The sequence below is a fragment of the Anolis carolinensis genome, chromosome 1 (genome assembly GCF_035594765.1).
Source record: "Anolis carolinensis isolate JA03-04 chromosome 1, rAnoCar3.1.pri, whole genome shotgun sequence".
NCBI lineage: Eukaryota > Metazoa > Chordata > Lepidosauria > Squamata > Dactyloidae > Anolis > Anolis carolinensis.
Window position 1 is genome coordinate 140384260 of NC_085841.1, and position 237135 is coordinate 140621394.

General features: G+C 40.2%; 1 protein-coding gene across 1 annotated transcript; it reads right to left on the reverse strand.

Moving 5' to 3' along the window:
• Positions 1 to 62916: 62916 nt before the first annotated feature.
• On the reverse strand, positions 62917 to 224081 carry col21a1 (collagen type XXI alpha 1 chain). Its single transcript, XM_003226064.4, has 30 exons — positions 223901 to 224081; positions 184022 to 184147; positions 176493 to 177044; positions 172358 to 172526; positions 172020 to 172236; positions 168747 to 168920; positions 163742 to 163819; positions 161223 to 161231; positions 159523 to 159606; positions 156101 to 156163; positions 142887 to 142940; positions 142636 to 142689; positions 133214 to 133267; positions 125896 to 125949; positions 123737 to 123790; positions 123501 to 123554; positions 118171 to 118224; positions 98148 to 98192; positions 97530 to 97583; positions 91077 to 91130; positions 90141 to 90194; positions 87377 to 87448; positions 78097 to 78132; positions 76787 to 76831; positions 75452 to 75484; positions 74562 to 74708; positions 74378 to 74432; positions 73411 to 73608; positions 66541 to 66618; positions 62917 to 65455 (listed from the first exon to the last, which is right to left on the reverse strand). The coding sequence occupies exons 2-30, from the start codon at positions 184107 to 184109 to the stop codon at positions 65268 to 65270; spliced, it is 2871 nt and encodes a 956-aa protein (XP_003226112.1). The 5' UTR covers positions 184110 to 184147; positions 223901 to 224081; the 3' UTR covers positions 62917 to 65267.
• Between the last annotated feature and the right edge of the window lie 13054 nt (positions 224082 to 237135).

Below are 237135 nucleotides of genomic sequence, written 5' to 3' on the forward strand. Positions count from 1 at the left end.
GGATGGGAGGAAAATTCCCCGTTTTCTTCACAATTGCTATCGTTTTCTAAAAAGGAACAGTTCCTAGGAAAAACCACAAGACTCCATCTTTAGTGTTCATTGCTGCATTCAAGCTGCCATTAATACTACTTAGTGACACAATATTTCATCATGCTGCCATGATTTGCAAGTTTGCCTTCCTTAAAAAAAAGTGCAATAATCCTCTTTGGTTTATAACAAGGCTATGATTAGTGCACAAATTGCACAGCGGCAAATGTAAAACTCTTGACTGCAAAACACATTTGTAAGTAGCAGTGGAGAGTACTCTTTTAAATTTTGATATTTGGCTTCACCACTTAAGAGTTTTATTGAGCTCCAGCTGCAGAGTAGTACCTGTTAAACACATTGTTTCTTGGCTATACAATTTTCTCAAGCACATCTGTTTTGCTACATTGGTTGTCCTTATTCCTTTCTCAAGGAGTCACTCTTTGGTTTTCCAGGTCAGGTTGTAGTCCTGTCATGATTAAATAGGCCAGTGGAGTAGGATATGATGTTGAAGGAAAAAGGGAAATTTGAGTTTTTGACTCAATTCTAGACAGTACCATATTGTACATTGCAAACCTATTCTTACAATCAGTTGTGACATGATTACATCCAACGAAGATACGCCAGGGTTCTCCAGAGCTACTGCAGTCATTTCATGTTTAACTGTAGGGATGCAGCCAGATGTTTCTATGATCATGGTCAATCTCCATGAAGCATGGAATAGCCATGTGTGGAGCTCCAGAGACCAGTACAATGAGGATGATAAATCACTCAGCCTAGTGTCCATCCACTTGTGGATCTAGTATGCTTTGGTGAGCCATATAAGATTGTGGCTAATGTGAGTCTTGGGTTTTCCCATACACAAATGTGGCTGTCTTTATAAAAAGGAGTTTATTTACTTCTTAATCTAATTTTTATGCTGCCAAAACAGCCAAAAGCAACTAGCCTCACGACCTTTAAGAAGGAGTTAAAGACATGGTTATTTAAACAGGCCTTTGAAAATAATGAATAATATCCCCCTTAATTTGGATGAGGTCTTTTGTTCTATGGAAACTCTGGTATCTTGTTTATTTAATTTATCTAGTGTATTTAATTTAGTGGAAACACTGTGTTTTAATTAATGTTTATACTGTTTATAGTTTAATTTGTCCATTTTGATTTGTGTTATTTTTTCCTTGTTATTAATTTGTTACTTATTTCTATATATTACCATATATATTGTATTTATTTATGTTGTGAGCTGCTCTGAGTCCTTTCGGGGAGATAGGCAGAATAGAAATAAAGATTTATTAAAAGAAAAATTCTCAAATGATTTATCACAATATTGAAGTAAAACTATCCTATAATAATGAACCATAACACCTCAATCTGACAAATGCCAGGATAGGTTTCTCCTCTTTCCCCATGGTAAAACTTCTTTTTCAAAGAGGCATCTGACTGCCATTAGAAATGAGTGCTCTTTAAGTTACATAAAAACCGAGTACCTATATATTGATTATATCCACCTCTTTGGTTGGTTAGTGCCATATAGATCATGCTTGCTTAAAGATCCCAAAGCATTCCCACTAGCACAGTGTTTAAGCTCACTGCTAGCATATAACAAAGCTAGGTATTGCATATGCTGAAGCGATCTATTTAGTTTTTAGAAGATAACCTACATGATGCTACTTGAAGACGAGACAAATTACAATACCCCTACAGACCTTGAAATCTAAAAACCAAATGTGCCCTGTTACAGTAAGAGAGATCTGTATGCAGAAAGAGATTTCTACATGTATAGCCAAAGAAGAAATGTATGTTGTGGGGCTAATCCAAGTCACATCAAATTGGCAGGATGCATTTTCTGACTCTCATTGTGATGTGCATTCTGTGCCTGCAACCGTTAGCCATAACATGCAATTAGTATTGCAATGAGAATTGTGTATTTATTTACATAATCAGTGGCAGCTGTCTGAAAGGGTAAATCCAACACATGGGGCTCCAAGTCCAAAATCTAAGGGAGAGATTTAAGGTGCCGAGAGCTATCTATAAAACAGGTTCATCACCTAGGATAGCTCCTATAAAGTTCTGAATAAAGCCCGGAATAACTTCATTGATCCATTGCCACCATGTGCCACTGTTTGATTTGCTCTTCTGGTATGACCTGAAGGCTAGAAATTTAAATAAACAATATATTGGTCTGAGACTTTTTTGGTCTGCCAGGTTCCAAGCCCAGTATGATTTTTTAAAAAAAATAATGGCTATATTATACATTGCTTAAAAATGAGCTATATAGTGGAAATGGTGACAGATTTTACTGTGGCAGCACCGACAGACGCCAGTATAATTACAGTCTTCTCATGACATAAGTTATTACAGGCTCCATAGCAGAGCCCAGTACTTTGTATTTAAATTCAGAAACCTGGATTTTGTTTGTCATAATTGACTATTATGCTGCCCCTTTGCCAGGATGCTGTTGTTAAAAGGCACTCATGCCTTAAGTGGCCATTCTGGCATATAGTGTGCATAATTAGCTGTCTTTTAAAGAAAAAAATGTAAATAGTTTCCTCAACTGAGTTTTCCCATTGTTCTAATTAAGGCACTAGAAAATAATAAAGTAGTCTTTTCATTTTAGGAAATTTAACAGCTTACTGAAAGTGTATGATTGGGCTCAGAACAAACTGCCATGGCTTAAGGATCTCTCTTTCATCTTAGAATATCATTGTGGGCAAACACAGCACTTGGGTAAAAAAATGGAAGCTGCTGTTGGGAAGACTTTATGAATCACAAAGGACCCCATCACACTAGAGCATGGATCCACTTTAAATCCACTTTAGGGAGGTGCCTTTAAACAGCTCAGCCAGACAGGTCCTGAGCCTCACCAAACTACAAACCCCAGAATTCTGCAGGAGGCAGAAACCAAATTTAAAGTGGATCCAAGCTCTAGTGCGATGAGGTCCAAAGATCTATAGAAGCGTAGGCGTCTTCTTCAACCGCCTGATCAGCTTTTTAATAAACTGTTTCAGTGTTTCCTTTTATGATTTAGGTAGAAGGTTTCTATTAGGCTGTTCGTATGACCAAAAACATAGTCGGTTTGAAGGACAGCAATAGAACTATTTCAATGAAGGTTCTGTTTGAAGGGTTGCCCAATTTAAAGCAACGTAAGAAAGCTGGTGGCGAAGTGTGTTAAAGCACTGAGCTGCTGAACTTGCAGACTGAAAGGTCCCAGGTTCAAATCCTGGGAGCGGAGTGAGCGCCCGCTGTTAGCTCCAGCTTCTGCCAACCTAGCAGTTCGAAAACATGGCAATGTGAGTAGATCAATAGGTACCGCTCCGGCGGGAAGGTAACGGCACTCCATGCAATCATGCCGGCCACATGACCTTGGAGGTGTCTACAGACAACTCTTCAGCTTAGAAATGGAGATGAGCACCAACCCCCAGAGTCAGACATGACTGGACTTAACGTCAGGGGAAACCTTTACCTTTATTTAAGAATGGATAAGTTGCTCATCAACATTCAACAGCATCCGGGCACCAGGCTGAGTAGATATACATGATATGTGGTCATCCTGTTGAAGCTAAGCAGGTTTTGGTCCATTTAGTGCCTAAATGGGAGACAACCTGAAAAGATCACATATGCTGCCTTGGATTCTGTGACTTAACAAAGCCAACATATCAGTGTACCAAATAAATAAATAAATAAATATGATGGAATACATTTGGTTTCTAAATGTGCCTCTATAGATCTAACTATTGCCTTCAATCCTATTGATTCAATCCTAAGTAGAGAAGGCCCATTGAATTAATGGATTTATCCATGTATTGATTCACCATTTAATATCTGAGTCAATGGGTTTCCTCTGGTTGAGATGAATCAAAACGACTCCAGAAACTGTTTCTATATTGCTACTAGTATTCTTGCATATTACCTTTGTGAAATGTCCATACTTCATTTTTTCCATACCTAAAACCTCTAACATTGTCTTCTCATTTTTGTTATGAATGCATTAATGTCCATTCTTAATTCAGTCTGCAGTATTCAAAATATGTATCCTTTGCGCACTTATTCAGCTAAAAAAATCCCTGAAACCTGACAAAATAAATTTAAGGAAACAGATAAGGAATCATTGGCAATATTGCATGGGATACTGCCACCTTTTGGTGTTACAAATTCTTTACATAGGATTTATTATAGTCCACTGATTCCTGCTCTGAATAATTTCAAGAGCAGTATTTCCTCCAAAACTATGACCCAGCATGCATTAAGGCTACATTTATATGCTGTACATGTTCAGTTAGAATTTATATTGAATTCAGCAGTACCTTTGGGGAAATTGATAGCGCATTGAAGATCTTTGCTCATTGAGGTCAATAACCTTAAGTGACTCTCATATGCAGTATATTGCTGTCCAAATCGACACTATGTAACACCATTTTTGTTCCTGGATTATAAATGTCATTTCATAATTGGTTCTATCATAAAAACATGGAAAAACTTTATTAAACTGCAAAACTTTATTTTTGCAGGACACCCTGCAGCACATTTTGCTATAGTTTTTCAATGAATATCTCATAGATATTAATAGATATCTCAATCAATTCAACATAGTTTGGGGCAGCCACAAAAGTTTGTGGAGTATAACAACTACTTTCAAAGTAAGTAACACACAATTAAACAGGAAATAGCACTTTTAAACAAGGAACCTTTTTTATTTTTTTATTTTTTTACATAGTATTATATTCAGCAGATGTTCATTACCCAGTGTGCTCTTTTCCATTTCTTTTCAGCAAGGGCATGCTGTTTTTATGTGCAGTTCTTATCTTCTGTTCTGAGAGAAATGTATCTATTCTTCCAATCTCCTTTGTTCACAGTTTGTTAAGAAACAAGGACAAAATGCAATATGCTTGTACTCGCAAAAAAGAAAAGAAATGCCAGACACGATATTTCTGAGAATTGGTTTGAAAGCTGTGGTCTATCTCTAAAGATATTATGTCAAGGTTTGTAATCCTGGATTTGCTTGTATAGCCCTAGTCAATTTAATGAACCTTGCCATACTGCATACCATCCCCACCAACATGGTATCTATCTTATTTTACAATACTTAAATAAGATCTGGCTGTCAAATGACTTTTTTGATCGTAGCAAATATGCTTTTCAACACAGAAACACAAACCCCTAATATTGAAACTATCCTGTAAATCTTGTTGATGGCACCATCAAAATGATTTTCTAGAATTTCTTCATATCCTGATATTTGCAGTTTAGGAAGGTTGTTCAGAATTCTCAGCCAGAGTGCTTTACTACTTAATCAAACTCCATGACTCAGGATTTCCTAGGATGCAATGTGGAGACAGTGACATTTCTAGGGGCAAAGATTACTGCAGACGCAGACTTCAGCCAGGAAATCAGAAAACGTTTACTTCTTGGGAGGAGAGCAATGGCCAATCTCGATAGAGTAGTGAAGAGTAGAGACATCACATTGGCAACGAAGGCCCGCCTAGTTAAAACAATGGTATTCCCCGTAGTAACCTATGGATGTGAGAGCTGGACAATAAAGAAGGCTGAGTGAAGGAAGATAGATGCTTTTCAACTGTGGTGTTGGAGGAAAATTCTGAGAGTGCCTTGGACCACAAGAAGATCCAACCAGTCCATCCTCCAGGAAATAATGCCTGACTGCTCACTGGAGGGATGAATATTAGAGGCAAAAATGAAGTACTTTGGCCACATATTGAGAAGACAGGAAAGCTTAGAGAAGATAATGATGCTGGGGAAAATGGAAGGAAAAAGGAAGAGGGGCCAACCAAGGGCAAGATGGATGGATGGTATCCTTGAAGTGGCTGGCTTGACCTTGAAGGAACTGGGGGTGGTGACAGCCGACAGGGAGCACTGGCGTGGGCTGGTCCATAAGGTCACGAGGAGTTGGAGATGAATGAACGAATAAACAACAAAGCAATGCAGTTAAGTAGGACCCCAAAAAGGGAGCCACACATTTTCTAGAGTAGCAATTCAATATTTAATTCCAGGAAATTAGTCAAAAATTAGCACAAAGAGGCTTATATCTGAGTAAGTGCACATGAGAATATAATGTAGGCCTATATACTTCCAAGTCCACGTGTAGAGAATAGACTTGCAAAAACATCAACTGAAACTGCTTTTCAGATGATTTCCCCTAGAGAAAACACATTCTTAGGTGAGATTTTAAATGTGGAAGTGACTCACTCATTCGAACAGTTCCTGACAGATGATGCAATATAAGTGAAAGAGCATAACCAACCACAGGGAGGTATCAGGGAGGAGAAGCGAAAATGGGAAGAACAGAGAAGGCAAACTCAGGAGGAAGTAAATCAAGGTCAGAAAGAGAGGGTGGAGTAAACCCATGGAGATTTTGGAAAGCAAGGACTACAATGAGGCAGCTGTTTAGGAAACTGGCAATGAAGATTGATAATGACACAACAAGGATTTCGAGCTGCATTTAATAAAGACTTATTGCTATCCACAAAAACTGTTCCTTAAGAATATTGCATTGCTAAGCCATTAGCAAGAGGACACAAGGCATGAATAATACAACTCCACAGACTACGGATGATCCTCATGGATAAATTTGGGAGTCCTTAGGTAGTATAATTTAGCCATGAGAGGCAATGCTAAGAATAAGGAACATTGCCTCTGCCATGAACTTTCAGCCTCAGTACTACTTCAATTTCAATGTAGTAACTAATAATATTGGTTTACCTTCTGAGTTGCTGAGGAGACTATGGATTATGCATGTGAAATACTTCAAATGTTCAAAAATGTAAGACAGTACAAGTGTTAAAATAATCCTTTTCTTTCTCCTTCCATTCCCTCCTCCTCTTCCTGTAAGGTACTGCACTGCAGACAAGTGCTGCGATCAAATTTGATTTCATAGGAATAGTGAGTGTCATTAGGAAAATGATCCTTGTAGTAGGTAGAGAATAGTAGGCGCTCTCTCCTGATGAAAAGCTATTAGTGAAAAGCATATTCACAGAATACAAAAAGGAAAGGGGATGCTCAGCCAAGAATGCCACATGTGTCCTTATTTCTCCTCTCAGCCGCCCACAAGAGACCCGTGTCTTCATTTAACTGTAATCAAGAATCTTCTGATTGAAATGCTGGATTTTATATTTTCAAGCTAATTTTATTCAATTTGGCCAACCCTCAAAATTTGCAGATTTTGAGATTCATACAAAAAGAATATTAATTTTCTGTGATTTCAGGTGATTAAATTAATTTAGAATTTACACATTTTGAAATATTGGAACATAACAGGATTAATTTTTAAAATATGGGCTAAAACCAACTGCTAGTGCCAAATAGTGAAGATCCACTATGCCAATGTCTGAATTTGCTGATGGTCACATGCACCCTTCCAAACCTGTGGTAGCAGGTTGAAGTCTACACAGTCCATCTCACCCCAGACAGCTCTACTGTACTGTCACTTCACCATCTATATTGCCATAGCTGCTCCTAAATGTCTGCAGAGCTCCAAGTGAGCATCTGGGCACCAAGGCTCCTGATGCAGATATAAGCAGAGATACCTGTGTGAGCAGGAAGAAGGTAAAAGCTGATCCACCTCCTCCTTCCTGGTCATGTGGGCTCTTCTGATGTCAGCAGGGGGCCCCCGCAACAAGTAGGAACTCATGCAAAACTATGCGGCTGTTTGGGAGCAACAACACAGCGCTAATGAGGGAATGGTGCTGATGCCCCATGTGGATAGCAGACCAGTCCACGTCGGACCGTATGCAATGAAAAATGTGCCTTAGTTTTGCTGGTTTCTGGGGGGGGGGGTTAAATAAAAAACTGTCATACCTCTGAAAGATAAGGACGTGAGAAGAGGGAGGGGCCCCAGAGGTCTCAATTTCTGGGTGTGTTGCACCTCAGGCAGAGTTCACTTTACCCTTAGCACCAACCAGGACTCCAAAAGCAGTAATAAAACAGTTTATTGAAGAAAGTCCATATAAAAAGGAAATGAAATCACCAAAAATTAAAAGAAAGGCAAAATCCAATAGCTAATCAGAAAAGGTGTCCATAAGTAAAAAGCCCAACCAAGCTGGTGAGGAGGAAAACAATTCAAAGGCAATAATTAAAACAATCCAAAATATGCAGGAAAACAAGAGTCATAACATGAGCATAAATCCAGAGAAACAAGAATCAAAACATGAACATGATTCCAGAAAACTCATGAACTTCAGCTAAAACATGAACTGGAAACAGGACTTGAGATCTGCGCTATCTAGCAGCGTTGCCTGATCTGAATTCTCAAAGAAACACTCTCTAAGTTAAGGGCCACAAAACATGAAGGCATTTCTTTGACCGTGACTTTCTGGCTTGAGTGACTTTCTCTGTACTTCCTTCTCACTGAGCCTTTTGGATTTCCTGAGCTGGATGTTTTCCTCCCTAAGATCCAGCCGGATACCCCTGTCGAACACACCTGTTCTCTCAGGTGAACTATCTCAGCCTTCCAGGCCTTTATCGGGAGTTGCTAAGCTACTTGTAGGCAAAAAGTCATCCCCACTATTCACTGTATCTCTCTGTCTGCTGAACTCCAAAATAGTTTCACTTTCAAGCCCCATCTCACAGACAGAATCTTGTTCTAAAATCCCCTCATTTCCCTTAGTGAAAGAACCATCCAACCACTCTCCCTGACCCTACAGACTCTGAAATCCCCTCATCTTCATCTAGTTGAACCAGAAGTACAATGCCTGCAAATGATATCTACTTCTATAAAACTCTAAAATCTGTATTGGCATCACCTTTTTAGAAAGAGGAGGGATACTGATAAGGGTGCCTGTCATTTAGAAACATTATACATGCATAGTACTCTTGTATTTATTTATCTGAACTCGAATAGGCTTCACTGCCTTGGAAGATAGTGCTATATCTACAAATTCCATCCCATTGTAGCAAAAACAGAATCCAGAGTGAAGTAAGATGTCGGTCCAAATCATAGAAGACTGGCTAGAAAATGAATCAGATGGGGGAGGGGCAAAGTATCTCCTCTTCTTCTGTGAACATATTTTCAATAAATTAATCTCCGTATTTCACTACAAAGAAATCTGAGCTTGGGCATGAAACTCCCCCTTCCTAATTAAGTCATAATGAATTTAGCTCAGCTTGCTCATGTACTGTAGGGAAAGGAGATTCGTTTGATTTTAATTTAGTTAGAAAAATTGAATGTTATTACTGGAAACAACTCTTCCACTTTTTGGTTTGCCTAAAACTTTTAATGCTTGTGGATGCTACCACCTGAGACTACTGAAACGTTATATTTGGACTTGATTTTCAGACTTGCCAGTACTATGAGGTCTCTATAGATTCAATTCATTTTAGGTTTATAGTCTCTGAATTGGTTGATCATTTATTAACAACTTGATGTTCTTATATTAAATAAAATTCTGAACATATTCCCAGTGTTATTGTGAGAGTTAAGCACAATGGGGATATTGTTTCATTTCTTTTGGTTCTGCTACCTAGCCCAATCCAGTAAAAAAGCGCTTGCCTTGTCTCATTAGATGTTATCAAATCACAATAATTTGATGAGCTTCTTTAGTTCCATCAAAAGCAGGGAATTAATAGCATCCTCTAACAGCCAGAAGAAAGCCAGAAGGTACAGTCCCCTATTCCCCCACCTCACTCCAGCTCACCTGGATAGCAGATAGCCTGCTTGAAAGAAGTACTACCATGGCATCATATGCAGGTGTTACATAAAAAGAAATGCAATTAAACTGAAGTTTTAAACTATTATCAAAATTGAAAGTTCCAAATACAATGTAGATTTCATTTCCTTTCCCCTGTTTTTTTTTCCAAACACAATTGATCATTCTGGGCTACAAAAAGTAAGCACAACTTCAGGGTCTACTTATTGAAGCAGAAATCAGCTAGCTACTTAAAGAGTGGTGTGAATCAATTGTTCAGCATGCTGTGCTACCTTGACAGCCAGATGATGAAACACAGACTGAGCTTGAAGGCAACAAACAGAGGTTTATTAACTTTCAGGTCTGAAAGGGTGTCTGATACATAGTCTCTGCTCAAAGGAAACGGACATACCGAGACAACACAGTGCAAGACATTTTATCCCCTTTGACAGCCATTCAACCACACGCATCAACTGTTCCAGAAGCGCTAACATAATATCATATAATTTCAAAGGCGTTTAATTTTGTTTTGCAATAATACAATGACAATAAAGCTATTCTATTCTCCTGGGTGGGCTGAATCATATCTACTTCTGTCCTTGCCAGCGCAACCCAGTTCCATGTAATATAACATGTATATAAACATTCTCCCTAGTTCATATTTCACATTTAAATCATAACCATGAATGTCATCATAAGGAAAATTTCAGAGTGCTTAGTTATGGTGAAACTCTCTGTGTGAGGATATCTGGGATTAGCCTATCGTTTTAGGAACATTTCCCTTCCACCTCCCCAGGGCTTTGAGCTTGATAGATGATACTAGCAGAAAATTGGGATTACAGTCTTTTAATGATAGTATGGATGTTGCTCTCTTCTCTCTTTGACTGGACCTCCCTTCCCTGTGCTACATGAGCACCCCTGATCTCTCTCCTCCCTTCAATTCCATAAATATTGTTGAGTTTTAATATAATCCTGTATATGGCTTTTAGCTTAGTTTAGATTCTTAAGTTAATTATCTTAATGTCCTAGCAATGATATGCTTAATTAAAAGTTTTAAATATCTTAACCCATAACTGAGATATGCTTGTATGGTTGTGGAGATGGACTTTTTCAATAAACTGAACCATAGGCAATTGTGGAAGTTATATAAACTTTTAAAATATATTCAATAGAAAAATGTGCTTAATTCCTTCTTTTGAAAGGGGGTTGATTTTTCGACAACATTATTTGTTCTATGTACTCAATTTTGAAAAGGAGTTGAATTAGTGTATTATAATTAAAATTAAATAGTCCTATTATTGGATGTGCTCAGTGTCTACCCTAAAGGCACAAAATCTTGGCTAATCTTGGAAGCTAAGCAGGGTCAGTTCTGGAGACTATCAACAAATATCAGGTGCTGTAGGCTATATTCAGAGGAAGTAACTAGCAAAACCATATCTGAAAAAACTGATTAGTTCATGGAGTTGCCATAAGTCAGCAGGCAATTTGAAGAAACACATGCACACTATTGGATGTGAAAAGCATGCGGTTCCCTCTGCTTACCCAAAGGGGGTAGTACTTGACTTGTAGCTAACTACAGTTGTTATGAGAAGCAGCTACATAAACTGTATCATGAACCTTGATGGATTTGAGATGATGACAATAAGACCAAAGAATTAACCTAATGTAATCAACCTGTAATAACATTGATATTTGTGTGATATGCTACAGAACATCTCATTCTCCCTCCTTTGAAAAGTTAGAAAAATACCAGTTTTAAAATTTAGCCATAAAAATGTTGTCATTCACAGCTATTTATTGTTGTGTGCACTTGGCAATGCAATTTTATAATTCTACATGCAGTAGGGTCTCATTGTGTACACAGTATCACAAGCCTAATCTTCAATATATTTGAAAACCTTTTTCAAAATGAGCAATCAGATTTATTTTTGGTTAGAATCCCATTTAGCAAGATCTGGTTTTCACTTTCAATGGCATTCATAAATGGATGGAAATTCTAGCTTCATTCATGAACTTAGACTAACATCGTTGTGTGACTTTTCAATTCAGAATTGGTGGTGACATGAATTATAGAATTATATGAAATTTAATAATGGGAAATCAGAGGTATGGTTCTCTTCCCCTCTCCCCCCCCCCCACTTCTAGTCTGTTTCACATGTTGGTAATTAATCTTTGATTTCCCTCTCACTATAGTTTTGGATTTGTAGTGACCAAAAATAGCCACATCATCATGAGTCTGTTAGTATCATTGCCATACGGAGGGGAAATAGCACCTCCCTGTCTGTGAGATGATGTCTCAGTGCCTACTGGCATTTTGCCTCTTCATTACATGGTAGAAAAATAACTAACTGAGTTTTAATTTTCCCATCAGATTCTTTTAAGGTGAAATGACTTTGGAGGTTTTTATTCTTGCCTCTGGGTTTCTAATTATTTTCTTGAAAGCATACTCATGTCTGTCTCACATAACCTGAGTCAGTATCACTTGCCTTCCAGCTCTCAGATCATTAGTGTTTTAGCAGTTTATTTTTCAAAAAGTAGAACAATTACTGTGAAGTAGTGGGGCAATCAAGCTAAACAGAGGAAATATAAGTAAAAAAGCTTATTTCTTCTTTTTTCAGTTTTCCAGCAAAAAATCACACACAATTTTTTAACTCACTGGCTAAAAAAAAGTGGTCTGCCCACCCTGTATGTTGAAATTTGCAGTTATTTTATGAAACACCTTTCTTCTATACTTTCTCACCAGTGTTCATAACACTTAACAAGTCTAACTATTCAGTTGTCAGTGCACACCTTGAATAAATTATCACTTTGTAAGCCTGGCATAAGTTATATCTCTGGGCTCTTTTCACTACCTATTAAGTCTGTGGTTGGTTGGCATCATAATAGCTCTGTGCATATGCCCAAGCATTCTTGGTGATGTTTTTGGAATTGTGGTAGCAACCTCAGAAAACCCTTTGAGATTTATATGTGGTCTATCCCAAAAGTAAAGAGAATATTTTTTTAATTGAACATACATGCAATTATAGTTTATCCCTTATGATCGATTCCAGCATTTCTGTCACTCTTTCCATAGCAATGAAGGAAGTCTTCACTTGAGATGCTGTCCAAAGTCCTCACTGCAGCTGCCTGGATGTCCCAACATGATGTCATTTGGAGACTGGGGAAAGAAATTGTATGGAGCCAAGTCAGGGCCGTATGGTGAATGGGAAGCCTTGATATGAATAGTCACAATGGTCTCAGCTCCTTAAGTTGAAGGATGTTGCTACAGATTCCTCTGCATTTTAGCCCATGACAAAATACAAAAACTATTCCACACTATGCTAACTTACTGACTGCTACAAAAGTGCAAACTCAACTGAGGAAGGTCAAACTTTGTGTTCCATCCACATTACTCAGCCTTCACTTTACTTTCCTGGCCCATCCAAGTAACTAACTAGAACTGACCTTGCTTCCAAGATCAGATGGGATCTAGTGGCTTTAGGTTATATATGCACAATAGACTCAGTTTAGACATCTTGGCTTCAAGTGATACATTTAATTGACACTTGGATGTCCTTATTTGTCTTTTGGGCAGCTCATGGTATCTGGATTTGCTCCATACCAAGTGCCACCAGGTGCCACAATACGTTGTTGAAGTCCTTAGAATCTTGGCTAAAGAACCCTATAATTACAATTCAAAGGAGTGGGCTACAGTTTTCTAGCTGAGAATTCTGCCTTACTTTACCAAACTACAAATCAGTGATCACGGAAATCCATAGGAAGTAGCCATAAAATTAAATTGGTAATAACCAATGTAGTATAGATACATTCCAAATTTTATGGAGCTATGGATATGGTAGTAAGCAGATAATCATGTCATATAGTAAGTTTACAATAAAGCAAATGATTAGAAACCAATTAAAATGATTCATGACTAAACATGCTTTCTAACATACTTCATCCATCTGAGCCTGATGAATAGGAGGGACAAAATACTCCTGTGAGCAATCTTTTGCATTCCTGTCCTAAACGTCTTCTGCCATCTAGTGACCACTGTTTTATATCACTTGGTCATTAAAGAGTTGTGTGAATAAGTAAATTTCTGAAATGCAATTGTTTCTTAGATTTAATGAAGACATTTTAGCGTTAAGAAAAAAAGCTATTGAGACTTTCGAGTTCTTCATACTTAGCTGCATAATTATGGTTCTACATCCAAACTCTTTCTTGAAATATTCCTCTGCCCACATTTTTCCTTCTCCTCCCTCCTTGGTCATGTGCCACATCTACCTTATCACATTAAGCCCAAGAAGCATCTTCTGGCATGCTGCCAGCAAAGGAGTCCCCTAGAGCCCATTATATGATGTAGGGCTACTTCTGGTTGTGGATCCATGGGCTCTGTGCTGGCAGCATGCCGGCATTGCATGGAAATGGAGCCCAGAGGAGCTGAGTGTACACCTGACTCCTCATACAAAAAGGCAAAGAAGAAGCGGGGGACAGTGGGGAAACATTGTGGGAAGTAATACCACTACCCTCAACAACCGATGACTGGTAGGGAGTGTGGCGTGATGCTGCCCCATGTTTCCTCCCACTGTCCCTTAATGTCCAATGGCTTTGTAATGGCTCCCTAGTCAGGTAATGTTTCAGAAATTCATTTTCACCAGTTTCCATCAAGCCCTTTTAGGAGTTACAGTGTCCCCTCACTTATCGCTGGGGCTACGTTCCAGGACCACCCGCAATAAGTGAAAATCCGCGAAGTAGGGGTACTATATTTATTTTAATATTCATACATTATTTTAGTAGTTATACACTATTTTGAGTCTTTATCAACCAATCGTGTGTTGATAAATCGCCTCCTTCTCCTCCCACTGCCGCTTGGGCTCCTTTTCTCTCCCTTTGGCTTCTCCTTCCTCCCTTCCTTAGGCTGTAAATTGTAATTTTTATGATTTATAATAGTCTTTTAGAGTTTATTGAAAAAGCACAAAACAGTGAATCCACGAAAAGTGAACCGCGAAGTAGGGAGGGAACACTGTATAGCTCAAGTGTTAAAGTGCTTTAAAACTACAGTATTGCACTATTTAAGCATTAGGATAATTTACAGTATTGCACTATTTAAGCATTAGGATAATTTACTTTTATTGCTAGCATTCTTCTTTCCCTCATTTGATCTCTGTTGGGATCTCTGAGAATACAATTGCTGTGTTTTACTGGCAATAGTCATCATAGCTAGTTCTGGTATAACACAACAGACAGCAATGGAGAGTTACAATATTACTGCTGTAACCACAGAGGATATGTTTCAAGATCCCCTGTGGATACTTGCAATCGCGAATGATAATGAACCCTTTATTTTGAGTATATTTGAGCAGGAAGCATTCTAGATACAGTAGAGTCTCACTTATCCAACATAAACGGGCCGGCAGAATGTTGGATAAGCGAATATGTTGGATAATAAGGCGGGATTAAGGAAAAGCCTATTAAACATCAGATTAGGTTATGATTTTACAAATTAAGCACCAAAACATCATGATATAAAACAAATTTGAGAGAAAAAGTAGTTAAATACGCAGTTATGCTATGTAGTAATTACTGTATTTACGAATTTAACACCAAAATATCACGATGTATTGAAAACATTGACTACAAAAAATGCGTTGGATAATCCAGAACGTTGGTTAAGCGAGTGTTGGATAAGTGAGACTCTACTGTATATTGATAGGGGGTGTAAGTAAAAACGAGATTGACAAGGTTATGGACAAGGGGTTCATATGATGCATTTAATTGTGGGAAATTGTAGCATAATTTCAGCTGACCTGGGAAGTGGGAATAAAACGTTCTTAATAATGCCTAGGAATACTTCGGGATTGTGAGGGAATATGAAATAAAGACTCCATATTGTGATGAGTTCACTGGAAAAGGTTGCTATGGTGACGGCTGCTTGGCTGAGCTAGCCAGCATTCTGATTGGTTGCTCCCTCTGGCTTGGCAGAGGCAGACCAATGGTTTTTCTAACTGACATTATTAGTTCATATTCTTCTCTTCTAGAGAGGGGAGGAAAAGAAGCTGACAGGAATTTTTGGTCAGGAATGTAATGGCTGTCGTGCTCTCCAAAGTTTGATTAGTTAAAGAAGGAATGAGGCATATTTAAAAGGACTGTTACATATTTTAAAAGGACTGTTACATACTGTTGCCCTGTACATGTGTTTGAACTCTTGAATCTGAATAAAGATACTGTTATTGTTTCACTCAAGCCTAAACTGACAAGCTTTGTTACACAGCAGAGTTTATCTTGATTTAAAGACGGTGATAAAGCTTCCGTTTACATCTTTATCTTGATTTACACAAACCGCCACAGGGATGAGGAAATTTTTAATTTTGATCTCGTAAACGAGATTGGTTTATACATGAACAAAACCAACAACTTTCAAAGAGTTTTTTTTTCTTATCTGGAGAGGCTCTAAAATGGGGTTATGAAAATGAAAGACTCTTGCACAAGATATTCAGATAGGAACTAATAAATTGTTGTTGTTGTTGTTGTTGTTATTAGGCAGCCATTTTAAATTTGATTCATTTTTTGTTTTTTTTAAAAAGAATTGTTCACTTGTTCCCATATGTATTTTCTCACTTGCTTATGCATTGCTGGTGATCACCTTGTGAACTCTGTCCTGAAATCCTGAAATGGAGACAAAATCCAGGCAAGCACTTGAAACAAACGTTGCTGAATGTCTGTCTTGCTGTTGCTGCAGATGTTACAGCTGTTGCCTCCCTGGAGCAGTCAGGTTTCAAACAAACACTTGAGATTAATGCCAGGTAAGCACTCTGTGCAGCTATCCTGGGCCATATCTGCTTACTCTCTCCCTTTGAAAACAGGCAGCTGCACTTGAAATGGTGATCCACCAATCATTTGGACAGGGTGGCAGAATGAAAGCTTGATGGGGCAAAGGCAAAATATATTTCATTGATCAAATTTCAGAGATCTGTGAAGTAGTAAAGAGGCCAATCTGAAGTAATCTGAATTAGCAGTATTTTATTTCATCTGATGATGAAGTGGGAAATGTATGGAAGTGCAGCTTTAAAAAACAGAAGCACAAGTGGATGTTTTATACATACCTTCTGAGGCCCCTTCTACACTATGTTATCAAAGCAGATAATCCACATTATCTGCTTTAAACTGGATTATATGAATCTATCATACCATATGTAACGAACTCAGATGGGGGGAATCCTTTGAAATCCCACCACTGCCACCAATTGTAACGAAGAGATGTCAGAATTTATATTATTATATATTTTATATCCACTGCCACCACTAATTAAAGATGTTTTTATTTTAAACGCTGCCACCAGAGGTAAAGATGTTTATAATGTGGCCACGAGATGTTAAGGGCATTATCAATTCTTGCCACCACTATTTGGAGATATAGCCACTGGCTACTTAGAGAGGAGACTTTTAAATCTTTATTTTTCTTCCTTCTTGTTTATTCTTAATGTGTGTATATATGACAGAGACTCAGATGTTCGAGAGAACAATAACACGTTTATTGAGGCACAAGTCTTCAGAGACACTTAGATTAACAGTCGCAAAGCTATGTTGAGATGTTTCAAACTTTAAAATACTACTTCCTCCTTTACTGCTTTAACCTGCAGTCACCCTGTGAATTTCAGTCACAGACTATCTGTTCCTTATCTGGAAACAGACTACCTTAACATAAGTCACCAACCTTATTTTAAATTTGACTCAAAATCAAACATTTGAGCCCCCAGATCCCTCAACCAGAATCAGTCTTCCCGGTACCTCATAAGGGCACCGACACTAAAATCAACCTTCCCTGTGGTTCTCTGACCACAGACTGAGTTTCCCTCCAAATTCTACTCTCTCTTCAGCTAAACGCAGTTGGCTCCGCCCCCTTCTCCATGGCAACCACTCATGAGAGCAGAGTAACTGAAATACTGACTCTTTTAAAACACAGTTAAACATGACTTTTAAAATGCAATTAAACATGACATCTGTAAACTAAAAATTCACACTTCTTTACACCATATAATCCAATTCAAATCAAATAATCTGGATTGTATATGGCAGTGTAGAAGGGGCCTCAGTAATCATCAGAAAACAAAGCATGTTAAATGGAAGAAAAAATCAGGAAAATCAACTATGGAGCTGAAGGCAAACTCACACCTTTCAACATTTGAAAGAGCACCTCAGATATATTTTGTTCAATTCTCCTCACTATGCCAAGTGAATGCAGCAGTAACAAAGTTTTAAAATTGTTCTGACAAATAAATAAAGAGGAGAGAACAAAATGAGTAGCAGAAGCCAGAAACTTCTTTCCTTTCCTTTGACTGAGTCATTATTTCACCCTGTCTGTTAGAAACAAGCATGGGAAGCATGTAGCCTTCCAAATTTTGTACACTAGAGGGCAATGTTTTCTTTCAGATCTTTAGTAATAGAGTATTGACTTTTAGGTTTGGAAGAAAATTCTGTATTTTGTATGAAACCCAAGACACCCATTCAGCTTCTTGAGCATTTCTATGAGCCCTGCTGCCTACACTGCCATATAAAATCCAGATTATCTGTTTTGAACTGGATTATCTGGCAGTGTAAACTCATATAGTCCAGTTCAAAGCAGATAATGTGGATTATTTACTTTGATCATTTAGATTATATGACAATGTAGAAGGGGCCTCACTCAGCTCTGCCATAGGATCTCTTTGGCAACAATCATGCTGTTTCCAGCCTACTTCTAGTAAAGACCTCCAGCATTTGTTATTTCCTTCCTTGACCTTGAAATGAATTGTTAATCATTTGATCATGAATAATTCTGTTCCTCAGCAACATGGTATTAAAACTTCCTGGAAACCCCATTTCTGTTCTCCATTACTTGTCATTGTATTTGCAGGTTGAGCATCCCTTGTCCAGATTTCTGTAACTCAAAATATTCCAAAATCCCAAATCATCCACTTGGGTAACAAAAATAATGATAACTTTGATTTCTGATAATGCAGTTGGTCATAGATTTGTTTTACGCACAAAATTAAATTTACATTTCATCATTAGCACCTTGGACTCCATCTTCATGATGACTGATTGTGTTTATATTATGTATGTATGTACGTATACAGGTATTCCAAAATCCTGGAAAAAATGAAATCCAAAAAACTTCTAGACCAAGATATTTCAGATGAGGGATAAATAACCTTAAGAAGCCCTGAAATGGGATATGCAGTTTGGTTGATATTTGTTTTAATTCAAGCATAAACATAGGACATACTGGCCAGGTTTGGCAGAGACAGTTCTACCAGACAATCCTCTGTTGTCTCACCTTTTCAGTTGCTTTTAAAAATATTGAAGTTTTTTTCTCATCATTTCATTTTTTCTATATCGTCAGCATAATTCATCCTTAGTTGTTGCAAATTGATTTCAAAGCCCAAAAGCGATTTGCACTCAGCTTGAGGAAGGCAGGGAAGGAAAAAAACAGAATCTTGGGCCCCATTTACACTGCAATACAGTTTGAAACTGTATTATATGATCAGTGCATACTATAATGTAGTGCAATGTCGTTACAATGAATTTTCTGAATCCATACTGGCCATATGATGCAGTTTCAAACTGGATTATATGGCAGTGTAGATGGGGGCCTTGCTCTAACTCAGACCTGCACAACATACAAGCAATATGCAGTCATCGTCTGTCAGTTGTGTCCCATGCCCATCCCTGCCCCCCCCCCCCCACCGCCTAAAGGATTTCAAGCAGTCTGCGATAGCTGCCAGGCAAAGTATGCCCAGTGCAACAACAGTACAGCCACTGGCACCCAAGCAATCCACGACCTCGATGCCAACCCTTTCCTTCAGGCTGGGACCAAGATCAGGAAGCAGGCACCAATGCTCAAAACCCGCTGCCTCCTCCTCTCCTGCACCTACAGGACTTTTCTCTGGCTGTCCCTATCGTCAGCCCTCAGAGATTCTGGGATGCTGCTGAGCAGACAGAGACACCAGGAAGTCAGGCTGGCAGGTGGATTTGCTGTCCCTCTTCTACCTGGCAGCCTGGGCTCCCTTGGGTGGCATGTGGAGTTGGCATGTCCCTGCTTTATCGTTCTGGGAAATGAGTGCACCAAACCACTAATGACACAAGTGAGGGAGGGAGGGAGCACAGAAGCTGTGGATAGTGCAGAGGAAGTCCCATGTTCATGGCTGTGGAGGGACACCAAGGGCTCCATGGGCAGGTTCCCCAAGAGTAAGATGTCCGCTATGGATCCTGGTCTGAAGATGTTTAGCCTATTTTAATTTTGGACCACACCTACTGCCAGGTTCTGCAGGTCAGCTCTAACTAGTAATTAAAGAGGGGTAATACACAAGTTAGCAGAGTTCCAGCAGTTTGCTTTTTCTCTGAGCCTATTGGGAAGACCAAAACACAGTTCCTTCCTTTCTGGCCTCTACTTCATTCAATCAACTGAGTGCAAATTACTTTTGCACTTAGTACTCAGTTTAATACAAATGAAGTAAGCTGAAGACAAAGGGAGAAAGTAGGAAGAGACGAGAGCAACTGGAACATGAGATGGCAATGGATTAATTGGGACTGTTTCTGCCAAATCAGGACCTCTGGCAGGTTTGGGAGCCTAGGTGACACAGATGTGCCAACTAGTAAGCTGTAGCCCATTACTGGTGATTTTAGTCACAGCCCACACCTTGAGAGATTAAGTCTTTCCCTGACTCACAAGTGGCTTGGCCTCTCCCCAGCTTATGAAACTGGCTGCCCCTGCCTGAATACATAGTACTTCACATTCTGTGCATGAAAAGTGTAACATAGCACACTTGGTACATATTGTTCTACTGCTGTAAATGAGTGGCTGCAAATTCTTTAGCTAAGCCAATTATTTGAAAATAGTAGAGTTCCTCAGTGAAAAATAGCATTTAAAAAACATCAATAGAGAAAAAAATGCTACTTAAAATATTGATGTGTTGGAGAGCAATGGAAACAAGATTATTTTAAGCCAAGGTACACATCTATTCACCATATGCTTTGAAGACCCAAGTCACTCTGGACTCTTGACTTTGCAATATATTTTTCACTGCCACACAGTGTTTAAGTGAATTTTCTTATCCCTTTTACCTCTCCTGTGCTTTCAAACACATAATCAGTCCTCCCCAACTAATCCATGACATTCAATATTTCGCAAATAAAGAAGTTAATTGTAATTGATGTTTTCACTCCTTTACCAATGATTGAGGCAATCTTTCTAATTTTCTTAATATTGTATTGGGTTCAGATGTCCAATAAAAAATTAACACGATAAAATAAAACATGTTCCAAAATTCTGAAAATTCGAAATGATCTCAACACAGTGATCATTTTCAGTTAGGAACAAAATAGCTACAAAATATTGATGGAATGGTTGAACTGATAACTGAGGTTTTTTGCTTTGTTTTTGAAAATGTCATGCCTCCTTGAAATGTATGCCTAAATCCAGTTGTTAGTCTCATCTGGAATATAGATTTTGGGTCAATGAGGACTTCCGGAGGCTCATCTCCACCTACACCAAAATCCAAAGTTCCTCTCCATTTTTTAAAAAAGCCCACCAGATACGCCTAAATTCCTAGTTAATAAGACCATGTTGAACTCTGCTAAGCAATTATTTTGTACAAGCAGTTTTCCCGTGTGCTCTAATTCTTATTGTGCATTTATATGGATTTGAAATTAAATACAATGTATAAAATTCTAGATGGACATACAGTAGAGTCTCACTTATCCAACACTCACTTATCCAACATTCTGGATTATCCAACGCATTTTTGTAGTCAATGTTTTCAATATATCGTGATATTTTGGTGCTAAATTCGTAAATACAGTAATTACTACATAGCATTACTGCATATTGAACTACTTTTTCTGTCAAATTTGTTGTATAACATGATGTTTTGGTGCTTAATTTGTAAAATTATAACCTAATTTGATGTTTAATAGGCTTCTCCTTAATCTCTCCTTATTATCCAACATATTCGCTTATCCAACGTTCTGCCGGCCCGTTTATGTTGGATAAGTGAGACTCTACTGTACATATTAATACTATAGAATACTAACACATGTGATTATACATAGCATCAACATAGGGCAGAACCACAAAGAAAACATGACAGGAACTAAGCAAGATCCTGACAGGCTGGTCTGGAGCAGAAATTCTACAGACCAGCTCCAGATGTCATGGAATTGTTCAGTGCTTTGTCCCTAACCCACAACACTCCAAATCAGGGGTCCTCAAACTTTTCAAGTGGAAGGCCAGTTCACCCTCGGACTGTTAGGGGGCCGGATTATGATGAAAGAGTCCAAAATTACTATTGTTGTTGTTGTGCGCATTCAAGTCGTTTCAGACTTAGGTCAACCCTAAGTCTACAGTTTAGGACAGGGGCCAGGTAAATGATCTTAGAGATTTGCATCTGGCCCATGGGCCTTAGTTTGGGGCCCCTTGCTCCAAATGGTCCAGTGGGGCCAAAAACAGTTTGTCCCAATTGGGCTGTCACCTTTTTCTATCCTTTTGTCCCCAGATACCACAGCAACTGACTGGAAAGCACCAGAAAATTCCTGACTCTGGGTGCCTTTACTTCATCCATGTTACTAGGGAGAAGGATGGATGAATTAAGCACTAGGTGTATCTGGACATTTAGGTTTGACTTCTGGTCCACTTCAGGGTAAAGCGTTGGTGCAGAGAAGCTTTTAGAGCACATCTACACTGATCTTTTATCTTGAAAGGGAGACAAATCAACGCCATGGTGGCTGCACAATACATAGGACTGGTTTGAGTGAACACAGCTTTGAATCCTATTATTAAAGGTCGCAGGTTGCTCCAAATTTTCCCTGAGAATCTGTAGCAAACCACAACTTTTAGTCCATGTAAGTGACTGGGCCAGTTCTAAGATGGAATTAGCCACAACTGCTTACACCACCATCATGTATGACCAAGGCTTGGGCCGCCCAGGGACACAGAATGCCTCCCTCCTATTCTCTTTGTAGCAGCTGTCATCAGGTGCAACATGGCTAGTGTCCTCATTCATCACGTGGAGTAACATCAGCCAGGGCGCAAGGGTAAGCAGAGAAGGGAGAGGAGGGAGAAATTCCTTTTCTCTCCCTCCCTCTCCTGCATTCTTTGGGTATCTCTGTGAACATCACTCCTGGCAGTGGGCAAAGGACAATAATCATGCCCGTTACAACAATATAAATGGCAGGGGGATCGTAAGGAAAACCATCTGGTGGCACTAATCCAGGTTCAGATGAGAAGAATGATCAAGTAGGCACCAAAATGTATGTGTATATGTATCTTCAAGTAACCTGCCAACTTGTAATGACCCCACAAATTTCACAGGGTTTTCTTAGGTGCCTTTTATACTGCCATATAAAATCTGTGTAATCTACTTTGAACTGGTTTATATGGCAGTGTAGACTAATATAATTCAGTTCAAAGCAGATAGTGTGAATTATCTGCCTTGATAATCTGGATTATATGGTAGTGTAGAAGGGGCCTTAGACAAACTACAGCACTAGATGGCTGCTGTGGGTAATCCGGCACCCCATGCCCCATATTGCCTGGCTCCAGCCAAGGGCGATTAGATGGGGAAAACGTAAGCGTGTGTGGTGTGTACTGGGCTGCATGAAATTTATTTGTTTGTTTGTTTGTTTGCTTATTTACAATATTTCTATCCTGCCTTTGTCTACTCCAAAGGGGACTCAAGGCGGCTTTACATATAGGCAGCTATTTGATGCCTTAAAAATAATACAAAATTAAAACAAACATTTAAAATAGAATAGTAAAATACAATTAAAACAATTAGAGACATTTAGAATCATAGAATCATAGAATAGTAGAGTTGGAAGAGACCTCATGGGCCATCCAGTCCAACCCCCTGCCAAGAAGCAGCAAATCGCATTCAAAGCACCCCTGACAGATGGCCATCCAGCCTCTGCTTAAAAGCCTCCAAAGAAGGCGCCTCCACCACAGTCCGGGGAAGAGAGTTCCACTGCCGAACAGCTCTCACAGTGAGGAAGTTCTTCCTGATGTTCAGGTGGAATCTCCTTTCCTGCAGTTTGAAGCCATTGTTCCGCGTCCTAGTCTGCAGGGCAGCAGACTTTAAAAACCATACAATCACAGTTAATCACATAATCCACAAGCATAATTCGGGCCGTTCCTATAGTCATTACACATCATTCCATGTCTGTCTATTGCACTGGTTTTCCAAAGGCTTGGTCACAGAGTCACTTTTTTATTCTCTTACGGAAGATCAGGATTAGTCTATACTGACCATATAATGCATTTAATGGGTGTACACTGACCATATAATGCATTTTCAAACTGCATTATGGCAGTGTAGATGGGGCCTCAGCTTTCGTTAATGAACCATTAGTTACTTATGTGTAAGTCTCGGTACTTAAGCCAATTTTTTTTTAATCTGGGTTAATGTATCTATGGGTTAATGTGAGTACTGACCCTTCACTTTTTTCAGAAAAGGAAGCATGCCATTCTCTGAGTAGAGTAGTGAAAGGCATGAGCTTAGTCCATCACAGGGTGGCCTAAAAAAGCACCAGTTCCTCTGTTCTCTCCCCCGTGGCACTGTTTCTGGCCTTTCCGAATGTTCAGATGGAAAATGTTGGTGGCTGCCAGGAGTGGCTGGCTACATGAGGCACTTTCTCCTCTCTGCAGAATGGCCCTCAGATTACCCACGAGCCATTTCATAATCCATGATTTTGTCTACAAAATCTGTCCTCAATTTATGCATGAGTACATATGATATTTATTATGAGTTTTACTTCAGAATGGGATCTGAACTGTACCATCTAGTGAATCGGAAACCATATATTAAAGACAATACCCAGTTGTTGCTTTATTTGAACCCTTGCCTTTTGTTGTAGGAGCCCCGATGGCGAAGTGTGTTAAAGCACTGAGCTGCTGAACTTGCAGACTGAAAGGTTGCAGGTTAAATTCCCGGGAGCGGAATGAGCGCCCGCTGTTAGCTCCAGCTTCTGCCAACCTAGCAGTTCAAAAACATGCCAATGTGAGTAGATGAATAGGTATCGCTCTGGCGGAAAGGTAACGGTGCTCCATGCAGTCATGCCGGCCACATGTCCTTGGAGGTGTCTATGGACAACGCCAGCTCTTCGGCTTAGAAATGGAGATGAGCACCACCCCCAGAGTCAGACATGACTGGACTTAACGTCAGGGGAAACCTTTATCTTTACCTTTTGTTGTAATCCTATAAATAAATCTGCTAATTCATATAAATGTTTGGCTTCCTAGTTTTTTAAATTGAGAGGTTTTGTCCCTATCAAATTTTGTCTCTACATGTCTTCATACTCTTGACTATGCAGAAATTTTGTCTAAACACATTTTCTAGAATAAGATTCTGGAATCCAGAATGACTAAACTATTCTGGGCTGTAACAGCTACCGTGCATTTGTTATCAGTGCATCAGGAGTCGAGGAATTTAATTACCCCTTGCTAGATTTGAGGCTTTGGATCATACAAAATGAGCATGAAGGTGTCCCCAGACCATGCCCCCATTCACATGATATTTATAAACTAGATATAGAAGCAGTCAGAAGCTGCAATTCAGATCTAGAATTGGACTGGAAAGGAATCTTTATTCTAGCAATGCATAAAACAGAATAGATTACATCTCATAACTTCTCATGAATGGTGCATGGAACAGATTTCATCTCACGATTTCTCATGAAATTACAAAGTATAAGAGCTCAAAAATCATCTATAAATTTTATAGCCTACTTGAAGAACCGTTTCTCCTTCTACCAACCCACTCGAGCCCTGAGATCCTCAGGAGAGGTCTTTCTCTCGGTCCCACCACCATCACAGGTGCGTTTGGTGGGAACTAGAGAGAGGGCCTTTTCAGTGGTGGCCCCGCGGCTCTGGAACTCCCTCCCTAATGAGGTACAATCAGCCCCCTCCTTACTGGCCTTTTGTTCACAAATTAAAACCTTTCTGTGGAGCCGGACCTTCCTGGCTCCACAGAAAGACAAATGATAATAGGAACTGCCAGTCTGATAAATATTTTGATAATACTTGACAAATAACTTCAGTAGCTGGGGGTTATGGATATCTTTAAATGGTGCTTGCTGTAAGTTTTTAAAATTGTTTTATTTGATATGTTAATTGGGTTTTTATATCGGGATATGATGTTTTAATTGATTATGTATTGAGGTTCTGGTGTATTTGTGTGACTTTTATATGTTGTATGTCGCTTTAAATTTCAGCCACAGGAGAAAAGCGGGATAGAAATGGAATAATAATAATAATAATAATAATAATAATAATAATAATAATAAGCACACACAAAAATCAGTACAAGAAGACCGCACTATGAACTAGAGCTGACAGCTGGCACAACAAAGTATTGCATGGACAGTTCTTTGACAAAATTGAAAGAAAGGTTGATAAGTAGAAGACCTGGCTATGGCTCATGAATGGGACACTGAAGAAGGAGACAGAAGGCCTGATTCTTGTAGCCCAGGAGCAAGCCATCAGAACAAATGCAATTAAGGCCAAGATCGAAAAATCAGCCAGTGACCCAAAATGCAGACTGTGCAAGGAAGCTGACAAAACCATTGATCATATCCTCAGCTGCTGTAAGAAAATCACACAGACAGACTATAAACAGAGGCCCAAATGATTCATTGGAACTTATGCCACAAGTATCACCTCCCAGCAGTAAAGAACTGGTGGGATCGCAAACCTGCAAAGGTAATGGGAAATTAACACACAAAAATACTGTGGGACTTCTAAATCCAGTCTGACAAAATTTTGGAACACAACACACCAGACCTCACAGTTGTAGAGAAGAAAAAGCTTGGATTATTGATGTCGCCATACCAGGTGACAGTCAAATTGATGAAAAACAACAGGAAAAACTCAGCCGTTATTAGGACCTCAAGATCGAACTGCAAAGGCTCTGGCATAAGCCAGTACAGGTGGTCCCGGTGGTAATCGGCACACTGGGTGCCGTGCCAAAAGATCTCAGCCAGCATTTGAAAACAATAAACATTGACAAAATTACAATCTATCAACTGCAAAAGGCCACCTTACTGAGATCTGCACGCATCATCCAAAAATACATCACACAGTCCTAAACACTTGGGAAGTGTTCTACTTGTGATTTTGTAATACGAAATCCAGTATATATATCTCATTTGCTGTGTCATACTATGTAGTAGTAATAATAATAATAATAATAATAATAATAGTTATTATACACTCATTTATATGTAGAAACTGCCATCATTGAAGCTAGTCAAGAGGGGAAAAAACTTTATATGGTCTACATTAACAAATAGTTAGTGATGTTGAATAGGACAGATGACCTGTAAAACAACTGAGAGCCCTTTAACTGCCCTAGATAAATCTTTGATATTTAGACATCCGGGGTGGCTTACTTTGTCCTGTATTTCTGTCCTCATTTGAACTAAGGGAAATTTATTTGCTAATGCTTCAATGTCACTTTCAATTAGAGATGTATTAATTTTCACATTTGTATCAAAGGATGGTACAAAAGATCAGTGATGAGTTCTGCAGTTTTTTCCCTTTGAAGATCTGAAGTAGTTTTACAACCCATGCCGTATACATTCCGATTCAGAGCTTTAATCACTTGAATCTGTTTACAGTCTTTATATGTGTGTATAAACAAGGTGGAGCAATGAAAAAAAATTCTTAAAGAGCTATGACAGATACTATATGAATGATGGATACTATATGCAAAGTGCTTAACAATATTCCCAAAATAGCTTTTGGGTGAATGAAACCCAGAGAAGATTAACCATCCTACCAGCCACTTCTGTGTATATTGTAGTATCATTGTTGCTGCTGGTATGTTTTTTCAGGTTAACACCAACATTTGAGAACTCTATCCTAATATTTTCTAGATAATGTGACTTCCCCAAAGGTCACCATGTTCTAATCCAACACACAACCCACTACATCAGTGGTTCTCAGCCTGTGGGTCCCCAGGTGTTTTGGTCTACAATTCCTAGAAATCCTAGCCAGTTTACCGGCTGTTAGGATTTCTGGGAGTTGAAGGCCAAAACATTTAGGGACCCACAGGTTGAGAACCACTGCACTACATGATACAGGCTTGGTATAGTTGACAAATAAATTGCTGCAGCAGCTTCAGCATGTTACTTAACCTTTGGGTATTCAAGCACTTGATTTCCACCACAAGATCCACAGGAAGAAAGAACTTTTATGTTTCATCACTAGATTTTCCCCCATAGCTTTGTACAAGAATGCTTCATAGAATAATTTGGCCTTTCCAGTTTTAGTAGGAATTTGAGTTTCCCAATAACCATATATTATATCATTTAAAGCCAAAAGCATTCAAAGTTCCCCAAAAGTCTGGGAACTGTATGCAGAGAAAACAGGGTTCTGAAAATTAAAATCTCTTAACCATCTCAACCTTTGATAAAGGAAGGGCAAGATAGCTTCTAATTAAAAACAGGCCTGGTAGAAGACCAACTGCAGCGAAAGCATATTTTTAATATATACCCTAAGGTTATTATAATAATGATGATGGCTGTAAGCAAAGGCGTCTCCAGATTCTCTCAGCCTGTTTACAGCAAAGAGCGTCATGTTTTAACATTAAACTGGAAAGTAAGTTTCCAAAAGCACAGGCCTTAGCAACAAGCAACAAGATGCCTTGCAGTGGCCAAGACATGTGGTACTTCTATTAGCACTGGGGTTTCAGGCAAGAATCCCTCAAGATCAACTGCACACAGAAGCTGCTTGGTTTTGTTTCAGCTGCATGTATTCTTCTTCTTTTCCAATTCGGCACACACTGCTCAAATAATTTGGCCAGATCTGAGATGATTCCTGGAATTTAAGGTTCTTGGAACAATATACATTAAAAGCAAGCTTCTAGCCTTTTATCAATATGTTTGAACAATTAGGGAGAAAAAGAAACCACAGAAAAAGTTAAGATGTCAAGATGAAATGGGAGATGAGTGAAGCTATCCAAGAGGATTTGGGAGAATATCCCAAGGAGGACATATTTCATGGAATTTGGAAGCCCAGGGATTTCTGGACAAAACAGGGCACTTATTCAAAGCCCTTTGGTTCCACATCAGTCATTAGTCTTGACCAGTGCTGCCTCTAGCTCCTGGCACTTTCCAAACACTGTACCACCTCTATGTCAGAAGAAACCATACAGATTGCAACTGCTAGCAGGTCAGGCCTGCAAATAGCAAATAGTCCAACTGTCCCAATTTATCCTCCATTTTCCCACTTTTCCAGCTGTCTAAAAAATGTTTTAGTTTTCCTTTCTCACTACCATTTTCTCCCTTTGGCCCCAACTTACTTTCCATTGTGAAATCTTAGGTTGGATCTATACTGCTATATAATGCCGTTTCGGAATGCACACTGAACTGGATTATATAGCAGTGTAGAGACTCATATAATCCAATTCAGTGCTGTTAATCTGCATTCTGAAACTGCATTATATGGCAGTGTAGATCTACCCTGATTTTATAGTGAAATATATTTGGTATTCAATAAATTTGTGGGTTGGAGGTAAAAAGGGGATCGAAGCTCCAAAATGTTCCCCAGCTTAGTTTAACATGGGACACGACCACTAGTGTGACCTTTGTAGGCATTATGGTAAATCAGCCTGTGTGTGATATGGATGCTATTTAATACATTCACCACCACCTAGCCCATTTGACCCAAGCAGATGATGATTATGATGATGATGTTGATGATGAGGATGATATGTCCCTTGGAGTCTGAATCTACACTGCTATATAACCCAGACTCTCAAAGAAGATAATCCAGATTATCTGATTTGAACTGAATTATATAAGACTGTACTGCCATATAATCCATTTAAGCAGATGATCTGGATTTTATATGGCAGCGTAGCTGGGGGCGGAGATGTCTCATTTATAGGATTCCTGTAAGTTAAAGCCAACTTAATGACACTTAGCAACACACAACAAAACCCATGACCGGGTAAAAAGGTAAAGGTTTTCCCCTGACGTTAAGTCCAGTCGTGACTGACTCTGGGGGTTGGTGCTCCATTTCTAAGCCAAAGAGCCAGCGCTATTGTAGAGACCTCCAAGGTCATGTAGCCGGCATGACTCCATAGAGCGCAGTTACCTTCCCACCGGAGCGGTACCTATTGATCTACTCACATTGGCATGTTTTCGAACTGCTAGGTTGGCAGGAGCTGGAGCTAACAGCGGCCGCTCACGCCGCTCACGGGGCTTGAACCTGGGACCTTTTGGTCTGCAGCTCAGTGCTTTAACGCACTTTGCCACCGGGGCTCCGGATACATAATGCTAAATTCCATCATTATATAAGCAACAATTATCATACCCTGATTCTACCTTAACTGCTATAGCTGAAATACTGGAGTTTGTAGTTTGATGAGGCAATAGAGCTCTCTAAGGCTACATCTACACAGTAGAATTAATGCAGTGTGACACCACTTTGCCTGCAATGACTTGATGCTGTGGCATCATGGGAGTTTTTAGCCTCTGCTGAAGAGTGTTGGTAATTCACAAACTATAAACCCTCATGGTTCCATAACATTAAGCCATGACAGTTAAAGTGGTTTCAAACTGTACTAATTCTACATTGTAGATGCACTCTAATGTGCAAATCCCAGCATTATAGTACTTTAACTGTGTGGTGTGACAAGGTGCCTATTGAGACGCTTTAAAAATGTAACTAGCTCATTTCTATCATAGCTGAGATCCACATTGCACAATTATAGCACTATGATACTACTATATTCACTGCCATTACCTCTTCCCACAGATTATGGGGTTCATATTGTGACAAGGCACTAGAAGGGCCAATAATTCTAAATGCCCTTCTTTAAACTACAAATCCCTAGATTCCACAGGATGAATAGATGACAGTTAAAGTAGAATAATTGTGCTATAATTGTGTGGCATGAAAGTGTCCTTGTTATCAGAGCCATAAATACTTCAGGATTTCCTACTGGGGGGGGGGGGGAAGGTGAATGAGGAGTTGACATTTGTCCAAAGTTTGGCTGTCTCTCAGAGGAACTATGGGAAGAAGACACCCTTTTAGTTGTTAATGTAGAGACTGCATAACTTCTAAACCTCCGTTGTTTTTACAGTCAAATAAATAGTTTTAGTTAAATGCCTTTTCTATTCTTAGTAGACACTAAAAAAGCACTGTTAGATCTTTTTTACAACAATTCTCCATTCCCCTTTTCCTCTGCATAAATCTTGTCTTTTTATATTATGACCTGAGAACAAAGAGGGTCTTCCTATTTTTACTCCTCTAGAATCCATCCTGGAAGGTGGCCACTGGGATAAATAGTTTAAGTAAATTAATAAATAATTTGTGAAGAATTCTTATACAGGTTATAATACTTATCATTGGCACTAAAATTATAGAGAAGCTAGGGACAACATAGTTATTTAGAACATGCCTTGGCTGATGCCGGATGAATAAGTCCTCCCTGGGCACACAGAAGACTGGGTGACTTGGAAGGCGCTGAATAGACTGTGCTCTGACACCACAGGAACCAGAGTTATTTTAAGAAATGGGGCTACAAAGTGGAGTCCACGACATGTGAGTGTGGAGAACAGCAAACCACAGACCATTTACTGTAGTGTAGCCTGAGCCCTGCCACATGCACAATGGACGACCATCTCACAGTGACACCAGAGGCACTTCAAATGGCCAGCTTCTGGTCAAAGGAAATCTAATATATGTCAAATTTTAACTTTGTTTGTGTTTTTGAAATACATTATAACTGTACCCTCAATTCGCTTTTGAAACAATGAATAAATAAATAGAGGATGACTTACCCCGTCTCTCATTTTTCACTCTATGAGTGGCAGAAAAGCAGCTAATTTGATTATTTGCACTAATATATGAAAGGTATTCTTAGAACCATTCAGCTATGTGTGACAGGAAGCTCTGGGTCATCAGTAATCTTATGTATAAATTAACTTGGATGTCCAGTAAAAAGTATCTGCTAGTACTGTATTTCCAACTTTTCAAAATAGCAATAACACTATGTAACACAATTTGACAAATTTATTGTGCCTAGTTTGAAAATGTTATTCCTGTTTAAAGTAGTTGTTATACTCAACAAACTTCATTTTTGTGGCTGCCACAAATTGGTTGAGGCTCAACAAGATATTCATTGAAAAACTATAGCAAAATATGCTGCTGGATGCCCTGCAAAAATAAAGTTTTTGCAGTTTAATAAACATTTTCCATGTTTTCTGATATAACCAATTAGGAAATGACATTTATAACCCAGAAACAAAAATCATGTTGCACAGTGTAATAGTCAAAAGTCATGACATGCAGGATTGACGGTTGTTAAATGTGGGTTCTATCTAAATATTCAATGAGAATATTGATTTTAGTTAATCTGGGCGTGCATTTCTCTGTTAAATCAACATAGGCTGGAGTCCTGTTGGGTATTAATCTTGCCAGGCAGTTATAAATGCATAACCTAAACGTATACACCCGTTATTGTTTTGTACTCACAGACTCAACATAGCCCCAACTTTAGGGGATATTTAGAGATTGTGAAAGACTCCCAGCTCCCCTTACCAAGCAGCAGCTGCTGCAATCAATGGAGATCTGTTCCTCTGTCAAACAGAAAGCTGTTGAGTGATGGTCCTTCCTAACTTTAATTTGAGCCATCTCTGACATGAGTGGGAGTTGCAGTGGAGTCCCACTTTTGTCACATTGAAGATCACTTATAGAAGTGGGTGGGGATGTCAGTTAATCACTTCCTGATGGACAGGGGATTAGACTTATATAATCACTGAATAACACCTTAATGATAGTGCGTACATATTTGTTATTCCCCAACAGAATTCCAGCCATTTCCACATTCATAAATTACCTGGTGCATATATTAGTGTATTAAGGCAACCAAAAATACAGATTTTGTTGACATCTTGCTCAATCTATATAGAAGGAAAATCTTCCCAAACTTCAAAGAGGGGACATTCCTTATAATAAGGAACATATGCCACCAATCCTATAAGGGATAAGTTTTCCAACCCTCAAGTAAAGAACATCCCTGATCTTATATTTCTGTCCCACTCCAACTTTCACTAATAGAAGCTGGTTTGGCAAATGCAATGTCTACAAGATAGTGATATAAATAAATACTAAATATATTAGAATTAATAAATATAATAATTACACAATGGGGAATCTTTATAATGGAATTAAAACATGTTATTAACAAGTTATTTTACATGTATCTGTAATCCAAGTCAGCTTTTGGTGTTGAGCCAGAGGTGGGGTTTTGGGTAGGTGATTTGATCCTTTGTCCCATGAAACACTAAACATTTCCATTTTGTTAATGTGCAATTGCGTTTTTTAATATGATTTGTGAAGATAAAGTCATCATCATTTTTTGAATGTGCACTTGCATTGATTATTTTAAATCAGTATTAAGTGACATCCATTTATCAGCATTTAAATATAACCCACTTTACTTAATAGGATGGCCAATGCCCTGCCAAGTCATATATGTAAATGCTTAATGTGGACATACATATATTTGTATGCATGAGGGGAAGAAAAAACCTGGATTGGTCACAAATGTGTGCTCAGAAATAATGCAAAGTATACACATGTGATTATAGCAGAATCACCATTGAACACACAAGTAAGCACAACTGAGGGAAACACGTGACTGGTAATGCTTCCTTCACTTCAATTTAATAGCCATGTGTGTGGCATTAATGCAGCCACTACAAATCAAGAAAATGTGAGTTGAAACAGATTTTTCCCCCAGGCTAAAGTGGTGGGTTTTAGAGTGCAGTTGACATTGTCAGAAATAGTACAATGATGATGCTACATCATCATAGTGATGTTGGATAATGAAGGGCCTCAGGTACCATAGTCACGTCTTTGGATTATACTCATAATAGTTCACATCACTTCCAAACTTCATCTGGACTGATTGTACCCATAATGTGTTCAATTGCTCAAGATGGAGATTGGAAATGAAGTGAACAATCTCTAGTTTGAACTAATTCCCATTTTCCTTCTCTAAATTTGTTTCCTGCTATTTATTCATGCTGGGATTATTATTGCTTCCTGCTGAAAAAGAATAAACAACATTTTCTCCATCCAACATTTGGAAACTTCCGTGCTCCACAAATCCACATCAAGTTTAAAATACTGGTATTAGTCTCCAAATTCCTAAAAGTCTCGAAGAAAGCATCTTTAAGCAATAAATCTGTTTTCTTTCCCCCTTTTGCTTCATTGTAGTGCCTTAATATTTTTCTTCAACTGATGCTGTGAATTGAGACACTTCACATGTTATCCCTTAGCAGTAAATGTGCAAACATCTTGTCTAATCACATTAGACACATCTAAGGCACATGATGACATCTACATTATACTTATTTCATTTCTTAAGTTATCTCTCTCACACACAAAATTTCACCCAAAAATGCATACCATTTTGCAGTCGCAAACATCAACTAACTGTGCCCACAATTGTGGGGAAGGCTTACATGACAGCAACATGGTATGAAGTGAGACTCTTTGACATGAACAGTAAGTGATTTGTCTTCTCTTCTTTCTCTCTTCCCCAATTCCTGAAGTTGCCTTACCATTGTATCTCATCTGGAGACTCAAAGGTTCCAAAGAACTTTGAAATCTTTTAAATGATTATTTTCATTTAACCTAAAATAGCAAAAGGCCAATCAGTTTTCTAAACCAGCTGCTTAGCTACATACATGGAACTAAGTAAGTAGTAGGCTGGAACATAATTTCTGATTAAAATCGGAACTCTTATCTGATTCGTTAAATTTGTGTATATGAAGTTATTTCCGAGATATGCAGGAAAGGTGGGGGGATTTAGAATTTGAATCCATCATTTTTTTTGTAAATGTGCTGTAACTTTCAGATATCTCCCAGAGTCAGTTTAATTTTCACTATAACCAATAAGCAACTTTCATAAAGCCAAGAAAATTTAAAGTGCTATTAAAATCTCATTCCTTTGGCCCCATCTTCGCCAGTGCCACCATAAGGGAGGTGCTATGGGCATAACTATCACAGCCATCTTAACTGTAGTTTGGGAAGGCAAGCCCCCCAATGGTAGAGATTGCAAAGGGCCCTGCCGTAAACTACATTTCTCAGAATTCAAAGCTGCTCAGGAGTCAAATGATGGCTAAAGGATCCAAATAGGTGGCTGCAGCAGTCACCATTTAGAGTTAGTCTAAATAAAAAAAAAGATTAAATCTGCAAAGAGGACTAAAGTAAGTAAGTAATAGTATAAATCTGTGCTAAGTTGAAGTTCTAGGTTTGTGTGTCATATAGACAGACATTCAAGGGGATTGCTGTTGTCGCTTTTTAGGGAGATAATTGATTTGCTCTAAGCCAATTTCTGTGCTGGGCTGTAAAAAAAGCAATAACCTATATGGATGTGTCTTGAGGGTCTCCTCCAGCTCAATAGGGAAAGCAAACGTATGCGAGAAAAGTTTGGATGGTGCCTTTCTGCCAGGAAGAAGGGGGTCAGTCTAGATGTCCCTTGATGTTGTCTGTACTATGATTTCTGTTCCTGGGTTATCAATGTCATTTCCTAATTGGTTCTGTCATCAAAACATGGCAAAAGTTTATTACACTGTAAAAACTTTGTCTTTGCACAAGGGACATCATCCTATAGACAGAGCCGGTCCAAGGTAATTTTCAAGTGTAGGCAAACAGAAATTCTGGCACCCCCTCCCCCTCAAACTAATCACTGATCTACTAGGGTGGCAGAAGCTGGGGCTAACAGTGGCAGCTCACCCTGCTCCCCAAATTCGAACAGCCAATGAATTATTGGGTTGCTGACCTGAAGGTGGCAGCGGTGGTGGCCGTTACCTTCTGCCAGAGCAGTACCTATTGATCTGCTCATGTTTGCATGTTTTCAAACTGCTAGGCTGGCAGAAGCTGAGGATAACAGCGGGTGCTCACTCCACTCCCCAGATCTGAACCTGCAACCTTTTGGTCAGCAAATTCAGCAGCTCAGTGGTTTAACCCGCTGCACCACTGGGAGCTCCCTATATACACACATATACACATATATATATATACACACCCCCACCCCCATATTCCTCCTCCAGGACCTTCACCTACGTTGGCCTATATCCCAGGATCTGATCCCAGATTATCTTCTTATACTAGATTATTTGGCAGTGAAGGTTAATATAATCCATTTCAAAACCTAGAATGAGATCCTGGGACCATGCTCACCACTTGCACTAGATTATGACTGCAAGGATCATTTTTCCCTAAACTGAATAAAATCCCACATTTTCTGCTTTGAACTGGGATATAAGGCAATGTGAACTCAAATAACCCAGTCCAAAGCAGACACTGTGGGATTTTCTGTCTTGATATTCTGGGTTATATGGCTGTGTGGGAGGATCCTGGGTTGTCTGAGTCTACATTGCCATATATTCCAGTTCAAAGCAGATAATGTGGGATTTCCTGCTTTGATATTCTGGGTTATATGGCTGTTTGGAAGGCCTTATCAAATCGGATCACCCACATATTTATTTATTTAATACATTTATATCCCACACTTCTCACCCCGAAAGGGACTCAGAGCGGCTTACAAATTAAATTTACATACAGACTGGCAATAAATTACCATATTGTACTATATTTATATATTGTAATATTATTAATCATATTACATGTAATATATAATATATAATTAATATTATTATATTGTATTATTAGTATTATATTTTATTGCAAAATAATATTATTAATATTATATGCATATACAATATATTATAATATATATTATTGTAAATTATATTGTATATATGTATATATGCATGTGTGTATACAAACATACATACTGTCACGCTCAAGGCAGCGGAGCACCAAGAACCGTACACGGAGGCCAATAACTATCTAATATCTTTATTAAGGAAATATATAAGATTAATAAAAACAAGTAGAAAATATAGTTCAGAAGCAGACCTATCAAATGAGGTCAAATATAGTCCAGAAATATTTTGTCCAATAAATGATATTAGAGTCCAAAGATAAAATCCGATAAACCGAAACACACACTATTGCCAAGCAATAGTGTGGGGAAATGTCCAGGGTCTTTCAAGGTCCAAGGTAAAATCCACAACAAGGTTGGAAACAAAACTTGATACTAGGAACAAGGTCCGTGACTAGGAACGAGGCAAGGCAATTCTTGAATACTTGAATAAGCAAGGCAAGGAAACTGGATTTGCGGACTTTGCGAAGTCCACACAAGGCTGGAACACGAGTTCACTCCTGAAGCTGCTCTGTTGTCTCCGCACAAAATCAACCGTGCCAGGCACCTTTAACTGGGTCTCGTTTTCCCGCCAAACAGGTGTCCAGCGCTCTCTTTCCCTAGAGAACAGGAAACGAAACCCAACTTTCCAGATGTGAGACTCCCTGGATTTTCCCAGGGGAAACATGGCTAATCAGTGTCTTGTTTGGCTGCAATTCTCAAACTCCTGCAAACCCGCTCTTTCACTCCCCTGTCTGCAGCAAAGGACTGTCTCCTAGTGAAGGGAGGTGAGAGCTGCTCAAGGTCTGTTTTAATTGGTTCTTGGGTAAGAACATCAACATCAGGCATCTGGAAGGATTCCGGCTGTTGTTGATCTGGAGAAAACCCCATGTTTTCATCCTCATCTGCCACAGGGACACTAGGAGCGGAACTACAAGGCCCATGAGTCATCACACACACACACACACACACACACACATATATATATATATATATACACACATACACATAGGAGAAAGAACTGTTGTCTACTTGAGGTACTGTGAATGTTGCAATTTGCCACCTGGATTAGCATATGGCCAGCAGTTTCAAGGCCTGGCTGGTAGCTGCCTGGAAGAATCCTTTGTTAACACCTCCCAACAAAGGATTCCCCAGGCAGCTACCAGCCAGGCCTTGAAGCTGCGAGCCCATTCAATGCTAATCAAGGTGGCCAATTGCACCTCAAACAGACAAGAGTTCTTTCCCCCACCCTGGTCCCTGGACAACACAATTAAAGATAATTGGCATAATGGTTTGTGTGGCATAATGCTTTGTGCATTGTATGACTCTGGGGACCAGGGTTTGGCCATACAACCCGCTGGGTGACTCTGAAGGCAGGTCACACTCTCTCAGCCTCAGAAGAAGGCAGAGTTTAGAAACAATCTTGTCCACCCACCACACCCCAAAAAATAGGACAGGTTTGCCTCAGGGTTGCCAGAAGTCAGAAATGACTTGAAGGCACCCAACAACAGCTCCTAGTATCAATTAAAAGGGAAAATTCATACCAAAAGCTTAGTGCATCCACAGAGCTGTGAAGTTGGAAGTCCTTTCTTTTTTAGGGAATATTATTCTTCAGGCAAATATATGGCTAGTAAGGAGGAGAAGAACAACCAACAACCAACAACACAACAGCATGCCCCACAACAGACGTCACTGCATGCGGGGGCGGGAGGTGGGACCAGGTCACATGGTCCGCAGTGGGAGGGCCCAGCCAGCCTGGCCCCGCCTCCCACGTGGCCAAGCCCTGCCTTCCACATGGCCTAGTCCCGCCTCCCACACAGGCTGGCCCCACCTCCCACTCGGGCTGGCCCCGCCCCCACCCGGCTGGCCCCACCCCCTGCCTGGCTGGCCTTGGCGCTGCGGCCTGCCTGGGCCTTATCTCGCGGGAAGCCCCGGGCCAAAGGGGAAGGAGGCGGGGGGTGGCGCCATCCTCCCGGGGGGTTCGAGGGCACAGGCAAATGTCTATATTGCCTGGCGGTTAGATCGCCTCTGCCTATAGATAACACATTTGCTTTGTTGAATCTCCACCAATTTTGCCACAAAACAAAGTTTCTGGAGTAGAACAACTACTTTCAAAGTAAAGACCACACAATGAAACAGGAAATAACGCTTTCAAACCAGAAACAGATTTTCTTTATTATTAAAAAAAAATGTTTATAAAAACTTTGAAAATTCACTAAAAATCCCTGGATAAGTCAAATGTTCTCAAATTTGGTGGGCTAACACTGGTAAATAAATGTGTTCTACCACTGTATCAAGTTTCATCAGGTTAGCTCAAAAATTGTTGTAGAGGGAAGCCCCTGAAGTTTCCCCACTGCCCGTGATGTTTTCCCAATTGTGCAATCGCGACCGCCATTAATGGGGTACGTACAAAGATTTGTAAGTTTCGTTAGAGCTTCGAAATGTTTACCCCCAAAATTCAGAAGGAACTTTAGAAAAGAAGTGTCAGTGCCCCCTACTTTTGAACATAGTTTAGAAGCATTTTTTATGGATCGCACATGCCATTGTAAGTACAGTAGAGTCTCACTTATCCAACATTCGCTTATCCAACGTTCTGAATTATCCAACACATTTTTGTAGTCAATATTTTCAATACATCGTGATATTTTGGTGCTAAATTCGTAAATACAGTAATTACTACATAGCATTACTGTGTAATGAACTACTTTTTCTGTCAAATTTGTTGTATAACATGATGTTTTGATGCTTAATTTGTAAAATCATAACCTAATTTGATGTTTAATAGGCTTTTCCTTAATACCTCCTTATTATCCAACATATTTGCTTATCCAACGTTCTGCCGGCCCGTTTATGTTGGATAAGTGAGACTCTACTGTAGTAGGGAACATCTCCTGGTTTGAACCTTCCCAAGCCCATTAGGAGCTCCCGATAGCACAGTGGGTTAAACTGCTGAGCTGCTGAATTTGCTGACCAAAAAGTTGGTGGTTCGAATCTGGGGGGCGGAGTGAGTGCCCGTTGTCAGCTCCAGCTTCTGCCAACCTAGCAGTTCGAAAACATGTAAATGTGAATAGATCAATAGGTACCACTCTAGCAGGAAGGTAATGACGCTCCATGCAGTCATGCCGGCCACATGACCTTGGAGGTGTCTATGGACAACGTGGGCTCTTCAGCTTAGAAATGGAGATGAGCACCAGCCCCCAGAGTCGGACATGACTAGACTTAATGTCAGGGGAAAACCTTTACATAAGCCCACTGTTTTAAACAGCAGCGTCTGTTTGTTGCATCTCACTTGCTGTTGGGAAGAACTGGAACCATCTTGCATGCCAACTATCTATTAACCAGACCTCATTTGACTGATACTGCTGCTGAATGTCAGGGTGAACCTGGAGAAACATTTATAATTATGGCAAGAGTACCATGGTTGTTACTACATATACTTACTGAAAACACAGCCATTACGGATCCGTAATTCTAGGCTACAAATACAGAATGCCAGCTATTAACATTATGACATTATTAAGTGAAAACCTGGGTAGGCATTATTTCACAATATAACCTCATAAATGAAATTATTTCTTCTTGTGGACCTAATGAAATATTGCCATTTCCCAGAAAACCATTCATACAATCATAAGAACAATCTCAAATATATTTTAATTTGTCAGTGCTCCTCCCCCCTCCCCCGCCCTTTAAAGGCCCTAGGAAACAATCAGTGATACTAATTTCTTGAAACATTTGTTTTAAGCATTTTACATGGAAGAACATTTTGTTATTCATTTATAAATTGTAAAGGATCCAGCTATTTCTCTGGGAAAATGTGCCAAGCTTCTTCCCAGTCTCAGTATTTCTTTACCTGACATATTAGCAATACAGCTGGAGTATGTTTTCTGTTACTGGTGAATGATCGTCATTGTGTTTGAGTTATAGGAGCTGATATTCAAGATATTCAAGATGAGATTTTAAAGAATTTTCAATATGCTCTTTAAACCTGATCTACTTCTCAAGGTCTTTGTTGAAATGAAACCTATCAAAACAGTGTTGGGTCTCAAAAGGAAAATATTCAGTATGGAAACTAAACAAGCCTTCTGGCATACACAGGGTGGCTTGATTGAACAGAACCCATTGACAAAGTCACTTCTCACTTTGTTGAACTTTCCAGAGTTAACCATGTTTTCTTGGTAATAATGCCAAGCCTTGTTGAGAAAAGTATGTTTCCCAATTCACTGGGAGCACCAATCTGCAGATTGTGGTTGCTGGCAAGGCAAGGATGGGTGCCATGTTCCAGGTGCTGGAGCTGTTTCTCTTTCCATAGGCACACATAATTTTCCAGAAATATATATTGAATAAAAAGGCCTGTCAATCTGAGAATGTCTGGTTGACAAGTTGGAGATGGGGTGAGAGCAAGTGATGGGTTCACTCAAGCCATCTCCTAGACCACATAAGATGCTTCCAACACTATGATAACGGGCAGTCAGTTTTAATCATCATCCATAACCTCCCTCCCTCAAAAATTGGGGTTTTGTATGGATGATGGTTTTATTAGTGGCATCACATGGCTAATTGTGATTTTACAACTTTGGGTTGTTTTGGCATGGGAATAGACAGAGTCTGTGACCCAGTGCTCTTAATGGACCTTGGGGATGTATGCAACAAGGCCATATCTGAAACAGGCAACCAAGCCATATCCAAGTAGCAGGGAAGCATGTAATGATGTCTTCCAGACTTGATTGCCATACCTGTCATTCCATTGCTACCCATTCACCAGGTGGATTAATGAATTTCCATTTTTGGCAGGCAGGTTGATCAATATCTGGATCTAGATCCACGCTGTGAGCCAAACCTATTCAGCTGTAATGAAGCAAGTTTGTGGTCTTTCCAATTCTAACAAAATATGATCTGCAACATGCGGGGCTTGACAAATCCAAGGCCGGAGTTAAAATTGCTGGAAGAAACATTAACAACCTTAGGTATGCAGATGATACCACTCTTATGGCCGAAAGTGAGGAGGAGCTGAGGAGCCTTATCACCAAGGTGAAAGAAGAAAGTGCAAAAGCTGGGTTGCAGTTAAACGTCAAGAAAACCAAGATCATGACAACTACACCTATTGATAACTGGCAAATAGAGGGAGAAAACGTGGAGGCAGTGACAGACTTTATATTTCTAGGCGCGAAGATCACTGCAGATGCAGACTGCAGCCAGGAAATCAGAAGATGTTTACTTCTTGGGAGGAGAGCAATGGGCAACCTTGATAAAATAGTGAAGAGCAGAGACATCACACTGACAACGAAGGTCCGCATAGTCAAAGCAATGGCATTCCCCATAGTAACCTATGGATGCGAGAGCTGGACCATAAGGAAGGCTGAACGAAGGAAGATAGACACTTTTGAACTCTGGTGCTGGAGGAAAATCCTGAGAGTGCCTTGGCCCACAAGAAGATCCAACCAGTCCATCCTCCAGGAAATAATGTCCAATGGCTGCTCACTGGAGGGAAAGATATTAGAGGCAAAGCTGAAGTATTTTGGCCACTTCATGAGGAGACAGGAAAGCTTGGAAAAGATCACGATGCTGGGGAAAATGGAAGGAAAAAGGAAGAGAGGCCGACCAAGGGCAAGATGGATGGACGGTATCCTTGAAGTGACTGGCTTGACCTTGAAGGAACTGGGGACGGTGACGGCCGACAGGGAGCTCTGGCGTGGACTGGTCGGAGACGACTAAACGACTGAGCAGCAACATGATCTGCACCCTGCTAAAAGTAAAACCCCATATGAACCACTGTGTCTGGAATAAGCATTTGTGCTCCCTCTCCCCCCTCTTATTTTACATAACTTCACACAAACTGATTCATTTGATTCATTGAAGTTCTTGTTATTTCATGCAAGTCATATTACATCTTAGCCCACAATCTATGGTTTATAATTGTGTCATTCCAAGGCAACCAAGACTGCTAAACAGCTGGTGTGGAAGGTGCCTTCAAGCCTTAATTTGCCACTTCTGGTATACTTTCTAATAAACAAGTAACACATTCAGATATGTTATACTTTAATAAGAGTGAGAGGAAGGGAGCATACAAAGGCTGGAATCCTGCTGATTAGTCCCAGCTAGTGCTGGCCCATTGAACAAATCACTGAATGGTAAGTCAATATGTAAGTATATCCAATTGGTTCAATGGTTCTATTGCTGCTTATAGAAATAGGCCATGGTTTAATGTTATGTTTGAGTTGGTGGATATTTTCTACAACCATGATTGTTTGACTATTTTCTAGAACCAAAATATATGGATTGGTAATGGCCCTACTGCTCGGGACTTCATTGGGTTTGCATATAGAGAACAAAAAATAGTGGGCTTTCATAATTTGTTTTTAATAGACTGATGGTCTCCCTCTGTACAGGAACCCCTGACAACCGCTAATGAAATGCAGGAAACCCTCTGGCACAGCATCTACTAAAACACAACAGGCTATATTCCAAAACAGAAATTGGCAATGATTTGTCACTGTAGCTAAGCACTTCAGATGTGACCGCAAGACTCTTTGGATCCTTTGCCTCAAAGTATATTTAGCGATAGAGAAGACATCCAAATAAAGTTCTTCTGCAGATATACTTCCTGATGTCTTCCTATCCCAAAACAAAAGAAATTAATGATATTAGCACCTGGAACCTTGCTGTGATATTTCCTTGAGTATTTGGGTGGGCTTTTGTAAGATGAATTTCCAGTTTGCCTGCCCTGAGGCCAGGATACAATAAAATTTGTAGCAATGGTGAAGATCTTCTTTATTCAGAAAAAATATAGATAGATATATGTTGATCCCATACCACATGTATGGGAACAAGAGTGCTTTGGATCTGGACTTTTTAGAAAATGGGATATGTGTGTGTGTGTGTGTGTGTGTGTGTGTGTGTGAGAGAGAGAGAGAGAGAGAGAGAGAGAGAGAGAGAGAGAGAGAGAGAGAGAGAGAGATTGAGAGAGGGGGGGGGGAGAGGGAGAGGGGGAGGGGGAGGGGGAGGGAGGGAGAGAGAGAGAGAGAGAGATTTGGATATGGGTCACACAATGCTTTGATATTTCATATGTATTTTGTACACATAGCCTGGAGGTAATTTTATACACAATGCTTTTAATATCTATTGAGCTAGGTTTGTGTACACTGAATCATTAGAAGGCAAAGGTCTCGTTATCTCAGCCAACCATGTGGACAATTTCAGATTTTGGGGTATTTCAGATTTCCAGGTTAGGGATGCTAAACCTTTAGCAGCAGCACAGCATAGTATTGGGGCTTGCTATGACTCTAAAACATCCTAATCATTATTAATCATTCAGTTAGGAAGAACATTAGGAAGAACTTCCTCACTGTGATTGTTGTTCAGCAGTGGAACTCTCTGCCCCCGAGTGTGGTGGAGGTTCCTTCTTTGGAGGCTTTTAAGCAGAGGCTGGATGGCCATCTGCCGGGGGTGCTTTGAATGCAATTTCCTGCTTCTTAGCAGGGGGTTGGACTAGATGGCCCACGAGGTCTCTTCCAACTCTATGACTCTATGATTCTATGATTCTAACCAGAGCATGAACCGTTATTTTTAAGAAGCCACTCATTGCAACCCCTGTCCTGCAGTAACTTGTTACTGTAAGCAATCACCTCCATCATAACATATTGTGTTGCTTGTATCTTTTTCATTATTTTGATTGTGGGGGAATGTGAAGACTGATAAGCGACTGAAATACATTTTTCAACTTATAATTTTTAAATGACTTATTTCAGGGCTTTATGACTACGGTGCTCTTATTTGAGAAATAAAAACGGATTAATTTGTACTTCTGCATATTGTATAAATGTTTTCCATAAGCCCACCAGAATCATGACTACATACAGATAAGAATTTCATTTAACCTTTTCTTCTGTGTGAATTTTCAAACTTCTGTAAAAAAAAATTATAAAAGCAATGAGAGAGGGAAACAAACTTGCAATTATAAAATTCTAGAGAAAGTAAAATAATTAATTTATATATATAGAACACTTACAGCAAGTTATTCGCTCTTCAAACACTGGCTTTTAATCCTTGTATATTCTTCCATGTTTAAGGCACTAAACCAGGGTTGTTCTGTTTTTTTACATGTTCATTTTTTACCATTTTTGGCTGACAGGTACAGCATGTTCCTCTCCATGCTGAGAATTGCATACCTCCTGAATGTGATTAATTACAAATGGCTAAGATTTTTATTTGATTCATTTTCATAAGATCTTACCAAACCTCACGAATTTCTTCATAAATAAATTGGAAAGAATTTGAGATTTAAAACATTTGGAAGAGGAAGAATGTAAAACTAGCAGATTTGGCTGCTACTAGCATGAAGCAATTCTACGTAGGTGCATGTAGTGTGTTATTTTTTTAAAGAAAAAAATGTTAGGAAAGACAGCTAAAATGCTAAAAGTTGAATGGAAACAGTCCTGTCTGATGCAAGATCTGAGCATTATTACGATTGTATGATTTTTATTGTATTTCAATGACCCTCTTTCTGGGAAATAATGTGAAAATACTTGTGACACATATCAAAAGTCTTCTTTGGTTTCAACAAAGCAAATTCTACTTTGGAACTTTTGTTTCCCTGCCAATTTCCAACCAAGATATTAAGCTGTGTTCAGCTAGGACTTATGATATTTTGTCCAGCAAGCCTACATGCCAGGTATTTCGTAGCACTCAGCACAGATAGCTCTCTTTAGAATTTGCTTTTCAATGTTCCCAGTGCCTTAAGCCACATAAATAACCTCTATATTGTATTGTATTTGTGCATACAGAAACACAATAAAAATGCTACACAATGAAACCCATCCTGACCCCCTCTTCCCCATTCCCTGGGAAACAGCTGATGTAATTGTTTGGCTTTGTTCTCCGTAGGTTAGGAGCATCTGATTGACAGACACAAACACTCTCCCTTGAGCGATTTCCATTATGACAGACAGAAGCAGGACCCCTCCTGCAATTTTTCAGCCAGTGATTTCCTGATCAATGAGAGCAGATCCCAAACAATCACAGTTGATCCCGCTCAGTAAGTGGATATTGATCCTTATGTAGCCTCTAAACTAGATGGTACCAGAAGAACATGAATACAAAAGAGTTATGAGCAACTGTGCAGCAGGGTTCCAGTCTCTAGTTGTAAATTGAATTCAGATTGTCTTTAACCAGGGTGGGGTGGGGGTTAACGCCTCTGTATTTTGTCATTGAATGACGGACTTTACTAAGACATAAATTCTGTTGTGAATTTACACTGCATACAAGTTGTTACATATCTGTTATATTTTTCTCAGACACTGCACAAGCATGATATACTATTGTAGTATGTACACTCTATGTACACACACAACATAGTATACACAGTGAAGCAGAGCTATTAAAATACATATAACAAATGCACACAGGTAAAATGCAGCTTAACATTTACTGTTAAAATGCAGGGTAAAATTCACAAGTTAAAATTGACTGGGTAGGCCTGCTGGAAGTGATGGGTCTTCAGATACACCTTAAATTTTGACAGTTGATTTAATTGTCAGTTCTCTTCTATCAGGTCATTCCACAGTCCTGGGGCAGCCGATGATAGTTGCCAGTTGAGTTCTGGCTGGTTGTATATGTCAATTTATAAAGTGGTTACTGGAACCTCCAATTTACTAGTAAAACTGAATTATCATGGGGCAAAATAAGTAGTAGGTAAAGGTTTTCCCATGACATTAAGTCTAGTTGTGTCTGGCTCTGAGGGTTGGTGCTCATCTCCATTTCTAAGAGCCAATGTTGCCCGTAGACACCTTCAAGGTCATGTAGCCGGCATGACTGCATTGTGGCAAAATAACTGATGTCTAAAAAATATATCACCAACATAAAATGTTTAGAAAGCATTGGTGTAGTGGTTTGAGGATTGGGCTATGACTCTGGATACCAGAATTTAAATTTTTATCTCCTCTCATGTGTTTATTTGCCAAAGTGCCCCTCTCTTATCTCCTACTGTAAAATAAGAAAGGTTCCCCTCACCCCCAAAATGTATTGCTACTGCTTTAATGGGTATATTATGATAAGATTGAGCACACAAAGCACTTCAAAATTTAAATATAATCATTGGTCAACTCTGGCAGACAGGAGACAGAATAGAACTGTTAATCACATGCAGACACAGGTGGAATATTTGGGTGTTAGTGATAAGGTCCTCCCTGTTGAACTGGACCACATTCACCATAATTCTACTGCTTGAGGAACATGTTCCTCTCGAAGTTCTACATTCAATTCATGATATACACAGATGACCTTTCCTAAGGTGGGGGGGGGGGGGCACTGGTGTTTCTCTTTATAACATCAGTCACAGCCAAGAGTGTTGAGCACACCTCTTTAAAATCCATGCTTATTAAAGTGTATCATTTATTGACAATAGCCCATATGACATTAGTGCCACTTCCTATTTTCAAAATGCAATGTTGAGTCTTTGTACTTCTCTGGAAGTGCCTTAGTTCCCAAATGCAGAAAAATTTGGAAAGTGATGTTCTGAACTGATGGAAATGTGAAAGTATGTTCTTACTGGGCAAATAATTGGCATTGGAATGAAGCATGCAACAGAAACCATGCAACAGGCAAAGATGGTGGAGAGGTGGGAAGGCACTTACACTACTAGATAAAGAGAGGTTAGTTTTTACATTTGTATAGGTAAGGCAGGATGTCTCCTGTGCACCCGTGGCCTACATGGTCTGTTTGTGGTGACAATCTTGCAACCTAATCCATTGTGTGCAAGTTGGTGAACTGTAGTCTCCTCTGAGTTTGTGGGCATGAGGGCACTGGGGCTGGAGAAGGCCAAGGCTTTGGGCAAGGTATTCAGGTTGGAGGACACCGAGGCAGTGGGCTTGTGGGAGGCTGAGGTGTTAGAAATAGAGGATGCTGAGCCAGGCTTGGAGGTCACCTATGCACTGGGCTCAGGGGAAGCAACCTGCTGACGTGAGGCAGCTTGGGCAGGAAGTGCTTCTCTTCCTCGCCTCGATGGCATTTTCCTTCTCCCCAGACCACCTTGGCCAGCCTGCCCAGAAACACGGGTGGCAGGCTCTCCTGGGTGACTGAGTGGGACTAGTGGGTAGTGACCAGTGGGGCCTCCTCTGGAGCCTCTGTTTCTGGTCCTCCTTGAGGAGCTTCATTGGGTTAGTTGCCTGAGGGGAGGCATTGTAATGTCATTGGGAGGCAACGTGACATTAGAGGAGGGAGAGAAGGGGACGGCATTGTGACAGAGGAGTGATGGGGAGAGGAGAAATCATCATTCTTGGATTCTACAGGGAGGAATGAGACAGGAAATCCCCATGGATGGCTCTGTCTTATGTTCATGGACAGGAAGCTGCAATCCAAGCCAATGTAATTCAAAGGCAAGAAAATGGCCAATAAAGCAGGATAAATGAAATCCAAAACAGTTCAGAAAGTTAAACATTAGTAACAGGAGCCAGGGGCTTAAAATAAAAGTTGAATTAGTAGCATAGTAAGATAGAGCCAAACAGACCTTTCTTGGGTGAGCATTCCAGCAACTCAGAACAATATGACGGAGAGGAGATTTTGCCCCTTAAGGACTGCCCCATTTCACTTCCAAAGATGCAGGGACATGGAGCAGGGGCTCTAGCATCAATGTCATTGTTTAGGCTGGTTTACAAGTAGAGCAGCATTCTTAAGGTAGCCCACTCTCTGACTCCTTAGGTCTGGCATAACATAGATCTAGGGATTCATGAGACATCTAATTATAGTCTATGAAAAAGACTATGTTTGATTGTGCATGACCAACACATGCATGAAAACAGTTCTGAAATCTGGCATTGAAAGTATGTTTCCAGGCCACACCACACTGAGCTCTGAGTCAGTTGAAGCCCCACCAACATTGTACATCCACAAAATTGGCAAGAGCTGCCACATTTTATATGCTGCAGAAGCCTGTTTCCATATCTGATCAAAGATATATGGCTGACAACATTCCTAGCTCTCAATATTGAAATGTCATATTTGATTATTTTTTCCTGCTTCACTAAACCGCCACATTTCTTTATGGTTTTCTTGCAGTTGTAAATAAAATATCCATTATTCAAATTAAATACAGGTCCTCATTACATTTATGACCTCATTACATGGAGCATTTTCCCATTGTAGTACACTTTATTTCCATTTCAAGGACAAAGAGACTGGAGCCCATAAGATAACGTTTGCTTACTTCCGGCCATCATCCATTGCCCTTTGTCCTTGAAATGTAGATGAACCATGCTGAAAGAAGAGAGCTCAGAACACGGCGAGTAATCATGTTCTGAGCCCCTGGCACATACCAGAACCATTGCTAACACCAAAAAACACATGTGATGGGATTTGATAGATTCACCCATGTTGAATCATTTCAGTGGCATGGAGGATTGGGCATTCCTCACCAATTTGCTGTCACTGCATCTTCTTCTTATTAGTAATCTAGGCTCTGCTTAGCTTTTTAACATCACACTGGTCCAACAGAGGGAAGGTAAGCCTAGCAGAAGGCGATCATGGCAAAATGGTTTAAAATTACACTGATCTAATGAAGGGGGGCAACAGGCTTGCAAAAGGGGATCATTGCAAAGGGATTATAATTGCACTGGTTCCTCCCTCCCTGTCTTCCTCCCTCATTCCCTTCCTTCCTTTCTTCCTCCCTTTCTTTCTTTCCTCTCTCCTTCCTTCCTTCCCTCCCACTCCCTTTCCCTCTTTCTCCCTCCCTGTCTCCCTCCCTCCCTCCCTTTCCTTCCTCCCCCTCCCCTTTCCTTCCTTCCTTGGCAGGGTTTCCCTGATTTTTCTTAAAAAGGAATATGGAGAGGGAGGGGGAAAGGATTCTCCATGTGATGGTTTGAACATGGGCAACAATGAGGGAAAAACTGAAGAGAAAAACGTGTGTGATGGGGCGACAGAACTTGAAATGGGATGATTGAGGATTGAAAGGTACAATTCCTTCCCTGAACAGATGGTCTCCCACACTTCTCAAGGTCCATGTGATGGGGCCCTTAGTCAAAGACACAGAATACCCGTATCTTTTTAAGTTTATTGTACTAGTAGTTTAATGTAATTAGGAGGATTGGTAGGATCCAACAGACAGAGGTATTCAATCAGTGGGGTTAATGGAACAATTGATTCACAATTCAACGACTGAGGGCATATCTACATGAGCAGTTTAATCCAGAGTGGGTGAGAATCAGCTTTGTGGCATCCATAGGACAGATGAGCCATCTCATCTTCACTACAGGAGAGGGGCACAATGCAGTTTCATTATATAGCAGTGTAGTTGTGACCTTGGGCAAATCACACTCTCAGAAAGATAATGCCAAAATGTGCCTGGACAAATTTTGACATGAAAACTCAGGAGAAAGTTGCTATAGGTTGGAGCTGACTTGATGGCACATAACAATAAATATGTCCCTGTTGAATTCAGAAGGATGGTACATATGAGCAAATAGGATTAGTGCTGCATCTCACCAAAGTCTTGTTTCTTCCTTTCCATTGACAATGTTGTCTTGAACTATCCTGCCAAAGACCACACAACAAATCCATAATAGTGCCAAGAAAATAATAAAGTTTGAAAAATACATGTATGTACTCATTTGGTTTCCAAACCTCTGGTTCCAATGTGGCTTAAAGTATTTTACAGCTTTGCGCATTTTACATTGCTTATTAGCAATAGAAAGTGTTAATAGCATTAGGATGAAAAATAAGATTTTTTTTCCTGGTGCAGCACCAGAATTTTCACCTAACTTTCCAAGTTGTTACTTAATCATGGGATGAAAATAAAAGAAGAAAACCTTCAAGGCAGCATGGTGGCAAGCCTCTTTGTCCTAATTCATAGAAATGCATTTTAACAGGCAAATGATTTTATTAACACAGAATAATTGGATGGAGCTAATAAACTGGGATCTAATCCAGAGAGCATTCGCCTGTCTATTTTTCCTGTAGATAACCATCATCACTTCCCATGTTTGCACAGTAAGGACATGTATAAATATTAGAGCAACTACAGTGGAATAAAGTACATTTTCAGAATCATTGATTTAAAAATATATAATCTAATTCCAGGGGGTTTTTTTCACATAAGCTTCTGTTTGCATCACAAATACACATTTCGTCCAATAATATAAATATCACTGAACATTTTATTGGCATCAAATTGATGCGGTTAACTTGAATGGCAAAAGTGCAAGACAAGTTTTGAATCTACTACAATTATATTAACTGCCATCGGAATGTTCCCTCTGAAGTCCAGGAATGGTGGACAGAAATAGAACATTTTGTTGTTTGGTGTTTCTTTTTCGAAAAATCCCCTTCCTTTTAAATTATATCAAAAAAAATTACAGTTTAAAGCAACCCAACTCTTTGCGGTTTCATAGTGATGATGACAATGCTAATGCTGCTGATTGGTGTAGTAGAACTTGCTGTTATTGTCATAGTGATGATGATAGTGATCATAATTACACACTGCCATATAATGCAGTTAAACTGTATTCTGAAACTGCATTATATCACAGTGTAGATGGGGCCAAAATGTAATCGATTTTATGCTGGTTACAATTATTGGTGTTTGTACAGGATAGTTAGGGTTTTGTAAAAACAAACTTTATAATTTTTCATTGCATACTTTATTCTAACCTTTATTATGAGTAGCTTTGAATCCCATATTGAGAGAAAGGTGGGATATGAATTAACTAATCAACTGAGGCTGAAAACCTATATGATCTTTATGTGTGTTTGAACACTAGTTACAGTGCTGATTGTCATTCCCACCTCCCTCCAATGAGTGACTCCAGCACAACAGGCAGAAGCAGGGTGTCTATTGCCATTTCCCCTTATGCCAGAGATCACTTGATAGGGATGCCCTCAGCAAGCTGTTTACTAATCAATAGGGGAACAAACTCTCAAAGACTGCAAAGGCTGCTGCCTGATACGTTGGAGCTGGGAAATTTTCACGGTCACTATAGGAGCCGCGGTGGCGCAATGGGTTAAACCCTTGTGCCAGCTGGACTGCTGATCTGAAGGTTGAGTTGCTGACCTGAAGGTTGCTAGTTCGAATCCACGAGATGGAGTGAGCTTCCGTCTGTCAGCTCTAGCTTGCGAGAACATGAGAGAAGCCTCCCAGCAACACATTCATAACTATCACAGAAAATTCTGGAACTAGGATTCTATATCCAAAACATAGTCACAAATGCATTATTACTCAGGCTTATTTCTTTTCCTAATTTTCCAAACATCTCCTAACAGCCAACAGTCCAATTAAGAGACGGAAGTCTGTTTTGCTGACTGTCAAGGCCCACCATGGATCTCCATTGCAGTGGGAAAATGCAATAGGGGTCTTTTTTCTCATTGTTACACCAGAGATCACTAGTAGGAGTGAACTGAAAACCTCCTTTTTCTGTGCCTTAATTGACAGCAGAATAAACCTGTCATTTTATGCAGTTGCTGCCTATTAAGGTAGGGAGAAATGTAATTCTCCCGTGTTCTAATCACCAGCTGAATGGATCTCCTTCTCCTTGTGCAACTGATGCCAGGCAAAGTAGGTTAGGGGCAGGAGTTATGATTGTGTCAATACTGTCAAAACTATAAACCAGTTATGAATGAGTAAATTTTGGCAACTGTTTTGTATTAACAGTAACTCGTTTTTGCTGGATGCCTTCAAGTTGTTTCCAATCTATGGCAATCCTGAGGCAAACCGAATTTTCTTAGCAAGAGTTATTTAAAAGAGGTTTCCTCTGGGGCTGTCGGTTTCCATGGCCAAATGAAAATTCAAACCCTGGTCTCTCAGTCTTAATTCAACTCAAGCTATTACATCATGCTGGTTCTTTTCAGTTACTATGATTTAACACTACCCAAACATTAGGAAGAACTTGAACCTTAGGAAGCACTTTCTGACTGTAAGAACTGTTCAACAGCAGAATTCTCTGCCTCAGAGTGTGAAGGAAGCTCTTTCTTTTAAACAGAGGCTGAATGGCCATCTGCCAGGGGTACTTTGATTGTGCTTTTTCTGCATGGCAGGGGGTTGGACTGGATGGCCCATGGGCCTCTTCCAACTCTATTATTCAATGTTTCTATGCTTTTGATTTGCCTCCAACCAACTTTACCAGGCATCAGCTACTTGAGAAGGGGTCCATTCTCATAGTGACTGGAGCATGGAATGATCTTGTTCTCATATTTTGGGGAACAGCCTGGAAAAGTAGTTGATCAAGAATACAGACCTATATGACTCATTTGTTGCTTGAAATGACTTGCTGGCAAGCTGATTTGTTCACATTTTGTTTTGTGTTTTTCAGTGAGGCATTGAAAAGGGAGGAGGTTGGTGTAAAGTCCTGCTTTCTCAGTGGAAGCAAAATATACTATTGCCTTTTGTGAGAAGGATGTCCCATAGGACTTTATCACATGCACCTGGAAAAATGGTATTAAAGCAGGACCATAATTTTTGTTGATGATTCCTATCACACAGTGCAATGCACAACCTGTTGCCAGTTTGCCACTTAAACACAATAAACCTGTCCCCTGCTTTTGAAGGAAAACCTATCAGTATTCAATAGTTGTGTAACTTACCTCATGTGATGGGCCTGATGTGTTAGCAATAGGATGGAATTGTCCTGCTCGGTCACTCTCCTTATCCCCTTGCACTGATTCATTGTTCTGAGGTTGTTATTATTGTTGTTGTTGCAAGTCCTCTTTGGAGTTGCAAAGTTGCTTTATTCAAAATAATTCTGAAAAGCATTACAGAGCAGAGGAACCTACAGTGGAGCAGAATTGCGGTGCTAAATGAAAGTGTGGCCATGAGATCATGGAACAGCGAATTGTCACATAAAAAATAATTGAAACCAAGAAGAAAACCAGAAAGCCAGTAGCTGGTGAGGAGATCAAAATATTCTGTATTAGAGAAAGAAAATTATCCTTATCTGTGCAAGATAGTGGTTGTTCTGTACAAATTCAGGAAAGCAACAAGAATGATAAATTGAAATCAATAAAATAAATGTCAGTTCAGGAACTGATTTTGAAAACCTACAAAAATCTGTTTTGCTAACCTTTAAAAAAGCACAGCATTCCCAATTTAATACTTGATATAAGGTAAAGAATATGATTTGTTACAGGATCCATTAGAGGACTATGCAAAAGGACATAGTTTGATTATAATCAAGTTAGGGAGATCCTTAAGAAATAAATGTACTAAGACAAAATAATTTGTGTTTCCTGGAATTAGCTTGTTTTAGAGAAAGAGAATGGTTCCATTTTGTTGAGTGTGGATCATAGAATCATAGAATAGTAGAGTTGAAAGAGACCTCATGGGCCATCCAGTCCAACCCCCTGCCAAGAAGCAGCAAATCGCATTCAAAGCACCCCTGACAGATGGCCATCCAGCCTCTGCTTAAAAGCCTCCAAAAAAGGAGCCTCCACCACAGTCCGAGGCAGAGTTCCACTGTCGAACAGCTCTCACAGTGAGGAAGTTCTTCCTGATGTTCACGTGGAATCTCCTTTCCTGTAGTTTGAAGCCATTGTTCCGTGTCCTAGTCTGCAGGGCAGCAGGAAACAAGCATGCTTCTTCCTGGAGGGAGGCTCTAAGGGCTCAAAAAGTGTAGACATGTTATATGTATTACTTCTCTTCTAAGATGAGGTCCTTCCTCTGACTCATTGCTTCCCAGGGCTTTGAGCTGTTTTCCCCCAACCCAGTTCCAACACTGAAGTGAGCCAACATGGGGAAAGAGATTGCAGCTGAGCTCCATAAAGAGTAAGGACGAATTATTCTTATATTGACTTTTGAGTCACTTCAATCAGGAAAGACTAAAATGTTTATTAGAGGGCCAAACCATGGTGAAATTGTTTTCTGGCTGTCTAGGGAGTGCAGGGAGGCATTTCGAAGCAGAAATTTGGCTGGATTTAGCCCTTAAGTCCATTCTTGTGGGACCAATGCACCCCTCATCTTCCAAAAGTATCCTACGCCTTCAGCTTGCCAGTAGATGCCCTTTTCTTCATTAAATCAGTGCTTATCTTCCTTCCATCTCATTGCAAATAACAGATACGTGACCTCTACATTTGGATTGGGACTGTACAGACATTATGGATTAAAATACACAGCCATTCCATATTTTAGTCCTATTCCCTTCTCCCCTCCCCACATACATACACAAACCATACACTTTTAAATCAATGTAAGCAATATTTAATTTGGTTTTAAAATTTCAATTAGAAGTGCACCAAATTGTGTAACTTGCTGGGGTAACGTCTTACTGAGCCCTTAAAGAAAAACATGTGTAAATAACTGCATTTTTGTGGCACAGAGTTAAGACAAGGCGGCTCTGTTGTGAAATTAAAAATCCAACTCTTTTGTCAGCCTGCCCACTTCAGACACACTCCTGACACACTTGACATAAATGTTTTTAGGACAGGGAGGCAAACTGCATTGAATCAAGGTTTTAGTGCTCTGGTTATCTATCCATAAACTGTCCAGGACATCATTTGACTTGCTAGTTGCTTCTCTCAGCTCCAGTACAGAAGTGCCAAATATGAACAGCAAGAGAGACCCTTGGAGAATCTGTTTCAGGTCTCTGCACAGACACTGTTTCAAATTTCTTCACTTCTTTCCTTTATGGAGGAAATAGATCTTCAATTCTTCTTAACTTGAGTTGATAAGATATTGGCAGGCCTCTCCTTCCCTCTAGAAGAGGAGGCGTCAATCTGTGTGCTATGTACCAATCTGGAAATGCATGTTATTGATTTCTAAACCTGTTTACCTGTTTTCGTGTGCAGTCAAATATTCACACTTAACGAAAGTACCATTATTGAGCATCCCACTTAAGAATTGCTGAAATAACACCCCTAGGCTTGTGCAATGGTTTATGCAGACATAAACCTTGTTGCCCTATATAAGATACCACTCTTAGACAATTTACATTTATGTCAGTGTCAAACCATAAGAAGTTTCCATCCCCAGAAATGAGCTTCCAATTATTGTGACTGAAGTTGAAAACCAAATGACAATACATGACCAAAGTTTTTGAAAAAATTCTATCTGAGCATAGTAAGAAAGAGATGGGAGTCCAAGCCACCCTCTTGCTTCTATGACATCAGGTCCCTTGTATCCATTCCTTCCCTGTCATTTAGTAGGCAAAAGCAGGATAAGGCAGAAGCACAGATGGGAAGCCAAGTGTTCATCCAGGAGAACTGTAATGCCTGATTTCCTGAAGAGCTTACAACTCATTTCTGTTTTTTTTTTTTAATTCCCTCATTTAATATTTATTTTTGATCTTCAGTAACCTACCCTGAGAGGGTTTCTGTCTAAAAAGCAGGGTAAAAATGGATAGCCATCTACAAACAAAAGTAGCTGGAGAGTAGGAACCACTATGCAACTGGGACAACATTCAGCCTTAATGGTTATCTTTGCTTTGTTATCATTAATATGGCCATAAAATACTGTTTATGTATTTTGAAATAGCATGCAGTCCTAAACACATAAAGAAGTATATCCCATTATGTACAATGGATCTTCCTTCATACTAGTTCCAGAGCATTTTCCTAATCTAATTAAATTTGCAGTCCTATGCCTAGTATTACAATTGGATCTGGAATTTGCTTTGGAACCTGTGGACAGGATAGCCCTTATGGGAATCTTTCTAACTACCCGAGACACTAATCTGTGGACAAAACTGCAGCAAAAAAAATAAAATAAAGAATTAATCAAAGAAAGAAAAGAAAAATCTGTATAAAATATTGGGGACGATTAAATTTATTAGGTTAAAATTTTGCCAAAGGATTTTGCTCTGCTGCCATCTGCTGGCTATCATGTGTGAAGATTTGTATCCATACGGTACCCTGTTTCCCCGAAAATAATACATCCCCTGAAAATAAGACCTAGGAGAGGTTTTGTTGAATTGCTAAATATAAGGCCTCCCCCAAAAGTAAGACCTAGCAAAGTTTTTGTTTTGAAGCATGCCTGCTGGACAGAACACAAGAGCATGCAGGAACGGTAAAGGTACGTACCATAGATTGTTATACATGGAAATAGTGGTAGTAACAAGAAAGTATTGATAGGATTCAGTTTGTCTGGTCATACTGGTTTGTGATGACAACTACTGAACAGTATATAATAAATGTTCTCTATTTTTGGTTCAACAATAAATGTGAATTGTTCTTCATGGAAAAATTGAAAATAAGACTTAGCACATCTTTGGGAGCAAAAATTAATAGAAGACACTGTCTTATTTTTGGGGAAACATGGTAGTAGCAAGCAACATCTTTTGCTATCAAGAGAAAAATGATCCTTCACCTCCAAACTAATTCAGGGAATGGCTCTACTAAAATATATATAATCATTACACTAAATATTTTCTTCAAGGTGTGTTTCAATTGAAACCTGATTCTTATAAAATCAGGCAAATATTATTTATCATTCACAGGAACCTTTTAACTCATATTTATTAGAGTTGAATTTGAGATCATTCAGTATTGTTATTATTATGGAGTTATAGTGTTAAGTAAACAGATGTTTGCTACTCTCTGAGAGTTCTTCTAGAACATCATATTGCAGTACATGCCAAGTTTGAGTCTGGCTCAGTAGAACTGGCTCCCAGATACATGTGTACAGGATCACACTGTCATCTGTTTATATAGCACCATCAATGCACATGGTGATATACTAAACAGAACAATAAAGGGCATCTGCAGTGGTGCAATGGGTTAAACCCTTGTGCTGGCTGAACTGCTGACCTGAAGGTTACCGGTTCGTATCTGTGAGACGGGGTGAGCTCCTGTCTGTCAACTATAGCTTCCCATGCGGGGACATGAGAGAAGCCTCCCAGCAGGATGGTAACACATCTGGGCATCCCCTGAGCAACGTCTTTGTAACTGGCCGATTCTCTCACACCAGAAGCAACTTGCAGTATGTTCTCACTGCACTTCTGACACGATTTTTAAAAATCTGCGCAACTACAAAACAACCTAGTTCAATATAATAATAATAGTAATAATAATGAAACAATTGATCATATCCTCAGCTGCTGTAAGAAAATTGCAGACAGACTACAAATAGAGGCACAACTATGTGGCCCAAATGATTCATTGGAATGTCACAAGTACCATCTGCCAGTAGTAAAGAACTGGTGGGATCACAAACCTGCAAAGGTAGTGGAAAATGTACATGCAAAAATACTGTGTGACTTTCTAATCCAGACTGAGAAAGTTTTGGAACACAATACACCAGATCTCACCGTTATCAGGACCTCCAAACTGAACTGCAAAGACTCTGGCATAAACCAGTACAGGTGGTCCCAGTGGTAATCGGCACACTGGGTGCCATGCCAAAAGATCTCAGCCAGCATTTGAAAACAATAAACATTGACAAAATTACTTTCTGTCAACTGCAAAAGGCCACCTTACTGGGATCTGTGTGCATCATCTGAAAATACATCACACAGTCCTAAACACTTGGGAAGTGTTCGACTTGTGATTCTGTGATATGAAATCCAGCATATATATCTTGTTTGCTGAGTCATACTCTGCTCTTGTGTCAATAATGATGATGATGATGATGATGACTGTGGAAAAGAGGAATGTAGATATGCACATTCTGGTTATTCAGTATCATAAGAATAAAAAATTGAGCGCTGAATAAGATAAAATTGTTCAAAACCTTATAATTTGGATTTATAACAGCAATTTAAGAAGCAGCCCAGAAGTATATGGAAAGGCAATTCAATGGTATGGTAAAGCAAAGGAGAGTGGTCAAAACTCAGCTGGTGAGTAGGAAGTCCTAGGTCAAGTAAGAAGCATGGGATTCAAAGCATCCAAATCCCAAACAAGGCAATAATACAAGGGTTGAATGAAAAGTAATGCCTCCACCTTTGTAACTCCTCAACAGATGGCAGTACTGGTATGTGGCAGGTACTGGCTTGTTCAGTAGACTCTCCTCTGCAGTTCCATTTGATAGGAAGCCTTAGCATTGAACGGTTGTGTTGTTAAAATGCGAAGTATGGAACCCTGTGCAGACGGTTGGTCAATGCGACTTAAGCAACATGCAGTCACTGAATTCTTGACAGCAGATGGTGTCACCCCAAAGGAGATTCATCAGAGAATGCAAGCTGTTTATGGTGATTGTGTTGATGCGAGTACTGTGCATCATTGGGCGAGTAAGTTTAAAGATGTTGAGGTGGGAACATCTGACTTGCGTGACAAAGAGTTGGATCTTCCAATAGCCAAGCAAAGCAATAATGTGACCCATATGTTCTTGTAAAATGCCAATTATGCTTGAAATTTCTCTCTGAGTGATATGACGAGCGTCCTGAATCAATCTATCAACCTTTTGCTTGTGAAACTTGGTGGTTGCTGTCACAGGATGTCCAACTCTGTCAACGTCCTGCCAAATGGAACTGTAGAGGAGAGTCTACTGAACAAGCCAGTACCTGCCACATAACAATACTGCCGTCTGTTGAGGAGTTACGAAGGTAGAGGTATTACTTTTCATTCAACCCTCGTAAGAGATGAGGACTAAAAGCTAAGGGGAAGCCAAATCAAGCAAAATTTTATGATTCAGATCTCTATTACATACATGAGGACAAGAAGTCCTTTATTATGTGAAGATTTAAAAATTGGATTTAATCTTAAGGAGGATAAGCAGCCAGTTAAAGACCTCATGGAGTAATATGATCAAATTGATAAGTAAAATGTAAGTAGAAGACTATGATGCATTAATAGAAAGCCAAACCAAAGAAGATTACAATATTCTAGAAGAGAAAGGACTAAAACATGAACAGAAGTCTTTAGAGACAGAGAAAAGCAATCTAATTCTGGCAATATTATTATGGGGTTTCCCATTCTTCAGAAGTTGATGCGCTATCTGATCTGCCTTTATGTTGGCATGGGTATTAGTTTGTGAGGGATCATTGCTCAGCCATCTTAACAGCCTCCATGCCTTCTGGCTGCTCCTATCCATGTCGACTTCTGTTATCAGCTTTATCCACTGTTCTTTCTTGGCTTCAGAGATGGAGGACAGAATGCTCTGTGCTGTCTGGAGAGGTTGCTCACTAAATGGGTCTTCATTGTGGAGCCTGTAGTAGTCTTCCAGCAAGGCAGCTATATCAGTTGTTCTGCAGCCTCTCGGTATAGGGGCCCATGAGCAGGTTTTTACTATTTTGATAAAGTGCTCGTATTCCTCAGGGATTGGAGTGACCAATATGATCTTGTCATCTAGCATGTCTGAGAATTTGGACCAATCTGCCTTTCTGAAGTTGAATCTTTGTTTAAATTGAACTTCCAGAGGCCTTATGGTTGGGAACAATTGGCATACTATTGGCCGATGCTGTATGTTTGTATTGGTAGTCCCAATACCACCAAACTCTCCACCAAAGTAGGAAGGAAACCAATAGGCAGACAACCAGATAATGAGAACAACCACCTTCATGAACCTGTTACATCAACTGAATTGGACCTGGCCCTCAATAAATGTAAAAATGGCAAAGCAGATGGCCTGGATGATCTATGGATGGAGCAAATTAAGAACTTTGGCCCAAAAGCAAGCTGCTGGCTGCTGAAGATAATGGACAACTGCATTGCATCCTGTCAGATTCCCAAAATGTGGCGGAAAGCAAGAGTCATAGCCATCTTGAAACCAGAAAAAGACTGTAATGACCCAAAAAGCTATAGACCAATCTCCTTGTTGTGCCATCTTTACAAAGTTCTGGAGAGACTTATTTTGAATAGAATTAGGGAAAAAATAGACCCATGTTTGATTCTGGAGTAAGCTGGCTTCAGGAAGCTACAGATCACGTGTTGAATCTGACTCAGCACATAGAAGATGGGTTTGAAAGGCAGCAGATTACAGGAACTGTCTTCAGCTATGACACTGTAAACCATTGCCTTCTCCTGAGAAAAATTTATAATATCTCAAAGGACTACCACCTCACCCGCTTCAAAGGAAATTTGCTACAAAACAGGAGCTTTTTGTTGAATCCCAGGGTCAGAGAAGCAGATGGCGAAAACAGAAAAACAGCCTCCCTTAGGGGAGTGTGCTTGCTCCATCAATGTTTGACATTTACACAAATGACCAGCCACTGCCAGAAGGGACAGAGAGTTTGATCTATGTTGACGATTGTGCCATCACTGCACAAGCAGGGAGCTTTGAAATGGCTGAACAGAAGCTCTCCAAAGCTTTAGGTGCTCTTACTGCCTATTACAGGGAAACAATCTGAACCCTAATCCATTTAAAACAGAAACGTGTGCTTTCCACCCTAAGAACATACAAGCATCTCGAACTCTGAGGATTACATGGGAAGGAATCCCACTGGAGCATTGCAGCACACCAAAGTACTTGGACGTTACCCTGGACTTACAAGAAGAATTGCTCTGACTTAGGGGAATAGCGTCTAGATCCAGGGAAGTTATGCTCCCCCTCTATTCTGCCTTGGTCAGACCACACCTGGAATACTGTGTCCAATTTTGGGCACCACAGTTGAAGGGAGATGTTGACAAGCTGGAAAGCGTCCAGAGGAGGGCGACTAAAATGATTAAGGGTCTGGAGAACAAGCCCTATGAGGAGCGGCTTAAAGAGCTGGGCATGTTTAGCCTGCAGAAGAGAAGGCTGAGAGGAGACATGATAGCCATGTACAAATATGTGAAGGGAAGTCATAGGGAAGAGGGAGCAAGCTTGTTTTCTGCTGCCCTGCAGACTAGGACACGGAACAATGGCTTCAAACTACAGGAAAGGAGATTCCACCTGAACATCAGGAAGAACTTCCTCACTGTGAGAGCTGTTCGACAGTGGAACTCTCTCCCCGGGGCCGTGGTGGAGGCTCCTTCCTTGGAGGCTTTTAAGCAGAGGCTGGATGGCCATCTGTCGGGGGTGCTTTGAATGCGATTTCCTGCTTCTTAGCAGGGGGTTGGACTAGATGGCCCATGTGGTCTCTTCCAACTCTACTATTCTATGATTCTATGATTCTATGATTACAAGAAGCATTGCTTTACTATCAAGTAAAAAGTGGGTGCTAGAAATAACATTGTACGAAAGCTGACTGGCACAACCTGGAAATCACAACCTGACACAGTGAAGACATCTGCTTTTGCACTTTGTTACTCTGCTCCTGAATACGCATGCCCAGTGTGGAATACATCTCACCATGTTAAAACAGTAGATGTGGCTCTTAATGAGACATGGCGCATTATCACAGGATGTCTACGTTCTACACCACTAGAGAAATTATACTGCTTAGCTAGCATTGCACCACCTGACATCCACCGAGAAGTAGCAGCCAACAAATGAAAGGACCAAGGCATTGACATCTTCGGCCCATCCCCTGTTCGGATATCAGCCAGCACACCAACGCCTTAAATCAAGAAATAGCTTTCTAAGATCTACAGAGATACTCGCAGGAACACCTTAGCAAGCGAGAGTCCAAAAGTGGCAGGCTAAAACCTGGAACCTTAATCAGTGGCTGACGCCGGATGACAGACTTCCCCCTGGGCACACAGAAGACTGGGCAACTTGGAAGACACTGAACAGACTGCGCTCTGGCACCACGAGATACAGAGCCAACCTTAAGAAATGGGGCCACAAAGTGGAGTCCGCAACATGCGACTGTGGAGAAGAGCAAACCACAGACCACCTACTGCAATGCATTCTGAGCCCTGCTACATGCACAATGGAGGATCTTCTAACAGCAACACCAGAGGCACTCCAAGTGGCCAGCTACTGGGCAAAAGACATTTAGTATTAATGCGAAGTTTTTTTATTTAAAAAATCTCTATGTTTGCCAGTCCATTACAACTTGTACCCTCAGTTCGCTTCTGACATGAGAAAAAAATAAATTATGAGGAAAAGGGATATGAGTACACTACAGGTTCAAAATGAGGGGGAAAAGCCAAACAAGAGACAAAAATGAAACCATAGCACGGAACACATTATTATAGGTATTAGACGAGTGGTTCTCAACCTGTGGATCCCCAGGTGTTTTGGCCTACAACTCCCATAAATCCCAGCCAGTTTACCAGCTGTTAGGATTTCTGGGAGTTGAAGGCCAAAAACATCTGGGGACCCACAGGTTGAGAACCAATGTATTAGAAAATGCATGTTGAGCAGTCTTCAAGGAAATTAAACCTTCTAAATTCCCTCTCTGCTATACTACGTTTCTGCAGATGATGAAACATCCACTTTGAAATAGCTCAGATAAATGTTGTGATGCATTTGGTATCCAGCAGAAAATTCTGATGTTATAAAATATAACTGAATATTGTCAACATAAAGAATGATGCTGAAGGCCAAGAGTCCATGCAAGTTTACTGAGAAATGAAGTATAGAGAGAAAGCAACGGGGGTTCAGGACTGAAGCTCAACTGAAAAGAAAGTGTAAACCCTTTAGTCAACACATTACAAGAAGGGCTGGAGAGGTAATACATAGACTAGTTGAGAAAAGTTGCAGTAAACCTGGAGGGAATCCAGCATCCTAATATTTCAGACTTATATATCAACACTGGTAGGCATGTTAACACAGGATGAAGCCCCACTAAAGACAGTGGAATGTATTTCCATAAAAATATTCATTTTATTTTATTCTGTTAATAAAAATAGAACTCCAACAACAATTACAAAACAAGCAAGGAACTGTCACATACTCATCTGAACTAATCAGATTGGCAGCACACATTTTCGGTTTGTCTGTCATCCAAACTTCATTTCTGGTTTTCTTAACAATATCCTACTTGTATTAACAGACTAGAAGCTAGAGACAAAAACTTGTATGATAGCTTTGAATCCATGCATGAGAATGCAAATTCCAGTACCTCCCAAATTCTCTAGGAACACATTTCTCCTACTTCCAGTTTCCCATCTTCTTGCTCTCATTTCTTCATGTCCCAAACTATTTTACCACACACATTCTTTCCTTTGGTTGATTCATGTCTGTGAAACATGCCATATTTCAGCAACTCATCTGGCAATGGAGAGGGCAATGCCCAAATTATAGTTACTTTTGCGCCTTACATTTTGTGCAGTGTTCAGATTCTACACAGCATATGATCCAGCCCAGTCTTTGTAAGTCCCCAAATGTCCCCACAAAATTTGAGCAATATAAAAAACCATTCGGGCTGAAATTGCCCCACAGTACTTCTCCCCACTGTGCCATAACTGGAAGAAACCAAAAAGGCAACACCTAGAATTAGTAAGACGTGGATACTGCTGGACAGCAATACCCATTGGAGGGGAAAATTTTCCCCTTGGCCCTGGCAGCATATCATTCTTGCATCATAACATGCCAGTTCAATTTTTCATTTTGAACATATTAGCTGTAAGATATATTCGTTTAATAAAAACATCACTTAAAATATGACTTCATCACTATAAAGACTGCAATTAAGTTGGCTTTCTCAGCAATGTATGCACACAAGGTTGCCCCAAACTTTGTATAAAAAGAAGAACACTGCAGATATTAAAAACTCTTCACATTTATGTAGAACATTGTCCTGCTAAGAGGACAATGAAATGTCTATACATATATATTTTTGGGAGTGAATCCAGAGGTGACGAAACATATAGATAATTAAGTGGGGAAATGATAGTTGTAGAGGATGTCTTGGATAAAATACAGCTCAACCAGCGAAAAAATACATTAATAAAATTACTTTCATTACTTCAATTTCTGTAAAAATTTATTTTACCTTGACTGTCAAGCATACTACAAATGAAAAGAGACAAATCAACAACAAATGGCCAGTTATAAAGCTTTGAGTAAGTGTAATAAAATTAATTATTATGCATTAACACTTTTAAAAGAATTCAAACTCTGATGGAAATTGTACAACTTGAGAATTAGAATGCCAGCAGTGCTTTGGGGTTGTATTTCATTTCACAAAATAAACATAGAAATGCCTTGCTGAAAACATACAGAGAAGCAGCATAACAAACACTATAGTTACATAGTGAGCAAAAAAAAGGTGTATCTTGTAAACTTTTGTTTGACAATTGCAGTCCTATGGAGCATAGCAAACGTGACAACTTTACGTTCTATAATTGGGCTGCAAAATTAAATATAGTTAAGCTTTTTTGCTTTTTGTTCTCATTTAAAAAATCTTTTTCAGATTATCATTAGAACTCAACTCTTCTTAAGTTTTTTTTTTAAAATTGTTTAAGGAGCTTCCAGAGATTTCTTCACTTGTGGGTAAAAATGTATAGTTAAGATATTTGGATAAATTATTTGAGGACCACGTGGGTAACAGAAATTACATGAAAACACTAAGTTAAAATAGCCAACAACAACAAAAAGGTGATGACAATGTGGGCTCATGCATTTCACAGGAGAATACTGTAGCTGGGGATAAACATATAGAAACTGATGACATTCACAGATAACTGAAATAACCAGCCATATTCCATTAAAATGACATGAAGCTATATATGTGGGGTGAATACAAAATAGTTCACAGTGACATACCTGCTTAACGAGCACTGTAAGCCCACTCCAACTTTAGGCAGTCAATAAAAACACTGCTAGTGGACTTAAAGTAAATCTCAGTGTTGTTATAGGTGAAAATGCACTTCCACTCAATATCACAATACCAATCCAGATAAAGGCAGTCATGGCTGAAAGGAATGAGATTTTAAGTTAATGATAAAAGAGTTTATTTTTCTTCATTTTCTCCTCCAAAGGAGAGTGATAATTAAATTTAAGTGGTTTGTGGCCGAGAGATTTACAGTAATTAGATCAAAGGCCCCACATATTTAGAGTCTCACACTGAATATGGAATATGTTACCATATTACTCTTAACACTGGAGGTACTTTAGTTTCTGGGAGAGAAGATTGTTGCCAGCTGTCTTCCTGAGACTTGAAAGATCATATAAGGCAAGCATCAAGCCTATCTATCATTAACACATTCCAGCTCAATAATTTGGTCCCTTTCTAAACGGATCTCTTCCTACAATTACACTAAAGCATAAAGATGGGTCACAAATTCCAGGTGGTCCAGTTCGTCCAGGCATCCCAGGACTGCCACGTTCTCCATCTTTACCGGGTTCCCCACTTTCTCCAGGACGTCCTTCTTTACTCATCCCAGGTGGACCTTCAGGACCTGAAAAATACATATCAAACAGATACATGAGGAATGTTTATGTCCCTACATTGCATTTTGACAAAGATTTTCTGTCTGATCTACTTGGTCTGGATAAGTTAAGTACCACCTACTTAGTACATAACCACTTAACTTGGCTATGTAGTGTATACGAGCCCACCCACTCCACTATCCACTTATTATGGAGCAACATCCGAAGACCTGAAGATCTCAATGGTGGATCAGGCGGAAGATAATGTGATACATGCTACAATGGCTGTGAAAGTGGACGAAGGCTGCTAACCATGCCACTGGTTGGGATCCTTACTCTGTGAAGACAGTGTGTTGATCAGTTATACACCAACCTCCACACATTAAAAAAAACCTCATACACAGGTGTCTTCCAAGAAAAATACTACACTTGGAAGGCCATCATACTCAGACAATGAGGGATCACCTAAGTAAAGTAAGTAAGGGAGCAGCCATTGCGAGTGACAGGGCTCTGCTCCTCTGTCAATTGGGAAGTAGATGATTGAAGTTCCCACTAGCTCAGTCTTTAGCTTTTAACTCCGAGCATGTTCTAATGGATTTCAACTGTGAATTTTTAAATACTGTTTATATTTAATTCTGTTTTAATTTTTGCATATTTGTATATTTTAAATTGTATGCTAATGCTTTTATGTTAAGCCACTTTGAATCTCCTTCAGGAGAGATAAAGCGGGACATATATCCAAGTTTGTGCAGCTACATGAATGCAATCCTGTTGGTTAGTCAGCACATAGGTAAATTAAGTTGATTCAGTGGCTCTGATCTAGGATTTCACTTGTGAAACTCAATTCATGCAACCATGAATTAGATACATCTGTTGCACAATGGCCCCCAAAGTACAACCATATGTGTAAGTTCTCTTACATAACAACAAAATTCCAGCCTGTGTCTTCCTTGAATAAAATTACAATTTAAATTTATATATCCCCAATGACAATTGCTGCAAACACATCTTGCTGATACCAGCCAAATTATGCAAACAGAATTTGTTAGGGGTCATATCATTACAACACATATGTTCCAAACAATTAAATAACAAAAATATGGTTGAACAATACCTGGTGGTCCTGGAGGTCCTGGTATACCAGGAAGCCCAATTCCTTGGCTTCCTTTAGCTCCATTTCTTCCTGGTAGTCCTGCAATTTAGCAGACATAATGAACCCATTTAGTCAATATTTCTCAGATGGTATGCACTGAAGTATATTAGTGTGTTGAAAAAGAAAGATTCAAGATTCACCCATGAGGTCAACAGATCCTTTTCTGCATGATTCAATGGTTTGACAGCTAATGACCAGAAAGGGGGAAATTCTCCTGTATTTCTTCAGGTAATATGATGTCATTTCTAACACAGAATTCTGTAGGCTCAGAAGAAGCTGTCTCTGAAACTCTCTTGTCGGTCACTATCCTTCTAAACACAGGACATTCCAAAAATGGTTTAATGCACAATGCAGTATTTTATGAATGTTGTTGTAATTAATTAGCCAATTGATTTTAATTGACTCGCATTGCCTTATATATTTTTATGTATTTGTGTTTTACTGTAAGCCACCCTGAGTCCCCTTTTGGGTGAGAAGGGCGGGATATAAATGTTGTAATAAATAAATAAATAAATAAATGCCTAGGAACAGATCTTTATGGGCAGATTGTATATGTGTTTAGCTGGGTTTAGAAAAGGCAGAGGAACGAGAGACCAAATTGCCAATATCCACTGGATAATGGAGGAAGCTAGGGAGTTTCAGAAAAACATCTATTTCTGCTTTATTGACTATTCTAAAGCCTTCGACTGTGTGGATCATAATAAACTGTGGCATGTTCTTGGTGGTATGGGGATACCAAGTCACCTTGTCTGTCTCCTGAGAAATCTGTATAAAGACTAAGTAGCCACAGTAGGAACAGACCACAGGACAACAGACTGGTTCAAGATTGGGAAAGGAGCGCGGCAGGGCTGCATACTTTCACCCTCCCTATTCAACTTGTATGCAGAACACATCATTTGATGTGCGGGGCTTGACAAATCCAAGGCTGGAGTTAAAATTGCTGGAAGGAACATTAGCAACCTTAGATATGCAGATGATACTACTCTGATGGCTGAAAGTGAGGAAGAGCTGAGGAGCCTTATCACCAAGGTGAAAGAAGAAAGTGAAAAAGCCGGGCTGCAGTTAAACATCAAGAAAACCAAGATTATGGCAACCAGATTGATTGTAACTGGCAAATAGAGGGAGAAAACGTGGAGGCAGTGTCAGACTTTATATTTCTAGGCGCAAAGATCACTGCAGATGCAGACTGCAGCCAGGAAATCAGAAGACGTTTACTTCTTGGGAGGAAAGCAATGGCCAACCTCGATAAAATAGTGAAAAACAGAGACATCACATTGGCAACTAAGGTCCGCATAGTTAAAGCAATGGTATTCCCCATAATAACCTATGGATGCGAGAGCTGGACCATAAGGAAGGCTGAGCGAAGGAAGATAGATGCTTTTGAACTTTGGTGCTGGAGGAAAATCCTGAGAGTGCCTTGGATCGCAAGAAGATCCAACCAGTCCATCCTCCAGGAAATAATGCCCGACTGCTCACTGGAGGGAAGGATATTAGAGGCAAAGCTGAAGTATTTTGGCCACATCAAGAGAAGACAGGAAAGCTTGGAAAAGATCACAATGCTGGGGAAAATGGAAGGAAAAAGGAAGAGAGGACGACCAAGGGCGAGACGGATGGATGGTATCCTTGAAGTGACTGGCTTGATCTTGAAGGAGCTGGGGGCAGCGACAGCCGACAGGGAGCTCTGGCGTGGACTGGTCCATGAGGTCACAAAGAGTCAGAAATGACTGTGTGATTGAAGAAGTAGTAGTATATGTGATTAGCCATAGCAATGCAAAACTTGTGGGTCTGGTGATGAGGTGATAAGCTCAGGATTAGGGATGGTCAATAGAGGAAATATTGCCTAAGGGCAAGATTAGCAGATAACCATATGAATGGTGGAAGGAGTTACTGGAATGTAGTGTAATGCTGGCTAGTAACCAGAATCAGATGTGATAATCTTGGCAAGGGGCCCTTCATGAGGCTGGATGTTAACTAGTGTTGTAATATGTGTAGTGTGCCCAGAAACTATTGTCTCCGTTCAAACCACTGTTAATGGACTGGAAAAATTCAGTAAGTCAATCTAATCTAAATCTAATCTAAATCCATAATAAAAGTGAAAACCCGTATGTGTGTATGTGGCACGGGTGTCCGCTCACACAGACAGCCTCCGGCCTCCACAAACAGGCTACAGTTCCCAGTGCCAAGAAGCCAACAAGTCACTCTTTTCCACTGACACTGCGGTTACAGCGAGCGCCATGAACATGCAGCCCAACCGCTGCCAATGTCCTTCCCAAAGACTACGACCCACCACCCAAGGAGGGCTTTCATTTGGGGACGATTTCATCCTAGATTTTGCTTTTTCTTCCACCACAGGCAGGCATCCCAGGGTTCTCCATTGCTGTAAATTTGCATAACCCTGCCCACTGCCCTTCCCTTTCAAATCTGTCTGCATAACAAACAGAGCACAACTGAGCAGGAACTAAACTTACTGGAGGTTTGGGGATTGACTCCACATGGTAGAAGTTGTAGTTCACCCTGCATCAAGTCAGACCACTGTGACTCCTACTGGGAAATGTAGAGGAGTTGTAGTTCACCTGCACTCAGAACGCTATGAACCCAAACAATGATCGGTCTGGGCCAAACTTGCCATGCATACCTGATATGCCCAGATTTCAATACTTGGGGGGGGGGGTTGAGGGGAATTGACCTGATCATTTGGGAGGAGTAGATACTGGGATTTATAGTTCACCTGCAATGAATGAGCACTTCAACCCCCACCGATGATGTACCAGGACCAAAATTGACACACAGAGTCCCCATAACCAAAAGAGCATATTGGACAAATTTGGGGGACAGGGACTTATAGTTCACTTGCATCTAGAGAAACACTGACCCCCATCGACAATGGACTGGGACCAAACTTTGCACAGAGAAGCCTCATGACCAACTGAACATACTGCAGCTGTATGTAGGAAGGGGCCTTTATTTTGGGAGTTGGAGTTCACCTGCATCCAAAGACCACTAAACCCAGCCAATGGCAGATCTGAACCACATTTCACACACAGAGTGAACATTGCCTGCTGTGGATACTGACAGATGTTTCAGGGCAATTTCCCTGGGACTCTAGGAGTTGTAGTCGTTCACCCCCATTCAGAGAGCACTGCAGCCAGGCGATGACTGGGCGATGACATATTACTGACAACATGGTAATGAATAGCATCCATGGCCAAATGTCTACAGCATACAAATGTCTTTAAACACTCGAGGAGCACTTCTTCTAAATAGGACATAGAAAATTCCTAGAGAAGACATATTTTATCAAACTGAAACCATGGGCACCTGTTTGTGGATTAGTCATGTGCAATCAATTAAAAATATTTCAAAGTCATTATAAAATTAGGGGGAACTGGCATTTTGTTTCTAAAGTATCATTAGTAAAACTTTCATTGCCATAACGAGAGTAACAAAATTTCATTACTTTTTCATTACAGTAATTGTGCAAGTAGGGAAACTTCAGGGGCTCCTTTTCCCCTCATTTTTACAGCTATTGGGGTGCAACTTGCTAGAATAGTAGAATATTTACCACTGTTAGCCCATCAAGTTTCAGAATGTTTTGAGTCCCCTTTGGAAGACAGGGTGGAATAAAAATAAAGTTTTATTATTATATTATTATTATATCCACAGATTTTTGAAAAAATTTCCGTTTTTATAAACATTTTTTTTAAAAACTACAAGAGCTATCTCCTTGAATTTTCTATACAATGACACAAGATAACAGGGGATAATTCCCCCCAACTTTCAGAAATATTCATACATCTACTGATTTTAGGGATTTTTAAAAAAAAGTTTTGATAAAAACATGTTTTAAAAGCCACAACAGCTATCTCATTGAATATCTCTCATATTAACCAATAAAACCTCCATTTAGGGATTTCTTCCTAGCCCAGCACAGAGATTTACAGTCCTTCTCTTTGAAGATTCAACAATTTATTGGAACTCTGGCTGGCTGCTGCGGAAGGAAAATAGCTCTCTCCTATCCTGATTGGGGCTTTCTGATGCTGAGCAGAATTATGGGAAATGTAGTTTAGGGCATATGTAGTTTTGAATTCTCTGGCATAGGGCTCCTCATCCTCCTAAACTACATTTCCCAGAGGTCTGTGCTTTCTTTCCAAGCGAACTTTGCTTTCTCCCTACTGTTTTCCTCTCCTAATGGTGAGAAGACATTAATTTAAAGAGGAAAGGCAGTCTTTTTGGCTCTGCTTTTTTTCCTTGCACTGAAAATAAAACTGACTTTGGCGTCAGATGTTGCATCATAAGTACAAATTTAACAAATTTGATATGACTTACAATGACTAATGAAAAAAATTGTACACCTCTAACACGTACGTATCCATGCTTTCATTTATCCACATCTGGTATCTGATAAAGCCAAGCATTTGTGATACAATATGACCGCCAAGGTTGTTGTCATTCACATGCATTACAGGGTGAAGTCATTGAGAGACAGGATATTTTTTCTAAGTGCCAGTTGCCCTAACTTTATCAGGTTGAGTGAGGATTGTGTAATAGCCTTTGGAACAGACTTGTCTTGTGTCTAGGTCCCTCATTAACGTGCAACAAGTGTGATTCACGTCTGGGCAATAAGTGACCCGCAATGTGGTGATATAGCCAGATGTATGAACAATCAACTCATACAACTGGATTTAAAAAAGGACTGCTTTAGTTGACATTATGGAAAGACACTAGCTGCCCGAATATGCTAAATGGTGGCATTTTACTTCAAATTGAAAGGCTCCTTTTAGAGAATTTTTGAATCAGTAAGTTCAAATTCAGTCAAAATATTCTGAAGTTTTGACAGGTCATTCTTTTAGATGCTATAGTTTAACAATCTGAATGCCAGATTTTTGGAAAATGTTCATAATAAATCTTTTGTGGACAAGATTAACACTGCAATCCTGTACCTACACATTCCTTGTCTGGCTAGAACTACTCACTAGAAATGAGTAGGATTTATAAGCCCAAGTTGCAGTCTTAAGCACACTTATTGAAGAGTAAGTCACATTTAACTCAATGGGTCTTCCTTTTGTGCAAACATATACTAAATTGCATGGGTAAAAATATGGTTTTTGTTTTGTTGATATATACTGCTGTTATTGCAACTAAAGTTCAGAATGTTAAAAAATCTTTTCTTCTAGTTTTGCCTTCTGTCCATCACTTATTTTTTCCAATAATTACTCTCTTTTGGCTATGAGAGCTCTCAAGGGGATGGCAGATTTTCCAGATCTTCCAACATAAACACAGGAATAAGCCCACCCCTTTCTTTAAGAGATGGATTTAACATTTAAAAAGGGAAACATTAATCTGCTCCCAAGGATCTGAAATATCTTCTGCTAAATTGTCTGTTCAAAAGTATGCCATTTAATGGAACAAATGGCCATACTGTACAATACCAGAAAACTCCTTTAAGAATGTTAAATTACTGTTTTAAATAGGATGGCTAAACGTGGGATTACAAATTATGTCTGAAACTGTTATGTTTTTACAGATGGAAGTGGTTAGATTTTTCCTGATTTACGTCTCTTCCAGACAGGCCCAAAATGCAAGCCCTGTCGTGCATTTACTGGAGGCTTCCAAACGACGCCTCCAGTAAAAGCAAAGTAATTCAGGACAAAGTAGGTAAACTCTGCTTTAACTTGAATTATCCCTGTGGGCCCATATAAAGGTCCCAGTAGTCTGTTACCCACAGCCCAATTCACTTCTTCGGGGTCCATGGCACCCACTCCCTTCCCAGCCCCCTGCCCCCCAGCTTTAAAATAATATAAAAACTAAAAAGGTCACCATGAGGCTGCTCCAACAGCCTCTTGGTGCATAAAAATGATGCATTAGGAGGTGGGGGCAAATCTCTCCTGATACCCCTGCCTGCTGGTGCATCGTGCCGGGTGGCTGCCGGACCAGCCTCATGGCAATCCAGTAAGCTTTTGTTTTTAAGGCTTTTTTTGGGGGGGGGCTATGCATGGGGGGACCCACCCGGGAAAGCCCAAGTTTTGGGGGAAGGTCTGTAGACTTAAACTCCAAAACGGATTTAACTCTAGTCTGGAAGTGCCCTTAGTCTCTCGTTGAGTGTCCTAATGGATCTGATTGATCGAAACGTGAACATAAACATGAATAATACTTGGAAATATAAATCAAGTTCAAAAGATTCTTACTCTCTTCTAAAAACTGCAGTAATTCCTTCTTCCTGTGAGCTCAGATAAAGACAGCTATTACATCACAATGATTATTTTATAAAATTGTATTTTTTCTCTTTGCAACAGTTTTTTTAATTAACCTTTTTATACAACATCATTTTTGGGGAGGAGGGATAAAGTGTTATTTCAGGAATCAGTATGTTCCTGTTGTTTGAGCACTGGACTGCAATTCTGGATATCAGAATTCAAATTGCTGCTTAGCCTTAAAACCCACTGGGTGACCGTGGCTTAGCCACATTAGTTCAGGCATTTTTAAGTCCTCCAGCATGGTCCCATGACGTGCTTCTGCTAGAAGTTGACCATAGAAGCACACTAGGTCCTTTTTTTTCTCTAGGTCTTTGCTAGGTCCTCCAGCATGATTCTATGAAATCTTTCACTAGAAATAATTCATTTCATTAGATTTATTATCTGCAGTTTCATGTTTCCACAGAAAATCTAGGAACATATTCTTTGTGGATATGGAGGGTGTATTTTTATTTGCTTGTCCCGATTGAAAGGTATTGACAACCAAAGCCTTTCACATCATCTAGTTCCATTCCTGTTTTTTTTTCCAGTTGACAGCCTGAGGCGTGAAAGAAATTTTTTCTTTCCAAGTCATCCTTACCTTTTGCCCCACGAGATCCATGACGTCCAGGTGCCCCTGTCAAACCTGGAAGGCCATCATTCCCTTGTAAACCAGGAAAACCTCGGGGACCTTGGGGACCAACTGGGCCTGGTGGACCAGGAGGTCCTAGGGCCATACCATGAGACTGGCACTGATCACAGTGTAGCCTTCCATTCTGAAGCATAGTTGGTAACTGGGCTAAGGGAAAAGCAAACAAAAACCATTCAAACAAATGTGGACCACTTTTGTAACAACAGCTGAAGTCATCTACACAACTATTTTAAATCAGTAGCAAATACAATGGCAGTTAGGTCAAATGCAATGGTTGTTAGGTCAAATGTAGTTCAGTGAAGCACTTGAAAGTCCGTTTATTCCAGTGATTAGAGATTTAAGGAACATGCTGACCGTTTTTTAAAATAACTTCAATACTGGCTCAATTGTTCCTACAAAATTTGCAATCTTGTGAACACTATAAGGAGTGGGGATTTTCTTTTAATTTAGAAGCCTTTGGAAAGAGTTCAGGAAGGCACTTTCTGACAGCTTTAAAGGCATGGGGCAGGACCGAAGCCAAGTGGGCAGTAGACTAGTTCTGACAAAATGAGAATATTTTTCCATCAAGCACACAGAGCTCAGCTCAATTTCATACATGCCAACTATGGGGGAAATCTTGGTATACCCATTTTTGGTGTACAGAGCTCAACTCATTCCCAGGCAACAGCCTTTAGGGTTACAAAGCAAAACTTATCTCCATGCTGCAAAGCACAGTTCGATTCCATGCATGAGCTTCCTAGGCTTTCAACAGATTCATATCTCCAATCACCGAGATAGCAGTAAAAGAAAGTCTTACAGCAAGGTTTGGGGACTCCTATGAGCTTTGTCCATTCTGGGGGAACAGTTTCTCCATCAAAGTTTTAGGGGATACTGGCCATGCAATACTGTAAATTAGTTGTGATGACTAAGGACTCACTTCTTAGCACATCTGCACAAACTTGTCGAATAAATTCTTCTGAAAAACCTCTTCCCTGAATTGAACATAGGATTAGAAAGAGTAAACGGGTTCAGTATAAAACTGAGTGGATCAGTGGATCAGTATAAAATTGAGTGGATCAGCATGAAAACAAAAAGCGCTTTGTCTGAGTTGACATACGTACAGGTTTTCCGTCTGAGCCGGGAATTCCGGGAGATCCCCTTTCTCCTTGTCCTCCCCTTGGACCTGGTGGACCAACCAAGCCACCCATGCCAGGTTCTCCCTTTTGTCCATTGATGCCATGAATACCAGGATCCCCTTTCTCGCCTTTCTGAAGGGAAAAAATGCACTGTCAATGGGTTTTATTGATTTATTTTTGTTAACTTCATGTATTGTTAACTGGTATGAATGAATGTCTATTGCTTATTTATCTCATGACTTTTTTACTGTATTTTGCTGGGTCTAATTTTTCTCTTGTACTCTGCCTTTAATGAAGCCCATCCAAGAGGGGGCATCTATACTGTCGAACTAACTGTTATGGCTCAATGCTATTCAGTCATTTGGTTAGGCACCAGCAGTGTGCTAAAGGCTTTGTAAAACTACAACTCTCACAATTCCGTAACATTGAGCAATGGCAATTAAAATGGTATTAATACATTCATTCTACAGTGAATGTATCTTTAGAGACAGCCTATCTCCATCAGTGGAAAGATTTGAAGAACAAGGGATTCCCTTGTCCAAAGACCAGCTGAGCTCAGGCCAAGAGGGTTGGAGGAGCACTAACACTTTCTTATTTTCCGTTTCCATAAACCTTTTGCCTGAGCACTGTCTTCACTCAAATATTTGGCCAACATCAATGCTTTTATGAATCTGCAAGCACTTCAGTTCTCTTGAAAAATAGGGAATCAATCTGGAAACATATGCACACCTTTCAGTTTTGATTTGTGGCTTTTAAAACTCACGAAGTGCCACAATAATCAATGAACATAAAATAAATTGTGACATTCTTTAATTGAATAACAAGGGACAGTGGATTAAAAAAACGGATTATTTTTAAAAACGGCAAAGGCATACCTCTCCTTTAGCTCCACTGGATCCCATGTCACCCTTTTGGAAAACAAAATTGGACAACACTTTTTGATTTATTGTCATAATGTGCTATTTCCAACAACGCAAGCACTAGCATGGTGAGTATTTCAAGCATTGGACTGTGGCTGGATCTACACTGCCATATAATACAGTTTGGACAGCATTGAACCACACTGCAAAGGTCTACACTTATTATTATATAGCAGTGTAGATCTATCTTGTAACTCTGGAGGCCAAGGGTTGCATCAATGCTTGATCGTATAAATCCCCATTGGATGTGCTTGGTCAGGTCTTACTCTAAGCCTCAGAGAAAGACAAAGGCAACTCCCTTTTGAACATTTTTGCCAAGAAAACCCTGTGATAGGTTTGTTTTAGAGTTTCCATAAGCCAGGAACAACTTGAAGGAACACAACAACAAAGATAAACGGTGACAAATAAATAGAAACAAGAAAAATAACCTCATGCCACAGTTTTTGCTAAGGACCTATAATCAGTTATGGCTTGTGAAGAAAGTGGCAAAGGCACTCAAAATGGTGGGAGAGGTACTATCTCCCCATTGTTTTTGTCTATGGTCAATCTATCCATGTATATAGGATTTTTTTTTAAATGATCCTGAAAAAAAATAAATCTATACATTGAAGAGGAAAATAGCATTAGTTTATATACAAACACCCAGAGGCTAGATCTAGACTGTAATCTAATCCAGATTATTTGTTTTGAACTGGATTATATGAGTCTACACTGCCATATAATCCAGTTCAAAGCACATAATCTGTATTTTATATAGCAGTGTGGATAGGGCCAGAGATGGATTCAGATTTCCACTGAGCAGGAAATCATTGGAAAAGTGAAGCAGGCTTCCCACCAACCCACCCCAATCCCTCTTTAACTCTTCCCCCCACAAAAAAACTGTTTGGAAGGGTATAGGACAATGTGGGAGTAGTTACACATGGCTGCAAACAACTGGCAAAAATGTCATCTCCTTTCCTTTAATGGAAGCCTCTCAGAAACCCACGCTGGAAGGTACAATGACAAAAGCTTGAATTGCTTCCAAATTGCCATGTACTGCAGGGAGGAGCATTTTTATAGATGTAGCCTGTTTTAACTGATAACAACCTGCAGTATAAAAGGGAAAATGTTTCTAAACAAACTTGAGAACATCTGTAAACATGCTTTTAGCTTTCAGTTTTATTAAATTAGAGACCTAAAAGTCATATGAAAATATACTTTTATATACATATATACACTTCAATATACATACACAGCTTTCATAAATGTAAAAGGAGATTGATTTTTTTTAAAATAACACAATTATTTTACCTTGTGGCCTGGACTACCCAATCTGCCACTTTCACCTTTCTTGCCCTTTAAAAAAGGACAAACTCATTATATAGTAAGCACATCATCATATGAGAAAGGATTTGTTCAGATCTATAATTAATTATACTCAGTGGAGATAAAATGAAATCAGTAGGATAGCTAGCCAAAGTCCCTTGACTTAAACAGCTACCTTTTAGTACAACCTATGTTGGCATTCATCTGCTTAGAGTTTCTAAAATTTACATTTCTCCAAGTGGCTTGTAAGTAAAAAGTTAAAAAAATCACAAAATTCAAATGTTTATTAAAAACCTTGCATGAGAGAAGTTGGCAAAGTGCAAGCAAAATCCACGGAGGGCAGCCTGCTTTTAAAAAAATACTTCTTGGATGAGACATAGAAACCAAGGAGGAGGAGAAGAAGAGAAGAAGTGGTGGTGAAGGTTTCTAAAGGAGATAAGAACAAGTACCAGGTGGACACCCATGAATTGATGTTCCATCTACTATCACCATTGTACATGGAAGAACATGTGTCAAATGGAAGGACCAGCTTTTCAAAAATCTCAGGCACCGGTAATTTAGAGCTTTAGACTACATATTATGATTATTTGGGTATCTCACTGTGCTCAGTGGTGATTGCTTACAAGAGAAAATATGCATAGGATTGCACTGTTACTTTTTAAAAAACGCTGTGGCATAAACTGTAAACCTTAATCAACTTCTTGCAATAGGCACAGAGGTGTTTGTGGCTGTAAGAGACAGCACTCTGAACTGGATACAAGGTAGTCTTCCTAAATGTAACACATTAAATAAGTGTAGAATTGGCCCATTGGTTATATTTCTACCTATTATTTCATCGTGATCAAATATTCCCTTAAACTGGAAATGCCTGAAAATTTGCCTCCTGGTTACTTATCAACATTCATTTCAGACTTTCCTTTTGCTTTTCATATCTGCTTTTAATTTGCTTTATTTCCATTTCTTTTTTAAAACTGTTACTGAAAACAGATTGCTATCTCAATATTCATGCTAACAAAATTCAATAAACTATTAAAGGATTTTGCTAGCACTGTTATTTAAAAAGGTTGATTTCATTACTTCATTTTTTAAATCAGGCTTTGGACAACTTACAGATAGAACCACTCAATTCCCATGTCTACACCATGAAGTTTCTGAAAGCTGAGAAAAAATTACAGACTTGATACGGTTGGTGAGCATCTCCTATATTGTGATATGTTGTATCAAAATTCGCCATTGCAATTTTAAAATCTGAATAGCACTTTCGGTAAAAGTTAAGAACTGTAAAGAAAATATACCTGGAATCCTCTTTCGCCTGAATTCCCTTTGTCTCCCTGAAAATAGGAAAAAGCACCACATTTCATTATAATTATATATCACTTTCATCACAAGTGTTATAACTTACATTTCATATATGCATAGTATATAGTACTCGAAAATAAGACATACCCATAAAATAAGCCGTAGCAGCATTTCTAAGCATTTATGTAATATAAGTCATACCCCGAAAATAAGACATAGTGATAGGCATGGCTATGCAGCGTACTGGCATCGAGCAGTAAAGACGGGCAGCCCTTCTCATCTACCCCATCGTGAAAGCTGCTATCTGGGAGGTGACCGGAGAGGTGCAGCAGCCCCATCAACAAGGGATAAAATCACTGACAGTGCTGCTGCCAATGCACTCCGAGCAGGTTACATGGATAAGAGCTGCTCATTTAATGAGAGCTCTATTGTTCGACATGAAAGATGGGGGCCAATGGTCCTAAAGAAAATGAAGTCACAAGAAATTCAGGATGGACTTCAGAGTTTGTGGAGTTATGATGTTTACAGAAGAAGACAACTTAACTATATTTGAATAAATGTGGATTGTTGTACCATACTTAATAAAAATAAGAAATCCCCTGAAAATAAGTCATAGTGTGTCTTCTTGAGGAAAAATAAATATAAGACAGTGTCTTATTTTCGGGGAAACACGGTAATCGTACACTAGAGCAATTTAAATGTCAAAACAAAAAACCTTGTACAATAAAAAAAAACTATAGAGTAAAGGCATACAAAAAAAAACCTCACATGGGATTACTTTTGTGCAATATCTTTTGCACAAGATTTTTCTGCAATATTTGTTTTGTCCAAATATGTTTTTGACACGATTGATGGTTTCTGCATACAAAACAGCAATCTTGAACAAAAGACAAAATTGCAGATCTAAAAATGATATTTTTTGCAAGCCCTACAATTTTCATGTAAAAAATGACATGTATTTCTTGTAGAATAACTACTCATAAGTGGCTATTGCCTAGTAAGTTAGGACAATACCTATGTATTCCCTACAGTATTGAATACAATGTTACCCTGCTACTTCGCGGTTCGCTTATTGCAGACTCGCTGTTTTGCGGGATTATTTATTTATTTATTTATTTACCCCATTTCTGCCCCCTTGCTCTGTGTCTGCCATGTTGCTCTAGCTGCCTCTGCTCCTGCAGCCAGAGAAGAAGGAAGGCCACCTGGAGGTTGAGTGAGAGAGTGAGGGTGGGCGGCAGCGGCGGCTGGAGCTGGAAGAGGCGGACAAGCTCGTTTGTGCCGCTGCTCCAGCCGGCTACACCAGGAAACATGGAGGACTCGGAAGAGGGGGCGGGACTTTGGCCTGGTAGAAAAGGCTTCAATATACAGTAATGTATAAATACTAAAATTAAAACAGTGTTCCTACTTCGTGGATTTTCACTTATCGCGGGTGGTTCTAGAATGTAACCCCCGGGATAAGCGAGGGAACACTGTATATAGGATTATGAAGGCGAAGCAGTAACGAATGTGTAACTTTAGTTTACACATTCATAACTGTGATCATGATTTCCAGCCCAGATTTATAAATGACAATCAAACATTTCCATAGATGTTGAGGCTAAACATCCTGAATATTGAAATTTTTCCCAGCTCCATCAACTGACAGCTATATAAAAGTCATGCCAAAATTTTCTAAAAACACAGCAAAACCATATAAGGGAGGGAGAGAAGGACACCATGAGGAATAGAATGAAGGCTAGTTCAGCATTATCTAGTTTGCATCTTCCAACATTAATCACTGCAGACTTTCCCCAAAAGGCTATTTTCTGACTGACCAACTCCAGGAGAGCACCAGAGTGATCCAGAAAACTATACTATCCCCCAATATCAGCATCCAAAGGGCACAAATAAGGACATCTTGGAGAGCAAGGATCAAATGCATCTATTAGTTAGATTAAAGTATGTCTTCCAATTTTTCGTTTGAGCAAGTATTATGGTAAAATGCAAAGACCATGCCTGCAATTTGTGGTATGGAACATATGCACCTGTATCAGTTTCTTGCAAAAATGTTTTGAAAAGCTGTCTTTCTATTTAAAAGATCTTTTGGGAAATGTGAAAGAACACCCTTTCAAAGTGAATTGCAGCCTGAATTCATCTTACGATGGTTTATTTTGTCTCATAGGCTTATTAGAGAACCTGCCCAGATCTGTCTTCACTCAGGTAAGTATTTCATCAATCTTGATCAAGGTTTCTTTTTGTACTTCAAACTGACAAGTCCATAAATAGCTGACATAATCGAATTATTTCTCCAAAAGGTATTACAAGCCAACGAATACATCACACCCTGTCTAAAATGTTAATTATTTTTAAACAAATAAAAAGCATATCTCTTTTACAATGTTGGTTATTCCCAAAATTATCCAACACCACAATCTTTTTTTCTCATGGGTTTTATGTTTCCAACTGTATGTTTTCTAACTTGAAACATTAGAAAAATGACAAATTCAAATCATCGGCTATCTTCCAAACTGGCTGTTATAAGTTTTACTTTTGGCTGACATGGTAAAAACTGACTGGTTGTTGGCCAAAGCATCTTCCACTAGAATATCTCACATTAAAATATTTGTAAGACTGGGGTTGAAGATCAAACTATTTCCTTTGTAACAGCATGATCAAACTTTTTCCAAGTGAGGCGAGCCTTGTTGTGTAGCCATAAGAAAGCAAAAATAAAGAAATGTATGTCCTGCATCATTCACAAGACAAGTCCTTACTGATTTAGTAAGTTATGTTGATGTCAACATGTGTGTTGGATTTGGAACTAGTAATTAAGATTTAAAACTTTTAATTGTTTATTAATCTTTTCCAATGCAGAAAAACAAACCATGGTGCTTAATGAATTGGAGAACACCATACATGTTACCAAAGATGTTAAGTGAAGAATGCATGATTAAACATCACTGTGATAAAACATAAGCGTGAGATACTACATAATCTAGCAATCTCCAACCTGGCATTTTCCAGATGTGTTAGATTTCAAAATACACCATCCCCTTCAATTGCATTATTTTGACTTTATAGTCCAAAATATCTAGGAATGGTGAAGCAGAGAAGGCTACTTACTAGTATAAAAACAGCTGATTTAGCCAACAAAAACAAATCAAGCCAATGGGTCGATCACAGTAACAAACCATATTTTAAAACCAATAATTTAATCTACTAAATGTTGTTCCTAAAACAATTAATGAAATGCACTGGAAAAAAATCCCTCTAGTATAAACTGATTTAAATTTGGGGGGGCCTCTAACAAAAATTATGATGAATTAGTACCAGTAAACTGTGTACTAATCCTAATCTTGCTAACTTCTGCTGTTGCAAAGTTTATTGCTATCTTCTTTCTAGATCTTCGTGAAGCACATTATAAAAGTATAGGTTGCTTACCTGTAACCGTATTTCTTCGAGTGTTGATCTGTGAAATTCACACATATGGGTTTCCCCAGTGCGCCTGCACAGAGTTTGGAACCTTCTGGAAGTTTAAAAGTGAAACAAATTGGCGGGAGCCCCGCCCACTCTCCCCATGTAGTATATGTAGCCGTGGGCGGGGCTACGCCTCAGTTCTCCGCCGCAGACAGCAGCTGAGAGACCGAGGCATGACCTCAGCGGGGAGGATGGGCGGGCTGTGTGAATTTCACAGATCAACACTCGAAGAAATACGGTTACAGGTAAGCAACCTATACTTCTTCTTACGTGTTGTCTGTGAAATGCACACATATGGGTGAATAGCAAGCTACTAACCTTGGAGGTGGGTCATGCCACACAGGAGAATAACACTGCCCTGCCGAACACGGCATCCTTCTTCGCCTGGATGTCCAGCTTGTAGTGTGACACAAACGTCGATGGAGATGACCAGGTAGCTGCCTTGCAGATATCTTGCAGGGATACACCCCGGAGGAAGGCTTGGGAGGCTGACAGTGACCTGGTGGAGTGTGCAGCTACATGAGATGGTGGCTCTTTGCCCGCTAGTTGGCAGGCGGATCGCTGAGGTGATCCAGGAGGCCAGACGTTGAGAAGTGACTGGAAGGCCCAAGGCATCTTTCCTATATTTGAGGAAGAGTCTTGGAGATTTTCTGTGGGGGGCAGTTCTATGAATGTAGAACAGTAGTGCTCTTTTGACGTCCAGAGAGTGAAGAGTAGTCTCCAGGGGAGATGATGGGTTAGGGAAGAAGGCGGGTAGAACAATGTCCTGGCACATATGAAAGTGTGAAACTATCTTCGGTAGGAATGCTATGTCCGTCCGAAGGGTCACATTGTCGTCAGAAAAACGGATGTACGGGGCGTCAGCCCGTAGGGCTGCAATTTCACTTGCTCATCTAGCGGATGTGATCGCGACGAGGAATGCTGTTTTCCAAGACAGGTGGGAGAGATCGCTAGAGGCCATTGGTTCAAATGGGGGCTTTGACATCTGAGAAAGGACCAGTTCCAGGTTCCATGATGAAGGAGGTAAGGAGCTAGGTGGGTAAGTATTTTTGTAGCCTTTAAGGAATAGGCGTAGGAGTGGATCGTGAAACAGTGAGGGCTGTCCTGCTTTCCTTCTGAACCAAGACAGAGCGGCTATATAGCACTTGACTGATGATAGAGACATATGTTTAGAGGATAGGTGGACTAGAAAGTCGAGTACTACTGAAGTAGGGGCTGTAAAGGGGTCTACTTCACAGGTGGAGGCAAATTCTTTAAATCGAGACCACTTATATGTATAAGATCGCTTTGTTGATGTCTTTTGGGCTGCAAAGATTATTCTACGGACGGCGTCGGAGAGGTGGGCCGTGGTCTGATCCTCCACGCTGTCAACTGTAGAGATGTTATGTCTGGGTGTCTCACAAGACCATCCTGGACTGTGAGAAGATCGGGGCTGTTCCTCAGGCACTCGTAGTCGCCTTTCGATGCCTTCAGGAGGGGTGTGAACCAGGCCTGTCGGGGCCACCAAGGGGCTATGAGAATACAATTTGCATTGTCTAATATGATTTTGGCCACCACTTTGGTCAGGAGTGGGAGTGGTGGAAATGCGTATAGCAGTTCTGGTACCCACGTGAAGAGGAAGGCGTCTCCTAAGCAGCCTGGGGATGTGTGAGGACGTATCCGAGCGCAAAACTGAGGACACTGTTTGTTCGCCGGGGAGGCGAAGAGATCCACCTGAGGAACTCCCCAACGTCTGGTGATGAAGCGAAACTCCCTGCAGTGGAGTTTCCATTCGTGGTTGATGAGGGGAGTTCTGCTCAGGGAGTCTGCTAGGACGTTGTCCTCTCCCGGCAGGTGAATCGCTATGAGAAAAATATTCCTGCGAATGCACCATTCCCAGATTTGTGATGCGATGGAGAGGAGAGTGAGTGAGCGGGTCCCTCCCTGTTTGTTTATGTAGGCTTTCACTGTTGTGTTGTCCGTGACAAGTTGGATGACCTGGTTTTTGGTAAGGCGGGCAAAGGATTTCAGGGCCTTTTCCACGGCTAGGAGCTCCAAGGCGTTGATGTGGAGCTTTTGCTCTTGTGTTGACCAACGGCCGTGGGCTGTTAGGTTCTGTAAGTGTGCGCCCCAACCTAGTGTTGATGCATCTGTTGTCAGTGAGACTGAGGGGCGAGGAGAAACAAACGGAAGTCCCGAGCACACATTGGACCTCTTTGTCCGCCATGAGAGGGAGTTGAGGACGTCCTGAGGAAGTGATAGGACAATGTTTTGGTGATCTCAGATTGGATCGAATTTCCGGACGAACCAGTTTTGTAAGGTTCGGAAGCGGAGGCGAGCGTATGGTGTAACCACTGTAGTTGAGACCATGTGGCCTAAGGTGGATTGGATTGTCCAGGCGGACGCTTGTCCATAGTGGCGCAATTCGGAGACCATAGTTCTTACGTTTCTGAATCTTTCCTCTGGTAGGAAGGCCTTTTGGGACTGCGTGTCTATAAGGGCGCCAATGAAGGTGATACGCTGGGTAGGGGAGAGGTGGGATTTTTCTCTGTTAACAACGAGACCTAAGGTCTGCAAAAAAGATAAAGTGAAATGAATATCAGATTGCAATTGATCGCGGGATTCCGCTGATAAAAGCCAATCATCCAGATACGGAAAAATCGTTATGTGGTGTCGGCGTAAATGGGCTGCCACTACTGACATGCATTTGGTAAAGACCCTTGGGGCTGTGGAAAGGCCAAAGGGTAGGACGTTGAATGAGTAACAGGAGTCTCCTATTGCAAAGCTGAGAAATCTACGGTGATCTTCCATAACAGAAATATGAAAATAAGCATCCCTCAAATCAATAGACGCAAGCCAGGATCCCTTCCCGATAAGGGGAAGGATGGTGGGGAGTGTCACCATGCGGAATTTACTTGGTTTGATGTACAGATTAATACCACGTAAATCTAGGATGGGGCGAAGACCGCCACCGCGTTTGGTTACTAAGAAGTAACGGGAAAAATAACAGGAAGAAACGTGGTGAGGAGGGACGGGGGAAATTGCCCCTTTGTCAAGTAAGGAACTTATTTCTTCAAGGAGGGGGTCTGAGGGGGAAGTGGCACAGATGTGTCCCATGGGTGGCAGGGAAAGGAATTCTATAGCATAGCCACTCTCTATAATGTTTAGCACCCAGGCATCTGATGTGATCTGTTGCCACCGTTCAAGGTATGGAGAGAGTCTATCAAGGTAAGTGTGGGTGGTAGGGGGGGGAAAACATAGTTTGAACTGGGGAGGAGTGAGTGGTAGTAGGGGGAGAGGGGCTAAAAGCGCCGTCTCCTATTGTCTGCCGGTTTTGTTCCGCGGTACTGACCCTTCGTGGGGAGGGGTGGTCTGCGGTTGCCTGTTGAGGCAGGCTGCTGCCGTTGTCTTCCTCGAAAGGGCAGGGGACTGTAGCGGCCCCGGTAGTATTGTGGTTGATAAGGCCATCGCCGATGCTGGGAGGGGTAGGGTTGGTATTGATATTTTCCATACTTGGTGATGGTTTGTTTCATTTTATGAGAATGTTCGAGTTGGGAGTCTGTTTCCGGGTTGAAAAGTCCCGCTTCATCCATTGGTAAGTCTTCAATAAGGGAGCGAGCGGAGGGAAACAAAATGGCGGCTCAGAGCCATGCATGTCTTCGTAGGGCTACTGCACTTGCAAGGAGTTTTCCCGATGCGTCGGCAGTATTCTTTGCTAGGTCCTTTTGAAAGGCCATGAGAGATAATGCTTCTTGTTGAAAAGCTTTGGCAAGGGTTTGTTGATGAGGGGAAAGAGAATCGAGGAAGGATTCTATTTTATTCCAGAGAAACTTTTGGTATACACTCATGTATACTCCATAGTGAGCCATACGGGCAAAGAGGCAGGCTGAAGTATAGAACTTTTTGGCCATTACATCAAGTTTCTTACCCTCTCTGTCTGAGGGTGTAAGCTGTGCCCTTTGAGTTGGTTTAGGTTGGGCGTCTGTAACAACTGAATTGGCCTTAGACATTTTTGCAAGCCAAGAGGCTGTAGAGAGATCAACCCTATAAAGGTTTTCGGCTCGTTTTGGAGTAGCTGGTACTAATGATGGGGCTATCCCCACAGTTTTGATAACTTGTAGTAAGTATGGAAGGGTTGGGAGGGCTGTGGATATTGGGGTTTGTTGTTCTGAGGAGGAAAAACAGGGATCTTCCACAACATTAGCTGGTTTGGGGTGGGTAGGTTAAGGGCTTTTGAGAGTCTAATGAGGAGAGCTGAAAAGTTTCTAAAATCCTCTGCCTGTTGAGGGTCTTGATCTATTTCAGTTTGAGGGGGTGCCAATGAAGGGGTGTCTCCTTCAGATGCATTTAGATCCCTGTCTTGCAGTGTGTCAGGGATGGGAGTTGATTGGATGTGAGCTAGCTCCCTTCCTTGCTCAGGCAGATTTGGTTCAGCTGCCTGGGAGGAGCTGGAAGGTCCTTGAGTGGGAGGCAGTGCCTGTATTGTGGCCTCTGGTCGGGAGGTTGAAGCAGAAGGAGGCTGCCTGGGCACTGGAGGAGGAACTTGGCCTCGGTTTGGGTAAAAATCATAGTAACAAGGAGCCCCATAGGGGAAGGGGGGTGGAGGGGGATAGGGATAAAAGAAATCAGCATAATAAGGGCGGTTGCGGCCAGGGGAAAAAGACCTGGAGTAGGAGGATGCTCTGGATGGGCTCCTAGAGCCTGAGGCCCTGGATTTGAGGGAGGGGGAGCGCCCACGGTACCGAGCAGCCCTCATGGTGCGGCCTCGCCCCTCCTCCTGGAGGCTTTGCCTGTCTGGGGTTGAGCGGGGAGGAGGATAAGGCCGTCCCTGCGTGGGGAAGGGCTCTGCAATTTGGCCATCAGGGGCAGCTTCGCTGCTTGCTTCAGCGAGAAGCTGCAAAGAGTTAACTGGAGACAAGTGGGGAGGAGTCTCCTGCGGAGAGGGTGGGTTCGGAGAGCCTCGGTCCCGAGGCATGTTTTCTCCAGCCCAGTTTTGCAGGGCTTTTCGCCAGTGAGTTGCCTCCCTTTTTTTTGCTTTTTTGAGCCCTCTTTCTGTTTGGCCTCCCTGGCCCTGGAGGATTTGGCTTTTTTGCGTGGCGCTTCAGGCACCAGGTAATCCTCGGCAGCACTCTCCTCCCTGGCTGGGAGGGAGTTTAAGGCCTCAGTTAGGAGAGGAGGAGGGGAGGCCTCTGGGCAGGGCCGTTTTGGGGCGCGTGTTTCTTCTGGCGCCAGGGCTTGCTCATAGAGGACGGCCTTAAGGCGGGCCTCTCTGTTTCTGCGTGCTTGGGGGGTGAAAGATTGGCAAATTGGGCAGGTTTGGGGAACGTGCCCTTCCCCCAAGCACAAAAGGCACATGTTGTGCCTGTCTGAGTCAGGTAGCTTAGCTCCGCATGAGCTGCATTTTTTAAAGAATAAAGTAGACATTGCCTGATTCGTGGCCAAAGTACAGTCCAGAAAGTGGGGCAGGAGAGGGCAGCAAGTCAAGGCCAGTCCAGAGTCAAAAACCGTTGCAAATCCAAGAGAGAGGAGTACAAAAGGTTCCTACTGTCTGCTGTCGCGCGGAAAGAAGAACTGAGGCGTAGCCCCGCCCACGGCTACATATACTACATGGGGAGAGTGGGCGGGGCTCCCACCAATTTGTTTCACTTTTAAACTTCCAGAAGGTTCCGAACTCTGCGCAGGCGCACTGGGGAAACCCATATGTGTGCATTTCACAGACAACACGTAAGAAGAAACAACACAGCTTCATCTTTTAGTTTCATTACATTGGGCGTGAAAACCCTTACCAATACATATTTACTATATATATCAGAATACATTAAACAATAAAAGACAGTGACATACCTTCAAACCTGGTGTGCCAGGTATCCCAGGATAGCCTGGTTCTCCTGGAGTACCCGGTTGACCATATTCTCCCTGAATAATACAACAGCTCCATAAATCTGAGATTATATAATAGATTATTAAAGTATGCATAGCTTTACCATACTTAAGTTGTAACCACATACACATGCCCTACAAAACTGTGGCATCTACATCTAAGGAGACATATATAGGAGTGAACTGCAAAAAAAGCAAGCTTGCTGGAAAATCCCCAATATGCTCATTTTAAAAGGATTTCTTATACCAGTAAAATAGTCATATATATTATTAAGGAGGCTGAACTTTTTCTAAAATGCATTATTGTCAATTCAGTATGGAGTTGCGTGGAGTTACATGCTGCTAATGTAATCCTTCCAAACTAAATGAAAACACTTTAAAAGGACAATTAAAAACATTTTAAAAGAATAAAATCAATTGAAATCTCTACCCAAAGTGTGCAGACATGAAACTCTCCATTCACTACAGTAGAAGAGAATGGCTTGCCAAGAATTTTCAGAGGGTATAGAAATTAGGTAGACCTCCAGAAGCAATTGATCTGCCACTCTCAGCAGGCTTCATCTCTGACAATATTGAACAGAGCTACTAGGAGTTGCAATCCAACACTCGGATGACCACATGATTCCCAACACTGGATCGGGAAATCTATTTGTGTTTACCAAGCAATTCAGTTGCTTGAAATGGCACATTATTAGGTATTCATGACACTTTGAGCAATGCATAAAGTTGGAAGAAGGGGGCATTTATAAAGAAAAATTAGTAAGCTAAGGAAGAATTAACCACTTCCTCGCTTTCTCATTTTCCTTCCTACATATTTCCTACCTCAATTAGTAAATGCTGGTCTCATAATACACTCTTGGTAATCATGACCCCATACTTGTAAGTACAATGTCTGATCTTAAAGAATGTACGTTCCTTTATACAGCTGAAGAATTGTCCACATTGGACAAAACACTAATTTCAAAAATAGGAAACTTTAGTTTACTTAAAATACGATCCGAGAAAAAATCAGAATCTGGAAAAAAAAATCAAATAGATTTGCTCTGTATCCCATTTGGAAACTAGAAATCTAAAATAGAAACCATCAGTCCCTTCCTAACAGGCACAAAAGGAAGGAACCTGGAAGCTTGCGATTCACCACAATTCATTCCCATAGCAAGAAACATGGGCTAAATTAAACCTAGATTGCAGTTACGGAGACATAAATCAGTTGTGATTAGCAAAGCCCACACATTTCAGTGGCTCTATTCTAAGAAACCATAACTATGGATTTAGTCCAAGACTGGGATACATATGGTCTTCCTGCTGTTATTTTCTTTTTTGAAAGAAAACAAACAAGAAAAAGAAAAAAGGAGCAGAACTGAACATGGTCTTTATTTAAAAAAATTTAAAGCCAAAGTGTTTCAGCTAATCCAGACTAGTTTATAGCTTCTTGTGTCATGTCTCTCTTTTTTTTTGTGGACCATACTTTCCAACATTCCCCATCACTGGCTGTGTTGACTAGGGTTTGCTGGAAACTGCAGGCCAACAACTTCTGGAGGATCACGTAATTCCCACTCTTGATTTAGCCCCAGGGTTGCCTGCTATGTTTGAACTAAACCTTATTACCAGAAGGAACATTTATAGAAGGAAATCACACTTCAAGGTTGAAAGGTGACTGAAATTGAACAAAGCCATAATGACAACACAAAACATTTAGAATGTAGATGCATGGTTTATGCTTGGAGTCACACTCTCAATACGGAAATGCTAGTGTGAAGGGGCATACACATCCTAGTGTTGGGAGAGCAAACAGAGCTTTCCCCATATTATATGTAAGAAAGGATAAAAGCACTGTGAAAGACTAGTGGAGATTTATGGGTATCCCCAAACTTTAATCACAAAAGTTCCAGCATCTGGAAAGTTTCCATATATAAGGAACTATGCATGAAAACCTTACAACATCAGACACAAACCTGACAGTATGCTCCATAGTTCCTTTCAACATGACTTACATATTAATAACATATGAAGGAAAAATCTGCTATGTAAAAATCAAGGTTAGTCATGGTGCAAATGTAATGATAAGGGATATAATTTAACTGTGTAAAATGAGGGGTTGTGGAGTCATTACTGTATTCACAGCAAAAGAGATTAAAGATGGGCTTAAAGCTAACCTTAAAAATGTGGAATAAACACTGAGAATTGGGAAGCCCTGGCACATGAGCATTCTAAACTGGGGGACAGTTGTTACTAACAGTGCTGTGGATTTTGAGGAGGCACATATAAAGGGGAAAAGGTGCCAAGAAGAAAGTGCATCAAGCAAACCCCTGTTGGGACCGCCTTCCATCTAGAAATTACTGTATGTCCTCATTGCAAAAGACCATGCAGATCCAGAACAGGTCTGTACAGTCATTTATGGACCCACCACCAAGACTCTACCCTTAGAAGACAATAATACTTGACCACGAGGGATCGCCTATGATGATGACTCACCATTACTCTAGAATCTCATATGCTCATGAGTGTTAACTCACAGATGAAGGGTACTTAAGCTTCTGTTTCCTGACTACGATAAATGGGCGTGGTAGATTTATATTCTTGATTTTTAATGAACCGTTAATTTATTAAAGGTAAAACTTGAACTAATACACCAGACATAAACCAAGCAAACCACCTTCATGTTACTCAATCCATGGTACTCCAGTCCTAATGATATCATTACAAATTGAAACTCAGCCACATTTACCTTTACACCTGATGGTCCTGGTTTTCCTTGTAGTCCTTGTTCACCTTTGCTGCCCTGTGAATATATCAATTTAACCAGTTGATGGAGAAAATGAAACATGACTTCAATAAAGTATTTATCAAAATACATCTAACATGAGGGACAAATTCAAGGATCAACATCCAATTGGATCTCAATGTTTCCTTGGTGGCCCTTTTCCCCCGCCATCTCTAATCTACAAATATTCATGGGTAAGCCCAAGAAACCCAGTGGAGTAGGTGTTAGGAAGCATGAGGGCTGCATGAGGAGGAGACACCTAGTCTGGAAGAAGCCAAAGTGGAATCAAAGAGGAAGTACTCAATTGGATCCTGGCCTTCTTTTTTAGAATTCCAAGTCATACAAATTTCTATTTGCCCCCTATAAAAAATTGCAACTGTATCATTGTGATACAGTTGTGGAGTTAGTTCTTCTCCATGAACTCCACAAGTGCAATAAAATGTCTACAACTCAGTGTTGAGTACATATCAAGGTGAGAGAACGGTGAAGAAATGGCTACATTCATTTTGCCCTTTTCACATGTTCAATATGTTAAATGGTGCATCCAGTGAAGAAGGAACAGCCCCATATCGCTGTCTCCATCCCTGAGACTGCTATTCCCCATTAATTTTCAATAATTGTCTGTATAAGTAGCTTGGACATGTGAGCATATACACCTGTAACTGTAAACACCCAGACTGCTCAAATATCCACATTCAATATAAATGAAAGAAGCTTTTGTTTCAGATGCTGGCTATTGCTCCACATATTTTCTGCATTTTCCATGACACCAAAGATCAAGTTCAACATGCTGTAACCAATAATTATCCTTATAGATTTCATTTCTCTCTTCAAAGTGAGGTGTACAAAAATTATAACTACAAGGCACTCAGCTAGAAGCATACAAATCAAAGAATATACCTTAGGCCCAGGTCCACCAGGTAAACCTAATGATCCCTCAGGTCCAGGCAAACCCTATGGAAGAAAAGTCAAATTATGTATCTGTGACAAATAAGAGAAACCAAGCTCTAAATATTTAAAATTAAGGACATTTGGAATAATTACCACAAGCAATACAGTGTGTCCACCAGAGTTTGGTTCTAGGATGCCTCAATGATACCACAATCCAATTATGATGAAATTCCATTATATACAACAGTGTAGCTAAAGGATGATCCTTATATAAAAATGGCAAAATTGACGTTTGCTTTTCGGATTTAAAAAAATATTTTATAAACATTTTGATGGTCGGATCCATAAAAACAGAATCTGTGAACATGGAACGCTGATTATATATATATTGCCACTTTTCTTCCAAGAACTATATATATTTTACTTAAATCTGAATAAATACAAATTGAAAAATGGAAAAAAATTATTTCTGTTGCAACATCTCTTTCTCAGTTTCTCTTAATATCCTTGGTTTTAGAGTACAGTCAGCTGTAATTGACTCTTTTTAAGGTAGAAAGATGGGATAAGAATATTTTAAGTGTATGTGTGTGTGTGGATACACACAAACACATACATGTATACAAACATACATACATACATACATACATACATGAAACGCCAGCCTTTTTACTGATTTAAAACAAGACTTGTCAATTTTCTTCTGTAGGCCACACTATCTCCAAAATCATCTGAATTCAACCTGCTGCTTGTGGAAGCTTCCTATGATTCAATTAAAACTTAAACAAAATCCTAATATGGCTTCTGGTGACGTAGTTCACCATCTTCTCTAAAATAGTTATCAGGGAACTTGAGTAGAAGAAAATGGATTTGATAGTGTTGAATCCCAAGGATAGCTCTTAATTTTCAAAGTGCAGTTTGCAAAGCTCCTTCATTAAAGTTCAGTCGAAAAGAGGTACGTCTGATGACGTTGACACAGTTCTTGGAGTGGTGCACTTGCGCTCTAGACCCCTGCCTATCCTGGCTCATCAAACTGGCCAGCGGGGGATTGGCCGAGTGGTTCGCGAGGATAATAAACGTATCCTTGGAACAGGGACATATTCCAGCTTGCCTAAAAAGAGCAATAGTATGACCTAAGAAGAAGGCATCCTAGGATCCCTCAGTACCAAACAACTACCGGCCAATTTTCAACCTTCCATTCTTGGACAAGGTTCTGAAGCGGGTGGTGGCCTCTCAGCTCCAGGGATTCTTGGATGAGGCTGATTATCTAAACCCGTCGCAGTCTGGTTTTAGGCCTGGCCACAGTACAGAGACAGCTTTGGTCACCTTGGTGGATGACCTCCGCAGAGAGCAAGACAGGGGGAGTGTATCCCTGTTGGTTCTCCTGGATATCTCAGCGGCTTTTGATACCATCAACCATGGTATCCTTCTGGGATGGCTTTCGGGAATGGGTTTTGGGGGCATTTTGCAGTGGCTCCGCTCCTTCCTGGAGGATTGTACCCAGTTGGTGAAGCTGGGGGATGCCTCCTCGAACTCTTGGCCTTTGACCTGTGAGGTCCCGCAAGGTTCCATTCTATCCCCCATGCTTTTTAACATCTACATGAAACTGCTGGGTTAAGTCATCCAGAGCTTTGGAGTTCGGTGCCATCTCTATGCGGATGACACTCAATTTCACTACTCTTTTCCACCGAACTCCAAGGAAGCCTCCCAGACCATAAACCAGTGCCTACAGTTGTGATGGGCTCAATGAGGGTTAACAAGCTGAAGCTCGATCCAGACAAGACAGAGGTCCTCCTGGTCAGTCATGGGACCCATCGCAATATTGGATGGCAATTTGTGCTTGACGGGGTTACACTCCCTCTGGGGCACAGGTCTGCAGCTTGGGGGTCCTCCTGGATTCATTGCTGACGCTTGATGCTCAGGTGTCGGTGGTGGCCAGGAAGGCTTTTGCACAATTAAAACTTCTGCGCCAGCTGACCATATCTCAAGAAGTCTGACTTGGGCATGGTGGTCTACGCCCTGGTTACATCCAGACTGGCTTACTAAAAAGCTCTCTACGTGGGGCTGCCCTTGAAGATGGTCCAGAAACTCCAGCTGGTTCAGGGATCAGCAGCCAGGCTCCTAACTGGAGCTAATTACAGGGAGCATACAACACCTCTGCTAAAGCAGCTCCACTGGCTGCCAATAAGCTGCCAGTCCCAATTCAAGGTCCAAGTGATGACCTATAACGCGCTTTACGGCTTGGGCTCAGCCTATCTCCATGATCACATCTCCCCCTATGAACTGGTGTGTGTTCTAAGATCTTCTGGGGAGGCCCTCCTCTTGCTCTCGCTGCCGTCATAAGCACAGTTGGTGGGGACAAGGGAGAGGGCCCTGGTGGCTTCCCAGCCCTGGAATACCCTTCCCAGAGAGATCAGACAAGCCCACACTCTATTATTGTTTTGTAAGGATCTGCAAACCTGGTGTTTTCAGCAGATCTTTGCGTAGAGCTCCCTTAGCCCTCCTGGCTATGCTCTCGCTTAGCACTTTACCCACTTCCTTGCCTGCTCTGTACTGTAGCACCTGCCACGCCTAGCACCTTATAGTTGGCCACTCCACTGCTTAATCCTGGTCACTGTATCTGGGTTTATTGATGGAGTTTTTGTCATTAGGTTTTAAATCTTCGTTAACTGATTATATGTTTTATGCATTTATGTTCATGTGGTATTATGTCCTAACTGCTGTATGTTTTTAACTTGTTTTCCATTATATTGGAAACCACCCTGAGTCCATTGAGAAGATAGGGAAATATATAAAGATTATTATTATTATTATTAATTGGATTTTTTTTCTTTTGGATCTCATCACAATGATGTCACAAAGGCTTTGCAAACAGAGAAGCCCATTGAAATGAAATAAGGATCTCTCTATCACCCTTAGAAGATCATAAGAGTTAATTCTATTTATTGAGAAGAAATTCTAGAGAACGTAATTTCTCATGAGTTTGGTATTTCATACATATCACTTTCTTTCACAGTATGTCCAAGCTTCACATTTGAAACCCAACAATGAATCAACAATTTAATATAGAAGACAAAAAAAAAAAAAAAAACAGACATAAGCAATTACTGTCCCTGCTTGAAAGTTGGCCATACTTGAGGAGGATAAATCAATAAATGATTGAAACTGGCAAAAATAATTGGGATAATTGTTACTTTACAATTATTTATTGCAGATTTTCCCTAATGTATTACAGCTAAACTGTCAACAAGATTCCCATCTGTTCCTTTCTGGAGCAAACCATATGACTCACAGTAGGAAAATCCCACTCAAAGGGTCACAGTAGATGTTAAGGAGAATGGATATTCCAAGTATTTCACATATTTTCCCTCTCCAGTGGTGATTCCTCTGAATATATGCTTCTACAATCAGATTGCATTCTAAGCTATTTTTTCTCTACTAATTTGAAATCATAAAACAAAGCACAAAGGTAAGAGAAAGCATGTGCTTTGACAAGCAGATGTATTTCACCACTTGAAGGACAGCTCTTCAACATAACATACAATGGTAGTGTGACCCACAATATTCAGATCTATCATACATTGGGAGTGCACTTACTCAAACTTCATTGAGATGAAGACTGAAGCTTTGAAAACTTTCATAATGTATTTTATTATTTGGAGCTGGCCCAAAATATTAATGCTATTTGTACGTAGATTTCGAATGTTGTTGGGTTTCGCTGTCCAGCCAACACGACTGCCCCTAAATAACTTTTTCCTGCTTTGAAACTGCATCACAGTGCAGTCCTAGTGTTACAAAAAACACAATTCAAACATAGCAGCCAGCAATTGTTTAGTGAAACAAAGACATACGAAGCTTGGCAAAAGTAGAATATCCTCAAACAATGCCTGAACAGCTGGGGGTTTTATCTATTAAAAAAACTACTCCCCTTTTCTATAGAAAAAAATGTTGGTATGTTTGTTGCCAAATAGTGTAAGCAGGTTACAGATTAATAAACTCAGTGGTTTTCTGTTGCTTATCTCCAGTTTAAAGATTTATAAATCAAATTTTATTGCTAATCCTTATATAAACCCACAGTGTCTGACTTAGTTCTTTGGAACATATTCTATAAAAAAAATCTATATCATGACGGTAGTTCAGAATTAGGGAATCTATTTACAGAGTGGACATTCCTTATCCACAATGCTTTGGACCAGAAGCATTAGGGATTTGGGATTTTTTTTCAGATTCTGGAATACATGTATTCACATATACATACAGAATGGAGATGGGGTCCACCAACTCTCAACACAAAATTCATTTCTGTTTCATATACACTGAAAACACATTGTATGATGATAATTTTATCCATAGCGTTGTCTTGTACATGAAACTTAAGTTTATTTTCATTAACAGAAAGGTGTCACTATTTCAGCCACCTATGAAGACAATTATGGATTTTGGAATATCTGAATTTTTGAATTCTTTACAAGGGATGCTCAATCTGTATTTGGTGCTGAATCCATCCCTACGTTTCCCCTCTCATGAACTCTTCCCTTGGGTTGTAGTAAACCTAGAGTGATAACGTTTTTACCACTGACAGCTAAAGTTGGCTCTTAAAATGAAATGCTCCAGTACCAATGCAAATATAATACTACACCACAATGACTACCAACTAGAAACAAATAAAGCAATTCATAGTGAACGTAAGGAATACAGAAATCCATCATATAATACCAGTTTCCATTTGCTTGGCTAGAAAACGGTAAAAGTCACATCTGCACTCAGTCACTGACTCATATGCTAGTTACAGCACTTCCAGGTCAGCAGCTGAAATTCGCAGCCATATTACATTGGCTGACATATATAAATCAAAGCTCCTGGCCTCAACTAAGAGAGTCTCTTATAAATAATTCAAACAGAATCCATAACCCAGGAACTATCAAACTGACTGAAGCTTCAATTCAAAGAGGAAGTATCCTCCAAAATTATTCTCACAGCCAAAACAAATTGAAAGAAACCTCATTTGCCATCAATGCTGAACTACAGTGGTGAGGCCCACCACCTGTTGAAAATTAAAGCCATCCAATCTGGAAAAAAAGAAGCACTGGTGGAAGCTATTAACAGATCAGAACAGAGGCGCCTCATTGTTATAAAAGAACTTAATATGATGGAAACAATAGGCATTTTTATTTTTGTAATATCCAAGTAACACAGGGTCTGTTAACGCACATGAAATTCTTAGAAATACTCTTTAGCATAACAAATTGCTCCCTCTTTTAAGGAAAGCATTTTACCTTGTTTGTACTCAGCATCCAGTCTGTATCTGTCAGAATCTAGAACAGTATGTCTATAACATTCCCTTAGTATTTTTAATACAGGCATAAGTTGAATTTGTTTGTAATTTAGAACACACATTTTTAAAACGTAACTCCAGCCAAATATATAGATTTCTTAGCTTTGGATAGCATAGGGAAGAGTTAAACCCCTGTGGTGTTTGCCCCTGTACAGAAGATTTCACCTTACTTTCTGTCCCTGTGAGAACTGGTTTATGAAAAAAAAATGGCTTGTTGTAGAAACAAGGATTGGTTAGAAAGCTTCAGTTGAGATACCCTTTCCCCATGATAACTCTTAAAAAATCATTTCCATTCCTAGAAGTAGATTTCCTCTCACTTCCTGTTGTCTCATCCCGGTTTTTAACTATGAGTCATTTACAAGTCGGATGTTTGTAACTTGGGAGCTTGTCTGTATCTCATTTTGTTCTGTTCTAAAATGCATCCATATACAGTGGGCTAAATGCCTCATCCAATGCTTTTGTACTTTCAACACAATATTATTGTATTTCTTGAAGCAATGAAATGGTTGATATCACATCCATACTATGCACTTCCCCCATTTGTTTGAATTACTATGAGAGCTATAAAAGATTTTTCAACAGTTAAAAGTGTTCTATTACTGATACATTTTGGGGTCAAACCAACTTATGCCTCTCTCTCTCTCTCTCTCTCTCTCTCTCTCTCTTTGTCATTGCACAGGAATTTTCTATGTTAACAACCACAACCATGCTTTCTTCACTCCACTAACATAGCCATTTACTGGCCAGTGGAGAGTAGGGAACATCAAAGAAGCATCTGGTTTTGTGAGTATAGATAGAAGTACAACAATGAAGTGATCTTTCAAAATCTCCAGGAATCTTCTGAAGGTCCTAGAAGATGATTGTATCTTTGTACATCTGGCTACAGCTACATAGCCACATGCTTCTCAGCCATACTGCACACTCCCATGGCCTCTAAATAGCCATGGGAGGGTTCCAGCAGGAAGAAAATGTGTCAGAACTTTAAGATATATCTTGGTCAAAATATAGACACACAGGTATTGTATACATAATATTCACTGGAGAGATTTCCTTTTTTCACATTACACTGCTGTTTGCAATCTTATTCTACTAAAAGACTACTCAACACATAAACAATCACATGAACTTACAGGAGTCCCTGGTGATCCATTTGTTCCTTCTTGTCCAGGTGGTCCAATTTCACCCTAAAATGGAAGAGAAAAATCATTTAAAATACATCCCACATTTCTGTGTCTGACAAAGTTAGTGTAAATGGCACTTTAAATAAAAGCAGTAAGAGAATTAGAATAGCAGCAGATGAAACTTGATTCCTCTTGGTTCTGTTCAAAAAGGTAGACCAGATACTAAATTTGATCCATAGCCCCCACCGAGGACCTCTTCTGCTACTGTACAGCAACCATAAAGTAGCAGAGGAAATTTGTCATGCCTTTTCAACAAGATGACTTCTGGAACTCAGTATGAGCAAGATACATGCCCACATCTCTTGTGAATGGTGCTTAGAGAACCCAAATACGAGAAACACAGGGCTGTTTCCCACATTTCTCTGAAACCTATAAAATGGCCTCAAGGCAGCTTCATCACACACCAAGTGCGTCTTCTGAAATTTCAGACCCTTATAATACAGAAGCCTACTTTCAAGGCCATAAACTGGCTATGACAGAAATGCATGCCCAACATTTTATCAGTTATGTAGAGAACAATGAAAAATTTTAAGGGGCTACTTTCCAATGCTCTGTCCTTATAAATACCTTTTCTCCTTTTATTCCTTGCATTCCAGGAATCCCAGGAATTCCCTTGAAAAAAATGGAAAGATAAATAAACTTAATAAGTAAAACACATGGACATTTCTCATACTAGGCTGATAGAAAGACATTTGTTGACCAGAAATGGGCATGTACACATCTGCCATGACTATGATGCAAAATGATATCACACACTGATGTATTTTCCCAAAGCATCACTCTGAAGAATATCTTTTACCTGATGTGTTTATTAGAGTTTATAACGTTTTATTGATCATAGTGTAAAAAGTGTGCTGCATCAGCATGAAATCTGATTATGTTGGATTGTTTCACTGAGATGAAAATCTCTATTTTGTGCGTGAAATCTTTTTCATACAGTTTCTTACCCAAATTGGGCAACTGAGCTGCAAATTTCAGGCTTCAACTCAAGTCAGTTTCAATACGGCTCTTACTTTCCCAATCAGAGCAGGGGAACAAAGTCTACTCAGGACTTGGACATTGCCTTTGGGAGTGCTTCTCTAGGCTGTGGTTGTCTTTGGCCTCCCCCACGTAGTCCCATCTGCGAAGCCACAGCCAAGCAAAGCAATGTTAGTGTTTAGTCTGCGCCTGTTAGGATCAGTATCTCCAAGAACTGACCAAGACTCTTGGTCCATCACTTTACATTCCCATTGGTGGGAAAGGCAGAATGCAACTAAAATTCTTGATTTCCCTATACACAGATAAACGTAACATAGGCCAGTTGATGCCAGAACATAGGAGTGGTCCGTTCCAGCTGTCTGGAGGACATCTAGTCCTCCAGGTTGATCTTGGGGAGCAACCTATCCTCCAGGGTCAATCCTGTTATTTATGTTGTTGTTGGTTATTTTCAAGTTGGTTCTAACTTCTGATGACCCTAATGTGAGCCCACCATGGTGTTTTCTTGGCAAGATTCAGCCAGAGGAGGTTTGCTATATTGTTTTGCTATGAGACTGTCAGTGGCCTAAAATACCTAATATTACTTTATCCCACTTGAACAATATTGGTCCTGAGAGGTGCATTACACTTTTCTGGTTTATCTGAAGCTGATTTTTCTTTGTTTTGGTGGGGGGAGCTTAGTTCTTATGTTTATTTTTCTATTAGAATGTTTTTGGGGAAAATATTCCTACAAATCCAAGGAGGATTTTCTTTCTTTTCTTTAAAAAATAATTTTCCACTGTCATAACAGCAAGGTTTTGGGTGTGACTTTTCCCTCCTACACCATGAAGACATTTGGCAGAAAAATACTGAGAAAAGTACTGCATGTATCTTTTTATAGGATTACTTGATTGGTCTTTCATTTGATGTTACTGTACAGAATTATTCTCACACTACATTTCTGATGACTAACTGAGGTAACCTCCCAGGGCTTATGAGCCAATCACACAAAATGCTAACCACAAACAGAAACTACTTGTTCAAATTACAACTGAAAAGGCATGTTAGATCAGAGATATGTAAAGTGGCAACTCTGACTTGTGATAATTATGATTCCTGAGGAGGAATTATTGTGTACTGGAAATATTGATCAGGGACTCAGGATCTGACCTCATGTATTGATTGCATCATGTGATGGATATTAACAAGACAGACAAAACCCCTTCTTGCATAATATTGTGTGCAACTGGAATTAGAACCCACAAAGGGTCAATTATTCTATTATTCACTATTCCATTTCCCACCCCAAGATCCCTGCATACTGCACTGCCCCTCTGGGGAAACACACAGAGATTTAAATAGGGTCTCTTGATGGCTTTGCCAAGTGCAATTACCTTTTAATTTTTTGTGGGACTGTGGGAGGGATCCCAGGGTTTAGACATATCATCTTTGGGAACCACATAAGCGCATGTATTATATAGTTCTTATCCCTAGTTTTTTTATAAAGTAATTTTTATTCAACACACATAAAAGAAATATTTTGCTCATAATATAAAATAAGATAAAGGAAAAAGAAAAAAATAGGAAAATACATATGCAACAGTATGGTTTTCAGTATGGCAGTTTGGGATGTTTTGCCCTATCCCCCAGTCACCAAATGACTCAGGAGTCAGATGGTTGTAAGGCAGGGTCTTTTGGGTAATTAGTTCAGGTCAGCCACAAATTATTCAGCAAGACGAAAGGTCAAACAAGCAGGAATTGTCAGCCAGTCTACTAGTCATTACAGCAGGTCAGTAATTCAAATAACCAAAATCAACAAGAAGTAAAATGCCAGGTTAACCATCATAGCCAGTCCAAGGTCATGCAAGCACATGTAAACATAACAAATACTCCAGGACAGAATGACTGCACGCAACAAAGATACTAAGGAGCTGCTGGGAGATACATAGGCAGTTGTATCAGGACACCAAGTGCTTATTGAGCCAGCATTTTCTATTTAACAGACATCATTATTCAGATGATATTAACAAGTTCTCAACATCTTCTACCTCCTACTGGGGCATAGGCTTCCCAACTGCCTCATTCCCCAACTTCTCAGACTTGGCAAGGCAACCATTATCTGGAGCTGTAAATTCCTGCCAATCTGACTCCTGCCAATTCCAGAAGATAAACTATGACACAAACACCACTTTGACAACCACATGAGTCCAACACCCTTTTTACCACTGGACCACAACTGCAAGGTTAGAAGCGAATTCAGCCACAAGCACATTATCTTTACAATATTTATTTTTCATGATGTACATTTTGAAGCATTTTCCTGGCTTCAATGTTTTGCTAGATTTATTTCATGTAATCTTTTTAATGACATGGTTTAGAATGAAGATGGCGTATGCCATTCTCATTCTCTCTCTCTCTCTCTCTCTCTCTCTCTCTCTCTCTCTCTCTCACACACACACACACACACACACACACACACACACATATATATCTATATATATATATCTGCTCTTTTTTCCAGAGTGAAGCAGCAACATCATTAGTGGCTGGAATAAAATATGATAAATTAATATTTTGTATCTCCAATTCCTTCCCAGTCAGCAGGAGTAAGAAAGACACCTTAGAGCCAGACACTCTGGAAGGGATGCCTGAAACAATCCCCTGCCCTGTGGCACAATTGCCAAGCCAGTCATCCCAGAGCAACATGGCTTCAAGGATCAGTAGCTGAATGGACAGACCAACAGATATAAGCTCAAAGACATGATCAAAAGCCACGCATTGGAGAAATAAGGTCTTAAGAGCTAGTGGCTTTTCCTTCTTGCCAGTTTGCCTTCCTTCCTTTGTACCATTGCATCTTTAGCCAATTTCCGCCTTTGGCACTGCTGCCATTCTCAAAGTCACATCTGTGTAGTTACCAACAAGATTATTGTTTTCTATTAAAAGCAGCTGTTCCATTTTGAGTTGAACTGCTAAATGCAAATATTTTCAATCCACTTATTATTCATAACTATTGTTTATTTCTATGAAAGTGTGTGGTAATGAATTTATCAGGTTACAAGACACTTGTTTAAGAAATCCTTATTAGTTTTCAAGCATGAGTAAGAACATGGGTAGGATTATCGGCAACAGCAAAAAAAAATGTGTCTGTTTAATGAGTTACTGTCTCCCAGAAATCTATACCAATTATTGTCTTACTAATTTTCCATATCAGAATCTAATGCTGTAACTCATACAGTGAATTTGTATGAAGAATAATTCAAGAGAGGGGCAGAACTGCTGAACATCTGGATGAATTACTACTGAGAGGCCAGACACATTCATTTCCCCCCCTCAAAACTGAATTTCCTTGTTACATAACTTCTTTTTCTTACTACACAGACAACTGGCAGGGGAGCAAACAGAACACAGAATGGTTGGCAGGAGCTGCACACTGAATGTTTCATTTATAGTCAAGGTTCTTAAACTGTAGGGTGAAACTCAAACAGATAATTTGCCGAAGGTAAACAAAAGGAGAATTATCTATGAATGGACTCGCATAGACAAATCTCCACAGAGAAGGTGGGAAATGAAGGGGGAAGAATAAGAGGGAGGAACAAAAAGGGATCAAGACGGTGTTACAAAAGAAGCCAGAGAAGGAAGGAAGGAAGCAAGCAAGCAAGCAAAGAGAAGCCAAGCTTGCAGGTGAAAAGGAAGGTGGAGACTGAGAGATCCAGAAAAGAAAATGGTCTTAGAGGAAAATGGAATTTTCTTCCACTCACAAAACAATAAAAATTATATGATCTGAAGAGTCCTTAATTAGGACAGGCCATCTGGTTGGGCAAATAATGTCAGAAGCTGATTAAGGAATTGTTAAATATTCACTTCAGTAGAAAGGAAAACAATTATTTGTTTTACATGCAATTTAATTGCATTTATTATATCAACTTTATTTCAACTTTATATCCACACCGTACTATTTAATAGTTTAAAAGTTCTTAATTTTTGCATTTGCTTTGTTTTAAATTGTGATCAGTTTGTGTGGCTGTTAGCCACCTTGAGTCCACATTGGGAGACAGGCATGGTATAACTAAAGTTAATAAATAAACAAATAAATAAGACAAAAGACTCTGCAAAACTAAAACTTCCATGAATTTTTAGCATTGATGCATGACACTTAAAGCAATGTCAAGTAGGGTGTTAACCCTGTTTTGTTTTCGGTATCTGAATTTTGGTGGACCCCCAGATGTTTTTTGGGAGCCTCCCTAAATTGGTTGGGAAAAAAATCAGTTTTTTGATCCAGCAACTGAAAGATCTGGGTAGTTTCTTAAGTGTGTAGAAAATAAATTGCTTATTTATTGCTATTTGAGTCAAAACAGCAAGCCATGCCATGCAGAGCTGTGAGCAGAACTGAGAATTTAGATCACTGATCTGTCTCTCAGAAACTTGCTCGCAACAGAAAAGTGGAAACCCAGCTTAGCGAAAAGACATGTCATGGCTTTCTTCTGTTCTGATTGGCGCAAAAGTGCGCGCGGCTGCTCTCCAAGCTTCACTTGTTGCCGGAAGAAACCGAAAGCAGTTGTTTTTAGCAGCCACATGGTCTGCTGCAGCCAGAAAGAAAGAGTGGTGGAGCCTGTGCCTTTATGGCTGGCCGAAATAGCCGGAGCCTGTTTTGAAAAAAACATAATGTCCAGCCCCATTGATTCTACAGTAACGTTTTTTTGTGGACAATGCAACTTTATATCCCTAATTTAGGAGTATGCAGCCAATGACATGGGTGTTGCCATACCAATTAGCTGGAGGTAATCTTCTCTGATGTTCAGATACAGCAACCTCCAAATAACCATATTGCTCAGTTGGCTGATGATGAATTTAGGTCTAGTAGTGTGAGAGTGTATCAGCAGATAAGACAGGAAGAGTTTATACCCTTGGCTGGAAGATGAAATTTCTCACCTTGAGGTATTGGGTGGGGAAAAGATGTAGTCCAAAACTCCCTATTGGCAGGATAGTCCCAAATAGAGAGACAAATGGAATCAATCCTCTCAAAATTTCTGATTATCAGTGAGTATGCATGACTCACTTCTTGATATCCCAACAATCTGGGTGATACTCCAAACACAAGTAGTAAATGACTAATGCATGGAACATTTTGAAAACAAATTACAAGATTTAGAGACTGCAGGAATAATGGCAATCTCCCATTAACCTTATGTTCCTAGAGACATAGACTTAGTAGCAAGTGCAAAAGCTAACTGATGTCTAGTTGAACGGAAGAGTTTTCAAAACTCAGCTTTTACTCAGTTTTCTAGGTATAATTTTCTCTGTTCTATAAACTAAATGTGTTGTTTGTTGATGGAGTAGCATGTGCTCATTGAAACTTATTTAGGAAAAGAACTTTAAAATCTTTTAAAGATTTCTTTAAAAGATGGGGAAGATGGGGTAATGCTGACAGGGGACAGGGGAAAAGCAGAACGACTTAATGCCTTCTTTGCCTCATTTTTCTCACAAAAAGAAAGTCGTCTTCAACCTCAGCAACATGGAGTGGACGAAGAATTGGGGGAAATCCAACCCCAAATAGGGAAACAGGTTATCCAGGAATACCTGGCTGCTCTAAACGAATTCAAGTCTCCAGGGCTGGATCAACTACACCCAAGAGTACTGAAGGAACTAGCAGAAGTTATTTCGGAACCACTGGCTATGACCCAAAAAATTAACGTCTGGTCATCCTCACGTCGATACCAGGCAAGATTCTGGAAAAGATTGTTAAAGAAGTGGTCTGCAAACACTTAGAAACAAATGCGGACATTGCTACTAGTCAACAAGGATTTATCAAAAACAAATCATGCCAGACAATTTGATCTCTTTTTTCGATAGAGTTACGAGCTGGGTAGATGCGAGGAATGCCGTGGATGTAGCATATCTGGATTTCAGTAAGGCCTTCGACAAAGTCCCCCACGACCTTCTGGCAAACAAGCTAGTCAAATGTGGGCTAGGCAAAACTACGGTTAGGTGGATCTGTAATTGGTTAAGCGAACGAACCCAAAGGGTGCTCACCAATCTTCATCCTGGAAAGAAGTCATGAGTGGAGTGCCATAAGCAGGGTTCCGTCCTGGGCCCAGTTCCGTTCAACATCTTTATTAATGACTTAGATGAACAGATTAGAGAGATGGCCCGAAACTAACAAAATGAAGTTCAACAGAAACAATTGCAAGATACATTACTTCAGCAGAAAAAAATGGAATGCAAAGATACAGAATGGGGGAAGCCTGGCTCAACAGCAGTTCGTGTAAAAAAGATCTTGGGAGTCCTTGTGGACAACAAGTTAAACATGAGCCTACAATGTGATGTGGCGGCAAAAAAAGCCATTGGGATTTTGACCTACATAAATAGGGGTATTGCATCTAGATCCAGGGAAGTCATGCTACCCCTCTATTCTGCCTTGGTCAGACCACACCTGGAATACTGTGTCCAATTCTGGGCACCACAATTGAAGGGAGATGTTGACAAGCTGCAAAGTGTCCAGAGGAGGGCGATTAAAATGATTAAGGGTCTGGAGAACAAGCCCTATGAAGAGCAGCTTAAAGAGCTGGGCATGTTTATCATGCAGAAGAGAAGGCTGAGAGGAGACATAATAGCTATGTCAAATATGTGAGGGGAAATCATAGGGAGGAGGGAGCAAGCTTGTTTTCTGCTGCCCTGGAGACTAGGACGCGGAACAATGGCTTTAAACTACAGGAAAGGAGATTCCACCTGAACATGAAGAAGAACTTCCTCACTGTGAGAGCTGTTCAGCAGTGGAACTCTCTGCCTCAGAGTGTGGTGGAGGCTCCTTCTTTGGAGGCTTTTAAGCAGAGGCTGAATAGTCATCTGCCAGGGGTGTTTTGAATATGATTTTCCTGCTCCTTGGCAGGGGGTTGGACTGGATGGCCCATGGGGTCTCTTCCAACTCTATGATTCTTCAAACCTTCCTTTATTCTGTATTTTCCTTGTTTAAATAGCCATTAAAAATGCATTGAAAAATATTTACCTTCAAACAATCAGACAATGTATTATAATGGGTTAAATTCAAAGGGAAAAATAATAAACACTGGGTTGTTGTATGTTTTCCGGGCTATATGGCCATGTTCCAGAAGTATTCTCTCCTGACGTTTGGCCCACATCTATGGCAGGCATCCTCACAACCTCTGAGAGAATACTTCTGGAACATGGCCATACAGCTCGGAAAACATACAACAACCCTGTGATCCCAGCCATGAAAGCCTTCGACAACATGATAAACACTATTCAAATTGTGTAATATTTTTGAAGAATCAATAGGTCTGTTATATTTTTTTCAGCTTTTTAAAATACTTGATAAATTTTATCCATGGCACAAAAATAGACCTCCTTTAATTGTGCATTAAACTGAAATGATAAGAAATGCTTGTCCATAATCAAAGCCCAGTACGGAACAGATTATTCATACGATTTTTAAACCACCAAAGAAAACAGGATCTTTGGAAAAACTGCAATTGGGAAAAATGCCACTCTCTGTGAGCCTTATAAAAACAGTATGGAATAAATCATGATTTACAGGCTTAGTGAGGAAATAGTCTTTGGGGAAGTCCTTTGTAGAACTATTCCTTGTCAAATAAAAGAATGGTTTCAACTTGCTGTCCAATTTCTCTTTACAATCTGCAGGCTATAAAATTTATAGTATTTATACTGTTGTAAATAGTACTGTTTTTGAATATATGTTAAAAGGGGCCATTTATACAACATAAAGTGCCTTTGGGGGAGGATATTTATTACTTCATCCCTTGGATAGAACGCTAATTACCTTATCTCCTCTTGTTCTCAAGTTTCATCACAATGCCAGCATTCCTATTTACGATTCCTGCTGGTACTATGTCTAGCCTGCTTTTCCAGTCTGAGACTCTTTTGCTGGAAAAATTCACAGTTTACAAATGATGGGCAAAATCTAGCTACGCTATAGTTTCATTGGTACTCAGCATTGCTAAGATGCATCTGTAGGCTTGTACTCAAGTTCTTCCACTGAAAGCCATTCTTGTTTATTTTGGTATTTTATAGGGCTTTAAAATAGTCCAGATTTATCTAGATTGTGCTGCCTGGAATTATGAGTAATCCTGGAGGACCTTGAGTGGCTATGCTTGAACAAAAAAATTTCAAAGACATTCTATCTTACATTAACTGAAAAAAAATAGCAACTTCTCAACTTCTCTTAATCAGCATATCAATGCAAGATACGTACATTACTATTCAACTCCTGTTTGTTAATGTCCATTGTTTTGATATCTCTGATTGCCATGCATATCAACTGACCCATGCAAGCATGTATGACCCCCATATCAACAGGACTGGTATCTACTCTTGCATTTTTCCAGTTCCAACAAAATATGTCCACCCTAGGCATTTTCTAGGTCCTCCGGTATGACTTTATAGTATTTGGGGGCCACAAATCCTCCATTTCAATAGAGCCTCCTGTTTTTAATTGTTTCACAGATTCATATGATCTCCAAGAATGCATACCCCATGGATACAGGAATCATAGTGTATCCTGTAATTGAAGTAATACCTCACACATCTAATGAAATTGGTTAATATTCTTCAATATTATGATAAATAAAATGTATTAGCTTTTAATGGACCATAATACCGTTTGGTATTACACATGCAGAAAATACTATATTTAATACTTAAGACTAAGTGCATTTAAAAACAATCTTCTACAGAAATGAATTGCTAAATGCACCCGTCATCAGACAAATATGCAATCAAAGAGGGTTTGGTTTTTTTTAGACTTCCTGGCTCTATGTGGCCAGGAAAGTTTGTCTGAAAAATGAAAACATTAATGACACCCAAGATTATTGAAACATATTGCAAAAGTCTTTGAAAGCAAAATAAATCAATAAAAAACCAAATCATTCAATATTCACAATGTCATATGCTAGACTTATCAACTCATACATTTTGGTACACACATTTACAATCATTATAGCATTGCCGTTATCACAAAGACCTACTGAAACCCATCTGCTGTTGCTTGTCACACTGTTCACTCACAAGATGCTGGATGCATCACCTTTCAGTGTCCTGCTCACTAGGGTGCCTTGCTTATAAAATAAGTTTTAGGGATTTTGTTGGGAAGATGGATCAGAGGTATGGAACTAGAGCAACATCTCCCATTCCTGATCTTGGCCAACATTTTTTTTTTGAAATGTAAGCATTGGTTGGGTCAGTAGTTTGTATCTGGTCCATTTCAGATGACTGCTGCCATCACAGAACCCTCCCTTCAAATGTGCCATTCACTCAATTTTATATTGCTATAGATGTTGAGTTTGCCACTCTTACGATCTTGTTCTAAGGAGTATCGATCCCAGAGCAATCAGCAGAAGCGCTCTTCTGCAGGAATCAGTCATAACTCCAGGCAGTGATACTTTGCTTCATGCCTTACATGAAAGAATTATTTATTTTTAAATCATTTTTGTAAATACTTCCTTGGATTTCATAGTTTGAAGAGACTGAAGAAGAAATGGGCACACAAGACAAGTTGGTGATTTAGAAAATAGCCCAGTTTGGTTAAATATAATATGGAAACTTCCTCAGCCATTTCTTTTACTCTTTCCACTGATGATCATTATTATTAGAAACAAGCAAAGAGCTATAAAACTTTTGGGTTTGTCAAAATTCCCAGAATTTATAAGTAATTGCCAAAATTCTATGCTGGAAATTTCCAGGCATAGCAATCCCTCAAGGGAAGGTTATGGCTGCTAATTTTCATTTAAAAAAGATGCAGATGTTTGAATTAAATACCTTTACATTTTTTAGTAATTGAATTGTGCTAACTTTTACTTCTTGCTAGAACCAGATGACATTTTCAACAACAGTTTCCCCGTATGAAGTGAAGAATCATCACTCACAATTGGTCAAAAGAGTTTCATACACTATTAACCTTTACATAATAGGGGCCACCAAATATAAAGGTTGGAATCCCTTATGTTTTGCGGGAAACACCCACTATATTTACTCATGCATAAGTGGCTCTCATGTATTAGTCAAGGGTAGATTTTGGGACCACAGTTATGGATTTTGATATGACCTGTGGATAAGTAAAGGTCATTCTACAGAGACGGGTAAGAACCAGTGCCCCGTCGGAGGGGGAACTACCATTTTTCTATCAAGGCATTCAAAAAGACCAAAAGCTGTGCTACAGTGGAGAGAGTCGAGGGGGCCAGTGCTTCTGACATGCAGGTTATAATGAGAACCATGAACATGTAGCCCAAACACTGCCAGTGTCCCCTACAAACACCATTCTACCCCCCACCCAAGTGAAGGCTTTCATACGGGGACAATTTCATCCTAGATAGTCTGTTTTCCCTCCAGAATGGACATCCCAGTATTCTTTAATTTGCATGGCCCCATCCACTGCCTCTACCTTAACCCTTTCCTACCCTTTCCTATGGCACACAGTTAACAGAGGAATTGATCAGCAACTGAACAAGAAGTCTGGGAAGAATTCACCATGATTTGTAGGAGCTGTACTTGACCTACATCCAGAGAGCACTGTGAACCCAACCAACAATGGATATGGACCAGACTTGCCACGGATAATGTGACTTGCAGTACTTTCACTGATATGTGACCCCCCACCGACAATGGACTGGGACCAAACTTGGCACAGAGAAGCCCCATGACCAAATGAACATACTGCAGGAGTTTAGGGAATGGTCCTTGGTTTCGGGAGTTGTCATTCACCTGCACCCAGAAAGCACTGAACCCAAATGACGTAAGATCTGGACAAAACTTGGCAAACAGACCCAACATGTCCAACTGTGCATACAGACCTGGTTTGGGGGCGATTGCCCTGGTAATCTGGGAGTTGTTGTTCACCCTTATCCAGAGACTCCTGAATCCAGCCGACAACAGATCTGGACCAAACTTGGCAGACACACTCAACATGGCCAACTGCAAATATTGGCAGGGTTTGGGGGTTGATTGCCCTGGGAATCTGAGAGTTGTAGTTCACCCTTATCCAGAAATCACAGAACAAAGTCAATGATCTGGACCAAACTTTAGTGACATTACCTAATATCCCAAAACAAACAATGCTCTCTTCTAATAACCCGGGCACCTCCGGGTCCCCAAGCTAATATAAATAACAACATTAATAAAATAACAACATTTCAGATGAATAGATACAGAGATTGGAATTACACTGAATGAAGGATTAAAAATTAATGTAAGAATTTCCATTTTCTACAAAAGGGACACAAAATAATAGAAAGTAGATAATAGTCAATACTGGGTGTAAACTATATTGTGACAGAGGCAGAAGAACATAAAATACATTCTATGTTCAGAAGAAGGAATAAAACATTGCTTCAAATGTGCAGCAAATGTGCAGCAAAACATAGAATGCAGAGGACATTAGTACATTTTCACTGACCATTGCCAACTTGTCATGAAGACCAAAATGATGCAGCTTTGGTAGATTCAGAATAAGTGAATTGCTTTAGCTTCAGCTGAATGAGATTGGCTACGTTCAATGACAAGTTAGAATCCAGCACACTGGCTTGACAGCAGTGTGTGCGAAAAAGACCTTGGAGTCCTTGTGGACAACAAGTTAAACATGAGCCAACAATGTGATGCGGCTGCTAAAAAAGCCAATGGGATTCTGGCCTGCATCAATAGGGGAATAGCGTCTAGATCCAGGGAAGTTATGCTCCCCCTCTATTCTGCCCTGGTCAGACCACACCTGGAATACTGTGTCCAATTTTGGGCACCACAGTTGAAGGGAGATGTTGACAAGCTGGAAAGCGTCCAGAGGAGGGCGACTAAAATGATTAAGGGTCTGGAGAACAAGCCCTATGAGGAGCGGCTTAAAGAGCTGGGCATGTTTAGCCTGCAGAAGAGAAGGCTGAGAGGAGACATGATAGCCATGTACAAATACGTGAAGGGAAGTCATAGGGAGGAGGGAGCAAGCTTGTTTTCTGCTGCCCTGCAGACTAGGACACGGAACAATGGCTTCAAACTACAGGAAAGGAGATTCCACCTGAACATCAGGAAGAACTTACTGTGAGAGCTGTTCGACAGTGGAACTCTCTTCCCAGGGCCGTGGTGGAGGCTCCTTCTTTGGAGGCTTTTAAGCAGAGGCTGGATGGCCATCTGTCGGGGGTGCTTTGAATGCGATTTCCTGCTTCTTAGCAGGGGGTTGGACTGGATGGCCCATGTGGTCTCTTCCAACTCTACTATTCTATGATTCTATGATTCTATGAAATCTCAACTGACCTATTAATGACCATCATTAACAAGAGAGAAACTGATGGTAATTGATAGTTTAGTGGCAATTAAATATTGTTCTGTAAATGTTGGAATTTCCCTCCTATTGACTTGCTGTGTCAAGAGTCAGACGCCAGTTACAAAACAGAGTTTATTCCGAAGATAAGCCAAAAAATAACATAAACACAGGAAATATCCTTGAAACACTTCACTTATCAGTGTTTCGAGAGTAGATTGGACAATAGTAACTCAAAAACGAGCCACGCTAATTTCTCATGCTGGCATTCAATAAAAAACTAAATAACGCTTCAATTCAGCTTTGGAAAACAAATAGAGTTAATTGCTGGAAAATAAACAAACTAGAAAAGCAGTAAAACTGCTTCCACGGTGCAGCTAAGCCGAGAGCCTCAAAGGGATGATGAATAGCCGTCGTCAGAAGAATCCAAGGTCAGGTCAGGAGGCAACAGAAATTCCGAAAGACAAACCAGTAGTCAGAAGCCGGGAAAAGTAGTCAGTCAGAGGCCAAAGACAGAAGCCAGGTCAAATACCAATCCAGAGTCCGAAGAGGGTGCAGTCATCCAAACCAGCTCCACGAAAAGGCACAAAGATGGTATCAGCAGATCCGAATCACAGTCCAAGTCCAGTCTTCACGAAAGCACAGAGATCCCAATGGCGCCTCAGCAACACCTTGCCACACGCAAAGTGCAGTGGCCAAACATTCCCATTTTATTCCCCTTCCTCCTGGGTGACCAAACACTCACGCCCAAACACCAGGTGTCCCAAATCTACTCAGAGTCTGAGCTCCACACAGCTAGAGCTCGTGGATCTGGAGTACCTAGCAATTCGTCGGAGTCCCAATCATCCTGCCCACACTTAGCCCCATGAACACTTAAAGAACCATCCTCCCTTCTCCAAGCATCCCAATTGGGATCAGCTCCTGCAGAAACCCCAGGTTCAGAAGTATCCATAGACCCCAAATCCCCAGACATCTCCGGTGGCTGTGCCCATTCAGTGCCCGCTTCCCCAGCCACCACCTGTTCTTCAGCATCCATCTCCCCATCTGAATCTTCCTCAGAAGATCCCCCACATAGCTCTCTAAGTCGCTTCCTACGCAACTCCTCCAGTGAACCCTCATCACGAGGGTTTTTTCTTCCTCTTCGAATTCCATCACCATCAACCATAATCCCCGAAGGCGCAGTCACAACATGCTGTGACTGGTACCAGCAGTATAATCAGGTGAGACCCAAATAAGACCTTCAGGTTATATTATAGTAGAAGAGTATAATTATCTTAAAAACTGAGGCACACTTATTCAACTTATCCTGCATGTTTTTAAGCTGGCAGTCTCTCACCTTTCCTATTGACTGTATATTATCCTTTGAGAGTTCAACCCTAAAAGGAAATTAAAATGTTTTTCATTGTTGTGTCTTCAAATCATTTCCACCTTATGGCAAACCTAAGGCAAAGCTATTATGAAGTTTTCTATGCATGGTATGTTTGCAGGGAGGTTGCCATTGCCTTTCTCTGATGCTGAGAGTGTGTGAATTGCTTAAGTTCACCCAGCTGAGTTCCATGTCTGAGAAAGAATGTGAACCCTGGTTTTCCAAACTCCCAGTGCAACACTCTAACCACTAAACCACACTGGTACTAAGATGCACTAAGGCAACCTGTCAAACAAGTTTCTTCCAGGGAAGATCTTGACAGATCACCTCAATAATATTCTGCATGTTTAATTCTGAACAGTCCATCTGTGTTCAGAAGTTTTCCACAGTAGATTCTGAAGTGTATCATGATATAAAATGGCGATAGACTGTAAGATCCACTCAGTTTCAATTCGTATTGTGTGGTAATTGTGTTTGACATACCATTCAGAACATTTTAGGGCGTTTTCACATTTATTTACCATAGGCATAACAACGATAATTAACTATACTCCATTAATGGAATCACTTTAAATAAAGTACAAGTTGAGATTTAAAAGGAAATGATGGTTTGATCCTGGCTCACTATAGTTCAGATTCGGTTCTCATCAAAGCTTTTGGTTTCCTCCTTGCAGCTACATAATCAGAAGGGATAGCAAGAGGGAATGCACAAGTAAAATAGGAAACAATATTTCTGGCCACTTCAAAGCTACATATTTTGTTTTCCTATATAGCCAATAGAAATATAGTGGCAACATGTAATTCAGAGGATGTTACCTATCTACCTGTTTTTGAGAATGTATATCCCCTTTTTACAGAGGCAAACTGACTAACAGATAATAAAACACAGGTCATTTTGTTATTTGAAAGAAGAAACATCTTTGTTCCTAAAGTTTATTGGCAGATGTGGAACACTGTTTGTTTATACAGCATACAAACACTGATTTTCCTGGCATCAAATACTACTGAAGTCAGCATAATGGACCAAAAAAAAAAAAAAACGCAAAGTGCTGCCCAGGCATGTTCTTCAAGTGTCTCCTACTTGCAGAGATTTTTTGGACATTGAAAGATACCACATGTTTCCATTGACCCAATTTTCTTCTTCTTTACTGTACTCTACTTTCAGACAAATGTAACAGCAGTGATTATAAAGTATTACCTCTTGGGGGCCAACTCCAAGGCATAAAACACCTTGTGGTTAGCAACAGAAAAGTAACTTCTCTCAAGACAGAAATAGCTGGATGGAGTTAAAAGTTATTAATTGTCTTTTATTACTCTTTGCTATGGTCCTCACAAGGCTAATAAGTGAATGTCCTCTACCTGCATCAAATTCCCTCAATAACATATTGACAACATCTCAAGCAGAATTCATAAACCTCTTCACATGGCCCTTTTGGGCCATGCCATTGCACCAGCAATCACTGGTGAAAGGGAAGTTGCGCGGAGCAGCTCGTAGGGCCCTGTGTCGCACCTCAGCACTAGTTCACCTTGCTACACACACACACACTCCACCACAGCAGGCTTGAGTTTTTCAGTTTATTGATAAAGAATAACAGAACTTAATAAAAAGCAGTAAAGCAAACAATAATCCAATTGAGAGTGCAATCTGTAGAACACAGTTCAGAGTGTCCGTAGATAAAAGTACAGAGTCCCAAGAATAACAAGGCAATTCCTAAGAAACCAGAAAACATGAGCTTCAAAAGTATAATCCAAACACATGAGACGAGGCATGAACCGAAAACTAAGCAAGAGTTGAATCTTCAACAGCGATGTTGCTCTGACTGAAATCTTTCTAAATTACATCTCCTTTAAAACCTCCTTGCAACCTAAAAACTCATTCCTCTGAGCCCTAGCCGCCCCGCCCCCCCCCCCCCCCCCGCAACGCTTGCGTCCAATTCTCACAGAACGTCTGGGGCCTGATCTCCATTTCAACCTGGAATCCCTAACACAAACTTATCCCCCTCATTCCTATCTGGACTTTGTTGACAATTCTCCGACTCCCGTGAAAGGTCATCCTTATCACAAACTTCAGCAACATCTCTGCTAAACTCAGAGCTATCCACATTCCCCTGTTTTGTCTGTTTCTCTAAGCTATCAACACTTTCCGAATCCACCTGTATTTCAGAAACATCAACATTCCCAGGGACAAACTGCTTTTCAAACTGCTGTTCCACAAATCCCCCATCAAACTGAACCACAACACCCTGTGCACCCTTCCTCCTCCCCTCATCATGCGGAAGGGGTGGGAGAGGGTGCCCTGGCACCCCTTCCCTTCCCCATCAGATGGCAGAAAGGGCAGTAACGTGTGGCATTGCACTTTGCCCTGTCGCCCTTTCTGCCATCACATGAGGAAATGGGAAGGAAAGTGTGGACAGCTCCATTGGAGCTCCCTGATTCCTCTCCGTAGTTGTGGAGGAAGCACCTTTCGACACTTCCCCTGACTTTGGGAGGAAAGTGGGCAGGACCTGCCATGTGTCGTGTGTTGGCACACGACAGGCCCAGATCCCATCCTTGCCATGAGGCAAATCGAGGCAAAAATGCCCCGTGTGAAGAGGCGGTAAGTCTGTGACTCTAACATTGTGAAGCTTCAGAAGCCTGCATAATGTATATTATGCTTTGGGGTTGCTCCCCCCCCCCCCCCAAAAAAAAAGGTATTACTAATTATCGAATTTGGATTTTGCCGTATTTTACTGCAGAGGTACTACGGCTACCTATAAATATTTTCTTTGCAATGGTTATAGTATAGCATCTTTGTTGTTCATTGATACAAACAACTCTAATTCTTAAATGACTGTAGTATTTGTATGGTCTGGTAGAACTAATGTTGCCTGATGTTTGTATTGTTCAATTCATTTTGTTTTATTTGGTCTATTTTGTTTACATGTAGACATTCGTTTATATCCTCAAAAACCATCTGTAAGAGTGTAAGAAAGCCTGAGGATCCCGCCCTTGGAGTAAACAAAACATATTCCTAAACCAAGGGGAAGACACAAGCCATGTTGATGAATATCAGCTGGGCGATAGTGAAGGGGTGTGTGGAGTGTGGGGCTAGGGGGAAGATAAAAGAATGGACACTGAAAAGGGGAAAGAAAGGGAAACCAGATGCCTTTGGATCTGACTGTTAGACAATGGCAATAAAAGACTAATTGTGAGTACCTTACCAGCTTGCCTGCTTCTGCCTGAAGAGTATTTTCCTGCATTAAACCTATCCACAGCTTTAAATCATGCATGCCAAATCTTATGATGTTCCCATGAGGAGGAAAAAACTTCCACACCACCTAGACAGCCTTCATTTAGTTGGCATAACATAAGGAGAGTATACTGAATGCAACCCTAAAATTTAAAAACATGCATATTTTTTGATTATAAAAGAGTTGGCAATGCAATAATTCCCCTTTCTATACCTCATGAACTAGGAAATGTCAACTGCTGATGAACTCACAGCAAGTAACATCTTCAAACTTCTTGATCCTTAGATGTGTATGTATTCCAGTACAGTAGAGTCTCACTTATCCAACATAAACGGGCCGACAGAACGTTGGATAAGCAAATATGTTGGATAATAAGGAGAGATTAAGAAAAAGCCTTTTAAACATCAAAATAGGTTATGATTTTACAAATTAAGCACCAAAACATCATGTTATACAACAAATTTGACAGAAAAAGTAGTTCATTACACATTGCTATGTAGTAATTACTGTATTTACGAATTTAGCACCAAAATATCACAATGCATTGAAAACATTGACTACAAAAATGCATTGGATAATCCAGAACGTTGGATAAGTGAGACTCTACTCTAATTCCGACATCATTCTTATAGACATGCATGTTATATACTCATGTATAAGTCTAGAAATTTTAATCGAAAAATCAAAAACTTGGGTCAACACATCCACTGGTCAATAAAAGTACTGCATCTTAACTCTTACTAAAAGAGGAAACATTCCCTTCGCTAAGTAGAGTATCAAAAGGCAAATGCTTTGTCTCTCCAAGGAGAACCTGAAAGAAGCACTGACTCTCTTCTACTCTCTCCATCACAGCACTGTTTCTATCTGTGGGTAAATGATGGCAGCTCTTTAGTGCTACCCCTCAAAGGACTGCCAAGAGAATAGAAGTAGTCAGTACTCCTTCCAGGTGCTCTCAGGATGGAATAAGATTTCGCCTTTATCTACTGACCTCAAGGGGAAAGGCTCGTTTTTTGAGAAAAATTAATACTGTACCTTAACTTTTCTCTTTCCACCTTCAATTTTGGTCTCAAAATCTACCCTCGATTTACACTTCAGGTTGACTTACGTACTAATATACATGGTACTTTATTTGAGATATAGGGTCAGTGTTTTTTAAAGAACAAATACATTCTAATTATGCCTACGATTTCCATCAGTTAATAGATTCAGGAAAAAACTTTGTTTCCTAGATAGCGATTAACTGAGGCACTGAATTGATTCTTTATCAGATTGCAAGGCAATCCTATGCTTTTTTGCATACAATATTAAAGGTAAAGGTAAAGGTTTCCCCCTGACGTTAAGTCCAGTCATGACCGACTCTGGGGGTTGGTGCTCATCTCCATTTCTAAGCCGAAGAGCCAGCGTTGTCCATAGACATCCCCAGGTCATGTGGCCGGCATGACTGCATGGAGTGCCGTTACCTTCCCGCCGGAGCAGTACCTATTGATCTACTCACATTTGCATGTTTTCTAACTGCTAGGTTGGCAGGAGCTGGGGCTAACAGTGGGAGCTCATTTCGCTCCTGGGATTTGAACCTGGGACCTTTTGGTCCACAAGTTCAACAATTCAGCGCTTTAACACACTGTGCCACCAGGGGCCCCTGGTGTAAAGTATAAAGCAAATGCTAAAATATGTTTAGCACCTGTTCCCAAGGGTGTTGAATGCCACATTTATAAAAGGAACAGAAGATGCTGCCAAGTGTGGTGAAGCTAAAGTCTGAAATGATGATCCATTAGAGGACCAACAACTCTCAGCTATGTTTATGAATCTGAGTGTATCACATATATTTGCCAGTACTATTCTCAACTTCCCACCACTTTTTCCATGAAATGAGCAGTCCTGAAAGGGGAGATTGGTAGGAGAATGACCAGCTCTAAAGGAAAGCAGTAATATTAGTAAAATCATAGAAAAATAGAGTTCATTTTCTAGACAATGATGTGTTTCAAGACCTCTGGGTGATTGGGGAGGATTATTGAACTGCTAAAAGCTTTACGATCTCACCTTATTGAGAAGAATAGACAATTTAAATGAAGAATGCTTGGATAGAAACCAGTAATGGCTTTTTATACATGCAAACATTACAAACTCATTTCTGGGAATCATAACAAACTTTCAGGGTAATAATGCATTCAGTGAAACAACACTCCTTTGTTCAAACTGTTCATCTAGGATTTTAAATCTTAAAGTTGGAAAGAGCCACATCATGTAGTCTAAACCACTGTCATGCAGGAATACACAACTACAGCAACCCTGAAAGATTTCCATCCAAACTATGCTTAAAGGTCTCTAAAGAAACCGTCCATTACAATGTCCAAGAGCTCTTGAGTAAATAATTTCATCTTAATATTTAGATAGAATTTCTTTACTTGTCATTTTATTGTGCTCCAACACTATTTTACACTTTTCACAAAGAGTGATGTGATTTGCACATTAGTGCAGCAGTAACTCTACTGTTTTAGCCAGATTTTAAAGGAGCTATTCAGCACCTTAAACAGCTCACAGGACTGGATGAATAGCAAATCTACTGCCTCATTAACATGGAAATCACCAGTTGGTAGACAGGTGTCAGAGAAAGCCATGCAGATCCCACAAGTCTGAAACTCAAAAATTGACTTAAATTGTTTATCTCACACTTTTAAAATGGATTAATGATAAACTGGAGCTCTTAAACAGTATATAAAGAAATTATTGCCAAAGACAGATAGTTATAAAACTTGTTGAAAGACTTACAGGGTCTCCCCGTCTTCCTTCTGGCCCTGTAGAACCTGGTTGTCCGTCTTCTCCCTTAATATTGATGAAAATCAGATAAAACAATAATTTTTTCAGTGCAGACTTAATACTTCATTTCATGAAAGGAAATGAGTCATATTCAATAGGTACATGCTAATACACAAAATATGGTGGGAAACCAGACATTATCACATGTAGATAAAATGCTTCTCAGTGTAGTCCCCCATCCCCACTTATAAGCCACTGTTTAAACATTCCATATTACACCTAGATTGCAAAATGTATCTCAGATCTCAAGCCTCCCCACCACCTCACCCCACCCTCAGCTTTGATTCTTACCTGCTTTGATGCACCATGAAATCTCCGTCACAATAATTACATCTGGTGCAATGTCAGTGTTCTAAATCTTAAAACAAAAATGGCTAATCCTATGTGTGCTAAGAACGCAAATCTTCTATTAACAAAAAAGAATGGACAATACCAATTAAAAACTCAGGAGGAAATCAGACAAAAATATGACAAAGTATCCTGGTTTCAGTATGCCCAAATAAAAGAACAATTTGCAAAAGACAAGCTGATTGGCTTCAACGAGAAAGAAAACTTTTGGGATAATTTGATGCAAAATGATAAAAAAGAAATTACCAGGATTTACAAAAAATTGTTAAAATGGTCAACCAAGTCAGAAACTGTTAAAAACTGTGTAATAAAATGGGCAAAAAATTTGGGACGCCAAATTACGATGTCGGAGTGGGAAATAATTTGGAATAAAAATTTAAAGTATACGTACGCTTCAGATCTACAAGAAAATGGGCTTAAAATGTTTCACCGATGGCATATAACACCAAAAAAATTAGGAATAATGTACAAAAATATTCAAAATAAATGCTGGAAATGCAAAAAAAAAAAAAAAAAGAAGGGACTTATTTCCATATCTGGTGGACTTGCCCAGAAACAATAAACTTTTGGGGGAAAAAATACATGAGAAAACACAGAAAATATTACAAATGACATTCCCAATGAAGCCAGAATTTTACTTACTCGGATCAATGGAGAATGCAATAAACTTTAATCAGAATGAGGACATTATTTTTACATATGCAGCGACAGCTGCAAGAATAACCTTTGCCAGATATTGGAAACAAAAAGAAACTCCAACAAGAGAACAATGGTTAGAGAAATTGAATGAATTTTACGATATGGACAAACTAACATATCTAATGAAATCAAGCAGAGGAAATGCTATAAGAAGAACAGACTGGAAAAAATACGAAGAATACAACAAAAAGGCAAAGGAAGAATAAATAAAAAGAGAACTCGAGAATGGAAATTATGAAATAGACCAAAAAAGCAAAAGAAAATAAGTAAGAATTGAAGACAATACCACAAAGAGTAGAAAGCGGAAGACCAACAGGACTTTTTGCCCTATATATACCCCCAATACTAGTTTTTTTTCCTCCTTCTTCTCTTCCACTTTCAAATCCCATCCTAATTTTCCTTCACTTTTCACCCTTTTAATTATGTACACAAAAGAAAACCTGAATAAAAAGTATTTTAAAAAAGAATGCAAATCTTTAGTTATTTTGGCATACAACAAAATATATAGCAACCTCCCTCCCAACTGGGTGAGAGAATAACATTTGGTGCATGTTAATGATCTTCCATTGTTGTGATGGGATTTCCCCCCTCCCCCAACTTTTTTTTTTTTTTGCTAAAATATATATGGGATTGTTCTGCAATGATTTTGTTAAGATTTCAATTTTTGCTCAAAGCATTTTTACCCACACAAATGTTTGCATTGTTTTGTGTGTGTGTGTAAAATATAAACTTTCACAGAAAATGTTTTGAATTTTGCACAAAAAGCACAATACACTCTGTACAATCTCCTTTGTGAAATTTTTGTAAAAAATTCTGAAAGGCAAACAAATTTTAGAGTGGTTGACCACTTTTTTAATGGGTGCCCCAACACATCTCAAAAACGTAATAATATCCCTTACATTCCTTGCGTGTCCACATACTACACCTAGCTTTCTGAAAAATAACTGTTATTAAAACTGCTGGTGGCGGTTAGGGACAGACTTACACCTTGAAGTTTTTGGTTCTAAATAAAATATATAAAAATTAGCTTTCTCACCCTTGTCAAAGATAATGTTAAAATCATAAATAATATTTTAATTGCTAAGATATTTACAAAGTCATAACCAGTTTGGGAAAAATTTGTAAAGTTAAAGAGGGATAAGAAAGATATAAACCCAAGAAAGGGAAGTAGGTTGAAGGCATCATGTAGTGAACATCTGTTTCTGACACGAGTAGAATGTCCATTGACAATAGGTGAGGTTCTTTCTCCAGTGACTTATAAAGCTTCAGGATGTGGTAGAGAATGGTATTTGGAGCCCGCCAAACTAATCACCTCACCACGGCCATGATATCAAAAGAGGTCAAACAGGTCATCAATGATATCCAATTCTCTTTAGATGTTGGCTGGTTAGAAACAGACATAGCACTCTCTTGGGCCATGACCTAGTTCAGAAGGAGGAGGGAGGAGTCCAGATTCTCCATACCATGAAGGGAACTTGTAAAAATGTGAGTTCTCATCTGCAATCCAGAAACTTTTTGCATCACACTGAACTCTAAGTTTTTAGAGCAAGAACTTTTGTATGGAAGTCTCAGTTTTTCCTGGATCCATCTTCATACACTTAATCTCCGAGACCTGTTCCAAGTCGGAATAATGGCTCCTCAGACTACTAAAAGTTTAGAAGTATCTTGGTATACACAAAGTGGGAATCCTCCCAATTTTGTATTTTTATGTTCATCTTAATCTTGTTCTGAAATCCATTATTTCACTTTTTAATATGCCCATGTTACTGAATTATACCATATTGTAGCATCTCTTAGACAGGCACTTAGTTCCTTCAAGCTTTTTAGTGGCCCAAACAACTTGCATTACAGCATTTATCATAGAGCTTCTCATCGCACTATACATTCGTAGCTTTGTCTGTGGTTCACTGTATTGATCTTTTTCCTCTTATGGACAAGTAATTGGAGATCTAGTCTGCCTGTATAAGAATCTTTGCCTGTAAACTGAGACTGGCTTGAAGACTTCTTTTTATGTCCTCTTGTAAATGGACAAGATGCCAGCAAGCAAAGTATTCAGTACACAAGGGCCCTCCCAGCTAGGTTTCAAGGCATTATGTAATCCAAGGCTGAAGAATAAACAGCTTTTCCATGAAAAATGAAGTGACTTTTGGCCATTTGTCATGTTTCCTCACTTGGGATTCTAGTGTTTCCTGGAAAAAGGATCCCAGGCACCAAGAATGTGTGAATATTGCATGTTAGCAGTAAAGCTTTTCAGAAATTGGTTTCATGGATTACTCCTCTGTGGTACAAGGTGTGCATGGAGGACGTTGTCTTCCTTCTTTGAAACAGATTAGAATTAGAGTGGGAGGGGCAACTGTTGCGTGAGTACATGACATGCTCCAAAGGTTATTTCCTAATTTGTGCTGGGTGAGCAAGCGACACTGCCAGTGTTAAAGTTTTGCAGTGTTGAAGGTATTCATGACATGGCATTTCATTAACCATACTTGATGTGGCTAAAGCTATCATACAAAGGGTGGAGTTTGTTGAATCCAGTTGTGGCATTTTGAAAAGAAACTGAGGAAAATGAGAATTCACCCATATTGCAAAAGTTTATTATAGTTTGACAATTCCACAGAAGAACATCCCCACATGTGTGACCACACAAAGGCCAAATGTAGAAATCATGGACTTTATGTAGAATAAAGTTATGTCTTATTGTTTCCAAGAATGAATATGTTTCTGAAGAAAACAGGGAAGACTCCAGCAGAAATCTCCAAAGATGCCTCTCTTGTTAAGCACCTCTGATTTGGATAACAGCAAGCCCCAAGTAAAGTGATGGTTTATGAAGAGCAGATGTTGAAAGGCAAGCTGACAACATTTTACTGCAATATTAATAGAAGAATACTACTTTTATAGTTTAAATCCAACTTAAAAATTCCTGTAAACCCCTGTTTCTGTTCTCCAAAAGAATTGCTTCAGAATGTCTACAAGGCCGAAATACCCTAAAAGCATCAGATCCCATGTGATCTTGGGAACTAGGTCGGGTCAATCCTAATTAGAACTTGGATAAGAGACCACTAATGAATACTAGGTGCTAAGGGCTATACTGTCAAAAATAAATCTTGAGTTATTTCTTACCCAAGAAATCCTTGTGGAGTCACCATAAGCTGACAGGCAACTTGAAGACACATGACTGGCCTTATAAGGTACTGTATAAGTCTGTAGCAAATTCAGTGTGTTACTTGTTTTTAAATGGTTAGGGTATTTAAGGAAGATTATCAGTCTGTGAAATTAATGATCATTATAGTGAGTACTTACTCTACAGGTCTATGTAAGTGCAGTAAGTAACTAACATACTGCATATATGCCTTTATATAATAATTTTAACTGAAAAAGGATTACAAAACAGCCATATAAAATTCACAAATACCAATCTCATCACTGGCTCAGTGCCCCATGCTTCAGAATATTTGGACACAAAATTGGATTTGCTATATTTCTCAAGCAAGGAATGTAATTGGGCTAATGAATAATTGAACTAAAGGAACTTTGTTATAGTCTTTTTCAATGCATATCATTGCAATTTTTTAAATTAATGTATTAAGAAATTTGTTGCTTTTTTGTTACATGTTGATGCTCATGATCCTGCTAGTGCTACTATACTTTCTTTCAATGTGTGGTGGGATCATCTGACCTTTCCTTCCATCTGTTAGCTTGTTGCTTTTCCTCTGCCAGAAAGAACCCCTCTGGTTCATGGTTGTCATAGGATGGCAGAAGTACTTGAATAGACTTGAGTCTTCTATTTTGCCTCATTCTCTTATTACCAAGAGACTATTTAGGGGAGACTTTTTCCTCCTAACCCCCCCCCCCCCCCCAGATTTTGAAAGAATAGAAAGTGTGTAGATATTTAAGAAGATTTATTTTCAATACAGGTTGAGCACCCCTTATTGTGGAATTCTGAAATACTCCAAACCTGAAAGTGTTCACATAGGTGGCTGAGATAGTGACCTTTGCTTTCTGATAGTTCAGTTTGCAGAAACTTGGTTTCACGTACAAATATTATTAAAAATATTGTATATAAAATTACCTTATGAAATATCAATGAACATTGTGTTTAGACTTGGTGCCACCTCCAAGATTATGTGTACGTAATATTCCAAAATCCATGACACTGCTGGTCTCAAGCATTTTGGAAAAGGGATACTTAATGTGTATAAATTCAAATAACAGTTTGGTTATTTCCGTATTTCAAATACCTTAAGGCCAGGAATTCCAGGTAAACCATCCTTCCCTGTCCTCCCAGGATCACCCTGTGGAAATATAGTAAATATGCTGTTATTTATTATTATTATTATTATTATTATTATTATTATTATTATTATTATTATTGCTACAGCATTTCTATCCCACCCTTCTCACCCCTATTGAAGTCTATTCAATTTAGGTACTGAGTCAGTAAGTCAAAATGAAAATAAAATTCAGAAACACTTACAGGCCGGCCAGGCATTCCTGGAAATCCCCCATCACCTTTTCCTCCTTTTGCTCCCTATTAAGAAATGAAATTATAAACTAATTCAAAAATTAATTGCATGAACAACTATAAACTAATACCAAATCATTAATCCATGACAAGACAGTCATGTACATGTGGTGAAGGGAAGTCAGTTAATACATATTCCATGTTGCCACTACATAATATACTGGCCAGTTACTCAAAAATGTGACATTTGCACTATGCAGCTGAATGGCACACAAGGAGAGGTAAGGGGAGCTTAGGCATAGTAGTTCACATACTAGTAAAGATATACCCATATTTACTCGAGTAAAACACACCATCAAATATAACGCACATCTCAGTTTTGAAGGTGTGGATTACAAAAAATGGATTTCCTGTCAAATGTAATGTGAGGTAGTGGTGGTTGCGAAAAGGCTCCCATTTGAGAAAGTTAAGCTCTTCAGCAGTTATAATATCATAAGCACGACTTACAATCTTATAACTGCTCGGGGTTCATGTTTATGGGCATTTAGGACCAAACATAGACTCAAACCCCCACCTTTCAGTCTACCAAAGGGCTTCCAGGGTGCTGCATATCAGAGTACTAGGAAATGATGTCTGCAGAGCTCTTCTGCTTATGGGAAACACCAAGGCAAACAGTTGCAACAGGATCCCAAGGTATTTCTCCAATTGTGTGTTCTTGAAGCACCACATGACATGGAGAATGCTGTGGACATCACTTTCCAGCACCTTAATTACATCATCTCAAAAACACTCTAGATATTGGATGGCAAAGTTGTAAAGGTGGGATTTGGAAGGTGAATTGTTCAGTGTAATTATAGTAATGGAGCCTAATCATAAGTTATATCTGATAGTTAAGGCCCTATCTACACAGCGATATAACATCCAGATTATCTGCTTTGAACTATATTATATTAACCTACATTGCCATACAATCCAGTTCAAAGGAGATAATCTGGATTTTACATGGCAGTGTAGATGGCGCCTCAGATTCTTGGCCATTGTCTTCACAGACTGAATATTCTAACAAGATTTTATTTTAACAAAATTCATTTGTACAAAACCCCTTTGTTTCTTGCACAAAGCATCTTTGGACAGAAAACAGTGTATTTTGCTTTTATTTTCTGCAAAAATGCTTTCCCTAAAAAGTTTTTATGCTAATGAATTTTTCCCAAGAAAGTCCTAAAAATCTAACCAAAAGGGCTCAGAAACTTCTTGTAATCCTACTCAGTGGGGAGAAAAACATTAGAAATTATTTGCTCTGGCATGTCAGAACAAATAAGCACATTTTACATCCTTAAATAGAGCATCTCAGTGGACTGTTTATCATCCATCACAAAAGAAAGGAGCAAATCTTGCCAAATTCAAAGGAACCACAAACCTTGCCTGCTGGCCACAGAAATATCCCAGCTTATTTAGGAAACTGAGCGGCTTCAAACATGCCAGCCTTCAGACAATAACAGAAAGGACCTTTTTGTTTTTTTAAAAAAGAGTATTCAGAGTGGAGAGAAAAGCAGGAGACACAATTTTCCAGAGCACATACCAGGACTGGTCAAGTTAAGTGCAAAACAACTGGATCCCTTACCATATCAGACATACGGGAATGACAATCAACACTAGACATTACCACAAAACTCCTTTCTTCCTTTTCATAAGATTTCTCTTACAAACAATTCGAAACTGTCAGTACTATTTCTGATCTTTATGGAAGGAATCTTGAGTATTCTTTCACAATCTACAATGCCAAAGCTTTAAAACTGTTCCTAGTTCGAGAGACCAAGCAAACAATGCTCTCACATTAGTACTATCATAATAATCATACCCTTGTTTGCTTCACATTCAAATTATACTCTTTCCTTATTGTGTGCCTTTAAGTCATTATATAGCAATCCTAGCCTATCACAGAATTTTCACATTTTTTTAGAGTAGTTTGCACTTTCCTTCCTCTGAGGTTGATAACACTGTAGCATTCTTAAGATCACTTAGCTACACAGAAATTCATGCCGGACAGTAACATCAAAATATCTCCAATTTGACATTGTTTATGTATATCTCTCCAGTGAACATTAAATGCTTCTGTAATGGCAATACAAATCTCTTGCTCCTATATTAAATTTATATTAAATTTAACTTGCCTTTTTCCCGTAAATTCCAGGCGGTCCAGGATCTCCTTTAGAACCTCTGTCACCCTAGACAGAAATAAATATACAAAGATTATTTGAGTATGTATTTAGGAAAATTAGTGGAGCAGTGAAACATATATTAACCAACATGTTTGAGGTGACAGTAGAGGAAATAATTTAAGTTTAAATTTAAGGGTGCTTTGAATGAGATTTTCCTGCTTCTTGCAGGGGGTTGGACTGGATGGCCCGTGAGGTCTCTTCCAACTCTACGATTCTATGATTCTAAGTAATATACCGTGTTTCCCCTAAAATAAGACCTCCCCAAAGAATAAGACCTAGTAGGGGTTTGGGGGGATTGCCAAATATAAGGCCTCCCCTGAAAGTAAGACCTAGCAACTAAGGCTGCAGCAGAGTTCCATTGGGAAGCATGGCTGCAGGGCTAAAGCAGCACTCCTCATACACACCGGAGGGAGGAAGGGAGGGAAAGTGCTTGCTTTCTGTGCCTCCCTCCCTGGCTGGCCTTGCCTTGCCTGTCCCCCAGCCGCGGCTTGAAGAACCTTCCGTGGCTGCTGCTGCGCTGCCATTTCTTCCTTCCTTCGGAGACAAGGCTCCATCCTGGCCATGCTCCCTTCGCCCCCAAGGCTTCTGATTGGCTCCTGGAGCCAGGGCAAGGGAGGGTGGGAGGGAAGGAAGAGGGCTTTCCACTCGTGCTGCTCCTTCAGCTTCTTAAAGGTACAGGACGCATAGGGATTCTCCTCTCATCCTTATTCCTATCCTATGCCATGAAATTTATTATTTTATACAGTAGAGTCTCAATTATCCAACACTCGCTTATCCAACGTTCTGGATTATCCAACGCATTTTTGTAGTCAATGTTTTCAATATATCGTGATATTTTGGTGATAAATTCATAAATACAGTAATTCCTACATAGCATTACTGCATATTGAACTACTTTTTCTGCCAAATTTGTTGTCTAACATGATGTTTTGGTGCTTCATTTGTAAAATCATAACCTATTTGATGTTTAATAGGCTTTTCCTTAATGCCTCCTTATTATCCAACATATTTGCTTATCCAACATTCTGCCGGCCAGTTTATGTTGGATAAGTGAGACTCTACTGTACTATTATTCTATTAGCATATTATTATCATCATATTCTGTTACTATTATTATATCCCATTATTATATTATCCTATTAATATATTTTATATCATTATATTATATTTCTATATTATTATTATATCATTATATTATTATTCTATTAGTATTCTATTATATTTTCATATTATATTATTATTCTGTTATTATTATATTCCATTTTATATTATCCTATTAATATATTTTATATCATTATATTCTATACTATTATTCTATTATATTATCATATTATTTTATTATTATTAGCATAGTCTGTTATTATTATTATGTTCCATTTTATATTATCCTATTAATATATTTTATATCATTCTCTTCCATTTTATTATTCTATTACATTATCCTATTATTATTATATTATTATGCTATTCTGTTATTATATCCCATTAATATATTGTCCTATTAATACCATATTATTATCATATTCTGTTATTATTTATTTATTTATTTACATCACTTTTACCCCGCCTTTCTCTCCGAGGAGATTCAAAGCGGCTTACAGTAAATAGGCAAAAATTCAATGCCTAAAAACAATGTAAAAACAACAATTCATATAAAACAATCTACAAAACAACAGTTCATATAAAACAGGTACCATTAAAAAATAAAATCACATTATATAAAATTTTAAGAATGTCCAAGATTATTATTATATCCTATTGTTATATTATCTCATTAATACATTGTATCTCATTATATTATTATTATATTATCATATTATTATTATAGTATATTATATTATTCATCATTCATGACTACATTGAAACTAGAATAGAGAGAAATCAGTGTGGAAACCTTGTGAAACCTAAACTGCAAGAGGTACCATAGATTACTGTACATGTAAATAATGGTAGTAACAAGAAATTCTTGATAGGATTCATAGTTTGTCTGGTTATGCTGGTTTGTGATAACTACTTTACAGTATATAATAAATGTTCATTTTGTTGTTCAACAAGAAATGTGAGCTCTTCTTCATGGAAAAATAAGACATCCCCTGAAAATAAGACCTAGTGCATCTTTGGGAGCAAACATTAATATAAGACCCTGTCTTATTTTCGGGGAAACAGGGTAGATGTGCCATAGGTATGTATGTAGAAAAGGAATACATATTTTCACTCAGAGAGACACATTCCTCAGACTGCAGTGAAATTATGAAAAATAAATTTTAACCCCAGGACTTTCATTGTGTGAAAATTAGTTTAAGATGTAGTAAGGTTCAGGTGGATCAGAATGCATGGCACAATTATTTTCATACAAGACAAACTTGAGATTGACCTGAGGTAAAAAAAAAAAAAAAAAAAAAAAAAAAAAAAAAAAACAGAATCAGGCTGGATCTACGCGGCCCTATATCCCAGGATCTGATCCCAGATTGTCTGATTATCCCAGATCATCAGGCAGTGTAGACCAATATATTACATTTCAAAGCAGATACTCTGGGATCAGATCCTAGGATAAAAGATCAGATCCTAGGATCCAACCTCATAGTCTCTTTCATGCCATCTTTATGATATAAATAGAATAGGCCAGTTTCTATTATGAAAAGTAGTGAACAGTCAGTTAGATAAAAGTAAAAAAGTAAAAAGAGCTCCAAAGGGAGGAATCTCTACCCTCCCCCAGAACTTTTTAACCCTTAAGGATGAGTATGACCTAGAAGATGCATGGAGAGGCAGAAATCCCGAGAAGAGAGTTTCAGGGTATTGTGTATTGTGAAATGTTAAAATCAATCTGGATACAGCAATTATGGAGTTAATGAGAGTCTGCTATGATTGATGTATCACAGGACCAATGGGGTCAAGTGTGTTTTGACTGGGACTTACTATCTGGTTCCTGTGGAATGTAGTGGGAGTGTGTTGTTTCCTGTGTAGAGCGGAGAACAGCGATGAGCAATGGCTGTGTGTGTGCATGGGTGCTTTCGGAAAGCATTCATGGAGGAAAGGACTGAATTGACTCTATTTGTAAATAGTTCATGTAAATAAAGTTTAATCAACAGTTGGACTTCGTCTGCTGGAGTGAGTTTATCCAGTGCTGTTTTCCACACGGGGAAACAGTCTGGAGAGAAGGAGGCATGAAGGAGGATGGTGAATTTTTTGGATTTCACTCTGCTACCCATCATCCCCGCTGACAGAGAGACTACACCTTTTACTTAGATATGCATCAATACTGGTCGCGCATTGATATGGTGTGGATTACAAAAACTTATTCACAAGAATTACTGATATCAATTACTGATATCAATATTTTGATATCATTTTGCGGTGGAAATGATCCTGAATCACAAAAAAAATTATCCAAAATGGAGGTTAAATGAGAACTTAATCAAAAAAGAAGAAGACATAAACACTTACAAAAAATTGATCAGGGACTATTTACATATAGTGTTCCCTCACTTATTGTGGGGGTTAGGTTCCAGGACCACCCGCAATAAGTGAAAATCCGCAAATAGGGATACTATATTTATTTTAATATTTATACATTATTTTAGTAATTATACACTATTTTAAATCTTTATTAACCAATCGTGTGTTGATAAATCGCCTCCTTCTCCTCCTGTTGCCGCTTGGGCTCCCTTTCTCTCCCTTTGGCTTCTCCTTCCTCCCTTCCTTAGGCTGTAAATTGTAATTTTTTTATTTATAATAGTCTTTTAGAGTTTATTAAAAACCACAAAACAGCAAATCCGCGAAAAGTGAACCATGAAGTAGTGAGGAAACACTGTAAATGATACTGAGGAAATGAACCCGAACACAGTTTGGGATGCCTCTAAGGCAGTAATTAGAGGTCACCTGATTCAAAAAATGCCAGAAAAAGGAAAATAAGTAAAAAGAAATTAAAAGAGAATAGCTGACAGAGAAAGAGTTGAAAAAGAAACAGGATAGACAATTAGTCAAAGAACTGAAATTACTGAACCAGGAAAAACACCGCAGAGAATTAGAAGAACAAGCAAAACAGCTAAAATTTGTTAAGCAGCAATATTTCGAAAATGCAAACAAACCTGGTAAATGGTTATTCAAGGCAAGTTCGCAAAAAGAAATCACAAAAAATATTAAGACTAAAAAAAGGAGATATTGAAATAAACACGGACAAAGAAATATTAGAAGAATTTAAAACTTTTTTTGAACAACTCTATATGAAAGATCAAATCCCAAAGGAGGAAACAGTCAAATACATAGACCAATTTTAATTTCCAAAGATATCTGATTCCCAGAGGGAAAAACTGAATAAAGTAATAACAGAGGAGGAGGTTTTGAGAGAAATTAGTAGCATGGATGCCAGTAAAGCCCCGGGCCCGGATGGGTTCACAGAGGGATATTATAAAATATTAAAATAAGAACTTATTCTACCACTCAGGAAAGTTAAGAATGGAATACTCAAAAACCAAGCATTACCTAATACTTGGAAAACAGGGGAAATAATAATAATATACAAACAACAAACGGGAAAAACGGATATACGCAAAGATTTTATAGCCCGTGTTGAGTAGTGTAATTGGACGATAATTGCGTATATCCATTTTTTTCATTTGTTCTTTGTATATCCTCGCAATTGATACAGAGAAGGCCTTCGATAACTTGAATTGGGACTTTTTCAAAATCTTAAATGTATTAATTGGACTTAGGGCATCAATTTATAAATGCAATTAACGCGATATATGATAAACAATATGCCAAGATTCAAATTAATGGACAAACTTCTGAGCTATTTGAGATTAGCCAAAGTACCAGACAAGGCTGTCCTCTATCCCCGCTTATTTTTATATTGTCACTGGAATTATTACTAAAAAGTTTAAAAGAAGATACAAACATAAAGGGCACAAAAATTGATAAACAGGAATTCAAAACGAGAGCCTTTGCGGACGATATTATAGGTATAATTGAAAACCCATGCCAAAACTTAGAAACCTTGTTACAAAAGCTAGATGAATTTGGGAAATTGGCAGGCTTTAGATTGAATAAGAAAAAAAAACAATTATGCTAACAAAGAATATGACAAAGACGAAACAAGAAGAATTAAGTAAAAAATTAGGTTTACAAATCGCAACAAAAATAAAATATTTAGGCATATGGATTAGTTCAAAAAACAGCCAATTACTAACTCACAATTATGAAAAAGTGTGGAATGAAATAAGGAAGGATTTGGAAAATGGAAAGGTCTAAACCTTTCCCTTCTGGGAAGGATATCATTGGTAAAAATGAACGTCCTACCAAGACTACTGTTCCTATTCCAAAACCTACCAATAATACATAACCATACAAAATTCAAAGAATGGAATAAAGACTTACTGAAATTTGTGTGGAAGAGGGAAAAAACCAGAATTAAACACACAATACTAACGGACAAAAAAAACAGAGGAGGTTTTGGTTTCCCGGACTTAAAATTATATCACGACGCATGTGCCCTAGCATGGACTAAGGACTGGATGAGCTTAAAAAGAGAAAAGTTGCTCTCCTCAGAGGGACATGATTTGCGGATGGGCTGGCACTCGTGCGTTTGGTACGAGAAAGAGAAAAAAGAGAAAATTTTCGGGAACCACTTCATACGATCCTCACTACTCAGGACTTGGCAAAAATATAAAAACTATTTCTACTCTATGGAGGCCAACCAAAGTAGATTACTAGGTTGGTCTAAATGGCCAACATATAAGGACTTACTAGTAAAGGGTTCATCAACTCTGAAATCTCATGAGGAGATTAAACAAAAATGTACTAATATTTCCTAGCTACACTATTTGCAGATCAAGGAGTTATACCATAAAGACAGAGTAATTGGCTTTAGTCAAAATGAGCAATTCTGGGACAAAATTTTAGAAATGGAAAATATGATAATAACAAAAATTTATAACAAATTATTGGAGTGGTCAACAGAAGGGGAAATAGTTAAAAAATTGTATGACAAAATGGGCTGAAAATTTGAGAAGAACAATAGCCCTTTCAGAATGGGAATCGATTTGGACCAAAAAATTAAAATACACATATGCTATGGATTTGAAGGAAAATTGGCTAAAAATGTTTCATCGTTGGTACATCACACCAAATAAATTAAGTCAAATGTATAAAAATACAAACTTGTTGGAAATGTAAGGGTCATGAAGGCAGCTTCTTTCACATGTGGTGGACATGCAAAAAAACAAAGAAATTTTGGGAGAAAATCCATGTAGCATGTCAACATATACTTAAGATTAAATTCCCCATGAAACCGGAATATTACCTATTAGGGATAACCAATTTGGACATTCATTTAGATTCCAACGATTATATTTTGTTTGCTTACTTGACCACGGCCGCCAGAATTAGCTTTGCAAAACAATGAAAGCAAAAGGAAGTACCAAATACAGAGGAATGGTTCCAGAAAGTGAGAGAGATTTAAGATATGGGCAAACTAACTTTTTTATTAAAGAAAAATACAGGAACCTCGATAAAATATACAGACTGGAGGAATACGAAAGGAGAAGAAAATGAAGCATTCTTTATTAAAGGATAATTGTTTCCTTTTCTCTGGGCTTCTCCTTCTCTCTGGGAGAAGAAAAGAAATAGCCGATTCATTTCATGTTAATGACAAGAATTTTTCCCCCTCAAAAAAGATATTCTTCAAAACTGGAATCGCAAAGGCTAAGATGGAAGTCACAACTATATTTTATTTTATTTTTTAATTAATTGTTATTATTTTCTTTTTCTCTTTTCTTTTTTTCTCCCTTCCCCTTTCCCTTCCTTTTTGCTTCTCTCTATCTTTCTTCACTTTCCTAACAAATGTTGTTCTCATTCTTTCGATGTATCTCAATTACATATATACCAATAAAAATACCTTTTAAAAAAAGAAAAGTAGTGACACACAACAGAACAGTTCACTTACCACTGTGTTGTGGCCTCTTTGACAAAACATGGAGCTCATTCCATTTTCACCATGCTTCACTGACCAGGAAATAGTCAGATCAGAAAGGCAGCAATTAAGAAAAAGTGGGTTTGGAGTTGGACAAGTGATGTCTTGTAACTATGTCTCTTGATGCAAGATTGCAGCCACAATTTTAAAAAGTTCTTTAAAACAGAAGTAACTGGACTAGTTGCCAATGCATTTTGAACTTTTATTTTCAATGTGGCACTAAACACCAATTTTGCTCTTGAAATCCCCTTGATACTTTTAACATCCTACCCATTTTTACAAGAAGCATTTAGTTTGAACCTTAGATGCTGGCATCCCATGTAATCCAGGGAACCCTGGAAGTCCACGTTCACCCTAGAAAACACAAGAGAAAACCATGAAGTAGGTACACGGGAATGACAAAACTTAAGCCCTTTTGTATTGAGCGAAAGGAGGTTCTCGGATCCCTATGCGAATATCAGGGTGCACACACTGTTGTGGGTCTGGGAGCCATTTTTTTGCCCTTAAGACCCCTCAGAGACCACACAAACTTCCAAATATTCTAAAAAAGAGAACAATCAAAGCCAAAGAGGAATTGTTACTGCTGAAAGCCTCCCAAATAAGAAACATGTCAGGAAGGGGGCAGAAAAATGCCTGGAAATCTTGGCTATATCCCAGAGTCCCATTTTGTCCTCATTTTTCCATGACATTATTCACCACATTCACCATATACTCCTTTGCCGCCGCCCCCAACTGTACCAAAATATAGGACCCTAAATCCTTTAATCTAGCTATGACTTACAGACTATCATTAGGAATTGAGAATCAGTACAATACAAATTCCAATGCACTGGCTAAAAATTCAACAGAGGCTCAAATAGCAGCCAGACATGGCTCTCAGAAATAGCAATATGAAGTCAGCGAAGAATGAGCTATCTGGAATGCAGGGAGGCACTGAAGCCAAAACTCTCCAAGATTCAGGTTGCCCTTTCTCTACTATCACTATTAATAGTCAAGCTTAAGGGAGACCTTCACATCCAGTATTTCTTATAATAGTGAGGAAAATATAGGCACTGTCTACATACTATCGATATATAGTACAAATAACTGGTAATTAAAACCGTTACATTAGTTTATGTTATGCACAAGGTTCATTAGATAGCTTTATGTATAGTTTTAACTTTTCTACAAACCAGCCGGGCACTGCGGTCAGCAGAGGAGGCCCTGCTCTTGGTCCCACCCCAATCTCATGTACAGCTGGTGGGAATGAGAGAGACGGCCTTCTCCCTAGCCACACCGCACTGCTGGAATTCCCTTCCTAAAGAAATAAGGCTGGCCCCCTCCCTCCTCTCCTTAAAAAAACAACAACTAAAGACCTACTTCTGCTCATTAGCATATGGAGAGGATGAGGATTAATTAATTATTTTATGACTATTTTATGATTGTTTTAACTGTTTTAATCATTTTAGTTTATTGTATATCCGTGTAACGGCATCAATTGCCACTTGTAAGCCGCCCTGAGTCCCCTCGGGTGAGAAGGCTGGGGTATAAATAATTGAAATAAATAAATAAATAAATATGTGGGGTCTTGTTGGGATTTTATGCCAATGTTTATCTGTTTTTTGAAGGCATTGAACGCATGCCATTGTTCGTTGGAATCTGCCCTGAGACCCTTCGGGGAGATAGGGCGGAATAGAAATAAAGTTTTTATTATTATTATTATTATTATTATTATTATTATTATTATTATTATTATTTTATTATGACACAGCAAACAAGATAGATATGCTGGATTTCATATCACAAAATCACAAGTCGAATGTCAAGGACAGAACGCCACAAGATTCAAAGTAACAGAGTTTATTAGATTACAGAACTCAAAAATGCCCGTAAAACACAAGGGCCAGGCAGTTTTTGCCTTTAGGAGCAAAAAGGGGCAAAAGTAAATGTTCAAAAGATAAACCGGATTAAACCGGAGTTTAATCCGGGTAAAAACAAACTGCTTGCGTCAGCCTGGGTATAAACGAAACGAAAGCCAAGGAACAAAAGATACAAAGAATGCAACTAATTGGCAGCAGATTCCTCTCTGCTGCCAACACTGTGCTTAGAGTAACTTGCGTCGCTCCCCCACACACACAGCAGACAGGATCTCCAACACGAGTAAAACAGCCAAGGATTGTAGCAGTTGAGTAGACCAGTTCCGTTCCGTAGATCAAAGCCAGAAGCAGACGTTTGTAGTTTTTCCAAGTCCAAGAAGGGGGGAAGACAAGCCGTGGTCAGTTCAGTCCGAGTTCTCAAAGCAGGAGATGGCGTCCGTCAAGAAGACGACGGAGGGTCAAGCTAATAAGAGTAAGCACAGGTTTGCACAAACAAATGCCCACACAATCCCTCCCGCCGTCTGACCCTGGATTCCAATCAACTTACGTCACAGCACAGGAAAGCACACAAGTCTTCAGGGAAGCGTCCCACACACACACGGATCCCAAGCGTTTGCCCAGATTACCTTGCCCAACGCAATTTGCAATTGCTCCCAAGCCCCATTTTATGCCAGTTACAAATCTTCATCACTGTCAGCTGTCCTCCTTAACCCGGGCGTTTCCTCATCACTTTCCTCGTCAGAGCTGGAACACCTCTGACTACGCCCAACAGCATCTCCAGCTGTGGATCCCGTCCCATCCCTCCAGCTAAACCATGGGTCTAATCCTGAAGGTCCCCATTCATCTTCTGTCCCATCATGGCCAGTGGCACCCACTTCCTCCCTTACCCGAGTCCAATCCATCTCATCCTCCTCTGAGCTAACCAGCCCCTCCTCCATTCTCTCCGTAAACCCTTCGAAAGACTCCTCGTCAGAAGGTGCTGCAAATATGTCTCGCAGTCTTTTTCTCTCTCGCTCCTCGAGAGTATCTGACTCTCGAGGAGTCTTACGCCCACGTCTGTCAGTAACAGAGCCATGAGGCTCAATCATAACACTATCCCCTCTCACAAAGGCCTCCTCCCCCGATGGCGGAGAAGTGGCAGTGATACCCTCCGCTATAGCACCACGACGACTAGAGGTATCAAGTTTCAACAGCGAACGATGAAAGACTGGATGGACCTTTAAACTAGACGGTAAACGCAAACGAAACGCAACAGAAGAAATCTTTTTAACGATAGGAAAGGGACCCAAATACCGAGGCGCAAACTTTCCCCCAGCCTGTTTAATATGTTTGGAAGATAACCACACCAAATCCCCTTCTTCCAACTCCTCCCCTGCCTGCCTGTGGCGGTCAGCCTGAGTCTTCTGCGTTGCCTTAGCTTCCAACAGTAAGCGACGGGCAACATCATGCAATGCAGCCATTTCCGAAGAGCGGTACACAGGGTCCGAAGAGACCACATTGGTCGACGGCGCCACACCTCCCCGTGGGTGAAAACCATAAGTTAGCTCAAATGGCGTATGCTGACTAGACGTGTGCACCGCATTGTTGTAAGCAAATTCCGCCACCGGTAACCACTTTACCCAAGCCGTGGGTTGATCTAAACAAAAACAACGCAGATACTGCTCTAAGAGCCCATTAACCCGTTCCGACTGTCCATCCGTTTGCGGATGGAAAGCTGAAGACACGTTTAACTTAGTCCCCAAACACTCATGGAAGTGTTTCCAAAAGCGTGACACAAATTGCGGAGCCCTATCTGAAATAATCACCTCGGGTGCTCCGTGCAAACGATAGATGTGCTTTGTAAATAGTAAGGCCAACGTAGGGGCCGCCGGAATGGTTGAACAAGGAATAAAATGAGCCAGTTTACTAAATAAATCCACCACCACCCAAATACAAGTATAACCCCCAGACTTAGGCAAATCTGAAATAAAATCCATGGAAATGATTTGCCATGGCCTCTCCGGAACAGGTAAAGACGATAACAACCCTCTAGGGCGCCCAACAGGCGTCTTACTCTGCTGACAAACGGCGCAGCTGTCACAAAAGCGCAGAATGTCTTGCCGCATCTTTGGCCACCAGTAGCTCCTGGTGATAAGCTGTACGGTCTTGAACCTGCCAAAGTGCCCAGCCATGGGTTCGTCATGGTGGGCTCTAATCACCTCCAACCTGAGGGTCCCTACTGGTACGTAAACCTGCCCCCTACGCACCAATACCCCGTCTTGATCCTGGAGATGCGGCAGTATGGTACGGTTACCTGCAGAGAGCAGCATCAGTTGCTCCTGAGTCCACACATCATCCTTCTGAGCCTCAAGGATCTGGTCATGTAACCCAAGCTCATTATCTACAACACACAGAGAGGCAGTAGGCAAGATGGTCTGACATACTACCTGCTCATTGGTCTTAAATTCCGGCTTGCGGGATAAAGCATCGGCCCGCAAGTTTGCCTTCCCCTCCACGAACTGCACCTTGAAGTTAAACCTGGAGAAAAACAAAGCCCAGCGGATTTGACGCTGGTTTAACTTCTTTGCTGTTTGCAAGTGCTCTAAGTTCTTGTGATCAGATCTGACCACGATCTGGTGCCGTGCCCCTTCAAGCCAGTGCCGCCACACCTCAAACGCCACCTTAATCGCCAACAACTCCTTCTCCCATATGGTATAGTTCTGCTCGAAGGGTGTTAGTTGCCGCGAGTAAAATCCACAGGGACGCAAGGTCCCTGAGGAATCCTTCTGAGACAATACAGCCCCCAACGCGTAGCTAGAAGCGTCCGCTTCTACCACGAACGGTCTGTCAACATCAGGATGGGTTAGTATGTTGTCCGATTGAAAACTAGACTTTAGTTGTAGAAACGCCTCGTGAGCTTCCCGCCCCCACACAAATGGCTGTTTCTTGCGCAGAAGCTGCGTCAAAGGTACCGTGAGCTTTGCAAAATTCGGAATAAACTCCCGGTAGTAATTAGCGAAACCCAAGAACCTTTGTACATCCTTCTTAGTCTTCAGCTCTTGCCATGAGTTGACGGCGTCAACCTTATGTGGGTCCATTTTAAGTTCCCTACCTGACACTACATGACCTAGGAACTCCACTTCAGGCACATGAAAGACGCACTTGGAAGCCTTGGCGAAAAGCCCATTAGCCCGCAGTCGGTGCAGAACCTGCTTGACATGTTGACGATGTTCTTTCTCGTCCTTAGAAAAAATCAAGATATCATCCAAATAAATCACTAAAAATTGGTCAATTAGGTCCCTGAACACATCGTTCATGAACCTCTGGAATACCGCAGGAGCATTACAAAGCCCAAAAGGCATGACTCGGAACTCGTGGCATCCGAAACACGTGTTAAATGCCGTCTTCCATTCATCCCCTTCCCGTATACGGATTAAGTTATAGGCCCCCCGCAGGTCAAGCTTGGTAAAGACCTTAGCCCCTTGCACCCTTGATAACAGTTCCGAGATTAAAGGGAGCGGGTACCTATCCCGAATGGTGTATTTGTTTAGGATCCGATAGTCACAGACCAGCCTAAGTTCCCCAGTCTTTTTGGCTACAAAGAATACTGGTGCCGCAGTTGGAGAACTAGATGGGCGAATAAACCCCTTGGCTAAATTTTCATCTAGAAACTCCCGCAAAGCTTGCCTTTCCGGTACAGTCAAGGCATACAGCCTCCCTGCTGGCAGTTTCGCACCTTCTGCCAACTTGATGGCGCAATCATATGGCCTGTGCGGTGGTAATTTGTCCGCTTCTCTTTTACAAAATACATCAGAGAACTCCCCATACTCAGCAGGCACTCCCTCCATATCAGAATGAGTAACATTTAGAGTGCAACAATCCTGCCTCTTTAAAATCACTTTACGTGTTGCCCAATCTACTTGTGGGTTTACTACAGCTAGCCAATCCATCCCCAGGATCACATCATATCTAGGCAAGCTCGTAATATCCCACACAAACGTTCCCGTTACTCCCTGCACCTCCCACGTTACTGCTGAGGTTTCATGGTTAACCACCCCAGTCTCCAGCAGTCTCCCATCTGCTCCTTCCACCCACACGTCGCATGCCTTGCGCACTCTAGGAATGCCATGCTTCTTAGCAAACTCAATATCTACATAGGAGACCGTAGCCCCTGAGTCCAGCAGTGCCAAAGTAGAAACAAGTTCCCTTCCCCCAACAGATAATGTAATGGGTACGAAAACATGCTTCCTCCCCTCAGTTGACTGCTTGAGGAGCCCTAGTGCGTTGGACTCACGTCGCACTAGGGCTGGCCTTTTCCCGAAAGCTGGGAAGGTTTCACATTACAATTTTTGGCAAAATGCCCAGCATTCCCACAGTACAAACACAAGCCCAGCTGCCTCCTACGGCTCTTTTCCTCTGTAGACAGCTTTTTAAAGACCCCAAGCTCCATGGGCTCTTCCCCCATCACCACAGGTGCCCTGGTTACATGCATGGGTGGCGCACACATTGCTTTTGAGTGTTTACGAGCCTCGAACCTTGCGTCTAAACGCAGCACCTTAGCTACTAAGGCGTCCCAGCTTTCAGCCGGCTCCAAGCGTGCTAATTCATCCTGGAGCATATCACTTAACCCGGCAGTAAATAAAAGCATGAATGCATTTTCCCCCCAATCCAGCTGGTGGCGATACAGGTTAAACTTATTTAAGTAATCCAAAACAGACCCCTTTCCCTGTTTCAACCGATACAGAGCCCACCCAGCGTTCTCCGTGCGGAGAGGATCCCCAAAAGTATCAGTTAACAACTTTTTGAAATTATTCAAATTGTCCTTGACTGGGTCATTTCCCAAAATTAAATTAGTGGCCCATTGTCCTGCGGGACCGGTCAACAAACTCAAAATAAAGGCCACCTTGCTAGTGTCTGTAGGAAAAGCATGAGCACTGAGCTGAGAAAAATAAAGCTCCACTTGTGCCAAAAAGGTTGGCAACTTGCACCTGGTTCCGTCAAAGCGTTCAGGAGTCAAAACATGTCCTTTCACAGCCTGAGCTGTTTGGCTAACGGTAAAAGCCGTTTGCAATTGGTCTACTTTGGCCCTTAACTCATCCATCGTCTTCCTGACGGGTTTATTGCTGCAATAAACTTTTTATGGGCGTTGGGCAATCTGTCAAGGACAGAACGCCACAAGATTCAAAGTAACAGAGTTTATTAGATTACAGAACTCAAAAATGCCCGTAAAACACAAGGGCCAGGCAGTTTTTGCCTTTAGGAGCAAAAAGGGGCAAAAGTAAATGTTCAAAAGATAAACCGGATTAAACCGGAGTTTAATCCGGGTAAAAACAAACTGCTTGCGTCAGCCTGGGTATAAACGAAACGAAAGCCAAGGAACAAAAGATACAAAGAATGCAACTAATTGGCAGCAGATTCCTCTCTGCTGCCAACACTGTGCTTAGAGTAACTTGCGTCGCTCCCCCACACACACAGCAGACAGGATCTCCAACACGAGTAAAACAGCCAAGGATTGTAGCAGTTGAGTAGACCAGTTCCGTTCCGTAGATCAAAGCCAGAAGCAGACGTTTGTAGTTTTTCCAAGTCCAAGAAGGGGGGAAGACAAGCCGTGGTCAGTTCAGTCCGAGTTCTCAAAGCAGGAGATGGCGTCCGTCAAGAAGACGACGGAGGGTCAAGCTAATAAGAGTAAGCACAGGTTTGCACAAACAAATGCCCACACAATCCCTCCCGCCGTCTGACCCTGGATTCCAATCAACTTACGTCACAGCACAGGAAAGCACACAAGTCTTCAGGGAAGCGTCCCACACACACACGGATCCCAAGCGTTTGCCCAGATTACCTTGCCCAACGCAATTTGCAATTGCTCCCAAGCCCCATTTTATGCCAGTTACAAATCTTCATCACTGTCAGCTGTCCTCCTTAACCCGGGCGTTTCCTCATCACTTTCCTCGTCAGAGCTGGAACACCTCTGACTACGCCCAACAGCATCTCCAGCTGTGGATCCCGTCCCATCCCTCCAGCTAAACCATGGGTCTAATCCTGAAGGTCCCCATTCATCTTCTGTCCCATCATGGCCAGTGGCACCCACTTCCTCCCTTACCCGAGTCCAATCCATCTCATCCTCCTCTGAGCTAACCAGCCCCTCCTCCATTCTCTCCGTAAACCCTTCGAAAGACTCCTCGTCAGAAGGTGCTGCAAATATGTCTCGCAGTCTTTTTCTCTCTCGCTCCTCGAGAGTATCTGACTCTCGAGGAGTCTTACGCCCACGTCTGTCAGTAACAGAGCCATGAGGCTCAATCATAACATCGAACACTTCCCAAGTGTCTAGGACTGTGTGATGTATTTTCGGATGATGCGCGCAGATCCCAGTAGGGTGGCCTTTTGCAGCTGGCAGATCGTAATTTTGTCAATGTCTATTGTTTCCAAATGCTGGCTGAGATCTTTTGGCACGGCACCCAATGTGCCCGTCACCACTGGGACCACCTGCACTGGTTTCTGCCAGAGTCTTTGAAGTTCAATCTTGAGGTCCTGATAGCGGCTGAGTTTTTCCTGTTGTTTTTCGTCAATGCGACTGTCACCTGGGATGGCAACATCAATGATCCAAACCTTTTTCTTTTCCACAACTGTGATGTCTGGTGTGTTGTGTTCCAGAACTTTGTCAGTCTGGATTCGGAAGTCCCACAGTATCTTTGCATGCTCATTTTCCAATACTTTTGCAGGTTTGTGATCCCACCAGTTCTTTGCTGCTGGCAGGTGGTACTTGAGGCATAAGTTCCAATGAATCATTTGGGCCACATAGTTGTGCCTCTGTTTGTAGTCTGTCTGTGCAATTTTCTTACAGCAGCTGAGGATATGATCAATGGTTTCGTCGGTTTATTATTATTATTATTATTATTATTATTATTATTATTATTATTAGTTGTCATTGCTAGATGACAAACTGCATATATGTATGAATGTTAAACTTTGTTGTTGTGTGTCCTGAAGTAATTTCTAACTTATGGTGACCCTATCACAGTATTTTTGGGGGACGATTTGTTCGGGACAGGGGTTGCCTTTGCTGTCATCTGAGGCTGAGAGTGCGTGGTTCTCAGGTCACCACAAAGATTACCATGGCCAAGGGTGGATTCAAACCCTGGCCTCCAGAGTCGTAGAGTTTACATCACTGTACAATGTTCTTACTGATTAGTTGAATGTTTACCAAAATCTAATATATCATAAGGAGAAAACAAAGAGGGTGTGAGTTGTTGGGGTATGAAGAGTTATTTTACAAATTTATCGATGTTACAACTAAGTCTTCATCTCTATTTCTTTAACACACATTTCATAAAATATTGAAGATTCTAACATTTTTAATTTTAAGTACGATGTTCTTAAACTACTGCTGATTTATTTTTAAGTTCATCTTGACCTACTGGAGAAAGATAGATGAAACATATTCTGTCACCACCTGATGTGAAGCAACCTTTATAAACATAACTATAAGTAAGCATCTGGACAATAAATTTCAAAACTACTTACCAGGGGTTAGGAAGATCTTGCTTAAATGCACTCAAAATACATAAAAACACAGATGTAGCTATCATTTTCAATGCGCTTAAACATCCACAGAAATATTTGCAGCTTAGAAAAAAAAAACAAAGAAATAATGGATGTTTCATCCAATGGCAGAAGACAGCAAAGTTTTGAAAACACAAAGAAATATTTTAAGAGCTAAAATCAAGTAAGATAGCAGGAAGTCTTAGCAGAAATCAGTATTAGCTGTATAAAGATCATAAATATCTATATCATAACCAGAAACACACCAACTTCATCCAAAATAACGCTTTGAGCATGTTTCTAAGGGTTTTGTTGAAATATCTGAATTGAAGTTATTAAAGATTTTACCTTTGCTCCATCTAACCCAGGTTCACCCTTCATGCCAGGAAGCCCACGTGGGCCCTAGTAAAACATTAGCATGTGTTACTGCTTTTATTGACAATATATGTGGCTATCCTACATTTTAAATTGGTCTGACATTGACCTGAGTGAATCGGGACTTTATTATTATTACCATCTACAGATGATTTTTAAAAAAATACTTATAATCACCACACAAGAAGTTCCTAAAGTTTAAAAATGTAGGTGTACGTACTTACTTGAATCCCAGGAGATCCTGGAATACCTGGTGTTCCTGCTATTCCTTGATAGCCCTAAAGAGAAAAATCCAAACATTATGCCATTATTCATGAGCACTTTGTCTTCAGTTACATAGAAGCAATGGAAGTCACCCATAGGAGAGAATGGGGATATTAGTGAACTGCTGACTAAGCAACAGGGGAATGGACCTCTGTTTATTCCAACAGCTGCCTTCCACAAAGCTGCATAACTCTGCAACTATAGTAGTTATGCATTCACAACTGGCAATCAGGTTTCCAGCCATCATTATTAACCATACTTTGAACATAACCAAAGAGGACATTGAGCTGACATATAAAGCCCAGTAACTACATGTTTTTCATAGAAACATTGAAATTTGATATTCAAAATCTGAGCCCAGCAGGCTATCTGCTAATCTACTATTATTCTCAGAACTGGTCCTAAAAATATTATTTCATTGTTTTGCTTCCCCCTCCCCTCCCATTTCAATGAATTTTTTTAAAAAAAATATATCTCAAAACAGAGGGAATAGATTTTTCTTAGATTATGATATATACAAGCACCACCTTCTCCAAAATATTATCCTGATACTCTACCTGGCAACTGAAACAAAAATATGAAAACTTTTGAGCAACAAGAGAAAATTAAATAATCTCCCAGCTGAAAGGCAGGATCATTCATGAACTGGCTGCTCTAATATCCAAGCAGACGTAGCTGATGGCTTCCATGCCAATGAGGTTGTGAGTCCTGGTTTTAGTTCAGATTTTAAAAGCACTAGTGTACTGAAGTTCAGCATCTTGGGCACGTCCTTGAAAATTCAGATTAAACCTAGAGTACATTCATCATTCCACTGAGAAAAGGGGTCACCAGTCACTGCTACTCAGTGGTCTTTTCACAGTAAACAAACATAGTGCCATGCTTCTACATGAACTGCCACATTTCCATCTGATGGAGTCTTGGATTTGCAATTTGAAAAAGTATTTACCAATGCTCCTGACCAAACTTCAAGTCCCAGGATGCCATTGGATGTATATAGAAGCTTACTGCTGTATTTATTTGGTGTGAAAATATTCCAAGAAACAGATAAGCAAGACAGACTCCAGTGGACTGCAGGAAGAAAGTAGGTATACTTACCCACTTTAAGAATAATGCCTGTAATATTTATTTTTAAACAATATCAGTAAACTACCAGTATCATTCATAGAAAATAGAAAGTGTTCTTTTTCTAAATCAATTCCTTGAGTGTGGGATTTCTAGATGTCCATTTAAGCTCTGTTTTGTATCTAGAGTCCTTGGCAACACAAGTTACAAATGTAAAACACAGTTCTTCTGTGTTAAGGATCTAGATTTACTACCTTCCCCAACTTTCTGTATAATCAGCCTTCCACATCCACTAGCATTAGGGGCACAGGACCTCAGTGAAAGTGAAAAACCATGCATAAAAATGCTATTTTGCTTTTACATGAGAGAACACCTCCCTAGGAAATTCTAGATCTTTCAGCTCAACTTTAAGCTCAGCGTCTTCTGGAAGCTGACCACAGAATTGCATTGGAGGACAAAGAGATTTCTAGGGTCATGACTGGAGGATGTTGACTATGGAGACACACTGGAAGGCTTAGAGATTTCCAGAGAGAAAAAATGTTTATCCAATCCATGAAATATTAAATCCACAAAAGTCAAAAATACAAATGTGGAGTAATTAATGTACATAATATTTAGCATGGTTTGGCATCTCTGCTCTGATGGATTTGGGAAGAGAGGGATTTTCACTATGACCTAAATAGTTTAACTACAAGTATTCAAGCACTTTGAGAAACCAGCAATTTCTAGGACACAATAACTTCAATCATACTTGTTAGTCCCAAGTAGGTCTGATAGATCAGTTGTTGAATACAGATTGAACACATAACTAAATGCCAATAATTATATGGATCCACTGACGGCTAACAACTGGATTCAGATCATATCTCTAAAGAGGTGAAGTAGTTTGATAACAATGTCATTAGAAATAGAAATATAGTGACCCACTATTCAGTACAAGTAAATAATAAACGAAGAACTGTGCTTTTAGTGCCTGAATAAGCCAGGAAATTATCTACAAGTTTTCTAGGACAGTGTTTTCTGAGTTTCATACAATTCCAAGACACAGCCCATAATGTACTGGGAAGATGAGCCATATCAGTGAAAACATATTGTCACTCATTAGAGAAAGATAATAAATTGCTTTTTAAACCCCTTAGTTTTTTCTTCTTCTTTAAAACGCTGTTAGTGTATTTGGCTTTTATACAGAGTACACTGTGTAAGGAAGATTCATCTTTAGATCATGAACAATAAGCAAAGCACAAAACTGCTGGACAGAAAATCAGTAACAGTATCTTGCAGATTTTTCGTGTCGTTAAAGGAAATGCTGGCACCACCAGAAAAAGTACTTTATTAGGTGCGACATTTGATATTGTTTTAAGAATGTCAAGAACAATAATCCACGTTTGGAGTTTGCATCTGGATATTTCAGCAAAACTACTTCTGCCAGGTCATTTTTAAGTTACAATCCATTTAACTGGACACTCAGAAGAAAGAATAAATATTTTATAAAATTCCTCAAAAGGATGCTGGGATATTGGTGATATCTCTTCAGAAGATCAAAATTTTCATATTTTTAAGTACACATCTCAGTTTGGTCATCTTATTTCCCATTAAACATTTCAGGAATTACATTGTTCCACTTATATTTCCAAAATAGGAGGAAAAACGTAGACAAAAAGAATGTAAGAAAAAAGCCACTGTCCTCTTTTGTCTCAATGACCATACCACAATCTTTTTGACATACTTAAGCAGAATGAGGAAGAGAAAAAAGCTTTTGAGGTTTTATAACAAAGAATTAGAGCATAAAAATGCTGAATCCCCATTTATACTGATATGTCTAACATATGTTCTTGTTTATTTAAAACATTTGTATCTTTTCTTTTAGTATCTGTTTTCTAGGACACAAAGAACATCTAACTTCAATTATTTCTAAATTCAGTGTTAAAGTCAACACACCAAGGAAATGCAGTCAAAGTTGATAAAATGCAAGGAAATTTCTACTAAGATGTCATATTTAGTAGTAGTAGTAGTAGTAGTAGTGGTAGTAGTAGTTGTTGTTGTAATTGTAAGGTAAATGCAGATGTGCAGCTGTGGGAGAGGAGAATGAACTGGATCAGAACTAAAGTATTGGAAAAAGAGCTATTCTGCAAGATACTCATACTTAAAATAACAATATGTCTTACGGCATCTGATGGAATTGGAATAACTGTGGCATTATATGAGTGGACTCTCACTCATGACATGGGATTTTATAATAAAGAATAATAAAACTTTATTTATATACCACCCTTTCTCCCCCAGAGGACTCAGGGCGGTTTCCAACATAAGCAAAACATTCAATTGCCAATAGGAGACCATACAACGAAAGTAATATCATCAAACAAAAACACAGAATTCTGCTAAAGCAACCACAAAAATTTAAAATCCAGTTTCAGTCTACTCCATCAGATGGGTTCAAGATACCAATGGCCAGAATTTCAGAATGGACATGGCCAACTATGAAGGGCTAGGCAAAGGCTAATGCGACAGAGTATCACAGGGCCAGGGAAGTAAATAAAGTGCAGAGCAGGGTCCTGGTTGACAACCAAGGGGGAGAGACCTAGGGACTAATCATGCTCGAAACCCTGCTGGTTTTCTTCTCCCTTCCTCCCCCAAACTACTATGTACAATTCCCAACTTTTCCAGAGAGGACCTAAAGACCCACAAAGAGGCTGTAGTAGAAAGAAAGAATTCAATCAAATAGCAGAACCCATTCTGTTGGCAAGATGACATGACTGACTACAGCCCCAAAATAATCATTTAAGACAATGGCTTATATGGATTATAGTCTATTTCAAAAAGGATCATAACCCATGGGCATTTCCGCCATAATAAATATATTAGGCTCTACAGTGTTGCAAGAGTATTTTGAAGTACAGTAGAGTCTCACTTATCCAACGTTCTGGATTATCCAATGCATTCTTGTAGTCAATGTTTTCAATACATCATGATATTTTGGTGCTAAATTCGTAAATACAGTAATTACTACATAGCATTACTGTGTGTTGAACTACTTTTTCTGTCAGATTTGTTGTATAACATGATGTTTTGGTGCTTAATTTGTAAAATCATAACTTAATTTGATGTTTAATAGGCTTTTCCTTAATCCCTCCTTATTATCCAACATATTCGCTTATCCAACGTTCTGCCGGCCCGTTTATGTTGGATAAGTGAGACTCTACTGTAGTTCATTTGTAATTTCTCCCCTGCTGACCCAATAGCAGCTAGGGAGGGCAATATAAATCAGGAATATCTTCTCTCTCATAGTCACATTTCTCTTGGAAACAAATGAGCTGATCAAAATTCACCTCTCCTTTCCCATGACACTTTTGTCTTAGTTTTCTGTGAGTGCAATAAGTTCTCATGCAAAAAAATAATAATCTTGACATAGAATGCAATAAACATAACAATGGAAATTATTTCAAACTACTTACTAATGCACACAATATCTTTCCCCCTCTGCACAAACAATCACAATCTTCTCAGGATTAATACTCATACTGAACTTTGCCACTAACTACAGTACATCCAAGGCTATTCAGTTCACATTTTCCTGTTGGTGTGCTTATGTGCTTAGAAAATGAGGTCCACATTCAAGGAAGAAAAGCTCTTGTAATAGAGTGGAATATTCAATGGGGTGGGGTGGCTAGCACCACACAACTTCTGGCTTTTCATTAATGCATTTTATAAGAATTCTGATTAAAGCAAAGTTATATCCTCAGGGGAGTAATTATTTTTACAATTCAATTTTTAACCCAAAGGAAAAAAGAATATTTGGAAGTGAATCCAAAGTGTGCTCGGGATCACAGCCTGCAAGTTGTGATTCATGGGATCACATAGTTCAAGGTGCTTAAGAGTTTAGGATTGCAGCCTAATGAATGACTCAGAGAAAAATCCAACTTTAAAAAACTCACTGAAATCAGGCAACATAGTTCAGCCCATGTTTACAGACAATAAGAAGTTCTGATGGGTTTGTCTATAAGCATGCATAATGGTGAAATAGCAGCTAAATGGAAAGCCGTGAAATATAATGTGAACACTTCTCTTGGACAACTGGCTGGCCACTTTTTAAAAAGTGTTCCTTTAATAACTAGTTAATAGGGCCTTCTTGGCGGTAGCCACCCTGGCTCTGGAACTCTCTCCCCAGGGAGATTAGATTGGCATCTTTGCTGTCCATCTTCCGTAAGGAACTAAAAATGTGGATGTTCCGGTACACGTTTGAGTGAATACCCCCCGCTAGATAGTAATTTTACTCACAAATTCTTATTACACATTATTTTTACATCTCACCTTTTTAGGTCTCCAATGTTTGTCGAGATCATCCACCTGCCCCATCTCTGATTGTCCCTATACTTTCCATGAACCCTGCCCTGAGTCCTGCACAAGCTTCCCTCCACATATGCAGTATCTATGGCCAGGTTTTAAAGTTAATCTGTTGTGTTTTATCTTGTTTTTATTAATGTTTATGTTGTTTTATGTTGTTTTACTCTTGGATTGTATTTTAAACTATGTTATTGTTGGACTCGTCCCCAGGTGAGCCACCCCAAGTCGCTTCAGGGAGATGGTGGCGGGATATAAGAATAAAGTTATGTATTTATTTATAGTTACCCATTATAGTAGCAGAATACTAGACAGAGAAGTAATTGTTTTGATCCATGATGGTTCTAACTTTCTTGTGAGGGACACATATTGCCAACTCAAACTCTAAGTCAGGGATGGGCAGCTTGTTACTCTTGCGATGCTACATAGAAACTCACAGCATTCCTCACAAGTAGTCATGGTGACTAGGACTCAAAGGAATGACAATATAAGGAGAGCTCTAGTATGGATTATGTAGCCCTTATGTCAGTCCATACACAAGATATTGGCATCCTTTTGCAGGGCTTCATCACCATCATCATCATCATCATCATTCCAAGGCAGCTTCAAATGATTACTTCCAAGTTTGCAGGCTTCATTGCTGCCGCCGCCACCACCACCACCACCACCATTCCAAGGTAATCTACAAGTAATATTAAATTAATACGATCGCTGTAAACAGTATTAACAACTAAAAGGCAACTAGCTTCCTTCTCCTCTAACTGTTGATAGAAAGACAGAGAAAGTCTACAGATCCTACAGAGAAAGTCCAGCTGGAGCATACTCAGATCTTGTCTTTGCCTGCCTTTCTCCCATGCTCTCTGGGATTCCTTCCCATGAGACAGCTTGTGCTTAATGGATTACAGAAGGGCAGGCCAATTGCGGTTCTTCTAGGTCACCTTTACTGATGACATTACAAATTACCTGTCATTAGTTTAGGAGATGTGGCTTTTCTTTTACTAGGCACTGAAAATTAGTCATTATGATCAAATACCAATTTGATGCCAAAAATAACTATTCATCTAAACCTGAACTCAAATTCAGAACATTAATTCTATAACAAGTATCTGTTAATCTCACCAAAAGCAATAACATTTGCAACAAACTAGTATAAATGCTTTCTATGAGAAATCATAGAGCAGTGGTTCTCAACCTGAGTCCCCAGAGCAGTGGTTCTCAAACTGTTCTATGAGAAATCATAGAGCAGTGGTTCTCAACCGGGAGTTGTAGGCCCAGATATTTTTGGCCTACAACTCCCAGAAATCCCAGCCAGTTTACTAACTGTTAGGATTTCTGGGAGTTGAAAGTCAAAAACATCTGGGGGGCCCAGGTTGAGAACCACTGTCATAGAGAAATCTATGAGGACAAATGCATGTTTGCTCAGAAGGACATTCCAATGCATTCAATCTGGAGTACCTGAAGAGGATTTCTGACTTGGTCATGTAGAACTTTAACCTAGTTTTTTTTCCCCAGTTTCACTACAGGTCCTAAACTTCCATCTTATTTTCTAATGTACTTTCATAAAATATCTTTTTCCATACTCAGAAAAAAGTTCATATTGGTAAATTGTGACTCATCTCAGGAAAATACAAACAAGTGCCAAATTACAAAAGTTCAAAAATGATTTATTTTTCCTCTATGGTTCATTATCCAGATATTTATATCATTACTGGGAAGATAAATCTAAAGCTAAAATAAAAATCTATCATGAAGACTAGATTTCAGCTTTTAAAATATATCAAAAATCTAATTTCTTACTTTCAACTAATAGCAAAAGTCTATCTTATCACACAGCTGTGTAGGTGCTCTCCAGTCGCCTGTTTCAATTTCATAGAAAGGAATGCTCAGAGGTGGTTTTGCCCATCCTTTACTCTAAAACATAGCCTACAACATCTGATATTCATTGCCAGTTTTCAATCCAAGTACTCGTCAGGGCTGACCGTGCTTAGCTTCCAACAGGAGACAAGATCTGGTGCCTTTACAGTGTCACTAGTTCAAGATGTAACAGTAGGTTATGAGGTCTTCATCAGAAATATAATTTATTGGCTAAGACAGTTGAATTAGGAATGTTTAATCTGTCATTATATCTCAGTTGTTGTGAGGATACAAATGGAAAAGAGGACCATGTATGAGACCTAACAAGCAGACCTATTGATACATTTATGTATTTATTTATTTATTTGCAACGGGCCCTTGGTATCCACTAGGATCTGGTTCCAAGACTCCCTGTGGATACCAAAAGCCATAGATGCTCAAGTCCCACTATATACAATAGTATAACAACATGGTGTTTTGTACATAATATGTCAAATCAGGATTTGTTTTTCGGTTTTTTGGCAGAGGGATTTGGGGTGGGTAGATATTTTCAATTTGAAAATGGTTGAATCTGTGGATACAAATGGATGACAGCATTTATTTAAATAAACTCATACAGGTTTTCTTTGCTAGACAAAGAATATGACATTTTCAGAGGTACAAAAAGTTTGCTATCAAAATGAAGACAACTGTGCAAAATGAGACTAGTTGGAAGAAGTCTGATTTTGTTCCACAGGAAAAAATAAAATTCCTTCCTGGCCAAGAAAGCCAACTCGTACAGGGACCAGACAATTGTGATTGCCAAAGGGGAAAACTGCATAAAATAGACTGGCTGTCCCACTGGTTCCCTGCAGTTTTACCACGCTTAAATGATCTGGAGTCAACTTCAGATTTGGATATTTTTCTCTCTCCTTGATAACTGTTATGGCCAGAGACACAGTTTTATATTACATTTGCAGATGCATAGATTATAGTTCACTTTATTCAAGCTCCCTCCTTCTACCCAAGACCTGCAAATCAACTTCAAACATTTATATCATGCTCAAGTTAAGAACATTTCTTAGCATTAACTATGATTAATAGGAGAACACGTAATAACATTCAACCATGCAACTGAAGAAGGAAGGGAAAGGTAGCAGGTAGAAATGACGAAGCCTACAACTCACAGTAGATTAAGATATGGAAAACCTAATGTTTGTCCTGAGTCAACAAAATAAAAATACAAGAAATAAACAAATGTTCTGTTAATAGACTGCTTGCTTATATGAAAATCAACCTAATTTTATAGCAACAGGCATGACAAACAAAGAGAAAACATATATAGTGTTTGGAGAGAATAAATAAAAGTTGTTCAGTCTTCCTGATCTGTTATTAAAATGTGTTAGCTTTCAAAACAAGAATACTGGAGCATGAAGCATGATAACCATATATCAGGGGATTTATGGCCTGCCAAAACTAACAATAAACCTAGAAGTGTCCAGAAGTTTACTTCTGATTCTGGAGAACTGGAAAAAAATGGGACCTCTGTAGAAAGCAAACTGCCTCTCCTGTAAGCTCTCAATGAGGAGTGAACAAAAGAATAGTCTAGGTGGTTTTGACAGTTATAAAAACAGTAGGGGAGTACATACATATTCTATGCAAACATACTGAGTTATAAGTTACACATGAAAGGGCTTTTTGTGTAATCAGCAGCCCCCAGCTACAGAAGTTGGCAAAGTTACTTCATGGACCATAATTCCAAGTATCAAATGGACACATTGGTTAGGAGATTCTGAGAGCTGTATCCAAAAGAGTAACTTTTCCAAAATCTGCCCAATTGCACAACTGCAAAGGGGTCATGTGTGCAAACAACCATGCAGTGTGTTGTTGTGCTGCACAAGTGAGCCCCACCCCCCAAAAAAAGCTTGAAACCATTTTTAAAAAAACAATCCCTGGTTCCACTCACTGTGATTTCTCTTTGAACATCATTCCAAGATTTCTTATTCAAATTCTTGGACTCTCCCACAATTCAATCTTTAGTACATGGAAGTGTATTTTTGGTACTATCTTCATACTAGTTCTGTGTCAGCTTCCAAAGGGAACCACCACAGTAATTTCAACCATCTGTCATGCCTCAGAACATGGCCAAAATGTAGCTAAGTAACCAAAATAAGAAATCTGGACATTTTATAGAGTGTGACATGGAGCATTAGAAGTAATTGGCAATCATCCTAAGACTTATACAGTTTCCTAAAAGCATTTATCTAAGACTTTCCATACAAAGCATATACAGAAAACAAACTACCACCACAACCATAACATAAGGGTCTTACCAAAAAATAAAGTCTGAAATGCATAAAGATCACAGGCAGAGTACATTCTGGGCCAGAATGCCTCACCTTAAGTATCATGAACAATAATACTAGTCATGTTGTTTGACATGAAATTACTTTTAAAAAATGGAATTTGGAAACATTCTAAAGGTTATGCTGAATTAAAACCAAATTCTCTAAATATATTATAACCAAAGTTAAAAGGAATACAATAGTTTCAGGAAAGATCTGAACTTTCTGACAGTTTTTACCTTTCCATTTCAGCTCTTTTAATTTTCCATAACTAATTACTCTCTATCTTCCTTCAGGAAACAACTGAAGACTTGGATGTTTCAGCAGGCCTTCGGAGATACAGTCATTAATTAATCAGCCCCAGAGGGTTTTTAATAATCTATCCTGTATTTATTACGGTCTTACCTTTTATGTGTTTTTAATGTAATTTTTTATCCTGTATTGTTGTTTTAATTGATATATTGCATTACTGTTTTATCTGTTTTATATTGTGATTGTATTATGTTGCCTATATTTTGTCCTTATGTTGTTTGGGCCTCTGCCCCATGTAAGCTGCCCCGAGTTTATTATTATTATTATTATTATTATTATTATTATTATTATTATTATTATTACTTGGCCAGTTAACTCACTATATTTGAAAGAGCCTCTTTATCTCACTTCTTTATTCACTACGAATGGCTCCTCTATGAATGATAACCTTCCACTCCATCTAGTTTTATCAGAATTATTAAAAGTAAGATGTAACTTTTTATTCACCTCCCAAAAAAACTTGGCACAACACAACTACGTATTGTTTTCTGCTAAGGAGCAAATGATAAGACCAGTTAGCTAGAGATTGCTTGTTTTCTGTCTTAGGCTGGATCTACAATGCCAAATAATGCAGTTTAAGTCGCATTATATGGTCAGTATAGACCCATAGAATGTGGTTTAATGCAGTTCAAACTGCATTATTTGGTAATGTTCCCAACCCTGGCAAAACATAACAGTCTACAGTCGTCACTGTCTGGAACGATTCCATCAGCATTGCCTACGAAAAATCCTGCAAATCTCTTGGGAAGACAGGCGGAAAAATGTCAGCGTGCTGGAAGAAGCAAAGACCACCAGCATTTAAGCAATGATCCTCCATCATCAATTTCACTGGACTGGCCTTGTTGTCCGAATGCCTGATCACAGTCCCCCAAAACAGTTACTATACTCCCAAGTCAAGAATGGAAAACGGAATACCGATGGACAGGAAAAGAGAATTAAAGATGGGCTTAAAGCCAACCTTAAAAACTGTGTCATAGACACCCAGAACTGGGAAGTCCTAGCCCTTGAGTGTTCTAACTGGAGGTCAACTGTTACACTGCTGTGGAATTCAAAGAGGCATGGATAGGGAGAAAAGAGAGAAATGTGTCAAGAGGAAACTGCGTCAAGCCAACCCTGACTGGGACTGCCTTCCACCTGGAAACTGATGTCCTCACTGCAGAAGAACATGCAGATCAAGAATAGGCCTCTACAGTCATCTATGTACCCACCACCAAGACCCTACACTTGGAAGGCAATCATATTTGGCCATGAGTGATCGCCGATGAGATGATGATTTGGCAATATAGATCCAGTCCCAATATCTGATCAGGCATTGTGATGCCCCATGGGCCTCGGAGTTCTGACCCCAGCGCCATCATGGATCATGATGATGAAAACATGGGTTTTCTGCCGTCTCAGCAAGAGACAGAGCCATTCCAGATGCCTGTTGTGGACAATTCTTGCCAAGAACTCATCAAAACAGACCTTGAACAAGTTCTTCCCAGCGCTTCTCCCCCCTTTGCGAGAAGGGAGTTTTACGAGGCGAGCCGTTTCCAAAGAGAACAAACGAGGAGAAGTGCAAGATTAGCAGCCAGACAGGGCGCTAATTAGCTAGTTTCCCCTGGGAGCTTTCAGGGAGGAACGCATCTGGATGAAGATGTGTTTCGCTTCTTTTTCCCTTGGGAAAGGAAGCTCTGGACACCTGCTCTGCAGGAAGATTAAAGTTCTTTAAAAGTTCCCCGCACTGGTGAATCCGTTGCGGAGTCAACAGATCAGCTTAAGGATTAACTTCGGTTCCAGCCAAGTGTGGACTGCGTTTGAGTCTGCAACCTCCAGTTCCTTCGTGCCTTGCCTTGCCGTGTTTCGTGACCTATCTCATCGTGTTTTTCCAGCCTTGCATCTTGTGCCAAGTATCCAGTCTTGTCTCCAAGTCCCTGCCTTGGACTCACGTTAATCTTCAGTAAAACTTATGGACGCTTTCCCCACTCTAACTGCTTGGAAGTAGAGTGTGTTTCGGTTCTGGGATTATAACTTTGACCTCTAATATTATATACTGGACAATATATTTCTGGACTATAATTGACCTTTCCTGAAAGGTCTATTACTGGACTACATTTTCTACTTGTTTTTATTCTACTATAATATTTCCTCAATAAAGATATTAGATTGTTATTGGCCTCCGTGTGTTGGTTCTTAGTGCTCCGCTGCCAGGGCGTGACAGGCATGCACATACAGGACTCCAAACTAAAAAAAAAAAGGGGGGGGGAACAGAATTGCAGAGGTACACCTCTGAAAACTGATAGTTTCTTGAGAACCTGTTGCTATGACTGACAATTCTGTCCTATGCAAACACTGGCTGACCTGTGTAATAGAAAAATAGCCCAAGTGCTAGATACTCTATTGCATTTAAATAAGATCTACTTGGATTGCCTGGGAACTTGAGATTCACAAGCAATCTGATCAAACATAGGCAAATGTCATTTCATTATGAAAGACCTGGATAGCATGCTTTTCTTTTACTTTTGTTTAACTACCAACATCCAGCATACCAAATGGCTAGGGATGGTAGGAATTGTCACTTAACATTCTCTGAAGAGCCACGTGTTTCTCAGTCATTTAAGAGACTACTCTGACTCTAAAATACTATTAAAATATATATCCCACTATTAATATACCTATAACAAGATAGACAAAGGTAAAATTCAGGTTAAAATTCACAAGTTGAAACAGACTGGGTAGGCTTGCCGGAAGAGATAGGACTTCAGCTGTCTTTTCCAACAGCTCATTTAGATGTCAGAGCTCTTCTGGCAGGTAATTCCACAGTCTTGAGGTAACTGTTATAGACCATTTGCATTCTGACCCACAGTTCAAACTGAAGGCGCTATCAATAGCAGACTGTGACCAGTTTGCAAAGGATTTCCTAGGAGACCAGCATTTGCATTCACTCCAAGCTGTTTCACACATTCACACTAAAATGCAATTTCAATGATCTCATCACTTCCACCTTTCGTACTGATATTTAGAGGACCACCTAATGGTGGACAGCTCATTTTCACTTATGGTGGGCTGCAAAATCTAATTGAGTGGTGCAGGGATTACATATCAGTAAAGTATATATTTAAGGAAAAGGACAGCGTTCTTGCTGTGTCATGTATTCTAGTGAAAGGTATTAATTTTGTTAATGGTGGTTGTTCAAAACTAACTTATGATAGTGTTCATCAGGTATAACTTGTCCTCTGTAGCAATTTTAATTTCAGCTTTGCAGTAAGATTACTATAGATGACTAAGTTTTTAGTACTCACAGGCTTACCATCTGGACCAGGTTCTCCGGGGTAGCCATGATTTCCAGGTAGTCCAGGATCGCCCTAAGGAGAAGACAGAGATGTTAGTACTGTCAGACCATTGTTAGTAAAGGTTTTTCCCTGACATTAAGTCTAGTCATGTCCGACTCTGGGGATTGGTGCTCAAATACATTTCTAATCCAGAGAACCAATGTTGTCCATAGACATCTCCAAGATCATGTGGCTGGAATGACTGCATAGAGCACCGTTACCTTCCCGCTGAAGCGGTACTTGTTGATCTACTCACATTTGAATGTTTTCGAACGGCTAGGTTGATAGAAGCTGGGGCTTCAAGTGGGAGCTCACCCCACTCCCCGGATTAAAACTGCCAACCTTTCGATCAGCAAGTTAATCAGCTCAGCCGTTTAACCTGCTGTGCCACCCTATTAGTTCTATAGCAACAATGTCTGACTAGTAGAGTATGGATGTTTGTAAGCACATATCCCTTTAAAGATATATCAGCCCCTTTAATGCAGTGTGACCCTGAACTCAAAAAATACACCTGAGCCATTTGTGCCTTTAAAGTAGAAAAGAAAATAATTCATTCGCTTAGTATAACAAGGTTACAAAACAATTCACTGTAAGCTACCCTCACCACAGGATCATAACGAACACTTTCTTCAGTGAGTCTTCTTGAAATGACAACAGGAAAACAAAAGTAGTTTCTATCTTCTTTGTGGTATTAGGATGCCCTTGACTGCTAGTGCAGATAAGCATTCACTCTCCGCATTGATTTCAGCTTCAGCTTCCAGCCACATACAGTAGAGTCTCACTTATCCAACGTTCTGGATTATCCAACACATTTTTGTAGTCAATGTTTTCAATACATCGTGATATTTTAGTGCTAAAGTCATAAATACAGTAATTACTACATAGCATTACTGCATATTGAACTACTTTTTCTGTCAAATGTGTTGTATTACATGATGTTTTGGTGCTTAATTTGTAAAATCATAACCTAATTTGATGTTTAATAGGCTTTCCCTTAATCCCTCATTATCCAACATAAACGTTCTGCTGGCCCGTTTATGTTGGATAAGTGAGACTCTACTGTATCAGCTACCGGCTGCTGCCACCTGCAGCCACCTGCTGCTACCAGCAACATTTGCAAGCCCAATGCTTTGTTTTATACAGTATGCTGATAACACACCCAACTAAACCATAACAGCTGCTCTACTGCCATAACAAACTGGTTCTGATACTTATTACTACTTAGGAAAAGCCTATAATATACTATTATTAACAACAAATACAAAGCACAACAAATAGATATCAGCAACCTAAATGTTGCATTACTTTATCCAGGATCTCATTGTATGGCTGCTGTTCCAAGTTTAATCCTGGAATCTTGGCTGTTATTCATGATCATCAGGATGGGAGGAAAACGGTATGCAAAAGCAATATTTTTTCCTTCCTTCCTTCCTTCCTTCCTTCCTTCCTTCCTTCCTTCCTTCCTTCCTTCCTTCCTTCCAATACCATCTCTAACTGTCTTTATAATTGGCTAAAAGCAGTTTTAAGTCTGTTTCATTGCTACAATGTGTGTGCAGGGGTGCATGTCCCCACTAGAAAGGGATTTATGCAGGATGCTAACTTTTCCTTCCCTCTTTCCTTGAATATTCTCATATACTCTATCTAGAGACATTTTCTTTTATTTCACTTAGCCCTCTCATTCTGAGATAACCCTGAGCACATCTAGCTTCTGAGTTTTGTGAAACTCAGAATGGACAGGTTTCCACAGAAAGCACATTGATGTGGATTCAACAAAATTCAACAAAGTTTGAAGGAGGAATTGAAGGTTTCCAGCAGATTTTACTGAATCTCAGCCATACTCTTGGGTGTGGAGAGGGAGAGAGATTAACAATTCCAAGACTGTTGTTTCACCAAGGAAAATCACACTTCTACATACACTCTGAAAGTGTTTTTTCATGTGGAGGGGAGCCTTGATTCTCTCAAACGTTTCCCTGAAACACAGAATCTGTGTATCAAGGAGTCTACTGGAGATCAACAAGCTATCCTGGTTCTCAGATGTGGCAGAGGGTGCTATTATTTTGGCCTGAGAGTCAACTGCAAGCCCAATCAGTTTCTCAAGCTGGAATTGGTGGGAGGAGGTGCATCTTGTCCTTTTCCTGAAGCATCAAAGCATTTAGAGCTAGCTAGTCCTGCTCTTCAGGAAATTACACATTCACAGTCCTAAACCCTTGGAGGAAAGCCCAGAGACATTTTATGTAAGAGCTGGTTCTTACAATCTAAACCTTAATCTCTCACTAGGGCACATTCTCACTGACTACTATTACTGTTTCCATCAGATATGGCCTTATACGTGATATTTAAGAAATGTACAGACTTTTATAACATGCATAACAAACAAAATATAAACATTTTGAATAAATGTCTGCGGTTAGCATATGCTGACTGACTGGAAGTTTAGAAGACTGGCCATAGTTTGTAAGCCACCCTGAGTCCCCCTTTGGAGATGAGAAGAGCGGGGTATAAGTACAGTAAATAAATAATAAATAAATTGACTAACATGAGGTCTTTTGCCTTTTGGAGCATATGAAAGTGTCACAACTTTGTAATGGAACATGTCTTGCCAGCCTAAAGACAAGCTAAAGTTGACTGGTTTCAATTTTGCAGAACAGACTTAATGTTATGATAAATTAAGACAAATGGCTTGTGGAAATGTATTGATTTATTGTATTCACATTGCTCTATTTTAAATCAAACATAGTAATAATCACCCAATTTATCCAGTCGCCATATTTGTTGTTTGTATGCCAATTTATTTCAGCGGTGGGCTTCTAGGTTGGGACTGGGGGCTACAGAAAAGGAGTTGCGTCCACAAGTGACCTACCTTTCTTCTTCCTTTCTCACAGTTCAGTTGGTGTAGATGAAATGAATAGCAGAATCAGCACAACCAAGTGGGTGGTGTATAGAAGCAGCAAGACGACAAAAGCTACAACTAGACAAATCTCAAGAGTGAAATCTCTGATTTCTCCTTAGTTCGATTTCCAAGAACAAAGCCACTAGATACTGTATTTGCCATTTGAAAGATAGATCAATAAAACTCCTTGGCTACCCTAGTCATTGCTTTTTGGCGCCAATCCCAAAGTAACTTTGGATTGCACCAGCAAATCATGACGGTGAAATACAACCTGCTGCTTAACACCTAATGCCATACTTTTGGCAATATTACTGCATAAAGGGTTGAATGAATGGGAGTCTATACACACATGTTATTAACTTTCAGGGGGGAAAGGTTTTCCAATCAGTTTCCCCCACTTTGAGTATAGCCCTACTTTTCTAAGATTGAAACATCTTTTGTATTAGACACAGAACTCAACTCAATCAAAAGGCTTGGACATGACAAATAATTCAATACTAACTTTGGAGCCTGGTGGTCCTTGTTTCCCTGGAGGACAGATACAAGGAGGTGGTGTAGATCCTACATCACTAGGTCCATTCATACACTATCAAAAACAAAACAAAAATTCAGATGTCCACACAGAAATAACATTACACGTATTAACTACCTACTTTTTATCATGAGCACACCACAACAGTAAAAAATCAGGCACAATGGTGATTTCAGAAGCCCAACATTATCAATGAAATAAGAAGATGGCTCTATTTTCAAGTTGATGGCTCTATTTTCAAGTCCTCAATCAGTAGTTACTACAATAATAAATAAATATGTATTATATTCATGGTAAATAAAATAATAAAACATTCAAGATTCCTATTACATACCTATCCATAGAAGAGGCTACATGATTCCATTTTGAGCCTTTTTCCAATATTAAAATCAGCTGCTTGGGGACAGAGGAAGATGATTCTATTGTGGGCATAAATGAAATTCTATCCCACAAAGGAAGCTGAGGAAATTGTGCCACTTGCTGCCCAGATTTGATGGCCTCAACCCAAATAAAAAGACAAATCTACAATCCGCTCAAAAAAGGAGATTTGGAAGAAAAGTGGAATATAAATCCCCTCCAAAAAAGCCCAGAAAAAAACAAGCTTTTCTTCTAAAAGAGTTTAAACTCAATACTTGGCAACTCCAGATAATAAAAAGATTAGGTAGCAGAATGATTGGAAAGACATCTGTAAAAGCTCCTGGGAGTTGCTTCTGCTAGGATTAGGGCAAGAATGGAAAACGTGTGGGTTCTCCAGATGTTGATGGATTGCATCTCCCACTATCTCTCAGTCACCAGCCAGACCTAATAGAAGTTGCCGTTCAAGATTTCCAAAAAGCCATAAATTCTCGACTTTGTCTCGAAGTAGATAATATTGGGCTAGAAATACAATAGTCTGACATGGTGGGAGGCAGTTTCCTATATTCTTATGAAACAAAAATTATCCACCTTCAGAGAAAGCAAGCCAAGAATGGTGAATCATACAGAAGAACAGAGAAAGAGTTCTTCTGAAGATGGGTCATTCTTAATCTTACATGATCTGAAAAAAAGCTTTTAGAGCCTTAGAGTAAAATCATAATCAGAATTTTTGCATAAAATCAAAAGAATGTCTTCAGAAATATTTGTGTATTCAGAACTATTATATTACTTAGATTAACTTCAGCCCTGGGTGAAATTAAAATCTCTGAACAGAACATGTGCCTATGGGAAGTCATCAGTTGTTAATTATAGAAACGAATAATAAAGTAACAAGCCTCCCATTTTTGACCCACAAGAAATGGTCCTACAAAAGGTTTTCTCTGCAGAAAGGTGTTTCCTCAAAGAGAAACGTGGGAGAAATTTCCAATGAATTGTGCTTATGCTTTCCACTCAATTCATATTCATACAACTTCACTTTGTTGCCACTACCCTAATAAAAACATTTTAGTTCTGAGTGGAGTAGATTATCATACCAAACTCATTGCAAAAGTAAACAAATGAAAAGTTTCCAAAATTAGTCACTTTTAAAAGAAAAGGATTTGAAAGTACAGAGCCAAAAAAATGCCATAATATTTTAAAAAATCAGCCAAAATACACTACCCAAGCTTTCTCATCTGATAGTATAATGGCGAATTCACTATAAATATTAAAATACTACCTTAATGCCAGTATGAATGGGAATGATTTTGGCCTACCTCTCCATTCTGGAATGAAAAAAAGAAACATTTTTAGAAATACTTTCACATATGGATTAAAATCAAATCATAAACAGATATGAATTTCTATATATACACACACAATTCTATTCAACCCCCAAAACATCTGTGGCCAAGCAACACATAAATGTAGTTATGACGGTTGAGAGGTCGTCTACACATACCAGAAATGGCAATGCTGCTCCAAAGTGGGGTACTACAGATCAGTGTCTGCTCAGCCAGCTGCAGAATTGGCTCTTGGGTCTCTCAGTGTCGACACTGCATGGTTCTGAGCTGGATTGGTGGCTGGATGGCATCTATACTGCCCAGCAGTGCTGAAACCGGTTTAGTACCACCAGAACTGTCACCCTTATCTTGCCTCCATAGTTTTGGAAATTGTTCAGCACTTGTAGTGACAATAGCCAGAGCTATAATGTTGTGCGAAAGAGGAGAGAAAGTGAAAAAGCCCAACTGATCTGGCTATCATCACTACAGCTGATGACCACCACCAGTTTCATTCCTAGTGGTTACTACAAAGGCCAAAACAATGGGGTCACCCCTCTTCCCATGTTAAAGCAAATGGACCCAATGTGTTCTTTGCCGACCAGGAAGCCCGTTCATCCCTGAGCCAATTCATATGGTCTGTCCAGACTAGACATGGGCGAACTTTATCCCTCCAGGTGTTTTGGACTTCAACTTCCACAATTCCTAACAGCCTACCGGCTTTTAGGAATTGTGGGAGTTAAAGTCCAAAACATTCAGAGGGCCGAAGTTTGCCCATCCCTGGTCTAGATGGACACTAAGTTAATAACAATGAACAAACAGGCTAGAAAAGGCTGCAGCAGTTTGGTTTTGCCTAAGTGTGCTGGGAAGAGCAATAATTCCTACTTCTGCTTCCTTCTTCCCATCTACACTGCCATATAAAATCCATATTATCTGCTTTGAACTGGATTATATGGCAGTATAGACTCATATAATCCAAAGCAGACAATTCGGATTCAGAAACTGGATAAAATGGCAGTGCAGATCTGATCTTAATTTGTAATAGCTGAAGTAAGAAGAGGATGTGAAAAGAGGAATGACACAAGGAGGGAGAAACTGGGATATATGAAAAGCAACTGAAAAATTAGTGCAACAATAGCTTAATCAGGACTATCCTTGCCATATTAGTACAGTTGGAGGGTATAGCACAGAGATACACTATCATTTTTCTTTAAAAGGAAACTTATTCAGGGGCAGCAAAATACACCCAATTCCAAAATCCACAAAACAGCAATATCTTCATTGGCAATCAAAATGCAGAAAATGCATCATGCAAGTTTGCAAAGCTCCACTGGCTTCTCCATCAGGTAAAGATGTTTAAAGTCATACAGGAATAGAAAAGAGATAATTTGTATCAGATGTTATGTTTAACTACATTTTGTGTCAGATTTCATTTCTCCTGGCGCTTAAAGTGGTATAGCTGGATCTCTATGTAGGAAGAGGCCACTCTTTTTCTTGACCATGTGAAGACTGGAGACAAAAGGCAATGAAAGAGAGAAAAGAAAATTTCAACTCCATTAGCAACAGAAAAGTAACTTCCTTTGCTAATGTAATTTACCTTTTGTTAATAGAGTTGACAGTCCATTACCTGTCTTTGATGGTTTTTCCGTCCCTGATGGGTTCACACATGGCCCAAGAAGGGGAATGGCTTCTCCCTGCATTGAGATCCCTCCAGAGTCCAGACCATTTTAAGTGACAACAGAAACAACAATGAGACAAAATGTAGGCCTGTGGTTCTAATATTACCACTTTTCTTCTCCTGTATGATTGGTAACAGCTCTTCTCTCTACATAATTGAATCAGTCAATGGCAATGATATTAATTTCTAGCCCATATTTTGCTGGAATTATTTGTAACATATCTCCAAAGAAAAATTTCTAACAACTTTCCTTGGTAAGGAGTGAATTGTTATAAGCAGGTTACATGAATTATTATAAGCAGGTTACATGAATGTGCTCATTAAGGCCAGTAAGTTTGGGCCACTCCCGGTGGGGTATAACTGGGTGCCTATTCATACATGAGGCTCTCTCTTGCTTGCTCTCTGAGGATGGAAGTTGGAGAAAGTCATGCCATCTGTGTTGGTAAGATTGCATACAAGGACTATGTGAGTTCTGTTACTCTGAAGGACTGCTATTTTGATGCAATGCCACAAGCTTATTTTGCTGTTTTGAACTCTACCGAACAAGAGTAAATTTACATTTCCTTTTTGTGTGTTGCTACTGTGTCTTTGATGGACACGCTTCTATATTAACTGCAACATGAATGACAATACATTTGCAGAAAAATCAATTCTGGGAATTCTTCAGAAAGATAATAACATTTTCTAAACAAAATCCTAGGCAGGTTATCTTAATGCAATTATAGAAAAATATTATTTGAAAAGATAGTTAGTTCTTTATAGGACACCCCTTCTTTCCACAGTTAAATTTTATTTAAAAGCGATTTCAAAATCCTTAAAGTTTCCCTATCATACTCACAAAGCCAGGTATCTCACAGGCTGTTTCTCGGTTGTTTTGTTCAGGGTCACAGTAGATCCTTACTTTTTGAACATCAAACTGTAACACAGATATGATAAATCTTATCAGACGCTTATTTCTGGAAATAAGTGTTGGTATTCAGCCCCACACTGCACAAGTCTCCAGTCCTCAGTGAGGAAATTAGTTAGCTTTAGAATAGGCAGGGGTTTCCCTTCCCCAGTGTCAACTGTATGACAGTTGGAATATATCGTAATTTCTTCTCTCCTCTCTGTTTCTGCTCCCATTCTGATTAGTTGTGTAGAATTGATGCTTTTCTACTGCAAGCCTTTACTTCTGACTAGTTTTTACATCTCGGTATGTAATGAATGTGCTGTGTGCTTTGAGATCTGTGTGTGTGTGTGTGTCAGAGAGATGTTGTGATTGGTGTTTTTTCCCTCTCTTTGAAACCTTAAAAGAGATGGGTGTTAAAGTAGCTCTGACAGTTCTTTATCAAGAAATGTAGTTCTTTTATTGTAAATGTAATTATTTAATTATAAAGACACTAGCTGTGCCCGGCCACGCGTTGCTGTGGCGAAGTCTGGTGGTATGGGAAATAAAGTATTGAGGAATTGGTGGTAGTTAAGGTCAAGGGTAAAGGTTTTCCCCAGAGATTAAGTCCAGTCGTGTCTTACTCTGGAGGTTGGTGCTCATCTCCATTTCTAAGCCGAAGAGCCGCCGTTGTCCGTAGACTCCTCCAAGGTCATGTGGGATGACTGCATGGAGCGGCGTTACCTTCCCGCCGGAGCAGTACCTATTGATGCACTCACATTTGCATGTTTTCGAACTTCTGGGTTGGCAGAAGCTGGGGCTAACAGTGGGGGCTCTCTCCGCTCCCCCAATTCAAACCTGTGGCCTTTCGGTCCAGAAGTTCAGCAGCTCAGCGCTTTAACACGCTGCGCCATCAGGGGATATTATTTCCTAAAGGTTGTGAATATACAATATTTCTGATTGGTTTTTTTTGTTTGTTGGAGGCAAGTATGAATGCTGCAATTAGGAAAAATGATTAGGATGTAATGGCCTTGCAGCTTTAAAGCCTGGCTGTTTCCTCCCTGAGTGAATTTTTTGTTGGGAGGTGTTAGCTGGCCCTGATTGTTTCCTGTCTGGAATTCGCTTGTTTTCAGAGTGGTGTTGTTTGTGATATTTTATGTGCTTCTACTGTCTGTGGCCCTGAGAAAACAGAGGATTTTCCAGACTTTGATGATGGGAATACTTTGTTGGGAGGTGTTAGCTGGCCCTGATTGTTTCCTGTCTGGAATACCCTTGTTTTCAGAGTGATGTTGTTTGCGATATTTTATGTGCTTCCACTGTCTGTGGCCCTGAGAAAACAGGATTTGCCAGACTTTGATGATGGGAATACTTTGTTGGGAGGTGTTAGCTGGCCCTGATTGTTTCCTGTCTGGAATTCCCCTATTTATTTACTGTCCTGGTTTTAGAGATTATATTGTTCTGCATTATTCTATCCCAGTAATTATTTCATATTAAAGAAGAATCTCACTTATCCAACATTCGCTTATACAATGTTCTGGATTATCCAACGCAGTCTGCCTTTTCATAATCAATGCTTTTGTAGTCAGTGTTTTAAATTCATTGTGATATTTTAGTGGTAAATTTGTAAATACAGTACAGTAGAGTATCACTTATCCAACATAAACGGGCCGGCAGAACGTTGGATAAGCGAATATGTTGGATAATGAGGAATTAAGGATAACCCTATTAAACATCAAATTAAGTTATGATTTTACAAATTAAGCACCAAAACATCATGTTAGACAACAAATTTGTCAGAAAAAGTAGTTCAGTACACAGTAATGCTATATAGTAATTACTGTATTTATGAATTTAGCACCAAAATATCACGATATATTGAAAGCATTGACTACAAAAATGTGTTGGATAATCCAGAACGTTGGATAAGCGAGTGTTGGATAAGTGAAACTCTACTGTAAATACTACATAGCATTACTGCGCATGGAACTACTTTTTCTGTCAAATTTGTTGTATAATATGATGTTTTGGTGCTTAATTTGTATAACGATTACCTAATTTGATGTTTAATTGGCTTTTCCTGAATCCCTTCTTATTATCCAACATATTCACTTATCCTGCCGGCCTGTTTACGTTGGATAAGTGAGACTCTACTGTATATTTCTAATCTTATATTATCTGCTCAGAACTGGATTATCTGAGGCCCCTTCTTCACAGCTGTATAAAATGCACACTGAAGTGGATTATATGGTAGTGTGGAGTCAAGATAATCCAGTGCAAAGCAGATAATATAAGATTATAAATGGGTTATATAGCTGTGTGGAAGGGCCTTGAGTCTACACTGCCATATAATCCAGTGCAAATTAGATAATCTGTGGAAGAAGTCTAAGTGAGGCCTAAATCTGCCTGTCCCCTAACTGAAACCTGGTTGTCCCTTGGTTGCTAGGTAACCAAGTGGGCAGAGATTAGCCCTCTAAACTGGCAGCAATTGGATAAAAAACATTATTGCTCTCCCTCTAATTAGGACTTTATTTTTCTTTTCTTTTTGTTGTATCAACCTTGAGGCGTGGATGATGGGTTGTGTTGTCGAATTTTGAGGTTGGGGGGCCTGTACTTTTGTTGTTTTGTGAATTGCCGTGATGCCATCACTCTTTTATATATATAGATAACTGTGCATGTTTGCCTCCTAAGCTCTAAATTCTTTACAGCCACATCACACGGCACTTCACGCTCTGCTTGCTGAGAGCTGATTACTCAACTATAGGTATCCTGTTTGTATTTCGGATGCTCTGCTATTTAGGTTAGTTTTCCCTAATAGATAATCCTAACAATAAGCACATCTGCTGGGCATCTACAGCAGACTGATACTTATAGTGAAGCTTCTTTTAGCTCTCTTCCTCATTATAATAATCTAACTCAGAAAAAAAACCTTGAAGCTTAGAGATCAAGTCTGAAATTCACCACTGTATTCATTCTCTACCTCTACTTCAATTCCATTTCTGATACAAACAGCAAGAACACAATAATCACTATTGTAACTGCTGGCTTTCCCTCCAGTTAATGAAGAAGAATATATCTAGGTATTGTCTTCTATACAACGTGTGGCTATTCACATTCCAGATAAGTATTGTTAGGATATACTAGGTTATGGTGATCCAAAGAATTCAAAACTGTCATTCAAGCTCTCATGTACAACATTGCTCTCTCAGATACTTTGAATAAGGTTTATCAAAGACTGTATGTAGCCCGTTGCTTGAGAACATACTACAAGTCACTTCTGGTGTGAAAGAATTGATCATCTACAGAGATGTTGCTCAGGGGATGCCCAGACAAATCCATCCTGCTGGTAGGCTTCTTTCATGTCCCCGCAAACTAGAACTGACAGACAAGAGCTCACCCTGTCTTGCCAATTTGAACCGGCAACCTTCAAGTCAGCAGCCCATCTGGCACAAGGGTTTAATCCATTGCGCCACCGTGGCTCCTTCCCAAGTGAATGAGTAATAATATTCAACTTTACTAATTTAGGTTAACTGTATGGTAGTGTATGTTGGAAACATAAAAGCAAAATTAAAACCCAGAAACACCAACTGCAATCATTTGGAAAATCTTGCACTACATAATCAATTTCTCCATTGCTGAGGAATCACTTGTACAGTACATATAATGCTTATCTCTGTATGGCAGAATCCAAATGTAGGCTGAAAGTGCCAAGTGTTCCTCAAAAAGCAATAGTTTACACATGTGTTTCAACAGCTTTTAAAATTGCATCTAATATTTTGGGTACAGTGCCAGGAGAACATAAGAAAGAGAAGAGCACCAAAGTTCACACGCTGTGTTGTATTTACAGCCACAATGGCCAGTAATGGAAATTTAGAACAGCTGCCTTCCAACACTGATATTCCCCGCAATAATTCCAATCTACAAAACCTTTGCAGAATATTATTCCAATTCTATAGGGAAAAACTGGCTCAAATCAGGCATTATGCCAACCATGTGCAGTAACCACCATTAAGAAACCACATTATGGTTTAAGCTTCCAAACTTGGAAAAGTATGTTGTTGTTGCTGACTTTCTTTATATGTCTTCCTTTGCTCATTATTGAACCTAAAGAACTATACTTTTCCAGTACAACTCAAGATGAAAAGCAGGCTATAATTCACAAAAACAGCAGTTTGCAAATCAGACAAAGGGCCCTTCTACACAGCCATATAAGCCTGCTACATCGATGGCAAGCATCCTCAGAGGTTGTGAGGTCTGTTGGAAACTAGGCAAGGGAGGTTTATATATCCGTGGAATGTCCACGGTGGGAGGCAAGTCTGAATGTTGCAATTTACCACCTTGATAAGCATTTAATGGTCTCGCAGCTTCAAAGCCTGGCTGCTTTCTGCCTGGGGGAATCCTTTGTTGGGAGGTGTTAGCTGGCACTGATTGTTTCCTGTCTGGAATTCCCCTGTTTTTTTTAGTGTTGCTCTTTATTTACTGTCCTGATTTTAGAGTTTTTTACTACTAGTAGCCAGATTTTGTTCGTTTTCAAGGTTTCCTCTTTTCTGTTGAAATTGTCCACATGCTTGTGGATTTCAGTGGCTTCTCTGTATAGTCTGGCATGCTGGTTGTTAGAATGGTCCAGCACTTCTGTGTTCTCAAACAATATGCTTTATCCAGGTTGATTCATCAGGTGCTCTGCTATGTCTGACTTCTCTGTTTGAGTTAGTCTGCAGTGCCTTTCATGGTCCTTGATTCATTTTTGGTCCCTAGGTAGATTTGTCCACAGATACATGGTATATGTTACACTCCTGCAGAGGTGAGAGGATGATTTCCTTGGGAAAAGGCCCACTAACTTTAGATAAATCCATTGGGAATTAATTTACCTAAAGTTAGTTGGACTTTTTCCAAGGAAATCATGCTCCGGATCAGGCATAAGTTTCATATTGGATAAGTGTATCTGTATTTTACAAGGAAAGTGTTTTGAACATTAGCATACCTGTACATTCTCCTCCTTCCCCAAATATTTTCCTATTTGAGTCACACCACTAATATAGATCCCTAAAACAGGATGCAATGGCTTCACTTCTATTTCTTGGTCATCTATGTACAACGTTACATCTGCTTCTGTTACTAAGAGACGGATTTGATGCCAGCCTTCATCAAACAATATCTGGAAGATAAATGCAAACGCACTGTAAATGCACACACAATATTCATATTGATAAACTGAAATAAATTAAGGTAACTGATTTCAAATGTATATACTTACAGCCATCAATCTAAATTAACACTACATTATAACAACTAATGGACAGGTTGCTTACCTGTAACCATGTTTCTTCAAGTGGTACTCTGTGAATTCACACTAGTGGAGATAAGTGCGCCTGCGCAGGCTCCAACGGAAACTCTTCCAAGCTAAAAGTTTGAATTTTGGCCGTAACCCCACCCCTCTCCCCGCAGGGCATATAAGGCAGCCTTGGGTGATCGTTCCCCAGTTCCTGTGCCGCAAAGGCAATGAGAAAGGGAGAGGTTTGCTAGAGGGGAAGGAAGGATGGGTTTGTGTGAATTCACAGAATACCACTCGAACAAACATGGTTACAGGTAAGCAACCTGTCCTTTTTCTTCGTGCTCTGTGAATGCACACTAGTGGAGACTAGCAAGTTAAGATGCAGGATGGTGGGACAGAGCAAACCTGACAAGTGAGTTGAGTGTCCAAACCCACTATTTATTAAGCACATAAACAACAACAGTCAGTGCATGAGAGAGAGAAACATGGGTCAAGGCACCGACCTAGTGCAACAGAGATGTATAGTCTCGTAAGACCCCTCGGTACCATGGCCATTCAGTATGAATGGGGGGGGGTAGTACATACGTGTAAAAAGATCCCCAGTGGGGAGAAGCGCATAAAACTTGTCCCTAAACATAGGGGAACGAAGGTGGGTACTCAGGTAGCAAGCAGTGTCATAAAAGGGACTGCAGTGCAATATAAACAGAGGATTGCAGCAGGAGTAGGTACCATATTCAATAAAAACAAAGTTCAACAATATGATAAAGTCTCTTGACCCCTTTTTCCACATGGCGGGAAGGGAGGGGTAAAGGGAGGGGGAATAAGGCACTCATGCCAGGCAGGAGGAGAGGACTGATCTTGCAAAGGCAGAGTCTTTGTGGGTTCTAGTATCCATTCTGTAATGAGAAACAAAGGTCAAGGGAGTTGACCAGATAGCCGCTTTACAGATAGAGTCAAGAGGACTACCCCTGAAGAAAACCGTGGAGGCTGACAGGCCTCGTGTGGAGCTTGGACAAATCGAGGTAGGAGGAGAGCGATTGGCCAGCTGGTAAGCAAGTTCTATGGCTTGCGCTATCCAGTGGGAGAGTCTTTCAGAGGAAACTGGATTTCCCAACTTATCCGGGGCGTAGGAATCAAAATGTCTGGGAGTCTTTTGTGTGCCCCTAGTCCTGTCTTTGTAGAAAAGGACAGCTCTTTTTATGTCAAGATGAAGTCTTTTCGCAAGTGGAGAGGAGGGGTTTTGAAAAAAGTCCGGGAGGACAATGTCCTGGTTGAGATGTAAGGCGGAGGAAGGTGATGTCTGGCCTCAAGACAGCACGGTCGTGGTGGAAACGAAGGTAAGGTTCGTCCACCATGAGGGCAGCCAGTTCAGATGGTCTACGGGCCGAAGTAATTGCAATAAGGAAGGCAACCTTCCAGGACAGAAGATGAAGGTCCGCTGAAGCCGACAGTTCGAAGGGGGAGGCCGTGAGCTGGGAAAGTACAAGCTCAAGGCTCCAACCCAGTGTTGGGGGTTGTACCGGCGGGCAAAGGTTATTGTAGCCTTTCAAGAAAGTCTTGACAAGGTGGTTGGCAAACAGAGAGGGCTGGTTAATACCGTAGCAGTAGTCACTGTACAGGCCTGTTTCGAGGGCTTAGAGGCCTTCGAAGTCTTGGAAGCCCTCGAGGAGACGGAGGGCATCTTTTGAGGAGCTGAAGTCGACTTCGAAGCCGAGGCAGAAGTAGAAGGTTCAGACGCAAGCGTTTTCTGGTAAAGAAGCGCCTTAAGCCTGGCCGCCCTGTTCTTCCTGGCTTGTGCCATGAAGGCTAAACAGTGGCGGCAGGAACCGACAACGTGGCCCTCGCCAAGATAGAGGAGGCATTTGACGTGGCTATCGGAATCTGGAATCTTGGCCGCACACTCAGTGCAGTGCTTGAAGCGCGTGGTAGGCATAAGAAAACGAAGAGTCCAAAGCAAGCCTTGCGGCGGAAAAAAGAACTGGAGCGAGCGACCAGGGCTTCCTTATATGCCCTGTGGGGAGAGGGGCGGGGTTACCGCCAAAATTCAAACTTTTAGCTTGGAAGAGTTTCTGTTGGAGCCTGCGCAGGAGCAGTTATCTCCACTAGTGTGCATTCGTAGAGTACACAAAGAAAAAAAATAAAATATTCAGTTATTATGCCAAGCTCATACCTGAGAAAAATCCAAAACACTGAGGAAAAGAGGGTTTTTTTTTACAGTTATTGATTACAGAATAACTATAAACAGTCCAAGTTTTATCTCGGCAGTTTCTGGCCTAAATCTATTTTTAGTCTCTATTACAGTATATTAATTGAATGAATTGTTGAATGATAAGCCTATACTTAAATAAATCACATTGATACAATGGCTCTACTCTTGTTAGAATTTAGCCCAAAATTTGCATCTTTTATGAAACCATTGTAAACTTGTTTTGGTCTTGGTATATCACCTTTTAAGGCTAATGCTCAAAGTACGACATGATGTTTTCATGGTTTTATATCCCTACTCAAGAATAGAAGTCAAATCCCATCAGATCCTTATAACAAAGAGTGTACACTTGTGTCACCAGATTTGTCACTTAAGCATTCACTGATTTGATTATTCGCAATTGCTGACTCCTCTGCTAATACCCTAATATGCAACCTTTTTTTCCCTTAAGGTTTTTTCTAAGTTTTTAATGTGATTCTGTGGTCAACGTCCACTAGATGTTGATCAAATATCACTGAAGACTATGAATCTCTCAAAAAGTGTTCTCTCGGGTTTTAAAAAAAGAATATTTATGCTTTCAATTTACATTTGTAGTTTTCATGCAGTCTTATATTAAGAATTCCGACATACAAAGCAAACTGAAGAAAGTCACTCTCATCAATCTCAGAAGGCAATGACAAACCTTCTCTGAGGAAATCCTGCTATCCCTATGATACTGATGTTGCAAGTTGAAGCTGATTTGAAGACACACAACAAAATAAATAGATTTTCATTACCTTTACACGGGGTGCAGTAAAGGTAACAACCTGAGTATCATTTACTAAGCTTGTTGTAGTAAATGATAATGTTTTATCTTCTCCATGTATAGTAACAGCTATCTGTGGCCTTCCATCCAGGCTCAGAATCCTCCACAAATCCCATGTTTTTCTGACTTTAAACCTCTGAGTAGATACAAACACATATGATGGAGGGAGTCCTTCTGGGAAGACATTCCTGGAAAGCAAGCAATTGAATAAATTAGAAAGTTCTCCAAGAATTCCAGAACAATGACTCAATACATAATAAGGAAGGCAAGTAGTATTACTAAGCAAAAGAGATCTTTAAAAGGAAGTACCTTGTCAATTCTGATAGATCAATGCGTGAAGTTACTTCATAAGCTTTTGCATTAGTAAATGGGATCTGAATTCTCTTTTTCACCTTTTTCTTCACACCTAACCCTAGGAGGATATCAAATCCTTTTTCATCCCGAGATGCCACAGGAATTCTGGTGGGGCAAACTGACTCTGTAGAGCACCAAAGAAATGTTAAAAACATAATTAACTGATGCAGCATAATATACAATTTGGAAACATACGGACAACATTACACTCTCAGGTTAATCATCCCTTTCCTTCTCCTTGTTCACAAAGATGCCTTTGCTGATGTCTGCCTTGGTGACAGGGAACAGCCATGGAAAGAGTGACCTTTAATCCCAACTAGATGGTCTGGACTCTCTCCTGCTTTTGTGTGTGTGTCAGGAGCAACTTGAAAAATAGCAAGTCGCTTCTGGTGCAAGCGAATTGGCTGTCTGCAAGGACACTGCCCAGGGGACGCCCGGATGTTTGATGTTTTACCGTCCTTGTGGGAGGCTTCTCTAATGTCACCACATGGAGCTTGAGCTGATAGAGGGAGCTCATCCATGCTCTTCCCGGGTTGGATTCGAACTGACAACCTTCAGGTCAGCAACCCTAACTTCAAGTCAGAGGTCTGCCGGCACAAGGATTTATCCCATTACACCACCAGGGGCTCCATTCTCCCCTGCTGCCACTGTGGGATTGAGGAAAGTAGTAGCACCTCCAGTGCCATTCATGTGCAGAAGTGCTCTATGTTACAGTGTTGGTACAGGTTATAAAATTCATGCAACAAGGTGACCTCTTCCTGGTCTGAAAGATATACTGCATAGCTGTGAAGGGGTTTGACAACTTACTAGTATAGTTAACATATAATGCCAGATCATGCCTTAGTATGAAAAGAACAAGCTGCTTTGAGATTTGGGCTCATGCACTTCACATTCTCCTCATCTTGTTCAAGGAGACTCAAAGCTTCTGCTTTCAGTTTTGAGTAAGCTATAGTTTTCTGATATGGCTGATCTCAAGAAACTGTGGTTTATTTTAATTATGGTGTATTCGCATAGCAAATAATAAATACTTGGAATGTAATTGGGAATTGTAGCTTATTGAAAATTGGAAAATGAAACTTTCTATATCTGCTTCTTGTACAAGAAAAGGAGAAAAGAAAGGAAAACAGCCTAATATTTGCAATGGTGCATTCCCACACCAGACCAGAGAATCATGGTTCTCCAAAGTTTGTTGGATTGCAATTACAACCAACAGTAGGGGATTACAGGGGTGTCATAGTTAGTTGTCCACCTTTGCATTAAGCCATGGTTTAGCATTCTGTCTGATCCTGACCAATATTTATGCAATATTTTCTAGAACTATTTTTAAACCAAGAAAAAATGGGCCATTTAACAGCCTATGTCTAAATATCTGCATTTGTATGCTTTCCGTTATATAAAATAATACTCTAAAAACGCCCCATAATCTTGAACCTAGTAAAATTTAGGAATGAGGAAAACAACAGAGGAATTAAATTAATTGTGTTTTGGCAACTTTGCATTTACTGACACTGCCATGGACTTAAAAGCACTTTCATTCTAAGCAAGTATGACATACTTGTGAAAAAATTCTAAGTTGGCTGAACACTAATGCTTAAACGCACACAAAATAATACTAGGCACTGAACCTAAAATGTTAGAAAGTTTTATAATACAAATGCCAATATTTCTTTTGAGACAGAATAATATAACAAATCCCTATGATTCAGACCTCTTAGGAGATAGAGAACTGAAATTTGTCCCAAAAACGATAAGCAAATGAAAAAGAGAAGTACACCAAGATGCCATTCAAGGAGCCACCTGAATCTTCATGTGTCCAAACAAACTCCCATCGGCACCATCAATAGTTTACACTTAAAACATGGTATGCGAGAATTGCCTTTTGTCAAAGGAGAATTACATTCCTGCAAGCCTTCAAAAGAAGTTGGGTTCTCATGTAGAACATATATGGCCCTGAATACAATGTTTAATTTTTTGAATGTAAAAAGCCAAAGCGAAGTAAATGCTTTACACCTCTATCACCAAGTTTGAGTGACACACAGCAGCAGTGGAGTGAGACCCACAATGGGTCCTAGAAGAAAATAAATCCTCTCGCCCACTGAAATTACTGATCCTTTGTGCAAACATATAGGAAGCTTGTCTACATAAAAACAATGGCAACAGAAGCAAGTGAACATACTGTTGTCCTCACAGAACCATAGAGTATTCTCCATCACAGAACATAAAATATATTAATAAGAACTTTTTGGCAATTGTATTTCAGTTCATTTTTTTTTCATTTTCTCATTTCTGAACTATACTGATGGTTTTTACAATCCTTCAATAGGGGAGTCCCTCTCAGGCCTCCCCCATCACATATTCTTGTGGGTTGATAAAGCTGTTACAGAGACCATGGGAGGGTCAGCCAGATAAAGTTCCATATACTTAACAGTTAGTCTAGACTTGGGAATTGCCAGATGTGGTGATTAAAAAGTCTGCCTTGGCAGTGAGTTATATTTCCTCACTTTTTATGCAAATAGTTCTTGTTTCATAATACCAAACCTGTGTTCCCTTTTATTGAATACAATGCTTCTTTGTTAAACTCAGCTTGTGTAAAGTAGATAATTTCTTGTATTTCAGATGTCAACTCACATATGAACTAAAGATCAACATCAATATACAATGGAGCAGCAAGCATGGAAGTATATATCTTCCATTATTTGCAAAGAAAACTAGGACAACCTGGGGACTCTTTGAAGTCAGTCCCATCACACCAGACAGGCTAGTCCAGTGCACATCTGCTGAATTTGGAGCTGTTGTCCAGAAGGGCCAAGACTGTTTTTTGGTTTTTTTTTGTTTTTTTTGCTAGAATCATAGAATCATAGAATAGTAGAGTTGGAAGAAACCTCATGGGCCATCCAGTCCAACCCCCTGCCAAGAAGCAGGAAATCACATTCAAAGCACCCCCAACAGATGGCCATCCAGCCTCTGCTTAAAAGCCTCCACAGAAGGAGCCTCCACCACAGTACGGGGGAGAGAGTTTCACTGCCGAACAGCTCTCACAGTGAGGAAGTTCTTCCTGACGTTCAGGTGGAATCTCCTTTCCTGTAGTTTGAAGCCGTTGTTCCGCATCCTAGTCTGCAGGGCAGCAGAAAACAAGCTTTCTCTCTCCTCCCTATGACTTCCCCTCACATATTTATGTATGGCTATCATGTCTCCCCTCAACCTTCTCTTCTGCACGCTAAACATGCCCAATTCTTTAAGCCGCTCCTCATAGGGCTCCTAATCCTTCATGCTGCTGCCACTACTCCTACCCAGATACAGAGCTCCATGCCTAGCCAATCTTCCATCTTTGATGGTCATGTGGGCACCCCATTCTGACATCACATACAACAGGCAATGGCCAGGTGCTCCATGGCCGGCAGAAAACAAAGGCAACAACATGAAAATAAACCATTTCCTTTCCCTGCAGGAAAAGGGTGATAGCAGTGGTGTCCATTTGGACAATTGATTGGTCTGGATCAAACCTGATCCAGCTGTCCAATTGTTCAAATACCTGCAATACTCTGGAGTTTCAAGCAAACCCTAAAGCGAGGCAAAGTTAAGCCCAAAAAACTACCAAAAAGTTGATATATATCATGAAGACTGCCAGCAGTTCATTCATACTAAGCCTAGGATTTATTGACACAGGGAGACAAGCTCTTGTTGCCAGTTGACTGTTGTCATTCAATAATATTACTAAGCAAAGTAGACCAAATGCCTGAGTTTGTACACAGCCAGCTGGTCATTCAACTCCAGCAGCTCCTCCTCCTGCAGGAGCATCATCCACACCGGGGACATGGTCATCGAGGAGGCCAAGGAGGGGGCCCCAGCCCTGTTCCAATGCTGTGCCTCCCCCTTGGGGGCTCCATTTTCACTTCGCCTATCACCCCCTCCTTCCCTCTGCCTATGGCCATACCACCCTGAACACTCCCAATCTCGTCTGATCTTGGAAGCTTCCTATATACATCAACAAAACATATGTGGCTGAAATAAGTGAATACCCAACAGGGCTGCATACATCTTAAACAAAACAACAACAATAATAGACGTAGAAAGAGGCATTAATTTTTACCTTCACAGAGTTTCTGCTTTATTACTTCTCTTATCCTGGATATTGCAATATAATCTTCAACATAGAACACATACGTTGATGAAGGCTTGTTGGCAATTGCTCTCAATTCATCCTCTTCAGTTTCAGAACCAACTCCAATGGCAAATAGAGTGATCCTGTTTTTTCTTGCTTCAGCTGCCACTTCTTTGACATCATCTTGTGACTTACCATCAGTAAGAACAACAGCAATTTTTGTAAGAAATCTTGAAGATTTGGCAAATAGGTGGTCAAGTGCAAACTGAATTGCTTTCCCTGTTTGCGTATTTCCACCCAAGTATTGTATGTATTCCATTCCTCTGACTAGGTTTTCATTGGAATCGTGAAACCCAAGTGGAATTTCAAGTACAGGGTAATCGCTGTACTGAACTACTCCAACCTGAATAAATTTTGGTCCTATATTAAAGTTACTTGTAATATTTACAAGCCATCTCTTGACAATTTCAAAGTTTTCAGGGCCAACGCTCCAGGAGCCATCCAAGATGAAAACTAAATCTGTTGGGGCAGTTCGGCAACCTTTAAAAAAGAAAGAGGATTTTACAAGTTATCATTGTTTAAACCAAGTTAAAATGTCTGCAATAGACAGTCTCTTCATAGCATTAGCATTTAATACAGGCAGTCCCCAAGTTAAGAACAAGATAAAGTTCTGTAGATCTGTTCTTAAGATGAACATGTATTTAAATTAGAACATGTACATTTTTAAAGTGTAGGTCTAGTCACACACACACACACACACGCATGCTTTGGATAGGCTAGGGATGGATTAACACCCCTATGGCATTTGTTCTGCTGTCTGTGTCCCTTTTCAAAAGATTTCACCTCAGTTTCTGTCCCTGTGATCATTGGATTTTGAAAAACAAATGGCTTGTTGTGGAAAAAACTATTGGTGGTAAAACTTTAATGGAGCCCCCTTTTCCCCGTGATAACACTTATAAGAGTGAATTTCCCTTCCAAGGGGTACATTTCTCTCATTTCCTGTTGTCTCACCCCCATTTGTATCTATGAGTCGTATGTAAGTCAGATATTTGTAACCCAGGGACTGCCTGTAGTTCCTACAATGGTGCTTAACAAAGGGATACAATTTTTGTTCTTGTTCCTTTGAAAGCTAAAATTTTCTAATTCCTAAAACAGCCTGTTTACATATGAAGCAATATATGACCCTCCACTTACCCTGGGTCATATCAAAATTCATCATTTTGGCCCCAATACCTGCCCTCAACTTATACATGAGGTTGACTTATACATGAGTATATACAGTAATTACATTAGTTCATGAGATGTGGAGTGACGGTAAGTGTTGGAGCCAAAATGATGAATTTTGATATGACCCATGGATAAGTAGAGGGTCATTCTGCTAGCATTGTCTCGGGTCCTACCACCCTTGGCTGATGACATTTCACACCCAGGCATTTATAAAGTACAAAAGTGGCACCACAGTGGAGAGATTAGAAGTGACAGTCTCCCCTGGGTCAGAGTAAGTTCTCACCTTTCACAACTCTACCCAGATATGGTTCCACTTTCGCTAGGAGTTAGTATACAACAGAGATGTGCATTCGGGACTTAGCTTGTTCCGTTTTCTTTCCCGGCTTTCGTCGAGGCCCTGATCCAGTTTCATCTGACCTCCCAAAATTGGGAGGTCAGACATTTGTTTTGTTTTTGTTTTGTTTTTCGGGTGGGGAGGGGGAGGTACTGGTCAAGGTCACCAGACCAGCCAGCACCGCTCAAACGCCTAGCAAGGAGCCAGGCAAAAAGGAGGGAGGCGCAGGACGACTCAGCCACCCCCAGCCCCCCGCCCCCCGGGCAGGCCTGTGTGCACAGGCCCAAATCCTCATCCATAGGCCCAGGCGCCTGGGTCCATGGCTGCAGGCTTTGGGTCATGCCTAGCCGGGCCTCACAGGGCCTACTGTTGATTGCCGAGTAAGGATCGCTCCTTACATGGCAATCGGCTGTAGGCCCTGCAAGGCCCGGGTACCTAGGCCCAAAGCCTGCACCAGTAGGCCAAGAAGCTTTGGCCATACAGGTGTGGGCTTTGGGCCTTCACACCCGGCCCTGTGATGCCTGGGCGCGTAGGCCCAAAGCCTGCCCCCATAGGCCCAAAGCTCCTGGGCCTGCGAGTGCAGGCTTTGGGCCTACACACCTGGGCCTTGCAGGGCATACAGCTGATCAATTCAAAAGGCAGGCTTGGAGCCTATACTAGTTCCCGCTTGCCTTTCATTTCGAGCCAGATTTTTGTTTTGTTGGGGGGTTTTCCATTTCGTGCCATCCAAATGGACAGTACGAAATGGAAACACAGATGAAACAAATGGGACAAATATCATGCACATCTCTAGTGTACGGTACTTACATTGACCCACAAATGAATCGAACCAGGGTTTTTTGGGTCAATTTTTGACTAAAATTTGTAGATGTATACATGAATATAATCAGTAGGTTAAGTGGGAACGAAGGATTGGCCAGATTTGTTAAAGTGCCTCATAAGTGAAAATCTTTCTCTGCCTGATAAGAATAGCTTGATCTCATTGTGCCTTCTCAAACCTGGTGAAAATATTATTTATCTTTGTGCTCCATGATTCATAGAATCACTTAACTGCTCATCTCTGTTCTATATTACCTGCTGCTTTGTTTTAAAAGATCTCTATCAATCCCTAGAGTCACTTCCATCCAAATAATGTTTTATGCTAAATCTGCTTTGTTTGTTAATATGCATTTTGCTGCATGCCTTTATAAATTACCCAACATTATTTATTAGATGTAGCAATATATATATTTTTTCCATAATACAGAGGGCATGGTTTAAACCATTTGAAAATCTTGGTGGTTTGTGGTTATGACAATTCAACAAAGTGAAACCGCAAGCTTTGAAATACTTTCAGGAAGTGGTCACATCTAACCACATTTAGTTGTTTCTAACCACATAGTACCTAACCATGTAACCAAATATACCAAATTAATATATCATCAAATAGTCTCTATTCATTTATGTGTCTCTATTCACTGTAAGTTCCCTATGTCTCCATAATGTATCATACATTACTTACATCAAATAAGCTAAAAAAAATTGCTTGTGCCCTGGAGTTCCTGACATGCATGGGAATCTGCAGAAAGATGTATTCCAATATATAGGTATGTGCCAACCATTTATTTGTCTTATGTCAAGAACTGCAAATCTTCAACCAATATGCAGTTTTGCAGGATAGAGGCAAGTGAAAACACCTAAAAACTATTTTTGAATCACCAAGAAAAACAATTTATTTATTTATTTATTTATTTCATTTTCTTGTTTAGTAATCTATGAGTTTATAATTAAGTTATTTTGCACCGTTTTTGATTTATGTGATTGTTTATCACCGAGGCACTGAATGTTTGCCTTCTTGTTTGGAGGTTGCCCTGAGTCCCATCAGGGAGATAGGGCGGCCTAAACTTAAAGATTATTATTATCATTATTATTATTATGTATCAATGTTTGAAATTCATATGTTTCTAGATATGATACTCAAAGACTAGATCCTTAGTGTGAACTACGGGTCTCTCTATTCATATCCACCCCAGAGAGAATTGGTATAAAAATGGACAATTTCCTCATCTCAAGAAAATGTGGGAGGAAGGTCATTTAGAAGCCATCCCAACAGGACTGTTTGGGGCCCGAAATGTTCATTTTTCAAAAAAGTACATTTACATAAAAGCTACAAGGACTGTTTGGGGCCTGAAATGATCATTTTTTCAAAAAAAAATAAAATAAAGTACATTTACATAAAAGCTACCAAGTTTTGGGACCAAATAAGAAATTTTAAACAATTTAGGAGCATATCTCAAAACCGTGGAACTTCTACCCACTTAGGGTTGCTAAATCAAGAGAATTCCATGTTTTGAAGTTTCTGGGCCAAAACTTGAGACCTGGTAAGATCATTAAGCATTAACTATTAATTATCAATCATTACTTCTATTTTTCTTAAGAAGATAGGATAGGGGGTGTTTAATTTAATTTTTAACCATAAGGTGGATGCAAAGTAGAGGGCACTCCCTCAATGACATAATGACTTAGAGCGAAGGTAAAGTTCACCAGCTAAATGCATACACACCCCCTACCCTTAGTCTCTTTGCAAGTTGCACCAACAAATTGATTTAAGTCTTGCAAAATATTTGCAAACAACTTATCTACAAACTAAACTACTCTACATACACCAAGCTTTTTCATCTTGCCTAGAATTTAGCCTATCACAACTTGAGACTTTGCATTCTCTACTTGTACCTGGAGGTAACCCACAAAAACAGGAGTGTCAGAAGAAGACCAGATGTGGCAGCCCATATACACTGCAGAGGCCTGTCCACTTTCAAGGAAAAGGCAGATTTTAGCTTCTCGCTAAACCTAGCTAAATAAATTAAGCAAGCAAGCTTATTTATATGTGGCGGCTGGAGTCTAAAGCATATTATGAAGAAGCGAACAAGTTCCACTGTATGAAAATGAAACATGGGGACAAAATACACAAGACATGAGTGGTTTTTCAGAAATTTTGTAGATAATGCTTGGGCTAAGGAGAGGTTAATCTGCTCTCACACAATGTTCCCCCATCAAAATAGTGTCTGTCGAGATTGATATTAATTCTGCTGTGGAAATAAGGCAGGTATTCATATTGTTTTGGTCTTTTTTCACTTCCTAGTGAACCTGAATTCCACAATTTTATTGCTGGCTTTAAACAGCTATAATGTATAAAACAGAGATGTTGTTAAGGAACTTCGGCCTTTGCCACATTGCTTCTACAGGGCATCATTAAATATAGCTTACTTTGAGGCGCGCAAAGTTGTGATTGATCGTAGCTTAAAACATGAAGTTTAAGAATTGTAGGGGGAAAAACACCTCTTCAGATTCCCCATCAAGTATGATGAATTGCAAAATGGAGTTAGAAAGCACTTAAACCAATCTCCTGGGTCAAATACAACCAGAAAGGTGGGTTGACAAACCAGAGAGGCTGCATGAAATCAGACATACAAGAAAGAAGAGGGGGAAATATGTTACACTTCTTATTCAAGAGACCACTGGGGGACTTCCCCCCCCCCCCTTTGGACACTGAAAACCTCATCACATGACACAGGGAGGTTCTTGTGTTGGCGGAACAGCATTCTAGGATGATGGGGCCCCAGTTGAGCAATGGAGGTCCACGCTACCCATCACATGATGTAGTCTCACTTCTGGCGAGACTACTTTGCTCAACTGGGGTGGAGGCATCCTAGGATGCTGTGCTGCCTCCCCATGTTCTATTTGGAACTCCTGGACTAGCGCAGGGACAAACTGCATGGCAAAGCTTTCCCTCATGTGATGGGGAGGCATCGCTGCTGGCCAAGCAGGGTGCAGAATGCCAGGATTGCCCCGCTGCCCTACCAATTCACCACAGAGGCTGGCGAATTGAAACAAGGGACCTCATCAATGTGATGAAGTTCTTTATATGATGACAAAACTAAGTTAAAGTGTTAAGAATAAGCCAAGAGAAAACCATATTGGACATGCAAGGAGAGCTTGAAGCTTTAAAGAAAGCAATCCCAGAGAAGGTATGGAAGAAAAATATTTTCCCAGTTTTAGAAAAAGTAATGATCCCCTTCCTGCAAAATGGAGGAAGAACATTGGATTCCTACTCACTTCCCGAAATGTCTAAAGTTGTGATTGTTAAACTGTCATACTATGCAGTTTAAATATAATATTCTAAATCTAGAGCACTAAGAGTATTTATAAGGTACTAGCTTGGGTACCCAGCAGTGCCCGGGTTATTTGTAAAGGGCATTTTTTTGTTTTTGGATGTTAGATCATATCAGTTTGGTCATATGTTATGCTATGTCTTAGGGGGGGAAAGTCAGTCTTTCCTGTTACTGTTTTTTATGAATGCTCCTATTAGAAAATGCATAAGGATGTGGGTGAGCTACAATTCCCAAAAATCTTAGGTCAATCCCCTCAAAACTCCCCCAATATTCACAGTTCGCCATGTTGAGTCTGTGTGCCAAGTTCGGTCCAGATCCATCACTTGCTGAGTTCAGTGTTCTCTGAATACAGGTGAACTATAACTCCCTGATGCCAATGTCAATCACCCTCAAACCCCACCAGTATGCACAGTTGGCCGTGTTTGGTCTCTGTGTCAAATGTAGTCCAGATTTGTCAGTGGTGGGGTTCAGAGGGCCCATGGAATACAGTTGAACTGTAACTCCCAAAGTTAAAGGTTAATCACCTCCAAAGTCCACCTGTATCCTCAGTTGACCATGTTGAATTTGTGTGCCAAGTTTTGCCCAGATCCATTATAAGATAGGTTCAGTATTCTCTGAATATTGTACAAGTGAACTATAATATCTGGGTATCAAGGTCAATCACCACCAAACCCCGCCAGTATGCAAATGTGGCCATGTTGGTATGTGTGCCAAATTAGTTCCAGGTCCATCATTGGTGAGGTTCAGAGTGCTCTTCGATTGCAGGTGAACTATACATCCCAGTCCCTACAACTCCTATAAATCATGGTGAATTCTCCCCAAATCTCTCTCTCTAGTATGTTCAGTTGCTGATCAATTCCTCTGTTTGCTGTATGCCATAGGAAAGGGTTGGAAAGAGTTAAGTGAGAGGCAGTGGGTAGGATCAAGCAAATGGAGCAAGAAAGGAACACTGGGATGTGCTCGCTGTAACCTGCAATATCTTGGGAAGAAGTGACTTGATGGCTCCAAAAGCACTGGGAACTATAGCCCGTTTGTGGAGGCCGGAGGCTATCTGTGTGAGCAGACACCCGTGCCATATACACACATACAGATTTTCACTTTTATTATGTGTACAGATGTATTTTATGGCAAAATATATTATCTTTTTTAACACACAGTATCACTGCTGTATCTGCAGGAGATAATTTCTGAACTTACCATGGAAACAGGAAAGTATGGATAATAGTGAACCCAACTGAAAGGAACAACTTTCATCAAAAGTTGTCTTAGGATCATCCTACCATACCTAGGAAATTCCTAGGGAAGAACACTCTCTAGGAATTTGATAGGTCCTTCAGGGTGTAACTATGGTTTCAGTAGAAACATACCATGAAATCAACTGGAAGACCTAGAGAGGACCCACAGATATGCAATCATATTGTATTTTAAACAATATTATTATTATTATTATTATTATTATTATTATAAATTCAGCTATTTCAAACTATTGAAATGAAATTATTATTATTATTATTATTATTATTATTATTATCAACACAACGACGTTGTATGGCACAGCAAACAAGATAGATATCCTGGATTTCGTTTCGCAAAACCACAAGTCGAACACTTCCCAAGTGTCTAGGACTGTGTGATGTATTTTCTGATGATGTGTGCAGATCCCAGTAGGGTGGCCTTTATTATTATTATAAATCAAACCATTGAAATGCATGTGGCATCATATAGGAGGGAAAATGGAATCTTCTTTCAGAAAGCCTGGACTTTTCATCAATAAGCAATAGGTTAAAAAGAATGCTGATACTTACTTGATCTTATATCACCATCTTCAGATGATACGTAATCATGCAACAACAACATTAAAACTGTTGAAAGAAATGTTACGTTCTTTGCCATGTATACAGTATTTCCAGCACTTCAAATCCTGAAATAAACTGTGGAAAGAGAGTAAATTGTTTTAAGACAATTGTATTAAATTCAGTATTACTCATCTGAGTAGTTAAAGTTTTCTACAAAATCAGTAACTGAGTAACCTGAATATTCTTATCCTTTGATTTTAATAATGATGGATGAGAAATGGCTATAACATATAAAGCTAAACTGTCTGCACTTATTTCTAAAGGAATATTATCATTAGAAGTTAAATTTGCAATAATAATAGATAATAGAATAGAATAAGAAACTTTCTTCATTTTTGCTTACTTAATTTGCCATTAGAAGGTACAAAGTTTATCAAAATAATAAAGGATCATATACAATACCCCATTTATTTCATTCACCTACAAGTATTTATGGATATATTGTGGAAAGTTTCCAATTTTCCCTATTCTGTAGCAGTTTCTTAAAGTGATAAACCTTATGATAAATGCAATATACAGTATATCCAATTCATAGATCATCTCACAAATAGAACACAGTAAAAAAAAATGCCATTGCCTGAAGCCTAGCCTGAGCTGTTTTAAAGATATCCTAGGACCTTATCACATTGGGATATACTCTATTTGTATCAGTATGAGAGCTGTTCAGCAGTGGAACTCTCTGCCTCTGAATGTTGTAGAGTCTCCTCCTTTGGAGGCTTTTAAGCAGAGACTGGATGACTATCTGTCAGGGGTGACCCCATCACATCCAATTACAATGTTTTGAAAACACTGTGTTTTGGCTGGCTCCTTCCAATCCATTCAAATCCCTTCCTGTGCCACTATTTTTTTTCTAATATTGTGCAGTGACATAGCCTGGATGTCTCAAACTATCATTTTCATGAGATTTCAGCTGACAGAATGCATACTGATCACATGTAAAAACAGCACCTCAGAACTGTATTAAATAAAAACACGATTAGAATCTCATGTGCAATTATTCTGCTTCTGCAATACTTTGCAGAAAGATTCTAATGGATTACTGGCGGAATGGGACAAACATTATGTGGTAAGACCCATTCAGAATAGCATTGAAAGAGTCTCCGAAACAAAGTATATCCCAATGTGATAAGGTCCTACATTGATGTGAGAACAGCAAAACAGAAAAATGCCACTGCACATAGCCCGAGTAACAAACTCACACAAATGTCAGTTTGTATATTGTTTTCAGACTATCTGCTGAGCTGGTTCCAATTATAACATGATAATCAAACCAAATTACAGCCTACGGTTAGGGTAGAGTAGTAGGAAATTGAATTAGCTTTTGAACTAATCAAAGCCAGCTCCACGTTTTCAGAGACTCTTAGGTAAGATTCCTGCAGTGAGATAGATGCCTTCTGCTTACACACAAATGATAGAAGCACTGGTAGAGGAAGGCCCCCTTTCTTGCCATCAGTTCTCACCCACTCATTTTCATTCAATGATGAGAAAGGTCAGGTGGTTGGCAACACAGGCATTCTACTGGTGCATAGGCATTGGCTTAGGTTCAACAGTACTGATCTCCAGATGAATCCCTGTTCTCAAATGTACTGTACAGACTTTTAGGTTCTTCCAGAATGGATTAAGTTGGTGCCTTTTGTCCTGCTATTCAGACAAAAGGATGGTTCCTTTTTTGGTAACAGTTAGAAGTATGATACAGTTGGCTGATTCATTCATCAAAGGCTTGAAAATATTTTTTTAAACATTCAAAGAGCAATTGAATTGATTTTATCATTTTATATAAGGAATGCCATTTTGCTGCACCCCAGTACATGTGGGGACATGAGCATCCCTGTATTTTGGTATTGCAGGACCTGGAGCTCAATCCCAACGGATACCAAGGAACCACTGTACTTAACAGTGTCGATCCAGGTTTTGGTGATTAATTTTTTTACTGAAATGTTTAGACTTATACATGAGTATATACAGTAAACCACAACTCAACTTCTGGGGTCAACCAAGGCCTCTGAATCTGAGTGCCTTATTAAAGACAGACAGCAATGAAGAAAAATTAAACCCATTGTAATCACCATACATGTGTACAGATGCATCCCATCATCTTTATACCTTCCTTCCCTCATTCTCAGCCAACCCCAGTTCACAATGTAATTCTCTCAGGACAAGGATCAGACATTTTGCTTATGTTACGCTATGAAATAAAACACCCCATGATAGTGAGCTGAATTGTTCCTAATAGTTTATAAAACACAGCAGTGCTGTGCAATAAGGCGGTCCACTGGACTATTGCTGCTCCCTGTCTCTTAGCCAGTCCTGGGTGAGTTTTCAGGAAAGAATGAATAACTGCAGCCAATGGGCAGAGCTATACTGCTGGTCCTTGGAACATTGTGGAAAAAATACCACTACTGGTCTCCCACATCAAACAGCTCAAGAAGCACTGAGTGAGTAAAAACGTTATTTTACTTGAAGCAATGGACAAATGCAAAGTGCTTTCATTCATTAAAAACATTTTGAAAAATTGAGCTCTGTAAACAATTCCTGCTGACATTTTTCTAAAGGTATAATTGTTTACATAAAGACTGGTAATTAGTAGCATCGCCAATGGTTTATTGTGAAACATCTGAGAACCCACTTAATAGTGATGCCAAGTTTGAGTCTGGTTATGCAAAACTTCCTCAGGGCTCAGGTATATAAAAATAAATAGCCATTTCCTTTTCTTTGTAAAAAGCAGCCAAATGGACAGAATGAAAAAAAATGCCATTGATTTTCCATTAGAGGCTATACAGCCATGCAAATGGAGTAACACTGCCAGCTAAAGTTGCCTACAAGCCCAGAAAGAAACTGAAAGGGGGAAAAATAACTTTGCAAACTTTGACATGTCTTTGATGCTTCAATTTTATGGGAAATTATAAACTTTAAGGGAATATAAGCTGTAAACATGCCAATTGTTCTGTATACTGAATGGAGCATATTTGAGGGGTCAGATTGTTCTATCTCAAACAACATTCATGATTTAATAAACAACTGGTGTATGAATTCTTTGTAAACATCTGTCTCACCTCAACATTGCTATTATGTGACCACCCTGGGACTTCCATCACATTTTAAAGAAGTTTTCTCATTATATCCAGACAAGGAAACTGTCATTCAAACTGTTGTTTAATTTTAGTTTCAGATCAGATTCAAGTTGGACCTCCTGCTTAGGAAACAATGCACAGTTCTTTGCTTCAAATGTAATAGAACAGTGCTGAAACAAATGACCAAAGAAGCATGGAAACCAGCATGTGGGGAAAGAGTGGAGGAAAGTACATCAGTACGCTACTCACTCCAAAATCAAGATCACTGCATCAAAACCTGCCATTCAAGCTGCAGTCTTGCTCATGTCTATAACTGCATAACCTCTGCAGAAGTCTATAGGAAAACAACAGCCTAACTAGAGTCATGAAAACCGATTGTGGAAAATTTTCTTCTTTAAAATAATGTATAAAATGTTTAAAATCGGGTGTTCTTTTTTTATTCCTCCCACATTATTTCTCAAAATTACGTAGCACTCAGAATTATGTACAGCAGGGGTACTCAAAGTGATAGCCTTTAGACTAGTGCTGGCATGCAAGCCCCTGTGCGGATTCAAAAAGCGCCACAAACCAACATTTTTAATGCAGTGGTTCATGCCACATTTTGTTCTGTGTGGAAATGACCACAGATAAGAATAAATTTATGCTACACTTAATATCATGCCCAAATTAACACAGATAAACTATGAAACAGGAAGACATTTCTTCATTTAAATAATAATAATAATAATTTTATTCTTATGCCCCGCCATAATCTCCCTGAAGGGACTTGCAGCGGCTTACGTATGGGACAAAATGCCCACAAGACAAAAATAAAAAACATTCATTAAAGCAAGACACGGATAAAATAAAATATAGTAAAATATAACAATCCAGATAAAAACATAATTAAAATAAATCTGCAATATAAAACAGCAGCATTGGGACTGAATAAAGCCAGAATGACAAACTCCAGTAAAATGTAATTTATTTTAAAAGAGCTCTAGACAATGCTTCTAAACATACTGAAATGGTACACTTCTGCCCAGCAGTGAAGGGGGACATTTCTGCCTAGCATTTCTGTAAGCAAGTAGGTTGTGCAGACTCAGTAAAAGTGTGAGGTTAGCAAAAGTACCTTAGTCACATAAGCAAGCGTGACCAATAAATGCTTAAGAAATGGGTGAGTGGACTCATCAAGTGACCTGACGATACCCAATAAGACAATCTCTTACCAAATGACAGTGGAATGTTTGTACACATGCCAGCTATATAACACACTAGCTGTGCCCGGCCACGCGTTGCTGTGGCGTTGTCTGGTGGTGTTGGTGAGAAATTGTTGAGGTAGTGGTGGTATTGAATGTCTGTTGTATGGTTGTCTTTATGTTTAGTACGCACACTGAAGTGGATTATATGGCAGTGTGGAGTCAAGATAATCCAGTTCAAAGCAGATAATATAAGATTCTAAATGGGTTATATAGCTGTGTGGAAGGGCCTTGAGTCTACACTGCCATATAATCCAGTTAAAATCTGATAATCTGTGGAAGAGGCCTAAGTGAGGCCTAACTGTGCCTGTCCCCTGGGCTGAGGAGGTTGCTAGGAGACCAAGTGGGCAGAGCTTAGCCTTCAAACTGGCAGCAATTGGATAAAAACTATTATTCCTCTCCCTGTAATTAGGATTTTCTTTTTATTTTCTTTTTGTTGTATCAACCTAGAGCCGTGAATGGTGGGTTGTGTTGTCAAATTTCAAGGTTGGGGGGGCTGTAGTTTTGTTGTTTTGTCCGCTGCCCTGATGCCATCACTCTTTTATATATATAGATTGCAACTCAAGACTCAAGGCATTCAAGAATGATCCTACTTCGAGCCCAGCTGAATAAACCTGCTTTTTCCACTTCAGAAGACTCAGTGTTATCCTTGAATCACTCTGACCATTACAATACTGTGACTCCTACAGATATTATCTAGAACACATAGTTTTGATCTAAATTAGAAATGGCCAAAATCTCCTTGGCATAATTTGGAATCATCTAGTTTTCTGGGAGTTTCTTCTGTCCATTTTCAAGAAATCTCTCCTGGAGTGTGTAATTGTAATGCTATGCTGTATATGCTACAACCATTTATATTATTATATTGTGTCTTGGGAATCATAATTTAGCCTCACCTTCACCACACCTGTTGACCATTTTGGATAGCTTTCTGGTAATTCAACTCTCCCACCCTCATCCTGCCCCAGTCAATGAGTACATAAACCTCTGGTGAAAGTAACAATGAAGGTATTTCATTGCTCAAACAAAGAAGGCACTTGCCAGATAAAAGAATGCTTAGGAGGTGGCATACAATGGACCATGGTCAGCAAGATGTTAATCAATAATGATGAACCAGCATTAAAGAACTTCTGAACATGAGTCTGTAAACCAGCTGCTCTACTGAACACATGGTACACTGAACATTGTATATGTACAGAATGTCATTAAAAACTTTAATAAAGCCATGAAAGCAAATGGAGCTCAATATACAAACATTAGAAACAACACACATTTGCACACAGAACTATACATTTCAGAGACAGCTTGCTAAGCATTCTCTTTGAATGAATGAGTGGTTCAAGACATAACTAACCATAAAAATAACTGTCCTTGCAAATTCCGGTGCAGACTTAGGAATCACCAGAACACAACCACTTGCCACTTCTAAAAAGCAATTTAGAAGCATTCTAACATCCTGAAACACAAATGATCTTGTTTTATTTGAAATTCCCAACTGTAACCAATAGAAATCAAAACAGTCCAGATTCAAGCTATATGTTGCAAGCCACAGCCTCTTTTTGGATTCCACATCAGTTATATTGCACACTCCTTCCAGCCTAAGATAGTTATAGCCAATAGGTTCAGGGGCAATTGAAAAGGCTCTGTGTGCTGCAGTTCCTTCATGCTGTTTTGATAGCTTTAGAAGCCAAAGCAGTGTGATTTCAATGTTTTTCCAGTCTTTTCAAAATATGTTAAAGGTCATTTAGATTAGCCTGTTATCCCAGAAAAAGCTTAACACTTTTCTCATGTTGCACTATCGGGCCATTTCATTTGGCTCATGTACTGGAAACTTTCTTTAAATATCACTGAATTAATGAATGAAAGGACAGATCAGGTTTAGATGTCCAAATGTCCATTTTACCTTACTCATCATTTTAGAGATATTGCATGCACTCATGGACAACCCTGTAAATGTTATTTTAAAACTCACACACAAAAAATCTGGGTCAACCTGCCCCTGGATCAATGTCAAGGTAAAGGTTTTCACCTAACATTAAGTCTAGTCGTATCCAACTCTGGGGTTGGTGCTCATCTCCATTTCTAAGCCTCCAAGGTCATGTGGTCAGCATGACTGCATGGAGCACCATTACCTTCCCACCAGAGCAGTACGTATTGATCTACTCACATTTGCATGTTTTTGAACTGCTAAGTTGACAGAAGCTGGGACTAAAAGCGGGAGCTCACCACAATTCCCGGATTCGAACCGGTGACCAGCAAGTTCAGCAGCTCAGCAATTTAATCTGCTGCGCCATGGGGGGCTCAACTGTACCTTAAGTCTATTTATTTATTTATTTATTTTTAAAAGGGGAATCATCCCTTTGTCTGAGTAGAGTTCTGAAAGGAAAGAGCGTATTCTACTCCAGGGGGACCTAAAAGACACACTTAACCATTCTTTTCTTGTTGCAACAGCCCCACTTTGGGTCTTTTTGGGTGCCCACTATTATGTACAATAAAACTATACATTTCTATTAATAGCATAAGGAAACAAAAGGACTCATAATTCATTCATTACACATAACATAATTACATACGGCATAACTTAATTTTGCAACCAACCTAGAGGGCATAGTTTGACACAGGATAAATTACTTGTCATGACATGCTGAACACAGTAACAGAAGCACAAGGTCAACTTGCTAAGCATCAGTGGCCAGCCATTGTTTCTTTCTTCCATTCAGTCCAATGGATGTGTATAACAGTGTGCTGGTTAAAGCTGCCAGCTCTGAGCAAGATAACCCCGATTAAAGTATGAAATGAATATACAACCTGAGCATATTCAGTCTCAGCTCTCATTCTACAATATGTGTTATACTATGATGGTTATACTATGATGGGTTATAAAGATTATGCACATGAAGTGTACTAAACTGAATACGTGGCAATGATAATTATGTCTACATTCTTCTTAAACATTATTATTATTATTATTGACACAGAGACACATTACCCTGTTTCCCCGAAAATAAGACAGGGTCTTATATTAATTTTTGCTCCCAAAGATGCACTAGGTCTTATTTTCAGGGGATGTCTTATTTTTCCATGAAGAAGAGCTCACATTTATTGCTGAACAACAAAATGAACATTTATTATATACTGTAAAGTAGTTGTCATCACAAACCAGCATAACCAGACAAACTATGAATCCTCGATAGGGCACAGATATCTATATAAAATGCTATAAGAATGGTATATATATATATATATTAGAAAAACAACAACTTAAATGTATATACTCTCGTGTAGGTTTTAGCGTGTGTATTGTGGTATGCTAGTATATAGAGTATTTTCTTTACAGTCCCAACCGGGTACTAACTTATTGTGAAACATATAAAGCAAAACACACATAAACCTCCAACTGAAAACAGTCCACAATTATGGTATATATACAATTATACAACCTTATTGAGTAACATATAAAGTAAAGCATACATCAAACTCAACGGAAAACAGTCCACAGCTGTTGTGTGTATGTAGAACAAAACTATGCAACAACAAGTAATCCCGGGTACACTGCCTCGTTTCGGGAAGTCCTTCTTCAGGTTGTTGTTACAGTAGAGTCTCACTTATCCAACACTCGCTTATCCAACGTTCTGGATTATCCAACACATTTTTGTAGTCAATGTTTTCAATAAATCGTGATATTTTGGTGCTAAATTCGTAAATACAGTAATTACAACATAACATTACTGCGTATTGAACTACTTTTTCTGTCAAATTTGTTGTTAAACATGATGTTTTGGTGCTTTATTTGTAAAATCATAATCTAATTTGATGTTTAATAGGCTTTTCCTTAATCCCTCCTTATTATCCAACATATTCACTTATCCAACGTTCTGCCGGCCCGTTTATGTTGGATAAGTGAGACTCTACTGTATTTATGTAAGGTCTTAAATAGTCTTTTGATGTATGGTATTTTTCTTCTTACTGAGATTCTCAGAATCTTCTGCGGTATGTTGTGGATTTATTGCTGTCTCTTTAATCTTAATTACTTGCTTGGTCCTGCTTCAGTTCAAGGCTACCATAGGTGGTTTTTCACAGCCGTGGATCTCGTGTATTAGATGCCAATGTCTATTGACGATATTCTTAATTTTGGTTGATAGTGGTGTGAGTGTAAGTGGCCAGATGATACGATCCTTACTAGGCTTAGTTTGTTCTTGTAGTAGGACACTTCTATTGACCCTTTGAGCTCTTTTGACTGCTGAGTCTACAATTCTTTCAGGGTATCCCCTCATCTTCAGTGCCTGTTTGAAGGGGTCTATGATAGATTCAAAGTCTTCCTGTAGGCTGGTGTTGCGTTTTAATCTTAATAGTTGATTGTATGGTAAGTTAGATTTCAAAGAGTGATGGTGGAAACTGTTAAAGTGTAATAAGGAGTTTCTATCAGTAGGTTTGGTGTAGTTTTGACGTAAAGTCTATTTGATTTCCTGAATACACACACATCTAAAAAATTGATCTTATTATGGTCACATGTATCTGTAAATTTAATGTGGTCATGTATGGTATTAATCCATGTTCTAAAATGTGATGCTGCAGTATCAGACCGGAAAATTGAGAAGATGTCATCAATGTATCGTCCATAATAGATCATGTCGGGGAGATCTAGATTGTATGTGCTGTTGTAAATGAATTTTGTCTCAAGGTAGGCAACAAATAGGTTGGCAATAGCAGGAGCCAGAGAACTCCCCATGGCGACTCCACATACTTGTAAATAAAATTGTGTGCCAAATTTAAAATAATTGTTTTCTAGAACAATGTCTAATAGATCCATCAGAAAATGTGTTGGGGGTGACAATGATGCTCTAGTGTCCAATACATCCTTAATAACCTGCCTAGCTTCCTCTAAAGGAATACATATCTATCTTGGTATAACCATCATAGTTACTATTAGTATGTACCTATGTTTATGTTTAGAAATTGACTACATTGAAAAGCCTTGAACTGAAGCAGGACCAAGCAAGTAATTAAGATTAAAGAGACAGCAATAAATCCACAACATACCGCAGAAGATTCTGAGAATCTCAGTAAGAAGAAAAATACCATACATCAAAAGACTATTTAAGACCTTACATAAATAACAACAACCTGAAGAAGGACTTCCCGAAACGAGGCAGTGTACCCGGGATTACTTGTTGTTGCATAGTTTTGTTCTACATACACACAACAGCTGTGGACTGTTTTCCGTTGAGTTTGATGTATGCTTTACTTTATATGTTACTCAATAAGGTTGTATAATTGTATATATACCATAATTGTGGACTGTTTTCAGTTGGAGGTTTATGTGTGTTTTGCTTTATATGTTTCACAATAAGTTAGTACCCGGTTGGGACTGTAAAGAAAATACTCTATATACTAGCATACCACAATACACACGCTAAAACCTACACGAGAGTATATACATTTAAGTTGTTGTTTTTCTAATATATATATATATATATACCATTCTTATAGCAAACTATGAATCCTATCAAGAATTTCTTGTTACTACCATTATTTACATGTGCAACAATCTATGGTACCTCTTGCAGTTTAGGTTTCACAAGGTTTCCACGCTGATTTCTCTCTATTCTAGTTTCAATGTAGTCATGAATGATGAATAATATAATATACTATAATAATAATATGATAATATAATAATAATATAATGATATACAATATATTAATTAGATAATATAATAATAGGATATAAAAATAACAGAATATGATAATAATATGGTATTAATAGGATAATATAATAATGGGATATAATAACAGAATAGCATAATAATATAATAATAATAGAATAATATAATAGAATAATAGAATGGAATAGAATGATATAAAATATATTAATAGGATAATATAATATGGAATATAATAATAAAACAGAATATGCTAATAATAATAAAATAATAATATGATAATATAATAGAATAATAGTATAGAATATAATGATATAAAATATATTAATAGGATAATATAAAATAGAATATAATAATAACAGAATAATATAATAATATGAAAATATAATAGAATAATAATAGAATAATAATATAATGATATAATAATAATAATAGAAAAAATATAATATAATGATATAAAATATATTAATAGGATAATATAATAATGGGATATAATAATAGTAACAGATATGATGATAATAATATGGTAATAGAATAATAGTATAAAATAATCAGTTTCATGGCATAGGATTGGAATAAGGATGAGAGGAGAATCCCTATGCGTCCTGTACCTTTAAGAAACAGAAAGAGCAGGAAAGCCCTCTTCCTTCCTTCCCTCCCACCCTCCCTTGCCCTGGCTCCAGGAGCCAATCAGAACCCTTGGGGCTAAGGGAGCAGGGCCAGGAACGGAGCCTTCTCTCGGAAGGAAGAAACGGCAGCGCAGCAGCAGCCACGGAGGCTGGGGAACAGGCAAGGCAAGGCAAGGCCAGCAAGCACTTTCCCTCCCTCCCTCCCTCCGGTGTGTATGAATGAGTGATCCTTCTGCCCTGCAGCCATGCTTCCCAATGGAACTCTGCTGCAGCCTTAGTTGCTAGGTCTTACTTTCAGGGGAGGCCTTATATTTGGCAATCCCCCCAAACCCCTGCTAGGTCTTATTCTTTGGGGAGGTCTTATTTTCGGGGAAACACGGTATTATTATTATTATTATTATTATTATTATTATTATTATTATTATACTGTATGACACAGCAAACAAGATAGATATGCTGGATTTCATATCACAAAATCACAAGTCGAACACTTCCCAAGTATCTAGGACTGTGTGATGTATTTACGGATAATACGCGCAGATCCCAGTAGGGTGGCCTTTTGCAGTTGGCAGATCGTAATTTTGTCAATGTCTATTGTTTCCAAATGCTGGCTGAGATCGTTTGGCATGGCACCCAATGTGCCAATTACCACCAGGACCACCTGTACTGGTTTCTGACAGAGTCTTTGAAGTTCAATCTTGAGGTCCTGATAGCGGCTGAGTTTTTCTTGTTGTTTTTCGTCAATGCGACTGTCACCTGGAATGGCAACATCAATGATTCAAACCTTTTTCTTTTCCACAACTGTGATGTCTGGTGTGTTGTGTTCCAGAACTTTGTCAGTCTGGATTCGGAAGTCGCACAGTATCTTTGCGTGCTCATTTTCCACGACCTTTGCTGGTTTGTGATCCCACCGGTTCTTTACTGCTGGGAGGTGGTACTTGAGGCATAAGTTCCAATGAATCATTTGGGCCACATAGTTGTGCCTCTGTTTGTTGTCTGTGCGATTTTCTTACAGCAGCTGAGGATATGATCAATGGTTTTGTCGGTTTCCTTGCACAGTCTGCATTTTGGGTCATCAGCTGATTTTTCGATCTTGGCCTTAATTGCATTTGTTCTGATGGCTTGCTCCTGGGCTGCAAGGATCAGGCCTTCTGAATCCTTCTTCAGGGTCCCATTCGTGAGCCATAGCCAGGTCTTCTCCTTATCAGCTTTTCCCTCAATTTTGTCAAGGAACTTTCCATGCAATGTTTTGTTGTGCCAGCTGTCAGCTCTAGTTTGTAGTGTGGTTTTCTTGTACTGGTTTTTTGTCTGCTGTGCTTTGAGGAGTTTCTGATTTTTGACTTCAATCAAAGCAGGTTCTTCACTTTGCTTTACATATTCTGCCAGGGCATGTTCTTCTTCTTTGACTGCTTTTTTTACTTGGAAGAGTCCTCCGCCCCCTGATCTTCTAGGCAGATATAGCTGGTCAACATCACTGTGAGGGTGCAGTGACTGATGAATGGTCATGAGTTTTCTTATTTTTCTTTCCAAATTGTCCAGTCCCGCCTGTGTCCAGTTTATAATGCCAGCAGTATTATCTTATGACAGGTATGGCCCAGGTGTTTATGGCCTTGATGGTATTGCCTCCATTGAGCTTGCTTTTGAGAATTTTTCTGACCCTCTGTGTGTATTCTTTGCTGACCACAGTTTTCACATGTTCTTGCTTGATGTTGTCCAGCTGTAATATGCCCAGATATTTATAGGCCTCTGGCTGGTGACACTTTATTGTTTGGCCATTAGGCATATTTATGCCCTCACTTTCAATGATTTTTCCTTTCTTCAATGCCACTCTCGAACATTTGTCCAAACCAAACTCCATGCTGATATCAGTGCTAAAAATTCGGACAGTGTTAGTCAGAAACTGGATTTCAGTTTCCATTTTCCCATACAGCTTCAAGTCATCCATGTACATCAGATGTGAAATTTTGTGAGATTTCTTAGATGTTTGACAGCCGAGATTTGTTTTTTGTAAGATTGTTGACAGAGGGATCATAGCAATAATGAAAAGCAAAGGGGACAATGAATCTCCCTGGAAAATTCCTCTTCTGATGTTGACAAGTCCATAGCTTTCATTTCCAACAAACAGTTCAGTTTTCCAGTGCTCCATCATGTTTTCAATTAAGGTGCCAACGTTTTTACTGATCCCGATGGCGTCCAGGCACTTGATGATCCAGATGTGTGGGAGTGAGTCAAAGGCCTTTTTGTAGTCAATCCACGTCATGTGAAGATTAGCTTTTCGGCTTTTACAGTTCTCCAGAATCATTTTGTCAATCAACAACTGGTCTTTTGTGCCCCTGGTTTTCCGTTTGTTGCCTTTCTGTTCATCTGGCAAGATGTTTTTTTTCTTCAAGATAGTCTTGAATTCTGTCAGCTATGATGCCAGTCAGTAGTTTAAACATAGTGGGCAGACACATTATTGGCCTGTAGTTTCCTAGTGCTGCTCCTTTTGCTGGATCCTTTTGTATCAGGTATGTGATTCCAGTTGTTAGCTATTCACTGATACTTCCTTTCTGCAGCATCTCATTGAATTGTTGGGCCATTTTTCCATGTAAACTAATCAGATGATGATGATGATGATGATGATGATGATGATGATGATGATGATGGTGATTATTATTTCATTGCTATCCTGCTTTTCTCCCATGGGTGGGATTCAAAGCGGCATACAACATATAAAATTCATACAAATACATCAGACAGCAATACATAATTAATTAAAACATCACATCCCAATATAAAAACCCAAGTAACATATCAAATAAAACATTATTTGTGCAGGTTCTAGAGTATTCATAATTATATGAAGAAAGACTGAATCAAAAATTTCTAAAATGAGTTTACTAGAACAGCATAAGCTGCACAAGCATCCTTTGAGTTATTACTACAGTTTTGTTCCAGGTTTTATATGAGAAAGCAAATCAGCCACAGTGAATTATGGATATGTTACTAACTGGCTCTATTCCCCTGCCTAGAGAAAAGAGGATGGATAGGTTGTTAGTGAAGCAAGGGAATAAAAACTACAAACAGCTATTAAAGTCTTTCAAAACATGTTACAGAGGGGGAAATGAACACCATTGGAACTTTTTTTTAAAAATGGGAGAAACTGAACTTTTTTACTCTTGATATGTCTTAACAGAGGCCTCCAAACCAACAGACTCCTCGTCTACAACAGAGGAAGCTCTTGTTGAGTGCCAACATTTGAAACAACACAGAAAGCCTGTATTCCTAAATGCAGTTTGTTCTGGCAAGTGATACCAATACCAAGATTACATTGTGTCAGACAAAATGGTTAATTTGCCATTAAAAAAGGCAAGGGGGAAGTGAAAAGTCTTAATCACAGAATAGGTGACCCCAACTTGATAAGCATGATTTCTCAACAAACCATGTATAATGTCTGGTGACCGAGTTGCGTAACATGCCAGAAGTGCTCGTTCAAATTCTTGGCAGTAACAAACATTTAAGTCAATGACTCTCTGAAAACCATGATCTCATACAGCCAATCGAAAAAGAACCCATAGAGGCAATTTCTCCCTTTATCAAGAAACTTGAGATTCCACTTTCCCTTCATAAACAAATCAAGAAAAATAAAATAAGCTAATCAATGGGGACGATAGGCATTCAAAGCTGTTCCAAGTAAACTGACAAAGTACGGGCCACACATTTTATTTATTTACAATATTTATATTCCGCCCTTCTCACCTCAAAGGAGACTCAGGGTGGATCACAATCTATATATATAAAAGAGTGATGGCATCACGGCAATTCACAAAACAACAAAAGTACAGGCCCCCCAACCTCAAAATTTGACAACACAACCCATCATCCACGCCTCAAGGTTGATACAACAAAAAGAAAAGAAAAATAAAGTCCTAATTAGAGGGAGAGCAATAATTTTTTTTATCCAATTGCTGCCAGTTTAGAGGGCTAATCTCTGCCCACTTGGTTGCCTAGCAACCAAGGGACAGCCAGGTTTCAGTTAGGGGAGAGGCAGATTTAGGCCTCACTTAGACTTCTTCCACAGATTATCCAATTTGCACTGGATTATATGGCAGTGTAGACTCAAGGCCCTTCCACACAGCTATATAACCCATTTATAATCTTATATTATCTGCTTTGCACTGGATTATCTTGACTCCACACTGCCATATAATCCACTTCAGTGTGCATTTTATACAGCTGTGAAGAAGGGGCCTCAGATAATACAGTTCTGAGCAGATAATATAAGATTATCAATATACAGCAGAGTCTCACTTATCCAACGTAAACAGGCCGGCAGGATAAGTGAATATGTTGGATAATAAGAAGGGATTCAGGAAAAGCCAATTAAACATCAAATTAGGTAATCGTTATACAAATTAAGCACCAAAACATCATATTATACAACAAATTTGACAGAAAAAGTAGTTCCATGCGCAGTAATGCTATGTAGTATTTACAGTAGAGTCTCACTTATCCAACACTTGCTTATCCAACGTTCTGGATTATCCAACGCATTTTTGTAGTCAATGCTTTCAATATATCGTGATATTTTGGTGCTAAATTCATAAATACAGTAATTACTACATAGCATTACTGTGTACTGAACTACTTTTTCTGACAAATTTGTTGTCTAACATGATGTTTTGGTGCTTAATTTGTAAAATCATAACTTAATTTGATGTTTAATAGGGTTATCCTTAATTCCTCATTATCCAACATATTCGCTTATCCAACGTTCTGCTGGCCCGTTTATGTTGGATAAGTGAGACTCTATTGTACTGTATTTACAAATTTACCACTAAAATATCACAATTAATTTAAAACACTGACTACAAAAACATTGATTATGAAAAGGCAGACTGCGTTGGATAATCCAGAACATTGTATAAGCGAATGTTGGATAAGTGAGATTCTTCTTTAATATGAAATAATTACTGGGATAGAATAATGCAGAACAATATAATCTCTAAAACCAGGACAGTAAATAAACAGGGGAATTCCACACAGGAAACAATCAGGGCCAGCTAACACCTCCCAACAAAGTATTCCCATCATCAAAGTCTGGAAAATCCTCTGTTTTCTCAGGGCCACAGACAGTAGAAGCACATAAAATATCGCAAACAACACCACTCTGAAAACAAGGGAATTCCACACAGGAAACAATCAGGGCCAGCTAACACCTCCCAACAAAAAAATCACTCAGGGAGGAAACAGCCAGGCTTTAAAGCTGCAAGGCCATTACATCCTAATCATTTTTCCTAATTGCAGCATTCATACTTGGCTCCAACAAACAAAAAAAACCAATCAGAAATATTGTTTATTCACAACCTTTAGGAAATAATATCCCTTGATGGCGCAGCGTGTTAAAGCGCTGAGCTGCTGAACTTCTGGACCGAAAGGCCACAGGTTTGAATTGGGGGAGCGGAGAGAGCCCCCACTGTTAGCCCCAGCTTCTGCCAACCCAGAAGTTCGAAAACATGCAAATGTGAGTGCATCAATAGGTACTGCTCCGGCAGGAAGGTAACGCCGCTCCATGTAGTCATCCCACATGACCTTGGAGGAGTCTACGGACAACACCGGCTCTTCGGCTTAGAAATGGAGATGGGCACCAACCCCCAGAGTCAGACATGACTGGACTTAATGTCTGGGGAAAACGTTTACCCTTGACCTTAACTACCACCAGTTCCTCAATACTTTATTTCCCATACCACCATACTTCGCCACAGCAATGCGTGGCCGGGCACAGCTAGTGTACATATATATGGCAAACATTCAACGCCATTAGACAAACAACACACCGACAGACAGACATAGAGGCTACTAGCTGTGCCCAGCCACGCGTTGCTGTGGCTGAAGGGAAATCATTTGTTGACCAGGTGGAATAGCAGTGAATAGCCTTGTAGCCTTAAAGTCTGGGTGTTTTCTGCTTACGTGAATCCTTGTTTGGTGAGCTGGAATACAATGGAATAGCTTTTCTGCTTGGAAGGCTGGGTACTTGCGTTGTGGGAAAATGGTTTTTTAGCCAATTTGAATTGCACTGAATAGCCTTGCTGTTTCAAAGACTGACTGCTTTCTACATAGGGGCATCCTTTCTTGGGCAGGCTGAATGAGACAGAGTAGCCTCATGGCTTGAAACCGTGAGGGTGTACTATGAAGGGGAAATCTTGCTTGGTTAGGTTGAACAGCACTGAATAGCCTTGCTGTTTGGAAGCCTGGTTGCTTCCTGTCTGGGGGAATCCTTTGTTGGGAGGTGTTAGCTGGCCGTGGTTGTTTCCTTTCTGGAATTCCCATTTTCAGAGTGTTGTTCTTTATTTAATGTCCTGATTTTAGAGATTATATTGTTGCTTCCTGCCTGGGGGAATCCTTTGTTGGGAGGTGTTAGCTGTCCCTGGTTGTTTCCTGTCTGGTATTCCCATTTTCAGAGTGTTGTTCTTTATTTAATGTCCTGATTTTAGAGATTATATTGTTCTGTATTATTACACCACAGTAATGTTAGGTGTTATATTTGTTGCCTGAGAGGACAGGCAGGCGGCCCCTCTTTCCAATCCCTGGGGGAGAGAGAGAGGCCCAGGCAGCTGAGGCTGGGAAGAGAGGGCCCTCCTCTGAAGAGGGGGAAAGGGGAGGGAGGGGGTGCAAGGAGCAAAGGCCCTGCTCCCCGGTGGCCCTGCCTAGGCCTTCACGGCCTTAGGCCGCCGTTTGCCTCTCCAGGCCCGGCCCATGTGGGCTGTTTAGGGCCTTCAGGACACCGGGGGGGGGAGCTCTTCCTGGCCTTGCAGCCACCCCTGCCTCCGCCTCTGCAGGCCTCCATCTCAAACCAAAAAAAAAAACCCAAAACCCAAACCTTGGGGCCTGGCAGCCTGCGTCCGGCTAGCGGGAGGCCGCGGTGGGTCTTCGCGGGGGAAGGGGGGGCCGGGGCCGACTTTGTGGAAGGCCCCCCCCCCGACCTTCAGCTTTGCAGGGCTGAAGGTCCAAAAAAAAAACACCCTTTGGGGCCTCGGGGCCTCCCTCCGACTGGCGGGAGGCTGAGGTGGCTTTTTGGGGGGGGCCTCCCTCAGGCCTGTGAGGCATGGAGGAGGCCGCGGGGGGGGGATGGCGGGCCCGTCTTTCTGGAAGCCCCCCCACACACCTTTGGCTCTGCAGGCCTGAACGCAAGGGGAAAAAAAACCTTGGGGCCTCGCAGCCCTCCTCTTCGGCAGGCGTCACAGGCCCCGCCGCGTGGAGGCCCCTCCTCCAACCACCATGGGGCCTTCCAGCCAGGCTGACGGCTGGGTTTTTAAAGCCCCATTGACGTTCTTGACGGGATTTTTTGTTGTATCAACCGAGAGGCGTGGATGATGGGTTGTGTTGTCAAATTTCGAGGTTGGGGGGCCTTTACTTTTATTGCTTTGCTCGGTGCCGCGATTCCATCACCCTTTTATATATTGTCATGCCCTGGCAGCTAGAGCACTGGGAACCAATACATGGAGGCCAATAACAATCTAATATCTTTATTAAGGGATTAATATTTTAGAACAAAAATAAGCAGAGTATATAGTTCAGTAATAGACCTTTCAGAGAAGGTCAAATATAGTCCAATAGAATATTGTCCAGTATATAATATTAGAGTTCAAAGTTATAATCCAAACCGAAACACACTCAAACTTCCAAGCAGTTTGAGTGGGGAAAAAACGTCCAAGATTTTTCTAGAGTCAAAGTGAGTCCAAGGCAAAGGATTGAAGACAAAACTGGATACTTGACACGAAGATGCAAGGCTGGAAACACGGTGAAACAGGACAAGAAACACGGCAAGGCAAGACACGATGAGACTGGAAGTTAGCGGACCTAAACGCAGTCCACACTTGGCTGGAACCGAAGTTAATCCTTCGAACTGACTTGTTGACTCCGCACGGATTAGTCAGTGCGGGGAACTTTTAAAGAACTTCAATTCTTCATACAAAGCAGGTGTCCAAAGCTCCTTTTCCCAAGGGAAAAGAACTGAAACAACATCTTCGTCCAGATGCGATCCTCCCTGAGAATTCTCAGGGGAAATGAGCTAATTAACCCCCTCTCTGGCCGCTAATCTGGCACTTCTTCGTGTTTGCGATTTTTCTAAACGGCCAGCTTCCAAAAACTCCCTTCTCGCAAAGGGGGGAGAGGTGCTGGGAATAAGTGTCTGTTCAACGTCCTGTTTAATGAGCTCCGAGCTAGAATTGTCAACAAAAGGCATCTGGACAGGAACAACTTCTTGCTGAAGCGGCAGAAATCCCGCTTCTTCATCACTGTGATCCACAAAGGTGCCAGGGTCACGACCTAGAGGGCCATGGGACATCACATATATATAGATTTAACTTCCCAGCTTCTGGCTTTGTGAGGTTATGCTCGATTCCGGCCACAGGAGAATCTGCTGCTTCATCATCCACTGTGACGACGAGTCCTTTTTGATGGAGTACTTCCTCATCCGGTGTTGTAAATCAGTTAAATTAGCCTCTCCGCATAAGCAGTCCCTAAATTTTCCTACTTGACAGATGCAACTGTCTTTCGGGTTGCTTAGGTCAACAATGAGCAGGGCTATTTTTTATTTTAATTGTCAGGTGCTCCAACGGGCTGGCCTCGAACTCATGACCACTTGGTCATAGTGATGTATTGCAGCTGGCTACTAAACAGCCTGCACCATTGCCTGCGTTGTTTATAAAAGAAGTGAACTTTTGAAACGAGTGTTTTGGACATCAGCATATCAGAAAATATGAAGTTAACTAATTATCAGCTTTCCAGGACAAAAGATTCCTGGCATCACCATTCAAACAATTATTGCAGACAGTAGTACTAGGGTTTACTCCAGAAAGAGGGGAGTGGGGAGAGAGGAGGAGGAGGGAGGGGAATACTGGAATACAGGGGAATGTAGTAATTCTAACTTTCTCAAAAAAATATAAATCCCAGTCATCCATAGGATGGAACCATGATGGAGTTTCGGAAGTGAGAATCTTCCCTACATCAGCTCAATGCAATTTAAAGAGAATGGCCAGTTTAGGGACTCCAAAACTGGTAGAGGGATCAAAGGTTATCCACAAGAGCCTTTTGTCTTCTACAAATCCATATGGGAGTAGCAGTCACAGAAAAGACAACACCTCAGGGTCAGACATCTCAGCCTCTCTGCAGAATTTGACCCAGTTTTCAAGCTAGACAAACTTCAGAAAAAGCACCCTTCTATTGGAACAATGTGTCAACTTAAAAGAAGAGTGAAGATGGGAACCTCCTCAGTTTAAAGGCAAGCTGTGTCTTACTTGATTGAGTCTATCCATCTTTAATGTGGTCTTCTGCTTTTCCTATTATAGTAGAGTCTCACTTATCCAACATTCGCTTATCCAACGTTCTGGATTATCCAACGCATTTTTGTAGTCAATGTTTTCAATACATCATGATATTTTGGTAAATACAGTAATTACTACATAGCATTACTGTGTATTGAACTACTTTTTCTGTCAAATTTGTTGTATAACATAATGTTTTGGTGCTTAATTTGTAAAATCATAACCTAATCTGATGTTTAATAGGCTTTTCCTTAATTTCTCCTTATTATCCAACATATTCACTTATCCAACGTTCTGCCGGCCCATTTACGTTGGATAAGAGAGACTCTACTGTACTTTCTACCTTCCTAAACGTCTTTTCTAGTGAGCCATGTATTTTTATTATATGACTAAAGTATGACAGTCTGTATCATCATCTTGGCTTTTAAACGGAGTTCGGGTCTCATTTGATCTAGGAAGCATTCCTGGTATTTGTCTTTTTAGCAGCTAATGGGATCTGTAGAATTCTTCTGCAGCATCAGATTTTGGATGAACTGACATTTTTCAGTGTCAAGCTCCTTTCGTTTATCCAGCTTTCATAACCATACACAGCAATGGAAAATACAATGGTATGCACCAGCTTACCTTTAGTACTCAATGACATCTTGACATTTCAGAATCTTGTCTAGTTCCTTTATAGTTACCATTTCATGTCCTAATCTTCTTCCAATTACTTGACTGCAGTCTTGATTCTGATTATTCACCCAATATATTAAGGTAAAGGTTTTACCCTGACATTGAGTCTAGTCGTATCCGACTCTAGGGGTTGGTGCTCATCTCCATTTCTAAGCCAAAGAGTCGGCATTGTCTGTAGACAAGGTCATGTGGCCGGCATGACTGCATGGAGTGCCGTTACCTTCCCACCGGAGTGGTACCTATTAATCTACTCACATTTACATGTTTTCAAATTGCTAGGTTGGCAGAAGCTGGAGCTGACAGTGGGAGCTCACTCCGCTCCCTGGCTTCAAACTGCCGACCTTTTGGTCAGCAAATTTAGCAGTTCAGCGGTTTAACCCATGTGCCACCAGGGGTTCCAATACATTACTTATACTGTATTTACAACACTTTTAATTCATGTGAATTATGCCTACTCTTCCCGAAGGATGCTTTCAATTCATGTAAATAACAGAATAAGCAAGTAAGAGTAAAAGCCAGGTGGTGAAAACACCTTAGAAAGTAGCTCCTAAGGAGTGGGAAATATCATGAAATCTTTTGAAAGGATGTAAAAGTAATAACAGCCAATGTGGTGTAGTGGTTTGCATGTTGGACTACAACTCTGGACACAAAGGTTCGATCCCTCCTTGGCCATGAAAATCTACTGGGTGACCTTGGGCGACTCACTCTCAGCTACTCAGAGTCACCATAAGTCAGAAATGAGATGGAGATACACAAGAACAACGAAGACAACGGTCAGTGACATAGAACAAAAGCTACAATTAGAAACGTGAAAAGTATGTAGATGCATCCCAGGTATTGTTTGACTGAAACTTCCAGCATTGGCTATGCTGCCCAGAACTGTTGGGACCTCCATAACAGCAGCATCTGGAGTGTGGCACAATTCCCATGCTTGATCTAAGTAGAAGTGACAATAATGGTATACGGATATTGGAAATGGAAAGAGGAAAGTACACAGACAACCCTTAGTTTGCACAGCAGCTACGAAAAGAAAGAATATTAATTAGCAGAGAAGGTAATGAAAATGTTAACAAATAACAAAAGAGTAAACATTGAATATTAGAAAAACAGAAATAAAAAAGCTTGCTACAAATTTGTGGATTTGATCTGGCAGGTGATTTTGCTTTATTAAGTCACTGGGATTGTATTTACAAAACCTAGAAAAATATACTGTATTTTGCATAGATGTTGAAAGTGCTCTAGAATAGACAATACATTTTAACTTGTGCTCTCGTCACATAAGAAGTGTTGTTCTATGACAAAAGGATGGCCAAAACAGATACATGCAACAAAACTACTTATTAGAGCTTAAATTCATATATAAAGAGAAAATCTCTGTATATATACGGGGAGGTAATGATTTTCATGCCGATCTGTAACTTTCTGAAGCATTAGAAAGACATTTTTATGACTAGCAAAACACAGTGTTCTAGAAACCTGAGATGAACACAAATTGCTCTCCATGCCAGAAATCTGACATTTCTAAAGGTGGCAAATGCATTTTCATGCGTATTTAGTTCAGCAATAGTGTTTGCTTGGAAATAATAGAACAGTGCCCAGAAGAAGAAATGGGTGGAGAAGGTTATTTGCACTACAATATGCATACATGCTGTACATATATATTTAAACTAAAATATAATATATTTTATATGGCCATGCTATTCTGACTTACGGCAGCTTTTTAGGTTGTTACGCAATGACCTCTATATTTCCTGACCAATGGCTTTGTTGACTCAAGCTGATGGAAGGTTCTCTTAACAACAACTGGCGAGGTTAAGCTTTCCTACCATAGATACAGAGGAATATTTAAGAAAAATTCTAACTTACTTTAATTTTTGTGTTGATTCTGAAATTATAAAATTTCAGGGTAAAATTTAAAAACTTGTATAGACTAGCATATCTCTTGCACATTAACTTTTGGTTATAAATATTGTAATAAATAAATCAGCAAAACCAGTAAGGGTAAAGGTTAGTCGAGTCCAACTTTTGGGTGTGGTACTCATCTCTATTTCTGAGCCAAAGAGTTGGCAATATCCATAGATACCTCCAAGGTAATGTGGCCGACATGACTGCATGAAGTGCCGTTTTGCAGAGAGAGGAATACAACCAGCAAAATAATTTAATTGATTTATTAAAATATTTATTAAAGCACTCTTGTTGTTGTCCAAGTCATTTCCCATTCGTGGCAAGTTTAAAGTGAACTTGTCTTGGCACAATTTGTTCAAAGGTGTTTTAGCAATTAATCCAGATACTAAGCCTCCAACTCCTATCAACTCCTGCCAAAACAGTCCCTAAAGGTTTTCTTGCCTAGCTCTAACTGTACTATCATAAATTGCCTCAAAATTGATTATTGCAGATAAATTCAAGGATAAAAATCCAAACCTTATTACAAAAATAACATACATGTTGAGTTTCCCTTATCCAAAATGCATCTGACCAGATGGTTTTCAAATTTCATTTCCCCCCTCAGATTTTGGAAATTATGTATCTGCATATACATAGTGAATAAGGAATGGGGGGGGGGGGGGAGAGAGAGAGAGAGAGAGAAAGGGCTAGCCATATATCCAGTGCCTGCTGAATTTTTTTCTCAATGAGCTCTTGCTCCACCACTGTCAGAAATCTGACAGGGGAAAGAGAAGAGGGGGAAAAGGGAGAAGACTGCCCACACAAGGTCCCTGTAAAAGCATATATCCCAGATACTTCCCCAACTCAGCATACTTTCAGCTCTTTTAGCAAAGTTGCTTGGGAAGGAAGGGAAAATCCTGCCCCTCTCCTCTGAGTCCTAATTCTTTCTGAACTGAACAGAGATGGCTGCCAATTGGGTCACTCTGTGCTCGCCGTAGTGGACCATCTCCAAGACACCTGCCCTGCTGAATACTGCCATCAGTTGGGTGGAACGCAAGTGCAGAGGATCTAGCATATCTGGTTTGCACACTTTCACTGCTTTTCCTTCTCCTGTTAAATACCTGACAGTGGTGGAGCAAGAATTCCCTGGAAAAACTCAAAGCACTGCATGTGTGACTTTCCCAAAAGGTGGAAGTGGGCAGCTGCTGGCCACAAAGTTTCTTTCTTTGGGAAAATTTCACATTTTGGACATCCCGATAAGAGATGCTCAACTTGCAATAACATTTAGCATCCATCTTGCATTGGAGCTGCAGTCCCATACATGTGGACAGTGTGCAATCCCCAGCGAAGACTGTATTACTTCTACATGTAGATCTGTGATATGGCCTAAGGGGTAATCAATAAACTTACTACATTGTCTTCTGTGCGTCTCTATAAAACTGTACTCTGAAAATCCTTATATGTATCTCATTAGAATTTAAAATTATGTCAATTGTTACTTGCCAGCACATGCTAATTAAAATTCATCTTCCTTGGAATAAGTATTCATGCTTAAGATAATTACAAAAAAGGTCAAGTTAAGTCCTGTAATTTACCATGTACTATCCGGTACTACCTTGCAATCTAAATATAATTAGACAGAACTTCATGGTCAAAAATTTTTACTTCTGCCTTGGAAAATATGTCATAATAGACCCAATACAAAACCCGATAAAAGGATGGGATTCTATCACATTTTTTTCCCTTTCAAATAGAGTATGGGAAATTTCTCATGGAAAAAATTTAAATGCTTTCAAAACATTGAAAAGGTTTTTTAAAACCCAAGCATTTTAACCAACAAACAATTCAAATACTAAAACAGAAGAATTACAACATCAAGAGTGACGGCCAAAAATGTTCTTCATGGCAATAATATATGTGGATGCCTAGTCAGAGAATACTAATCTATTTTTATGCATCATTTACTCTGCAAAAACAATGACTTGTTTTTATAATATTCATGAAGCATTCTGGAATGTTTCTTGTATACTGCCAGAAAAATCACTTTCAAGAAATCTTTGATCTTATACTACAAAAGTATCATAATTTGTATGCAGAAGAGAAGATACCATCTGGCCAGCTCTATATTTCTTTTTCTCTGCTGATATCCATATTCTTTTAAAACACCATAGTAAATCATCCTACGTTTTGATAGAAATCATGGAATTTTTAACACAGTATGACCCCTGTATCCAGCATTCATGAATTAATTTATCTACCTTTGACAAAATGTGAAATCTCCAGGTATTTTCTAGGCCGTCTGGTGCAACTCCATAGCATTCGTAGGTCAGAAACCTTGATTTCAATAGGGTTTACTATTATCTGAGGTTTTGCTTATCCGTATGAAGCCTGGGGATATACCTCCCATTGATACAGGGGTCATCATATATTTGCAGTTCACACCATCTACTAAGGATCAAAGGGGTGAATGGATTCAGTGGCATCCTCATTACACACAGGCTCCAATTGCCCAAATGCACAAGAAGACCACTTAATGCAACCTTGTCCCACATTTTAAAAATCCAGAGGATGCTCCGGGGCTTCCCCAGCCATTGGAAAAGTTCCAAATATGAAGGAGAACAGTGCCCCTTTGTTTTTGGAAGCAGTCGCACCTGTTCATATAGCCATCCCCTTTTCCTGGGCTTGAGCAGCCCAGGGACAGGGGATGGCATTTACCTTCCCCTTATCTGGGCTTACTGGCAACCTCCAGACATTCCTCCTTTCCCCACTCCCTTTTCTTACATCACTTTGCTGCTCTGGCTATCATCTGTACAGGCAATGAGTGGTGACCACTGCCTGTTTCATAACTAGTGGTCACTGCTAAGTCCAAAATGACAAGGGGACAGTAAGAGCGGCAATCCATGTTGATGCAATCCAGCCATTGGGTCAGCTCAGTGCCGTACAGTGTGGACACCCGCCAGCCACTGAGCTAACTCAACAGTGAGCCATGAAAACTCCAGCAGTGCTGATCCAGAGTACCCCACTCCAGATCAGCATTACTGTTTCTGGCACATGGAGATAGCACCTTAGATGTAATAGCCATCCCTTTGCACCAAACAGAGGATTATAAGAGTACCCTCAGGCTACAAACAACCCCAAAAACTGAACAGGTGGGTTGCAAGGCATACCATTAGCTGAAAACAATTTAGATTCATGTATGTGAACCAAGTCACACACTCCAAGAGAAGTCCTCCCTCCAATCCTACCCCAAAGCAAAATTTGGGGTCACATTTAACTTAGGAAAAGGGGTCATGATCCATTAAAGATAGTCACTGGCCAGGCTCAGACATTGAAAAAAGCCTATCAGTTGGCCTCACCAAATGCCTCACTGCCCAAAGCACAGTAGGGCCATTTATCCAAACCTGCATGGGAACACCAAATCAAGCTGTCTCTACCCCATTACATGGACAAACAGTTCAACAGTTCATTGGTAATGCAGTTAAAAAGAAATAAGAATTATGCCTGAACACTCTTCTAGTCTATCCCCAGACCTTCTTTTTAAGCAGCAAGCAGTCTAGCTAGTTAAAGTGTTCCCTCACTTATTGCGGGGGTTACGCTCCAGGACCACCCGCAATAAGTGAAAATCCACGAAGTAGGGGCGCTATATTTATTTTAATATTTACACATTATATTAGTAGTTAGGTGGCCTTTCTCCCCTTTGCAAGCCTTCTTCCTGTGCTTCGGTTCGGGACCTGCCTATCTTTGTGACCGCATTGTCCCCTATGAACCCACCCGATCTCTGAGATCTTCCGGGGAGGCCCTCCTCTCGCTTCCACCCTCCTCACAGTTACATTTGGTGGGGACGAGAAAGAGGGCCTTCTTGGCCGTGGCCCCCCGATTCTGGAACTCTCTCTCCAGGGAGATTAGGTTAGCTCCCTTTCTATCTTCCTTCAGGAAACAACTAAAGACTTTGATGTTTTGGCAGGCCTTCGGTGAGACAGTCATTAACTAATCAGCCCCAGAGGGTTTTTAATAATCTATCCTGTATTTATTATGGCCTTACCATTTATGTGTTTTAAATGCAATTTTTTATCCTTGTGTTGTTGTTTTAATTGATTGGCTTTGTTATAATATTCTTGTTTCATATTGTATTACTGTTTTATCTTTTTTATATTGTGATTTGTATTATGTTACTGTTTATTTTGTCCTTATGTTGTTTGCGCCTCTGCCCCATGTAAGCCGCCCCGAGTCTTTGCGGGGAGATGGTGGCGGGGTATAAATAAAGTTTTAATTTTTTATTTTTTTTCCTTCTTGGTGGCCTCCTCCCCGGTGCCTGCCAGTTTCCCTTTTGTGCATGTGCCTCCCTCTCATCGGCATCCAGAGTGACCCGGCTGGACACCAGCAAGAGGTAGGGTGCATGCACAAAAGAGAACCCAAATAAACAGTTCGAGGGGAGGTCACAGGGGCTTACATGTCTTTACACTAATGCTCAGAGCATGGGAAATAAGCAAGACGAACTCCAACTCCTAGCACAGCACCACACATACGATGTCATAGGCATCACTGAAACCTGGTGGGATGACTCCCATCACTGGAATTTAACCATTGAGGGCTATAACCTCTTTCACAGAAATAGAACAAAGGGGAGAGGAGGGGGAGTAGCTTTATATGTCAAAAACAGTTACGTTGCAGAAGAAATGCAAGACTGTAATCCGGGAAACCAGCTTGAAAGCATCTGGATAAGAATCAAGGGAACCGGGACTCAAAAAGATCTTGTCGTGGGTGTCTACTACAGACCTCCGAGTCAGGATGAAGGACTTGATGAAGCCTTCTGTCAACAGCTGACCAAACAGGCACAAAGAAGAGATATAGTAGTCATGGGCGATTTCAATTATCCCGATATCTGCTGGAAAACAAACTCAGCCAAGAGTACAAAGTCCAACAAATTCCTCACTTGCCTTGCAGATAATTTTATGGTCCAGAAGGTAGAAGAGGCAACAAGGGGATCAGCAACTCTTGATCTAATCTTAACAAATGTGGAAGACCTGATCAATACAGTTGAAGTGGTTGGATCCTTAGGGGCAAGTGACCATGTGCTCCTGGAGTTTGCAATACAAAGGAATGCTGAAACTAAGACAAGTCAAACCCGCATTCTGGACTTTAAGAGAGCTGACTTCCAAAAAATGAAGGAATTACTGAGCGGCATTCCATGGACGCCGATATTAAAAAACAAGGGAGTTAAGGATGGATGGGAGTTTTTCAAAAGTGAAATACTCAAGGCGCAAATGCAAACAGTGCCAACAAAGAAGAAAAATAAGACAAGTGCAAAGAAGCCAGAATGGATGTCCAAAGAACTTCTAACTGAGCTAAAGCTCAAAAGTGACATGCACAAGAAGTGGAAAAGGGGAGAAATCACCAAAGAAGAATTCAAACGTATAGCCAACACCTGTACGGAAAAGGTTCGCAAGGCTAAAGCGCAAAAGGAGCTCAGGCTTGCCAGGGACATAAAAAACAACAAAAAAGGCTTTTTTGCTTACGTTGGTAGAAAAAGGAAGAAAAAGGAGGCGATAGGGCCATTGCAAGGAGAAGATGGAGTGATGGCGACAGGGGACAGGGAAAAGGCAGAACTACTTAATGCCTTCTTTGCCTCGGTCTTCTCAGAAAAAGAAAGCCATCTTCAACCTCAGCAACACGGAATGGACGAAGGATTGGGGGAAATCCAACCCCAAATAGGGAAACAAGTTGTCCAGGAACACTTGGCCTCTCTAAACGAATTCAAGTCCCCAGGGCCAGATCAGCTACACCCAAGAGTACTGAAGGAACTAGCGGAAGTTATTTCAGAACCACTGGCAATTATCTTCAAGAGTTCTTGGAGAACGGGAGAAGTCCCAGCAGATTGGAGGAGGGCGAATGTGGTCCCTATCTTCAAGAAGGGAAAAAAGAACGACCCAAACAATTACCGTCCGGTCAGCCTCACATCAATACCAGGCAAAATTCTGGAAAAGATCATTAAGGAAGTGGTCTGCGAACACTTAGAAACAAATGCGGTCATTGCTAATAGTCAACACGGATTTACCAAAAACAAGTCATGCCAGACTAATCTGATCTCTTTTTTCGATAGAGTTACGAGTTGGGTCGATACAGGGAATGCTGTGGATGTAGCATACCTGGATTTCAGTAAGGCCTTCGACAAAGTCCCCCACGACCTTCTGGCAAACAAACTAGTAAAAGGTGGGCTAGACAAAACTACGGTTAGGTGGATCTGTAATTGGCTAAGCGAACGAACCCAAAGGGTGCTCACCAATGCGTCGTCTTCATCATGGAAAGAAGTGACAAGTGGAGTGCCGCAGGGCTCCGTCCTGGGCCCGGTTCTGTTCAACATCTTTATTAACGACTTAGACGAAGGGTTAGAAGGCACGATCATCAAGTTTGCAGACGACACAAAACTGGGAGGGATAGCTAACACTCCAGAAGACAGGAGCAGAATTCAAAACGATCTTGACAGACTAGAGAGATGGGCCAAAACTAACAAAATGAAGTTCAACAGGGACAAATGCAAGATACTTCACTTCGGCAGAAAAAATGGAAATCAAAGATACAGAATGGGGGACGCCTGGCTTGACAGCAGTGTGTGCGAAAAGGACCTTGGAGTCCTCGTGGACAACAAGTTAAACATGAGCCAACAATGTGATGCGGCTGCTAAAAAAGCCAATGGGATTCTGGCCTGCATCAATAGGGGAATAGCGTCTAGATCCAGGGAAGTTATGCTCCCCCTCTATTCTGCCTTGGTCAGACCACACCTGGAATACTGTGTCCAATTTTGGGCACCACAGTTGAAGGGAGATGTTGACAAGCTGGAAAGCGTCCAGAGGAGGGTGACTAAAATGATTAAGGGTCTGGAGAACAAGCCCTATGAGGAGCGGCTTAAAGAGCTGGGCATGTTTAGCCTGCAGAAGAGAAGGCTGAGAGGAGACATGATAGCCATGTACAAATATGTGAAGGGAAGTCATAGGGAAGAGGGAGCAAGCTTGTTTTCTGCTGCCCTGCAGACTAGGACACGGAACAATGGCTTCAAACTACAGGAAAGGAGATTCCACCTGAACATCAGGAAGAACTTCCTCACTGTGAGAGCTGTTCGACAGTGGAACTCTCTCCCCGGGGCCGTGGTGGAGGCTCCTTCCTTGGAGGCTTTTAAGCAGAGGCTGGATGGCCATCTGTCGGGGGTGCTTTGAATGCGATTTCCTGCTTCTTAGCAGGGGGTTGGACTAGATGGCCCATGTGGTCTCTTCCAACTCTACTATTCTATGATTCTATGATTCTATGATTCTATGAACCGGCACATTTTGTGCATGCGCCACTGCTCAGAAAAAACCGCAAAGCAGCGAGGGAGCGAAAAGCGAACTGCAAAGTAGAGAGGGAACACTATACTTCTTTTTCTTTTCAAACCATTTTCTATCATTCCCTCCTGGCAACACAACCCATCCACACCAATATGAGTCAATGATGACCACTGAGGTCTATCAACGGCATTGCTGAGTGACTTTGATTTTCTTTTTTAGCAGTTAAACAACTGAGAGTGACTTCTTATCCTTTTTGGCCTTACAAGAGTGAGAGTGATGCTGATGTCACTTTTATGCTTAAAGAATTTCCAAGGAAAAAGAGAGAGGAATTAAAGCCAAACTCAACACTAGGCCAGCTCTTTTTGTCTGTCTTCATCAAATTGGGTTACAAGTCAGACTCAAGGCAGCACAATGTTCAAAAGATAGGGCAATCTGCTTTGAGAAAGTTACCTGTCTCAAGGCCTATTCACATTAACAATTATAACACTCTAATTCCTCTAACTGCTATGGCTCCATCCCATGGAATCCAAGTATTTGCAGTGTCTGAAAGAACATTTAGACTTTTCAACCAAAGAGCTTCTCTACTGTTTCTGACCAAATTTCAAACTCCAGGATTCCATAAAATGGAACCATGGCAGTTAAAGTGAAACAATAGCATTACAATTCTGTAATGTGAATACGTCCTAGAATATTATCATTAGTATTACAGTATACTTTTACCTCTGGCCAAATGACACCAGATCCTATCTCATTATGAAAACTAAAAGGGCTCAGACCACCAAGTAATACCAATATATGAGGAAAGAAATGGCACATTTAAGTATTTCTTGCCTAAGAAATCACTAAATAATTAGTGGGATCATCATAAGTCAACAGGTGATGTGAAGGTACATACAGACACAAAACTTTATAGTGATACAGTCAGCACAAAGTAGCTATTACTAGTTCAAACTAATGGGTTGTGGAGTTGCACCACTTCATTTAAGCCACATCCCTTGAACCCATGTCCAATCTGAAAAGAATCCCGTCCACATGGAATTTGTCCACTTCTGCCTTAACACAATAAATAAAACTAAATAGCTTTTTGTTAATTGAAAAACATATCAAGAATAACAATAACATTAAACCTTTAAAATGTAGATTTAAGAAACAAATGTATTTATTATTTATTTAAAACATTTATAATCCACCCCTTTTCACCCCGAAGGAGAATCAGGGCAGAGCACAACATACATAGAGCAAACATTCAATGCTGGAACATAAAATAAACTATAAATATACATAAACACTAAAAACAATTATCTCCACTTTAAAATCAGTTGTTTTAAAACCATCTCAGATCAGCCATACCAAATGTGTTAATGGAACAGCACTGATTTTCAAATTGACACCTCAATATACATCTTGATTCTGTAGCTAGCTGAGTAGGCTAAGAAACAAAAGTAGGTACAATTATTGTATGTGTCCATATTGGATTTAAAACACTAGTCAGTAGTAATATGCTTTAACTAAAAAATATATTGAGGGCTTTCATTAATGAGCATTACTGAGAATTTGGTTACTTTTTTTGCAAACATCTGTCAACTGAAGATCTCAGAACACATTAAATGAAGTCCTATTAGGTCATCTTGCCCTGACCTTGCCAATATAACTTCTCTCCCAAAGCTATATGGGTGAGTGTCTTTGCTCTGTCCAACTCTAAAAGTTAAGAAACGGCATATATGTCTGCCAGGATTCTGTATACTTTCCCATCAAGTCTTAAGTAGCCAAGGGAACTCCCAATCCAGGATTTTCCAGATGGTGCACAAATATACTATTGAACCAACACAGCAATCCAATGATCGTCTTTTCCCTTCCAGGATTGTCTATTAGAACAACTGCAACCATTTTTTTAAAGCCTGCTAGTAAATACAAGGCACACAAAGCCAGACTCTACAATGTTGAGCTTTTAAAATACATGCACTATGATTTATCTTCAGTTTGGGTTGGAACATGATGACTCTATAGAAGTGGTGGTGAACCTATGGTACACGTGCCAGAAGCCCCCCTCCCCCTCCCCCCTGCCCATTCACTCGCTGGCTGGTTTTGGATTGCAGTTCAGGCATTCAGTCTCTAAAAGGTTCACCACCACTGCTCTATAGGAAGTGTACATAGTGTACATGAAGGGGCAAAGGAGCATGTTTCCACCTTTCTCTAATTCCAGGGGTTTTTGTTTTTTTAGGAAAAAGAACTCATACAACACACATACATACATTCACATACGCATCAATAATCAGTTCCTTTTTTGTTCCACCTTCACACTGACAAAGGTCCTCCAGTTATCTACAATTTCCAGTATTATGTAAGACAAGGCTGGCTTCTCATTTTTAAGGCACTTTGCTTCCTTCTTACCCTTTTAAACTATAGATTTAATTTGTATGGGAGAGTTATAAGTCATAACTTAAAGTTAACCCCGATGCACTGGAGCATTCCAAGGATGATGTAAAATTGTAAATGGTTGCTCATATCTGCCCAGATGGAGTAGTCATCTAAGATCTTAGTAGCCATCCAAGAATGGCAAGTGTTGATGAGAGCAAAGTTAACCAGTGCACAGAGAATAAGAAAATGAAATTAGCCCTTGATATCTGCTAGGGTTTGGTTCCAGCAGATACCAAAACACAGGAATGCCCAAATCCTAATATGTACAGTGGTACAGTAAAATGGACTCCCTTATTTAAAATGGAAAAATCAAGGTTTGTTTGGAGTTTTAAAAAATGTATTTTCAAGCCGTGGATGGGTGAATCCCTGGATGCAGAGAGCTTGCTTTACTGTACTTACTTTTTCTGTAATGTGTCATTTCAGCCTTTTTCTGAGCAATAAGCTGTGACTAAATATCTATCATATATTGCTGTATTCATGTGGATTTATGACTGCTGACTTTCTGCAATTCCACAATAACATAACCATCATTGTCATCATCAACATCATTATCATCATCAACAACAACACAAATCCAGAAGTAAAGTAAATAGCCCACTGTAATATTGTTAGAGCTAGAAATAAAATGGATGGCCAGTTGTAATAGGTAGCCATTTGCAAACCAAGTTTGAGGTGCCTGAAGAATCAGGACAGCCTAAGAGTAAGCAAGTAAACAATGGTAAAAAGTGCTATTGAGGAACCATTCCCAGTGTGGTCCTTTCCTACCTAAACTATCTGGTGATGAGAGGAACATAGAAAAAAGCACATTCTGCTTGAACTCAACACAAAAAGAAGAGAAACGACAAAAGAAAAAAAGCTAACAAATAATACCCCAGCCTGAAAATGTAACACATTTAGTGCAAACCTAAGCACAATCAGATGGAAATAGTTAAACTCTCATCAGTTTGGACAACTGGAATCAACTAGCATTTTTCTTCTTGCCTCCGACTCTTTAGCTCATCAAGTCTTTTGTATTCTAGAACTATGGGAAGTGACTGGTTTATAACTGCTTTTATGAGGCATTTTTGGCAGCCTTTTTGGGGCTGAAAAGTGGGCTAAAAACATGTTACGTTTATCAATAAGGTAGGAGGAGATTTGAAATCCTGTATACAGGTCTGATCATTTCATTCCAAATGAAACATAGTAAAGTTTATAAATCTACAGAAAGGGACAATCAAAATTATCAGGTGCACAGACAACTCTCTACCCAGATGTGATACAACTTTCGTTTGTCTCTAGAGGCAAACAAGGGAGGTCAAGCATGCCAATGTCATAAAATTACACAAGAGGAAAGAATGAGTGCAGAGAATTTCTTCTCACTTTCACAAAGACCAGTACCGATACTGAGAACAATCCACCCAAACTGAATTGTTGCAGATTGAAAGGCTAAGAGGAGAAAGCACCTCTTCACAGTTAAACTGTGGAACTCAATAGCACAAAATAGATTAATGGCTGCCAACTAAGGCTGGATTGACACCATCATATAATGCAGTTCAAAGCAATTCACACTGCATTATATGGGTCCACGCTGACCACACAATGCAATTTCAAAGTGCACAGCAGTGTAGATCCAACCTGTGACAAGACATGGCTACTTTATACAACAGTATGTGCAAGACTTGATGCTGTGTGTTTCTGAATGCAAACTGCTGAGAAACAAAGGCAAATGATATCTGATGTCCTCAGGGTTTGCTTTTGGGTTTAGTTGCAGGCATATGAATGGCTGCTCATAATAGAAAGCCAAGATACTGGACTGGACAGGCCTTTGAGGCTGTATTTTGCTCTTAAGGCTATTAAACCATCTTGTGCTTCATAGATTAGTGCAAAGCTAGGAGGGTTGAGGACCACTCCCACTTCCTCTGGACCTTTGGCATGACACAAAAGCACACGCATCAGTAACATGAAGGCAGCCAGAAGTCATTTCTGATTACTTCAAGGTGGATTCATATGTGTGTGTATGAGTGTGTGTGTTCCGTTTTAGAGTGAGGCTACACAAGATAACTTTTGATAGTACCCTGGACTCTATCTTTGGCTGCAAAGTGTTTATTTAGTCAATTTTTTCCAAAAGAAAATCAGGGCTTGAAGACCAAGGATCATATAGGACTGCCCCTGAAGATACATGAGGCCTTCAGGCTGTGTGATCTCGACTCTTGAATTAGAGAAAAGCAGAAGCAGGCCACTGGGCTGCCACCATGTAGTCTGCACCGGTTCCAGCCAAAATGGTTCTTCATTACAGCATAAGGGACCAGTTATCTTGTCCCAGAACACACCTTCAATGCTTTTCTGGAGTTGGAAACATTATTGTTTGCTATACAACTTGCCCTAGCATATAAGCCCCTCTTTACTGTGCAACACTGTTCAGATGCAAGCGTATGAATACAACGTAAAGTAGTGGTTCTTAACCTATGGTTCCCTAGATGTTTTGGCCCTCCTCTGGACACATTCCAACTTGTCAATATCTCCCTTCAGTTGTAGTGCCTGGAATTGGACACAGTATTATTTATTACATTTATTTATTTATTACAGTACTTGTATCCCGCCCTTCTCACCCAATAGGGGACTCACCAGTATTCCAGGTGTGGTCTGACCAAGGCAGAATAAAGGGATAGCATAACTTCCCTGGATCTAGACCAGTGGTTCTCAACCTGTGGGTCCCCAGATGCTTTGGCCTTCAACTCCCAGAAATCCTAACAGCTGGTAAACTGTCTGGGATTTCTGAGAGTTGTAGGCCAAAACACCTGGGGACCCACAGGTTGAGAACCACTGACCTAAGGGGACATTACAGACATCCCTTGATTTTCAGCAACTCATTTTTGGACATTTCAATAGTTTTAAATTTATGCCCATACACCACACTTTCGACAATTGGGTTGCTTTTTAAACCTCTTGTACTGTTTTGATAGCATGGGGGTGTTCAGTAATCTCAGTGCCATCTTGTGGTTAATCTTGTACCTGCATGCTAAAAAAAGACAGGTTCCACTTTTAAACCACATTTTCTGGCAGTGGTCCAGTATGTGATCTGTCAGATAAGTGGGGGCTTTCTGAATAAATCTTTTTAAAGCCTCCATGCTCTTTTTCCTATCATTATCCATGAACTTCCCAAAATTATCTCTTTAATTGTGAGAGAGCCAGAACTCCCCGTAGGTTTTTATAAGCCCCCAACTGCAAGTTAATGTATTTAAGAAACATCTAAAAGACAAATCTTTATAAACATATGGCAAGAAATGAGCCAGCCAAATTTGCATCTTTGAAACTTTTTTCTCCCATGGAACATCTTCCAGTGGATCACAGCAACATAAATGAGAAGCCTTTTTAGCCTAAACAAAGTTATTAGTCTCTTTCACTCCAAACCGCAATGACCCTTAACCATGTGACAATCCACATAACCCACACACCACATAGATCCAGCAAATTTGCCACCATAAATCACATGTTTTGGATCATGTTCAGTGGCATGGCAAAGTATACATGGCAAGTATCCACACACAACTGGCTTGCCATGTGAAGCAGTCACAAAAAAAATTGATTTCAAATTTCCAACCACTATTACTATGTGCTCCCTTGTTTGTGTGACTTTGGCACCCCAATCGCTCATGGACTGAGAGTATATCTCACACAAAAATGAGTAAATCACATAGATTAATATGCCATAACAGTTCAAAAAATAATAATACAGTAACACACAATGTTCCCATTTTACAACCAGAGCCAATGCCAAAATTATTTTTATTCAAATTTCTCACATAGGAATCAGCCAAGTTTCTATACTGGCCTTCAACTTCATCCAGGTATCCCATGGATGAACTGCTTAACTTTTTACAGCTTGGAATCAGTACCTACCATCTTATATCAAATACAAGAGCCACAGTCAATATTTATACAACCCCTTCAGGAGACGAGTTTATTCCAATGCTTCATCTTATCAGTATCCAAAACAATAACTGTCAATGAATAGGCAGAAGTTTGGATTATGTTGGCATTCTAACTTAGCAAGAGGCAGGAATTCCCCGAAGCTGACCAGGAGTCCACATTTCCAAAAAGCCCTTCCAGAGTTTTAAAGGAGCAGTGTGCCTCCCCTCATTCCTGTACTTGTCAACGGTATTTGGGAGCACTGGAGGATTAAAAGTCGCACATTCTTTTCAACACACCCACCCAGAGACAGTCCTCAGCCTGGAAGCACAGTCTCATCAAAGGTGGCAATCACTCAGGAGCAAATCCTGCCAAGCTCAGTGGGAAAGACTGCCAAGTAAAAATGTGGATTGTGCTAAAGGCGAGATAGAGAATGTGGGAAGAAAGTCTCCAACCTCTAAAAGGAAGGAACATGGATATGAATGCATGAAGGAAACACAGCATGATTGACAGACAGATGATAGACAGACAGACAGACAGACAGATACAGGAAGTCCCCGAGTTACAAACATCCAACTTATGAATGACTCATAGTAAAAAAAAAAACAGGATGAGACAACAGGAAATAAGAGAGATCTAGCCCTAGAAAGGGAAATTCACTCCTGAAAGAGTTATCATCACAGGGAAGAAAGTGAGGTGAAAACCTCTGAATAGGAGTAAAGACATCAAAACAAACACCACAGGGGTGTTAACCCTTTCCTATACTCTCTCTCCATATCCCCCTCTCTCTCTATATCCACAAACACGCACACAAAATTACATTCAAATTCAACTTAAGAACAAACCTACATATCCTATCTTGTTCAAAACTTGGGGACTGGTAGATATAGATAGATAGATCAGTAGATGCATGATAAGAAATTGATGCCCTTGTTTTCCAAGATGCTCAATTTGGCCATACTAATCTGCAATACTCCGCTGTACAGCACACAAAATATGTAACAACTAGATCAAAGTAAGAGGTGAACAGCAAGAAAAGAAAAGATTCCTTACTTTGACGCCTTGCTTCCACAAACTGCACTGGGTCTTCTATTTGTTTCAATTTGGACAAAGTGACAAGCGGCTGGTTGCTGCAGATTGACAAAATCCCAGTTCAGATAAGAAGGAAGGTAGAGTCTGGTTCAGATGAGCAACATGAATATCAACATGGTAATATGAACAGGAACACATGAAGCAGAAATCCCAACATGACTGATAGAAAGATGGCTGGACAGATGGAAAGATGGAGAGAGGGAGAGAGAGAGAGGGAGGGAGGGAGGGAGATGATAGGTAGAGAGATAGTACAGTAGATGGATGGACAGTGGACGGACGGACGGACAGACAGACAGACAGTAGATACAGATAATAGGATTATGTAACAAGATTTTTGTTCTTGGGTTATAAATGTAATTTTCAAATAGGTTCTATCCTAAAAACATGGAAAAGTTTATTAAGTTGCAAATATGTTGTTCTTTGCAGTTTTGCAATGAATATCTCACTGAGTCTCAACCAATTCAACATAGTTTTCGGCAACCACAAAAACGAAGTTTCTGGAATTTAACTACAGTACTACTTTCAAAGTAAGTGTTGTGCAATTAAACAGGAAATAACACTTTCAAATCAGGAACAATTTTTTTTCAAATTTTGTTACATGGTGTAGTAGGCAAATGGAGAACAATAATGTGATAGATAGATGCTAGATATAGTTAGATGATAGATACAGATAGACAGACAAATAGATAGTAGACAGATAGTAGATGGATATAGATAAATAACAGTAGACAGATGATAAATAGATAGCAGATAGATGACAAATGTGTGATAGAATGTGATAGATAGACGATAGGTAGGTAGGGACGCCTGGATGTTTTGATGTTTTACCATCCTTCTCTCATTTCCCCGCATGGGGAGCTGGAGCTAACAGAGGGAGCTCACCCTGCTCTCCCTGGATTTGAACTACAGACCTTTTGGTCAGCAGGCCTCCCGGCACAAGAGTTTAACCCATTGCGCCACCAGGGGCTCTGTTTAAAGGTTTCCAAGGAAGGAGCTTCCACCACTCACAAAGCAGAGAGTTCCACTATTGAACAGCTTGAATGATCAGGAAGTTTTCCCAATGTTCAGGTGGAATCTCCTTTCCGGTCATTTGGACCCATTGATCCTAGTCCTAGTTTCACAGATTTAGACAAGGCTATCATGTGTCCTCTCAACTTCTCTTCTGCAGGCTAAACATACCCAGTTCTGAACCAACCTGGACACAGCATATTATTGGAAAACACAGAAATGCTGGACCATTCTAACAAGCACCATGTCAGACTATACCGAGAAGCCGCTGAAATCCACAACCATGTAGACAACTTCAACAGAAAGAAGAAACCATGAAAATGAACATAATATGGCTAAGGTAAAGGTAAAGGTAAAAGTTTCCCCTGACGTTAAGTCCAGTAGTGTCCGACTCTGGGGGTTGGTGCTCATCTCCATTTCTAAGGTGAAGAGCTGGCATTGTCCGTAGACATATCCAAGGTCATGTGGCCGGCATGACTGCATGGAGCGCCGTTACCTTCCCGCCAGAGCAGTACCTACTGATCTACTCACATTAACACACTGCACCCCCAGGGGCTCCATCATAATCTGGCTACCAGTATTTAAAAAAACATCTATAATCAGGACAGTAAATGAAGTACAACACTCCGAAAACAGAGGAATCCCACACATTAATTAATCAAGGCCAGCCAACACCTCCCAGCAAGTTTCCCCCAGACAGGAAGCAACCAGGTTTTGAAGCTGCAAGGCCATCCAATGCTAATCAAAGTGGCCAATTACAACATTCACACTTGCCTCAAACAGACAAGAGCTCTTTCTCCCATCCTGGACCTTCCACAGATATATAAACCTCACGAGCCTAGTTTCCAACAGACCTCACACCATCTGAGGATGCCTGCCATAGATGTGGGTGAAACATCAGGAGAGAATGCTTCTGGAACACGGCCATACAGCTCGAAAAACTCTTAGCAACCCAGTGATTCCAACCGTGAAAGCCTTCAACAACACATTGATAGATACTGATATATAATAGTAGACAGATAGCAGCTAGATGATAGATATTTCATACTGTAGATGCACCCAGGGTTTCTTAAACAGAACATCCTCTGTCTATCATCTAACTCTATCTTAGATGATAGATCACGCATGGGCAAACTTGGGCCCTCCAGGTGTTTTGGACTTCAACTCTTACAGTTCCTAACAGCCTACCGGCTGTTAGGAAGTGTGGAAGTTGAAGTCCAAAACACCTGGAGGGCCCAAGTTTGCCCATGCCTGTGACAGACAGATGATTGGTTGGTAGGTATAGACAAATAGACAGTAGACAGGCAGATAATGATAGATATAGCTAAATCATAGATTGGGTGATAGACCAGGCATGGGCAAACTTGGCCCTCCAGGTGTTTTGGACTTCAACTCCCACAATTCTTAACAGCCTACCGGCTGTTAGGAATTGTGAGAGTTGGAGTCCAAAACACCTGGAGGGCCAAAGTTTGCCCATGTCTGTGATAGACAGATGCCCTATTTTTGCATGATGGTTAACTTTGGACATAACTTCTGCAACACTCTGCTATCCAGGCACAAAGTTTACAACAGCCAGTTCGAAGTCTGAGCGAAGAATTGAGTGAGAAAGGTCTCCCCCCCCCCCCCCCCCGTGCCTCTTACCTGTGTCAGCCTGGACAAAAGGGGAGCCAAGAGGAGCTGGCGGATGCAGAGGTCAGAAAGGAACTGGAGCCTGGCTCGGAGGAGCAAGAAGGAGAAAGAGGAGGAGGAGGAGGGCAGGCCAAGAAGGAAGGCTCTGGACGCGCGTCAGCCTCCTCTTCCCAAATCCAAGGGCGGGCAGACGGGCTCTCTCCTCCCGTGTCTCCTTCCCTGCAGGCGCCCGGCTGTGGCTGTGGCTGGCCCCGCCGCCCGCTCTCCCTTCTTCCCCTTCGCGGGGGGCTGGCGCTGGGTGGAGCCTGGCAGGGAAGGGACCCCACAGAGAGCCGGCTTGGGGAAGCAATGGGGAAAAGATCCGTGGCATCTTACCCTGTGGAGTGCATGCGGCTTAACGGCCATGGATCAATGCAATGATTAGGATGAGATTTGCAGTTGGAAACGCCAGCACTTTTTGGCAGAGCAGGGTGATGTTTTGGGTGAAACTCTACCTCTTAAGATCCCATAGCATTGAGCCAGGGCACTCGAAGTGCATTCATTCTACAGTGTAGATGCACCCAGGCTTTCTCAAGGTTGCAACTGGAAGAGCTGTGTGGGACTGCTGTCATTTTTGTTACTACAGTAGAGTCTCACTTATCCAACACTCGCTTATCCAACGTTCTGGATTATCCAACACATTTTTGTAGTCAATGTTTTCAATATATCGTGATATTTTGGTGCTAAATTCATAAATACAGTAATTACTACATAGCATAGCTGCGTATTGAACTACTTTTTCTGCCAAATTTGTTGTGTAACATGATGTTTTGATGCTTCATTTGTAAAATCATAACCTAATTTGATGTTTAATAGGCTTTTCCTTAATGCCTCCTTATTATCCAACATATTCGCTTATCCAACATTCTGCCGGCCCGTTTATGTTGGATAAGTGAGACTCTACTGTATATGTAAGAAATCAGTTAATGTGTTTGCCTCAACTGCCAAATAAGATGCACGAAGCTGATTGGTTAAGCCATGTCTGGAGAGCTGTTAAGCCTGGGAGTTTTTGATACTGTTGCAATTTTTTCAGGCATAAGTTGAGCAGGTGCAGGTGCAGTTTGAAGAAGCAGAAAGAGAGACAGTTTGAAGTGTGCTCTTGCTTCATGATCTGCCAGAAGGAATTTATCCACATTGTCAAAGAAAAGACTGTTTTAAACCTTTCATGAAAGGACATTATGTGAGTTGGTGCAACTGAGCACATTGTATATATGTTGTTCTGGGTTTAAGAAGAACAATCCACTTGTTCTTTATTGTTCACCTGCATGGCAGATATTTTCTTTCTCAGGCAAGGCAGTGTGCGCACTACACATTTTGATTTTTCAATACGTCACAGTTTTAATCCTCCAATCACTAGTATTCTTTCTGAATAATCCTAAAAGGCAGAGGGTTTCTTAAAGTTGTACCTAGTGACGCAGGAACCCCTGATAGCGTAGTGGATTAAAGCCTCGTGACTTGAAGGTTGGGTTGCTGATCTGAAAGCTGCCAGGTGCATATCCCACCTGGGGAGAGCGTGGATGAGCTCCCTCTATCAACTCCAGCTCCATGCAGGGACATGAGAGAGGCCTCCCACAAAGGATGATCCTATTCTTGTGTATAAGTATAGAAATTTTTTTATAGAATGTTGAATCAGCAATTTACTGGCTCCCTGAGGAAGAAGCGGAGGAGGTAAGAATGGAAACAGCAAGGATCCTGAGAAATGCAAAACTCCCCCCCAAGCAACATAATGAGAAAAGAAAAACAGGCCATCAAAGATCTCAACTCAGATCCAAAAATCAACATTCTCCCAGCTGACAAGGGGAATGCCACGGTAATCATGGAAATAGAACAATACAAAGAAAAAATCAGACAACTTCTAGATCCCACAATTTACAAGAAACTGAAACAAGACCCTACTAACAAAATCACCAGAAAAATGAACACTCTAATCAAGAACTCCTCCATTAACTTTGACATACGCCAACAGCTGTGCAAATCAGAAGCCCTTCCACCCAGGCTTTACGGACTCCCCATAATCCACAAGGACTCCATCCCACTCAGACCCATTGTAAGTGCCATTGGATCGCCGACTTACAACCTGGCAAAATTTCTGGCTACACAGCTACAAACCCACATTGGGCTCACTGTTTACTATATCAAGGACTCAACACACTTCATAGAAAAGATCAGCAACCTCAAGCTAAGCACCAAGGACATCCTGATCAGCTTCGATGTGATGTCCCTATTTACCAAGGTCCCGGTAGCTGACACCCTCACACTAATCAAACAAAACTTCCCAGAAGACATCACAGCCCTATTTCACCATTGCCTCACCACTAGCTACTTTCAGTGGGACAATGGATTCTATGAACAGAAGAATGGAGTGGCCATGGGGAGCCCTCTCAGCCCAGTAGTAGCAAATTTCTATATTGAACACTTTGAAAAACAAGCCCTAGAAACAGCACCAAAAAAGCCAACTGTATGGTTCAGATACATAGATGACACCTTCACAATTTGGAGCTATGGAGAGGAAGAACTCAGCAAGTTCCTGGACCGCCTTAACAGCATCCACCCAAACATCCAATTCACCATGGAAAAAGAAAAGGAAGGAAAACTGCCATTTCTAGATGTTTTGGTCAGCTGCAAACCCAATCAACAATTGGGCCACACAGTTTACAAAAAACCTACACACACAGATACCTTCATAAAAACTCCAACCATCACTCAAGTCAAAAAAGAAGCACAATCAAGCCCTGACAGACCGTGCACAAAGAATCTGCGAACCTGACCTCCAAGTTGAACTCAACCACCTAAACTGGGCTCTACAGGCCAATGGATACTCCACCACAGACATCAGAAGAGCTGCAAGGCCAAGAACAAGCCATGAGAGTCAAGACAAAGATCCACCCAGAGGAAAGGTGTTCTTACCATACATCAAGGGAACCACTGACCGCATAGGCAAACTGATGAAGAAACACAACCTACAAACTACAGACCAACAAAGAAAATCCAATAAATGCTACGGTCAGCGAAAGACAAGAGGGATCCTCTCTCCTCTGTAGGAGTCTATCTGATACCATGCAGCTGTGGACAAGTATACACAGGGACCACCAAACGCAGTGCCCAAACAAGAGTCAAAGAACATGAAAGGCACTGCAGACTAATTCAACCAGAGAAATCAGCCATAGCAGAGCACTTGATGAACCAACCTGGACACAGTATATTATTTGAGAACACAGAAATGCTGGACCACTCCAACAACTATCATGTCAGACTACACGGAGAAGCCAGTGAAATCCACAAGCATGTGGACAACTTCAACAGAAAGGAGGAAACCATGAAACTGAACAAAATCTGGCTACCAGTATTAAAAAACTCCAAAATCAAAACAGTAGATGAGAACCAACACTCTGAGGGCAGAGGAGACCCAAGGACAGCTAATGACTGAACAAAGGATGCCCCCCAGGCAAGAGATAAAACCTTTCCAATGCTAATTAGGGTGATTAACTGAAACATTAATGCTGGCTTCCCAGTGACAAAGGACTCTTGCCACACCCTGGACTCTCCACAGATATATATATTTTCCTTTCCTTGCCTAATTTATCCATGCCATACAGCCTCTGAGGATGCCTGCCATAGATGTGGGCGAAACGTCAGGAGAGAATACTTCTGGAACATGGCCACACAGCTCGAAAGACATACAACAACCCTGTGATCCCAGCCATGAAAGCCTTCGACAACATATAGAAATTTAGTTTTAAAAATCATCCTCCCAAATATGGATTGACATCTATGGGTCAATGTGATTACTGTACTTTAACTCTTATCAAAAAAGGGACCACCATCTTTTCTGCATACAGTGATGAAATGCAAGAACTTAGTAAATCCCAGGAGAACTTTTAAAAAGCACCAGCTCCCTTGGCCCTCTCTGTTGTGGTGCCTTTTCTGAATTTCACCCCTTTAAATGGCATTAGTGCTGTCCCTTCTCTGCAGAATGACCCTCAACTTATCCAAGGGTCACATCAAAATCCATAATTTTGCCCTCCAAACCCATCCTCATATATGTGATTGATTCATACATGAGTACAGGCAGTCCCCAAGTTACAAAAACAGAAAATAATTAAAATACATAACCTTAAAATACATAACCAGGCTGTGGCGCAGGCTGTTGACCAGCTGCAATAAATCACTCTGACCATGAGGTCATGAGTTCGAGGCTAGCCCGTGGCGGGGTGAGCACCCGTCAATTAAAAAATAAAAAATAGCCCCTGCTCGTTGCTGACCTAGCAACCCAAAATATAGTTGCATCTATCAAGTAGGAAATAAGGTACCACTTATAAAAAAAAGTGGGGAGGCAAGTTTAACTAATTTACGACCTGGAATGAGGAAGTGCCATCAGAGTGGATGATGAAGCAGCTGCTCCCCCTGTGGCCAGAATCGAACATCCCCTCAGGAGAAGGTTAAATTGCCTCTGCGTCTGTTTGTCTCGGTTTCTGTTTGATGTGTTTATGGGCATTGAATGTTTGCCCTATGTGTGTATAATGTGATCCACCCTGAGTCCCCTTCGGGGTGAGAAGGGCGGAATATAAATACTGTAAATAAATAAATAAATATCCACTAAGATCATGCCCTTGTTTCCTTATTTTTATAGCGACAGCACAAAACGCAGCCACTTTTAACATGATCTGTTTTTTCCCTATTCTCTATCAGATACTTTAAATAGCAATTATCACATCTTTCATGGTGACATTTTCGGTAAAAACATGTCAAGCTGATGCAAATTGAAGCAACTTAAAGCACACTGGTTTGGCCCATACTGATCTAACCCATTCCATAGAGTGTGGCGTGCCATTTCTGCTGCTTCTGCAGATCTATACTGGGATTGTATTTCTAAATTATGGAAACTTCCATATTATACAATCCCAGTGAAGATGTGTGGAAACAGCAGAAATGGTTTGCCACACTCCATGGAATGGGCCGGTTCAGTATGGTCCAAACCAGCCCATTTACTTCCATTTGACATGCATTTCATGTCAAATGTCAATGAATAACATTTAATCCCATTACAACGTTGCTTAAACTGTTTATTTTAAACTATTTATCAATGTTAGGGATACGCGTTAGAAATCCTAGATGTCAGAACTTATTTATTTCTTGACTACAGAAAGTTTCTATTTCTCCCCTAGGTCTAAATATTATGGCTACATCAAAACTTTCTGGTTATTCAGCAGTTACTTTGGTTTTATGGTCAACATTATTTGGGCACCAGTCTCCTGTGGAAGAAGAGGCAAGGTAAAAATAAGGCAAGGTCAGCTAAAAATAAAGGCTGAGTAGAAGATTCCAGCTTCTTGACAAAAAATTTAGAATGACATATTCAGAACTTTTCAAAGAAGTATGTCATGAATCCTGTTAGTAGCCCCAATTATAGTAGAGTAGATTCAGTAAATCAGTTGTTGATTATTGAGTCTGCACTAGTGGTGTGCATTCGGATAAAAGCTTGTCTCATTTAATTTCCAGCTTTCATTGCGGGCCTGATCCGTTTTTGGAAAGCCTCCCGAAATTGGAAAGGTTGTTTTTGATAGTTTTGTTTCAGGGGACCAAAAATTGGGCCGGGCTGTGGCGCAGCTGGTTAGTAGCCAACTGCAATAAATCACTACTGACCAAGAGGTCATGAGTTCGAAGCCAGCCCACATTGGATTGAGCACCCGACCATTAAAAATAGCCCAGCTCGTTCTTGACCTAAGCAACCCGAAAGATAGTTGCATCTATCAAGTAGGAAAATTTAGGTACCACTTATGCAGGGAGGCTAATTTAACTAATTTACAACACCATAAAAATCGTCCAGGAGCATGCAGAAAAAGGAATGAGGAAGCAATCCATCAAGGGCTTGGTGTCACAGTGGATGATGAAGCAGCAGCTCCCCCTGTGGCCGGAATCGAGCATACCCTCATGAAGCCTGGAAGCTGGAAAAATGTTAAATTGCCTCTGTGTCTTCATCTCTTTTCTCTGTCTGTATGTCTAATGGCACTGAATGTTTGCCATGTATATGTACATTGTGATCCGCCCTGAGTCCCCTTTGAGGTGAGAAGGGCAGAATGTACTGTAAATAAATAAAAAATAAATAAATTAGTGGGGGGCCTTCTCACCCACTGGCTCCTCTTCCTGAGGCGTTCAGCTGCCTGGCAAGCACTGCGCTTCTTCTCTTCCTCCTCCTCCCTCCCTCCCTCACACCCAGAATGCCCCACATTAACTCACAGGAGTCATGGCCAGGCAGCCCCACATCCAGACCTGCAAGCAAGCAGGAAGGAACCACTGCCCTCCATTCTTTCAACTTGGAGAGTGGTGGACAGCGGGGCATGCATGACTGTGCAAGCGCTCAGCTGCAGACAGGCACTGAGAGACGAGCACAAGCTTTCTAAGCCTGCCTGAACACCCCACTCCACACACAAACTCTCCCTGAAAATAAAGTGTTGTGTGGTGGCGCAGGCAGGCCTGGAAAGCGACACACATCTCTTAGTGCTTGCCTACAGCCGAGTGCCGGCACAGTCATATACCCACACACACATGCCTGGAAAAGAGGAAGGGGAGGTGTTTCCTTCCGCCCTGATGCTGAGGTCTGGATATGGGGCTGCCCGGCTGTGTCTCCCATGAGTGAATGCGGGGCATTATGGGTGCGAGGGAGGGAGGGAGGAGGAGAAAGAGAAGAAGTGCACACACATGAAATTCCGGCTCCTGTAACGGACTAAGAATGACTAAGGTTTTTTCAGGCAGGGGAAATCTTTTTATCCTACCACTGCCACCAATTTGTAATGGATTTATAACGACTGCCACCAATTTGGAAAGAATGCAACCACCAAAGACTCAGGGAGGAGACCTTTTTTTCTCTCTTCTTCTTCTTCACTTTAGATGGTAGCGTAACTTGGTTTGGAATATATGCGACAGAGGCTTGGAGGTTGAAAGAACAATAACAAGTTTATTCAGGCACACAGCTTAGTGGTTTCAATGTTGTTTCTCACTTAGAGGTACACTTCTTCAACAGTTACAATGATAACATGTGATGATGATACAACTCTCAAAAGGATTATTTCTTCCCTTGAGCAGTTCTGCTAAATGGCAGTTGGCTCCGCCTACATCTCCATGGCAACCAGCTTCAGAACGCTGAGATGGCTACCCCCTTCATGCAATAACTATAATACTTACCCTTGCAAAACAAATACACATAATTTAACATATCATCTGTAAACAAAAAATCATACTTCAGTACAGCTCCACACAAATGCAGGCTTTCGTGTCAAGCTGAGTTGTGTGGGGAGGGGGGCTCTCTGTTTCGTGCTTCAGAATAAATGAAAGACACAGAAAAATGATAAGAACGAAATTCACGCACATGTCTAGCCTGCACCTAGAGTTATAGAATCATAGAGTTGGAAGAGACCACAAGGGCTATTCAGTTCAACCCTATTCTGCCATGCAGGGATCATTGTCACAGCCTGCAACTGGCTGCTTTGGTTCTCTGCCATAAAGAAGGGAGGTGGGGAGAAGGAAGGCTGGGTACAGGGTAATGTATATGAGATATCTGTTTTGTGAGGGAAATGGAAATTGGAAAGATGGAATAAATCATTTGATTCCAGCGTATTGTTGTTGTGAGTTGATTTCAACTTCCAGAATCTTACATACTCTATCAAAGCAGTCCTGACAGGTGGCCATCCAACCTCTGCTTAAAAACCTCCAAAAGGAGATTTCACTACATTCCAAGAAGGCAGCACGTTCCACTGCCAAACAACTCTTACTGTCAGAAAGTTCTTCCTAATGTTCAGGTGGAATCTCCTTTCCTGTAATTTGAATCTATTGCTCTTTGATTTAAGACTTCATTGCGTGTGAGTGTCACCCCACCCCCATTTCCACACACTTCTAAAACAGTTCATAGACTAAATACCATGGAGTCCATCATATGACTCAGCCACACTTCTGGCTGTCACCAGTCGTACGTGAACTGTGTCAGAAGTGTGGAGAAACGGAGAACTGAAGCCGGGGGAAAACCATCTTCTGAGCTCCTGATGACCCTGAAAATGGGAGAAAGTACTTGGGATGGGATCTGTCAGGTTTGCCCATGTTGAATTGTTTCAGTGATGTGGAGGAATTGGCATTCCTTTTGGTGGTCTCCTATGTTCCACTTCTTTTACAAAATCCTTCTGCATGAGCCTGGAACAGTATTTTTTTAGTTAATATAATCCTTAGGAATAGTGCAATTGTAGGATAGCGCCACTTTGCTTTCGCTGCATTTTCACCTTTATAGTAATCTAGGCTTTCAAAATTGTGCAATAGTAGCTTTTTAACTTTTTTGTTCCCTTTTTTCCAACTATAGGAAGTGGCGAGGGAAAGTAAAGCGTCCCAGAAGTGGTGTCTGTCTTAAGAATGGTCCCTTGGGTCTCTAGAGTAACAGGACTGAGAAGGAAACAGTGTCTTAAAAATTATTCCCTGTGTCTCCTCTAAACAGATGGTTTAGGTGGGAGGAGGCGATACTATGCAATGGGAATAAGTAAATTCTCTGTCTTTTTAAGACAGAATCCCATGCAAAAAAGACAATTCTACACATAAGAAGACATTTTCCCCCACTTTTCCCAGTTCCATCTAATGAAGTTCTTCATGTCTGGATCAGCACAAAACAGGCTTGCCCCCTCTTCAATAGGACATCCTTTCAAATATTTCAACATAGCTATCATACCCCCTCTTGGGCTTCTCTTCTCCAGGGTAAATATACCCAGCTCCCTAAGTTACTCCTCAGAGGGCTTGGATTTCGACTATTTGGTTAGTCTTCTTTAGACATGTTCCATCTTGCCCATATTGTCTTGAATTGTGGTGCCCAGAACTAGACACACTATTGCAGGTAAGTCTGATCAAAGCAGAAGAGAGTAGAACTATCACTTTCCTTGTTCTAGATCAGGGGTCCCCAAACAAAGGCCTGCAAGCTGGATGTGGCCCTCCAAGGTCATATACCTGGCCCTTGCCCTAAATTTTAGCCTCAGGGTCGCCCTAAGTCTGAAATGACTTGAACAACAATTCTAATTAACTTGACTATCTCATCCGTCAAAAGCAGGCCCACACTTCCCATTTAAATACTGGTATATTTAAATTGATTGAAATTGTTCTTCATTTTAAATATTAGATTGTTATTTCATTTTTTGCACTATAAATAAAATATGTGCAGTGTGCATAGGAATTCATTCATTTTTTTTTCAACCTATAGTCCAGCCCCCCAACAGTCTGGGTGACCATGAACCGCCACCCTGCTTTAAAGGTTTGAGGACCCCTGCTCTAGATACGATTGACCTGTTGATACAGCACTGTAAATCTCATTAACATGATGGTTTTATTCAAGTTGTGACCACCAATACGATCCAGGTCAATGTGTATAAGAAAACATTAATCCTTAAGAAATTTCAATCTAAGTGTATCATGAAGTTGATACTGGTACTGGTAACATCATTTCAGGTTGGTGTTTGTGGGGTGTATAGCATCTTCTGCATTAAAAACAGATTGCAGATGATATCCTAAAAGTATACAACCTTTAACAGCTAATAATAAATATGATTATTATTTGAAGGCTAAGTAAAGAGATCTATACTGAAAAATGTTATAAAAATGATTGAATAGAGTTATACATTCCAACCTAAATTACAATTTTATGTAAAATGTGCAATTGTCATCCCTGTGCAGCAATGCACTGGTCACATTGTCAAAGAGTTGTGAGACTTCTCTACTGTTTGACTGTATAATCCTGTTAGGGATATATACATAGAGTGTGAATTGCCCCCCCCCAAAAAAAAAATCCAGACTTACAAACTGCTGAGAGTGTATACCAAGGGTCCCCAAACTAAGGCCCGGGGGCCGGATGCGGTCCATCAAAGCTATTTATCCGGCCCCCACGGCACAAGGGCAGAAGTGGGTTGGGCTAAATGACCCAAGGGGTCTCTTCTTCTCTTACAACCCTTATTATTATTATTATTATTATTATTATTATTATTATTATTATTATTATTATTAACATTGAGGCTGGGTGGCCATCAGGGCCGGCCCCACCATAAAGGCCATTGACGACGCCGCCTCGGGCGCAGGTCCCGGGGGGCGCCGTCAGGCTGGGAGGGAGGCGGGGCACCGCTCTGACGGTGCCCCGCCGCCCGACCAGTGCGCCCTGGCCTTGTGGCTCCCTCTTTCGCCGCCCGGGGAGGGGAGGAGGGATCGCCTCCTTCCCTCCCCGGGCGGCGAAGCCTGGTTCTTTCGCCGCCCGGGGAGGGGAGGAGGCGATCCCCCCTCCCCTCCCCGGGCGGCGAAGCCTGGTTCTTTCGCCGCCCGGGGAGGGGAGGAGGCGATCCCTCCTTCCCTCCCCGGGCGGCGAAGCCTGGTTCTTTCGCCGCCCGGGGAGGGGAGGAGGCGATCCCCCCTCCCCTCCCCGGGCGGCGAAGCCTGGTTCTTTCGCCGCCCGGGGAGGGGAGGAGGCGATCCCCCCTCCCCTCCCCGGGCGGCGAAGCCTGGTTCTTTCGCCGCCCGGGGAGGGGAGGAGGCGATCCCCCCTCCCCTCCCCGGGCGGCGAAGCCTGGTTCTTTCGCCGCCCGGGGAGGGGAGGAGGCGATCCCTCCTCCCCTCCCCGGGCGGCGAAGCCTCCCTCTTTCCAACCCTGGCCGCGCCTCCCGCGCTGCGTGCCCTGGCCCCGCTCTGACGGTGCCCCGCCGCCCGACCAGTGCGCCCTGGCCTTGTGGCTCCCTCTTTCGCCGCCCGGGGAGGGGAGGAGGGATCGCCTCCTTCCCTCCCCGGGCGGCGAAGCCTGGTTCTTTCGCCGCCCGGGGAGGGGAGGAGGCGATCCCCCCTCCCCTCCCCGGGCGGCGAAGCCTGGTTCTTTCGCCGCCCGGGGAGGGGAGGAGGCGATCCCCCCTCCCCTCCCCGGGCGGCGAAGCCTGGTTCTTTCGCCGCCCGGGGAGGGGAGGAGGCGATCCCCCCTCCCCTCCCCGGGCGGCGAAGCCTGGTTCTTTCGCCGCCCGGGGAGGGGAGGAGGCGATCCCTCCTCCCCTCCCCGGGCGGCGAAGCCTCCCTCTTTCCAACCCTGGCCGCGCCTCCCGCGCTGCGTGCCCTGGCCCCGCCTCCCACGCAGCGCGGGAGGCGGGGCCAGGGCACGCTGGTTGGGAGGCGGGGCCAGGGCGCAGGAGGCGGGGCCGGTGGGGGGCGCTTTTCAGCGCCCCCGCTTAATATTTAAATTTTTCTCCGACCGGCCCTGGTGGCCATCTGTCAGGGGTGCTTTGCTTGTGCTTTTGGTGCACAGAGGCAGAAGGGGGTTGGACTAAATGTCCCAAAGGGTCTCTTCCAACCCTCTTTGTTGTTGTTGTTGTTGTTATTAATTATTATTGCTTGGTGGCCAACTATAGTCCGGCCCTCCAACGGTCTGAAGGATCGTGAACTGGCCCCCTGTTTTAAAAGTTTGGGGACCCCTGGTGTATACATTTGGAAGCAGGGGACATCCTATGTATCCTGACCATAACACAAATCACAAGAGACAAGATTTGTTAATTAAATATAAACCCTGGTTGAAAATGTGTGATTGTTAGATGTTGTTGGACTACAACCCCCAGCAACAATATGCAGGATAGGGGCTAGTGAAAATAAGTGGAGTTGTAGTACAATGCTATCTGGCAATCTGTGTATTCCCTATTTTCAAAAAATCTGAGCAGTCAGTGTCAGTTTTCAAGAATTATTCTCCTGTCATCAAGCTCTGTTCTTTCATTCCAACTAAAATCCACAGATTGTTGGCATAAACAATCTTAATTGCTTCTGAAACTATGGTTGAAATGGAAAGCATTGGAGCTGAGAAAATGAGAATGATACTAATGTTTCCCTTTTGGTTAGGAGAGAAGGGGGATCCCTAATACAGAGCAACTTGCCAGATGGATTCCAGTCATGCATTGGTCAGGCTAGCGTGACCAACATACTTTTCCACCTAGAATATGGGACAATATTCCACACATTCTAGAGAGATTCATCTAATGTTCAGTACCAAGTAATTAAGATCTCAAATATTTGTCCTTGAATCAGCGCTGCTGTAGACTAGAATATTATTGAATTCATATTTGCTACAGACAGTGGCTTTTTTCCCTAGACATATCCCCAGCTGACTATTGCCTCTTCATTATCAACAGAATTATAAAGGAAATTGTCAGTGTTGAAATATGGGATGTTGGAACAACCCCAGATCAATGTGCTCCCCCCCCCCCCGCCCCGCACAGCCTGCTACTTAAAATTGTAGACCTTTCTTTGCCAGTGATTTGATTGATGATTTCCAGTGCTTCTTCTGCTTCTGTATCCTCTGCTGATGACAAAGATATGGACCTGCTGGAGGACAAGTGCAATAGGGGGAAGGATATGCCTTCAAAATTGGAAACAACTCTGATTCTGTTGTCTTCAGTTACTACATATTCAGAGTGAAATCAAAGCAACTACAGAGCATAATTCAATGCAGCCCCATTTCCTAGATAAGAGAGCTACCCTTGCATCCCAGTAATTACTTGTAATTCGTGTTTGGCTATATTTTTCCTCATTTACAGAGTAGCAACTCTCTCTGATCATATGTTTATTCTTAAATCCAAGTTTCAGATATCACTAGCCAGATGATCTGGGTCCAGAAAACAAACAACTGACCCCAGTCCTATCTCTCCTTTTAATCAACTCTTTGAAGGTTTGGGGAAAGCACTAATTTTCTTTGCTTAAGAACAACATCACACTATCCCCCTTTCCTTTGAACAAAATGGCTTTACTGCAAAAGAAACATTGAGAAGCTTCATTTAATGGCTTTCATCTTTTGCAAGCTACCATACAGACAGTTGTGTCTCCAGACATCAGTGATAGCATTATCATGCAACATACAATGTCCTGACCTGGTCACCAGCACCCCCAAATGGTTGTGCCAGTGCAGCAGCGTGGATCAGTGCTGCTGCACCAGTGCCTTCTGATGTTGGTGAGAACATGAACAGCAAAGTATGACTTTGATGAACCCCTTTAGGTTTATATCTACAAGTGATACACTTCCCCCGAGGTCCAATCCCATATGAGTGCATTTTTCTCTTGCCCCACTATGTCAACGTGACCAGTTACCTGCCTGCATCTCTCAGCTATTTGCCATCAAGCTGGGAAGTGGGCACGGATTGGGTGAGAAAGCCTTAGGCGTTCAGCCCTTCTTGGATGTGCCC

Bases quoted from the DNA above. Each gene is read 5' to 3' on its own strand.
- col21a1 (XM_003226064.4), bottom strand. From the start codon at position 184,109: ATGGCAAAGAACGTAACATTTCTTTCAACAGTTTTAATGTTGTTGTTG. The intron at 142,941-156,100 runs GTGAGTACTAAA...TTTTCTCTTTAG, and splicing joins CTGGTCCAGATGGTAAGCCT to GGCTATCAAGGAATAGCAGG. The intron at 78,133-87,376 runs GTATGTCACTGT...TCCTATTTTCAG, and splicing joins CTGGCACACCAGGTTTGAAG to GGAGACAAAGGGAATTCAGG.